The 288,358-nt window shown below is 43.7% G+C and overlaps 6 protein-coding genes across 12 annotated transcripts; 2 read left to right on the top strand and 4 right to left on the bottom strand.

Moving 5' to 3' along the window:
• The first annotated feature begins 19,919 nt into the window (after positions 1-19,919).
• Positions 19,920-77,270, top strand: cbl (Cbl proto-oncogene). Of its 2 annotated transcripts, XM_045703474.2 has the most exons (16): positions 19,920-20,786; positions 40,121-40,368; positions 56,514-56,660; positions 57,228-57,384; positions 65,131-65,252; positions 66,260-66,397; positions 67,244-67,331; positions 67,791-67,922; positions 68,087-68,299; positions 68,960-69,091; positions 69,372-69,749; positions 69,925-70,019; positions 70,235-70,405; positions 70,653-70,741; positions 71,040-71,264; positions 71,735-77,270. In XM_045703474.2, exons 1-16 carry the CDS (start codon positions 20,643-20,645, stop codon positions 72,040-72,042), a joined length of 2,787 nt encoding a protein of 928 aa, XP_045559430.1. In that variant the 5' UTR covers positions 19,920-20,642; the 3' UTR covers positions 72,043-77,270. The 2 variants fall into 2 exon arrangements, with proteins under 2 accessions (XP_045559430.1, XP_082822589.1); XM_082966463.1 differs by lacking the exon at positions 68,960-69,091.
• A 1,518-nt stretch (positions 77,271-78,788) lies between these two features.
• On the bottom strand, positions 78,789-131,002 carry mcamb (melanoma cell adhesion molecule b). 3 transcript variants are annotated; one of them, XM_045703475.2, is made up of 17 exons: positions 130,809-131,002; positions 96,155-96,282; positions 95,561-95,792; positions 95,356-95,426; positions 95,015-95,102; positions 94,297-94,476; positions 93,820-93,947; positions 93,446-93,581; positions 92,967-93,082; positions 86,091-86,232; positions 85,885-86,015; positions 85,397-85,535; positions 85,116-85,151; positions 83,781-83,870; positions 82,661-82,787; positions 82,140-82,245; positions 78,789-81,915 (listed from the first exon to the last, which is right to left on the bottom strand). In XM_045703475.2, the coding sequence occupies exons 1-17, from the start codon at positions 130,870-130,872 to the stop codon at positions 81,886-81,888; spliced, it is 1,944 nt and encodes a 647-aa protein (XP_045559431.2). In that variant the 5' UTR covers positions 130,873-131,002; the 3' UTR covers positions 78,789-81,885. The 3 variants fall into 3 exon arrangements, with proteins under 3 accessions (XP_045559431.2, XP_045559433.2, XP_045559434.2); XM_045703477.2 differs by having other exon boundaries at positions 78,789-81,920; XM_045703478.2 differs by lacking the exon at positions 83,781-83,870.
• A 17,698-nt stretch (positions 131,003-148,700) lies between these two features.
• LOC123729218 (E3 ubiquitin-protein ligase RNF26) lies at positions 148,701-149,909 on the top strand. The gene has a single exon (XM_082966092.1). It carries the CDS (start codon positions 148,701-148,703, stop codon positions 149,907-149,909), a length of 1,209 nt encoding a protein of 402 aa, XP_082822218.1.
• Positions 149,910-179,609: 29,700 nt separating this feature from the next.
• On the bottom strand, positions 179,610-184,030 carry LOC123723924 (complement C1q tumor necrosis factor-related protein 5). Of its 4 annotated transcripts, none has more exons than XM_045703483.2 (4): positions 183,670-184,030; positions 183,297-183,390; positions 180,961-181,193; positions 179,610-180,806 (listed from the first exon to the last, which is right to left on the bottom strand). In XM_045703483.2, exons 3-4 carry the CDS (start codon positions 181,184-181,186, stop codon positions 180,271-180,273), a joined length of 762 nt encoding a protein of 253 aa, XP_045559439.1. In that variant the 5' UTR covers positions 181,187-181,193; positions 183,297-183,390; positions 183,670-184,030; the 3' UTR covers positions 179,610-180,270. The 4 variants fall into 4 exon arrangements, with proteins under 4 accessions (XP_045559439.1, XP_045559440.1, XP_045559437.1 ...); XM_045703484.2 differs by having other exon boundaries at positions 180,961-181,196; positions 183,670-184,017; XM_045703481.2 differs by lacking the exon at positions 183,670-184,030 and having other exon boundaries at positions 180,961-181,196; positions 183,297-183,467.
• Positions 184,031-194,025: 9,995 nt separating this feature from the next.
• Positions 194,026-249,147, bottom strand: kmt2a (lysine (K)-specific methyltransferase 2A). Its single transcript, XM_045703485.2, is given in 35 exon segments — positions 194,026-198,746; positions 199,079-199,208; positions 199,401-199,484; positions 199,715-199,819; positions 200,368-200,542; positions 200,717-200,791; positions 201,021-201,199; positions 201,282-201,350; positions 201,484-206,098; positions 206,207-206,374; positions 206,591-206,751; positions 206,841-206,919; positions 207,402-207,519; positions 207,827-207,985; positions 210,908-211,045; positions 211,140-211,240; positions 211,434-211,639; positions 215,483-215,556; positions 217,223-217,333; positions 217,686-217,859; positions 219,731-219,915; positions 220,269-220,382; positions 221,539-221,659; positions 221,922-222,020; positions 222,729-222,875; positions 223,607-223,849; positions 226,073-226,152; positions 226,375-226,938; positions 227,020-227,084; positions 227,209-227,443; positions 227,683-227,860; positions 228,642-229,264; positions 229,267-232,008; positions 234,999-235,071; positions 248,197-249,147. Coding segments are annotated over 35 exon segments (12,912 nt in total). The 5' UTR covers positions 248,443-249,147; the 3' UTR covers positions 194,026-198,470.
• A 6,541-nt stretch (positions 249,148-255,688) lies between these two features.
• LOC106612478 (ubiquitination factor E4A (UFD2 homolog, yeast)) lies at positions 255,689-280,880 on the bottom strand. Its single transcript, XM_045703490.2, has 20 exons — positions 280,761-280,880; positions 278,842-279,013; positions 278,361-278,531; positions 277,396-277,508; positions 276,931-277,083; positions 275,886-276,045; positions 275,155-275,357; positions 274,747-274,938; positions 266,424-266,757; positions 266,157-266,283; positions 263,948-264,255; positions 262,666-262,798; positions 260,667-260,857; positions 260,288-260,388; positions 260,022-260,135; positions 259,242-259,416; positions 257,819-257,999; positions 257,378-257,525; positions 257,126-257,283; positions 255,689-256,891 (listed from the first exon to the last, which is right to left on the bottom strand). Exons 2-20 carry the CDS (start codon positions 278,969-278,971, stop codon positions 256,756-256,758), a joined length of 3,228 nt encoding a protein of 1,075 aa, XP_045559446.1. The 5' UTR covers positions 278,972-279,013; positions 280,761-280,880; the 3' UTR covers positions 255,689-256,755.
• Between the last annotated feature and the right edge of the window lie 7,478 nt (positions 280,881-288,358).

Genomic DNA, 288,358 nt, shown 5'->3' on the forward strand with positions numbered 1-288,358 from the left:
TGTCAAAACCCCCACCGTTCCCTCCTCCCCCCCTTTGCGGTTGGGAGAGGTTCTGCTGATTGTCAGCCATTGACAAGCTGATCTGACCCATTGTGATCCTCATGTGTAGTCATGACACTATATAAGGTCCCACAATTGACAATGCATGTCAGAGCAAAAACCAAGCCATGAGGTCGAAGGAATTGTCCGTAGAGCTCCGAGACAGGATTGTGTCAAGACACAGATCTGGGGAAGGATGCCAAAAAATGTCTGCAGCATTGAAGATTTCAAAGAACACAGTGGCCTCCATCATTCTTAAATGGAATGAGTTTGGAACCACCAAGACTCTTTCTAGAGCTGGCCACCCGGCCAAACTGAGCAATCGGGGGAGAAGGGCCTTGGTCTGGGAGGTGACCAAGGCCCCGATGGTCCCTCTATAGTTCCTCTGTGGAGATGGAAGAACCTTCCAGAAGGACAACTTTCTCTGCAGCACTCCACCAATCAGGCCTTTATGGTAGAGTGGCCAGACTGAAGCCACTCCTCAGTAAAAGGCACAAGACAACCCACTTGGAGTTTTCCAAAAGGCACCTAAAGACTCTCAGACAATGAGAAACAAGATTCTCTGGTCTGATGAAACCATGATTGAACTCTTTAGCCTGAATGTCAAGCGTCACGTCTGTAGGAAACCTGGTACCATCCCTACAGTGAAGTATTGTGGTGGCAGCATCATGCTGTGGGGATGTTTTTCAGCGGCAAGGACTGGGAGACTAGTCAGGATCGAGGCGAAGATGAACGGAGCAAAGTACAGATGAAAACCTGCTCCAGAGCGCTCAGGACCTCAGACTGGGGCAAAGGTTCACCTTCCAACAAGACAACGACCCTAAGCACACAGCCAAGACAACGCAACAGTGGCTTCGGAACAAATCTATGAATGTCTTTGAGTGGCCCAGCCAGAGCCCGGACTTGAACCCAATCGAACATCTCTGGAGAGACCTGAAAATAGCTGTGCAGCAACGCTCCCCATCTAACCCGACAGGGCTTGAGAGGATCTGCAGAGAAAAATGGAAGAAACTCCCCAAATACAGGTGTGCCAAGCTTGTAGTGTCATACCCAAGAAGACTTAATGCTGTAACATAACAAAATGTGGAAAAAGTCAAGGTGTCTCAATACTTTCCGAAGGCACTGTGTCAATACAATACAAAATATAAAAAGATGAGACTTACGGACAGGCATCTCTCTCTCTCTCTATTCCCTTATCCACCCTAGCTCCGTCTCTCTTCTCTCTCGCCCTCCCTCCACTTCGCTCTACCTCCTCTTTATCCCCCCTCCTCTTCGCTCTCCCCCCCTTTTCCCCTTCTCCCCCTCTTTTCCCTCCTTCTCTCTCTTTCTCTTTCTGAATCCCGCTCTCTCTTTTCTATCTCTCTCTTTCTCCCTCCTACCTCCCTATCGCTCTCTCTCCCCTTCCTCCTTTCTCTCCCCCTCCATCCTTCACCCTCTCCTCACTCCCCTCCTTCATCTCTCTCTCTCTCCCTCCTCTCTCTGTCTGTTGACTCTCTCTCCCACCTCCCTCCTTCACCCTCTTCCTTTCAATTCAGTTCAATTCAAGGGCTTTATTGGCATGGGAAACATATGTTAACATTGCCAAAGCAAGTGAAATAGATAATAAACAATTAAAATGAACAGTAAACATTACACTCACAGAAGTTCCAAAAGAATAAGCGGTGGGGAGGGCCTAAGGATAGATACAAATCTGTATATATTTTTATATATTATAATTTGCAATTTTGTTTTTATTGATTTAATCTTTTTTTGTCTTAATTGTAATGATCTTCCTATTGAATTTCTTCAGTTTGTGTTGGAAAAAGAAGGGTTAATATCCAAGAGAAAAAAATATCCCATCAGAATTTTTCTTTGGTAGAAATCATTTAGCTGGGCTCAATGCTCTTTGGCTAGGCCCTCAGGCTTTGAGTAGAAGGCACCAGCCAACGTCATTGACATTGACTTCAATTAGAGCAGCATTTTGGAATGACAGTAGAATCAACCAATCACAACTTGTCTTGTAATGGGTGGGACAATTGTATGATGCCTCAAGGGCCTCTAGAAGGCCTAAGTATACATCACTAATTCAGACCCAATAGAGAGCCTTATCTTGTTTTCTCACGCTTGAGCCTAGCTAGCTGGCTAGCTTTTTGCAGTGAGTGTATGTAACAATAGCGATGGCAACTGCAGAGAGAGTAATCGAGGACGATGTGGTGGCTAAATTGTTAGCATCAGCCTTTTCAAGACTAACTTTTAATGAAAAGTTCAGTCTTGCACAGACCGGGAGACCAACACCTGCACTGCATGATTTGGTGCAATGAGGAAAGAGTTTTGAAAGGCATTTTCAAGTTAATAATTATGAGCGCTATCCGTGGATAACCGGCCGTGAGCTGACAAAAAAGCTTTACTGTTGGAATTGCCTACTCTTCAGCACCGATAATAGCTCAATCTGGACAACTGGTTTCAAAGATTTTGCCTGTTTGACAAAGTCAGCACTTCACCACCAAAACTCAACTTCACACCTGAGAGCTACAGTGAGTTTTAAAAACATTTGGTGAAACAAGAGTAGACCTTCTTCTTAACTAGCAGCGGCGCAATGAGACACTTGCTCACAATGATAAAGTCAGGCACAACAGGGAGATTCTACAGCGCCTTATTCATACGGTTGTGTTTTTAGGCAAGCAGGAATTAGCATTCAGAGGACATGATGAGGGTAAAGAATCAGCTAATAAGGGAAACTACTTGGAAATACTGGATTTCTTGGCTGAGAATGACAGCACGTTAAACTGCCATTTGGCTATGGCTACCGTGTTCTCAGGCACTTCCAGCAAAATCCAAAATGACCTGATACACGCGGTCGCAAATGTAATGACAGATGTCATGAAGGAAGAATTGAAGAAAACCCCCTTTGTAACCATCGTGGTTGACGAGACGACAGACATCAGCAATGTAGCCCAAATCTCTTATGTGTTGCGTTACACTACCGATGGTGGTGTGAAGGAAAGGTTTTTCAAATTTGAGGATGTAACTGAGGATAAACGGGCAAAGCGGTTGCTGCCCGAATTATCAGCTTTTCAGAGGAGTGTGAATGCACCGCCAAAGTTGTGGCACAGTGTTACGATGGGGCCGCAGTCATGGCCTCTGGTATAAACAGAGTACAAGCGAAGGTGAAAGAATCTATCCCGCAAGCTCTGTTCATTCATTGCTATGTGCACACTCTTAATCTGGTGATGTCACATGGTGCTGGTAAACTAAAAGAATGCAATAATTTTTTTCCCTTATCTTGGTGGCCTAGCATCGTTTTTCTCGAGATCTGTCAAAACGAACAAAACTACTGGATGAAATATGCCAGGGAAGACTACCCCAAGTGGCGCCAACACGATGGAACTTCTCCTCACGCTTAGTTTGCACTGTGTATGAAAAAAAGACGGAACTCATTGAACTCTTTCCATACATAGTGGACCATCACGATGACTTTGATGATGACACCGTTCACAGCGCAGATGGATACATGATGCACCTGACAAGCTTCGAGTTCTGCTTCCTGCTATCCGCGTTCTACTCCATATTTGCATACTCCGACGTGCTGTTTGGAATATTGCAGAACAGGGAGTTTGACATGCAGTTCTGCTTGTCCAGGGTGGACGACTTCTACAACACCACAGAGAGGGGAAAAAGGAAAATTCGCTTCCATCTACGAGGACACTGTGAGTGAAACCGGAGTTCCAAGGGACACATATGCAAGGAGACGTTCGCGGGCAGTACCAACAGCTATACATTGCGATCATCGACAACATTGTCACTCATCTAAGAAACAGGTTCAATGACCATGAAAGGCTCATGTTCCTTGCCCTCCTTGACCCCCAAAGGGAAACGCCAAACTTTCCAAACGCTGCGTTCTCAAGTCTCAAGGAAAGCTATGGCCCTAATTTTGATTTGCCACGGCTTAAAACAGAACTCACCATTATGTACTCGATGTCTGACTTCGAGGGTAAGAGCCCGGCTGATCTGCTCCACTTTCTCCAGCAGAAGAGACTAATTGATAGTGTGCACCAATTGTGTCTGCTTACCTGTCTAGTTTTGAATATTCCAGTGTCCACTGCATCAGTAGAAAGAATATTTTCTGCATTAAATAGGATCAAGACATATTCCAGGAACACCACTGGACAGACCTGACTGTGAGCCCTTTTTCTCAATCGAAAAATAACTTATTTCGGTTTTAAAATCAAAAAGCAAGTTATATTAACCTGCCATTGCCCATTTCATTAAGAAGGACAGGAGAATGGACTTTGTTTTTAAATGATAATCATAATGGTGAGTGGACTTTTTGTTTTCATCTACAGCTTGCTTTTTGTCGCTATCTCGTTCATATCATTTTGAATACAATGTGTAAAATATTATTTCAACTTTAGATCACTGGTTGTGTGGTAAAAACAAAGGTAATGACATTGCAATTGGAAGTACTGGGCACATGACATTTCGTGTTGTGGTGCATTTTTTTTATTGATGAATGCTGGAGATCGAACATCGAATACAACTTTTTTCTCTCTGACAGCAAATACTGTCCGTGTTCTTGAAACAATGTGAGTAGTTCTGTGGTTGAATTTATTCCGCCACTATTTGAGTGACTGTTTGTTTTGGCAAATGTTTCTTTGAAACGACGCAACCGTATTTTCTTCTAACGTGGTTCCTGCTATTGATATTTGCAACCGTTGTGTACATGTGCTGCTTCTGTGAGCCACAGCCGAGGCGTGGCTTAGGGCCGTTTGACTCTGTCATCAAAGAATTGCTTCTCCTACATAGGTTTGACTCTGTCATCAAAGAATTGCTTCTCCTACATAGGTCTGCAAAAGAAAGGTCTCAAGTCATGCTCTGTATACACAGGCATCCGAGTTCTCTATCTATATGTATGACGTCAGATCTGTTTCCGCAACTGAGGGCCTAGCTCCAATAGTCACGGTTTGCCACTGGAATAAAGACAATTCAAATGTCATATTATGCCTATATACAGTGTTGTAGCAATGTGCAAATTGTTAAAGTACAAAAGGGAAAATAAATAAACATAAATATGGGTTGTATTTATAATGGTGTTTGTTTCTCTTTCCCCTCTCTCCCCGTCTCTCTCTCCCTCCTCCACCCCATTCTCTTTACCTTCTTCTTTCCTTCCATACCCCTCTACTCATCTTTCTTCTGTTCTCTCTCCTCTCTCTCCTTCCTCTCTCCCACCTCCACAAACAGGATATTGACGCATAAATATGTGTCAAGGGGTTTGACACATAGTAAGTCAAAAATGACATTCAATGCAAAAAAGTTGGCGATAAAGCTGCAATGGGTAAATTGGTGAAAAACAGACAGACAGAAGGTTAGGCAGACATACAGGGAGACAGACAGACACATGCAGGCAGGCAGGCAGATGCAGGCACAGACAGACAGACAGACAGACAAGCAGACGCAGACAAACTGACAGACAGGCAGTTTCAATCTAAATAAATGTGACCAATATCCTCTTCAGAATTCATTCTAACAAGGATCTTAGTTTCTAGAACTGCAAGACCATTGTGTCCAATGGAGGTCAAAAATGATTTTGGGTCAATTAACCCTTCAAAACCGCCCTTATTACCCCCAATTAAGTCACTTCCTGTAATTGTGTAATTGCAGGAAGCTGAAGCTGAAATTCAATGTAAGGCCTCCTGGGGACACTCTTTAACAATGCCCTGAGTTAGTATGTTTTATTTGTATAGTTCCAGCCCAAGCAGCAGATCTATCAGGGGGCAATACCCACTGGGCACAGATTTCAGTTCAATGTCTAGTTTTGATTTACATTTGGTTGAGTTGTCAACTAATGTGAATTCAATGTGAAATAAACAAAACATTTCACCATGTCATTGTATTTAGGTTAAAAGTTGTGTGAAAAAAAGACAAAATGCCCTTACGTTGATTACTTTTTGCAAATCCAATTAGTTTTCCATGTTGATTCAATGTCATCACATAGATTTTTAGGGGTTGAAATTATGTGGAAACAACATTGATTCAACCAGTTTTTGCCCAGTGGGTAGTCACAGACAGGGAGAAAGAGGTGGAGGAGCTGAAGAAAGAGAAGGCAGCTAAATGTGTGGATATTATTTTAATTTATCCCTAAAAGAAATTGTTTATGATTTGGTCGTCTATATCAGATCGAGAGCTCCAAATATGTTCTCTCTGTAATTCCCACCACCGGGACCAAGTGACAGCTAGCGAGAAAGAGATGGAGGACTTGAAGAGAGAGAATGCAGGTAAGAGGCTTTTATAGTGTGATCCCTTCGTCACAGTGTTGATTGCCAACTAATTCTACCAGAAACAGAAACATTTTCACAAACTGTGCATCTATCATTTCCAGAAGTTGTTGGTGACAACAATCTATTTATCTCCTCATCTATTATCATCTGAGAGTCACATGATACTGTATGCTACATGTGATTCCATTTTTCTTATAGAAGTCGGAACATTTTGTGAATTTATCTTTCAACGTGTAGCATATCATTGCCTTAGGCTCTTTAGGTCAACAATATGAATGTTGTGTTGTTGAGAGCATTGGTTGGAATCTCAGGTATGCCGTGACAGACATGGATCACATTACAGTAACACAGTGTATTGTATGCTCGATGGTACTGTACTGAAGTACAGTGTAGTTGAAATACTGTGGAGTTCACAGACAATCTGAGGATTTCATTTGAGAAGGTAGGACCTTTCACTGATGATACCACTATGGTCTTCACCAAAGTCATCGCAAACATCAACAATGCTTACAGCTCAGTTACAGGTACTATTAACACATGTATGTACACATCATTTCCAAAGAGACCAGCTACAAGCACTGAGTCCAATGTCACTAACAGGGTATCTATGTTGATCCCTCCATGCAATTCCTCTGATGCAGGGACCTTCACAGCACCAGTTAGAGGAGTCTACTACTTCAGATTCACTGGCTTGGACAACTGCAAACCTCTGTACGTAACCGAGCAATAGTCATGGAGGGTAGGAGTATTGCTCCAGTGGAGCAATTCTAAAGATGGAGCAGGGGGACTCGGTCTACATGACGCTCCCAAAAGGCTACAGGCTCATTGATAATGGCTTTCACAGCAGCTTCAGTAGATTCCTGCCCTGTGTGAGGGGAATACAACTAGAGATGTAATGAGCCAAAATATAGGCATGAGTTACTCTGTCAGACATACAATACAAAAAAAACATGAATGACAGACCAGCAGTAATTTAACAAAGGTCACGTTCCATCTGCTTAGACGTTGCTAGATCTTACAAAAAATATTTTTGAAAGGTCATCCAACTCGGAATTCCAAGTTCGGAAACTCTGGCGTCTTTCTAAACCTCCGACTTTCCGACCTGAAGATCACTAACGTCATGATTTGACCTCGTTTTTTCTGAGTTCCCAGTTGTCTTGAAATCACCAAAAGCAATCTGTTATTCGATGACACAGTTGATGATGTCGCACGCAACCATTGGATGCATGCAACGTCTTAAGCAGTGGAATGCAACCAAACTGAAGTGCTTGAGGAAGCAGGCCACAGGTGCCAGCAGTCAGCTAATGAGCAAGATTGTAAACAGCCGTTTGACAATCAAAGGGACATTTCACTCATTCTTCATTCAAACAAACAGGTAAAGATTATGTTGATGGTAAAATATCAATTAAAATAACTGTCCAGTGAAAATCTCCCTTATAAAAGTAAATTTTCTGTTAAAGGTCCAATGCAGCCGTTTTTATCTCAATATCATAATTTCTGGGTAACAATTAAGTACCTTAAAATGATTGTTTTTAATTAAAATGCTCAAAAAGAAACTTGTCAAAGAGTGATTTTGCAAGCAAGAATTTTGCTATGGCTGTCTGGGAGTGGGGAGAGGAAAACTGAAAACTAGCTGTTATTGGCAGAGAGGTTTGGAACTTGTTTCTTATTGTTCTATTAACAAATTTCTCGCCTGGTGATGTCACCGGGGAGGCCAAAACTCCATCCAACCAAAACAGGCTGGAATTTCAGGCGGTCTTGTCAAACAGCTCTTACACTAAAAGGCCACTAACATTTTCACAATTTCGCAGTATTAGTCCAACCTCATAGTGTGGAAATATACACTGAGTGTACAAAACATTAGGAACACTTTACTAATATTTTACTAATACCCTTTTGCTCTCAGAACAGCTTCAATTCGTCGAAAACATGGACTCCACAGGGATGCTGGCCCATGTTGACTCCAATGCTTCCCACAGTTGTGTCGTTGGCTGGATGTCCTTTGGGTGGTTGAAAGGCACTTAAATATTTTGTCTTGCCCATTCACCCTCTGAATGGCACACATACTGTACACACAATCCATGTTTCAAGGCTTAAAAATCATTCATTATGCCATGCCTACTCCCGCTCCCCCTCTCTGGCACTCGAGGGCGCCAGGCGGCCCATCCTTACGCACACCTGTCACCATCGTTACGCGCATCAGCGCTTCATGGGACTCACCTGGACTCTATTACTGTATTGATTGCCTCCCCTATATCTGTCACTTCCTCTGTCATTAATGTTGTTTTGTTTCCCCTGTCCAGATGAAGTCCGTGGTTTGTTTCATGTCTGTTATTTATTAAATGTTCACTCCCTGTACTTGCTTCTCGTCTCCCAGCGTCTGTCCTTACAGAATGCAGACATCAAAACTGGAAGCATCAGGGAGTTTTTTTGTTGGGGTTGGTGACATCGGGTCCGTGCCGCTGTCGAAGGAACCAGGGATGCCTCGGGCTTCCATGCCTTAGCCGGCTCGAGAGGTTTTCTTGCCTCGGTTGGCTCGGCAGGCTCCCATCCCACGTCATGCCTCAGCCGGCTTGTCGGGCTCCAACGAGTTATCAATTTTAGATCAAACTAAATATCATCACATCACCAAATAATTAATTAAAACACACTATTTTGCAAAGAAGGTATACAGAAGCCTCACCAGCACTCTGTAGGGTAGCACCATGGTGTAGACAGAGGAAAGTTAACTTCCATCCTCCTCTGGGTAAAATGACTTCAATACAAAACGTAGGAGGATCATGGTTCTCACCCCCTTCCATAGACTTACACAGTCATTATGACAACTTCCGGAGGACGTCCTCCAGCCTGTCAGAGCTTTTGCAGCATGAACTGACATGTTGTCCACCCAATCAAAGGATCAGAGAATGAATCTAGTACAGAGAGAATAAACTACAGCTTGCTAGCACTGCAGTGTATAAAATGTGGTGAGTAGTTGACTCAAAGTGAGAGAGAAAAATAGTTGCATAGTTTTGAACAAATTCATTTCTTCCAAAACGAAGGAGAAGCAAGAGAGAAAGAGAGAGTCAGTTTTTTTTCAGTTTCACTTACTTAGGTAACAAATGCAGCTACTATATCTAGTTTAGCCTACTGAAACACTCTGCTCAAACAGATGGATGCTATGTTAGCTAGCTGGCTATGACTTTCCAACACAACACTGGAACTTCCAAGTCTAGGTAAGCTTTTGTTAATAGTAATTTATTGCCACCGGGGCCCTCAGGTGTAACTGCTTACTGACTGTACACTAACGTTATGGCATGATTGCAACGGGTTTACTAACGCGTTAGTTCTATGAGCTATGCTGACTATGACATTACTTTAGCTAATATGGTGTCAACGATGTAGGCTGTGTGTAGAGGTTTGGCTTGGAAATGTTTTTTCGCCTGGTCACATACAGCTGATGTGTTGTCCACTGAAGTCTACAAGCAAACGGAAGAGAAGGAACACAACCTGGCTGTTATGAGAGTGAACTCTGTTTACACGTGATCAGGGGTGTATTCATTCCGCCGATTCTGTTGAATCTTTCTAATCGAATAGTATCCACAGATTGCGAGTTGAAGATAGATACTTTTACTAAGAGTATTGGTAATTGACTGACCAGGTCTCTCCAGATCTCCCAACAATGCTATTTCTAGGGTGAATTTTAGATTAATGTTATGCTTTTTCAGCCATTCCTGAACTTGAGACCAGAAACAGGCTACCCGAGGGCAATACCAAAACAAATGGTCTATTGATTCTGTATCCTCACAACAAAATCTGCAGAGCTGCGATGATTGTATGCCCCAAATATTCAACATTCTGTTGGTGGCAAGAATTGTATACAATAATTTTAGCTGAAAAGCACGAAGTCTTGAATCTTGCATCGTTTTATATATCAACCCATACACCCTGTACCATGGAATTGGTACATCAAAAATCCCTTCCCAAATATTTTGCAATCTGTAGCCTTTCAACTGGACAATATTTATTTGTGTGAATATTCTCCGGTTCAAATAAATTTGATACTGCCATCCCACATTGTTTATGAAAATGTATAACACTCCAAAATATACTGTAACCCTAAAGATCTTTATTTATTAAATGCATTTTAAGTTTTAGGTTCCCTAAACCTAAAAAAACTGAAACCATATCATGGTCCTCAAATGAAACTGGTATACTTTCCTATTTATGCTATTTTTATTCCTCTGCCAGTTTTGATCCTTTATATTAGGCAAACAGACCAGTTCCCTAGCGCCTCCCACTGCCAACTGCCTCTTCCATTTTTTGGGGAATGCTGTAATCAGTTGGTTGTAATCTTGGATTGGGCAGACCTTTCGATACAATTCTGATAACTCCATGAAAGAAATAACTCTACCATTCCAATTTACAATGTCATTTAAAAACAAAATACCTTTTTCAAACATATTTTCCATAAATACAGGTCTTTTATCAACCAGCACATTTGAGTTCAACCATAATATTTGTTGTAATATTTGTTCTATCTTCTCAGGGGGAGGAAATTGAAATTGTAACCAGCTCTGCAATGCTTGTTTGAAAAAGAGAGATACTGAAAAAGGTTTCATTTTCAATTAATAAAAAATGAGACATGGAAATCTGCACAAAGAAAAAAGGCAATTTTTAAACAATGGATGGGCTTTTACATTTACATTTAAGTCATTTAGCAGACGCTCTTATCCAGAGCGACTTACAAAATTGTGCATTCACCTTATGATATCCAGTGGAACAACCACTTTACAATAGTGCATCTAAATCTTTTAAGGGGGGGGGGGGGTTAGAAGGATTACTTTATCCTATCCTAGGTATTCCTTAAAGAGGTGGGGTTTCAGGTGTCTCCGGAAGGTGGTGATTGACTCCGCTGTCCTAGCGTCGTGAGGGAGCTTGTTCCACCATTGGGGTGCCAGAGAAGCGAACAGTTTTGACTGGGCTGAGCGGGAACTGTGCTCCCTCAGAGGTAGGGGGGCCAGCAGGCCAGTGGTGGATGAACGCAGTGCCCTTGTTTGGGTGTAGGGCCTGATCAGAGCCTGAAGGTATGGAGGTGCCGTTCCCTTCACAGCTCCGTAGGCAATCACCATGGTCTTGTTGCGGATGCGAGCTTCAACTGGAAGCCAGTGGAGAGAGCGGAGGAGCGGGGTGACGTGAGAGAACTTGGGAAGGTTGAACACCAGACGGGCTGTGGCGTTCTGGATGAGTTGTAGGGGTTTAATGGCACAGGCAGGGAGCCCAGCCAACAGCGAGTTGCAGTAATCCAGACGGGAGATGACAAGTGCCTGGATTAGGACCTGCGCCGCTTCCTGTGTGAGGCAGGGTTGTACTCTGCGAATGTTGTAGAGCATGAACCTACAGGATCGGGTCACCGCCTTGATGTTAGTGGAGAACGACAGGGTGTTGTCCAGGATCACGCCAAGGTTCTTAGCACTCTGGGAGGAGGACACAAGGGAGTTGTCAACCGTGATGGCGAGATCATGGAACGGGCAGTCCTTCCCCGGGAGGAAGAGTAGCTCCGTCTTGCCGAGGTTCAGCTTGAGCTGGTGATCCGTCATCCACACTGATATGTCTGACAGACATGCAGAGATGCGATTCGCCGCCTGGTTATCAGAAGGGGGAAAGGAGAAGATTAATTGTGTGTCGTCTGCATAGCAATGATAGGAGAGACCATGTGAGGATATGACAGAGCCAAGTGACTTGGTGTATAGCGAGAATAGGAGAGGGCCTAGAACAGAGCCCTGGGGGACACCAGTGGTGAGAGCGCATGGTGCGGAGACAGATTCTCGCCACGCCACCTGGTAGGAGCGACCTGTCAGGTAGGACGCAATCCAAGCGTGGGCCGCACCGGAGATGCCCAACTCGGAGAGGGTGGAGAGGAGGATCTGATGGTTCACAGTATCAAAGGCAGCAGATAGGTCTAGAAGGATGAGAGCAGAGGAGAGAGAGTTAGCTTTAGCAGTGCGGAGAGCCTCCGTGACACAGAGAAGAGCAGTCTCAGTTGAATGCCCAGTCTTGAAACCTGACTGATTAGGATCAAGAAGGTCATTCTGAGAGAGATAGCAGGAGAGCTGGCCAAGGACGGCACGTTCAAGAGTTTTGGAGAGAAAAGAAAGAAGGGATACTGGTCTGTAGTTGTTGACATCGGAGGGATCGAGTGTAGGTTTTTTCAGAAGGGGTGCAACTCTCGCTCTCTTGAAGACGGAAGGGACGTAGCCAGCGGTCAAGGATGAGTTGATGAGCGAGGTGAGGAAGGGGAGAAGGTCTCCGGAAATGGTCTGGAGAAGAGAGGAGGGGATAGGGTCAAGTGGGCAGGTTGTTGGGCGGCCGGCCGTCACAAGACGCGAGATTTCATCTGGATTTCATCTTTTCTTAGTAATCTACTTGAGAACCATTTAAGGAACAACTACAACTTTTCTATAAGTGAAGTTAATATTCAGATAGGCACGGTTTATCTTGTCTGGATAAGCATCCCAGATAAAGGAAAATATTTTTTGCTCATATGATTTGAAAAAATGAATTATCAGGAGTAGGCAGCTCCATAAGTAAAGTGCCTTCAGAAAGTTTTCAGACCCATTGACTTTTTCCACATTTTGTTAGGTTATAGCCTTATTCTAAAATTGATTAAATTGTTTTTTCCTCATCAATCTACACACAATACCACATAATGACAAGGCAAAATTTGAAATATTACATTTACATAAGTATTTAGACCATTTACTTAGTACTTTGTTGAAGCACCTTTAGCAGCGATTACAGCCTTCTTACAGTCTTCTTGCATATAACGCTACAAGCTTGGCACACCTGTATTTGGGGAGTTTCTCCCATTCTTCTCTGCAGATCCTCTCAAACTCTGTCAGGTTGGATGGGGAGCGTTGCCGCATGGCTATTTTCAGGTCTCTCCAGAGATGTTTGATGAGGTTTAAGTCCAGGCTCGGGCTGGGCCACTCAAGGACATTCAGAGTCTTGTCCAGAAGCCACTCCTGCATTGTCATGGCTGTCTGCTTAGGGTCATTGTCCTGTTGGAAGGTGAATCTTTGCCCAAGTCTGAGGTCCTGAGAGCTCTGGAGCAGGTTTTCAAATAAGGATCTCTCTGTACTTTCCTCCGTTCATCTTTGCCTCGATCCTGACTAGTCTCCCAGCCGTTATATAAACAGGTGTGTGCTTTTCCAAATAATTCCCAATCAATTTAATTTACCACAGGTCGACTCCAAACAAATTGTATAAACATCTCAAGGATGACCAATGGAAACAGAATGCACCTGAGATCAATTTCGAGTCTCATAGAAAAGGGTTTGAATACTTATGTAAATTAGGTATTTATTTATATTATTATTTAATTTTTTAATTCTAAGAAACGGTTTTCGCTTTGTCATTATGGGTTATTGTGTGTAAATTGCTGAGAATTTGTATTTATTTCATTAATTTTAGAATAAGGCTTTAAGGTAACAAAATGTGTAAAAATGTAAGGGGTCTGAATACTTTCCGAAGGCACTGTAAGTGAATAAACTGAGATATGACTAAGTAGTTAATCAGTGCAATTTTTACATACAGTTGAAGTTGGAAGTTTACATACACTTAGGTTGGAGTCATTAAAACTCGTTTTTCAACCACTCCACAAATTTCTTGTTAACAAACTATAGTTTTGGCATGTCGGTTAGGACATCTACTGTGTGCATGACACATGTAATTCTTCCAACAATTGTTTACAGACAGATTATTTCACTTATCATTCACTGTATCACAATTCCAGTGGGTCAGAAGTTTACATACACTAAGTTGACTGTGCCTTTAAACAGCCTGGAAAATTCCAGAAAATGATGTCATGGCTTTAGAAGCTTCTGATAGGCTAATTGACATAATTTGAGTCAATTGGAGGTGTACCTGTGGATGTATTTCAAGGCCTACCTTCAAACTCAGTGCCTCTTTGCTTGATATCATGGGAATATCAAAAGAAATCAGCCAAGACCTCAGAAAGGAAATTGGAGGCCTCCACAAGTCTGGTTCATCCTTGGGAGCAATTTCCAAATGCCTGAAGGTACCACGTTCATCTGTACAAACAATAGTATGCAAGTATAAACACCATGGGACCATGCAGCCGTCATAGCGCTCTGGAAGGAGACGCGTTCTGTCTCCTAGAGATGAACGTACTTTGTTGTGAAAAGTGCAAATCAATCCCAGAACAACAGCAAAAGACCTTGTGAAGATGCTGGAGGAAACAGGTACAAAAGTATCTATATCCACAGTAAAACGAGGCCTATATCGACAACCTGAAAGGCCGCTCAGCAAGGAGGAAGCCACTGCTCTAAAACCGTCATAAAAAAGCCAGACTACGGTTTGCATCTGCAAATGGGGACAAAGATCATACTTTTGGAGAAATGTCCTCTGGTCTGATGAAACAAAAATAGAACTGTTTGGCCATAATGACCATCGTTATGTTTGGAGGAAAAGGGGGGAGGCTTGCAAGCCAAAAACACCATCCCAACCGTGAAGCACGGGGTGGCAGCATCATGTTGTGGGGGTGCTTTGCAGCAGGAGGGACTGGTGCAATTCCCAAAATAGATGGCATCATGAGGCAGGAAAATTATGTGCATATTGAAGCAACATCTCAAGACAATCGTCAGGAAGTTAAAGCTTGGTCGCAAATGAGTCTTCCAAATGGACAATGACCCCAAGCATACTTCCAAAGTTGTGGCAAAATGGCTTAAGGACAACAAAGTCAAGGTATTGGAGTGGCCATCACAAAGCCCTGACCTCAATCCTATAGAAAAGGAGGCCTACCAACTTGACTCAGTTACACCAGCTCTGTCAGGAGGAATGGGCCAAAATTCACCCAACCTATTGTGTGAAGCTTGTGGAAGGCTACCCGAAACATTTGACCCAAGTTAAACAATTTGAAGGTAATGCTACCAAATACTAATTGAGTGTATGTACACTTCTGAGCCACTGGGAATGTGATGAAAGAAATAAAAACTGAACTAAATCTTTCTCTCTGCTTTTATTCTGACATTTCACATTCTTAAAATAAGTGGTTATCCTAACTGACCTAAAACAGGGAATTTTTACTAGGATTAAATGTCAGGAATTGTTTAAAACTGAGTTTAAATGTATTTGGCTAAGGTGTATGTAAACTTCCGACTTCAACTGTAAATTGACAGGTATATACCTCTACATGGTAGCAGGATATTGTCTTTTTTTACTAGTTTTCTATTGAAATTCATTGTGGAGAGCTCATTTATATAGTTTGTGATATGAATACCAAGTTTTTCTACTTCAACGTTAGCCCATTTTATAGGTAAACTACAGGGTAATGTAAAAGGTTTTAAATTGGTTTCATGAATAGGTTTTAAGAAAAGTTATCTAGATCTTCAATGAGACATTGCAGGGATCTAGCTTGCAGACTTAATATAAAACTTGAGTCATCGGAATACATGGACACCTTTGTTTTTAAGGCTTTAATTTCTAATGCTCTAATTAAAAACAAATATATATATATTTCCCCTTTATTTAACCAGGTAGGCCAGTTGAGAACAAGTTCTCATGTACAACTGCGACCTGGCCAAGATAAAGCATAGCAGTGCTACACATAAACAAACGTACAGTCAATAACACAATAGAAAAATCTATGTACAGTGTGTGCAAATGTAGAAGAGTAGGGAGGTAAGGCATTAAATAGGCCATGTAGGCAAAATAATTACAATTGACCATTAACACTGGAGTGATAGATGTGCAAGTAGAGATACTGGGGTGCAAAAGAGCAAGAAGATAAATAACAATATGGGGATGAGGTAGTTGGGTGTGCCATTTACAGATTGGCTGTGTACAGGTACAATGATTGGTAAACTGCTCTGACAGCTGATGCTTAAAGTTAGAGAGGGAGATGTAAGTCTCCAGCTTCAGTGATTTTTGCAATTCATTCCAGTCACTGGCAGCAGAGAACTGCAAGGAAAAGCGGCCAAAGGAAGTGGGGGATGACCAGTGAAATATACCTGCTGGAGTGCGTGCTACGGGTGGGTGTTGCTATGGTGAACAGTGAGCTGAGATAAGGCGGGGCTTTACCTAGCAAACACTTATAGAAACACCTGGAGCCGGTTTGGCGACGAATATGTAGCGAGGGCTAGCCAACGAGAGCATACAGGTCGCAGTGGTAGGTAGTATATGGGGCTTGGTTGACACCCCTTATGGCACTGTGATAGACTTCATCCAGTTTGCTGAGTAGAGTGTTGGAGGCTATTTTGTAAATGACATTTCCGAAGTCAAGGATTGGTAGGATGGTCAGTTTTACGAGGGTATGTTTGGCAGCATGAGTGGAGGCTTTTTTGCGAAATAGGAAGCCGATTCTAGATTTAATTTTGGATTGGAGATGCATAATGTGAGTCTGGAAGGAGAGTTTACAGTCTAACCAGACACCTAGGTACTTGTAGTTGTCCACATATTCTAAGTCAGAACCGTCCAGAGTAGTGATGCTAGTCGGGCGGGCGGGTGCGGGCAGCAATCGGTTGAAGAGCATGCATTTACTTTTACTAGCATTTAAAAGCAGTTGGAGGCCACGGAAGGAGTATATATATGGCATTGAATGTATATATACACTGCGTGCACAATTGTTAGGCAAATTATATTCCTTGGGATTAATTTTACTCTAGAACAAACACAATGCTCTCAGTCAATCCAAAATTTTATTGAACCTCAAACCTGAATGTTTAACAAAGGAAAAGTGAGTTTTGTCTTTCTCAGGGAAATATATAAAAGTGTGCAAAATTATTAGGCAACTATTAGTGTGCAGATTTATTAGGTAACTAAGTTACAAAAATAATTTCTCAACTCACTTGTTGATTCTCAATGTGTAGAGTAAGTGTAACAGATAAGTAACACAAAATGACAATTATATAACATTTTTGGCCTTTCAACAATATTCAGTTACCAATATAGCCACCCTTATTTTCAAGAACTGCCATGAATCTTCCATCCAAAGAGTCTTACAGGTTCTTGGTCTGTTCACGATCAATTTTCGCTGAAGCAGCAACCACAGCCTCCCAAATGCTGTTCAAAAAGGTGTATTGTCTTCCATCACCGTAAATCTCACTTTTGAGAAGGGCCCACAAGTTCTCAATAGGATTTAAGTCAGGTGAGGAAGGGGGCCAGGTCGTTATTCAGGCATCTTTGAGGCCCTTGCTGGCTAGCCAAGCAGTGGAGTACTTGGATGCATGTGATGGAGCATTGCCTGCATAAAGATCATGGCCTTCTAGAATGCTGAGGACTTCTTCCTGTACCACTGTTTGACGAAATAATCTTCCAGAAACTGGCAGTAGGTTTGGGAGTTGAGTTTCAGTCCATCTTCAACCCGAAAAGGTCCAACTACCTCATCCTCAATGATAGCAGCCCATACCAGTACCCCTCCTTCACCTTGCTGGCACCTGACTCAAAGTGGTGCCCTGTGTCCATTACTGATCCAGCCACGGACCCATTCATTTGGTCCATCAAGAGTCACTTTCATTTCATCTGTCCATAAAACCTTTGAAAAATCAGTCTTCAGGTATTTCTTTGCTCAATCTTGACACTTCACCTTGTGAATCTTATTCAGTGGTGGTCTTGTTTCAATCTTCTTGACCTTGGCCATGTCTCTGAGCACTTGACACCTTGTACTTTTGAACACTCCAGGTAGGTTCTGGAATACGGTGGCACTGGAGGATAATGGGTTCCTGGTAGTTTGACGTTTAATTCTTCTCAAGTCTTTTGCAGTTAATTTGCGCCTTTTCTTCCCCATGCGTTTTTTGCGCCCCAGTTGACTATTCGCAACAAAACGTTTGATTGTCCGGTGGTCACGCCTCAATAGTTTAGCTATTTAAAGAGTGTCGCATCCGTCTGAAAGGCATTTTACATTTTTGGCTTTTCAGTGTCAGTTAAATCTCTTTTTTGGCCCATTTTACCTGAGGTAATGAGGCTGCCTAATAATTATGCACCCCTTGATATAAGGCGTTATTCACTTTCGCCACACCCTCCCTCATTACACAAATACATATCACCTGAAAATGATTAAATCCAATAAGCATTCAAGTTTATATGGTTTGGAGTTCGAAAATGTGAATAGAAATAATGATAAGATCAGAATACTCACTTGCCTAATAATTGTGCACGCAGTGTATATATATATATATATATATGGCATATATATGGCATTGAAGCTCGTTTGGAGGTTTTTTAACACAGTGTCCAAAGAAGAGCCAGATGTATACAGAATGGTGTCGTCTGCGTAGAGTTGGATCAGAGAATCTCCAGCAGCAAGAGTGACATCATTGATATATACAGAGAAAAGAAAATGTCCTAATGTTCTTATTTGATCTGATTTTAATAGCTAGCATTTCGATGACCATAACGAATAGATAAATATGGTGACAGCAGACACCCTTGTTTAACTAATTCAAAACTCTCTGAGAAGTAGCCGAGAGACCTTTACATGGTTATCAGAACGTCAGGCCAGGGTAAGCCTACACAATACACAGCCCTTATTTTAAGTGTTTCTGAAATCCCCTATGGGAAAAACGAATGGTATCATTACCCTGTTTGACCACTAGGTTTTATGGGTATTACGACACCACTGTGGGGTTCTATAGGCAAAATATGTGCATTGATTGAAACATATAGTTTAAGACCATCTGCTCTACAATTCGCTCACTGTACATCATTCGAAACAACACTGTAGGCTACTTTCAAACAACACTGTACATAACTCAAGAAGATCTAAATGCATATTCCCAGGGTCACAAATTTCACCTTTTTTTTTTTTTTTTTACACATTATGAAATTGCATACCACCCCTCCCCAGTGTTATCATTGGAATGTCATACAAAACAGGGCAACTGTGTGCTTTAGGACCATGCGGACACCTCCGAGCGTCGGTTGGCTGTTTGGAGTGTTTATTCGACAGGCTTAAATAATAATAATAATAATGCCCCCCCACTTCGAAAACGAAAGTTGCGCCCCTGCATATTCCCACATGGGAATGAAAACTGATATGAAACTGATTTGAGTTCAAATACTTGGCGGCATGGATGTTTCACTGGTAAAAGTTGAATAATTTTTATTCACGATTGACAGTGAGAAATGTTTAGGAAGGTTTAGCACAAAAATGTGTGCATAATGTAGAGGACACATGCGCCGGTGATTCGGATTATTAGCTCTGGGGAAAGGTTTCCAGAAGAGCGGAACGGGCAGTTACCTTCGAAACCAAAGCCTCTGCAGTTATATAACATCTGAATTATCATCTAAGAGAGTTGAAACGACAACGGTACAGACATGGCCTTACGCGTTTTAGTGCCAAGTGCACACTTATCATGTAGTAGTACCCATCTACGTAAGCTACAACATTAAGTATAATGTAATGATTCATGCCACAGGAGCGGGCACAGGCCAATGTCACCTCAGTTGTTGTTAGGAATTTACAACAAAAACGTGTGTCTGAATTTACACAGCCAAATATTTTTGGTAGAAAGGAATTTCCGACCAGAACATCATCAAGCTATCTGTTAAAACAGACGCGCGTGCCTGTATTTTCACCTCGAGATCGCGCATGAAGAGGGCGTAGTTAGAGGAGGTGTTGGGGGCAACATTTGTGCAAGAGGGAGGGCAGGGAGAGGTTCTGCAAACGGAAGGGGATGAACAGGAAGAGCAAGGGCCGTGCACACAGAGGGGAGGGAAACTGCAGGCTGTGTGTATTTTTCTAAATGTATTTATGCACCTCGTCTCCCTTCCGCCTATGTTAATGATTTGTGTTAGTTATGTAAATGTCCCTTTTGTTTATTGGCGCCACCGTCAGCTCTTCCTTCTACCTCAACAGTAAGAGTATTATCAAGCTATCGTGACTGTATCCAGCCTGCCGCTGAACTTCCCGTCACTGAGAAGAACGCAGACGGAAAGATCGAGCAGCTGAATAGGGAACATAAGGGTTGTCAATGAGAATACAGTTCAATCTACACGGAGACCAGACGGATAGACAAATCGATATCATTGTCTTCTTTTAGTCGACTAGACGGGTCTCGACTGGCTTGCTTGCCAACCTGCGTTGTATTTCTTGCTGAGCACCCAGCTGCAGTTTGCCCCACTGTCGTCGAGGCTCGAGACAACCACTGGTGGGGGGTTTAATGGGATCCTTGTTTCAATAGAACTCCCTTCTCCCACCCCCCGACGGACCTTCGCTCGAATCCGACTCGGGCGCTGTCTTCCCCGGGGGGTGCCGGTTTTTGCTCAGTCTGACTGGGGAAGGAGGGCGGCCCCCCCCCCCCCCCCCCCCAGCATTGACTGTCGCTCTGGCCGACCCCAGTGGAGCCTAATATGGCAGGAAATCTGAAGAAAGGCGGAGGACTGATCGGGATGATGAAGGACGCGTTTCAGCCTCATCACCACCTCCATTCCCATCACCAACCTGGGGCCGTGGACAAAAAGACGGTGGAGAAATGCTGGAAACTAATGGACAAGGTGGGTGACTAGCAGTCGGAGAACTATCTATCTAGGTACAGTACCCAGTTGATGATCAGTGGCCCAGGAAATTAGCTTAGCTAACTTGAGCTAATTTGCTGGCTAGCTTCCTAGCTAACGAGACAGTGTCTAGCTAGCTAGATAACATTAGTTAGCTAGGGGTACACCGACCAGCTAGGCTACACCGAATAGTAGAGAAGGTGGTAGCTAGCTAACGTTAATTATCTATAATATATTGTGTTCATCTGCAGAATATGTAGCTAGCTGAAGTTAGCTAGAACTGGCTATATGGTTGTAACTAGTTAGTTTAATGCTGGTGTCTGGATTGCTAGCTACGTTCGCCAGCTACCTAGGCAACTAGCTAGCCAATTAACATTAGTTAGCAACATTGGCCAGTATAATCTCGTGTGCATGGGGATGGTGACTCAATCATCATCCCAGATTAGGGTCATGAAAGTAGTAGCTAGCTAGCTGAGTAGTAGCTAGCTGAGCAAAGTTAGGCTTGGGTTTTGATCATACCCACCGAGCTATATTTTACTGTTTAGAACAAGATCCATCCCATTGACAAAGTTGTTCAATAAGGTTGTAAAATGTGAGACTTAGCTAGCTAAATGTGATTTGAATCTGTCAATTGTATGATCAGATATTAAACACAATCATTGTCTAAACAATGTGCCAACAATCTAACTGCTCGAGTCCAACACTTAGCCGTGGCCCCTGAAATCCAGAGTATTGCGCAGCAATGAAATTAATACATGTGAGCATAATAAAGAATTAGCTACATTTACAGCATCACTTCTTGAAAATGTAGCTGGATGACCCCTAGTTTCCTGTGTGATTCACACTGAATTATCACAGTGATTCAGAGGACAAGACAGCCTTTTTATGTTTGTTTCTCTAGTAGTCTACACATGTCATTCTTTTGATTTATCCGTAAGAACCCAAGCCGCTGAAGATTGTCATAGTGGCACTTTTTTGGCCAAATTTGCATTTCTTTCCACCAGACGAGCACATCTGCATTGACTCATTATGAAGAAGAGGTCACTTCACACAAACAGAAAAACAGAAGTGACACTGCAATGTCAGTTCTCCTTTTCTGTTTCAGAAAGTAGCCTGGGCTTCCCAATCAGTGGCACAATGTCTAGTCTGTCAGAGTTGAGAAAGAGGTGTGTGTGTGTGTTTCCACAAGACCTTTGAAATAGAATTGTTTGTCCACGATGGAGGTTTTGTTGAAAGGAAAACCACTGTGGAACCTGCGATATGTGATCTTTGGCCTGCTGATTTTAGAAGAATGCTACCCAGTATCAACAGGTCTCTGTCAAATAGTGTGTGAGCGCTTCAAGGCAGGATACAACTTTACCGATGACCCCTGTGGAGACTTTGTTTGTTACTGCGGCAACTGGTACCCTATCAAGTGTTCTTCATAGAATTTGTACAGTGTGATTGTCCCTCCCCTCTTTCAAAACGGGTTAACAATCATTACACTGACCTTTCTGCATCAGGTTTAACCAATAATAAAAGCTTGTCTTCAGACGGTTATGCTACATGCACAAGTTAGCCTATCTGCTCATTCAAATATCATGAGGACAACCCGAACAACAGTGCATGCTTGTCATAGATCTGCCTAAGAACGTCAAAGTTCAGTAAAAGTGTTTGAATAGAATATAAGTGGCCTTTAGGGTTATTATAGGCTTATTACTCTTCCCATGTTGATTTGGGTGTCTCTCTCTCAATGAAATTACAATTTAAGGGGCTTTATTGGCATGGGAAACAGTCAGTATTTTAGTGTTTTTTTTTTTATCATAGCAGGAACCTGCAGTCATGGGTTACGTCCCAAATGGAATCCTATTCCGTATGTGGTGCTGATCAGAAGTAGTGGGCTATATAGAGAATAGGGTGCCATTTGGGATGTAACAGTGATCTAGAACACAGTGGTATAGAGCTCAGGGAGGTCAGCTCAGCCCTGCAGTATGGGGGGGTCAGGGTTGGGGTTGGTTCTGTCCCAGTCTCCAATCCTGAGGTTAGTGAGAGAGCAGAGGAGGGGAATGAGGCACAGCTGAGAGGCAATCTTCTCTTCGTTTTTGGTTCGGTCCAGGCCACAACGACTGGATGTGCGTGTGCGTGTGCGTGTGTGCACGTTTAGCCAAGGGCTTATCTGCTCTCTGACAGGACTCATATTCTTGGGTTGGAAGCGCATTAGGGTTTACTGTGACCCCCTCTGTCTGACGTCAGCAGTGCTGCTGCTCAGCCAACCCCCCCCCCCCCCCCCCCCCCCATACTCAGCTGGCTACACTCAACACATAGATGGATACAGAGAGAAGCATGCTATCTCTCTCTCTCTCTCTCTGTTTCAGTTCAAGGGCTTTATTGGCATGGGTAACTTATGTTAACATTTCCAAAGTGAAGTAGACAATAAACAAAAGTGAAATAAAACTATAAAAATGAACAGTAGTTCCAAAATAATATTCCATATTACGTCAATATACAGTGTTGTAACAATGTGCAAATAGTTAAAGTACAAAAGGGAAAATAAATAAACATAAATATAGGTTGTATTTTCAATGGTGATGCATGATATGACATTTGTGGCCGATATCCAATATTTTCCTTGCCAAAAAAAAAAGATACCGATATTTAATATTTTTGCAGCCTTTTAAGCATTCTAGTACAGTTAAATAGTTAACACACACACATGGACGCAGCGGTCTAAGGCACTGCATCTCAGTGCAAGAGGCGTCACTACAGTCCCTGGTTCGAATCCAGGCTGTATCACATCCAGCCGTGATTGGGAGTCCCATATGGCGGCGCGCAATTGGCCCAGCGTCGTCCGGGGTAGGCTGTTATTGTAAATATGAATAGGTTCTTAACTGACTTGCCTAGTTAAATAAAGGTTACACACACGCTGACCAAAAATACATTCTTTGGGCATTTTATGTATGTCCCCATTACCAGTAAAACATAATCATATTGTTCTTTCACTTACTTGCTGTGCTGTTTCGTTGTCCATTTGTTCAGTCGTTTCATTCTCAACCAGGATTTCATCATACATGTCAAGCAGTGAAGTTTCAGCTCTCTGTCCGTGGCCTTTCTTCCTCGGTGCACACTGTCACTGTGTCCGTTTCCATCTTGTCCAGCTGTGTATGTAACATTTCACGTAAACCCTGTTTCTTGTCTGCCTCGAGGTAGCGGTCCTTGTACATAGCATCAAGCATGGTGGCGACACAGTAAAGAGAGAATGCCACCGAATCGCTTTGTTGAGCAGGCGTTTCAATGCCGTGACCGAGGGTGTCACATATGTTGCAGACGCAGTTGATGAGCTTATTTCTCGAGTCAGTTGTTCGAATGGTGCTTGCTAGTGTGTTCATGTTTCAAACATGTTCTCAAATGCCATTGAAATGGTAGCAGCGGTATGACATTTGGTCATACATTTGGCAGGAGATTAGCAAGTGCAGCTCAGTTTCCACCTCATTTTGTGGGCTGTGTGCACATAGCCTGTCTTCTCTTGAGAGCCAGGTCTGCTTATGGCGGTCTTTCTCAATAGCAAGGCTATGCTCACTCAGTCTGTACATAGTCAAAGCTTTCCTTAAGTTTGGGTCAGTCACAGTGGTCAGGTATTCTGCCACTGTGTACTCTCTGTTTAGGGCCAAATAGCATTCTAGGTCGCTCTGTTTTTTGTTAGTTGACACATTGGAAAGAATTATCTTTTTGTTTTCTCATGATTTGGATGGGTCTAACTGTGTTGCTGTCTTGGGGCTCTGTGGGGTCTGATTTGTGTTTGTGAACAGAGGACTAGCTTGCTTAGGGGACTCTTCTCCAGGTTCATCTGTCTGTAGGTGATGGCTTTGTTATGGAAGGTTTGGGAATCGCTTTCTTTTAGGTGGTTGTAGAATTTAACCGCTCTTTTCTAGATTTTGGTAATTATCGTCTATCAGCCTAATTTTACTTTGCGTGCATTATTTGGTGTTTTATGTTGTACACTGAGGATATTTTTGCAGAATTCTGCATGCAGTCTCAATTTGGTGTTTGTCCCATTTTGTGAATTCTTGGTTGGTGAGCAGACACCAGACCTCACAACCATAAAGGCCAATGGGTTCTATAATTGATTCAAGTATTTTTTTAGCCAGATCGTAATTGGTATGTCAAATGTTATGTTCTTTTTGATGGCATAGAAGGCCCTTCTTGCCTTGTATCTCAGCTCGTTCACAGCTTTGTGGACGTTACCTCTGGCGCTGATGTTTGGGCCAAGGTATGTATAGGTCTTTGTGTGCTCTAGGGCAACGGTGTCTAGATGGAATTTGTATTTGTGGTCCTGGCGACTGGATCTTTTTTAGAACACCATTATTTTTGTCTTACTGAGATTTACTGTCAGGGCCCAGGTCTGGAAAAATCTGTGCAGAAGATCTAGGTGCTTCTGTAGGCCCTCCTTGGTTGGTGACAGAAGCACTAGATCATCAGCAAACAGTAGACATTTCACTTCAGATTCTTGTAGAGTGAGGCTGGGTGCTGCAGACTGTTCCTGTGCCCTCGCCAATTCCTTGATGTGTGTGTGTGTGTGTGTGTGTGTGTGTGTGTGTGTGTATGTATGTTGAAGAGGGTGGGGCTTAAGGTGCATCCCTGTCTTACCCCATGGCCCTGTGAAAATAAATGTTTTTTTGCCAATTTTAACCTCGCACTTGTTTGTGTACATGGATTTGATAACGTATGTTTTTCCCCCAACACCACTTTCCATCAATTTGTATAGCATACCCTCATGCCAAATTGAGTGTCAGGCTTTTTTTTAAATCAACATAGCATGAGAAGACTTTGCCTTTGTTTTGGTTTGTTTGTTTGTCAATTAGGGTGAAATTCATGGTCTGTGGTACGGTAATTTGGTAAAAAGCCAATTTGAATTGTACCCGCAAACACCAGTCTCAACGTTAACAGTGAAGAGGCGACTCCAGGATGCTGGCCTTCTGCCTCAGTTTCATGGCAATTTCTTGCATGGAATAACCTTAATTTCTCAGAACAAGAATAGACTGATGAGTTTCAGAAGAAAGTTCTTTGTTTCTGGCCATTTTGAGCCTGTAATCGAACCCAGAAATGCTGATGCTCCAGATACTCAACTAGTCTAAAGAAGGACAGTTTGATTGCTTTTTTTAATAAGGACAACAGTTTTCAGCTGTGCTAACATAATTGCATAAGGATTTTGTAATGATCAATTAGCCTTTTAAAATTATAAACTTGGATTAACTAACACAACGTGCCATTGGAACACAGAAGGGATGGTTGCTGATAATGGGCCTCTGTAGGCCTATGTAGATATTCCATTAAAATTTGCCATTTCCAGCTACAATAGTCATTTACAACATTAACGATGTCTACACTGTTTCTGATCAATTTGATGTTATTTTAATGGACAAAAAATAGCTTTTCTTTCAAAAACAAGGACATTTCTAAGTGACCCCAAACTTTTGAACGTGTGTGTGTGTGTGTGTGTGTGTGTGTGTGTGTGTGTGTGTGTGTGTGTGTGTGTGTGTGTGTGTGTGTGTGCGCACACACACACACCGTTCAAAAGTTTGGGGTCACACACTACATTTTATAATTATTATTATAATACCAGTGCCAATAAAATAAAGAATAGTTGTAAACAAATGAGTAAGAATGGAATTATATTGCACACAAAAATAAGTGCAATGCAGTTTGTGTGTGTGTGTGTGTGAATTAAAGGGGGTTTCCAGCCAAGTAGTCTGCATATTAGATGCAGTAGTTGGTGCACCTCTCCAATCTCTGATTGTTCTAGGTGTCTTTTGCCCGAGGTTACCTCATCATATGTAGGCTGATGATCTGAATGATAAATGCTGTGGACTGCATCATGTGGTGCACTTCTCTGAAGGACAGTGTTCTGCCTGACCCTGGAGTAGTGGTCAGTGCTGTGTTGTGATGGGCCGGGTCTAGTTGTGATGGGCCGGGTCTAGTAGAGCTCTGTTGTGATGGGCCGGGTCTAGTTGAGCTGTGTTGTGATGGGCCCGGTCTGGTCTGGTAAATCTGTGCTGTGTTGGGCCATGTCTGGCTCTTCTCTCCTGGGGATGGTGGGGCTACTGTTGTTTCAGAACGTGGAGCAGGGGGCCACTGCTGCTGTGGTGAAGGGTGTGGGTCCCTGCCAAGTGTTGCATCCTTTAGGTCCTTAGCAAAGGTTCTGACACTGTCCTGATCAAGATGCACATTATCGTGTAAGTGTTGACATGTCAGAGTGGGGTGGTGAGCCGTTCTGACGTTGAGCAGTGAGGCACAGTCCACAGTGATCTGTTGATTTGATTTTGTTGATCAACTTTCCTGGGACGTCTTTTCTTGGTAGGGCCCAACTATATTGATTTTTGGGAACATAGCCTGTACCTGTTCTGCCACTCTTCTCACTGCCCCAGATACATTTTCACCTTTGTCAGTGTGGAGGATGATGTTGTCAGGGGTGTCAATCCTGGTCTGACTGAGTAGCTGCATTGCACTCTCAGTTGTAGGACACCAAAACCTATACTCCTGGTGTCTAGGGAATAATCTTTCCTGGACTAAGAACTTCCCATTTGAATCGATAAGGATTGCAGTTGTGGGTGATTGTCTGGGTGGAGCAGACTGGGAGGCTGGAGCAGGCTGGGAGGCTGGTATTCTGACCTGAGCTGGAGCAGCACACTGGGAGGCTGGTATTCTGACCTGAGCTGGAGCAGCACACTGGGAGGCTGGTATTCTGACCTGAGCTGGAGCAGACTGGGCGGCTGGTATTCTGACCTGAGCTGGAGCAGACTGGGTGGCTGGTATTCTGACCTGTGCTGGAGCAGACTGGGAGGCTGGTATTCTGACCTGGGCTGGAGCAGACTGGGTGGCTGGTATTCTGACCTGGGCTGGAGCAGACTGTGCTGGAGCAGACTGGGAGGCTGGTTGGCTGACCTGGGCTGGAGCAGACTGGGAAGCTGGTTGGCTGACCTGGGCTGGAGCAGAATGGGAAGCTGATGTAGTGTCATCAGGCTATGTGGTGGAGCCCATTCTGGTTGTGCTGGTCTCAGGTTCTGCCTCTGTTGTACCAAGCTGGTGGACAAGTTTCTGAGATGAGTTCCGCTTCTACTTTTAGGGTAGCAAACACATTCTCAAAAGCCTGGAGACTTGAATCATTGCCATGTATCAATACAGTTCCATTATTGTATAAGTTGACTGTTTGATATGTGTTGCTCTGGTCAGCTTAAAAAAATCTGATCTGGGGCCTCCTGAGTGGTGCGGTGGTCTAGGGCACTGAATCACAGTGCAAGCTGTGCCACTAGAGATCCTGGTTCGAGTCCAGGCTCTGTCGCAGCCACCCGCGACTGGGAGACCCATGGGGCGGTGCACAATTGGCCCAGCGTCGTCCGGGTTAGAGGAGGGTTTGGCCAGCAGGGATGTCTTTGTCCCATTGCACTCCAGCAAATCCTGTTTTGGGCCGTGCACGCTGACACGGTAGCCAGGTGTATGGTGTTTCCTCCGACACATTGGTGTGGCTGGCTTCCAGGTTAAGAGGGCATTGTGTCAAGAAGCAGTGCTGCTTGGTTGGGTCGTATTACATGACCGTTTGCTCCTGTATTTCTTCATAAACAAAAAAAGAAAAGTCATCTCACTGTCAACTGCGTTTATTTTCAGCAAACATAACGTGTAAATATTTGTATGAACATAACAAGATTCAATAACTGAGACATAAACTGAACAAGTTCCACAGACATGTGACTAACAGAAATGGAATAATGTGTCCCTGAACAAAGTGGTGGTCAAAATCAAAAGTAACAGTCAGTATCTGGTGTGGCCACCAGCTGCATTAAGTACTGCAGTGCATCTCATCCTCATGGACTGCACCAGATTTGCCAGTTCTTGTTGTGAGAAGTTACCCCACTCTTCCACCAAGGCACCTGCAAGTTTCCGGACATTTCTGGGGGGGAATGGCCCTAGTCCTCACCCTCGGATCCAACAGGTCCCAGACTTGCTCAATGGGATTGCGAACCGGGCTCTTCGCTGGCCATGGCAGAACACTGACATTCCTGTCTTGCAGGAGATCACGCACAGAACGAGCAGTATGGCTGGTGGCATTGTCATGCTGGAGGGTCATGTCAGGATGAGCCTGCAGGAAGGGTACCACATCAGGGAGGAGGATGTCTTCCCTGTAACGCACAGCATTGAGATGTGTGTGGCTAAGTGTGGCTATTTGAACAATCTCAAATAGAAAATATATTTTGATTTGTTTAACACTTTTTTGGTTACTACATGATTCCATGTGTTATTTCATAGTTTTGATGTCTTAACTATTATTCTATGTAGAAAATTGTAAAAATATAGAAACTCTTGAAGGAGTAGGTGTTATAAAACTTTTGACCGGTGGAGTGTGTACATTTTATTTTACAACACTTGCGCAGGCTACATGAGCGGTGTGGTTAGCATGTCACTCATGAGACGGATGTGGCAGGGTCTACAGACAATCACGGACTACAAAGGGAAAACCAGCCACATCCCGGACACTTAGGTCTTGCTTCTGGACAAGCTAAACACCTTCTTTGCCGCTTTGAGGATAACACAGTGCCACCGACACGGCCCGCTACCATGGACTGTGGGCTCCTCCGTGGCCGACATGAGTAAGACATTTTTAAGCCTGTTAACCCTCGTAGGGCTGCCGGCACCCCTAGCTCCATCCTCAGAGCATGCGCAGACCAGCTGGCTGGAGTGTTTTATGGACGTATTCTTTATCCCAGTCTACTTTCCCCACTTCCTCCAAAATGTCCACCGTTGTTCCTGTACCCAAGAAAGCGACGGTAACTGAATTAAATGACTGTCATCCCTTAGCACTCACTTCTGTCATCATGAAGTGCTTTGAGAGACTAGTCAAGGATCATATCACCTCCACTTTACCTGTCACCCTAGACCCACTTCAATTTGCTTACCGCCCCAATAGAGCCACAGACGATGCAATCGCCATCGCACTGCACACTGCCCTAAACCATCTGGACAAGAGGAATACCTATGTAAGAATGCTGTTCATTGACTATAGCTCAGCATTCAACACCATAGTACCCTGCAAGCTCATCATTTAAGTTCTGGGCCCTGGGTCTGAACCAGTGCTAGGCCTGATTACCAACAATGACGAGACAGCCTACAGGGAGGAGGTGAGGGCCCTGAGAGTGGTGCCAGCAAAATAACCTCTCACTCCACGTCAGCAAACTACCTGCCCTCCAGGACACCTACAGCACCCGATGTCATAGGAAGGCCAAAAAAGATCGTTAAGGACATCAACCACTCGAGCCACGGCCTGTTCACTGCGCTATCATCCAGAAGGCGAGGTCAGTACAGGTGCATCAAAGCTGGGACCGGGAGACAGAAGCTGTTTTTCAATCTTAAGGCCATCAGACTGTTAAACAGCCATCAAATCAAATGTATTTATATAGCCCTTCTTAGATCAGCTGATATCTCAGTGCTGTACAGAAACCCAGCCTAAAACCCCAAACAGCAAGCAATGCAGGTGTAGAAGCACGGTGGCTAGGAAAAACTCCCTAGAAAGGCCAAAACCTAGGAAGAAACCTAGAGCGTAACCAGGCTATGAGGGGTGGCCAGTCCTCTTCTAGCTGTGCCAGGTGGAGATTATAACAGAACATGGCCAAGATGTTCAAATGTTCATAAATGACCAGCATGGTCAAATAATAATCACAGTAGTTGTCGAGGGTGCAACAGGTCAGCACCTCAGGAGTAAATGTCAGTTGGCTTTTCATAGCCGATCATTGGGAATATCTCTACCGCTCCTGCTGTCTCTAGAGAGTTGAAAACAGCAGGTCTGGGACAGGTAGCACGTCCGGTGAACAGGTCAGGGTTCCATAGCCGCAGGCAGAACAGTTGAAACTGGAGCAGCAGCACGGCCAAGTGGACTGGGTACAGCAAGGAGTCATCAGGCCAGGTAGTCCTGAGGCATGGTCCTCAGAGATAGAGAGCGAGAGAGAGAGAATTAGAGCGAGCATACTTAAATTCACACAGGACACCGGATAAGACACGAGAAATACTCCAGATATAACAGACTGACCCTAGCCCCCCGACACATAAACTACTGCAGCATAAATACTGGAGGCTGAGACAGGAGGGGTCAGGAGACACTGTGGCCCCATCCGATGATACCCCCGGACAGGGCCAAACAGGCAGGATATAACCCCACCCACTTTGCCAAAGCACAGCCCCCACACCACTAGAGGGATATCTTCAGCCACCAACTTACCATTCTGAGACAAGGCCGAGTATAGCCCACAAAGATCTCCGCCACGGCACAACCCAAGGGGGGGCGCCAACCCAGACAGGAAGACGACGTCAGTGACTCAACCCACTCAAGTGACGCACCCCTCCTAGGGACGTCATGGAAGAGCACCAGTAAGCCAGTGACTCAGCCCCTGTAATAGGGTTAGAGGCAGAGAATCCCAGTGGAGAGAGGGGAACCGGCCAGGCAGAGACATCAAGGGCGGTTCGTTGCTCCAGTGCCTTTCCGTTCACCTTCACACCCCTGGGCCAGACTACACTCAATCATAGGACCTACTGAAGAGATGAGTCTTCAGTAAAGACTTAAAGGTTGAGACCGAGTCTGCGTCTCTCACATGAGTAGGCAGACCATTCCATAATAATTGAGCTCTATAGGAGAAAGCCCTGCCTCCAGCTGTTTGCTTAGAAATTCTAGGGACAATAAGGAGGCCTGCGTCTTGTGACCGTAGCGTACGTGTAGGTATGTACGGCAGGACCAAATCGGAAAGATGGGTAGGAGAAAACCCATGTAATGCTTTGTAGGTTAGCAGTAAAACCTTGAAATCAGCCCTTGCCTTAACTTCTATGGGCTAGGTAGGACGTTAGCGTCCCACTCTATTCAACAGCCAGTGGAATCGCGTGGCGCGAAATACAATACCTCAAAAATGCAATAATTTCAATAATTCAAACATATGACTATTTTACACCATTTGAAAGATAAGACTCTCGTTAATCTAACCACATTGTCCGATTTCAAAAAGGCTTTACAGCGAAAGCAAAACATTAGATTATGTTAGGAGAGTACATAGACACAAATAACCACACAGCCATTTTTCAAGCAAGCATATATGTCACAAAAACCCAAAACACAGCTAAATGCAGCACTAACCTTTGATCTTCATCAGATGACACTCCTAGGACATTATGTTATACAATACATGCATGTTTTGTTCAATCAAGTTCATATTTATATCAAAAACCAGCTTTTTACATTAGCATGTGATGTTCAGAACTAGCATACCCACCGAAAACTTCCGGTGAATTTACTAAATTACTCATGATAAATGTTGACAAAATACATAACAATTATTTTAAGAATTATAGATACAGAACTCCTTTATGCAATCGCTATGTCAGATTTTAAAATAGCTTTTTGGCGAAAGCACATTTTGCAATATTCTGAGTAGGTAGCTCAGCCATCATGGCTAGCTAATTTGACACCTGCCAAGTTCGGGGCAACCTAAACTCAGAATTACTATTAGAAAAATTGGATTACCTTTGCTGTTCTTCATCAGAATGCACTCCCAGGACTGCTACTTCCACAACAAATGTTGTTTTTGTTCCAAATAATCCATAGTTATGTGCAAATACCCCCGTTTTGTTCGTGCGTTCAGGTCACTATCCAAAGGGTAACGCGCGAGCGCATTTCGAGACAAAAAAATTCTAAATGTTCCTTTACCGTACTTAGAATCATGTCAAACGCTGTTTAAAATCAATTTATGGTATTTGTCTCGTAAAATAGCGATAATATTCCAACCGGACAATGCTGTATTCATTCAAAAAGGAAGAGAAAAAATGGCGAGGTCTCGTGAAGCGCATCTCCAATCTCTTAGCCACCAGGCTGACAAACTGTGCTCCTGTACTCTGCCCGGAGACAGGAGACGCGTCAATCCGCTTTCTGGACGCTTTAGAGAACCAATGGAAGCCTTAAAAAGTGCTACATAAACCCACGGGCACTGTAGTTTCGATAGAGAAGCAAAGGGAGAACTACAAAATCGCAGACAGGCCACTTCCTGCTTGGAATTTTCTCAGGTTTTTGCCTGCCATATGAGTTCTGTTATACTCAGACACCATTCAAACAGTTTTAGAAACTAAAGAGTGTTTTCTATCCAAATCTAATAATAATATGCATATTCTCGTTTCTGGGAAAGAGTAGTAACCAGTTTAAATCGGGTACGTTTTTTTATCCGGCTGTGAAAATACTGCCCACTAGCTCAGACAGGTTAACAGGAAGCCAGTGTAGGGAGGCTAGCACTGGAGTAATATGATCAAATTGTTTGGTTCTAGTCAGGATTCTAGCAGCCGTATTTAGCACTAACTGAAGTTTATTTAGTGCTTTATCCGGATAGCCGGAAAGTAGAGAGTTGCAGTAGTCTAACCTAGAAGTAATAAAAGCATGGATGAATTTTTCTGCATCATTTTTGGACAGAACATATGGAATAAATCTTTCCTTGAAACAGTCTTGTTATGTTCGTCAAAAGAGAGATCAGGGTCCAGAGTCACGCCGAGGTCATTCAGTTTTATTTGAGACGACTGTACAACCATCAAGATTAATTGTCAGATTCAACAGAAAATCTCTTTGTTTCTTGGGACCTAGAACAAGCATCTCTGTTTTGTCCGAGTTTAAAAGTAGAAAGTTTGCAGCCATCCCCTTCCTTATGTCTGAAACACAGGCTTCCAGCGAGGGCAATTTTGGGGCTTCACCATGTTTCATTGAAATCTACAGCTGTGTGTCATCCGCATAGCAGTAAAAGTTAACATTATGTTTTCGAATGTTATCCTCAAGAGGTAAAATATATAGTGAAAACAATAGTGGTCCTAAAACGGAACCTAGACCAATTTGAGTTTCCAATCTCTCCAAAAGAATGTGGTGATCGACGGTATCAAAAGCAGCACTAAGGTCTAGGAGCACGAGGACAGATGTAGAGCCTCGGTCTGACGCCATTAAAAGGTCATTTACCACCTTTACAAGTGCAGTCTCAGTGCTATGATGGGGTCTAAAACCAGACTGAAGCATTTCGTATACCTTGTTTGTCTTCAGGAAAGCAGTGAGTTGCTGCGCAACAGCTTTTTCTAAACTTTTTGAGAGGATTGGCTTTTTCAAGAGGGGCTTTATTACTGCCACTTTTAGTGAGTTTGGTACACATCCGGTGGATAAAGAGCCGTTTATTATGTTCAACATAGGAGGGCCAAGCACAGGAAGCAGCTCTTTCAGTAGTTTAGTTGGAATAGGGTCCAGTATGCAGCTTGAAGGTTTGGAGGCCATGATTATTTTCATCATTGTGTCAAGAGATATAGTACTAAAACACTTGAGTGTCTCCCTTGATCCCAGGTCCTGGCAGAGTTGTGCAGACTCAGGACAACTGAGCTTTGGAGGAATGCGCAGATTTAAAGAGGAGTCCGTAATTTGCTTTCTAATGATCATGATCTTTTCCTCAAAGAAGTTCATGAATTTATTACTGCTGAAGTGAAAGCCATATATGGCCCTCTTGGGGAATGCTTCTTTTTAGTTAGCTTTGCGACAGTATCAATAATACATTTTGTATTGTTCTTATTTTCCTCAATTAACTTGGAAAAATAGGATGATCGAGGTGCAGTGAGGGCTCTTCGATACTGCACGGTACTGTCTTTCCAAGCTAGTCGGAAGTCTTCCAGTTTGGTGTGGCGCCATTTCCGTTCCAATTTTCTGGAAGCTTGCTTCAGAGCTCGGGTATTTTCTCTATACCAGGGAGCTAGTTTCTTATGACAAATGTTTTCAGGGGTGCGACTGCATCTAGGGTATTGCGCAAGGTTAAATTGAGTTCCTCAGTTAGGTGGTTAACTGATTTTTGTCCTCTGACGTCCTTGGGTAGGCAGAGGGAGTCTGGAAGGGCATCAAGGAATCTTTGGGTTGTCTGAGAATTTATAGCACGACTCTTGATGCTCCTTGGTTGGGGTCTGAGCAGATTATTTGTTGCGATTGCAAACGTAATAAAATGGTGGTCCGATTGTCCAGGATTATGAAGAAAAACATTAAGATCCACAACATTTATTCCATGGGACAGAACTAGATCCAGAGTATGACCGTGGCGGTGAGTAGGTCCGGAGACATGTTGGACAAAACCCACTGAGTCGATGATGGCTCCGAAAGCCTTTTGGAGTGGGTCTGTGGACTTTTCCATGTGAATATTAAAGTCACCAAAAATTAGAATATTATCTGCTATGACTACAAGGTCCGATAGGAATTCAGGCAACTCAGTGAGGAATGCTGTAAGTGGCCCAGGAGGCCTGTAAACAGTAGCTATAAAAAGTGATTAAGTAGGCTGCATAGATTTCATGACTAGAAGCTCAAAAGACAAAATTGTCGTTTTTGTTTTGTACCCTATTTCATTGTGGAGCTAAGGGAGTTAGAGCCCTGTCTATGTTCGTAGATTAGATGAGAGCACCCCTCCAGCTAGGATGGAGTCCGTCACTCCTCAGCAGGCCAGGCGTGTTCCTGTTTTTAGGTGAGTCCCAGAAAGAGGGCCAATTAACTACAAATTCTATCTTTTGGGAGGGGCAGAAAACTGTTTTCAACCATCACTAGCCAGCTTCCACCAGGTTACGCAACCCTGCACCTTAGTGGCTGCAGGTAGCATCATGTTGTGGGGGTGCTTTGCTGCAGGAGGGACTGGTGCAATTCACAAAATAGATGGCATCATGAGGCAGGAAAATTGTGGATATATTAAAGCAACATCTCAAGACATCAGTCAGGAAGTTAACGCTTGGTCGCAAATGGGTCTTCCAAATGGACAATGACCCAAAGCATACTTCCAAAGTTGTATCAAAATGGCTTAAGGACAACAAAGTCAAGGTATTGGAGTGGCCATCACAAAGCCCTGACCTCATCATGTAGAACATTTGTGGGAAGAACTGAAAAAGCGTGTGCGAGGAAGGAGGCCTACAAACCTGACTCAGTTACAACAGCTTTGTCAGGAGGAATGGGCCAAAATTCACCCAACTTATTGTGGGAAGCTTGTGGAAGGCTACCCGAAACGTTTGACCCAAGTTAAACAATTTAAAGGCAATGCTACCAAATACTAATTGAATGTATGTAGTTGTCTGACCCACTGGGAATGTGATAAAAGAAATAAAAGCTGAAATAAATAATTCTCTCTGCTTTTATTCTGACATTTCACATTCTTAAAATAAAGTGGTGATCCTAACTGACTTAAGACAGGGAATTTTTACTAGGATTTAATGTCAGGAATTGTGAAAAATTGAGTTTAAATGTACACTGCTCAAAAAAATAAAGGGAACACTTAAACAACACATCCTAGATCTGAATGAAAGAAATAATCTTATTAAATACTTTTTTCTTTACATAGTTGAATGTGCTGACAAAGATAATCAATAGAAATCCAATTTATCAACCCATGGAGGTCTGGATTTGGAGTCGCACTCAAAATTAAAGTGAAAAACCACACGACAGGCTGATCCAACTTTGATTTAATGTCCTTAAAACAAGTCAAAATGAGGCTCAGTAGTGTGTGTGTGGCCTCCACGTGCCTGTATGACCTCCCTACAACGCCTGGGCATGCTCCTGATGAGGTGGCGGATAGTCTCCTGAGGGATCTCCTCCCAGACCTGGACTAAAGCATCCACCAACTCCTGGACAGTCTGTGGTGCAACGTGGCGTTGGTGGATGGAGCGAGACATGATGTCCCAGATGTGCTCAATTGGATTCAGGTCTGAGGAACGGGCGGGCCAGTCCATAGCATCAATGCCTTCCTCTTGCAGGAACTGCTGACACACTCCAGCCACATGAGGTCTAGCATTGTCTTGCATTAGGAGGAACCCAGGGCCAACCGCACCAGCATATGGTCTCACAAGGGGTCTGAGGATCTCATCTCGGTACCTAATGGCAGTCAGGCTACCTCTGGCGAGCACATGGAGGGCTGTGCGGCCCCCCAAAGAAATGCCACCCCACACCATGACTGACCCACCGCCAAACCGGTCATGCTGGAGGATGTTGCAGGCAGCAGAACGTTCTCCACGGCGTCTCCAGACTCTGTCACGTTCTCAGTGTGAACCTGCTTTCATCTGTGAAGAGCACAGGGCGCCAGTGGCGAATTTGCCAATCTTGGTGTTCTCTGGCAAATGCCAAACGTCCTGCACGGTGTTGGGCTGTAAGCACAAGCCCCACCTGTGGACGTCGGGCCCTCATACCACCCTCATGGAGTCTGTTTCTGACCGTTTGAGCAGACACATGCACATTTGTGGCCTGCTGGAGGTCATTTTGCAGGGCTCTGGCAGTGCTCCTCCTGCTCCTCCTTGCACAAAGGCGGAGGTAGCAGTCCTGCTGCTGGGTTGTTGCCCTCCTACAGCCTCCTCCACGTCTCCTGATGTACTGGCCTGTCTCTTGGTAGCGCCTCCATGCTCTGGACACTACGCTGACAGACACAGCAAACCTTCTTGCCACAGCTGGCATTGATGTGCCATCCTGGATGAGCTGCACTACCTGAGCCACTTGTGTGGGTTGTAGACTCCGTCTCATGCTACCACTAGAGTGAAAGCACCGCCAGCATTCAAAAGTGACCAAAACATCAGCCAGGAAGCATAGGAACTGAGAAGTGGTCTGTGGTCTCCACCTGCAGAACCACTCCTTTATTGGGGGTGTCTTGCTTATTGCCTATAATTTCCACCTGTTGTCTATTCCATTTGCACAACAGCATGTGAAATTTGTCAATCAGTGTTGCTTCCTAAGTGGACAGTTTGATTTCACAGAAGTGTGATTGACTTGGAGTTACATTATGTTTAAGTGTTCCCTTTATTTTTTTAAGCAGTATATTTGGCTAAGGTGTATGTAATCTTCTGACTTCAACTGTATATACTTTATCCTATTCTACTGTATTTTAGTTCTAGTGTATTTTAATGCAACTCCAACAATGCTCAATCTAATATTTTATATATTTCTTAATATCATTATTTTACTTTTAAATGTGTGTGTTTTGCTGTGAATCATTTGTAGATACTACTGCACTGTTGGTGCTAGGAACACAAGCAGTTCGCTACACCCACAATAACATCTGCTAAATATGTTTGTGACCAATAAAATTTGATTTGATTTTGACTGTCTGCAAGTTGAACATGATTGTGGCCAGTAAGTCTAAGGTAGACACAGATTGTCTCTTTTTTTTGATCTGGCTTTTATACTATATAAAAAGAAGTAGCTGACAAAAGTAGGTAGTGTAGTTGATTGATTATTTTGTGGAAATTAGGCCCATCTTCCTTGTTTCATTCTGATAACGTTACTCATTCATCGCAGAATGCCATGGCATGCGTGTTTGTGTTCATTGATTGTGTTTATGGTTGTGTCTCAGCTGTATGCCATGCTTCGCTATATTATTTTTCACCAGATGTGTTAGTAGCTTGAGGGGATTGACAATGGGAAGTGCAAACCCACACACAGCCAAGATGCCAGCCTCTGACAAAATCTTGTAAAAAAAAACAAAACAAGTACTGTCAGTCCCTTGCATCAACATCTGCTGTACAGTGCATTCAGAAAGTATTCAGACACCTTCACTTTTTCCACATTTTGTTATGTAGAAGACTTATTCTAAAAATATATTAAATGCATTTTTTGTTTTCATCAATCTACACACAATACCTCAATGACAAAGCGAAAATAGTTTTTTTTAGAAATGTTTGCATATGTAAATAAGGTATAATTTTTTAAAAATTAAATAAGTATTCAGACCCCAATCGGGGAGAAGGGTCTTGGTCAGGGAAGTGACCAAGAATCCGATGGTCATTCTCACAGAACTCCAGATGTCTTCTGTGGACATGGGAGAACTTTCCAGAAGGACAACTATCTCTGGGGTGCTCCACCAATCAGGCCTTTATGGTAGAGTGGCCAGATGGAAGCCACTCTTCAGTAAAAGGCACATGACAGCCCGCTTGGAGTTTGCCAAAAGGCACCTAAAAAACTCTCAAACCATGAGAAACAAGATTCTCTGGTCTAATGAAACCAAGATTGAACTCTTTGGCCTGAATGCCAAGCCTGGAGGAAGCCAGGTACTGCTCATCACCTGGCCAATACCATCCCTACAGTGAAGCATGGTGGTTGCATCGTCATGCTGTGGGGATGTTTTTCAGCGGCAGGGACTGGGAGCATAGTCAGGATCGAGGGAAAGATGAATGAGCAAGGTATGGAGAGATCCTTGATGAAAACCTGCTCCAGAGCGCTCAGCACCTCAGACTGGGGTGAAAGTTCACCTTCTATACCCAAATAGACTCGAGGCTGTAATCGCTTCCGAAGGCACTTCAACATATAGTACTGAATAAAGGGTCTGAATACTTATGTAAATGTGATATTTCAGTTTTTTAATACATTTGCAAACATTTCTTCAAACCTGTTTTTGCTTTGTCATTATGGGGTATTGTGTGTAGATTTATGAAAACAATTTAATCAATTTTAGAATAAGGCTGTAACGTAACAAAATGTGGAAAAAGTCAAGGGGTCTGAATACTTTCCAAATGCACTGTGCAAGCCATAACATGATGATTCATAAGAAAACATAGGTCTTCACTCGTGTATGTGTGTGTGTCTTACCAGACCAACAGGAAGCTGTAAGCCTGAGATGAGTGTATTTCATTTTCTTCACTGTGTTGAAGGCTTTAAAATAGACTCACTTAGCAAACCCTGAATGTCACGATCTCAGCACTGATCTTTCACTCGCTCTCCCATGCACTTTTACTAGATCTCCCACCTCTCTCTTTTTTTTCTCTCTTCCCTTTAGTACTTAGTCCTTACTTGCCTTGATGCTCTGGCAACACACTGCTGCACAAATTATTATTTGTCAGATAGAGCTGGAGTATTTTACATTCACGCGAAAAGTGGTGTGATAAATATAATCCACGTCATCACGCTATCATAATACCCATGTATTTGTCAAATGGCGTTCAGTGGTAGTTTCATTAGTGATATTCATGGTCCCTTTTCACTGACCATTTTATGTGCAGAAGTTCTGCTTCTGCTAGTTTAAACACGGTACGCTCTTGAAGTTAGTTCAGTTAATGTTAGGGTACTTGTCAGGGTTGTGGTCAATTCACTTCCTGAATTGAAAAGCTCTTTATAGGAAACCAATGTGCAACTTTCAATTCAAGAACTAGCATTTTTATTCACTTCCTGAATTGTATTAAAACAGAATGGATCCCAACCCTGGGTATGCATTAGCGTGCTACTTACTCTCTTCCTCCACGGTTGCTGGCTTCTTATTTGTCTCAGTAAGCTGATTCATCATCTCCCCTAATGTGTCCTATTCTCTCCCTCCATCCAGGTGGTGAGACTGTGCCAGAACCCCAAGCTGGCACTGAAGAACAGCCCACCTTACATCCTGGACCTGCTGCCAGACACCTACCAGCACCTCCGCACCATCTTATCCCGCTACGAGGGCAAGATGGAGACGCTCGGCGACAACGAGTATTTCCGCGTCTTCATGGAGAACCTGACCAAGAAGACCAAGCAGACCATCAGCCTTTTCAAGGAGGGGAAGGAGCGCATGTACGAGGAGAACTCACAGCCCAGGTGAGAGGATTACTTTTTTGGAGATTGAGGGGGAAATGGATCTTGTTGTTGACGATATATAGTTACTTTTCCTGTAATACCTAGGTACTTTTCTCGATCTCAAAATTGCCGTATCCTGATTTTTATGAGACATCAAGAGAAGGGCCTCTGTTTTTGTACATCGAGCGAGAATTGGGTTTCGTCATCCTCCTCCTGAAATTCTCTTGTGAGGTAGGTCTGCACCCTGACCTGTGTTGGGTGATACTCAGTTCATTCACTACCAGAATATTATCCCTTTCATGAGCCCAGAGCTAAGCCGAGCTGTACGGTACCGGCCTTGGTTACACATCCACCATAGGTCCAGGAACCGTAATTGAAGGAACATGGTGAAAAGCAAGTATCTGATCCAGTACGGTTTGGGATGGCACAATAGTAGGAGAAACAAATTCAGAGCCTTTTCAGACTATGTCTGAAGTGAAGTGGGGGGTACTTTTTGTTGAACCCTTCCCAGTCATAGCGTGTAGGGTTTCGATCTCATCAGTGGGTACGTTTCTTCACCTATCTTAAAATGGAGCAATTTAGGCTTGTGCTGAGTAACAGCCAAAGAGAAGGGTGCTGTGGTTTGCACAAGTGAACGTTTGTGGTCAGGATGACGCTGGTCTACTTGCCTGTGACTCTGTCTCTGTTCACAGCCTTTGTCGGCAGTAGCCCCCAAACTTGCAGGTTATAAGGAGCTAAAGAAACTGCAAAATGTAGTCTAACACGTTTTATTTTGGTAATAACATCAACAACAACAAAAGTCACTCTATATGCAAGGGTATACATACAAACAACTTACGGATACACACAAACAATGACTACATCTCACACCCCCATCCCTAGTGCCTGCATTATTGTTTGCCACTAGGCCTTAAATTGAATCAATTTAACTAACACCTTTTTTTTTTATATATGAAATTGTTAAACAAAATGTATTATAACATCTTTTTAGATGACTGAGCTCATGTTTTGCCACAGCCCTTGCTGTCCATGCATTCCCTTTATGATTTGTAGGTCAGGGGCCAGAGTAATCAAGCATCTCAGAGAAGGAATTGTATGCGAAGCCATTAGCAAAGTTGAAACATTTTCACCACCGTTTATAAATCCCGTCAGAAATGCAGGATTTGGCCTAAATCTGGGAGGGAAATGGGCTGTTACAGGCTGTCATTCAACTTTGCCAACGGCACCGCGTATAATTCCTACTCTGAGATGCTTGATAACTACGGCCCCAGGTTATACAGTTAAATAGGACGATAGGCTAAGCTTGATTAGCACATATCTATCTTATTGCTGGCCTCTCCCAGCCCAATCGGTTACACGCAGGGGGAGCATGATTATGATGGCTTGAGTCAAGTATCAATAGCATATATTTTGTCCATAAACTGATACACAAATTAGACCCCTGAGCTCAGTCAATCTTCAATCTACTCAAAACACTAGCCTTTCTATTTACTTTTATTTTTTAAACTTTTTATGAAAACGGTGGTTAATTTCCTCCTTTTAATGCAATGAATCAGAGTAGCGATGACTCTTGTCTGCCTGTAGTTTTTGCACGGCTTCTGTTTTCTCGGACAATGAGTCTCCTTGTGCTGAAACTAAGGGAGCGGAGGCTCCGCTCACAAGTTCATTCCTCTTCTGTCTTCCCCCTAATTGAATTAGCATTAAGCAATGGGCCCATTTTGAACTGTCTTAACCACTCCTTTGTGAAATACAATTTCATCACTTCGTTACAGAGGGAGTGGGTTCTAAAGCCGGAGCTGGTAATAACCGATGAAGCTCCCCCACGCAGGGATCAGAGACAAAGAGCGCTATTGTGCCTAGGGAAGGGCTCAAATGAGTAGGCTATTGCCCGGTAGAGTGTTACCATTAGAAAATGGCTTTAGCTGAGTAACACTCCTCCCAGCTCTACCTTACCTTTTTTACAAGGAGCACGTGTTTGCCTAAGTTGAAAAATGCAGGCGGACACACAAATTTAGGAGCACAATGAAAAATATTTCAGGTGCTAAAGCTCCTAAATTAAAAGTCCATGTCGCGCGGTTAAATATTTAGGGGCGTATGCGATTTTAAAATGGTCGCACTATAGAGCCCGACTTACCGCTCTCTTTCCTTCTGGATAGGATGGAGATGGTTAAAACAATTTTATCCACTGTTAGCTTCAGACTCGACTGAAATAGTTTCCTGTATCGACATAATGTTAGCTTATTCCCTTACCTCTGGTTGTTAAAGATTGAGCACCATTTAGTGAAAAATGATGGATGGGAGTTATGAATGATGTATGATAATTACATGGTCGTTTCTTCTCAGACCATTGCAGTACGACGAGCGATAGAGTGGGTGGATGTGGTGCTGAGATGCTAGATTTCGCCACAATATTACCCCCGTTAAATTTACTCTTCTATTTATTTTCATTTTGGCGTCCGGCCCTCCATATTTAGATTTGAGCAGTACAAATCGTTTTTTGCTTCTCTTGTACACAGACATACAGACTCACAGCCCCCATAGGCTCCCGAGTGGCGCAGCGGTCTAAGGCACTGCATCTCAGTGCTAGAGGCATCACTACAGACCCTGGTTCGACCCCGTCCGGGATTGGCCGGGTAGGCTGTCATTGTAAATAATATTTTGTTCTTAACTGACTTGCCTAGTTAAATAAAGGTTAAATTATTATTATAATTTTTTTTTTTAATTCTTAGGAGTGTGGACTTTGCATTCAGTGTTCTGACTGTATTGCTGGTTGATTACCACAACCGCGGTAGACTGAAAGCCCAGCCTTTTGCTAATTTGAGTTCCGCTTTTTGTGCGGCGGTGGTCTGACATGGGAGTCTAGCTGCAACGCTGCTGTGTGAGGGGGCGAGGTGGTGTCTGCGAGAAGGGACCTAATGATTAACAGTGACACACAGTCACAAACTGTGGAGTCAATGTGGACAGAAAATAGGCACTTCCTATATCCAAATATTGTTCTGACCTCCCTGAGCTTTGCTATTTGATATGGCATCCTATTCCCTATATAGTGCACTACTTTTAACCAGGGCCTATGCGGCTTTAGTCAAAAGTATTGCACTATGTAGGGAATGGAGTGCCGTTTGGGATGCTGCCAAGAGGAGAGTAGTCCCGAGTCTGTAGTCCGAGGCGCGAGGCAAGGCTGTCATTTTAACTCCTAACGCCGTTTTCATATCCACGGGGCAGGAAACCAGAACAACAGGCTGGCTCTCTCATCCTTCTTTCACTCCACCGCATGCCCATGATCCTGGCCTTGTTGGATTTGAACGTGTTCAGATCAACATAAGAGGAAGGGACACTCCCTCTACATTCATGCATCCTCGTTACAGCCTCCTGCAGCCTGTTGCAGCCTCCGCTGGCTACAGCTGAGGGTACTGCAGATGGTGGGACCCCAGCGACGTTGCAAGAAGGATCTGCATGGTTGGCCCTGGGCCTCCTACTTCTTCTTCCTCACTACTGCAGACACCCACTGTCTCTATACCATCCTTTCTCTCTGCAGACAGGGGAAGAGCTAGCTTCTCATATCTTCTTGCACCTGGCAGTCTCAAGCCAGTCTGCACGTCCCTGAAAGTGCCTCGGTGGCTCACACAACCCCCCCTCTCCGTATCCATCTCTTCTAATACCACCTTACTCTTGACACATTCAATCTCTTCTCTAAATAAGACAAAGAAATGATTGCAAATGGTTTATTTTGATAGTTTTGAGAATGGTGACCAAACGGTGGTCATTACAGTATGTAGTTGCTATCTAAAGGGGCTTCTCTGCCTCTTATCTATGCTGCCGGAACTCTGTGGTATCATGCCAAGTTTAGCGTTAGTACCATGACGTCACTGTATTTGCAAAGGGCACTTGTGCCAGTTGCTAAATTTGTCCCTCAAAGCTCTGGCCTAAGATAAAGTATGACTTCCCATTTTCTATAAATGTGCCTGACTAGACAGGCAGACAGCCTGCTGGTAAAACAATAGTTTCCCTCTCAGGAGCAGGCTATTGGCTTTGACTATCTCTCCCATCTTATCTGCTGGCAAAGGTCTGTGAACGGATCAGTTCTAGCAATAGGGAAATGCACTGTCGGATAACAATATCATGCAAAAAGGATGTTGACATTTTTGGGGTGCATGCAGAGAATGTGATCTAGCCTACATTTGCATAATGCATACTGTAGCGTCACTCATTGTCTGCTTATCTGTGTTTTAGGCTGCTGAATTGTACATATTCTTTGCCACCTCATTCATTCATTCATTCGTACACCATTCATACTTTTATATAACTGTTCTGTCTGAAATTTTAGGCTATTTCTTGATGGGTTCTGTAAGATCAGACAGACGATTTGTGGTTGGTTTCTGACTAGTGGTGTGACAAATGGAAAACATTTAACGTTTAAACAGCCATTTATTTATTTTTTCAGTAAGAAAAAATCTTAAAATTCCATGTGAATTCACAATACAGCTGTGCTGCTTCCAGCAATGGTTTGGGTCTGAGTCCCTTTCAGATCGTTAAGCATTGCACCTGTACCTCAATTCCACCTTGCAAAGTTTGCATATCCTCCTCATTTAACTTATTAAAGTATTGCCGTACAGGGAGAGCTGACCCCATTTAGTCGACTGGTCGATTGTTTGGTGGATATACATTAATTAATTTCTGTTAATGCATTAAATATATACTGCTCAAAAAAATAAAGGGAACACTTAAACAACACATCCTAGATCTGAATGTAAAAAATAATCTTATTAAATACTTTTTTCTTTACATAGTTGAATGTGCTGACAACTGAATCACACAAAAATAATCAATGGAAATCCAATTTATCAACCCATGGAGGTCTGGATTTGGAGTCACACTCAAAATGAAAGTGGAAAACCACACTACAGGCTGATCCAACTTTGATGTAATGTCCTTAAAACAAGTCAAAACGAGGCCCAGTAGTGTGTGTGGCCTCCACGTGCCTGTATGACCTCCCTACAACGCCTGGGCATGCTCCTGATGAGGTGGCGAATGGTCTCCTGAAGGATCTCCTCCCAGACCTGGACTAAAGCATCCGCCAACTCCTGGACAGTCTATGGTGCAACGTGGCGTTGGTGGATGGAGCGAGACATGATGTCCCAGATGTGCTCAATTGGATTCAGGTCTGAGGAACGGGCGGGCCAGTCCATAGCATCAATGCCTTCCTCTTGCAGGAACTGCTGACACACTCCAGCCACATGAGGTCTAGCATTGTCTTGCATTAGGAGGAACCCAGGGCCAACCGCACCAGCATATGGTCTCACAAGGGGTCTGAGGATCTCATCTCGGTACCTAATGGCAGTCAGGCTACCTCTGGCGAGCACACGGAGGGCTGTGCGGCCCCCCAAAGAAATGCCACCCCACACCATGACTGACCCACCGCCAAACCGGTCATGCTGGAGGATGTTGCAAGCAGCAGAACGTTCTCCACGGCGTCTCCAGACTCTGTCACGTCTGTCACGTGCTCAGTGTGAACCTGCTTTCATCTGTGAAGAGCACAGGGCACCAGTGGCGAATTTGCCAATCTTGGTGTTCTCTGGCAAATGCCAAACGTCCTGCACGGTGTTGGGCTGTAAGCACAAGCCCCACCTGTGGACGTCGGGCCCTCATACCACCCTCATGGAGTCTGTTTCTGACCGTTTGAGCAGACACATGCACATTTGTGGCCTGCTGGAGGTCATTTTGCAGGGCTCTGGCAGTGCTCCTCCTGCTCCTCCTTGCACAAAGGCGGAGGTAGTGGTCCTGCTGCTGGGTTGTTGCCCTCCTACTGCCTCCTCCACGTCTCCTGATGTATTGGCCTGTCTCCTGGTAGCGCCTCCATGCTCTGGACACTACGCTGACGGACACAGCAAACCTTCTTGCCACAGCTCGCATTGATGTGCCATCCTGGATGAGCTGCACTACCTGAGCCACTTGTGTGGGTTGTAGACTCCGTCTCATGCTACCACTAGAGTGAAAGCACCGCCAGCATTCAAAAGTGACCAAAACATCAGCCAGGAAGCATAGGAACTGAGAAGTGGTCTGTGGTCTCCACCTGCAGAACCACTCCTTTATTGGGGGTGTCTTGCTAATTGCCTATAATTTCCACCTGTTGTCTATTCCATTTGCACAACAGCATGTGAAATTTATTGTCAATCAGTGTTGCTTCCTAAGTGGACAGTTTGATTTCACAGAAGTGTGATTGACTTGGAGTTACATTGTGTTGTTTAAGTGTTCCCTTTATTTTTTTTAGCAGTGTATTTTGATTAGTCTTTTACTGTTTTCATTTTCTGAGTGGACACGTTTGCAGACCGCACAACCTAGGCTACACTAGTTTTTGTTAATTTCATTCCATTTAGGAGTTGTTCATTTATTCATCGACACATATATATATAGGGGTAGATTGTAGCTTCCATCAATTTAATTGTCTGTATCACTTCCAATCCCCCATAAAAAAAATTGTATATATATATATATATATATATATATATATATATATATATATATATAAATACACACTTTAAAAAATATATATTTTCCTTTTACTTTCTAACCCTACCACCCCCTCCCGTAATTGGAGTAAACTACTGAACAACAACGCTTCTGCTTCCAGCTTATACATACTATATAAATAGTTGTCATTGTCGTTTGTTTGAAGCGATCCTGTCAATGTTGAGTAAAGACGCGCACCAGATTATACATAGTAGTATGCCTGCCTGGCCTGTGTGCAAATGTAGGCCTATAAATGTGCCCATTTGGGCATCTGATAGTATTTCTGATTGTCTTAACTTACCACCACTGTGGAACTTCTCAAAGTAATTTTTACTTTACCTCAAACAGCAAGTGAACAAAGTCTGTTTTTACATCCATTGAGAATAGCCCCTCAATGTAGCCTATTCAAAAAATAAAAATAAAATCCATCTCTCTTTCGATAACCACTCAGCGTGGGTAAAAAATGGTGGAAATGTCATAAATAGGACTACCTGATTACGGTCTACAGCTTATCATGAGATACTCTACCTCAGGCCTACCTAATTGCTTCTTATCCCTTGCGCAGTCTGTCCAGAATATACAATGTTGCAAATTTGCTGGAGCTACACTAGCTAGGTCAGACCCAAGTTAATAGTTCATACAATATTTCAAGTTCTTTGCAGACAGGCCATGCCTAGCCAATGTGATTTATAGAATATTTATTTTTATCAGGATATTTTCTACCTGCAGGCTGCAATGTATTTATTTGTTGGCTTTATATATGCTATTTTTACATAGTTGGCAATGGTTATAGAAGTTATTTTTTTACATTTCGATTAACCACATGATCATTTATTTTGAGATTCGAAGACTTTATTATACTGAAAAATATATAAATGCAATATGTAAGGTGTTGGTCCCATGTTTCATGAGCTGAAATAAAAGATCCCAGAAATGTTCCATTTGCACAAAAAGCTTATTTCTCTCAAATATTGACAATACATTTGTTTACATCCCTGTTAGTGACCATTTCTCCTTTGCCAAGATAATCAATTCATCTGACAGGTATGGCATGTCAAGAAGTTGATTAAACAGCATTATCATTACACAGGTGCACCTTGTGCTGGGGACAATAAAAGGCTACTCTAAAATGGGCTGTTTTGTCACACAACACAATACCACAGATGGCCCAAGTGAGCGTGCAATTGGCATGCTTACTGCAAGAATGTCCACCACAGCTGTTGCCAAATAATTTAATGTTCATTTCTCACCTGCGGGATTGTCTGAGGAGGTGTTGAGGCGTATTTCTGTCTGCAATAAAGCCCTTTTGCAATAAAGCCCTCCAGACCAAGATGGAACAGCTGCTTCTGGTAAGACAAGGGGTCTGTGCCTATTTGTATCAAGGAAGTCTTGAGGTTTCGCTCGCCTGTGGTAGAGTATCTCACGATAAGCTGTAGACCACACTAAATTTACCTAGAGATTTCATCTATATTTTTCGTAGCTGTCTATTTACCAACACAAACCCATGCTGGCACTAAGACCGCACTCAACGAGCTGTATAAGGCCATATGCAAGCAAGAAAATGCTCATCCAGAGTCGGCACTCCTAGTGGCCAGAGACTTTAATGCAGAGAAACTTAAATCAGTTTTACCTAATTTCTACCAGCATGTGCAACAAGAGGGGAAAAAAACTCTAGACCACCTTTACTCCACACACAGAGACGTGCACAAAGCTCTCCCTCGCCCTCCATTTGGCAAATCTGACCATAATTCTATCCTCCTGATTCCTGCTTACAAGCAAAAACTACCAGTGACTTGCTCAATACCAAAATGGTCAGACGACGCAGATGCTAAACTACAGGACTGTTTTGCTAGCAGAGACTGGAATATGTTCCGGGATTCTTCCGATGGCATTGAGGAGTACACCACATCAGTCACTGACTTCATCAATAAGTGCATCGATGACGTCGTCCCCACAGTGACTGTACTTACATCCCCATCCAGAAGCCATGCATTACAGGCAACATCCACACTGAGCTAAAGGGTAGAGATGCTGCTTTCAAGGAGCGGGACTCTAACCCGGATGCTTATAAGAAATCCTGCTATGGCTTCCGACGAACCATCAAACAGGCAAATCGTCAATACAGGACTAAGATTGAATCCTGCTACACCGGCTCTGGCATTCATCGGATGTGGCAGGGCATTCAAACTATTACGGACAACAAAGGGAAGCACAGCTGCGAGGTGCCCGGTGACACGAGCCTACCAGACAGCTAAATTACTTCTATGCGGGCATCGAGGCAAGCAACACTGAGGCGTGCATGAGAGCACCAGCTGTTATGGACGACTGTGTGATCACACCTTTAAACAGGTCAACATTCACAAGGCTGCAGGGCCAGACAGATTACCAGGATCTGTACCCCAAGCTTGCGCTGACCAACTGGCAAGTGTCTTCACTGACATTTTCAACCTGTCCCTGACTGAGTCTGTAATACCAACATGTTTCAAGAGACCACCATCGTCCCTGTGCCCAAGAACACGAAGGCAACCTGCCTAAATGACTACCGACCCGTAGCATTCACGTTTGTAGCTATGAAGTGCTTTGAAATGCTGGTCATGGCTCACATCAACACCATTATACCAGAAACCCACTCCAATTTGCATACCACCCCAACAGATCCACAAATTATTTTTTTACATTTTACATTTTAGTCATTTAGCAGACGCTCTTATCCAGAGCGACTTACAATAGTGAATGCATACATTTTCTTTCTCCGTACTGGTCCCCCGTGGGAATCGAACCCACAACCCTGGCGTTGCAAACACCATGCTCTACCAACTGAGCCACACGGGAATTATGCAATCTCTGTTGCACTCCACACTACCCTTTCCCACCTGGACAAAAGGAACACCTACGTGAGAATGCTATTCATTGACTACAGCTCAGCGTTCAACACCATAGTGCTCTCAAAGCCCATCACTAAGGACGCTGGGACTAAACACCTCTTTCTGCAACTGGATCCTGGACTTCCTGACGGGTCACCCCCAGGTGGTAAGAGTCGGTAACAACACATCTGCCACGCTGGACCTCAACACGGGGGCCCCTCGGGTGCGTGCTCAGCCCCCTCCTGTACTCCTTGTTCAACCATGACTGCATGGCAAAGCACCACTCCATCAACATCATTAACTTTGCCGACGACACAATGATGAGACAGCCTATAGGGAGGAGGTCAGAGACTTGGCAGTGTGGTGCCAGGATAACAACCTCTCCCTTAACGTGATCAAGACAAAGGAGATAATCGTGGACTACAGGAAAAGGAGGGCCAAGCACGCTCCCATTCTCATCGACAGGGCTGTAGTGGAGCAGGTTGAGCGCTTCAAGTTCCTTGGTGTCCACATCACCAACAAACTATCATGGTCCAAACACACCAAGACAGTTGTGAAGAGGGCACGACAAAGCCTATTCCCCCTCAGGAGACTGAAAAGATTTGGCATGGGTCCTCAGAGCCTCAAAAAGTTCTACAGCTGCACCATCGAGAGCATCCTGGCTGGTTGCATCACCACCTGGTATGGCAACTGCTTGGACTCCAGAGGGTAGTGCGTACGGCCCAGTACATCACTGGAGCCAAGCTTCCTGCCATCCAGGACCTATATACCAGGCTGTGTCAGAGGAAAGCCCTAAAAATGGTCAAAGACTCCAGCCACCTTAGTAAAAGACTGTTCTCTCTGCTACAGCACGGCAAGCTGTACCAGAGCACCAAGTCTTAACAACTTCTACCCGCAAGCCATAAGACTCCTGAACAGCTAATCAAATGGATACCTCGACTATTTGCATTGACCTCCTTCACCCCCATTATTTTATGCTGCTGCTGCTGCTGCTGCTGCTACTCTGTTTATTATCTATGCATAGTCACTTTACTTACATGTACATATTACCTCAACTAACCTGTGCCCTCGCACATTGACTCTGTATTGGTACCCCCGTATATAGCCTCGTTACTGTTATTTTATTGTTGCTCTTTTTAATTAGATTTAAATGTTTTACCTACGGTTATTTTAGTAAAATACTTTGTTTAAACCTTTTTTACTGCATTTTTGGTTAAGGGTTTGTAAGCATTTCACTCTACCTCTTGTATTCAGCGCATGTGACAAATAACATTTGACCTCTCCGGGTTGGGCATCTCCGGCGCGGCCCACGCTTGGATTGCGTCCTACCTGACAGGTCGCTCCTACCAGGTGGCGTGGCGAGAATCTGTCTCCGCACCATGCGCTCTCATCACTGGTGTCCCCCAGGGCTCTGTTCTAGGCCCTCTCCTATTCTCGCTATACACCAAGTCACTTGGCTCTGTCATATCCTCACATGGTCTCTCCTATCATTGCTATGCAGACGACACACAATTAATCTTCTCCTTTCCCCCTTCTGATAACCAGGCGGCGAATCGCATCTCTGCATGTCTGTCAGACATATCAGTGTGGATGACGGATCACCACCTCAAGCTGAACCTCGGCAAGACGGAGCTGCTCTTCCTCCCGGGGAAGGACTGCCCGTTCCATGATCTCGCCATCACGGTTGAGAACTCCCTTGTGTCCTCCTCCCAGAGTGCTAAGAACCTTGGCGTGATCCTGGACAACACCCTGTCGTTCTCCACTAACATCAAGGCGGTGACCCGATCCTGTAGGTTCATGCTCTACAACATTCGCAGAGTACGACCCTGCCTCACACAGGAAGCGGCGCAGGTCCTAATCCAGGCACTTGTCATCTCCCGTCTGGATTACTGCAACTCGCTGTTGGCTGGGCTCCTTGCCTGTGCCATTAAACCCCTACAACTCATCCAGAACGCCGCAGCCCGTCTGGTGTTCAACCTTCCCAAGTTCTCTCACGTCACCCCGCTCCTCCGCTCTCTCCACTGGCTTCCAGTTGAAGCTCGCATCCGCTACAAGACCATGGTGATTGCCTACGGAGCTGTGAAGGGAACGGCACCTCCATACCTTCAGGCTCTGATCAGGCCCTACACCCAAACAAGGGCACTGCGTTCATCCACATCTGGCCTGCTGGCCCCCCTACCTCTGAGGAAGCACAGTTCCCGCTCAGCCCAGTCAAAACTGTTCGCTTCTCTGGCACCCCAATGGTGGAACAAGCTCCCTCACGACGCCAGGACAGCGGAGTCAATCACCATCTTCCGGAGACACCTGAAACCCCACCTCTTTAAGGAATACCTAGGATAGGATAAAGTAATCCTTCTAACCCCCCCCATAAAAGATTTAGGTGCACTATTGTAAAGTGGTTGTTCCACTGGATATCATAAGGTGAATGCACCAATTTGTAAGTCGCTCTGGATAAGAGCGTCTGCTAAATGACTTAAATGTAATGTAAATGTAATTTGATTAGGAGCGTAACAGCAGAATCTACAAAGGCCAGCATCAGTAGGAGGAAGAGTGTCGGGAACAGATTTGTTTTCTTCTGCTTAGGCTTTCTTGATCTCTGGCACCCTCGTGTCATTTGTGTGTCTTAATTATTTAAACACAGTGTGCTTAAAGCATCAGACAAGCTCAGTAGCCTACATATAGTTGATTTTATTAAAACACATAGGGTGTGTCAAAATAGGGAAAAATACACGTTTAAAAATTTCGACCAATCCATTGGAACAGACAAATCTAGGTCAACCAATATTGATTTTTATTTGGGGACAGCCTTACGTACAGGACTTCGCTTCTGTCGCTTTCCGTTCTCTGCCAATTTTCCAGCTGTTAACAATGATGACGTAAGGATGGAGTCTATCCAAAACAGTCGATTCCTCGACTTCTTGCCCGGTGTCGACTCTCATTTCTGAGTGTCAAAATTTGATTCTGCTAGGAATCGAGTCCTAAGATTCAGTGTTTTTGGAACGGAGGAAACTGTTAATTTGCCGTACTTCCAAGAACATTCGCAACTTTCATAGCAAGCTAGCGAGGGATGGAGAGAGAGGGGAAGGGGCACAGTATAGGAAGGTCGGCCACCAGGCAGACAGAGTCAGAACTGTGCACTAGGCCTATCTATCAGCGATCAAAAGCTGTATCTCACAATTTCTTTGCTTACAGTGTCTTGCGGCTAGGATATTCTACACGCAACAGACCGAAGACTGAACACATACTCGCATCATTAGATAAGAGAAAGACACAGGCGTGCACACACACACACACACACACACACACACACACACACACACACACACACACACACACACAGGCACGGACACATATATGCACGCGAACACAAACACAAACACGCACACAGAGGCAACACTGCATCATGTTTATTTATGGCGTTCTGCTGTCAGTTTCAAAATAATACAGATAATCTAGTCCTCACACTAGATGATGAGGAACATTAGGCTATTAACAGTTTCCTATTTGGCCTGGTGACACAGCAAATAGGCTATGGACGTGTGGTAAAGGGTATTCAGACAGGAAATAGTAAGATTAGGCATTGCTTGATTTCTCTAACACTGTTAGCACTTAATAGCACTTTGAGTGAACATTTTTCAGGGGTTAGGCAGTGACTTGTGTCTTTCTGAGTCTTTATCAGGGTGGATGCGTAAGTCTGCTGTCACTGCTGTTTCCTATCAGAGATCTGGTGCGAAGCCACTTCCGGAGAGTTCAATGTTATAATGTGAAGACTGTGATGAAAGGGGAGCCCAGTTTTTCCATCTTTTGGCAGCGATGTTTCTTTTCTTTTTTTCTGTCGAAGTGTCAATACGAGTATTGTGGCGTGCTTTTGTTGCTGCTGCACGCTGGGTGTTGAGGATCCTAGTTCACAGACTGATGGCTACATTGTATTGCGTTGAGAGAAGGCCTACCACCAGGCTTGCAAGATGTCAATCTCCCCCCCCCCTTCCCCGAATGTCATGTAGGCCTAATGTGTGCAGTGCCCCAGCCACTGTCATTTAGACCCCCAGACCGTCCGTCCGTCCAGTAATTGGCTTCAAGTGGTCCGCGGCTTTAGCTTTCTCGCTTTCTATCTCAGAAAACCATAAACGGGAAGAGAGCAACTAGCTGCAGGTCAAAGGTCAGCACCGTATCCAGGGAGAGCTTGGCCCATCCCCGCGGTAACGGCGAGGATCTATGCTTAATTGTCGAGGCAGCGCTGGATTGAGGGGGCATATGTATCTGCGGGTTAACTAGCGCATGCAGAATAAGAAAAGGGCTGCATCCCAAGTGGCACCATTTTCCCTATATAGTGCACTACTTTTGGTCAGCGCCCCACAGGCGCTGGTCGAAAGTAGTGCACTATATGGGGAATAGTGTGCCATTTTGAATGCAGAAAGAAATGCCATGCCGGGGTTAGCAAAACACCCAGCAGCCCACTCACTGAGGTTGCATTTACTTAGAGAAACACTCTCTTTCTCTCCCTCTCTCTCCGGCTAATGATGTCCTTGGGTTTTTCAGCGGAAAAGGAATGGACATAAATAATAAATGGATGTATTTGTGAGTTGGTGTAGTTTTTTGAAAATTCTAACTAACTTTTGTTGGGTGCTGCTGTTTTGTGTCTGTGTACACTGGTTTTGAGTTAAAGCAGATGACACATACAGACAGAGGAGTATAGGACTAGCCTATATTTTTTTATTTTATTTAACTAGGCAAGTCCGTTAAGAACAAATTCTTATTTACAATGACGGCCAAACCCGGACGAAGCTGGGCCAATTGTGCACCGCCCTATGGGACTCCCGTTCACGGCCGGATGTGATGCAGCCTGGATTCGAACCAGGGACTGCAGTGACGCCCCTTGCAGTGCCTTAGACCGCTGCGCCACTCGGGAGCTAATATGCACTTGTGAGGATCCGAGAGGATTCTAACAATGTTTTAATAGCACCACCTTGCCCTCTGATAGGAGTGTGTTGACTAAGCAGTGTGTCAACTCCACTGTCCACTAGGCTGGTCTCTGTATCAATCAACATACATGAGATGCATTTAAGGGTTAGGGTTCCCTTGCCTCTCCTTGTAGCATTGGTGCCATGCCCAGTCGCACAAAGAAATACATAGCAAGAGTCCTACCCTAGTCAGAGATATGAGGAAAGGAAGCACACGCACACTGTAAGCTCATAAACTACAATATCACTCTCAGATTGACAGTAACTCATTGTTTCACTTAATGGTGACGACACACACACATACACTAGTCTCTCTCTCACACACACACACACAGTGGCTGAGCACAGGTGTGCTTCACCGAGGGCACTTTGCCACCTTTCCCTAAAACTGGAAGCCTGGGGATGTTCATGGCAAAAAAATTAGGTGGACACCCGGTGTAAATCAGTGATGCCGTGCAGCATATCAAATGCCTTGCTTGGGCAGAACACCAAAAGTGTTTACTAGATAAGTGTCGTAGATGCAACAGGGCGTGAGGATGGCTGGGAAACCGTTCGTACCATTTTTGCAATACAAAATTCTCCATGACCTCTAAGGGAGGCGAGAACGGAAACTTGATTTTGGCGGTATGGCAATGCGAGACTACCCTCACAGAAACAGTGTGTGTGTGAAGGTGACTCCAATTTCCGCTTTCTGTTTGCCATCGCAGCCCACTCTCTTAGCTAGGGGCGGTAATGCCCACAGCACTTCCCCTTCTAGAAATGTGGGCACTCATAATTGGCATACTTTTCCAGTGGAAAATAAATCGTTAAGATAAATTAAGCCCATTGGTTGATGCTTTAAAAAATATATATATATTATTAAACTGGAAAGTGTAAAGGAGGGATAAGAGAATTGATTAGTAAGACGGGCTGAGTTTTGCAAGGGTTGTGACGAGGGGAAACGGGGCAGATAGAATGCCTCACTCACTCTAAGGCTTAGCTGGAAAGCCATTCACAAAAAAGATTCTTTCTCTTCTCGTTTTTACAGTTGAGTGTGAAAAATGCCTCCACAGGCACGCGCGTGCTCACTCACACTCACACACACACACTCAACTCACACAATTTGTCAGGGTGTCTGTATCTTCACTCTGTCTTTTCGAGCTCATCTTAAGTCTGTCCTCTCCTCTCTCTCCCCTCCCTTCCCCACCCTTCCTCTGTGCTGGCATTGTGGAGTGAGAGGAGAGGGAGAATCTGGTTTGAGGCAGCTGCTGCGACGACGCTGCCGCCACACTCGCGCTCTCTTGTGCATGTCAATTTTCCCGGCCCCAAGAGCCTCGCACAATCCCTCACTGTGCTATCCCGTAAATCACGCGCTTTCTTTTCCACTTTCTCCCCCCTGCCGCCACTGCGCTCACCCGCCTGCCCCACCTCGCTGCTCATGTGCCCAGGGGCGGCGGCTGGAATCAGAAAAATGTACCAGGCATGTCGTGGCCTCACTTCCCTCCAACCACCCCTCCCTTCTGCCCGTCAAACCCCAGCATGCACATCCAGGGCCTTGGCTAGCACGTGTTGCGTGATGGGGGTCTGGTCCCTCCTGGCACTCTCTCTCTCTCAGCTTCCACCATGAAGCTCGGCCCCTGGCCTCTATCTATGCTGTGGCGTGGAAATTACAAAGCCATGTTAACATGACATGTTAGTTATCGGTGGTTAAAGTTAGCTGATATGTGTAGTGGCTGTTTTAAAGAAAACTAACCCACGGATCGGTTTTCTCCTGGCCCATAAGACTGCTTTCAGGGTGAGGAACCATCTAACATGAAGTTGTACAATGCTCTCTCTCTCTGTTCCTCTTCTGTAGACGGAACCTGACCAAGTTGTCGCTGATCTTCAGTCACATGCTGGCCGAGCTCAAAGCCATCTTCCCCAACGGCCTGTTCCAGGGGGATAACTTCAGAATCACCAAGGCTGACGCCGCCGAGTTCTGGAGAAGATCGTTTGGGGACAAGTGAGTCCACCTCTGCTCTCTGCAAAAGTAGACATTTGCTGCAAGCTAGCTAGTCACGGTGGAAGTATTTACATCTACGTGGTAAGACTGGATATATTTATGCACCACATGATGGAAACAGGAAGAAAGAAATGGCTTTGACCTTTCAAGCTATGTGAGGTAGCCTTGATAAGCAGATAGAAAGTAGTTACTTGAGAAGATTTTTTTGTTTGTTTACTATCCTTGTTTTATTAGTCACATTTTTGTCAGTTGCCGTAAACACCCAGAACCAGGAAAAGGAACTGGCCAAATTAAACCCACAAGATTTCATATGGCCTGACGAAAAAGTGTCCATAAAAAGAAGAGAATCAGCCATGGCTTAATGTAGTTGTTGACCCCTGCCCTAAACACTATTATTGCACTGTAGCAAATAACATGTTTGGAACGTCCATATTAAGGGTCAAATCAGAAGTGGGACCGGACATTGTAAGTGCAATAACAGGGAAGGTTTAATACACTGCATCAACGTTGCTTGTTCAGCTCAATTGGGTATAGTATAGTTAACATGTTGTCCTGATGTGTTTTCAGGACTATAGTGCCTTGGAAGGTGTTCCGGCAGGCACTGCACGAGTTCCACCCCATCAGCTCGGGCCTGGAAGCCATGGCCCTCAAGTCCACCATCGACCTCGCCTGCAACGACTACATCTCCGTCTTCGAGTTTGACATCTTCACCAGGCTCTTCCAGGTCGGGCCTACACTCACATGCGCACACACACATGGACGCACGCAAACACACGCGTACATGAGCTTGGATGCATGGTCACACGCATGCATGGTCGCAAACACACACAATCACACACTTCCCCTTTGTACTACACACCACTGCGACGACGTACACAATTTCTCTTGAGTGATAAGTTGAGAAAAGGGTCTAACAGTGCTCATTACCATAGCCACACTTTCTAACTACACATGAGTTTTCCACAGCAAGACTATTGTGGCCATGTGTGTTTCTCTGCTGTGTGTTATTGGGTGGCAGTTGTCTGCATCCCTGCCTGCCTGCTGAGAGAGAGACAGGGAGCTAGTGTTTTGAGTTGAGTGGCTGCTTCACGTGTGTCCAGGCTGAATAGAAGCCTCTTGCCGCCCCTTGTTGTTGGCATAATGCAGGCTCCAACTCTTAAAGAACCCACTTTACAGCAGTGGATCTCAACTGGTTTTGCTTCGGGACCCATATTGAACCAGGTTGTCGAAGTTGCGATCCAATATTCGCATCGTGATTTTATTTATTTTTGCCAAAATGCAATCTGGAAAACTGTTTTATTCTATATTGATAGCAAATGTGCCAATTATATGACAAGGGAACAACAGTCCCATCTTTTTGATTTTCAATAATTCAATTTTACCCATATTCTGGTTTGAGACTATAAAATCAACCAATACTCTAAATGAATAATTCTATATTGAAAATACTATGATTGAAGAAAAGTAATTTGGAGGTAAAATTATTTAAATGTAAAGGTTCATTATGATTTCTACACACTTTCTACCTGGTCTTAGTCATTTCAATTCAGACTGGAGTATATATTTAAAAAACACTCACAACCCATTCAAACCTGGGTCGCAACCCACCAGTTGGGAATCGCTGCTTTACAGGGAGTCAGGAGACTGGATGAAATGAAGTGCCTTGGAGAGGAGTGGTGTTTTTTGGGCTAATTCTATCAAGTCGTTAAGTGGCCACTGGACAGAGAACAGAGAGCGCTTACTGGGCCTGCTGGTCAGCTGTGAGGCACAAACCGTACCACAACATATCCGTCCTGTCACAAAGAACCTCGGAATCTGACACTTCAGATTCTATTCTAGTTGCATTGAAGATAAAGTTTAAGCCTAGTCTTGGACTGGTTTCAATTTAGATGAATCTGTGTCCGGGGACCCCCCCCCCCCCCCCCCCCCCCGCTGCTCACACACGTCTTGTTTAATGCTGCTGCTAAATGCTAAAAGACCAACAACCAACTAAGTAATTGTCTCATTATAGTTAGCTCCATGATGCACAAAGCACAGGGTTGTATTCATTAGGGCACGCACCGGGAAATATTGTAAAACGTTTTTGCGACGGAAAATGGAAATGAGGTGTTTCTTATTGGACAAGTCCAAGTAGTTGCTCCTTGTTTCTGTCAACATTTTTTCTGTTTGGTGCCTAATGAATATGACCCACGCCACTTACATGGCAATTCCGAAACCTAAAAGCGAAGGTTTATATAAATGTTCCTCTTTTAGTCATCTGTTTCTTTTGTTGTTTCTAAGGGACAACTAATATTTGATTTGATGGTTTCTTTATTTCATTAGGCCGTAGCTAGCTCCCTGGCTTATGTGATAGTGAGTGGATTGGATGCAGTGCAACCTAGATGGCTGGCTGGCTGCGAGTCATGCTGAACAGCTGAATACAGGCTCTTTATTTGGGTTTTAGAAGCGCCCTAGAAATAGCCGCGGCGTGTTTGCCGACAGCGCTCATGTTCCTTTGAAGCCCCTGGACATCAAGGTCATGCTTCTCATCAGCATGTGAATCAACCTGTATGATGGATAGACAGATAAAGGAGACACTGCAGTAGGATGGAAGCATCATTTCCAGTTAGTAACACAAGACAGGGTGGTCTGTTTAAAAGTAGTGCACTATATGAATAGGGTGCCATTTGTGACGTATCCATTTGCTGTTAGCTATTTAACTATACTAGAATGCTTAAAAGGCCGCTAAAATTGTAAATATCGGGTATCGTTTTTTTTTTGGCAAGGAAAATATCGGATATCGGTATCGGCCAAAAATGTCATATCGGTGCATCACTAATATAAGATATATCGATAACTGTCATTTATTAATCATTATCTCATATCAGTCTCATTCTGAAAGTCGCAGACTTCTTCAATCCGCAAGAACACCAGCCTTTTCTGATTATTCAGTTCTACACAAATTGATGTAATTAATTAACATGAGACAAAAGTCCCTTGTGGACTGACAAGATATGACGGCTTGTTACACAATGGAGAGGGGGTGGGGAAAGCGAGAGATAAAGGGATGTTTATCGTGGATACATTCTATAACTTCTATAACTATTCTCACATTAATCATATACCTTGCACATGAACCACCGTCCGTCTGGGTAAGAAATGCAATGTACAGTTGTAGTTGGAAGTTTACATACACCTTAGCCAAATACATTTAAACTCAGTTTTTCACAATTCCTGACATTTAATCCTAGTAAAAAAGTCCCTGTCTTAGGTCAGTTAGGATCACCACTTTATTTTAAGAATGTGAAATGTCAGAATAATAGTAGAGAGAGAGTGATTTATTTCAGCTTTTATTTCATTCATCACATTCCCAGTGGGTCAGAAGTTTACATACTCTCAATTAGTATTTGGTAGCATTGCCTTTAAATTGTTTAACTTGGGTCAAATGTTTTGGGTAGCCTTCCACAAGCTTCCCACAATAAGTTGGGTGAATTTTGGCCCATTCCTCCTGACAGAGCTGGTGTAATTGAGTCAGGTTTGTAAGCCTCCTTGCTCACACACGCTTCTTCAGTTCTGCCCACAAATTTTCTATAGGATTGAGGTTAGGGCTTTGTGGTGGCCACTCCAATACCTTGACTTTGTTGTCCTTAAGCCATTTTTGCCACAACTTTGGAAGTATGCTTGGTGTCATTGTCCATTTGGAAGACCCATTTGCAACCAAGCTTTAACTTCCTGACTGATGTCTTGAGATGTTGCTTCAATATATCCACAACATTTACCCCCCTCATGATGCCGTCTATTTTGTGAGTGCACCAGTCCCTCCTGCAGTAAAGCACCCCCACAACATGATGCTGCCACCCCCGTGCTTCACGGTTGGGATGGTGTTCTTCGGCTTGCAAGCCTCCGCCCTTTTCCTCCAAACATAACAATGGTCATTATGGCCAAACAGTTCTATTTTTGTTTCATAAGACCAGAGGACATTTCTCCAAAAAGTATGATCTTTGTCCCCATGTGCAGTTGCAAACCGTAGTCTGGCTTTTTTATGATGGTTTTGGAGCAGTGGCTTCTTCCTTGCCGAGCGGCCTTTCAGGTTATGTCGATATAGGACTTGTTTTACTGTGGATATAAATACTTTTGTACCGGTTTCCTCCAGCATCTTCACTAGGTCCTTTGCTGTTGTTCTGGGAATGATTTGCACTTTTCGCACCAAAGTACGTTCATCTCTAGGAGACAATGTGTCTCCTTCCTGAGCGGTATGATGGCTGCGTGGTCCCATGGTGTTTACACTTGCGTACTATTGTTAGTACAGATGAACTTGGTACCTTCAGCCGTTTGGAAATTGCTCCCAAGAATGAACCAGACTTGTGGAGGTCTACAACTTCCTTTCTGAGGTCTTGGCTGATTTCTTTTGATTTTCCCATGATGTCAAGCAAAGAGGCACTGAGTTTGAAGGTAGGCCTTGAAATATATCCACAGGTACACCTCCAATTGACTCAAATGATGTCAATTAGCCTATCAGAAGCTTCTAAAGCCATGACATAATTTTCTGGAATTTTCCAAGCTGTTTAAAGGCACAGTCAACTTAGTGTATGTAAACGTCTGACCCACTGAACAAAGTAATGTCCTAACCAACTTGCCAAAACGATAGTTTGTTAAGAAGAAATTTGTGGAGTGGTTGAAAAACAAGTTTTAATGACTCCAACCTAAGTGTATGTAAACTTCTGACTTCAACTGTATTTATTTGTAGATGTCTTTGTACTTCGTCTCTCTGTTGAAACCAATCGATCCTTCTATGGGGAATGTCTCGATGGGTGTAAGGTTCTGGTTGTCCACCAGAGGTCACAATGTCCTTAGTTGTATGTGGCTTCAATGATTCACCAGTGATTTTCAGAGGTGAGCTTCTTGACACTTTTCTTCCTCGGTTAGATAGTCAAAGTTCTAGACCCCTTTACATGCACAGCTGCAGACTGTCAATGTTTTGGTCTAGTGAGGTTACCTTCTTCACCTCGTGTTGAGTTTCAGAGTTTCAACCATTTGTAACTTTTAGCTCACGTTTCACGTTTGCTGGTCTGCGAGTTAATTCTTAGCGAGTCCTTTTAAGCACTCTGGTCGAAAAGGGCGGTTCCATCTCACTGACATGCTCTTCTGACCTCATTTGAGGCGTGGCTCTGTTAACGTGCAAGGGACATGAAAACTATGATCTCGTTTGAAAACTAAAATCACATTCCTATCTTAACAAAAATAGTTTCTTTGTTCTTCATATTGTATTAACATCATATTGGATGGAAACGTAACAGCTGAAGGTGGTTTCCTTCCTAAGTTACAGTATTTGGTTCATACAGTTAATAATACAAAATGAAAAGCAATATGACATGATTATTTATTACATCCCCACTGACCAATCTTAACATTTCTATCTTAGAAATATTGTTCCAAAGTTCACTCTTTGGGTGTTATAGTTTTGGCTGCAAAAGTCTTCATTGGGGACAAAGGCATACCTTTAGTAATACTAAAGAGCAAGAGAGGGTTCTCTGCTGCGTAAGATTTACGATTGGCGTGAGGTGTCATAAAACCTGCCCAGGTTAAAATGGCTATCTGTCAGCCTTTTGCCAAGCTGATCTGAGGTCTTGGATAGAGGTCGACCGATTATGATTTTTCAACGCCGATACCGATTATTGAAGGACCAAAAAAATCGGCTGCCGATTAATTGGCCCTTTTTTTTTTTTTTTTACATTTGTAATAATGACAATTACAACAATACTGAATGAACAATGAACACTTTTTTATTTTAACTTAATATAATACATCAATAAAATCAATTTACTCTCATAGAAATAATGAAACATGTTCAAATTGGTTTAAATAATGCAAAAACAAAGTGTTGGAGAAGAAAGTAAAAGTGCAATATGCGCCATGTAAAAAAGCTAACGTTTAAGTTCCTTGCTCAGAACATATGAAAGCTGGTGGTTCCTTTTAACGAGTCTTCAATATTCCCAGGTAAGAAGTTTTAGGTTGTAGTTATTATAGGACTATTTCTCTCTATACCATTTGTATTTCATATACGTTTGACTATTGGATGTTCTAATAGGTATTTTAGTATTGCCAGCCTAATCTCGGGAGTTGATTGGCTTGAAGTCATAAACAGCGCAATGCTTGAAACATTGCGAAGAGCTGCTGGCAAACGCAGTAAAGTGCTGTTTGAATGAATGCTTACGAGCCTGCTGCTGCCTACCACCGCTCAGTCAGACTGCTCTATCAAATCATAGACTTAATTATAATATAACACAAAGAAATACGAGCCTTAGGTCATTAATATGGTCAAATTCGGAAACTATCATTTCGAAAACAAAACGTTTATTCTTTCAGTGAAATACGGAACCGTTCCGTATTTTATCTAACGGGTGGCATCCGTAAGTCTAAATATTGCTGTTACATTGCACAACCTTCAATGTTATGTCATAATTACGTAAAATTCTGGCAAATTAGTTCGCAACGAGCCAGGCGGCCCAACAGTTGCATATACCCCGACTCTGCGTCCAATGAACGCAAGAGAAGTGACACAATTTCCCTAGTTTAATATTGCCTGCTAACATGAATTTCTTTTAACTAAATATGCAGGTTTAAAAAAAATACTTCCCTGTAGCTGTTGGTAGAGCATGGTGTTTGCAATGCCAGGGTTGTGTGTTCAATTCCCATGGGGGGCCAGCACAGAAGAAGAAAAAAAAAATGTATGAAATGTATGCATTCACTACTGTAAGTCGCTCTGGATAAGAGCGTCTGCTAAAATGACTAAAATGTAAGAAAGACATTGATGTTTATGGTTAGGTACATCGTGCAACGATTGGGCTTTTTTCGCAAATGCGCTTTTGTTAAATCAACCCCTGTTTTGGCGAAGTTGGCTGTCTTTGTTAGGAATAAATAGTCTTCACACAGTTCGCAACGAGCCAGGCGGCCCAAACTGCTGCATATACCCTGACTCTGTTGCACAGAACGCAAGAGATTTTAAGAAAGGCTTTGACGTTTATGGTTAGGTACACATTGGTGCAACGACTATGCTTTTTTCGCGAATGCACTTGTTAAATCACCCGTTTGGCGAAGTAGGCTGTGATTCAGTGATAAATGAACAGGCACCGCATCGATTATATGCAACGCAGGACAAGCTAGATAAACTAGTAATATCATCAACCATGTGTAGTTAACTAGTGATTATGTTAAGATTGATTGTTTTATTATAAGATATGTTTAATGCTAGCTAGCACCCTACCTTGGCTCCTTGCTGCACTCACATAACAGGTAGTCAGCCTGCCACGCAGTCTCCTCGTGGAGTGCAATGTAATCGGCCATGATCGGTGCCCAAAAATGACGATTACCGGTTGTTATGAAAACTTGAAATCGGCCTTAATTAATCGGCCATTACGATTAATCGGTCGACCTCTAGTCTTGGATCCTCGACTTGGAGAGTTATGACAAGTAGTAGGTTTGCTAATGGCTCATATTGGTGATGCTGCGTGCATGACGGTTAGCACCTGGTAGTGGTTGAGGTAAAGAGGTAAACGCGTAGCTTTCTTTCTGGTCATATTGTGACTGAAGCTGAAGTCAAAGCTGAAACAACTGACTGATATAGCCTTGAATCTAGGACCGTGTCCTAGGGTTGTGTACATTGGGCATAGACTGGGCTAAAAAAAAGTTCCCTAATATAAATGCTTTCACAGTTACAGCCACAATTTTAAAAAAAATTACATCTGAAGTGACAGGATGCCATTTTGGGGTCTGTTTGGTCACCATACATGCATAACCCATTGGTTAACTGTATTGAACAAGGCTAGGTCTTTGGTCATTGTGTTTCCACATTATTTTTTGTGTTGTTTCCTCTAAATCATCAGCATGAATTCACTTCACAGTTTTTGACATGTCAAAGGACCTCATAAACTCACTGGTGTGGATCCCCCTTTGTACCACTATGTATGCTAGCTAATTGCTAAGTACATTTTTAAAGAAGTTTATAGCGCATTAGCTTCCATTGCTAGCAGTATAACTTGCACAATCACTGGCCTAACTCTATTTCCTCTTTCCTCTTGTCACCACGCGTACATTTTAAGACCAGCCAGCTGAAAATAGTTCCTCATGGTGTGTCGGTGTACTCTGTGAATCCGTCCGTCCCTTCTCCCCCTCCCGGCGGAGTAACACTCTAATTTGAGTCAAGCAGGCAGGCGTAGTGCAGCGCAGGGTGATTTGACTCTTAGTACAGTACCTTCGTAGCTTCTCACTATCGTTACCACATTACCATTCCCCGGGGGCAGATCTGATATGAAGATAGGGTTGCATCTCTGGAGAAAGTAAAGGGGAGCTTTAAGAGTCAGTCATGACTTCTTGCATTACTCTTAACGTTGTACCACGGTGTTGTACCACTCTGAGACGACGGGACTCACCCTCCGCTCTGTGTGTGTGTGTGTGTGTGTGTGTGTGTGTGTGTGTGTGTGTGTGTGTACAGCCTTGGTCATCTCTGCTGAGGAACTGGAACAGCCTGGCGGTGACTCACCCGGGCTACATGGCCTTCCTCACCTACGATGAGGTCAAGGCCCGGCTGCAGAAGTTCATCCACAAACCTGGCAGGTCAGTGAGAGACTACATACGTACACAGACGCACATCAACACACACACACAGCATATGCACACTGACAGGAGCACACACACACCTCAGCTAAATACACTTTCTCCGCTAATGTCAAAGCACAAACACAGTGACAGATGCTGCTGTTTATTATGCGCTTTCATTCAAGTTACCAACTCATTATAACCATTACTCTGCATATTAAAATAATCTATAAATAATCAACTCACTGACTTGCCCGTGCTCTCACGTACTCTCACGCTCTAATACAGCTACTTAGACAACTGTTAACCACACTGCGTTCTTACACAGTCTGCCTGTCATGAGCGTACACACCACTAACAAACCCAACCTTGCACCACCAACCTAACACACACTTACACAATGACACAGAAGGCGCCAGTCCGCCCCCCCTCCCGGTCTCACGTGCCCCCTGTGGCACATGGAACGGCGTGGTACCTAGCATCAATAGGACGTATTGTAGAGACTGGCCTGATGTCAATACTCGCTCCAACGGAGCGCAAGTGTGTGACACAACGCAGCAAGTATTTAGCCTTCATTCACCCTTTAGTCCTAGTTGACAAATTTGGTGACGCTTTATAATGATTTTAATGAATAAGCTTTACTTAGCTATTTATGGATAGTGTATATTCATACTAATAATACTTGAGGATTCTGTGATGTATAAGCATTTACCAGCATTGTAAGCATATATACTGCATTGTAAGCATATATACTGCATTGTAAGCGGTGGGTGGGTGTGTGCGCACAAACACTCACACTATAAGCAATACAATTTATAAGCGTACCGTATATTGTTTACTAAGCTTGTAATGCCCACAATTGCTTTATAAAAGGCTTGTTAATGAAAATATGTCCTTTTTAGTATTGAACTCAGGACGGGAAGCTCACCAGGAGGTTGTTTAGGGTGGGGATGAGCTGGGATTGGGCATTTTATTTAGTTTTTTTCCCCCTGTTGTCATTAGTCCTTGGTGTGTGTGTTCCACAGCTACATCTTCAGGCTGAGCTGCACCCGGCTGGGCCAGTGGGCCATCGGCTACGTCACTGCAGATGGGAACATCCTGCAGACCATCCCCCACAACAAGCCCCTCTTCCAGGCCCTCATCGACGGCTTCCGGGAAGGATTGTGAGTTCACTAACCCCCCTCTCTCTCTCTTTCTGTCTCACTGTCTGTCTTTCTGTCTCGCCTGTATTTCTGTCCCCCCCCCCCGCCCATATAAACAATGTGGATACATCTCAAAGTCCCTATGCCACTGAATTCAAACCAACACATCTCATGTTGCATCGGCCACGACTCCATGTCTGCCTCTTCTGTTTTCATAAGCAACAGGAGAGTTTGATTTGCAATGTGCAGTAGTTTGGGTGGATAGTGGATATAATATCGTCTCCTGCAGCAGTGGTTCCGGACTCTGGTCCTCGAGTAAACCCCAACAGTACACCTTTCTGTTGTGGCCCCGGACAAGCACACCTGATTCTACTCGTCAACTAATCATCAACCCTTTGGCAAGTTGAATTGAGGTGCGTTTGTTTGGGGTTTCAACAGAAAGGTGTACTATTGGGGGGTACTCGAGGACCGGAGTTGGGAACCACTGTCCTCGAGTATGCCGGTGTTCAAACATCTGTTTTTTTTATGTGGTAAGTATCTTCAAACCTGTAATCAAATGCTGAATTAGTCTGTGGAAAGGTTTGCTTTGCAAAGAGCCTGATACATGTGTTCTATAAAGCCACTATGAAAGTATCACTTGGGCCTCAAGGTTACATGAAAGCTATAGTCAAAAGCATGCAGTATGGCTGCGACTCAAATGACACCCTATTTCCCATATTGTGCTGTGCTTTTGATCCTATTTGGCAGGCCTGTGTGACTCTAGTCAGTAGTAGTGTACTTTATAAGGGGAATAGGGTGTCATTTGAGACAACCTATGTGTGTTGCTTTACCCTTGTGAGTGACCAGAGTTCCATCTCCTCTGCCCAGCTACCTGTTCCCAGACGGGCGCACCCAGAACCCAGACCTCACAGGACTGTGTGAGCCCTCGCCACAAGACCATATCAAAGTCACACAGGTAGGTTCTCTCTCTCTCTCTCTCTCTCTCTCTCTCTCTCTCCTCTCTCTCTCTCTCTCTCTCTCTCCTCTCTCTCTCTCTCTCTCTCTCTCTCTCTCTCTCTCTCTCATTCATATATATATTTATATATATATATATATTCATAACCTCACAGTACATACTGCACTTCCTGAATCTCGGGTCCTGTTTAGTAGGGGAAAAGTTTTGAAACTGAGTGAAACGCATAGGAACGCGTCCAGTAGAAAATTCTCATTCGTTTTCTGTTTCAAAACGTTTTGCTGTGCTGTGTCCTCCTGAACATGACCCTGGCTCTTTTTAGTTGCCGTATACAGTACGAACCAACCTCCGCTAAGGGTGCTTTAATGTGCTCTATTTGTATGAATGTGTTACCCTGTGCTCAGCTGAGATCTGCTGAAATCCCATGGCTGACTGTGTGTATCTCTGTGTGTATGTCCTCAGGAGCAATATGAGCTGTACTGTGAGATGGGCTCCACCTTCCAGCTGTGTAAGATCTGTGCGGAGAATGACAAGGATGTGAAGATCGAGCCCTGCGGTCACCTCATGTGTACCTCCTGTCTCACCGCCTGGCAGGTACTGTCCCCCTAGTTTCTTTCACACTTGCTGGGTAGGGCGGGTTGGGTGGGTGGGTTAGTGGGCGGAAGTGTGTGTGTGGGTGCATGCATGTGCGTCCTCATATCAACATGAATTTCCCTAATCCCTCCTCCCTCTCTCTCTCTTATTTTCTTCTCATTCAGGAGTCGGAGGGTCAGGGCTGCCCGTTCTGCCGCTGTGAGATCAAGGGCACGGAGCCCATCGTGGTTGACCCCTTTGACCCCAAGGACCCCATAGGTGGCTCCTGTAGGGGCCTATTCGGGGCAGAGGGCGCCCCCTCGCCCAGCTACGACGATGACGACGACGACCGGCTGGAAGACCCCCACCTCATGATGAGCAAGCTGGCCTGTTCCAAGGTGAGCGCGGTCTAGCTGGGTCCTAAAGCTGATTATGGAGCCCTCTTCTCTATAGCTCCGGGGTGGCGTTTTCTCTAGGTGACAGGTCTAGGATCAGCTTCCCCGCCCCCCAATCTTAACCTTAATAAATGCGACAAATACGTTACTCTTCCTCTATCCCTGGGCCACGTTCAGCAAGGTTCAACACTGGAACGTTCAGATAGAAACTTATTTGACTGAATTTTTCTCAAAGTTTGCCTACTGAATCTGGGCATATAGCCTACAGTAATCCTTGTGGACTATAGTTGAGCACCCCTGCTGTGTGAACTGTTCTGAGGAACTCTTCCCCTCTCTCTTTCTCGCACCTTCAGAGTGTAAGATCACATCGCTTTCATCTTTGACTTCTAAGGTCAAGGTTAGCTTTGCTTCTCCCAGGTATTTGATGTGGAGGGGCCCTTTCTTTTTCTCCTCCTGTGAGCCGGCCTCTCTCAGCTGTCTGTAACACGTCAGAACTCAGCCAGTGGAGTAAGCTTGAATAGACGAATACTTTGAGAGTGAGACTACACACACAGCTTTGATGTGATGGGGAAAGTTTTCCTCTGGTTTTGAAGAGTAAGTGCAGTGAAAAGTCTCCAGAACTCTCTTCCTGAGCTGTGGGGTGGCGATGTTGGTGCGTTGCAGGTGGAGCGTCCCCCCTCGCCCATGTCCCTGGCGCCCCAGTCCTCCCTGCCCCCCGTGCCCCCCCGCCTTGACCTCCTGCAGCACCGACCACCTAACCCCCCAGGAGCATCCAGCCCAGGGGCCACATCCAAGGCAAGCTCTCTGCTCATCAAACAGCAATAGACAAATGGGAATGTCACAAGTTGAAATGTGTGAGAGAGGGGCCTATTTAGCCACTGTTTGAGGACAAAATAATAATTCAACCAAAAACCTCAAACAACTTTCTTAAAAAACCAAAGGCATGACAGCTGTTAATTAATGTGCTTCTGTAATAAGTTGACAAATACTCATATGAAGTAGGCTACTTCCTCCTTTGAAAACAGATTCAATTGATTGTCCCAATGGTCTGTAATTGTGCTCTCCTTTCCCCTAGGCGTCCTCCCACCACAAGGACAAGCCTCTCCCCCTTCCCCCAGCCCTGAGGGACCTGCCACCCCCTCCTCCCCCAGACAGACCTCTGTCTGCCGGGCCTGACGGGTGGCTCGGCAGACGGCCCCTACCCTGCACCCCCCTGGGGGAGCCCAAGCTGCCCCCGGCCCCGCCCAACCGCAACCTGGCCGACTGGAACCCCAGGCCAGTGCCCAAGGCCCCCGGACAGCCACCCGGTGTGGGAGACACGCGGGGGGTACGAGAGCTCTCCAACAGACACTCGCTCCCCCTGGCCCTACCCTCAGTGCTAGACGGATGCACCGACGGACAGAGGAACAACAGCTCGCTCAGTCTGGACCATCAGCTGGAGAAGGGAGCCCAGGTCTAACACGATGTTCTGTTAGAGCAGTTGGTTAAATGTGGTTTCACAGACATGGATTTAACCTATACCAAGACTGTGTACAATTTGTATGGGGATCACAAATGGGAATTTACAGAAATAGGACTTTAGCTGTGTCTGACTGTGTGTCTTGTCTGTCTTCTCTGTTCCTCCCCAGAGTTTTGGAGGCACGGCGTCTGGCAGTCAGGTGTATGACAACCCCAAAGTGAAGCCTTCAGTCTCGGCCAATGCCATCTATGCTCTGTCAACAAGGTGCAGTAAAGTACACACACTCCTCTCCCTGCTGTGTGAATGTGTTGTATGATGTATAGGGCCAGGAGTTTTTCCTGAACAAGTGACTTTACCCATGAAAAACTCTGTCCTAGGTATAGCCTATACTCAGAACCCAGAGTTTTCCCTGATCAGGTCCCAAAATCTCCTGGCCTTGGTTATATGAAGTGTCCCCCTCTCTCTCCCTGCGTTGTCAGACCCCATCCAGGTCTGAAGCCAGTGGCTGGGGAGGAGGCCTACGAGAGTGACGAGGAGTCAGACTACATGATCCCCACCTCTCGGCCCGTCCTGGCCCCCATGGCAGCCCCCCTTGTGGTGGCAGAGACCCCAGTCCCCAAACCTCCTCAGCCTACCTCTCTCAACTCATGGTAAGCACCCTCTGCTATAAGTCAGCATATCCTCTCATTGAAAAACACTTCACTGTAAGTTCGTTGATAATGTTGATGATATTGTAGGGGTACTGTGTACATCTTCTGTTATGTATTTTCTTATTCTGACATTTGATTGCACGTCAATAGCGAAAAACACAAGTAAAAAAATGAAATAATAATAATAATTATCTGGCCATATGATGTCATGTCCTATTAGTCTCCCTCCCCTTCCTGTGTTTGGTAGGCCCATGCTGAATGACCTGGATGAAGGACCTCAAATGTACGAAGCCATGTATAACGTCCAGGCCCAGGCTCACCTGGCCAGAGACTCGGGTACTGCCATACCGCAACACTGTCTGTGTGCCAAATGGCACCATTTTCACTACATAGTTCACTATTGACCAGTACTTTTTGGCTACTCTCTGTTCTAAACCCCATCTACTTCTGCTTATTATAAACACACATGCAGTATACCCCATCTTTGCTAGTTCAGCACTCCAGCTCTATTCTCATTTTAGCCCACTAATCTATCCCACTGTATTCTATTCAGTTGCATTCTATTCAAAGAGATTAAAATGTCATTGTTTCATTTCACCCTTCTGACCCCACTGTGAATCCCTCCGTTCCCCAGATTACTCTGAGCTGCCCCCCTTGGCCAGTACCAATTGTCCCATCTGGGAGATCCCCTGCCCGGTCCAGGAGCCCCCTGAGGAGGTAGAGGAGGAAAATGGCTACGACATCCCCAAACCAGTGTTGCCCATGGCCCCGGCCCGACGCACCCTGTCCGAGCTGGGGGCCACTTCCAGCGCCGCCTTCAGCCGTCTCTCCATGGACAGCGAGCCCGGAGCATCCGCCTGTAAGCGTCTGCTTCAGAGCCACCCGTTTCAGACCCCTGTAGTTAATTTGTAGGGCGGGGAGTTTTTCCTGACCTGATCCTGACCAGGGAACACTGGGCCCTAGGTAGTTTATTTGATAGAGACTATGTACGACAAAACGGCGCACCGGATTTGAGTTAAATAAATAGCTAATTCTGTTACTAGAGCCCAGAGTTTTTCCAGCCCAGTCGTGTTGAGGAGAAACTCCTGGCCCTATGTGTCTCGAACGGTTAAACAACCCTGTTTATTTAACAAGGTAGTCCCTAGTGTTGTATTCCTATATTTATACTATTTCAATTATTTTATCTCAGAGCACCCTTATGGCGTCTTCAAGACTTCCGATTGCGAATCGAGATTTGGGCAGCAGTACTGGATTGTAAATGTGGATGCTGCTTGTTGTTCTGTGGTTTGTGATGTGAATGCTGTTTTATTCTCCTCCCTGTCCTTCTAGCCTTCTCAGATTCCAGCGACGCCCCAGAGCGGCCGCCCAAGCCCCTCCCCCGCCGCATCAACTCCGAGCACCGGCCCAGCCCCATACCGCCAGGATTAGGCGGTGGTGGTGGAGGAGGAGGTGAAGGAGGAGGTGGAGGAGTAGCCAACCCCCAGATCACCAGTGAGATCGAGCATCTCATGAGGCAAGGCTACACCTACCAGGACATCCAGAAAGCCCTGATGATTGCACAGAACAATATGGAGATGGCTAAGAATATCCTGCGCGAGTTTGTCTCCATTCCCTCCACAGCTCACATTCTTACATAGTATCTCCTCTGCTCCAGCCCTGCCCAGCTCAGCCCAAAGCCCATCGCCTGCAGTACTAGCGCTTCAGTGCTAACTGGATCCCCTGCAGTCTCCTGTCCGGCGCCCTCTCAAAACTAGCTCACTCCGAGCCCTGCGCTTCACGCGCTTTTTCAAGAGTGTCCGGACGCCTTTTGTAATGTGCTGCAGGGCCACTCCAGATCCCATGGGGTGAAGTGATGATGATGATGATGATGATGGTGGCTCATCGCACAACCGACGCTTCGACGGCCGTTTTCACGTCCTCTCGAGGCCTCTACCGAAATGTAATCGACACCTCCCCCCCAAAAAAACATGTATGTGTGTCTATCTAAGAATTGAATATATAACTAAATATATATTAAATGTGTATAATGTATACATATATATATTTCCAATGAGTTCCGCTTCGAAGGTCTGTTTTTTTTTTCATGTCGTTCATGTCAAGGATAGATTGCAGAGAACAAAGATGGTGATTCTTTGGAGAGAGCACCCTTCTATAGTCCCCGGCCCTCACTTTGAAGAGAGCGACGGTCTTCGTTTAGCATTCAGAAGCAGGCGTTTCCTAGACTCACAGCAGAACATTTGGCAACATGTCAAATATGGCCTTTATTAATATTGCTTTGGTACTTCTTTGGGGGGGGAAATGAATGTGTGTGTGGTTTGCCTCAAAGTAGCATGATGTTAGTGTGGGTTGTCTAGACTGTTGTCTTCAGCTGAGGGTGTGTGTGTGTGTGTGTGTGTGTGTGTGTGTGTGTGTGTGTGTGTGTGTGTGTGTGTGTGTGTGTGTGTGTGTTGGGCCAATGACTTGGCTAGTAGGGTTGGGACATGTGATGGCTGACCTAGCTCACTGGCTGACCATTTGACTTAAAACCCCGGTGAAAAGCAAAGCTGTGTTTGACTGTGTTGTTATCTATGTGCATCATTTTCTACTGTGGGTGGCATTATTTCCTACATCTAACCACCCCTAATCATCTCGTCAGTGATTTCGATGACCAGGCTGGGAAGCCTGTGTTTTTTTTCCCAGTAAGACTGTTTTTAGAGGCAGTCCTGGCTCTGCTGTCAGAGCTAGTCAATCGAAGCCATCTGGGAGGTCCCGGTTGGCCCATGTCCCAATCCCTCTTCTATTCGTGTGCAAAATGAATGTGGAATTAATATATTGCTCGGACGTTTTCGTTCTTCTTGTAGTGCTCTCTAACAAGAGTCTGAATGGGAGAGGCAAAGTGTACTGAAATTGAATGGTGAGAGAAAAAGGATTGATGGATTCTAATAAAGGCCCAGTACCGGGGCCAAGATTCTATGATACATTGAAAACCGCTCAGACATGAGGAGAGCTTCGTCCGAGACGTACGCCGAAGCTGTTCAGCGTTGTGAGAAAAATAATGTGTCATCGATTACTTTAATAATATATTATTATTATGATCATTATTGTTATTATTAATTCAGAAGTGCTTTACTGCTGCTACTATTGTTAGTGCTATACAATTAAGCCTTAAATGTACATTTGTGAATATTGTTTAACCTGTCTTTTTTAAAGTGACAGTATCTCATTTGTATTCTTTATTTGGTGACGTAGCATACTTGAAAATGCAAGCAGCTTGGGTTGTGCAATTCAAGCTGACTTCAGTCGTTTTCCCATTTTTTAGGATAGTGTTGGACTGGACAGCCTTTAGAGGAATTACGATGATATCGTAAATGGCACGGTCAGCATATTGACCTAAGTGGTAGCATCAGCAAAACAAACAGTGTGATTGATGAAAAGTAACAGTGTCATAACTCATTCAGAAATCTGTATTGTAGATGCCTCCACTTTTAAAGGGGAGTCTAATCTAATCTAGATTACAATTGTTGCGAGCTTTGTCATTAAGGATTGACTTAATTGCACAGCTGCAAAAAGCCCAGTAGCTTAGTGAACAAGAACATGTAGAGACGCACACCCAGAACATTGACGAGTTGCAGCCCAAAAAAAAAAGAGAAGGGGTGGGGGGAAAGTTGCACATTCTATATACCTCTTGTTTATTTTCGTAAACCTTTTCGGTCACACAGTGACGGGGTTCTAAAGAGTGTATGACTTTCTTTTTCCTATAGAGATATTACAACCAGTGTTTGGGTCAACGCAACAGCAGGGTTTGTGGACCAGTTGGGAATGTGGACATTTTTCTCTCTGTTTTTCGATTGTTAAACACTCCCTGGTTGAAGGAGGACTAACACATCTTCCTCTGTAACTAGGGTTGCAAAATTACTGAGATGTTCCCAAAATTCCCAGGTTTCCCAGAAATCCCAGTTGGAGGATTCCCAAATTTTAAGATACCCTCCCTGCTTTTACCTCGTGATTCCAGGAACAATTTTGCAATCCTATCTGTAACTCAGGAATACCGTATGTACCCTAACCAGACAAGTGACTTCACATGGACTGTTCCCACTCGTCTTGACTCTGAGTTGGCAACGAGTTGTTAAACTCACCAATGCACTCATTGAATTACAGTAGGTGCATCGTGTTCCTGTATGTCTACATGATAGGTCTTCATTCACTTTGAGTTTTCCTGTGTTTTCAGATTCAGTGGTTATAGGGCCTTCAGAGTTTGAACGCAACCCACAAACCTCTATTTTTAGAGAGTCCATACCGATGAATATCCGAATATCCACACGTATTGAATTTACGAAAGAAGCCTATTACTAATTGTCATTGTAACTTGCACATAATTATGTGCTGACTTCTATTACATTGTTGGTTAAAATGTAAACATCTCACTGGCTCACATTCCTAGATTTTTCTCTCCAGGACCGGTACTATTGAGATACATTGGCTTCACCCCTAAAGGTGGAGAAGCTCTGTTAATGGGATTGCCGCCACGGGCTGTAGAATCATCGTATAGGCTAGCTTCTCAACTGTATCTCACGGTCTCCAGACTGGAAGAGGTTTGTGGTGTCTTTTTGTTTCTTTTTCTTCTGTTCCTAGTTGCCTTGAGGGAAACGGTGAAGTAACTTTTGAATGCACCACGTTCAATAGGGATTGTGAGGTTTCAGAATGGAATCACTTATCCTTTAATCTGGATTACTGTACTGATTCTTGTCTATGTATGAACATGTATGTATGTATGTATGTATGTACATTGCCTTCAGAAAGTATTCATACCCCTTGACTTATTCCACATTTTGTTGTTACAGCCTGAATTCAAAATGGATTACATGTATTTCTTGTTCTCACCGATCTACACACAATACCCCATAATGGCAAAGTGAAAGTGCTTAAAAATGTATTGAAAATTAAATGCAGAAATATCTCATTTACATAAGAATTCACACCCCTGAGTCAATACATGTTAGAATCGCCTTTGGCAGTGATTACAGCTGTGAGTCTTTCTGGGTAAGTCTCTAAGAGCTTTGCATTCCTGGATTGTACAATATTTGCACATTATTTTTTTCGTTTCTATTCTTCAAGCTCTGTTAAGTTGGTTGTTGATCATTGCTAGACAACCATTTTCAAGTCTTGCCATATATTTTCAAGCTGATTTAAGTCAAAACTGTAACTCGGCTACTCAGGAACATTCACTGTCTTCTTGGTAAGCAACTTCAGTGTAGATTTGGCCTTGTGTTTTAGGTTATTGTCCTGCTGAAAAGTGAATTCATCTCCTGGTGTCTGGCGGAAAGCAAACTAAACCAGGTTTTCCTCTAGGATTTTGCCTGTGCTTAGCTCCGTTACGTTTATTTTTTATCCTGAAAACTCCCCAGTCCTTAACGATTACAAGCATACCCATAACATGATTCAGCCACCACTTAGCTTGAAAATATGGAGAGTTGTACTCAGTAATGTGTTATACTGGATTTGCCCCAAATATAACACTTTGTATTCAGGACAAAAAAAATTTTTGGTGATTTTACTTTAGTGCCTTGTTGCAAACAGGAGGCATGTTTTGGAATATTTTTTATTCTGCACAGTCTTCCTTCTTTTCACTCTGTCAATGAGTTAGTATTGTGGAGTAACTACAATGTTGTTGATCCATCCTCAGTTCCTCCTATACAGCCATTAAACTCTCAAACTGTTTTAAAGTCACCATTGGCCTCATGTTGAAATCACTGAGCGTGTTCCTTCCTCTCCGTCAACTGAGTTAGGAAGGACACCTGTATCTTTGTAATGACTGGGTGTATGGATACACCATCCAAAATGTAATTTATAACTTCACCATGCTCAAAGGGAAGTTGAATGTCAGCTTTTATTTTTACCCATCTACCAATAGGTGCTCTTCTTCGAAAACCTTCTGGGTCTTTGTGGGTGAATCTGTCTTTGAAATTCACTGCTCAACTTAGGGACCTTGCAGATAATTGTATGTCTGGGGTACAGAGATGAGGTAGTCATTCAAAAATCATGTTAAACACTTATTGCACACAGAATGAGTCAATGCAATTTGTGACTTAAGCACATTTTTACTCCTGAACTTATTTAGGTTTGCCATAACAAAAGGGTTGAATACTTATTGACTCAAGACGATTCAGCTTTTCATTTTTTATGAATTTGTAAAAATGTAGAAAAATATTTTCCACTTTGACATTATGGGGTATTGTATGTAGGCCAGTGACAATCTACATTTAACTTCAGGCTGTAACACAACAACAAAATGTGGATAAAGTCAAATGGTGTGAACTTTCTGAAGGCACTGTAAGTGTATATTGACTTTTTCTGCATACTATACCAATTTGTGCTACGATACTGTCACTTTAAAAATTAAGTGTATACTTACTAATTTAAAATAATGTGCGGAAATTGCTATGTTTTATTTTATTTAGCATTCCTGTATATGTCAGAATTCTATTTTGCATTTTTCCCCCAACGTTTTTTTGTTTACTTTTGTGAATAATTCTGTGAGCAGTGCCATATGTTTAGAAGTGTCGGTAATGTCCTACTGATGACTAGAATAAGGCATTGTCTGACGAGAGAACATGGTTTCAACCCTTTGGTCTCAGATAGTCCAGTGTTCTCCTTACAGTTCCTATATGCCCTCTCTGCCTATTGGATGGCGTCACCACGTTACACACCAAACCTCCTTTTCTCAATTGGAATTGTTCAACTTTTTACCAGAAGAGGGAGCTGTCTGTCCACATTGCAATGTTTCTCTTCAACAGTCAAGGCGTTTTAACTTTTTGATGTTTTTTAATGCTCATATCACTTTGGAAGTATGCACAGTGCTGTACTGTTTATTAAATGAATAGTAAGACGTCTTGTCTCGGGTCTCTGTTTAACGGTACTTATGCATTGCTCAAGGACTGTGTTCAGCTCTCTACTCTGGTTCACACCTGTGCCGCAGCAAAATATTTTCTTCATCCGTCTAGTTTTTAAATCCCCATGTTTTATACATAACATGTTATTGACTGCTGATTGTGCCCCAGGCTTGGGCTTTTGGAAGACACTTGTCCAATCCCAAATCAAGCCCTTGACCCTATGTACCTTGAGAAGTAATATGGTAATTGCTCCTGAGACCTCCGTAAGTGCATAGGGGTTATGGGTGGATTTGGGATTGGGGAAGTGTCCACCTCTCTCTCGTTGCCTTTCTGCTTCAGCTTTTCTCACTACCAAGTGTGAACTGCCATCAGTGCCACCACGTCCACTTTGGTTTAAAACATATGTCTGTAAGTCAATGCATGTGGATGGTCTGATAACGGGGCCTTTCAGAGTCCATTGTTCTTTGTTATGCATTTTCCATTATAAACCTATTTATTAATTTAATGCTTTACTGCTCCTCCAAAACTTCATAAAATCATGTTTTTTTTCTGGAATTTGAAGCATTTTTTCATGTCTTGAAAAAAATATATATCTACATTGCTATGCTGCATTTATTTTGTCCATAATCATTTATCCTGTTTTATTTATTTTTGCTATTTATCCATTATCATAGACATCCATCAATTTGATGCAATCCTGTCTTGTCACTTGAATCACAAAGAAAAGACCAACTAGGGTTATGTCCTGATTCTCCACCCTTCTCCCGAGTCCAGAAACATGCAGTCGTAGATTTAACAATGGTGGAAACTACCTCAAACGCTTACACTCAATGCATTTAAATCCATGACGGGCAGTGTGCACTCTGCACATGCACGCTTTGGGAGAAGGGTGGAAAATCGGAAACCTTGGACTATAGTTTCTACACTGAACTTGAACATGACTCAATTATCCACATTGGGGTGCGGTTGTCCTCCATTGAATCTCCCAGTGATAAGCGGATGCTCTGCCAGTCCACCTTCCTGTCCAACTCCAACAATCATCCCTGCAGTGATCACTAAGGGACGATCGAGGTCTTACTTGCTTACTTGTCATTTGTGCCTTTATCTGAATCTTAAGTAAAACTCCTTGGTAAGAATTGTTAGCACCATTTTAGTGTTCTTATGAAAGGTCTAAGATCCTTTATGAATATAGACCCAGTACAACCAACTCACTCCTGTTCCCCCTCATCTTGGTATCAATTAAAAATGGGATAATTATCTAAATATATTTTAGTACTCTTGGGAAGCAACGTGGGGAAACATGGGAGATGACCAAAACACTGCCTCAGCTATTGTAGTACAGTATACATTCCTGTCTTCACAAGCCAGAAGTGGTCTTCTCTTCCACCGGTGTTTATATTTGGAGTATATACTATACAGTATTCTTTCTATCAATGGATGGCTAGTCCTGTCAAAAACGGAAAGCGGAAGGTCGTCAAGATGATGTACAATCTTTTCAGGCTTAAGGACACAAGTTTTTCATTTAACAGTCATTTTTATTTGGCATTTACTTAATAAAAATAAATTGCAAACAAAAGGAATCCATTCACCTGTCCTGAAGTTAATCTGTCTTTGCAACTCAGATATTACAAATATATCTTTTTTTTTAAATAATCAAAATTAACACTGATAGTTCTTGTCCAAAATATTAACAAACAATTCTTTAGGGGGAGATAATGAAGGGTGTAAGTAAAAAGAACCAAACATACATTTTACCTCATACTATCAAAGATCGATGATTGTTATACTTTTCTCCTCTGACTGAACTGTAACATATGATTGGGAGGACCATGAGTAAAAACAAAAAAAACTGGTGGCCCTAATGATTGATGCAGACTGAAGTCTGGCGCTCACTTAAGCAAACCAGCTTTTAACCTGTAGTGTCACGAGAGGAAATTCTGGGGTATGTGTTTTAACATGGCCATGAGCGAGCTCTTCGGATCTTACTTGTGATTTAAGAAAGCTCAAACTAAGGAGTGTATTGTTATCAAGTCATTCTCTCCTGTAGAAATGGTAGCAGTCTGACCAACAGATAAAATGGATTCTTGCCATTTTGTTTGTAGAATGAAAACCACTAGGTATGTGTATGTACATGTATACACATATACGCATAACATTTCAGAGGAGTTCAGAGTTGAACATTTTAGTCCCTGTTCAGATGACTTTCATATAGTGTAAATGTGAGATTTTTTTACTTTCAGCATCAAGCCATCAAGGGAAATATAGTATTCTTTCTTACAAAGATATCTACATATGTCCGGATGTTGTGTATCCCTGGAAATAATCAGAATTCATATAAATGTTACAGTTTTGAAAACATAGCTTGTCCAAAAAAAGTGGTGTCTTGGCACAACTTACAAGTTGAGCTACCTACATATTTCTTTACTGAATTAAATATGACCACTACCTTTTTAAAAACAATATCTATCTTTATCCTGTTACCTCATATCTCAGTGATAATGCCTTGCATTAAGCCTGGGAAGAAAACACAACTTTGCTCAACTTGGCATTTCCTCAACTTACCCAATGGCCAACATTTTGACTTATTAGCCCACACAGCTACAAGGATGCACTTTCATGGTATGTTTAGGAATTCATATTGAAGCTTAGAGACCTCAACCAATGTATAGAACAATCTGAAAATTATATACTTTGGTTTAGATACATGAAACCTCTAACAAATTCATTTGACTTGGTGAAAATCAGTTTTTTGGACCTAACTTTTGACATGTGGTTTCTTCCTTCACAGACTTCCTGAAATGATGACCTCTTCCTAAATATTTGGTCAAATTATTCATTTTGTGAATGGTTTCCTAGAAACAAGGGTGGCTCAACTTACCCCTCTCCCCTAGGTCAAAGAGCCATTTTACCTTCACTTTCATAAAAAAACTAGCTTACATTTCACTCGCATTACACACGCAAACACTCCTTCACCCAACTTAAACCAGAGATTCACAGACAAAACATGACAAAAAAAATCATAAACAAAACAAAATCAGTGCACTTGACATTCTCACAAATAACGATAAAACAAGTGTGTAAGAAAGTAAGCTATACTGCTAGCTGTGATTTGTAGAATAAGAGGCTGAATGTATAAGGCAGACAAGTTTACGAACAGAAACTGAAAACATAGCGTGATTCTAACCTCTTATTTCCAAAGAGTACAACAACTATGGAAGAAGAAAAAAAGAGTACAACAACTATGGAAGAAGAAAAAAAGAGTACAACAACTATGGAAGAAGAAAAAAAGAGTACAACAACTATGGAAGAAGAAAAAAAGAGTACAACAACTATGGAAGAAGAAAAAGTAACCAATGACACTTTGGCTTCATCGGAGCTCTGCTATTGGCTATTGTAGTACAAAATAACCCAATCCTGAACAGATAGGAATGGGGACCCCTTATCCATGGATATTTCACCACATATCCTTCCTTCCACAAATAAATCACTGATTTGACCTGATTGGATAGGCCTTCACCTATCCAAATCATGTCAGCTCATTGATTACTCCAATGAAGGAAAGAAGAAAGGATGTATTCCAACATATTCAAACAGGGCCCATCTCTCATAAGATAAGGCCTTACATGTTCATTCACAAAGCCAAAAACAAAGGGAAAACACGTCTAAGATTAGTTTCAGTGGTAAGTAAAAGCTACAACAACAAAAAAATACAAAAAAACTAAACTAAAACGGAATCATGACCCATACTGGAGTCCATTTTGAGAACATAGCTCTAAAGGTTGGATGTTGGTTTACATGGGTAGATGAAGCAGGCTGTATACATGTAGACATGGTTGGTAAGACCGTCATTATGCACCCATGGCCCCATGGTTTCAGTGTACTTCATACAAAGTAGGAAGTGAATGCAGCCAATCACACGCAGAACAACAGCAGGTGGACCTCTAGAGTAAAGCTAGCTCTGGTCCAGGGCGTTAGTTCAAGTTCTTCCACTATGCTGCCGAGGAACGCGCACTAACGCCTGGACAAGAGCTAGTGCAAAGCCTACACAGATGTCCCTTCATCAAAAAGCAACAATCCCAAAACAACTCCTAGCCATGTCTTTTTAAAAGGTTTGTCTCGGGGTATTTTAAATAAAGGATATATACATAATATAATACTCTTCATGAAGAGCAGTTCCAGGCTGTTCTTCAGTGATTGGTTGCCCGAGTTGGCATTTGGATTAAGGAAAATATATAACAAACAGACCATCTTATTTTATGCTCTAACTGGATTTTATGGGTGCAAAGAATAACCACATTCATTAAAATTGCTAGGCTGATCCCAGATCTGTATGTGCTTAGGCCAGCATCTCTGTCATGTTCTTCGTTATGCATAGGAAAAACATGATAAAGTATGAAATAGCATGACTTAAGAGAACATAGCCATGTCCTTTGTTAGCCACTGCCATGCTAAAGAACTACGAATCTGGGATCAGGTTAGAGAACTGCAGCACATATCAGATGAGTTCTCCTGGAAGTTGTAGGCTATGAGGCATCAAAGGATCCATCCCACCCTGAGAGAGTGAACTGGACTGGGAGCAGCTGCAGCAGTCGCCCCCTCACACACCTATGCTCACTTCTGCACGTACATATACTTATCACCCTTTACTCCAGAGGACAAACACACACACACACACACACAATGTGTAAATGTGCTAATGGACTGTATCATAGGACAGCTGGTAAGGAACATTCAACACCAACACAACATTACATTGTATTAACCACTAAAGTTCTGATACTAAAAAATACAATTTTAACTATAATTTTGATGAGTAGTTGTACAATTTATAAGGATGGTAAAAAATAGCCAGTGTCCATAGTTACCTGGTCACTAGGAGGTTTCTTGTCTCCGTTGACACTTAAAAGCACGGCCTCCTCTGTGTTGTCACTCTTCATCTCCACCACTATGCCGCCCTTATTCGGTTTGGTACTAGAAGGACAGCTCGTAATTACCAGCATGACCAATATATTACCCTTTTCACACTACTACGAGCTGGCCTGTTTATGCCTCCACCATAGTTGCGATACTAAAAAGGACAAGAAACTATCCCAGCCACCACAGTACGGTTCGGGTTAGCACGATAGTGTGAAAAGGGTATCTGATAGCAACTATAATGACACATCAGGTAAAATCATGGAGAAATAAAAACGATGAGCTATTGTAGAGATATCGGCTGAGGCATATCCAACAAATTAAGTGCTCTGATTTTTTTTTTAAATCTCCAAAATGCACAGCTCCTCCAGCAATCCTGGTTGGAGGATTCCTGGAAAACCTGGGAATTTTGAGAATGCTTCTGGAATTTTGCAAAACTTAAATAAATAAAAAATGTGGAAAACACACTTACAGATCCTGCTTGCCTGAACGCCCACATGGGAGCTTGCCCTTCTTGTACAGGAAGTACAGCACACTGCCAAGGATAGCCAGCAGGAGAATACAGATGATGATGACAGCTATGATCACACCGCTGCCCTCTTGTGGGACAAAGAAGAAGAGGCGGAATCACGGGTCATTTCCTGTCCGGTAATTGCTTTATGATAACATCGTCCTCTTAAGGAGTTTCTGATGATGCTTGTGCTGTGTGTGTGTGTGTGTGTGCGCGTGTGCGTGCGTGCACGCGGTCGCTTGCATCATTCAGAGACAACAGCATGCACAGGTGGTGGTGGTGATGAACAGGTGTACAGTCTCTGAACCAGGTTGTTCATCATGGAAGAAGTTCTTAATTGAGGACTAAAGATCAGTCAGAAGGAACACTTTCCAGAGTTGTGCTGCTTGGTTTCTCTGTCAGAGAATACCAACCAGAACTACAGTAGGAGGTAGGACAAAGGGAGAGAGAAAAAGTGAAGGAAGGTAAAGAGGCGGATGGGTGCACTTGGGGATGGACCTCCCCTGGAGGAAGGATGCAGATGTAGATGGATGGATCCATCATCAAGGGAGAGAATGGGTGATACCACTCCATTCTCTCAGGAGGGGGGTTGTACTCAAAATGCTCAATGTGCAAATTGAACTTTTCAGCCTGGTTTAACTTAGTTTTTTCTGATTATGTTTCCGATGATTCATGAAGCATCATACAGAGAAAATATACAAATGATAACATTGTAACTAACAATGTATGATGATAAAAATGTTTTAAAAAATCTAGATTTCATAATATTCCACTTTATCATTTATAAGTATCTCTCCATATAGATAAATACGGTACATTTTCACACAGTATTCAATTATGAATTATTCCATATGTCACAGGTGTTGCCTCCTGAGTAGTGAGTACAAAGCCCTCCCCTGCATAGAGAACGAGGTTCCTGTGTTGAGAAAGAGAGAGTGTGCAGGTTGTGGAGGGTGATGGTGGTGGTGGGGGGGTTCAGTCTAGGCAGTGTGAGCTGGGTGGAGCGAGGGGTGGGCAGGGCAGCCTTCTAAGCGCGTTAGGTGGGTGGCAGCATCAACACCCAGGACCAGAAGTCACAAACCTTTCTTGACTCTCTTCGGAGGAGTTACTGGGGTTACTGTTGTTACTGTCACTGGAGCTACCACTGTTACTGGAACTAATGGAGTTGTTACTGGACAAACCACATGGACACAGTTATCACGATAATACAGCAGCTCTATGGCAACCTAACACTGTTAACCATTGTGCAACAACCGCCTTGTCTACTTAGCATAGCCCTAATCACTTAGCTCCGTGTCACAAACACAGATAGGCAGGAAACATGAACCAGGAAAGGCTCTGCAGTCTGCACTCCCCCCCCCAAAAAAATGTCCTAATCATTTCCAGGAGCGGCAGCGCTGGCTATTTAATCCAATTTTGTCTGCAAATAAAACAACAAACAGGATTTTTCCTCAGAGGGACGTAGGCAAAAGATTTCCTGGCATGACGTGAGCGGTCCGCTGAGGTAATGGGAGTCAGGAGACTGTGTTGAGGGCACTTTACCATCAGCGCACGGCTACAGTTTCAGCCTCGATCCTGATCTGTTTGCAAACAAGACAGCTATAGGCTATCTTTATGCACTAGGGCGATATGCAGCCATTTAGTGAACATAGTCCGAAATAGGATGACAGCGTAGTAAGAGTTCTATGGCTTGGTTTCCTGGACCCAGATTGAGCCTAATCCTGGACTAAAAAGCATGCTCAATGACAGCCCAGAATCTCCAATGAAATAGATTTTTAGTCCAGCTCAGGACAAGGCTTAATTTATCCGTGTCTGGGAAGCCGGGCCATGAGGATTTAATTTAATCGAACATCTAATTATGATAGTTATCAAAGAACAGATCAGGATATGTTCGTATTATATGACGGCGCAACATATGGAAAAGAAACAGCTCTCGCACACCAATTAGTCAATAAAAGGTTTCTCAACCATGACCGTCCTCATCAGTAGAAACCTTAGTGCAGCCATAAAGACCATTTAATTATGGGTTTTAATTCAGATTTTGGTCATTTCTAAAAGCACCTGTCGCGTTTTTTTTCTTTTCTTTAAAAAGAAATTCTACCTGACTCACATAGAAAGCTAAACTAGACCATAAACCGTTCAAACACAATATTGGGAAAATATGATTGAGCATAGGGTGCGCGCTTGATTGATAAATGAAGTTCCTTGTTGCAACACCGTGGTCATTTTTATTGCATTCGCGCTGCACAGGTGATCAGATCTCACAATGCTTGGCAAATGTTAAGCACCCCATTGACGTGATATAGTGATCTTCTGGAATGTGCAGCATGACCGCAATAAAGACAACGTGGAACGCAACCAATGCCATAGCAGTGATGACAGTGAGTGTTATCTACTGAAAGAGTGGTACACTTACCTGAAGTACTGGGAGCTGACGAGGTCGTTTGGACAACTGAAAACAGGCAAAGGGAGAGTGACACTCTACTGTTAGCACACTGAGTTTGAGGGAAACTAAGAGAAGCTTTACTAAAGATGATTTGAAGCTCAGGTTCAAGTTTTCTGTTATGTTGCCATGAATGAAATCCTTCGGTCATTAGTATATTCTGCCTGTTGATTTTCTCTTAACAGTCAAACCGGACATGTTGACATACAATAGACACGAGATGACAAGCAAGAAAGTGGACAGACAGATCTTACTGGCTTTGAGGTTGAAGGAGATGGAGACTGTGCCATGGTCGTTGGAGGCGTTGCAGTAGGCTGTGATGTCAGAGGTCACCTTGACGCTCACCACACTGAGAACCTCGTCCTCTGTCTCTCTTTGGGACACCTTCAGGATCTAGCACAAACAGGGAAATAAAGCACAGATAAGACCAGAAACCGAACAGCGGGTGTGTCCCAAATGTCATCCTATGGGCCCCGGGTCAAAAGCAGTGCACTACAATGGGAAAAGACGGTCATTTGAGACGAACAATAAACATTATTGACAAATGTAGAGATGTCAGTTAAGAAAGGAATGTTGAACGTGAGTTGCTTTGTCTATTAACATTGTTACAGGAAATGACCCAGGTAGCCAGGATTGGAACAGATCTGTGCATAAATAGATCAAAAGCTAGTCAAACATTGTCTGTATGAGCGGACCCAGAGAAGCCCTCTTTTCCTGCTGGCCTGTCTGTCTTTCTGTCTACCTGTGATTCGTCAGAGGAGCTCCAGGTGATAACAGGGGTTGGGTATCCTCTAGCATGGCAGCTCAGCTTCTGGGGCTTCTCTGGGCTCACCTCCTGGACTGGGTCTGCTGACTTCTTGATCTCTGGGCGCCCTACATGGGAGAGGAGGAGGGTTAGTTGTGTGTGTGTGTGTATATATATGTGTGTGTTTGTGTTTGTGGGCTCACCCTGTACGAAGACACGTAAAGAGCCAGTGGTCTCCAGTCCTTCCAGTGAAGGCACCTTCACCACACACACGTACGTCCCCGCCATGTCAAACACAGCGTCCTTCAGGGTCAGTGTGTGGCCCTCCGCAACTTTCTTTCCTTTCTAGACACACACACACACATCTAAATCAAATCCAACTTTATTTGTCACATGCGCAATGAAATAATTACTTACAAGCCCTTAACCAACAATTCAGCTCAAGAAATAAACTGAAGTAAATAATAATAAAAAGTAACAAAATAAAATAACAATAACGAGGATATATACAGGGGGTACCGGTACCGAGTCAATGTGGGGGGGTACGGGTTAGTCGAGGTAATTTGTACATGTAGGTAGGGGTAACGTGACTATGCATAGATAATAAATAGCGACTACCAGCAGTGTAAAAACAAATGGGGGGGGTCAATGTTCAGTTGAGGTCGGAAGTTTACATACACCTTAGCCAAAGACATTTAAACTCAGTTTTTCACAATTCCTGACATTTAATCCTAGTAAAAATTCCTTGTCTTAGGTCAGTTAGGATCACCACTTTATTTTAAGAATGTGAAATGTCAGAATAATAGTGGAGAGTGATTTATTTCAGCTTTTATTTCTTTCATCACATTCACAGTGGGTCAGAAGTTTACATACACTCAATTAGTATTTGGTAGCATTGCCTTTAAATTGTTTAACTTGGGTCAAACATTTTGGGTAGCCTTCCACAAGCTTCCCACAATAAGTTGGGTGAATTTTGGCCCATTCCTCCTGACAGAGCTGGTGTAACTGAGTCAGGTTGGTAGGCCTCCTTGCTCGCACACGCTTTTTCAGTTCTGCCCACCAATTTTCTATAGGATTGAGGTCAGGGCTTTGTGATGGCCACTCCAATACCTTGACTTTGTTGTCCTTAAGCCATTTTGCCACAACTTTGGAAGTACGCTTGGGGTCATTGTCCATTTGGAAGACCCCTTTGCGACCAAGCTTTAACTTTCTGACTGATATCTTGAGATGTTGCTTCAATATATCCACATAATTTTCCTGCCTCATGATGCCATCTATTTTCTGAAGTGCACCAGTCCCTCCTGCAGCAAAGCACCCCCACAACATGATGTTGCCACCCCGTGCTTCACGGTTGGGATTGTGTTCTTCGGCTTGCAAGCCTCCCCCTTTTTCCTCCAAACATAATGGTCATTATGGCCAAACAGTTCTATTTTTGTTTCATCAGACCAGAGGACATTTCTCCAAACTCTTCGTCCCCATGTGCAGTTGCAAACCGTAGTCTGGCTTTTTTATGGCGGTTTTGGAGCAGTGGCTTCTTCCTTGCTGAGCGGCCTTTCAGGTTATGTCGATATAGGACTTGTTTTACTGTGGATATAGATACTTTTGTACCTGTTTCCTCCAGCATCTTCACAAGGTCCTTTGCTGTTGTTCTGGGATTGATTTGCACTTTTCGCAACCAAGTACATTAATCTCTAGGAGACAGAACGCGTCTCCTTCCTGAGCGGTATGATGGTTGCGTGGTCCCATGGTGTTAACACTTGCATACTATTGTTTGTACAGATGAACGTGGTACCTTCAGGCGTTTGGAAATTGCTCCCAAGGATGAACCAGACTTGTGGAGGTCTACAATTTCTTTTCTGAGGTCTTGGCTGATTTCTTTTGATTTTCCCATGATGTCAAGCAAAGGCACTGAGTTTAAAGGTAGGCCTTGAAATACATACACAGGTTCACCTCCAATTGACTCAAATTATGTCAATTAGACTATCAGAAGCTTCTAAAGCCATGACATAATTTTCTGGAATTTTCCAAGCTGTTTAAAGGCACAGTCAACTTAGTGTATGTAAACTTCTGACCCACTGAAATTGTGATACAGTGAATGATAAGCAAAATAATCTGTCTGTAAACAATTGTTGGAAAAAGTATTTGTGTCATGCACAAAGTAGATGTCCTAACCGACTTGCCAAAACTATAGTTTGTTAACAAGAAATTTGTAGAGTGGTAGAAAAATATGTTTTAATGACTCCAACAGGGGCGGCAGGTAGCCAAGTGGTTAGAGCGTTGGACTAGTAACGATAGATTGCAAGATCGAATCCCAGAGCCGACAAGGTACAAATCTGTTGTTCTGCCCCTGAACAAGGCAGTTAACCCACTGTTCCTAGGCCATCATTGAAAATAAGAATTTATTCTTAACTGATTTGCCAAGTTAAATAAAGGTAAAAACATTTTTTTTTTTTTAATAAGTGTATGTAAACTTCGGACTTCAACTGTAAATAGTCTGGGTGGCCATTTGATTAAATGTTCAGCAGTCTTATGGCTTGGGGGTAGAAGCTGTTAAGGAGCCTTTTGGTGCTAGACTTGGCACTCCGGTACCGCTTGCCAGATGGTAGCAGAGAGAACAGTCTATGACATGGGTGACTGGTGTCTATGACAATTTTTGGCCATTCCTCTGACACTGCCTGGTATATAGGTCCTTCATGGCAGGAAGCTTAGCCCCAGTGATGTACTGGGCCGTACGCACTACCCTCTGTAGAACTTTCTGAGGATCTGGGGACCCATGCCAAATCTTTTCAGTCTCCTGAGGGGGAATAGGTGTTGTCATGCCCTCTTCACAGCTGTCTTGGTGTGTTTGGACCATGGTAGCTTGTTGGTGATGTGGACACCAAGGAACTTGAAACTCTCGACCCGCTCCACAACAGCCCCGTCGATGTTAATGGGGGCCTGTTCAGCCCACCACGATCTGCTCCTTTGTCTTGCGCACATTGAGGGAGAGGTTGTTGTCCTGGCACACTGCCAGGTCTCTGACCTCCTCCCTATAGGTTGTCTCATCGATGTCGGTAATCAGGCCTACCACTGTTGTGTCATCAGCAAACTTAATGATGGTGTTGGAGTTGTGTTTGGCTACGCAGTCGCGGGTGAACAGGGAGTACAGGAGGGGACTAGGTGGGAAAGGGCAGTGTGGAGTGCGATTGAGATTGCGTCATCTATGGATCTGTTGGGGCGGTATGCAAATTGGAGTGGGTCTACGATATCCGGGATGATGCTGTTGATGTGATCCATGACCAGCCTTTCAAAGCACTTCATGGCTACCGACGTGAGTGCTACGGGGCGGTAATAATTTAGGCAGGTTACCTTCGCTTCCTTGGGCACAGGGACTATGGCGGTCTGCTTGAAACATGTAGGTATTACAAACTCGGTCAGGGAGAGGTTGCAAATGTCAGTGAAGAAACTTGCCAGTTGGTCCTCGCATGCTCTGAGTACATGTCCTGGAAATCTGTCTGGCCCCGTGGCTTTGTAAATGTTGACCTGTTTAAAGGTCTTGCTCACATCGGCTACCAAGAGCGTTATCACACAGTCATCCGGAACAGCTGGTGATCTCATGCATGCTTCAGTGTTGCTTGCCTCGAAGCGAGCACGAAAGACATTTAGCTCGTCTGGTAGGCTCGCGTCACTGGGCAGCTTGCAGCTGCGTTTGCCTTTGTAGTCCGTAATAGTTTTCAAGTCCTGCCACATCTGACGAGCGTCAGAGTCGGTGTAGTAGGATTTAATCTTAATCCTGTATTGACTCTTTGCCTGTTTGATGGTTCGTATCGGGATTTCTTATAAGCGTCCGGATTAGTGTCCCACTCCTTGAAATCGGCAGCTCTAGCCTTTAGCTCGATGCGGATGTTGCCTGTAATCCATGGCTTCTGGTTGGGATATGTACGTACGGTCACTGTTGGGCGACGTCGTCAATGCACTTATTAATAAAGCCGGTGACTGAGGTGGTATACTCCTCAATGCCATTGGATGAATCACGGAACATATTCCAGTCTGTGCTAGCAAAACAGTCCTGTAGCGTAGCATCTGCGTCATCTGACCACTTCCGTATTGAGCAAGTCACTGGTACTTCCTGCTTTAGTTTTTGCTTGTAAGCAGGAATCAGGAGGATAGAATTGTGGTCAGATTTGCCAAATGGAGGGTAAGGGAGAGCTTTGTATGTGTCTCTGTGTGTGGAGTAAAGGTGGTCTAGAGTTTTTTTCCCTCTGGTTGCACATGTGACATGCTGGTAGACATTAGGTAAAACGGATTTAAGTTTGCCTGCATTAAAGTCCCCAGCCACTAGGAGTGCTGCTTCTGGATGAGTATTTTCTTGTTTACTTATGGCCTTATACAACTGGTTGAGTGCGGTCATAGTGCCAGTATCGGTTTGTGGTGATAAATAGACGGTTACAAATAATATAGATGAGAACTCTCTTGGTAGATAGTGTGGTCTACAGTTATCATAAGGTACTCTACCTTAGGCGAGCAATACCTTGAGACTTCTTTAATATTAGACATTGCGCACCAGCTGTTATTGACAAATAGACACACACCCCAGCCCCTCGTCTTACCAGACGTAGCTTCTCTGTCCTGCCGATGCATGGAAAATCCCACCAGCTCTATATTATCTGTGTCGTCGTTCAGCCACGACTCAGTGAAACATAAGATATTACAGTTTTTAATGTCCCGTTGGTAGGATAGTCTTGATCTTATATCATCCATTTTGTTTTCCAATGATTGCACATTGGCCAATAGAACGGATGGTAGTGGAGGTTTACTCACTCAAATTCTCAGAAGGCAGCCCAATCTCCGCCCCCTTTTTTTCTGTCTTTTCTTCATGCAAATTACAGAAATTTGGGCCCGTTCCCAAGAAAGCAGTATATCCTTCGCGTCGGACTCATTAAAGAAAAAATCTTTGTCCAGTTCGAGGTGAGTAATTGCTTTTCTGATGTCCAGAAGTTATTTTCGGTCATAAGAGATGGTAGCAGCAACATTATGTACAAAATAAGTTAACAAAAACAAGTTACAAACAATGCGAAAAAGCAAACAAAATAGCACAGTTGGTTAGGAGCCCGTAAAACGGCAGCCATCCCCCCCAGCGCCAATCAAGCACAGCTACACCTCTTTTAGGAGATTTGAAAGACACAGGGAGATTCGAAAGACACAGGGAGATTCGAAAGACACAGGGAGATTCGAAAGACACAGGGAGATTCAAAAGACACAGGGAGATTCAAAAGACACAGGGAGATTCGAAAGACCCAGGGAGATTCGAAAGACATACTTGAGTTAGATATCAGGGGATTGTGGGAGCTGTTTAGTTAGACATTATCAATCATTGTCTTCTGCTGAAAAAACATGGCTTTCCTTTCTCTGCCATATCGTGGATTGAGAGTTACCTATCTAACAGAACACAGCAGGAGTTATTTCATGGAAGCCTCTCTAACATAAACCAGGTAGAGTTTGGCATATGTCTAGATAGCTGTCTTTTGACCTACCACCAGTATTGAGTAAAGCCTGTGTGTCTATGTATCTTGATGTATGTTGATGACTCACATCAGCTACCACAGCAAGTGAACAAAGAGCTGCAGTCAGTTCTAGAATGGGTGGCAAGTAATAAGCTAGTCCTAAATATATCAAAACTAAAAGCTTTGTATTTGTGTCACGTCCTGGCCAGTATAAGGGTTAATTGTTATTGTAGTTTGGTCAGGACGTGGCAGTGGGTATTTGTTTTATGTGGTTCGGGGTGGTGTTTTGGTAGAAGGGCGTTTGATTTAGTATTTCCGGGTTTTTTGGTTTATGGTCTATGTTTATGTATTTCTATGTGTAGTCTAGTGAGTGTGTTTCTATGGTTGGTTAATTGGGGTTGGGACTCTCAATTGAAGGCAGGTGTTTTCTCTTTGCCTTTGATTGAGAGTCCTATATATTAGGGTGTGTTTGTCATTTTGTGGGAGATTGTTTCTTGTTTAGCGTGTGTGAGCCTAACAGGACTGTCTAGTAGATCGTGAGTACGTTGTTTATTATTTTGTGTTCACTTCTGAGTTAATAAACTTCAAGATGAGCATTGTCAATCCTGCTGCATATTGGTCCTCCTTTTCCGACGATGATTTCGCTATATCGTCTGACGACGACGAAAGCCGTGACAATTTGTGGCCAAACATTAGCTAAACCCTAAACCTAATATTGTCATGAATAATGTGGCAATTGATCAAGTTGAGGAACTGCTTGGTGTAACCCTAGATTGTAAACTGACATGGTCACAACATATTGATGCAACGGTAGCTAAGATGGGGAGAGGTCTGTCCGTGATAAAGCACTGCTCTGATTTCTTGACATCACAATCAACAAAACAAGTCCAACAGGCTTTAGTTTTATTACAGATGAACTACTGCACAGTTATATGGTCAATGCCACAAAGAAGATCATAGGCAAATTGACTGCATCACTACTTGTCTTTGTGAGAGGTATTGCCATGTTGAAAGTAGCTAATACACAGCTCTGACACCCATATATACCCACAAGACATGCCACCAGGGGTCTCTTCACAGTCCCAAAGTCCAGAACAGACTATGGGAAACACACAGAACTACATATAGCCATGACTACATGGAACTCTCTTTCACATCAAGTAACTCAAGCAAGCAGTAAAATCAAATGTAAAAAATTTATAAAAACAACACCTCATGGCACAACATGGAATGTGAAGAGACACACACACAAACACATGCACACACACACACACACACACACTCTAAAACACACACACACACACACATTTTAATGTTGAGGTATTGTGTATTTTATATTGTACATTTGTATTAAGAGACTAATAATGTAATAATATATTGTATGATGTACTGTTATATTTAAGATGTAGGCTGTTGTGTTTTGTTGTAAGGTAATTGATTTAACCCTGTTTTGACCCTAGGAAGAGTATGGGGATCCTAATAAATACTAAATATCAGCATAGCTAGATCGCCTCTAAAAATAAAATATACAGTAACATAGTCTAATATAACTGTGTAGGAGTATAGCGTTTGACTCAGTGGGCTACTGTAATTTACCTTGAACCATACAGTGTGTGTGGGCAGGGAGGACTGAGCGTTGCATGTGGCCATCAGCTCCTCTCCCTGGGCTATGACATGGGTGTCTTTGGGAATCAACACAACCGGGTCCAGATCTATGGACACACAACATCCAATGTTAAGAACACTGCTACACCACTCTATATACAGTAGGCCAATGTTAGTAACCAGATCGAAGGGGCAATGGTATACATTGTTCACATTCAGTTTCACATTCGCGACCCACAGTTTGAGAGCCAGTGCACTACATTACACTACATTTCACTACTACTGCAATAATTAGGCCCGGATTTTTTCTGGAGCCAGGGAATAATTCCTGGTGCTACTAATAAGACCATAAAGAGGATCCTAAGTTTTTCCTGGTCATGTCACAACTCCTGGTGCTACAAATAATGACTAACGTCCCAGGAATGTCCGGGAAGTACAGGACAGTTGTACCAGAGTAATGTCTCACTCACAGTCGACGAAGAGCTCTGTTTGCCCTAGGGTTTCTTCATACGTGTCCAGGTCCAGCGCTGTACACGTGATGTTGCCGTTGCTTTGCCGCGTCACGTCTTTCAGGACCAATACGTTCAGCTCAGATTTCAGCTCCTCCTAAAGAGAGACCGTGGCATTTATAACATACATCAACAGTGTTGTGTATGAACAAAGACATGCACACACACACACACGCACACACACGCACAGTCCACATCCAGAGGTTTAGGCACATCCAATCACTTACAGTAAACACATGCATAAATGTACATAGTTCTGGTTATAGTTGGAGACACAGGAAGCATTTTATTTAACATTTTTACATGGGACTAGGAGATAGGCAAGGGTTTCTTACCATATTGTGCATGAATGTAAAGGGTGGTTGAGGATTCCCGTCGGCACGGCAATGAACCTCAACTGTGTCTCCTTCTTTGACACTACCCTTCGGTGACTCCACCCACACATCAAGAGAAGTGGTTGGATCTGAAGAGATTTTACATTCATTTGATTTAACCTTTATTTATCCAGGCAAGTCAACAAGATTCTGATTCTCGTTGACAAATATGACCTGGAAAGTGGCAAGTATGGCCGTATAAAGTACAGGACAAGAGAAACTTGACAGAAACATGTGGCGACAGCACAAACAATCCAAAAATAAAAACGTTGCACTGTAGCATAGTTACTTGTATTTATGATTCATGCTTCTCGTTGAGACTGAATGAGATTTGAGATGGCACTGTACTTGTGTACATCTGTGACTGTGCATGTGTATAGTTTTCTACTGTCTCCATATGAGGGGGGGACACATTAAGAGGGTGCACAGTAGACTCACAGTAGACAGTAATGTTGATCTTGTTGGTTTCAGTCATCTTGGTTCCACCAGGGACAAGGTAGCTGACTTCGCAGTAGAAGAACGAATCCTTGTCTTTCTTGACCACATTTAGGTGAAGGTCACTCTGGACAGTATACAGACCACTGGACTCCTTAGTGACCAGGGTCACCACAATGACCTCTGTGAGACATGCAGCACATATGGAAAACAGAGAACTTGAGTTACTGTAGAAGTGTAGCTGCTTGCACATGTTGATGTATCCCCAATGGCCAGGTTGGGGACAGAATACATGGGGTGGTTTACTATCACTTACTTTTGTTTTCTATTTTTAAATATATATATATTTTTAATTAATCTTTTCCACAGCCACATCTCATATTCAGGCACATGAAACAGACATCTATTTTTCCAACAGGCATGATCTGTGTCATACTAATCACTGATCATTGTTCTTCAATTTCACTGTCAAATTCCTGACTGACATCAATCTGCTTTTCATCTTTGATAACCCCAAAAATATGTTTGTTATTCCTTGTGAGATCCGAGGCATGTTTACAACATTCTAAATGTGTTTATTACTGTCACGTTGCCAGCACAAAAAGCAGGAAGAGCATGAAGCAGATGTGGAATTGATATCTGTTATTATCAACTCTGTTTCACATTGCGTAGATACTAATGTGTCTATGGTCACTGTTGTCCAAGCCTTAGTAGTACTCACCGCCTGGCGTGTTCTGCAGTGAGCTCTGGTCACGGTACCAAGTGATGTTGGGCCTGGGGTAGCTGTTCTTAGCCTCACAGCTCCCTATCTGTGGAGAAAAATGACGTTACACGGTCAGTGTAAACCCTTTTCTCCTGAAAACCATGTACTCGATTACGGGGATAAAAAGCTCAATGTTTTTTTGTTTTTTTTTTACAATAAAACCAACATACTTTGCATTTTGCCAAATGTCAGTGTTACAAGCCCTCAAAAGTTACAAGCCCTTACCTTATCCCCATGCTATAACCTGAAGTCCTCACTGTCTATTGCTAACAATGTGGTTTTTGTTTGTTCGTTTTTACCTTAGATGGGTTCTCATTGCTGACAGAGATCCCAGATTCCTCCCCCGTGATGATTGGACGATCAGGTGACGCTAGAGAGGAACAATGGATGACATCAAATAGAGAGCAATAGCTAGAATACTGAAGCTTTATAAGCATGCCACATGCTTTTTAGTCCAGGACTAGGCTAAATCTGGGTCTAGGAATGGGTGCATCACACTCTTACCGAACACCTTGAGCATAGTGCGTCCCTCATCGCTACCGGCTGTCATCCCGTTGACGTGGCAGATGAACTCTAGCTCATCCTCCACCTTCACGTCCCTGATGGTCAGCACCACCTCGCTGCTATTCCCCATCCCGTTCACACTGATCTTGTCTGTGAACTGCCCGCCCCGGTCGACTACCTGCATGGTGCTGTTTCCATAGTAGATCCTCAAGCGGACATTGGTCTTTGTAATCTACGATCCAAGTCGAAGATCATTGTCAAAGTCAATTGGAAAACAGGGCAGAGACAGAGGGACGAATCCTTGAGCTCCGTGGGTGTAAAGTAAATATTTGTGCCCATGTAAATCTCCCATTTACATCAATGTTAGCTGATGCATAAATGTACAGATGTAGGTTAGGAATCAGCCCAGAGAGCTAAGAGAGCATGTGTTCATTTGTGAAACAGGGATCTGAGATGGAAGGGATGCGTTAGCCTGGTTGTCAGATCTGTTAGTCCTTTAGCCAACTGCTAACAGAGTTAGCTAAAGCACAAACAGATTTTGGAACCAGGCTAACGTGCGTGTGTGTGCGCTAGTGTCCATGTTCTACTACTCACCATGTACCACTGGATAATGACGTTGTCGGGGCTGTCTGAGACCGTGAACATGCATGTGATCTGAGCCGTGTCCCCCAGAAACACCTCCACTCTGTCCTCCATGTTCACCTGCACCTTGGCCCAGGCTGCTGTAGAGACACAGAGAAACAAGCCACATGTTTGAGATCATTTACAGCAGGCAGAGTGTGCAGAATCACTCACGTTTAAAGACCCTTTTCACGATGATGTGAAAGTTTGTCGTTTTGATCATACGAAATAATAATTTCTGTACCAACATTAAAGATGGAATCCGCAGTAGGTCTTCTATCAATGAAAAAACTGTTTGTTGTTTGCAGTAACTTCGTTGTTGTAATATCACAAACGGACATTGCTGTTTCACCATTCCACACACACACACACACACACACACACACACACACACACACACACACACACACACACACACACACACACACACACCACACACACACACACACACACACACACACACACACACACACACACACACACACACACACACAATCACACACACGCACACACACATCTGCCTGGCCTGATATGGTCGGAGCTGAAAGAAAGCAACAAAAAGCTCATAATGGTCAAAGAAAAAAGAAGCAATGACAGGAATTCTGGGAGCCCACCCGTGTCCATATTAATGTTCTGCATTCCAGTGTGTCACCGTTTAGGAGGGAAGAAAGACTCAATTTACAGACAGCATAGTGAGCCAGTGTTCGGCTCTCTCACAGAGGAATGAGTGGTTTTTCCCTCCAAGCGTGTCTAGGACGACACACAGGCCAGAAGGGCCATTATGCACTTTACACACAATATGAAAGCAGACTCCTTCCTATAGCCTCTAGGTTGGCAATGACCCCTTGCTGTGCCTATAGACTTGTCTGCCCAGATCCATTGTTAATTTGCCACTTTCAGTAGCATGCTGTGAGTTAAGATTTAAGAAAGAAATGTGGCAACTCAATCAGGGGTGGTTTGTTGATGTGGACATGGTGTGTGTGTGTGTGTGTGTGTGTGTGTGTGTGTGTGTGTGTGTGTGTGTGTGTGTGTGTGTGTGTGTGTGTGTGTGTGTGTGTGGTGTGTGTGTGTGTGTGTGTGTGTGGTGTGTGTGTGTGGGGGGGTGGGGGGGGGGGGGGGGTGGACAGTGTGTCTTTGTGTGTCTTATTAGATGCATGGTCTACGTACATGTACTGTATGTACGTGTGCGTGTCTTCCTTTTCCCTTTAACAGGTGAGACAGTTCACATGGAGGGCACATTAATAATCACTGAGCATGTTTGACCTCAACAACACAGTGACAGCCAGGTTATTATCTCTCCGTCCTGTCCTGCACCAACAGCAGCAAACCCACATCACACACACACACCAGAGGCTAATGGAGGAAGAAGGATGTTGTGTTATTACAGTGATTCAATTAGGTATCCCCACAAAAACATTTCCTGTGCATTAGCAACGTAACAACAGGCCAACGCTGACTCACTCTGAACAGGGGGTGGGTGCTACACATTGGTCTCCGTACTTACAAGATCTACAGTACCATTCTAAAGTACAGACACTACTACTCATTCCAGGGTATTTGTACTATTGTCTACATTGTAGAATAATAGTGAAGACATTACAACTATGAAATAATACATATGTAGTAACCCCCAAAAAAGTGTTAATCAAATCAAAATATATTTGATATTTGAGATTCTTCAAAGTAGCCACCCTTTGCCTTGACAGCTTTGCACACTCTTGGCATTCTCTCAACCAGCTTCATGAGGTAGTCAGCTGGAATGCATTTCAATTAACAGGTGTGCCTTGATAAAACTTCATTTGTGGAATTTCTTTCCTTTGGGCCAATCAGTTGTGATGTGACAAGGTCGAGGTGGTATACAGAATATAGCCCTATTTGGTAAAAGACCAAGTCCATATTATGTCAAGAACAGCTATAAAAAAAAAGCTAAGAGAAATGACAGTCCATCATTACTTTAAGACATGAAGGTCAGTCAATGCGGAAAATGTCAAGAACTTTGAATGTTTCTTCAAGTGCAGTAGCAAAAACCACCAAGCACTATGATGAAACTGTCTCTCATGAGGAACGCCACAGGAAAGGAGGACCCAGAGTTACCTCTGCTACAGGGGATAAGCTCATTAGAGTTACCAGCCTCAGAAATTGCAGCCCAAATAAATGCTTCACAGAGTTCAAGTAACAGGCACATCTCAACATCAACTGTTCAGAGGAGACTGTGTGAATCAGGCCTTCATGGTTGAATTGCTGCAAAGAAACCACTCCTAAAGGACACAAATAAGAAGAAGAGACTTGCTTGGGCCAAGAAACACGAGCAATGGACATCAGACCGGTGGAAATCTGTCCTTTGGTCTGATGAGTCCAAATTAGAGATTTTTGATCTCCGCATGTGTGGTTCCCACCCTGAAGCATGGAGGAGGTGGTGTGATGGTGTGGGGGTGCTTTGCTGGTGACACTGTCAGTGATTTATTTATAATTCAGGCACACTTAACCAGCATGGCTACCACAGCATTCTGCAGGGATACCCCATCCCATTTGGTTTGCGCTTATTGGGACTATTATTTGTTTTTCAACAGGACAATGACCCAACACACCTCCAGTGTAAGGGCTACTTGGCCAAGAAGGAGAATGATCGAGTGCTGTATCAGATGACCTGGCCTCCACAATCACCCAACCTCAACCCAATTGAGATGATTTGGGATGAGTTGGACCACAGAGTGAAGGAAAAGCAGCTCAGCATATGTGGGAACTCCTTCAAGACTGTTGGAAAAGCGTTCCAGGTGAAGCTGGTTGAAATAATGCCAAGAGTGTGCAAAGCAGTCATCAAGGCAAAGGGTGGCTACTTTGAAGAATCTCAATATAAAATATATTTAGATTTGTTTAACATTTTTTTGGTTACTACTTATGTTTTATTTCATAGTTTTGATGTCTTCACTATTATTCTACAATGTAGAAAATAGTAAAAATAAAGAAAAACCCTTGAATGAGTAGGTGTTGCCAAACTTTTGACTGGTACTGTATAACGAGTTATTGGTGGTCGGGAGGCCAGAATGTGAGAGGAGCTGTGCCCCTTGTCCACACTGTGCACATGTGAGGTGAGTACCTTCACGTGCAGAAGAGATACGTTCAAACATTATGTAGCCCTTATTAAGGCTTTATGAATGCAGCCTACTGTAAGGTGTTACCAAGACCTTTCTCCCATGGTATTAGGCATTATCTTATCTAACATTGAAGATAATTATCACATAGCATTATCTCGCAAATAAACAAAATGCTTGATACCAGCAGTTGAAAACATCCTTTCATCATTATGACATGAAATGCTTTGCAGGTTTTTAAATGTGATTACCTAGTAGACTAGACTGGACACAAACTTCTTGCGGATCAAATTCCTTTAGCGGGATCAATTTGACAACAGCCAGTGAAAGTGCAGGACGCCAAATTCAAAACAACAAAAATCTCATAATTAAAATTCCTCAAACATACAAGTATTATACACCATTTTAAAGATAAGATTCTCGTTAATCCAACCACAGTGTCCGATTTCAAAAAGGCTTTACAGCGAAAGCACACCAAACGATTATGTTAGGTCAGCACCTAGTCACAAAAAAACATACAGCCATTTTCCAGCCAAAGAGAGGAGTCACAAAAAGCAGAAATAGAGATAAAATGAATCACTAACCTTTGATGATCTTCATCAGATGGCACTCATAGGACTTCATGTTACACAATACATGTATGTTTTGTTCGATAAAGTTCATATTTATATCCAAAAATCTCAGTTTACATTGGTGCGTTATGTTCAGTAATGTTTTGCCTCCAAAACCACCGGTGACTTTGCAGAGAGCCACATCAATTTACAGATATACTTATCATAAACTTTGATAAAATATACAAGTGTTATGCACAGAATTAAAGATACACTTCTCCTTAATGCAACCGCTGTGTCAGATTTCAAAAAAGCTTCACGGCGAAAGCACACTTTGCAATAATCTGAGTACAGCGCGCAGACACCAAAACAAGCCATACAAATACCCACCATGTTGGAGCCAACAGAAGTCAGAAATAACATTATAAATATTCACTTACCTTTGATGATCTTCATCGGAATGCACTCCCAGGAATCCCAGTTCCACAATAAATGTTCATTTTGTTCGATAAAGTTAATCTTTATGCCCAAATTCCTCCATTTTGTTCGCGCGTTAGGTTCACTATTCCAAATGCAAGGCCCGCGCTTACTAAGTCCAGATGAAAAGTCAAAAAAGTTATACTACAGTTTGTAGAAACATGTCAAACGATGTATAGAATCAATCTTTAGGATGTTTTTATCATAAATCTTCAATAAAATTCCAACTGGACAATTCCTTTGTCTTTAGGAATGAAGAGGAACTCAGCTCGCTCCCAAGGCTGTGCGCGTGACTGAGCTCATGCCTTTTTCTCAGACACCTGATTCCATTAGCTCTTATTCTCTTCCCATTCACAGTAGAAGCCTGAAACAACGTTCTAAAGACTGTTGACATCTAGTGGAAGCCTTAGGAAGTGCAATATGACCCCATTTACACTGTATATTGGATAGGCAATCACTTGAAAAACTACAAGCCTCAGATTTCCCACTTCCTGGTTGGATTTTTCTCAGGTTTTTGCCTGCCATATGAGTTCTGTTATACTCACAGACATCATTCAAACAGTTGTAGAAACTTCAGAGTGTTTTCTATCCAAATCTACTAATAATATGCATATGCTAGCTTCTGGGCCTGAGTAGCAGGCAGTTTACTCTGGGCACGCTTTTCATCCGGACGTGAAAATACTGCCCCCTAGCCCAAAGAGGATTAATGTCTTAAAAAAAGTTTCATGAAAAAACGTGGCTTCAAACACAGCATTGTTCAATGCAGTCAGACTTTAGCTGGAGGCAGTTGTCTGCATACCTAAGAATCAACCACCTTGAACATCATAATTGAATCTAATTACAACAAACGAGTCTGAGACACGTCTGGAGCGGGCTGACAACTCTGATTATTTCTAGGTGTTGACATGCTCCCTGACAGAAGACGAGAGACTAAAAGGAGTGTCATTACAATGCACTAGCAAGGAAGTCACTGTTGACAGTTAAAGTGAGGAACCGGAAGTGTTCCAGCTGTCCATGCTCAATTATGTGAGAACAGTGGGCTTGCCAACAAAGCGTGGCATAATTACACCAGATAACAGAAACAAGCATTTTCAGGTTAACTCTTCATTATTGTTACTGCTTTCAAAGACATGTAAAGGCGGAGCCATCTTTTTCAGGCCATATTATATCAAATATTTTGCATATCTGCACACAGGACTTTGATGTATTTGTAGAAATAACTACTGCCTGCAAACACCTAGTGCAGAGCGATTATCTGAAATGTAGGTTATTTCTCGGTTTTTAAACAACTAATTGATGACATTGGTTCAATTATTTGAATTCCATTTGGTTCAGGTTTTTTCTGCAACCGCAATGCGCACATCGTACAGTTTCTAGAGATAAATCACATCCAACCTATAGTCCGGAGTTGTAGTTTCCAACATGCCAATATTCTACATAGTTTAGCGCATAAAATGAGGTAATTACCTACAATGACCATAATCCACTGCGCATCATTTGTCGGTCTGTGTATATATATTTTTGGGTGTGATTTTGTCAGACAGCATAGGCATCAGCTCTATAGAGATGAGATGATGACTTGGAATGAAATAATAGTCATCAAATAAAACAAAGATACACAACAACTGAAATGTTTAATAAAGTAAAGTGAATACATGAGGGTTAATAAGTAATAAGCAGTAATGGGCAGTCACTACCATCATGGGACTTTTATTAATTGTTGTATTATGTGTTGTGCATTTAATGTTTACACCTTGACAATGTTCCCCTCTTTCTCTCTCTCTGGCCCAGCTGAACCCAATCAGCCCACCAGCTGCTCTACACATACACACACGAAAGCACCCACATACGCATATGCAAGCACCCACACATCCCCACAAACAATACACACGCACGCTCGTGCGCACGGTCATGTCCAAATACCCATACTAGCGTACTACATACAACCGGCATACTCATTTCGGCGTTCACTCGTCTCTTCCAGCTCACGTGTTTGACAACAGCTGATAATTGACGCGCTGTACTTAAATGAACTATGGCGGGAGTCAACAATCACGCACTAGATCATGCATTCTGAGTAATATTTTCGAGATTTCACATACTATAAAGCTTTTTTTTTAATTTTCTTCCCCTAACCTGCAAGTGCAAAAAAACAGAAGCCCCCGACAGGTAGATGAGACACGGCACTGGCTTTTCAAAACCTGGAATGTGTTTTGACTCAAAGGGATGGATGGAGGGACATGCCCTACCCGCCTCCCTCCCTCACTCTGTCCATCTGTCTGTCTGTCTAGCTAGCTAGACTGGCTTGAGGGGAGCAGGTGAGGACCCCTCACACACACACCACCTCTTATCTCTTCATATACTGTATCTCCCCACCTCATCCGCTTCAAGGTCTCACCTTTCAACTAGCATAACCACTGGACCTTGACAGGATATATGGGTTTCAACCACACTAGCCAAAGACCTGCATTGTTAATTACATACCATCAGAGTCTCAGCAGTCATCTTTGCGATTCAATTAATGCCGCCACTGAGGTTAATGATGATTTAAAATCAATTATTATGGAGGATGTCCTTGTGATTTCCTAACTGAGAGACCTGTCATCTGACAAGACTGCTCATCCCTATCGTCTGGCTTGGAGGGCTATGGAGTGGTACAAATCCCTGCGAGGGGGAGGGTGGATTGATCTTCCAGTCAGGTGAGTGTGTCTCTGTCAGGGGCGGAAATCCCAGGGGGGACGGGGGGGACACGACCCCCCCATCCTGGGAAAAAGATGATTTGTCCCCCCCCAATATATCACTGTAAACATAACTATCTAATTTAAATAATATTACTAATACGCAATGAAAGCAATTGTGCTGATTATAGACACTTAATAGCTCATTTTTAAGTTTCAAAAGATTGCGCCCCCCCCCACCCTTTGCCTCACAATGGTTTGATCCACTGCCAGTTCCTTAGTTGGCAAGGTAACAGAGGGTTCGTATCTACTGTAAATTAGTGCTTCAAAGTCCCTGTGATAAGGTTAGTGATAAATTGAAGTCCAAACTGAACAGAACTACACTCTGTTCTACGATTGTCTTAAATATATTTAATGGTCTCGTTGCAAAAGCTAAATTGTCGCAAGGGAACTTTTATTTATTTATTTTATTTCACCTTTATTTAACCAGGGTAGCAAAGATTATAGCAAACACCACTGAAACGGAATTGGTGCTCGCTAGCTTTGCAAATTCAGCTATTGTTGGAAGCTAGCCAATATGAAACAAATGATTAAAATGACAAAAGGTTGCAGCATATGTTGTGTAAATGGTGAACTCATACAGCTGTCAACTCTTGTCACTGCAATCCATTTCACATTTGCTAGCTACCTTTTAGATCGAAGCCCATATAGAATGATAGAAGATAAGATGGTAGAAGCCCATCTCCTACTGTAAATAACCTGCACACTGTGTGTGTGTGTGTGTGTGTGTGTGTGTGTGTGTGTGTGTGTGTGTGTGTGTGTGTGTGTGTGTGTGTGTGTGTGTGTGTGTAGCCAGCCAGGTAGAAAATGGCAGAAAAAAGACGGACATCAGAGTATTTTTCAGTATACCAAAACGCAAAGTAAGAACCCTAGTAGCCTAATATCTCAAAGACTAGTTGATAAAATGTTCATAAGAAAGAAGTAAAATACTAATGGAAATGTTTCACAATGATGTCATTAGGCAGAGCAGGCAACAGATGGCACACAGACAGCAGAGTTGGGGACAGATACGCAGGGACAGACTGGCAGAGACAGGGAGTCTCAGGTAAGTTTGTTGAGTCTTTGTTTGGCAACATTATGAAAGGTTCTCCATTTTTTTGACTAGTAAAATAGGAACATAATTGGAAAATGCCATGGATACCCCCAGTCTCAACTTAAACTGGTGACTGAACTAAGATTTGTTAAAGGCAATGGTATTGCTGTTGTGATTAGTTGTGTAGTTTTGGGTACCGGTAGTTAGGAGTACGGCAAACACCTTATTTCTTTGGTTCCTCAATATACATTTACCATATTACAACGTAGGCTATGTGTTACAGCATTACTTTTGGTGTCCCCCTCAGGAATTGCTCTTGAGAAAATTTCATGTAATTGTCCCCTCCAAAGTTGATATCAGATTTTCGCCCCTGGTCTCTGTGTAGCTGTAAAGTCTGGCACACTAGATGAATTCTATTCTAAACAAGACTAGGGCTACATCTAAATATTCTTTCAAATATTTAGATGTAAGCTGTGGATTCTCCCCACTAAAAATAAATCCATTCTTTATTTATAGTGGGCTTTACCCTGGTCTTCGGTAAACTGACATTTCACAAAGCTAAAATGATTAGTTAGGATGAACAGTACAGTTTAGGAACCAGGAGGACAGAAAGCAGCTATTCCATGCTTTCTCATCCTTTTCCCCATAGATGTTTGTTATAGAATTTGATCACTGCACGATACAGTGCATTTGGAAAGTATTCAGACCCTTTCACTTTTTCCACATCACATTTTGTTACTTTACAGTCTTAAACAGAAACAGGATGCACCTAAGATCAATTTCGAGTCTCATAGCAAAGGGCCTGAATACTTAAGTAAGTAAGGTATTTTTTAATATATACTGCTCAAAAAAATAAAGGGAACACTTAAACAACACAATGTAACTCCAAGTCAATCACACTTCTGTGAAATCAAACTATCCACTTAGGAAGCAACACTGATTGACAATAAATTTCACATGATGTTGTGCAAATGGAATAGAAAACAGGTGGAAATTATAGGCAATTAGCAAGACACCCCCAATAAAGGAGTGGTTCTGCAGGTGGGGACCACAGACCACTTCTCAGTTCCTATGCTTCCTGGCTGATGTTTTGGTCACTTCTGAATGCTGGCGGTGCTCTCACTCTTGTGGTAGCATGAGACGGAGTCTACAACCCACACAAGTGGCTCAGGTAGTGCAGCTCATCCAGGATGGCACATCAATGCGAGCTGTGGCAGAAAGGTTTGCTGTGTCTGTCAGCGTAGTGTCCAGAGCATGGAGGCGCTACCAGGAGACAGGCCAGTACATCAGGAGACGTGGAGGAGGCCGTTGGAGGGCAACAACCCAGCAGCAGGACCGCTACCTCCGCCTTTGTGCAAGGAGGAGCAGGAGGAGCACTGCCAGAGCCCTGCAAAATGACCTCCAGCAGGCCACAAATGTGCATGTGTCTGCTCAAACGGTCAGAAACAGACTCCATGAGGGTGGTATGAGGGCCCGACGTCCACAGGTGGGGGTTGTGCTTACAGCCCAACACCGTGCAGGACGTTTGGCATTTGCCAGAGAACACCAAGATTGGCAAATTCGCCACTGGCGCCCTGTGCTCTTCACAGATGAAAGCAGGTTCACACTGAGCATGTGACAGACATGACAGAGTCTGGAGACGCCGTGGAGAACGTTCTGCTGCCTGCAACATCCTCCAGAATGACCGGTTTGGCGGTGGGTCAGTCATGGTGTGGGGTGGCATTTCTTTGGGGGGCCGCACAGACCTCCATGTGCTCGCCAGAGGTAGCCTGACTGCCATTAGGTACCGAGATGAGATCCTCAGACCCCTTGTGAGACCATATGCTGGTGCAGTTGGCCCTGGGTTCCTCCTAATGCAAGACAATGCTAGACCTCATGTGGCTGGAGTGTGTCAGCAGTTCCTGCAAGAGGAAGGCATTGATGCTATGGACTGGCCCGCCCATTCCCCAGACCTGAATCCAATTGAGCACATCTGGGACATCATGTCTCGCTCCATCCACCAACACCACGTTGCACCACAGACTGTCCAGGAGTTGGCGGATGCTTTAGTCCAGGTCTGGGAGGAGATCCCTCAGGAGACCATCTGCCACCTCGTCAGGAGCATGCACAGGCGTTGTAGGGAGATCATACAGGCATGTGGAGGCCACACACACTACTGAGCCTCATTTTGACTTGTTTTAAGGACATTACATCAAAGTTGGATCAGCCTGTAGTGTGGTTTTCCACTTTAATTTTGAGTGTGACTCCAAATCCAGGCCTCCATGGGTTGATAAATTGGATTTCCATTGATTATTTTTGTGTGATTTCGTTGTCAGCACATTCAACTATGTAACGAAAAAAGTATTTAATAAGATTATTTAATTCATTCAGATCTAGGATGTGTTATTTTAGTGTTCCCTTTATTTTTTTGAGCAGTGTAGTTTTTAAAATAAATTTCAAACATTTCTAAAAAAGTGATTTTGCTTTGTCATTATGTGGTATTGTGTGTAGATTGTTGAGGATTTGTATTTATTTGATCTATTTTAGAATAAGGCTGTAACATAACAAAATGTGGAAAAGGGAAGGGGGTCTGAATACTTTCCGAATGCACTGTATATGTTTCCATACATACTCATATACACCACTCATGGTTCATAATGACAGTTCAATGACATCTCTGTCACCTCTAAGAATAACAATACCATATCATGTGTGTTTGCTTACCCTCTATGGGCAAGGCGGGACGAATTCGTCCCACCTACGTAACAGCCACCTGAATTCAGTGGCGCGATTTTTGAATCGTTTGAAATACTATTACTTCAATTTCTCAAACATATGACTATTTTACAGCTATTTAAAGACAAGACTCTCCTTAATCTAACCATACTGTCCGATTTCAAAAAGGCTTTACAACGAAAGCAAAACATTAGATTATGTCAGGAGAGTGCCCAGCCAGAAATAATCAGACACCCATTTTTCAAGCTAGCATATAATGTCACAAAAACCCAAACCACAACTAAATGCAGCACTAACCTTTTATGATCTTCATTAGATGACACACCTAGGACATTATGTTATACAATACATGCATGTCTGTTCAATCAAGTTCATATTTATATCAAAAAACAGCTTTTTACATTAGCATGTGACGTTCAGAAAAAGCATACCCCCGCAAACTTCCGGGGAATTTACTAACAGTTTGCTAAATTACTCACGATAAACGTTCACAAAAAGCATAACAATTATTTTAAGAATTATAGATACATTACTCCTCTATGCACTCGATATGTCCGATTTTAAAATAGCTTTTCGGATGAAGCACATTTTGCAATATTCTAAGTACATAGCCCAGCCATCACGGCTAGCTATTTAGACACCCGGCAAGATTAGCCTTCACCAAAATCCTATTTCCTATAAGAAAAATGTTCTTACCTTTCCTGTTCTTCGTCAGAATGCACTCCCAGGACTTCTACTTCAATAACAAATGTAGGTTTGGTCCCAAATAATCCATCGTTATATCCAAATATCCTCTGTTTTGTTCGTGCGTTCTAGACACTATACGAATGGTAAATAACGGTCGTGCGCATGGCGTGACAAAAAATGTCTAAATATTCCATTACCGTACTTCGAAGCATGTCAACCGCTGTTTAAAACCAATTTTTATGCCATTTATCTCGTAGAAAAGCGATAATATTCCGACCGGGAATCTGCAATAAGCTAAACAGCCAAATAAAATTTCTCCACGGGGGCGAATCGTGCACGCGCCTCATTCAATGGTCCTCTGATCGGCCACTTGGATAAGGCGATAATCTGTTTCAGCCAGAGGCTGCATCGTCATCGTTCAGGTTTTTCCCGGGTTCTGAGAGCCTATTGGAGCCCTGGGAATTGTCACGTTACAGCTGAGATCCTTACTCTTCAATAAACAGATGCAAGACGCACGACTCCTTGTCAGACAGGCCACTTCCTGCATGAAACCTTGTCAGGTTTTTGCCTGCCATAGGAGTTCTGTTATACTCACAGACACCATTCAAACAGTTTTAGAAACTTTAGGGTGTTTTCTATCCAAACCTGAACAATAATATGCATATTCTAGCTTCTGAGTTGGTGTAGGAGGCAGTTAAAAATGGGCACATATTCTTTCCAAAATTCTCAATACTGCCCCCTAGCCCAAACAGGTTACACGATACGGTAGACACTGTACAATGTGTTGACCCCCTAAGCGTCATAAATAGACCCCCTACTTTTGTGCCGTGTCAGTGTTCGTGAGAACCTAGGAACAACATGGCTGGGTTTGTTTGGCTCTAGAACAGGAGAGAGTTGGCACTGGACCTGGCATTGAGAGTTGGCACAGAGAGGTGCTGTAGCCTAGATTCTTACATTTTGGTGTAATCCTTCGACAGGAGAAATATACTGGATGGCAAGCGGTGGAGTAACCTCCTGAGAGGGCAACAAAGTTCAAGACCGTGTCAACCCAACACAGAACTGCCTTCTTGTACCACTAGTTTCCCTTGTTGCCTAGAGGTCTTAAAATCCTTAAGAGAGTAGGTCTCTCTCTGAGGCATTCCCAAAGATGCAAATATGAGGACCTTGTCAAGAGCTCGTCAATCAAATTAGTTCTGCTGCTGTACCCTCTGTCTGTTCTAACAGGCACCAAAGAAAGAGCTCCCCTTTAATCATCAGAACCATCAAATGCCCTTTTATCTGTCAAAAACACTGATCCTCACAGGTTACGCTGTGCAGGCGTACAATTCGCAGTCAGTCAAGCATGTCTGCATACACAGAACATGTTAAAAGTCATATCATCAAATATGCTTTGGGACTAGACCTTCAAAGAGAATGGAAAAGTGATCACAGGTGTGTGTGCTTCAGAGCGAATGAGAAGAGGCCCACTATGAAGCATCAAACACTAGGACTCTGCCCGTCCCCTAATTATTGCCTGGCTCATTAACTTTCAATATCCTCTTTTGGGAGTCTGTTTTATTAGGAGCAGAGTGAAGTTGCCCCCTAGACACCGGTCTTGAGTAAATGTAGGATTTTTCCCACTAATTGGTAAGATTAGGTAGGATTGGGGGAGGGGTAGCTGATCCTTGATATGTACCTAGCGGGAAACTTCACCCCAGAGCATTTAATTAGGGTTGGGGTTCCTACAACTTCCTGCTAGGTTTTGAATAGCAACAGCAGGATGCCAACGCTTATTACCTGAAAAACATGTATCACTACTAGCTATAACCCGGGTTTTCACAAACCAGTTCCTGGGGCCTCCCCCTGGGGGCACGTTTTGTTTTTTTGCCCCAGCACTACACAGCTGATTCAAATAACCAACTCATCATCAAGCTTTGATTATTTGAATCAGTTGTGTACTGCTAAGGCAAAAAACTAAACCGAGTTTGGAAAACCCTGCTATAGGACCGAGTTTGGAAAACCCCGCTATAGAGAACTTAAAAACACATACATACTTTATCTCATTGGCACTGTGGCGAAGAACAACCCACATTTCACTGGTGGGACGACTGCATGGGCTCCCATTGAATACATATGCAGTACCGTAAAACATGCTACTTTCATTGTAAAAAACAACAACATAAATCAGCATCAGCGCACGAAATACACGTTCACATTACCTTACTGTAGATTGTGACATATCAAAACTGAAATACCACGTCAACAACTGTTGTAATGGCAGTAGTTCTGTAAATGTCTGCCCTTTGCATTAAATTCCAACAAGTTAGAACAAAAGTGTTAAATGATGTGTTCAACAATAGAGTAGCCCCAGTCTGAATAGGAATGGCGAACAGGCAAAGCCCTTGGCCTTGGGCGTAATGGACTCAATATAAAGGACCATGAATAAGACATGTTTTCTCACTAAACTTGGTATTTGATACACAGTGGCTATAGAATAAACACCAGCAGAAACCTTAAAAAAGAAAAACATAACCGAGAGACACAGAACTGTTTTTCTATGCCATCACTAAAACATTGGGTATATTCTGAAATCTCTTGAGACCTAACAACAATATGTACAGTTCTCAATTCCAGCCATCATTTATTGACACTGTGCTAGCTACAGTAGTGGCGTAACCTTGGGATAGTGCTAGTGTAGAGTAGAAAAATGTAGAAAAATGTCTATTGTAAAGTGATTTAAAAATAGATGTAATGAACGTAACAAAATAAAGGCAATTTCCCAATACTGGGAGAGGATAAGGCCCAGAAGGAAAGGCCTGAGTTATGGTGCCACCTACTATGGTTCCAACTTCACTGTGCTGAGTTAGCTGTTAGCCAGTTAGCATTAGAAAGGCTAACTCCAACTTCACTGTACTAAGTTAGCTACAGTAGCTATCTTGCACTGCAAGAAGCTGTGACTCAGCTGATACTTTACATGCTGAGCGATAGTACTGACATGGGCAGCTACAATAGGCACATTTCCGTGCCAAAATTCAAGACAACATCCAGGTGGACCAATAGAAGAGGAGTGTTATAAGTAAAAAAAAACAAAAAAAACATCAATTTTAGGAACAGGTGTTGTGCTTGGTCACCATGACCCAAATGCTTTTCCCTGGGCCATCATCTAATGCCTACTCTAGGGGCCAGTCAACATACCATTACAGTCCAATGATGTATAAGAGAGAGGAGTAGGAGGTTGAGCAGAAAGTAAACATAAGATGGATAAATGGGACCACACACGCAACAGAAAAGAATGTCATCCGATTTTTTTCTCAGTGAATCCGATCCCTTCTTACTCTTTCAGCAGCACACCTGTTCCTAAAATCACCTCAGGCGCGGATTTTTTTTTTACTTAACATTCCTCTTCTATTGGTCCATCTGGATGTTGTCTTGAATTACATGTTCCATAGGGAGAAAAGGTTGTGAAACAGGGACGTACTACCTGAACCTGTCCAATGAGGTTACAGGTTTTTTGTTGTCTGTTGCACTGTTTTTCTACGATGTACCCTAATGAACACGACCCAGTCTAGAACATTCTCCGGCTCCCACTGTGGAGAGACTGAAGACTACTACTGCAGATTCAGCAGGTTCACTGGCTCATCGCTCTTGAAATATTTGTTATTTCTTTGGCATTGTCTCAAAAGATGAACACCAAAGGGAGTTCACTGTGTTCTCCTGCTTTGATAACTTGGCAACATATTGCTCTCTTCCACGCACACTCTCCAATACTCACTGTTTGGATAACCTCTGCATAAAAGTATGTGTTTTACATGACTTCTGACATTATGTGGGATGCGGTCAGCTTCCCATGTCCAGCTCTGACTCCCACCCCCCAGAAATACAAGTGAAATCATAACAAAATGGACACTATCTCACAGCTGCATTTTAACTGCAAACTCAGAGGGTTCCCGCCTTTTTGCCTTATCCCATGGTGGTACAAATGTCCCCTTCCATCCTTTTTCCCACATTTCAGAGAAAAAGTGGCCTCCAAAAGGATTTGTGTACTCAGGAAAAGGCAAAAATAACACTGAAGCACAAAAGTATGGGAAAGGCCATTAGGGACAATCTTATTTTCGTGCCGTATTGACTGTGACGACAGAGCAAACCCCATGACATGCCTTCAGAAATATGAGACGTATGCTGGAACTCTCTCTCTCTCGCATTGTCTCTCTCTCAGTGGCAATTCTAAAGATAGCCACCTTTGGAAGTATTCGAGAGCGGCTCTCTCCTTTTTTGGTGTACCCTAAAAGTGGCGTGAATCAATGCCAGGTAGTACACAGTACTATACAAGGGGTTGAGTGTGCCAGAGAAGCAGCCGTTCACCCTTTGGAACACAGAAGCCCCCCCCATAAGAAATAGGTGGGTTTATTTGCCCCCCCCCCCCCCCCAACTTTATGAATATTTTTCATTGTTGGTCATAAAAGATTGTTAAAACACAGGGAAATCAGCTCCAATTGATTTTAATTTTGGAAAACTGTTCCAAAGTATTCCCACGCATTATAGATTGTATACAAATGTAAGCAAGGTATTAAATGATTATGTTTTAGTCAAATATTATATCTATTTGGGCTTCTTGCTGTCAATTTGTGGTCTACAAATTATTTGTAATTATATTCCAGCCCCCCGCCCATCTGCTCAAGAAAAAATTGGCCCGCGGCTGAATCTAGTTGATGATCCCTGTTTTAAGGGCATTCGATATCCATGCAGTGAAAAAAAGCCTTTATGTGGAGATAAAACAAAAATAATTTGGAGCCAATATTACAGAAAGAGCTTTTCCCTATTAAAAAGTATGGGTCGAATCAGTTTTACTTCAACGTCTTGCAGAGCAATAAATTAATAAATTAAATTAAAACGAATGTAGCATATTTTACAAGGGCTTTATCATAGTATGCTAGTCCTGAAAATAGTAGCAATGTAAGTGATCTTATAAAGAAGGTACTAAGCTAACATATGGAATTGTTTTAAGATGGTCATACCATGGATCATTTAGTTATTTGATTGTGAATTTAAGGACTTTAGGTATCAATATATTTTTTGAGGGGAGGATAAAATATTGAATTTGGCCTTTACTACTATAGCCCAAAGAAACGCATGAATAACACATTCATAAACGGCAAAAAATACATTAAAAAAATTGCTAATAAGGAATAAGGTTTTGAAGTGCCTGTCTGATATCTAAGAGATATAAGAAAGCTCAGGAAATATTTATATATTTTTTTACACATATTTAACCCTTTATTTTGTTGACACAAAACTACCTCCATACTTCCATTAGTCTGACATTAGTGGGGGTCTCATGGTCTGACAAACATGGCTGTAGCTCAGCCACCTTCCACCGCAGATGCGGAAGGCCGACATAGGCGGATGTGGTGGATTGAGATGCGGCCCATGCAAGCTTAAACTTAAGGATTTTGATGGGGATTTTTGGTATTATGTTACTTAGATTGACGCATGGGTTCAACAACAGACTCTGAAGGACTAAACATTTTACACTTGAAAGCGTCTTAGATTAGCTAAATGGCTACCGCAAAGATAGAATGAAATAATGTCGTGTCCACTGTGTATTATTTCATGTGCTTCTTCATGAACGATGCTAAGATGGAAATTACCTCACCCAATAATACAGCTCTATATGGAGGAGCCATACAACATATAATTGCGATAGGATCTTGTACAGTAGCTAATGGCTACTGTACAGTAAGGCCAGAGAGAAGAACATTGTCTGGAATGTAAACAGACACTACCAGAGTGCTCTACTGTATGTTCCATGAAACAGCACAAACACACGTGCACGTGCACATGCACGCACAAACACAGTAAGGGAGTCAGTAGTGTGGTCTGCATTAGGCATTAGGGTTAAAATGCCTAATGTGCCTTAAATGAGCTGGGAGACGTTTGATGTTTCAGAAAACAGCATTCATTATTAAGCAGCAGTGTGTACTGACGGCAGTGGATGAGACACTGCTTCTGACACGGGCTGAGCGATCTCCCCCGCCACACCAGTACTCTCCGATACCTATACAGGCCGTCAGCTAAAAGCAGGGCTCTTTGAGGCTCTACTCCGGTGTTCTCTCACTTCTGATCCGAGATCCGAGATGCAAACGGACGTGGCTGAGGCCAAAGACAATATTTGACACTGCTGTCCCATCAGCCCTTTACATCTCTCAGAGCCAGCGCCAGTTTAGCAGGCCTACCATATGAGTCTTATCTCCCAGAAAGAGAAAACATATATACGGTTGTTTGATATAATACAGTAACTACTGTACATCTGAGTTTTCTCAAATGTAGCCCTCTGTAAAATATTATGTCTAAATATTTCACTTGGTGTAACTGTCAAATTCAATGTGTGTCATGTTCACCAGCAACTACAGAAATTGAACTTTTCTCCTTGTCTGGCTAGTCTGGCTCTGTGGTTCATCTATAACGGCATTCAATCACATCTGCTGAATCAAATATAGCAAACAAAAATATAAACGCAACATGTAAAGTGTTGGCACCAAGTTTCATGAACTGAAATAAAAGATCCCGAAATTTTCCATACACACAAAAAGCTTATTTCTCTCAAATTTTGTGCACAAACTTGTTTACATTAGTGAGCAGTTATCCTTTGACAAAATAATCCATCCACCTGACAGGTGTGGCTTATCGAGAAGCTGATTAAACAACATGATCATTACACAGGTGCACCTTGTGATAGGTACAATAAAAGGCCACTCTAATATGGGCAGTTTTGTCACACAACACAATGCCACAGATGTCTCATGGTTTGAGGGAGCGTGCAATTGGGATGCTGACTGCAGGAATATCCACCAGAGCAGTTGCCACAGAATTTAATGTTAATTTCTCTACCATAAGCCGCCTCCAATGTCGTTTTAGAGAATTTGGCAGTACGTCCAACCGGGTCATGTAACCACGCCAACCCAGGACTTCTGCATCCGGCTTCTTCACTTGCGGGATTGTCTGAGACCAGCCACCTGGACAGCTGATGAAACCGAGGAGTATTTACTATATATATATCTGTAATAAAGCCCTTTTGTGGGGGGAAACTCATTCTGATTGGTTTGAATTGAGAACCGTGGCAGGAATCCAGGGCTGGTCTGAGGGGTCGGAGGCCCTCTGCCCCTGAATCTGGCGGGGGAACAGAAGAGAGAAGAGAAGCAGGCAGGCAGGGGGAGAAATGTCTGAGGAATGCTCGGCATCTCAGTCCATCATGGCTGCCTTGGTTATTGGAAGGGCCCAACCACATGTGCACATGCATGCATGCACGCACACACACACGCACGCACGCACGCACGCACGCACGCACGCACGCACGCACGCACGCACGCACACACACACACACACACACACACACACACACACACACACACACACACACACACACACACACACGCACTTTCTCAGAAAACCAAACCCAGTTAACGGACCACTGTCCAGAAGTTTCTAGCTACTTGACAGTGAGACAGGGGCGAGCACTCCACAGCGATTGGCCACCGTGTCTATAGGAGTCAAGGAGAAAGCACAAGGAGTGGTAGTACCAGGAAGGGCCTCCTCTTCCTTATCCTCCTCCTCCTCTACTGGTCGATGGTGACTGGCTGGTGTTGAGTGTTTTCTCTCAGGTCATTAATCCTCACCACAGGAACAGAGAGCAGTGTGCGTTTGACCCCAGAGCAGAAGTCAAGGGGTTGAGAACCACAATCACATAGGCCTAGCTAGAGCGAGAAAGCTATAGAAATGACCACTGTCATGACATGAAAAAACACAGTTCAATAAGAGTAATAACAGTTCGCTTTCTGTAGTACACAGTAAGTTCATGATATACTTCATATTACTGATCTACAATATTCTCCACATAGAAGATTCAACAGATTCTCCAGAACAACGATGAAAATCCACACAAATGGTATATCTTAGCTTCTTCCTGGAAAAGAACATCTTCACTAGAACATATGTTCTAGAACCAAAACAGCCTTCTAAACTCACATGGTCTAAAGTCATTTTCTGCCTTCGCATTGAGATGCTGTAGTTTGTTAAACCTCGCAAATCAGAAGCACATGCCTTGTTTTAGGGGAGCATTCTATCTACGTTAGCAAACCTTCTGAGAACCTTTTGAGCAAGTTTTGTTGTTAAAGTCAGGAGAACATTCCCGTAATGTCAAGCAGAACTTATCTAGAACGTGGTTACAATGTTCTCAGAGTATACATACAACATTAATGTTTAAGATGCGTTTGATGGGATGTTGCAAGAACATTCATGTGTCCAGTTTTATGAGGGTTAGGAGAATATTCCATCAACTTTCCACCAAACATACACAGAACATGGTTGCCATGTTCTCGCAATATTAGATGTTAATGTTCTAGACACTTTTCATGGGAACATGGCAGCAACATTTCTGTATCATTTGTCAGGACGTCAGGCCCTGATTGGTGAACCACTGATCCTTTCACAGCTCTTTTTGTCTGTTGGCAAGGTTAGGGATACTCACACACTGCTTTTAACATAGTGTTTTCAACTTACATATTTGACTACATGGTGCATGTTAATTTATACAGTAATTATTGTTCAATATGTTCTCACCTGGGATTTGAACTCACTTGGTTCACGGTATTTAGATCTTCCTGCTACGCCACCAGATCTGTGTCAGTTATCAGCTAATTTGGACTATCAATTATTTTATTTCCTTATTTAAACAATTGATGGTCTTTCTGTATAGGTGTCTAATGTTGTTGGGGCATATTAACCTGTTTTAATGATACTCCTGAATCACTATGATCAATACAAGTTTTTTTCTCGAGTGTACTTTTAGCAGAGCTGAGATTTACTTCAAAGTGCATTCACCCTATTGCTTACACATATCAAGTTGTTTCAAATGTACACACGTGCGTCGGGAGGAGGGGATAGGGTGGTACTGGCCCAATAAGCACATGCCCTAGAGATATACGTTCTTGGGACAGTAAGTGAGAGTGTTCGTCATTGGTGCTGGTGGCCTAGGTTTGAGACCCGAAAGGAGAGTCACCCTACTCTCACATTCTTAGCAACACACAGTATGTTAATGTCATTACTTGGCAACAGTTACAACACACCTATCTGTTCTAATTTAAATGTGTTTCTCCTTGAAAGAATGTAGAATTCTAAGATAGCTGAGCATCTCAAAGAGAACTCTGTAGTCTTTTTCAAATCCACAGCACATATAACATTTGGAACAAACGGTCTCTCTGATAAGGAATCACATCAGCTCTCGTCGTTGCATTTCTATCTGGAACAATGCTAATTTGTTGACAAAACATGGACCAGGTCATAGTGTTGTTTCTGATAGAAATATACCCAGAACATGGTTGCCATATTCTCAGAATATCAGAAATGTGTCTGTTTATAGTAGCATGTCTGTACTTTCTCACATTTGACATTTAAGCAATGATGATGACAGTTATTTTATTTATTTAACCTTTATTTAACTAGGTAAGTCAGTTAAGAACAAATTCTTATTTACAATGACGGCCTACCCCGGTCAAACACAGACGATGCTGGGTCAATTGTGCGCCGCCCTATAGGACTCCCAATCACGGCCGGATGTGATGCAGCCTGCAGTTATACCAAAACAATACACAGCACAGAGTTCCAGCTCCAAGTTTTAAAGGGATACTTCAGGATTTTGGCAATGAAGCCATTTACCTAAATTCCCCAGATGAACCCGTGGATAAAATGTTTATGCTTCTGCGTGAAGTTTGAAGGAAGTTGCTAACTAGCGTTAGCACAATTGCTAACTAGTGTTTAACGCAATGACTGGAAGCCTATGATAACTCCTAGCATGCGAGTAGATACCATAGACTTCCAGTAATTGAGCTAAAGAATATTTGATTGATTATAGTAATTCAGGAGTAACATTAAAACAGGTTAATATGCCCCACCAACATTAGGCAACTATACAGAAAGCCCTTAAACTTCTGAAATAAGTCAATAAAATCAATGATGAGAATAGTCAGATTAACTGATACTGTCACGTTCGTCGTAGGAATGGGACCAAAACGCAGCGGGAATGTGTAAACTCATCTTCTTTCTTTAGAAGAAAACCAAAACAAACACTTAATGAAAACAACGACGAAAAAACAGTCCTGTGAGGCACACAGCTACACATGGAACAACTACCCACAAAAACACATGAAAAAACACCCCTATTAAATAGGACCTTCAATTAGAGGCAACGAGGAACAGCTGCCTCCAATTGAAGGTCAACCCAATAAACTAAACATAGAAATAGAAAAACTAGAACTAACATAGAAAAAGACTAACATAGAGCATAAACCAAAAAAAAAAAAAACACATAAAACAAACACCCCCTGCCACGCCCTGACCAAACTACAATAACAAACAACCCCTTTTACTGGTCAGGACGTGACAGACACGCTGGCGTAGCAGGAAGATCAGAATACCGTGAACCAAGAGGGTAATGGGTTCGTGTTGGTGGCAGGGAAGTCAGGCGGAGGAGAACGAACTTGGTATTAACGGAGTTGTTTAATAAGTGCTGACGAAACTCCAAAAACCAAAATATACAAAAATAACAAAATGGGAACAAAATCCGTCGCACACCAACACATACTAGCACAATCACATACAATATAACAATCTCAGACAAGGACATGAGGGGAAACATGTACACAACAAAATACACAACATGTAATTGATGGGATTGGAACCAGGTGTGAAGGAAGACAAGACAAAACCAATGGAAAATGAAAAATGGAACAATGATGGCTAGAAGGTCGGTGATGTCGACCGCTGAACACCGCCCGAACAAGGAGAGGGACCGACTTCGGTGGAAGTCGTGACAAAGAGGTTGTGAATTCAAATCCCAAGTGCGGACATGATGAATAATAATGACTGTATAAATGAACATGCACAATGCAATCATGTGTTAAATACAGTGCATTCGGAAAGTATTCAGACCCCTTGTTTAGTTACATTACAGCCTTATTCTAAAATGGATTGAATCGTTTTCCCCCCTCATCAACCTACACAAGCTTGGCACACCTGTATTTGGGGAGTTTCTCCCATTCTTCTTTGCAGATCCTCTCATTCTCTGTCAGGTTGGATGGGGACTGTCGCTGCACAGCTATTTTCAGGTCTCTCGATCGGGTTCAAGTCTGGGCTCTGGCTCGGCCACTCAAGGACATTCAAAGACTTGTCCCAAAGCCACTGCTGCGTTGTCTTGGCTGTGTGCTAAGGTCGTTGTCCAGTTGGAAGGTGAACCTTCGCCCCAGTCTGAGGTCCTGAGCACTCTGGAGCAGGTTTTCATCAAGGATCTCTCTGTAGTTTGATCCGTTCATCTTTCCCTCGATCCTGACTAGTCTCCAAGTCCCTGCCGCTGAAAAACATTCCCACAGCATGATGCTGCCACCACCATGCTTCACCGTAGGGATGGTGCCAGGTTTCCTCCAGACATGATGCTTGGCTTTCAGGCCAAAGAGTTCAATCTTGGTTTCATCAGACCAGAGAATCTTCTTTCTCATGGTCAGAGAGTCTTTAGGTGCTTTTTGGCAAACTCTAAGTGGGCTGTCATGTGCCTTTTACTGAAGAGTGGCTTCCAGAAGTTGTCATAATTACTGTGTAAGTCTATGGAAGGGGGTGAGAACCATGAGCCTCCTAGGTTTTGTATTGAAGTCAATGTACCCAGAGGAGGACGGAAGCTAGCTGTCCTCCGGCTATACCACGGTGCTACCCTACAAAGGGCTGTTGAGGCTACTCTAGACATTCATTGCAAAACCGTGTGTTTTAATCAATTATTTGGTGATGTGAATATATATAGCATAGTTTTATCTAAAAAGGATAACTTTTTAAATGTTTCACTATTTTTATTTTTATGAAGTTCACTGAATTTCCTCCTATGAGGAGCCGCTGCTGGTGAGGATCCATAACCTTGCCAACAGACAAAGAGTTATACATGGATCGGTGGTTCACCACTCAGAGTTTTGATTGGCTCGGTAAAAAGATGTGATGTGTAATATATTTTTCTTTGGACGAATGAATGTTCTTGCAACGTTCCCATGAAACGTGTCTAGAACATGAATACATTGTTTTCTGACACATGGCAACCATGTTCTGTGTATGTTTGGTGGGACGTTGATAGAATATTCTAGACAATTGGACACATGAATGTTCTTGCAACGTTCCCATGAAACATGTCTAGAACATTAATATCTTAAGTCCTGAGAACTTATATTTGACATTAACGGAATGGTCTCTTGAAAACATTCCTTGCACATCACAGGAACATTCCTATCAAAACGTTAGTTAATAATCTAAAGAGACTCTTAAGGGAACGTTGTCTAAAGTTGTGGGAACGTTTGCTGTTAGCTGGTATGATCCCGCTGTGTTTGTGTTTGCAATGCCATCAGTTGATACTCAGCAATATCACCTACATTTCCTATACCACTTTGTATGGTGATTCATGAAAAGTGGCAAACTCAAACAAACACATATTTAGAGTATAAAAGGACAATTATGGTCAAAATAAATGCAATCTCACTCATTTAGCCCATCGTCTACTCTATGTAAGAACATCATTCTATTTGATCTGGCTCCAGGAGCTTAATGCTTAGACAGAGACAGTGCAGAAGGACCATTTTACTAAACACAAAGCCGTTGAGTGGCCTCAGATTCCAGCAAATCACGTAATGAGCTCCGGGCTTTAGACGTGGCTTCCACACAACACAATTCATGTGACAGTGGACACTGGACAGTGAAGAACACAGAACAGAACAAGCCTCTTTCATTCATAGCACAAACAGGCTGTAACTTAGTTGTCTATAAGATCAAAGTGTGTATGCATGCGTGCCTTTCTACTTCTCTGTTCATGTGTGTCTGTGTGTCAGCTGAGGGGGTGAAAAGTTGAAACAAATGTCACTCCATTGGTTCACACAGACTCACACAGCACAGCTGTCATGCCTGACTCTCTCCGATCCGTTATCATCATACTACTGTAATGAGTAGAGCTATATTATCTAATAACCACATGAATACATTGAGAGGTGCTTAGCCACAAAATATGCCAATTACTGAAACAAATGACCTCAACTGCTCCTGAGGGGCAAAGAGGAAATAAAAGCTAGCCTGGTTTAATTTAGCTCTCAGCGTTTGTCTCCCAACATTTTAATCCTAAAATAGGCAGAGACAGCAAGAATTGGCACGTATAACATCTTAATAAATGAGAAATCTGGAGAAAACAACAATACTCTTTCACAACCAGGTGATGAGTCGAGTATTAAAGCAACTGTTTACATGCCGACTGGGCTTTGTCCCGAAATATTTGTTTGGTTATTGTATCCAAAAGCATACAAACATTAAATAATGTCCTTCTATGGTATCATGCCTTGTCCTCTGAGAAAACGCCAGACAGCAAAACAAACTGAGAGTCACTAATAATTGTGTAGGTGTGAAATAAAATCATAGACTGATACAGGAAGACAGTCTGATGAAGGTGCAGTCATAACAGGCTAGTGCGTAATATTTGTAATTATAAACTGGGTGGTTAGAGCCCTGAGTGCTGATTGGCTGACAGCCGTGTTATATTAGATTGTATACCACGGGTATGACAAAACTGTTATTTTTACCGCTCTAATTATGTTGGTAAACAGTTTATAATAGCAATAAGGCACCTCGGGGGTTTGTGATATATGGCCAATATACCACGGCTAAGGGCTGTATACAGGCACTCTGCGTTGTGTCGTGCGTAAGAACAGCCCTAAGCTGTGGTATATTGGCCATATACCACACCTCCTCGGGCCTTATTGCTTAATTATAAACAGGGTAGTCCTGGATGCCAGAGGGGGTGTGGTATATGGCCAATGAAGCAAAGCGGAGTACCTGGGTTCCTGCCCTTAGCCGTGGTACACTACATGACCAAAAGTATGCTTGAAAATCTTGTTCCAAAATCATGGGGATTAATATTGAGTTGGTCCCCCGTTTGCTTCCATAACAGCCTCCACTCTTCTGGGAAGGCTTTCCACTAGATGTTGGAACATTGCTGCGCGGACTTGCTTCCATTCAGCCACAAGAGCATTAGTGGGGTCGGGCACTGATGTTGTGCGATTAGGCCTGGCTCGCAGTCTGCGTTCCAATTCATCCCAAAGGTGTTCGATGGGGTTGAGGTCAGGGCTCTGTGCAGGCCAGTTAAGTTCTTCCACACAATCTCGACAAACCATTTCTGTATGGACCTCACTTTGTGCACGGGGCATTGTCATGCTGAAACAGGAAAAGGCCTTCCTCAAACTGTTACCACAATGTTGGAAGCACAGAATCGTCTAGAATGTATGCTGTAGTGTTAAGTTTTCCCTTTACTGGAACTAAGGGTCTAGTCCGAACCACGAAAAACAGCCCCAGACCATTATTTCTCCACCACCAAACTTTACAGTTAGCACTATGCATTCAGGCAGGTAGTGTTCTCCCAGCATCCGCCAAACCCAGATTCTTCCATCGGAATGCCGGATGGTGAAGCGTGATTCATCACTCCAGAGAATGCGTTTCCAATGGTGGCGCTTGGCATTGCGCATGGTGATCTTTGGCTTGAGTGTGGCTGCTCGGCCATTGAAATCCATTTCATGAAGCTACCGACAAACAATTATTGTACTGGCGTTGCTTCCAGAGGCAGTTTGAAACTCGGTAGTGTATGTGATTGCAACCGAGAAAATACTATTTTTACGCGCTATACGCTTCAGTACTCAGCGGTCCCGTTCTGTGAGCTTGTGTGGCCTACCACTTTGCGGCTGGGCCGTTGTTGCTCCTAGACGTTTCCTCTTCACAATAACAGCACTTATAGTTGATCTGAAATAGATGAGTCCACTCATTTGAAGGGGTGTCCACATACCTTTGAATATATAGTGTATGTTGGCCATATACCACAATGCCCCGAGATGCCTTATTGCTATTATAAAATGGTTACCAAAGTAATTAGTGCATTAAAAAGAAATGTCAGCCAATCAGCACTCAGGGCTCAAACCAGACAGTTTATAATGGCCTGAATGCTGATTGGCTGAAAGCCATGGTATCAGACCATATACCCCGGGTATGACAAAACATTTATTTTTACTGCTCTAATTACATTGGTAACCAGTTTATAATAGCAATAAGATACCTCTGGGGTTTGTGGTATATTTCCAATATATCACGGCTAATGGCTATATCCAGGCACTCCACGTTGCGTCATGCATTAGAACAGCCCTTAGCCGTTGTATATTGGACATATACCACACCCCCTCGTGCCTTATTGCTTAAATATGGGCAAAAGTTTTTCACAAGGCCCATAAAAGTGCATTTTTTTTTTGCATAGTCAAACATTCTCAGCGATTGTTAGTTTTGAGAATCAAGGTTTACTAGAGGACAAAACCAACAATCCAAAACCAACTTTGGATACTTACTGCCAAAACTGTAGAGCTAACTAACTGATATGAAAGAAATTGAACAGAAATTCAGTTCTCAGATTTTTATTTCAGACCTTGATCAAACTACTGTTTAATAATGACCAAGAGCAGAGCAACATTTTAAGTGACCGCTGATGTTTTTGGCCAGGAAGAGAGCTCTCTATTTGTCAAAGAAAAACCAAAATTACTTTTCCTCAGTGGACAAAGCATCAGTTTATGGCTGACCAGTAGTGGCATACAGAGTTTGACTTGGTTTGGTTTGTTGCTTTAACCCAGACCCAAGACTGGTTTAGCAAGCACACAAGCTATTCAGGGGAGTAAAATGACTCTACTGCGATAACACTTTTTCTGACCTCATACCAGAAACACCTAGCTACCACAGCCACCAAAAGGAACACTTCCTAAGAACTAGGTTTCTTCTCAGGATCTCAGGAGAAGACTCATACTAAAGTGTTGATGACACAGCAGCAAGTCACTGAGGGGTTATTTTTTGTGTGGAGGGAAAGCGAAGGATTGAGATCTACTAGCCAACGCCCCTCAGCGACAGGAGAATAACAGCAAGAGGTGAAGAGGTGGTTAGTCCCTTAATGTCCATATTAGCTCCTCCTACGGTGCCTCAGTGGGGGCAGTTTCCATTGAGATAAACACAATGCGAAAGTGCTCTGGTAAAGCTGGGGAGGAGTTGAATGGAGGCGGCTTTGTTTACACTGTTCAAGAGCACTGCAGCAACAGGCAATCAGAGTGTTGATGATGAATTTAAACGTGATGCCAGACAACTTCTCAGGGTAAACGTGTATTCTGTGTGAAAAGCTACTAATAACCAATCAAAGGATGTGTACCCTAATAGATTTCCACCCTCTCTCAGGGTAGCTATTTGTTATTCCTGCAGTTAAAACATCCAAGACGACACAACGTTCAGTGATTTGAAACAGTGAATCAAATGCCTCTGTAATCTCTTGTTCTGAGAGTTTGATGAAGGGGGCTTTACATGACTGTTGTTCTGATGGCGAGATCACATCATCAACAGGTGTCAACAGACAGAACCAAGAAGGCCCAAGCCTGTAACATGTGTGGGCAGTGCAGCAATTCTCGCAGAAATATATTTAGCATTTTCCGCTAAATTGTTAGGCTAGATCAGAGGAGGCCGTTGGGAGGAGCTATAGGAGGACGGGCTCATTGTAATGGCTGCTATTGACTGAATGGAACGGTATGAAACACATCACACATATGGAAACCACATGTTTGACTCCGCTCCATTAATTCCATTCCATCCATTACAATGAGCCCGTCCTCATATAGCGCCTCCCACCAGCCTCCTCTGGGCTAGATAAACGTAAGGTAGGTAATTGGCAGGTAATTACATCCAATGCGGTCAAGCATTATGTCAATGACGCCAGTCTGACACTTATTCGGCTCCAATGACAGAACACTTGGTCCGTGTCGAAGCAAACCACAAGAGATCAAATCAAATCAAATCGTATTGGTCACATACACATGGTTAGCAGATGTTATTGTGAGTGTAGTGAAATGAGGTAGGAGGAGGTGTGGGAGTGGGTGGCCAATAAAGGAGGATTCCAGAGGCTGGAGGACTTCAGAGGAATCAAGTAGCAGCCGTGCCTGAGACATGACCCCAGGGGGATGCGGACAGACAGGCTACTGGATAATGAAGACTTCAGTAACCTGAACCTCCGTCTGGGTTCTCTCAGACTGTTTTGGCGCCTGGTGTATGCAGCTGTGTGTGCATCTGTCTAGAGATCAGTTCAACGGGAATCAAAAGAGCTAAGGTATAAGGGCAAGATAGTGGCAAGACACACTAAACATTCATGGATCAATGGACTGTCCTACAGCCCCGATGGAGAACACATATTAATGCAATATGTTGCAGGTGTCTTACATATGGCCTGCCTCATTGCACATCTGGAGACATTGAAAGACTGCAATGGCAATTTCACATCAAGCCAATCTGTAAATGCATTACTGAACGCAGCATTGAACCAATCAAAATCAAAACCAGATCGGAACCAGATCCTTTACACCTGGAAATAATACAAAAAAGACACAAGAATTGTCTTTATCATAAAAAACATTTGTATGGCTGTTTAAAACATTAGTTGACGACAGAGATTTTACTCAACGAGCCTGATTGCTTAATTGATCGAGCAGTGGTTGTGTGCTACCAATTAGCTTAAGCGAGATAGCCAGTGCTAACAACGTGTCAACAATGCCCTGACGTCAACAGTGGAGGGGCCTGGGAGGGAGCCTCCACACAAACAAACAACTCAATGGACTGCTCCTTTAATTTCTCCAGTCTGATCCAGCACACCATGTATTGATTGTGGCAATGCCTGTCTGTGGGGGCAGATTCATACCCTCCGATCTGTACTTTACACAGGACATTTCCCTTCCTGGCTTCTGTCCATTGTTGTCTCTACTCGTGCCATCTCTAGTATTGAAAGTCATTCCCTACAGCCTAAAACCATTAGGCCATTTCATCCTGACAACACAGCAAACATAATGCCCTGGTAGCCGCTGCTATACTCTCTAACTTGTTTCGCACTTCAGATGGTGTCCTCTACAAGTTAACGGAGCGAGTAAGAGCGAGCAAAAATCAAAGTTAATGGTTTGGAAGATTGATTATTTTTCAAATTATATTTATAATCACTAAGCTTGGCTTGTGAAACGTTCCTGAATCCTTACACCAGCGTGGCTGCAGACTACTGAGAGAGGGTACTTCATTCAGGAAGCCTGGCTTTGTTCAAGAGCTTTGACAGGCCGCTCAAGATAAAGAAAGTGTGCTCCTTTCTAGCTAGCCAGATACAGCAGAAATCCAGTTGCAGGAGAGATCCTTTGGGGTCCGATTAAACTAATATTACGCTAGCAGATCCCTAACTGACTCTGGTTGTTGTTCTAACCTAATTCAATCATAGGGTTGATTTGGAAAAGCCCCCAAGTTTCCTGAACGACCCATAACTTCCCTCAAAACCAGACCCCTGACAATGGCCTCTAGCCGTTTAGAGATGAGGACAGCATGTTTTTACAAAATTGTGACTATCTGATCAATCAGGTAGTTTCCCAGTTAGCTTTGATGTGTCTTCAGACTTCAGAGCACCATACCAGCAACCGAGCAACATCGTCACAACTCAGCCTCACTGTCCTCTTTTCGAGTCAGATTACAAGTAGGATCCAAGACGGTGCAAGATGCTAAATGCTGAAAAAGAAATCATTCATGTTTCTGTTCCTGACCTCCTTCCATCTTCCTGTACCGTCCTGCTAATTCTTAGAAATTATTATGCTTTGCAAGATGTACACAGTTTACGAGGAATGTGTGTTTATTTTTTTATATTTCTATCAAAACAATTTCACAGGACCTTGTATTTGCCAATTTGATTTAAATGTATAGCATTGCTTGGGGTGTGATACTAACTTCCTCTTCAGGCATACATCGGAAAGGCTTATCCTTTGAGTTTATAACTTTTCCCGTTGATTTCGCACAGAGATCTGGACATTTTCACACAGGACTAAAACCGATGAATGACCATTGTGCGAAGAATGAATTTACATTACACAAAGCATTTCTGATGGATGTTTCACAGTAACAAGCGAACAATATCAAAAAGCGGAGGTGGCCTGTTTCTTGACTTTGTCACAAGGACTTTGTGTTGAATGGGAATATGTAAACAATGTTTGGAGAGCTGAGCTAAAGTTTATTTCTGGACTATGATGATAAGGGGCAATGTGGCCTAATCTGTGTACAGCACAGGACATTACGGCATTAAAAAAAACAACCACAGCTACATTTCTGAGCAGGGTGGCTAACCAGCTGCTATTCATCAAACATATACACCTACCACACTGTTCTCAAAAGCATTGGTTATGGCTTGCTTTCAAATGTAAAACGATAAAGCATTTGTATAGGGTTAGACCTGCATAACATAAACATAATATGACACATTCCTAACATCTTCCAAATGATATAATAAGATCTGTCACATTTGTTACGTCGCACATTTGATTGATGACGTACATGTTGTCGTTACACATGCATTAATGATTTATAAAAGAGGTAACGATAAATATGGGGAATATTGAGATTTTATGAAACATTTATGATGGCGCCCGCTGATCTATCACTAAACGTTCATTATTGCACCTAGCTACATACAGTTTACGCTCCCCAGCCACCATATCTGATAGTACTGTGGTAATTAAAGACATCAAGCAAGTGTCTGTGGTGAGGCTTCATTCACAAGGACTCCAAGCAGTGTGAAGAAAGATATTAACTATTCAGGATCACGTCCCAGGCTACTACTTTGAATTCCTGGATACATTTGACTGTAGGAGGATTCTACCTAAAAACTGAATTGTTACATAAACAGGATGAGGATGGACAATGTGTGCCACTGGCTGTAACTGGTTGCTCTTATCAGAAGGCTAAGATGAACAAGGCTTTACAGTGTAAGAACTCTGTCACCGTGAAAATTAAAGTGGGGCTTGGAAGTGAAACAGTGGCATTCCGCACTCTATCCCCTTTGCCAGAGGCCCGAATTTAGGGACTTCTGTTTCAATCACAGCTCTCTGCTGATTTGCTGCCCAGATCTACACTTCATTATGTCAAAGCTGTGAGGTTGGGCACAAGGACTTTTATTGTGTACATTGATTAGCAGCCCCTCTCAACAGCATCCCTCAACAACAACAAAAAAGATGTCCTTTTAATGGGAGATGTCTTTGTGATGAGCATGCCGTTTCCCCAGTATTTGGAAGGTGTTACAGGAAAGTACATTGTATCATTAGGAAAGGGTCATTATTGGAATCCCTGATGATACCATCACTCCTTTGATGCCTTCACTATTGTGAAGGTTTATTTAGATATTACTGTAAGCAGCTTGATTAATGTATTTAGATAAGTTATTAAAGTGATGTTGCTCCTTTGACGGTAAATGTCAAAGTATTTGCTGGGGCCTTGTGGTCAATAACAAGCTGGCATGCTGGCATTCTGGCACAAAGATATCTTTGAAGTCTGTGTCCAATATGACACTTGGCCTCGATAGCAACCAGATGAGGGCAATCCCTTCTGATCACTCTGGCATAGTAATCAATTGAGGCTAATATGAAATCCACAGCAAGACAAGACTTGACCTGGTTTATTTTTTCCCAGAATGAACGCATCTGACTTTTTATGCGGCTGTCAAATGTGAATGTGAAAGATACCCATCAAAGAATAGACCAGATAGACATCAGACAACCCCATAGTAAGAAATCAAGAACATGCCCAACAGTAAAGACTGAAGACATAGCCTATAAAGTCATATGATGTAACCTGCTCTATCAACCCCTGCTATATGTATGTTCAACATGATAGCTATGGCATTTCCACTGTAGTCCAAAACTAGCATCTACTTCCTGAGAAACAAGGAGTGTGGGAAAAGAGGGGCGGTGGGAAAACACCACAATTGGTCCTCCGAGCCCAAGAAGTAAGGCAGGGTTTAGGAAGTATGCTCACCAGAAGCAGGGAGGTCAAGGAAAAGATGAGATTAGGAACAATAGCTGAGCGTGAGCTAAAAGAGGAGACAAGTACAATAAAGGGAGGGAGTTAGCGAGACGGGGGTCCAAACAGGAGGGGAGAGAAGGCGACCAGGGATGTAAAGGGGTAAGAGGGAAGGGAAGTCAGATACGCAAAGGACGGGTTATAAGGGAAAGACCGGAGACACCTGTCTAAATAAACAGACATAGACAAATATGATGAAAAAATGCTTTGAAATGGCTGAGCTGTAAAATAGGATATTATACGCACCACCAGGCTGCAGCACGCTTCCTACAACATGCCCCTCACCTCATCCTCCCACCCCACCCAGGCAGCACACCCTAAAATACACTTATAAGCCATCATTCCACATTTTAAGGATTGGATCCTTTTTTTCAATCTTCGCCTTAAATGACATACCCAAATCTAACTGCCTGTATCTCAGGACCTGATGCAAGGATATGCATATTCTTGATACCATTTGAAAGGAAACACTTTGACGTTTGTGTAAATGTGAAATTAATGTAGGAGAATATAACATATTAGATCTGGTAAAAGATAATACAAAGAAAAAAACATGAGTTTTTTGTATTTCTTTTGTTCCATCATCTTTCAAATGCAAAAGGCCACAATGTATTATTTCAGCTTAGGCGCAATTTAGATGTTGGCCACTAGATGGCAGCAATGTATGTGCAAAGTGTTAGACTGATCCAATAAACCATTGCATTTCTGTTCACAATGTTGTATCAAGACTGCCCAAATGTGCCTAATTGGTTAATTAATACATTTTCAAGTTCATAACTGTGCACTCTCCTCAAACAATAGCAATGGTATTCTTTCACTGTAATAGCTACTGTAAATTGGACAGTGCAGTTAGATTAACAACAATTGAAGCTTTCTGCCCATATCAGATATGTCTATGTCCTAGGAAATGTTCTTGTTACTTAAAACATCATGCTAATCACATTAGCGCACGTTAGCTCAACCCGTCCCATGGCGGGAATACCAATCCCGTAGAGGTTTTAAAATGACACTGGTGCTCCTTTTGTATCACAGATTGAGTTAGTCCATTTCAAAAAATATATTATAATCTTAGATGTCAGTAAGGCATAGCCTAGCAGAGGGACCTGTATCCTTTTTCCTTCATTTCCCCTTACCTTTTCCCCTAGGAATCGTTCTGTGTAGATTTGGTAAGAGCATGCATACTGCATCCATCACACGGTGATCATATTTGACTCAGTATGAAAATGTACGCACTCACTACTGTACTGGATGTCACTCTGGATAAGAACGTCTGCTAAATGGCATAAATGTAAATGTTGTCAAAACATGACCAAGATTAACCCTGGTAGGAAGACATGACCTGACAGTAAGCAGCTATTCGACCAAATGACAAAAAAAACATTTGTAACAACCAGTATCTGCGAAGCATATAACAAAAACATAGCTGTATTTGATGGGTTTACTGCACAAACATTCATAGACCTTAGAGTAGGCTCCATAAAATCAGAAATAATTGAGCTATTTCATTATGGACAAAAATACAATCGCATCAGTGGAATGCTTTTCATAATTGCAGTTATGTGAATAAATTGTTTTTGATCTAAAATAAGTAAGCTATAGGACAGACTAGAAAAGTGGTCTCTTTGTGACAACTTTCATCTTTTTCATGGCCAGTTACAGATTGCATTCCTCAAGAGTCACACATACCTAAAATTACAGTATTTGGGTATTCAGTCAAAACAAAATAATGACTCATATACAGTAATAGTGAGGGCATGCATACAACATGAAAGAAGAGCTTACCTTTTTGTTCATATGCATAGGCTAAGTGACACAATCTAATGACCATCTTTCAAGACAGAATTTGCTGTATAGGGGTGACTAATTCAATCCACTTATTCTATCCACTTACTACTACTATTTATATGATGACAAATAAATAACTACTTTATACACATTAGACATGCACATGTGTAAATCTCAAATACTTCTATTACTTGAATTATTGTAACTAGGTTACCTACTGTATCATTTAACTTTAACTGATAGTAGAAAACTGATATGCTTTAAACATCCTAGGCAGCTATATTCATCATTTGTGAAAATAAGCTACCATTTGCTTTTCAGCTTTCTGAAACAATTGACCAGAAAAAACGACCGAATAAAGGTAGCAACATCACATATTTGCAGTTTGCTGAGTCTACGCAGCCTTATTCGGAGCAGAGCAGAGAAGCGTTCCATCAAGAAGCCAGCCTTCAGTTGACAAGCAACCCCGCAAAGTTTCCAATGTACAGTACAGTAGTCACAAAACGATAGACCGCAGAAAACCGCGTCCTAGGCAGTGTTTTCAAGAGGTTATATCTGTATTAGGTCACATACCTTTCCAGGCCAGAGAAAGCAGGAAAAGTCCCACGAACATGGAAGACTTCATTCGTAAAGCCATGTTGTTGCTTCTGCCCAGTGTCGTCCTGAGAGTGAGTGTGACGGCTGGACGATGCTGGAAAACTGCTAGACAGACTCAGGGTGCGAGAGAGGCAAGAGATCTGGGTGCAGATATGGTCGAGAGGGACAGTGCAGTTGGTAGGAGGAACTTGTAGGGGAGAGAGCTCAGTACAGTCAGTAGCCTAATCTTTCTGAACAGGTAGCCTTAATGATAACATGGTTTGGTACAAGGGTTCCTTGATTGTTTAGAATGGAATATAATAGAATATAAAATATAGCTGCGAGCAGCAATGAACGGGGTACACAAGATCAGTTGGATAACAAAGCAAGCACTCAATACTTAATGTATTGAGTTTCAGTGATGGAGAAGCTACTCTAGAAATCTAGTTTACCAAGGTACCAATTACTTCACACTGGAAGAAGTTAAGCTAAACTAAAGCTACCCTTAAGAAAAATATAGTTTACTTAACTAAAATTACTTTGAAAAAGTAGTTCACTACATCCAAACTACTTCATAAATTATCATATCTAAATATAAATGTCATAGACTTGAAATTGCAAGAACAAATCACTCTGATGTAAGATGTCAACAGAATGTGTAATGTAGCATATTAAACACAAAAACTAGGTTTCAAGTGAGAATTAGGAATTTTCTATTTTCTATTTGCAAAAAAGGATTGTGTAGTTTCAGTAGTTAGCTACACCACTACATGGCAAAATGTTAATTAACTACTGAAAACAATACCTAGATTTGAATTTAGTTAAACTATGACCAAGCTACTGCAAAATGTAGTTAAATAACAAGTTGAACTACGTGTAATTCACTTCTCCCCAACACTGTTGAATTTATATACCAATTCTCGGGTCAATTTGACTAATGTTAAGATATGTGAAATATTTTCAGCGTTAGTTTATTTGTATATTGCCGTCATCTTTGAAATCTGGGACTTTAGTTTGTTGAAATCTGTTTGTGTAAATTATTTAAATCTCACTAAGTACACTCCATTTTAGCATTCCAAAGTACTTCAATACACTCTTACAGCTGTAATACACTGACTGCGCAAGCGGCAGGACTTCTGGTTTCTAATTTTCCCGAATAAAATATCCACTTTTCACCACATTCAGACCACATAATAGGGCAAAAATATGTGATTATACAGATATACTAATCACAATTTTTCACATTGTTTGTCTGCATAATTTAAGTCTGACATTCATTTGCAAGAGACAAAGTCCACTTGATCACTAGTTATTGCTCTAGTATCTTATGGTGCCACTGGTGCCAATTATATCTACAGTGGCAAGAAAAAGTATGTGAACCCTTTGGAAATACCTGGATTTCTGCATAAATTGGTCATAAAATTTGATCTGATCGTCATCTAGGTCACAACAATAGACAAACACAGTCTATTTAAACTAATAACACATAAACAATTATACATTTCCATGTCTTTATTGAACAAACTGTGTAAACTTTCACAGTGAAGGGTGGGGAAAGTATGTGAACCCTTGGATTTAATAACCCGTTGACCCTCCTTTGGCAGCAATAACCTCAACCAAACATTTTCTGTAGTTGCAGATCAGACCTGCACAATGGTCAGGAGGAATTTTGGACCATTCCTCTTTACAAAACTGTTCAGCACTATTCTTGGGATGTCTGGTGTGAACTGCTCTCTTGAGGTCATGCCACAGCATCTCAATCGGGTTGAGGTCAGGACTCTGACTGGGCCACTCCAGAAGTAATATTTTCTTCTGTTGAAGCCATTCTGTTGTTGATTTACTTCTGTGTTTTGGGTCGTCGTCCTGTTTCATCACCCAACTTCTGCTGAGCTTCAATTGGCAGACAGATAGCCTAACATTCTCCTGAAAAATGTATTGATTAACTTGGGAATTCTTTTTTCCATGATAGCAAGCTGTCCAGACCCTGAGGCAGCAAAGCAGCCACAAACCATGATGCTCCCTTCACCATACTTTACAGTTACAATGAGGTTTTGATGTTGGTGTGCTGGGCCTTTTTTTCTCCACACATAGTGTAGTGTGTTCCTTCCAAACAACTCAATTTTATTTTGATCTGTACACAGAATATTTTAGCTGTAGCGCTGTGGAACATCCAGGTACTCTTTAGTGAACTTCAGACGTGCGCATTGTTTTTTTGGGACAGCAGTGGCTTCTTCCGTGGTGTCCTCCCATGAACACCATTCTTGTTTAGTGTTTTACGTATTGTATACTCGACAATAGAGATGTTAGCATGTTCCAGAGATTTCTGTAAGTCTTTAGCTGACACTATCTAGGATTCTTCTTAACCTCACTGAGCATTCTGCACTGTGCTCTTGCATTCATCTTTGCAGGACGACCACTCCTAGGGAGAGTAGCAACAGTGCTGAACTTTATCGATTTATAGACAATTTGTCTTCCTGTGGACTGATGAACATCAAGGCTTTTAGAGATACTTTTGTAAACCTTTCCAGCTTTATGCAAGTCAAAATTTCTTAGTCTTAGGTCTTCTGAGATCTCTTTTGTTCGAGGCATGGTTCACATCAGACAATGCTTCTTATGGATTATTGTGATTAGTTCAAAGACCAAATTTGGAGTGAATCTGAATGTTATTATTATTTTAAGTATTAGCGTTACATAGTCAAGAAAGTGAATTGTTAATAGTTTCATAATTTTTTTAAGATATGCCAAACTTAATATGGTTCATCATGGTAATGTATTTGATGACCCTAAAAAGTTTAAAGTTGACAGTTAATTGTGGAGTGGATTTACAATGGATTTAAATGGACACGTAAAATCAGATTTCCTTATTTATCAATAATTAAGCCATCACTTAATCCAATTTTGTTATTTTGACTTATGGTTCATGAAAAATATATTTTTCAAAAGTTTTCAAAAATGTCCAAGATGGAGGAAAATCTATCCTGGTGGACCTTTGGGGCAAATTTGTTCAGCAGGAGGAAAGATACCTACATACAAAGTTTCAAGTCTCTAGGCTGCTTATAACTGAGACTGCTTATAACTGCTTTTAGTCCAATCGGTGCCATTCTTTTTATCAAGTTACTCAACGCTTGAGTTATTTGACCAAGTCAAGGAAAAATAATACTAATACAAATTCAGACAATAACAATAGGTTTCACAGCTTCACTGTGAACCCCTAAATATCTTCATTGTCTTCATCTGAAATGTGAATTATTTGAGTAATTGCCAATTATGCGAATCACATCTTGCGGGTTGAGTGCTCATTTTAAACTTTATTTGAGACACGTAACAACAAAACAACAAAACAAGAAAACGAATGAACGCACAGTATTACAGGCTAAACACAGCAGTGCAAAAACAACTTCCCACAAAGGACAGGTGAAAACAGGGCTACCTAAGTATGACTCCCAATCAGCAACAACGATGTACAGCTATTCCTGATTGAGAGCCATACCAGGCCAACACAAAGAAATACACAACATAGACAGAGCATAGAAATACAAAACATAGAACATAACCAAAAACCCCGGAATACTCTAAACAAATACCCCTCTACATAAACACATATCCCAACAAACCCCGAACCATATAAAACAAACACCCCCTGCCACGTCCTGACCATACTACAATAACAAATAACCCCTTTACTGGTCAGGATGTGACACCATGACTGATGACTGAAAATGTAGTTGTACATTGAATATTAGCCCTTGTAGGATAAGCATAGACACATGGACATGGTATGTGCTTTATGAAAAGCATTACATAAATCTTGGAAAGCTGTGAGAAGACAATCACCAATGGAGTTATTTATTTGATCTGAATTTTTCAGCCTTGCCAGCAGCTCTTGGATCGTGGGGCCCTAGGAGCCTCCAGGGGCCCCTGCAGTCATGGCTGTCCTATCAGATCTCAGGAATTACAAAACATTTAAATAGTGGGAAAAACCATTTGACATGTATGAGTGAAAAATACGCTACATTACCAAAAGTATGTGGACACCTGCTCGTCGAACATCTCATTCCAAAATCATGGGCGTTAATATGGAGTTGTCCCCGTTTGCTGCTATAACAACCTCCACTCTTCTGTGAAGGCTTTCCACTGGATGTTGGAACATTGCTGCGGGGACTTGCTTCCATTCAGCCACAAGAGCATTAGTGAGGTCGGGCACTGATGTTGGCCGATTAGGCCTGCCTCACGGTCTGCGTTCCAATTCATCCCAAAGGTGTTCGATCGGGTTGAGGTCAGGGCTCTGTGCAGGCCAATCCAATTCTTCCGCACGGATCTGGAAAAACAAATTCTGATGGACCTCACTTTGTGCACGTGGCATTGTCATGCTGAAACAGGAAAGGGCCTTCCCCAAACTTTTGCCACAAAGTTGGAAGCACATAATCGTCTAGAATGTCATTGTATGCTGTAGTGTTAAGATTTCCCTTTACTGGAACTAAGGGGCCTAGCCCAAACCATGAAAAACAGCCCCAGACCATTATTCCTCCTCCACCAAACTTTACAGTTGGCACTATGCATTCGGGCAGGTAGCGTTCACCTGGCATCCGCCAAACCCAGATTTGTCCGTCAGACTGTCGGATGATGAAGTGTGATTCATCATTCCAGAGAACGTGTTTCCACTGCTCCAGAGCCCAATGGTTGTGAGCTTTACACCACTCCAACCGGCGCTTGGCATTGCGCAAGGTGATCTTAGGCTTTTGTGCGGCTGCTTGGCCATGGAAACCCATTTCATGAAGCTCCCAACAGTTATTGTGCTGACGTTGCTTCCAGAGGTAGTTTGGAACTAGGTAGTGAGTGTTGCAACTGAGGACAGACAATTTTTACGCGTTACACGCTTCAGCACTCGGCGGTTCTGTTCTGTGAGCGGCTGAGCCGTTGTTGCTCCTAACCGTTTCTCTTCACAATAACAACACTTACGCTTGCAGCTTTAGCAGGGCAGAATTTTGATGAACTGACTTGTTGGAAAGGTGGCATCATATGACAGTGACACGTTGAAAGTCACTGAGCTCTTCAGTAAGGCCATTCTTCTGCCAATATTTTGTTTATAGAGATTGCATAGCTGTGTGCTCGATTTTACACACCTGTCAGTAACGAGTGGGGCTGAAATAGCCGAATCCACTCATTTGAATGGGTGTCCACATACTTTTGTATATTTTTTTTAATTTAATATATTTTTTTTTTTTCACCTTTATTTAACCAGGTAGGCAAGTTGAGAACAAGTTCTCATTTACAATTGCGACCTGGCCAAGATAAAGCAAAGCAGTTTGACACATACAACAACAGAGTTACACATGGAGTAAAACAAACATACAGTCAATAATACAGTAGAATAATAAGTCTATATACAATGTGAGCAAATGAGGTGAGATAAGGGAGGTAAAGGCAAAAAAGGCCATGGTGGCGAAGTACATACAATATAGCAAGTAGAACACTGGAATGATAGATTTGCAATGGAAGAAAATGCAAAGTAGAAATAGAAATAATGAGGTGCAAAGGAGCAAAATAAATAAATAAATACAGTAGGGGAAGAGGTAGTTTTTTGGGCTAAATTATATTATATATAGTGTATGATCGGACTGAGGGTCCCTTAAAATGTAATTGTGTTGAAATGATACATGGGCCTGTTCTCTTGCCGGATTCGTAAAGCATACATGGCATTGAATTACATTTCAGTAGGTTCCAGAGCATTCCCGAGCATTCAATTGCTTGACCAACAGCTGTTCTAATTGATAAATCAAAGCCTATTAGAAAACTTAGATTGCTCTGCTTATTCCTCTGTACTCAAAATGTGCTATATCTGGGCCTTCGGGAAATCATGGATTTCAACTACAAGCCTCAATACATTTGCCACATGATAAAGAACTTGGAAACTCAAGAAGAAGGAACCACTACTCTGTGCTGAAAGAAAACATCTGGTACAGGTAGACAGAAGTCTTTTTAGGTAGTCTGAAAAAACAGGCTAGCTCCAGTACAAAAAGCACAGTGTGCTCGCTGCACTAGAGCCAGTCGTTTTATCATCAGCATTGGAGCTCCTCCTGTGGTGTGAGACCAAGTGTATCCGAGTCGACAGTCTCAATATACAATGTGTTTGCATACAAAGCCGCTGACTGTTTGTACACCTGTGGGAGAGCACACACACGTCACTGCTGTCAAGTAATAAAAGGTTCCTTCTCACCATTAGGCACTGGCAGCAGTAGGGAAAATGCAATAGACAGGCATTTTGGCTGCATTTTGGCTCCTCTGCATTTGTGGGACTTTGAGTCTAACTGAACTACTCCTTTGAAGTGAAGTAGATTGTTATGAACTAAGATTTGATTTATTTGATCAGATTACTCTTTGTCTGTCTGTCTGTCTGTCAACCCCCCCCCCCCCCCCCTCTCTCCTCCTCTTGCTCTCTCTTTCTGTGACAGGGGAATTGAATAGGCGTAGTAGCACTGAGTTTTCAATGAGATATGAAGTTTATTTCCAAAATGCTATATCCACCAATTTTTCAGATTTGTGTTATTCATGAGAAATTATTGCTTATGTGTATAATATTACTGTTCTCACATTTTTATTAATGATTTTTAGATGTGTATGAAAATGTATTTTTTTGCTAAACGCTATATATCCATTGTTTAGCTGGAATGGCGTGTTCGTATACAGTATGTTTGACTGTGATATGTGGTTGTCTCACCTAGCTATGAATGCACTTATAAGTCGCTCTGGATAAGAGCATCTGATAAATAACTTAAATGTAATTTCATTCACTAAATATTAATGTCACAAATGAAGGTTGAGTAATGCATCTTCTGAAACATGACCCGCCAAACCGCGGTCCTTTACACCTACCCACTTAACCCAGAAGCTAGGTGCACCAATGTGTCAGAGGAAACACCTTTCAACTGAAGTCAGCCTGCAGGCCCCGGGCCCACCACAAGGACTCACTAGAGCGCCAGGAGCCAAGTAAAGAATGCTGGGCCAATTGTGCACCGTCCAATGGGACTCCCGGTCACAGCTGGTTGTGACACACCCTGACCTAACAAAATAGAGAAATAAACCATCTCTCTCAGGTCAGGGCGTGACAGTACCTCCCCCTCCCCCCCAAAGGTGCGGACTGCCGGCCGCAAACCTGAACCTATAGGGGAGGGTCCGGGTGGGCATCTATTCTTGGCGGCGGCTCTGGTTCGGGGCGTAGCCCCCACTCCGCCCGCTGATCCCCTGCTCCTGTGTCGCCGGAGGAACCAGACCGTGGATCATCGCCGGAGGCTCTGAACTGCCGACCGCCTCTGAAGACTCTGGGCTGCAGGCCGTCTCAGGAGGTTCCGGGCTGCAGGCCGTCTCAGGAGGTTCCGGGCTGCAGGCCGTCTCAGGAGGTTCCGGGCTGCAGGCCGTCTCAGGAGGTTCCGGGCTGCAGGCCGTCTCAGGAGGTTCCGGGCTGCAGGGCGTCGCTGGAGGTTCCGGGCTGCAGGGCGTCGCTGGAGGTTCCGGGCTGCAGGGCGTCGCTGGAGGTTCCGGACTGGAGAGCATCGCTGCAGGCTCCGGGCCATGAATTATCATTGGAGGCTTCGTGCCATGGATCATCCCTACAGGCTCCGGGGTGTGGATCATCACTGGAGGCTTCGTGCCATGGATAATCACTGGAGGCGTCGGACCATGGATCATCACTGGAGGCTTCGTACGTGGAGCCGGAATGGGTCTCACCGGACTGAGGCGACGTACTGACAGCCTGGTATGTGGAGCAGGCACAGGACATACGGGGCTGTGGAGGCGCACTGGAGGGAGAGTGCGAGGAACAGGCACAGGATGTACTGGGCTGTGGAGGCGCACTGGAGGGAGAGTGCGAGGAGCAGGCACAGGACGTACTGGGCTGTGGAGGCGCACTGGAGGGAGAGTGCAAAGAGCAGGCACATGCTCACCACGATAAGCACGGGGAGTTGGCTCAGGTCTCAACCCTGACTCCCCCAATCTACCCGTGTGCCCCCCCCCCCCCACACATTTTTTTGGGGGGGCTGCCTCTCCTGCTTCCCCGGCAGGCTTCTGTATCTCTCCAATACTTGCCCCCAAGTCCAGTCTATCCTCTCTCGCAACTCCTCCAGAGACCAGGAATCCATCTCCTCCCGGGCACGCTGCTTGATCCAGTTGTGATGGGTAGTTCTGTAATGGCTGTCGTAGAGAGGGGACCAAAGCGCAGCATGGTAAGTGTTCATAATTATTTAATACTGAGAACACTAGAACAAAAATCACAACAACGAAAAGCCAACAGTTCTGTCAGGTAACAGATCACAAAACAGAAAACAACTACCCACAAACACAGGTGGGAAAAGGCTGCCTAAGTATGATTCCTAATCAGAGACAACGATAGACAGCTGCCTCTGATTAGGAACCATACTCGGCCCAAAACAAAGAAATACAAAACATAGAATGCCCACCTCACACCCTGACCTAACAAAATAGAGAAATAAACCGTCTCTCTCAAGTCAGGGCGTGACAAACACCCAGCCAACTTGACACAACTGTGGGAAGCATGGGAGATAACATGGGCCAGCATCCCTGTAGAATGCTTTATAAACCTTGTAGAGTCAATGCCCTGATGAATTGAGGTTGTTCTGAGGGAAAAATGGGGTGCAACTATTAGGAAGGTGTTCCTAAGGTTTTGTACAGTCAGTGTATAGGATTTTGGAATGAAACTCTTTATACACTGCTCAAAAAAATAAAGGGAACACTAAAATAACACATCCTAGATCTGAATGAATGAAATAATCTTATTAAATACTTTTTTCGTTACATAGTTGAATGTGCTGACAACAAAATCACACAAAAATAATCAATGGAAATCCAATTTATCAACCCATGGAGGTCTGGATTTGGAGTCACACTCAAAATTAAAGTGGAAAACCACACTACAGGCTGATCCAACTTTGATGTAATGTCCTTAAAACAAGTCAAAATGAGGCTCAGTAGTGTGTGTGGCCTCCACGTGCCTGTATGACCTCCCTACAACGCCTGGGCTTGCTCCTGATGAGGTGGCGGATGGTCTCCTGAGGGATCTCCTCCCAGACCTGGACTAAAGCATCCGCCAACTCCTGGAAAGTCTGTGGTGCAATGTGGCGTTGGTGGATGGAGCGAGACATGATGTCCCAGATGTGCTCAATTGGATTCAGGTCTGGGGAATGGGTGGGCCAGTCCATAGCATCAATGTCTTCCTCTTGCAGGAACTGCTGACACACTCCAGCCACATGAGGTCTAGCATTGTCTTGCATTAGGAGGAACCCAGGGCCAACCGCACCAGCATATGGTCTCACAAGGGGTCTGAGGATCTCATCTCGGTACCTAATGGCAGTCAGGCTACCTCTGGCGAGCACATGGAGGGCTGTGCGGCCCCCCAAAGAAATGCCACCCCACACCATGACTGACCCACCGCCAAACCGGTCATGCTGGAGGATGTTGCAGGCAGCAGAACATTCTCCACGGCGTCTCCAGACTCTGTCACGTCTGTCACGTGCTCAGTGTGAACCTGCTTTCATCTGTGAAGTGCACAGGGTGCCAGTGGCGAATTTGCCAATCTTGGTGTTCTCTGGCAAATGCCAAACGTCCTGCACGGTGTTGGGCTGTAAGCACAACCCCCACCTGTGGACGTCGGGCCCTCATACCACCCTCATGGAGTCTGTTTCTGACCGTTTGAGCAGACACATGCACATTTATGGCCTGCTGGAGGTCATTTTGCAGGGCTCTGGCAGTGCTCCTCCTGCTCCTCCTTGCACAAAGGCGGAGGTAGTGGTCCTGCTGCTGGGTTGTTGCCCTCCTACGGCCTCCTCCATGTCTCCTGATGTACTGGCCTGTCTCCTGGTAGCGCCTCCATGCTCTGGACACTACGCTGACAGACACAGCAAACCTTCTTGCCACAGCTCGCATTGATGTGCCATCCTGGATGAGCTGCACTACCTGAGCCACTTGTGTGGGTTGTAGACTCCGTCTCATGCTACCACTAGAATGAAAGCACTGCCAGCATTCAAAAGTGACCAAAACATCAGCCAGGAAGCATAGGAACTGGGAAGTGGTCTGTGGTCACCACCTGCAGAACCACTCCTTTATTGGGGGTGTCTTGCTAATTGCCTATAATTTCCACCTGTTGTCTATTCCATTTGCACAACAGCATGTGAAATGTATTGTCAATCAGTGTTGCTTCCTAAGTGGACAGTTTGATTTCACAGAAGTGTGATTGACTTGGAGTTACATTGTGTTGTTTAAGTGTTCCCTTTATTTTTTTGAGCAGTGTATATTATAATAAGTTATACAATGACTAAATAAAAATGTAATTGGTATATGATATTTTATGAGGAACTATCATTGTTACGATTTCAATATTTCATAATTAGTTTGTATTCTGTAATGAAACAGGCAGGGAGCAGGTCTCGAACCCTCAACCTTCTAGCCCAAAGTCCGGTGCGCTATCGACTGTGCCGCAGAAGCATGCTCGACCGGCAGAGTAGATTTCCGCGCTTATAAACCCAGGGTCGTCACAATACATTTATGGCTTTGTTTTTAATATTTCTTAGTCTGCCATTCATAGGCTCTATTTCAAGCCTGTGTTCTTTAAGATATGTATTTTATTTATGTTTATGTTGTCCTACTGGAGGCTGTGGGAGAGGTCTCTGTGGAGCTATTTTCTCAGCTAGCTGCACTTTCTCAGCTAGCTGCCAAGCCTCCCCAGGTCAGACTACTGTGAACTTAAAAGCCCTTGAGGTGAGGTACAGTACATGCAGGGGGCATCAATAATAATACCATGATTAAAGGTGGAAGAGGTGTTCAAGCTTCCATCGAGACAAAGGCTTTTAGTCTTTCATTGTTGCTTCCCATTATCTGCTGTGTAGTCCTGTGTAGTCCTGTGCAAGGCAGGTGTGTTGCCGTCTGGGGATCAAGCTTTCTAAAACCGTAATGAAGGCCATTCAACAGACCAGACAACTCCTTTTATGCTCAGTAGACTTCATTGCACTCTGTTTTTCTTTCCCCATGATATCAGACGACGATCTGTTTGTGGAGACGTTGCTCTGAAACATAAGTTAAACGCAGATAAATGACCACAACTGCCTCCTCCTCTTCCTCCTCCCTCCATCTGTGTTTACAGCAAATCCATTTTCTCTGGTTTGGTTAAAGCTCCAATCCACAACACTCACTCATAGAGTACTCCTAGGGAGGGAATACACGTCGGTCTCTGAGCAATGCTAATCATCACACACAATACATAAATATGTTTGACATTATTTGAAAAGGCTTCATCCAACATATTTCTTCATGTTGCAGGTGAAACTTTGATGTAGATTCTAGAGTATCTTTGTTCAGTTTTTGTGTGTGAAAATGTATACTTTATTATAGGAATAATAGTGCTGTGACCTTAGGTAAGATAGAGGCCAACGGAGTGGTGGCTGGTGTGTGGATGACCTTCAGAAGTTTACCAGAAGTCAAACAGGGAGATCACGACACCTCTGGATGAAAAGGGGACGTAAACAAAGAGGCTGTTGATGCTTCCACTTCCTGTATGGCTTGGCAGAATCCTTACACTGTGTAGTGATAGGTTAGCAGATGAATGGGGCCCCTGTTTCTTGACGAACCAGTGAAATGTAACACACATTCAGTTTAGACAAAGTAACAATTCTGATGTCAACCGAATGTATCATACTAGATTGTTCTGTTATGAATGACAAATTTTGTGGATACAAAATGTGTATCCACAATGTAATAATGTAAGCAAACAACAGCCATGAATACAGGCAGGGGGTGAAATGGGGGGGATGTGAAATAAATTGTCATCTTTTGTAAAACGGAGCTTGTATTTTGTAAAACTGATTCCAAAGATTTTACATGGGTGTATCCCCAGACAGATTTTGTTCTCCTTTTCAACCCCTGAATATGGGTACTTATTTTGCTACTACAGAGTGAAGCAGCAGTGGACCATGCCTTGCCTTGTTGGCTTTCACATGATAGAATACAATGTGCAGTATTCTTGTGAGACAAATGAATTGATCTAAATACAGTAGAGCCGTATGGTCAATGGACAGTCTGGTAGTAGTGAGGTGAGAGGCCAACCTAAGACACAGCTGTCAATAATGTGATTAGCTTGGGAATTTGTTCCTGCATTTCTTTCAGCCCAGCACAGACTAGTCTAGCTGTGGTGTGTAGGCTATGGTAGGTTAGGTTTCACAGTCAGTGGGTGGATGGACAATTCTCATCATTGTGTCAGAGCTTGCGCACATGAGGAAGGGTGGAGTTTTATAGTTGACATGTAGAGAAGAAAATGGAAAAACATCCAAACGTTTCCGCCAATCATTCATTGTTTTACTACTAGGTCATGTGACATATGTTTACTGTACATGTGACCATTCCTGAAATACCTAGAAGAGAAGAGGCTTATATTGAAACGATATGTCACAGCATTGTCACACCCTGATCAGTTTCACCTGTCCTCGTTATTGTCTCCACCCCCTCCAGGTGTCACTTGTTTTCCCCAGTGTATTTATCCCTGTGTTTCCTGTCTCTCTATGCCAGTTTGTCTTGTATGTTTCCAAGTCAACCAGCAGTTTTCCCGTTCTCCTGCTTTTTGCATTCTCATTTTTCTAGTCCTCCCGGGTTTGACCTTTGCCTGTTTCTGGACTTTGTACCCACCTGCCTGACCATTCTGCCTGCCTTGGCTAAGAGCCTGTCTGCCAGTCTGTACCTCCTGGACTCTGATCTGATTTTGACCTCCTGTCCACGACCATTCTCTTGCCTACCCCTTTGGATGAATAAACATTGTAAGACTCCAACCATCTGCCTCCTGTGTCTGCATTTGGGTCTCGCCTTGTGCCTTGATAAGCATACTCATTTAGTACACGGAAGTTATGATGAATGCAGTTAAGACCAGCATTGCTGCGATATAGTAAATGACTGCCATGTTGTGGGTTTTGGAACAATAGTCTTACCGTCTCTACCACTTTGATATGATAGGTTGTGTCAGCCTTATTCCTCCGAGGTTATTGATGGTAAGTCAGTTTATGCTTACATTATAGCTGTCATCAGCTCTTCCCTTGACCATTAATTTTAAAATTATGTAAATATGCAAATTATACAAGTAAAATAGTCAGATTTGCTGTATATTTGTGATGTACAGTAGAAACAGAGAAGATGGCAGTGTTATCTTTTTCGTCGAGATAAATCTTATGAATGCTCTTTACCTGTAATATGATACATCCTAGGCAGAGGGTTTGGGAAGATTGGGAGCATTCAGTTTGGAAAATAAAATAGACTGGGACTGAGTAAGGAAAAGACAACACAAAAAAAGTGCCTGGATGCCTCTCCCCCTTGCAGTTCCCAGGGACTGCAAAGACCCTAGAAGACCCAAGAGAGTAACCTTTTGACTTGGCTGACAGAGAGGGACAGAAAGTCAGGGTATTCTCGAATTTTGTGAGGGGACACAGAAAAACACACATAGGGTGTTCCAAACAAACGTCCTGCTTTTTCATTCAGGATCTTCACAACTTGAGATCTGCATATCTTATTTACTTTGAGTATTTTAGGTGATGTTTTGGACGTTTTTTCTTGATGGTTGTCTTTGTATCCCTTTACATTAAACTTTAGACCCATGACAATCGTAATCTTCGTCTGTTGGGAATAAACACACTTAAATGTTGTCCTTGAATCCGGTTGCCCTGTCATTTCCCCTTTGACATATTCTCTAGCCTAGCACCCTTAGCATATAACCCAGAGCACCTTGGTCCCTGCATGAGTGTGATTTATGATTGGACAGAACTCCTGTTTGTTATTGCGCTTGCTCTCTGTGGTGGAAAGAGACTCTATAGCTCATGATCTAAGAAGAGCCTAGATGATGGAAAGAGGGAAATAAGTCATTCTTTCCAGGCCAGGCCCAAGAGCAAGTTGTTTTGGGGTTATCTGCTCGAATGAGAGAGGGCCATTGTCCAATGCGCACAAGGGTGGGAGCACGGAGTGTGCGCAGGAGTCCTTTTTTCTGCTAAACTCTGTCACTGTAACTTGGATTGTGACAAAGGGACACTTTGATAATAGACGCAAGCTTTTGCAAATCCCTGTCTCCATGGTGATTACATGTAATTATAGGCTATTAACCATTAAACATCCCACAAACAGTGTTTCGGGGTATGTCCAGTCCTACCCAACGCCATGAAGAGTGAGAGAGTGATTTAGGCTGTTCTTTATCCAAAGTCCATCCAGTTGTAACTGAGTTATAACTCAGTTTATCACATCTGTGATGCCTAATTTTGGAATGTCAAAATTTGCACATCTCTGGACTCATTCCTAAAATGTTAAAAGAAGCATAACATTGAGCATTCTAACATTATAAATTAAATTGAGCTAAAAAGTGACGACCATGTCGACCAAGTAGAGCCATCCCAATGGTCCTGGGAAGGAGAACTTTCACAGACCAAGAATGTCGTCCTGGGGGACTTCCACATTCAACAGTAGTCTTACTTTTTCTGATCTTTCTCTTTCTCAGTGAGTCAGTGCCTCAGTGCCCCCCCTCCCACTCTGTTTCTGTGTCTCTCTCTTTCTATCTATCTTTCTCTCTCTCTCTCGCTCTCTCTGCACATGTATGGCTCTTTCTTACCACTGTGGGCTGCTGTGGTATGCAGGGTCTTAGCCTGGGTTGTGACCAGTCTGCTCGCCAGTGATTTCTTCTGTTTGGAGTTTGTGTTTTCCCATAGAAGCTTCTGGTCTGCTGATTACCCCCTGCTCGCTGTCACACCCTCTCCCAGTCTGTGAATATTAATAGTACTCTCCTCCAGTTACACTGGCAGGCTGCCAAAGTCAACAGAGGATTAGATGGTCGCAATACAAAGCTACCCGAAAACTAACCACAAACTCCTAAATGAAAAATAATCCTGTCACACATCTCAGAGATAGAGACGCCTAAAGGTCAAAAGAGGAAAGTTAAATAAAGTATTTGGGGTTTAACTGATTTCCTTTCCTTTCACATTATGTCATGAAACTATAGTAATTTGCCACATGAGAAATATAAAAGTGATATATTACTTAATTCTTATGCGTTATTGAAAATAGTTCAAGCTTATTTGATTGCAGACAGTGGACAGTAAAATATGAATAAATTACCATTCATTCTAGTTATCTTTTCCCTGCTTGGAGAAACAAAGAGTTGACAAGATCATCACAACACCCAGTTGTTAAACAGCCATTTAACGCAGACCAGGGGACGCCACCCATCAGATCACTTCCTGTGTTAAAAGGGGTGATCCTCTTTTTTTACAGCCCACACTACAATTAGGACTGCCGATCATGTACAAGGATGCAAGGGCGGGTCAGCCGGTCACATTCTCTATAGCATGGAAATGACCCGGCGGGCGGGAAAATCAATTGTAGAAAATGCGTCCTTGGCGGGTCCCCTCGCCTTGTACGAAACGTGTCAAGCGGTTTTCTTATTATACCCTGGGACGCATCCTGCTGGCTTCTGTTGTTCTCCAATCTGGGACACATTTCAATATTGTTTGTTTATTTTACCCAGGGCCTCTGACGAGACCGTTTCCATTTTGGCACAAGAGCAGAGATGGGCAACTGGCGGCCCGGATGTAGGTACGCAGACCCATGTGCCACTACGGCCCTGCATGATAAGTTGTGTTTTTTTGTGGCCACCACCTCCATCAAAGTTGGTCATCCCTGCCCTAGAGCATGAGGTTGTAGATTGTGAGACTGTCGTCACTGACAAATGTTCAATGTGTGTGTGTGTGTGGGGGGGGGGGGGATGCTCCTGTCGGTCATCGGCTGTTTGTCTTATCGAGACACATACCTCCATACTACTGATAACCCTCTGACTGGGTTTTGTAAAAGTATTTTTCTTGGTTAAAATGAAAATCTAGAACCATACACTCCTCCTTATTGGGAATGCCCCTTTGGAGCTGTAGTAAGTAGCCCTGTGCCTTGGGGTTGGGATTGAGTGTCACACTTATCCCTAGTGGAATGAATCCCAGATGTGAGCTTGCTGGAGGGGTGTATCTACTGTGTAAAGTCTAAACAATAATTTAAGAGATTAATTTATAAGTGTACCGAGGCCATCATAAAACCCAGTTAGATTTTTTTTTATCACCTCGTTGATGGGTTTTTACTGGTTTATTACTGGTTTATTACTGGTTTATTACTTTGTTTTTTAAGGATAAAATGATCAAAGGCAGGCATAATTGCATGACATGTAGGCCTAATCTTCATCAGAGACAGTTTGGTGGTCGCATTGTAATCTCGGCAACCCAGAATCATATTTCGCCAGGTAACCTATAGCATGCACGTTCACCCCTTGCAAAATTATGATTCGTCCAAAAACACCTGTGAGGCAAAAAACAGCGCACCGGTAGAATTGTTCCTCATAAGCCTGATATCCCACTGCCTCTCAACAGATGTAACAATTTAATGTTACTGATAGTACTGCAAATGAAGCATTTGGTCCAGCAGTAAAACAAACAGGGGAAGCTGAGTCCTGCCCCCAGACAAACTGTTACCATAAAAGGCATAGAGTACAAAGAAACACACCGGACTCTTAATAGGCTAAACAAGTAACTGAACTCATGCAACTGCTCTTCCTCCATACTGTGACATTAATTGCTTAAACAAATGGTGTCTTTGTTGGTTCCAATGATTCAATCTGTTTCCCATGATCATATCAGTTCCTTTTTGGCATCTGCTCTCCTTCCACACTTCCATACCCTCAGCTGGAGAGGATGATCATCAGACAAGGAAGGAAACTTGGTTGAAGTTATTGTTCTGCAAAACATAGCTTTTATTTTGTCATCGTATATCAGGCGAGGTAATGGGAAGCTCAACACACAGAGTGGTAAGGGAATTTGAGTCACCCTTACAGCGTGCATGAAAACGATGACTGTAGTGTATGATTAAAGCCCAGTAAAAAAAGAAAACCCCTAAACTACAGATAAGTTGCCTAGTCAAAGTTGCCTAGCCCACTAAATGTACTTCAATTTAATAAATGAAATATAAAGTTCTGATGAAAATGTAACTGTAAATGAAATGAAATGTATTGAAAGTAGTTTCATCAAAGATTTTTTCCAACTGCATTGACTTCAATTAAGGAAATTAATTTTAAACCGGTTGAATTTACATACGTTGACTCTCGTGATGCGGACAGACGTGATTCATTGGAGGAGAAGATCATGTGACCAAACCGAAACCGTTATGGTGGCTGGCGTGTAAATATGGTTATGATTATGGTGGACTTTGAACAGGGAGATGACAGATACGTTATTGACGACGGGTCATGAGTAAATGTAACATTTTGTGAGCCTAAGATGGAAATGTATTTAGCAAGAAAGGTTTATGCTGGTTAGTTGGCTAACCGATGAGCTAGCTAGTTACTGGTACTAGCCAGCTCGAGTTTGGAAGTATACGTCCGCTGATTACAGTGCGTGCAGATGTTTGCACTTCAGCCAAAACAAACGCGGTTGCACAGCTGTTTATTTGAAATTGCAAGTGGAATGTGCCCTACCGACGGGTTTGGCAGGTAGCTATGCTAGCTAGTTAATAGAGCTAGCATTGTTATGCTAGATCGCTAACTAGTTTAGCTAGCTGGCTAATTGTACCGAACGAGAAGTGGACAACGCATCTGCCAACCTTATCTAGCTAGCTATGTGTAACCTTTGCTGGCCAGACCAAAAAGTGATTTTATCAAGACAGTGAAGCAACTCGAGTAAAACCTTTGTCATGGGTCTGGTGAACCTTGTCTTTTGCACCATTGGGAGATGTTTCAATTTCATATCTTTACTCCTGGACCTACATTTCTTAATAGTCCATTCAGTGATACGTCTCCTGGCGGCATGTATCACCTTTGTGAATAACCTACCCATGTTACTGACCAACTCAATTGTGAAGTGCTGGAACTTCACTGTGTTCTGCATGGTCACCATGATGGACAGCGTAACACTTTTGGCCCAGGGCACAGTCAACATGTTAGGGCGCTGGCTGCACCTCTTGGGAGGTGTTCTGGAGAGTTTCAAAATGGTGGGCTACTTGTCCTCACATGTTCTCCTGCGTGTCAGGGATCTGTTCCACCGTGGGCTGCTGTGTGGCCACTGCTTGCTGCAGCAGGTGTGGGAGGGCTGTGGCATTGTGGTCAGCCTGGTGTTCTACCTGGTCAACACGGTGGTCAACCTGCTGCTCATCGGGACACAGAACGTCTACTCTGTTGTAGTCAGCATGTGGGAGGCGGTCTCCTGCCCCCTGCAGAAGGCTGTGGAGCTCACCCTCACACTCTTCACCTTTCTGTACAGCAGCCTGGTTGGCACCTCAGTCGTTCTCTGGACTCCCATCAGGCTGGCCCTGGAGTTCCTGGGCTCACTCGGACACATCTTCGTCAACGTCTTCCTCCTGAACATCTATGGCCTCATTCTCACGGCGACCATTGTTGTCACCGCCACAGTCTACATGAACCCTGAGCTGACCAGTCTTGGAGTCCGGCGCGCCTTCGGTTTTGTCAACTCTGTCCCCACCCTGCATCTCATACAGAGGGCGCTCCATCTCCTCTACGTGCTGGAGAGGGGCGTGTGGCAGAGGCTTCAGCAGCAGGCCAGCCGTCTACACCAAACGATAACACCAGTCTACAGGAACATCAGAGTGAGGGGTGATGGCCACGCCAGGCAATCTGAGCCCAGTGACAGAGAGCAGGGGGCTCTTACGGACAGTAGGGAAGGAGACGCAGCACCAACCGCTGAACATGCTGCCCGGCCACGGCAGGTAATGGATGACCTGTGGGACCTAGCGTTCCCCAGCTCTAGCAGCACAGACAGGCCTTTACAGAAACTCTCCTCGGGGGAGGAGTGCTCCAGCTCCAAGGGTCCCCCGGCCGACAGCCTACTGACTCTGCTTAAGGACCAGGAGGAGAGGAAGAAGTGCGTCATCTGCCAGGACAGCACCAAGACAGTGGTGCTGCTGCCCTGCCGCCACCTGTGTCTGTGTCGGGACTGTACTAACATACTGCTACGCCAGCCCGTCTACCAGCAGAACTGTCCACTCTGCCGCCATATGATCCTTAATACCATGGATGTATATCTCTGAGGGTCCAAATGGGGGAGGGGCGTTACCCAGAGTGCTGCCTTGTTAACATGTTAAATCTCAGGTTTAGGATGTGCAGAGACTATAGGCTACATCTACACCTGCAGTACATTGCAGCTCAGACGCACGATATCCAAGTCCAGTGCACTGCTGAAATTGCTTGTCGTCCGTGGCTGATGTCATAAATGATGCCTGTATTTTGTTCAGACCACCATGACAGTGCTTGCCAAAATGTTTACACTTGTTTGTTCAAATGACTGAACACTTCATGTGCTGTACACTTCATGTCGTTCCAAACTGTATGTGCTGTGTAAACCTAATAAGGAATGCTTGCTGTGTAGCAGTTAATTGACTTTATTCAGCATAAGTTCAGTTTGAAAGCATTCCATTGGCAGTTTAAAACACTGGAGACAATACCGTATCAAATGCTGTCGTAAAAACACATTTTGTAGCTTATGTATAGGTTTAAATGGTGACAACCTCTCAAATGCAATTTGCCAATAGCCAATATTGTTCCAAGCAGTTCACATCCAGAGACCCATAAAAAGTGTGAAATGGTTTTGGATTGTGAGAAAGGGTTAATTTCATAAGCTATGGTTGTCTAAAAATATCAGTGTCAGAAATCATTAACCAGATCTATCTGTCTTGTCATATGAACACATTTTTTGGGGGTTTTGTTCAAATTATTATTCCATCACTTTTATCACTATAGCCAGTTCTTTCCACTATGCTGACATATGAACACTACCTAATTTATGCTCCACACAAGGTTTATTCATCTTTATAGTTATTAAAATGTTTTTATCTTGTGATCAAACATTGACATGTTCACAATGACCACCATTCGTCAGTAATGGGTTCATAATTCCTTGTTTCGATTTTGTCTCTTTGCTCAAAATAAGTATTGATCAAAGCTCTGTGAAATGCCATGTTGAAGATTTACAGCACAAACTGCAATGGTTATTGAATTAGATTGCAAGTGTTGCAGAAAGGCCTGTTAAGTGACAATAAAAGCAAAAGGCTGGTGAGTCATATTTGATATGCCTTTTTTGGGCCAAGGTTTCATAAATGTTGGATAGGCTCTGCCCGTAATATATTTTGGGTTCAAACACGATGGAGTGACTTCAATATTGTGACAGAGTAGCCAGAACGTGAACCACAGTGTCACTGATGTCCTGTGATTGTTTTAGTCTCATTGACATCGTGTAGCCTATAATCATTTCCCACTGTCTTTGTTCCAATCAGAAGTCTTAACATTTGTCGGTTATTTCAACAGATGCTGTAATCACTCATTCAATACTTTGACCTTTATCCCTTTTATGTAGTGCCAAACCAACATTTTCCAAAAGGCCTACCATTTTCTTAACACTCCATGTAAAAAATATAAAAACTATGAAACCAACAATGGTCTATGATGTGACATATTGATAATAATCTGGAGAGAGAAAAGGTTGGGCCCATGAATTATCTGACTTGACATTATACTGATACAAATGTATGAAAACAGATGAGGTGTTTTATATTTTTGATGTCCAGAGTAAATCCTAGGTTATATTCTGAGTTTACCTCTTTTCCCAAAGCCCTTTAATCGTTGTGTGACATCCCTGTCTACATATACAGTGGACTCTTATCACAGACCACACATGTTGCCATTCACATGGCTTATTTTGTCTAGGAAGACTGACCTGTGTATCCAGGGGACATGGCATAAAGTTATGGACGTTGCAATAAGCCATGAATGGGGTAGCAGGTAGCCTAGTGGTTAAGAGTGTTGGGCCGGTAACTGAAAGGTTGATGGTTTGAATCCCTGAGCTGACTAGTTGAAAAATCTTACCCCTAATTTCTCCTGTAAGTCTCTGGATAAGAGTGTCTGCTAAATGACTTATGTACACATTTATTTTGTTTTATAAAGGTTTATGAATGTGGCCATACTCACGAAAGATAATGACAAATGTCTGTGAGACAATAAACAAACAATCTTTCGGTACTGTTTTTCTCTTGTGAAAAAAATGTCTTTGATGTATTTTCACTATTTACTTCGCATCGCTGTTCAGAGCAGTCAATAGACTGGGTTTTTGTTACAGATTGGGTTTACCAGCTTGTGTGAGAAAACCTAGGTTTGATTCAATCCACCAGAAAGAGAACAGCACCACAGCCAGTTCTGTTTCACGGGATGCTTTACTCATAATAGATCATATCAGCACTAGATGCGTCAGCATCTTTCAGATAATCAAGGCTATTATTTCCTTGTTGATAAAACAATGTTTAATGTATAATTGATTCCGGCCCTCTTGACTAATGAATCCCCAAATAAGTGTTTCACATTACATGCACCAGACATTGGTAATGTCTTGAGTCAAATTCCGAAATGATTGGGCAATGTTTCCAACATACATTTTGAACTTGGATTAGTTAAAACCCATATTTCTTACCATTGCTATGCCACCATTGCCAAGATATCTATTTTGATCCATCACTCTGAAGTTCACTAAAACTGCTAGATTTTCTTGAAAACCAAGTAGGATGGGGATGTTGAAGATTCCATATAAATGTAGCCATTATGCTAACCCTGGTGCTAGTATCTCTGAATGTGAGAAAGTAGCCATCCCCTGCACCAGACTTCCCCAGCTGTGAAGAGAGGGAACCAGTGAAGAGCAGCAGCTGGGGGTGATGGGTGTAGGAAAGGGTCAGGAAAGGGGGCTCTACTTGACATCGGGGACCACTTCCTCCTTGTGGTTTATAACTTCTGGGACTTAATTCCCAAAGTCCCTTTTAAATATATCCCATCTGTGACATGTAAAGTGTTGGTTCCATGTTTCATGAGCTGAAATAAAGATCCCAGAAAAACAAGCATAAAAATCTTATTTCAAAAAATGTGTATGCACACATTTGTTTACATCCCTGTTAGTGAGCATTCCTCCTTTGCCAAGATAAGTCATCTGCCTAAACGGTGTGACATATCAAGAAGGTGATTAAACAGCATGATCATTATACCTTGTGCTTTTCACCTTTATTTAACCAGTAAGGCCAGTTACAACTGCGACCTGGCAAAGATAAAGCAAAGCAGTACAACAAAAACAACACAGTTACACATAAACAAACATACAGTCAATAACACAAAAGAAAAGAAAAATAGAAGAATCTATGTACAGTGTGTGCAAATGTAGAAGAGTAGGGAGGTAGGCAATAAATACAGTGAGGGAAAAAAGTATTTGATCCCCTGCTGATTTTGTCAGTTTGCCCACTGACAAAGAAATTATCAGTCTATAATTTTAATGGTAGGTTTATTTGAACAGTGAGAGACAGAATAACAAAAACAAAAAATCCAGAAAAACGCATGTCAAAAATGTTAGAAATTGATTTGCATTTTAATGAAGGAAATAAGTATTTGACCCCTCTGCAAAACATGACTTAGTACCTGGTGGCAAAACCCTTGTTGGCAATCACAGAGGTCAGACGTTTCTTGTAGTTGGCCACCAGGTTTGCACACATCTCAGGAGGGATTTTGTCCAACTCCTCTTTGCAGATCTTCTCCAAGTCATTAAGGTTTCGAGGTTGACGTTTGGCAACTCGAAACTTCAGCTCCCTCCACAGATTTTTTATGGGATTAAGGTCTGCAGACTGGCTAGGCCACTCCAGGACCTTAATGTGCTTCTTCTTGAGCCACTCCTTTGTTACTTTGGCCGTGTGTTTTGGGTCATTGTCATGCTGGAATACCCATCCACGACCCATTTTCAATGCCCTGGCTGAGGGAAGGAGGTTCTCACCCAAGATTTGACGGTACATGGCCCCGTCCATCGTCCCTTTGATGTGGTGAAGTTGTCCTGTCCCCTTAGCAGAAAAACACCCCCAAAGCATAATGTTTCCACCTCCATGTTTGACGGTGGAGATGGTGTTCTTGGGGTCATAGGCAGCATTCCTCCTCCTCCAAACACAGCGAGTTGAGTTGATGTCAAAGAGCTCCATTTTGGTCTCATCTGACCACAACACTTTCACCAGTTGTCCACTGAGTCATTCAGATGTTCATTGGCAAACTTCAGACGGGCATGTATATGTATTCTTGAGCAGGGGGACCTTGCGGATGCTGCAGGATTTCAGTCCTTCACGGCGTAGTGTGTTAACAATTGTTTTCTTGGTGACTATGGTCCCAGCTGCCTTGAGATCATTGACAAGATCCTCCTGTGTAGTTCTGGGCTGATTCCTCACCGTTCTCATGATCATTGCAACTCCACGAGGTGAGATCTTGCATGGAGCCCCAGGCCGAGGGATATTGACAGTTCTTTTGTGTTTCTTCCATTTGCGAATAATCGCACCAAATGTTGTCACCTTCTCACCAAGCTGCTTGGCGATGGTCTTGTAGCCCATTCCAGCCTTGTGTAGGTCTACAATCTTGTCCCTGACATCCTTGGAGAGCTCTTTGGTCTTGGCCATGGTGGAGAGTTTGGAATCTGATTGATTGCTTCTGTGGACAGGTGTCTTTTTTACAGGTAACAAGCTGAGGTTAGGAGCACTCCCTTTAAGAGTGTGCTCCTAATCTCAGCACCTGTGATACAGAAATCTTTCTGATTGAGAGGGGGTCAAATACTTATTTCCCTCATTAAAATGCAAATCAATTTATAACATTTTTGACATGCGTTTTTCTGGATATTTTTGTTGTTATTCTGTCTCTCACTGTTCAAATAAACCTACCATTAAAATGAATGACTGATCCTTTCTTTGTCAGTGGGCAAACGTACAAAATCAGCAGGGGATCAAATACTTTCCCTCCCACTCTATATACAGGGGAGTGCCGGTACAGAGTCAATATGCGGGGGCACCGGTTAGTTGAGGTAGTATGTACATGTAGGTACAGTTATTAAAGTGACTATGCATAGATGATAACAGAGAGTGGCAGTAGTGTGTGTGTGTGAATAGTCTGGGGAGCAATTTGACTAGATGTTCAGGGGTCTTATGGCTTCGGGGTAGAAGCTGTTTAGAAGCCTCTTGGACCTAGACTTGGCGCTCCGGTACCGCTTGCCGTGTGGTAGCAGAGAGAACAGTCTATGACTAGGGTGGCTGGAGTCTTTGACAATTTTTAGGGCCTTCCTCTGACACCGCCTGGTATAGAGGTCCTGGATGGCAGGAAGCTTGGCCCCAGTGATGTAGTGGGCCATTCGCACTACCCTCTGTAGTGCCTTGTGGTCGAAGGCCGAGCAGTTGCCATACCAGGCAGTGATGCAACCAGTCAGGATGCTCTCGATGCAACTTAAACAACCCATATGTAGATGTACGTAGGTTCAGAGTGGTCTCTTTATGGATCATTTGATAGAGATAAGGTTAAAAGCATCATATGACTGTCTAAATACTTATGGGATTTTTTCTGTCAGGGTTATACATTTAGAGAAAACTGCCCCTAAGGCCTGAAAATGTGTTTTTCGCAGTAAGAGATGAGTTAGAGCGAAATATGGTGGAATTTCGACATAACTTATAACGTATAGTTCCTTGCAAAAGTATTCATCCCCCTTGGCATTTTTCCTCTTTTGTTGCATTACAACCTGTAATTTGCATGGATTTTTATTTGGATTTCATGTAATGGACATACACAAAATAGTCCAAATTGGTGAAGTGAAATGAAAAAAATAACTTGTTTCAATAAATTCAAAAAAATTCAAAACTGAAAGGTGGTGCGTGATATGAAGCCCCTAAATAAGATCTGGTGCAAACAATTACCTTCAGAAGTCACATAATTAGTTAAATAAAGTCCACCTGTGTGCAATCTAAGTGTCACATGATCTATCACATGATCGCTGTATGTATACACCTATTCTGAAAGGCCCTAGAGTCTCCAACACCACTAAGCAAGGGGCACCACCAAGCAAGCGGCACCATGAAGACCAAGGAGCTCTCCAAACAGGTCAGGGACAAAGTTGTGGAGAAGTACATATCAGGGTTGGGTTATAAAAAAAATATCAGAAAATTTGAACATCCCACGGAGCACCATTAAATCCATTATTAACAAATGGAAAGAATATGGCACCATAACAAACCTGCCAAGTGAGGGCCGCCCACCAAAACTCACGGACCAGGCAAGGAGGGCATTAATCAGAGAGGCAACAAAGAGACCAAAGATAACCCTGAAGGAGCTGCAAAGCTCCACAGAGGAGATTGGAGTATCTGTCCATAGGACCACTTTAAGTTGTACACTCCACAGAACTGGGCTTTACGTAAGAGTGGGCAGAAAAAAGCAATTTCTTAAAGAAAAAAATAAGCAAACACATTTGGTGTTCGCCAAAAGGCATGTGGGAGACTCCACAAACATATGGAAGAAGGTACCCTGGTCAGATGAAACAAAAATTGTGCGTTTTGGCCATCAAGGAAAATGCTATGTCTGGCGCAAACCCAACAGCTCTCACACAGAGAAAACCATTCACACTGTGAAGCATGATGGTGGTAGCATTATGCTGTGGGGATGTTTTTCATCAGCAGGGACTGGGAAACTGGTCAGAATTGAAGGAATGATGGATGGCGTTAAATACAAGGAAATTCTTGAGGGAAACCTGTTTCAGTCTTCCAGAGATTTGAGACTAGGATGGAGGTTCACCTTCCAGCAGGACAATGACCCTAAGCATACTGCTAAAGCAACACTAGTGGTTTAAGGGGAAACATTTAAATGTCTTGGAATGGCCTAGTGAAAGCCCAGACCTCAATCCAATTGAGAATCTGTGGTATGACTTAAAGATTGCTGTACACCAGCAGAACCCATCCAACTTGAAGGAGCAGGCGCAGTTTTGCCTTGAAGAATTGGCGGAAACCCAGTGACTATATGTGCCAAGCTTATAGAGACATACCCCAAGAGACGTGCAGCTGTAATTTCTGCAAAAGGTATTGACTTTGGGGAGGGGGGGGTGAATAGTTATGCACGCTCAAGTTTTCAGTTTTTTGTCTTATTTCTTGCTTGTTTCACAATAAAAAATATTTAGCATCTTCAAGGTGGTAGGCATGTTGGGTAAATCAAATGATACAAACCCCCAAAAAATCAATTTTAATTCCAGGTTGTAAGGCAACAAAATAGGAAAAATGCCAAGGGGGTACCTTTGCAAGCCACTGTAGTACAAAGCATAATTTAGGGTTTTTCATCAATATTTTAAAACCACGAGGAGAGAGGAGCAGAAATAAACATCATAGAAGAGGTACACTAAAGCAAAGCCATAAAGATACTAATAGAAACGCGTGAGCAGTCTATCAATTCGGCTCAAATATGGGAATAAAATCTAATTATGGATAAAACTTGGGCCCTGCTGAAAGGAAAATTCCAATCTTAGAGAATTCAGGGATGTATTTGTGACTTGGCACAATGACATAAAAGAAGAATCATTAGCTCAATACACCAGCGTATTGATGTTAGCATTCTATTTGCGCAATTGCACTTTTTGTGAAGTAATTTGAGTATGTAGTATGCTTATTGGTCTTAAGATACAAATTATTTGATTGAACTAATTATGACAAATTTGTTGGTTGCGCTATCATTATGAACTGCATAGCATGTCATTGCATCGAACTTGCTAGTATATTGACTATTCACGTCATGCTTAGCTAAATGGTATAGTTGTTGTGTGTTGTCAATGGACATTGTTAAATTGGGTGCTGTAAATTCGCTCTGGCTATTTCATTCGGATTTCAGAACACTGGTTTGAATGTACACGGATGCTCAACACCAGGCTGAATATATCCGGTGTTAGTAAACATTAGGGAAATAACGTAATTTGAACTATTGCCGGCAGCACAGTTAGTCACCAACTTTTGAATAAACATGAAAAAAGCCTAACCAGCTCTGCTAGGCAAGTAGAATGGAGAGTGAAGATGTATTCTCTCACTTATTTCTGGAAGTAGCATTAGCTAGCAAGCTAGCCAACTTTAGCCAGTTAGCTTGGGTGTGAATCAAGAAAAGTATTATATTTTGTGAGGTCAGAGAGCTTGGATCAACCCTGCTCCTTGGCAGATTGTGGGGTTGAATAATCCTTGTGAGAATCAAGGACAGTGGATATTAGGTAACATATTAAAATTAGCAGTATATATGGGCAAGAGCACGAATGATGTTACGAATAGTCAAACTTTGTTTCACGCCGCATTTAAACAATCGCTAAAGGGTGTAGATTTGAGGGTTCTGTGTTGATACAATATGTAGTGAATGTATTATTGGCATAAAACCTGTGAACAGAAGATATGTTTGTTTTGACTATAATTTAAAACTATTACCATGTTTGTTCTTAGATATAGCAGCCAGTGTTCGTTTTAAGATACAAACTGAACATTTTAACAGCTTGCTTAGTTCCAATAGAAAGGCTAATTTACTCAACATAAATAGCGAGGCGATTTCCAGGTTAAAACAGCAGGTCCCGTGTGGCTCAGTTGGTAGAGCATGGTGTTTGCAATGCCAGGGTTGTGGGTTCGATTCCCGCGGGGGACCAGTATGGCGAAAAAAAATCTATGAAATGTATGCATTCACTACTGTAAGTCACTCTGGATAAGAGCATCTGCTAAATGACTAATATGTAATGTAAAACGTTGTGTGGTCTAAATGCTCTGCTGGAATAACCCAGTGAGAATGGAGTTGTATTTAAATCACTGAATCATGAACTGAATATATGCTTGTAAACAAGTGTTAGTTTTCTTACTTGTAGCCTACTCAGAAGAGACAGTTGCCTAAATCTAATGAATTCTAATAATAGAGGATATGCAATTGCGATAAAGCTGTGACCATGATCATGATAAAACAAGGCTACAACAGCAATGGATGGAAGTTTTGGATGGTAAGAGGCTGTAGTATTGTGCCCACCCGAATGTGTTTTTTCCTTAAGAATTGGCTGAGGTATTTTATACATTTGGGCATTACAAGTTCATCTTAAAATAACAGATGTTTAATGAGAGTGAAGCAGAGGTTGGTATTAAAATATAGAGTAATATTGTAAACATGTCAACATTGTCTTCTAGTAAGGAGTGTTAGTTTCTAGTTCTCAGAGTAAAAAACTCTTCGGTGTCATGACTTCCACCGAAGGTGGCTCCTCTCCCTGTTCGGGCGGTGCTCGGCGGTCGTCATCGCCGGCCGTCATCGCCGGCCTACTAGCTGCCACCGATCCATTTTTCCTTTTCGTTTGTGTCTGTCTGTTTTGTCACACCTGTGTTCCATTAGTTGATTTCGGTGGGTTTATTTACCTCCGCTGCCTGCTAGTCTTCGTGCGGGATTGTTTGTGTGTTACTTTGTTAGGGGTGCGTGTCTGCACCACGGGGTTTTCTTTTCACTCGGTAGTTGTACCGTTTTGAACTATGTTTAGGAGTAGAGGTTTCTCCTCCGTGTGTTGCGTTACTTTCCCTGTGTGTGGCGACTTCGTTTGAGCGTGTTTCCCCCCATGTTGTTGTTGAGTTGGTACTCCTTTAATAAACGATTGTGCCACTGGGACTTCCTTGCTCTTCTGCTCCTGATTCCTGCACCTCCCTCCTACTAGGAGGCACGTAACATTCGGACACTATGAAAGCTTAACCAAGTTTATTCTTCCCAGAGGCTCAATACAGCTACATTAGACAAAAACATGGTTTCAACAGTGGTAGTATACAGACCCCCCTTTGGGTGGAGTCTCCTCCTTATCACTAAACATCATTATTGCTAGGAAGGGAGCTGAGTGATATGGGCCTTAAATTGGTTCCTCCCCGTACTGCTACATGTGTTGCTTTCCCTGCACTCAGCCCCTCCCAAGCTTACTTATGGCACCCCTCATGTCTCTATACGATCTCCTGTAACAATATACATTGTCTCTGGGGATGATACCGCTCTATCATCCCCCGATCACATTCCATCCCACTTAACAGTCGGATGTAAACATTCTGTCTCACACAGGCCTCATGTGTACCTCGCCTCCTGCTACAGATACATGTGCGCATATATCTTTCCATCTAACCCATAACACAATAGTCACTACTCCGAATGCACTTCTACAGTTATAAACATACTAAAACATTCCTAAATCAATTAGTCAATATACATCAGTCCCTCCTCTGGAACAATGATCACTCTTATGTTCCATGACACCTTAAAACATATTGACTTAAAAAGGAAAGAGAAAAAGTGCACGTTTAATAATTTCACACCACCCTTGATGTGACTAAGATTGGGGACAGAACCGCCCATCTGTTACGTTCTATGCTCATGTGATGCTGGTCTTTATCATCCAGCAATCTATATGTATTGATGCAATTCAACATAAAAATTCTGATGACATGGTAAGACAAAAGAAAAATGGTTGACCCAAGCTAACCTCCAGTGAGTTCTCTAATAACCTCCCTGTCAGAGGACACATAAAGATAAGGTTTCTAGAGCCTCCCTAGGCCTAATACATTTGAGCAGTGCCCCCCCCCCCACCCCTCCAGTTTGAAAGCAACTCTCTCTCGCTGTATCCGAATCATAACTAAAACATTTGATAAATTATCCAACCCAAATTTAGAATGACCGTCCTTAGGTCTTTACTTTGAGTCTATGACTCGAATTCAAGCTTCTCAACCTAGCACACATCATCACGGATAGAACATTTATAAACGGGACCTTTTATTGCCGGTAATAACTCTTCTCATTACAGCCCCCCTTTGTCCCTGTTTTCCTGACGTGAGTGGCCTGGTGTTCACAGCGTGTGTAGACCTTCCTCAATACCACCCCACCTCCTCCCGGCACTTATCATTCTAGCATGTCTTCAGATAGCGTTACAGTTCATCTTCCCAACGGCATATGTAACTCTTGCCTGTCACATTTGATGGCCCTTGATAATGTCCCGATTTCAATATCCAAATAGCACCTGATCCGCTACCAAGCAGTTCTGTCTGGGTCGTTTCTCCCACCAGCACCCCAGGAACATGAGAGAAATTTTAATGTTAAATATCTCCGTGCTGACTCCACATGTGGAGTCTCAGCATTCCTGCTGCCCGTACCCAGGTTTGACTCAGACTCAGATTGGAGTGTTTAAAACTTCTTAGGGATAGGGGGCACTATTTTACGTCCAGATGGAAAGCGTGCCCAAAGTAAACTGCCTGTTACTCAGGCACAGAAGCTAGAATATGCTTAGAATATGTTTAGATAGAAAACACTCTAAAGTTTCTAAAACTGTTAAAATAATGTCTGTGAGTATAACAGAACTGATTTGGCAGGCGAAACCCCGAGGACAAACCACCCGGGGAATTTTTTTTTTAGCTCACTGTGTTTTCAATTGGTTTTGTATGGGAAGCTCTATTTGATAGGAACCTGGTTGCAGTTCCTATGGCTTCCACTAGATGTCAACAGTCTTTAGAAATTGGTTGATGTTTTTCCTTTGAGAAATGAGTGTCAAGCCAAGTGGACTCTTCTGTTTGTTGCGCATGAACTGGAACACGCTTCACGTTGTATTTATCCGGTATTGAACACAGTATAATCCGTCTTAAATTTCATCGATTATTTACGTTTTAGGATACCTAAGGTTGGATTAGGAACGTTGTTTGAAATGTTTGGACCAAGTTTACAGGTAACTTATTAGATATTTTGTTGGCATGTTGGGCGAGTTGGAACCGGTGTATTTCTGAATAAAACGCGCCAAATAAATGGACATTTCTGGGACATAAAGAAGGACATTATCGAACAAAAGGACCATTTGTGATGTTTCTGGGACATTTTGGAGTGCCAACAGAAGAAGATCTTCAAAGGTAAGGCATTAATTATATCGCTATTTCTGACTTTTGTCGCGCACCTGCCTGGTTGAAATCTGATTTTCATGTGATTGTATGCGGGGCACTGTCCTCAGATAATCGCATGGTCTGCTTTCGCCATAAAGCCTTTTTGAAATCTGACACTGTGGCTGGATTAACAAGAAATTAAGCTTTATTTTGATGTATAACACTTGTATGTTTTATGAATTTTTATTATGAGTATTTCTGTTTTTGAATTTGGTGCGCTGCAATTTCACTGGATGTTGTCAAATCAATCCCGTTAACGGGATTCGAGTGGGAAGGGATCACTAAGAAGTTAAGTCACAGTCGCATTGAACGCCTTTGTCGCTCTTTCTTCAGCCGGTTAGGGAGGGTTTTGAGGTTCACACACATTGTTTGTGGTAAAATTATTCATACTATGCATTAAGACATCATCTGCCTTCACCTTCCACAATAACCTCAAGAGAGGACAGATCAGAACAACAGTTTAGTTCAATTCATTTCTGTTTCAGGAAATCTAGGCAAGCATTGACTATATGACCAATTATTACATTCCCAATTTTCTTAATAACATTATCTCTATGACAAACGTCAAAGAGCATAACAACATACTGTTACTGTTGAAACCATTTTTAAATTTAGTTCATACTCCCGTATTTTACTGGCGACCTCTTGGAAGAGTTACCAGATCAGGAAGTTAGCACCCTAACCCATCGGGGAATCTCACAATCCAGTAGACCCAATCTGGTGAAATTTGTATCGAAACAAAAACAAAAATGAAATCAGCAATGCGCATAGAACCATTCATTTGGAGTAACTGTCATCCCTTTTTAACATTTATTTTTGCAGACTGAACAAAATATACTTGTATATTTACCCAAGGACCAGGACCCCAGGGAACTGGTAATTTTCCCTTCGAACACATGATTCACATCGTGATTCAAAAACAACATGTTAAATCAAAAATAAACTAATTCAAATAACCAATCAATTTAGAGTTACAACTCTTGATAACTCCATAAGGAAATAATAGTATCTCATAAATTAATGGTAAAATAGAATAGAGGCTGATGTTTCTCATTCATTTTATAATTAAATCCCACCTGTTTCGATCATTTCTAGTGAGATTGGTCAGGCCTCACCAGAAAGACATCATACAGGGCAGTCGACACCATTAAATATTTCTCCTTTTTCTTTCTCTGTCCTTCAGAAACCCTTTAAACATTTCAAACATTTCCATCCTTCTGCATACCCAATTTAAAACCAAATTGGAAAGACCCCAGTAAATAAATCCTCTGGTATCAACACCACTAATGCATATTCATAACCGGTAAGTTGTGTGTGCTTTGTAGTTTATTTCTTTAACAATTGTTGTATTTTATTGCTTTTCAATATATATATTTTATTACAATCCCTACAATGTCTAGTAGTGTGTGTTCCACTATTCGACGACTCTATGGGAACTTTGTAATACTCAGAATAGCCATGGAGTAGTCTGTGTCTCTGAAAATGTGGTTATCAATATGCAGTTTATCGACTATGAGAGCTACGCGTTTCCCTTTCAATCTATTTTCCTTGAAGATTGGAAACAGAACTTTGCGCCCGTGTCTCCTCCACGGACCAGTCCTCCAGTGGGTCTCCCTATCCTGGTCAAGCCCGTGCCTCCTCCACGGACCAGTACTCCAGTGGGTCTCTCTATCCTGGTCAAGCCCGTGTCTCCTCCACGGACCAGTCCTCCAGTGGATCTCCCTATCCTGGTCAAGCCCGTGTCTCCTCCACGGACCGGTCCTCCAGTGGGTCTCTCCACCCTGGTCTCTCCTGTGCCACCTCCTCAAGCCAGGCCTCCGTTATGTCTCCCCAGCCTGGTGAATCCTGAGTTGGAGCTGCCCGCCAGTCAACAGTCGTCAGAGCTGCCCGCCAGTCAACAGTCGTCAGAGCTGCCCGCCAGTCAACAGTCGTCAGAGCTGCCCGCCAGTCAACAGTCGTCAGAGCTGCCCGCCAGTCAACAGTCGTCAGAGCTGCCCGCCAGTCAACAGTCGTCAGAGCTGCCCGCCAGTCAACAGTCGTCAGAGCTGCCCGCCAGTCAACAGTCGCCAGAGAGGTCAGACTGCCCTGAACTGCCGGAGTGGCCAGACTGCCCTGAACTGCCGGAGTGGCCAGACTGCCCTGAACTGCCGGAGTGGCCAGACTGCCCTGAACTGCCAGACTGCCCTGTTCTGCCAGAGTGGCCGGACTGCCCTGTTCTGCCAGAGTGGCCGGACTGCCCTGTTCTGCCAGAGTGGCCGGACTGCCCTGTTCTGCCAGAGTGGCCGGACTGCCCTGTTCTGCCAGAGTGGCCGGACTGCCCTGTTCTGCCAGAGTGGCCGGACTGCCCTGTTCTGCCAGAGTGGCCGGACTGCCCTGTTCTGCCAGAGTGGCCGGACTGCCCGGTTCTGCCAGAGTGGCCGGACTGCCCGGTTCTGCCAGAGTGGCCGGACTGCCCGGTTCTGCCAGAGGTGCCCGCCTGCCCTGATCTGCCAGGGTGCCCGGCCTGTCAGGATCAGCCCGAGTGGTCCTCCTGCCCTCCGGTCCAGCCCGAGTGGTCCTCCTGCCCTCTGGTCCAGCCCGAGTGGTCCTCCTGCCCTCCGGTCCAGCCCGAGTGGTCCTCCTGCCCTCCGGCCCAGCCCGAGTGGCCCGCATGCCTTCCGGCCCAGCCCGAGTGGCCCGCATGCCTTCCGGCCCAGCCCGAGTGGCCCGCATGCCTTCCGGCCCAGCCCGAGTGGCCCGCATGCCTTCCGGCCCAGCCCGAGTGGCCCGCATGCCTTCCGGCCCAGCCCGAGTGGCCCGCATGCCTTCCGGCCCAGCCCGAGTGGCCCGCATGCCTTCCGACCCAGCCCGAGTGGTCCGTCTGCCAGGGTCAGCCCGAGTGGCCCGTCTGCCCGGCGCAGCGATCGGCGCCAACAGAGTGGGCGACGCCGAAGGTGGAGCGAGGTCCACGTCCTGCACCTGAGCCACCTCCAGGATAGGTGGGTTGGGGAGGGAGGGTGTAGCACAGTGCCGTCGGTGACGGCAGCCACCCTCCCTTCCCTCCCTTATTGTTTAGGTGTTCCTTTTTGTTGGGGATTTTTTTTGTGTTTTCCTTTTTTTAGGTGCATCCCGGGGTCTGTACCTTGAGGGGGGGGTACTGTCACGTCCTGACCAGTAGAGGGTGTAGTTGGGTCAGGACGTGGCAGAAGGGAGTAAGTGTTTTATTGTTTCATTTAATTTTGGCCGTGTGACTTCCAATCAAGCACAGCTGTAGAGGGTTGTGGTTGATTGGGAGTCACACATAAGTTGCCTACGTTTCCGTTGTGTGGTGTGGGTAATTGTTCTTGTCACTGTGGTTGCACCTGACAGGACTGTGTTGGCTGTCAGTTTTGTTGTTTTGTTAATTGTATGGTGTTCGTAACATTAAAAATGACGAACCCTAACTCCGCCGCATTTTGGTCCACTTCTTCCGTAGACAGCCGTTACACCATTCTACAATTTCCTTCGGGAACTGATCATTCATGCCTATTTTCGTGCCAGCAAGTCTTTTCCCCAGGCTTTTAACCATTATTTTATCTTTAAAGAAAGCAAATTTGCCCTCTCTGTCCGAAACGGTGTACACGTTCGAGTTGGATTTTGTCGACAGCTTCTTGTAGGAACTCCCAACTACACCCTCAGGAACTTCTGCTTCTTTCTCTTGGATACCAGTAAGTAACTCAGATTTTCTTTCATGGATCTAGTCTGTATGTCAAGTAAGGCTTCTCTCAGAAAGATGTTCTCCTTCTTAAGTTCATTAACATCGGTTTCAATCTTATTGACTGTCCCTTTTAGCTTGCTTGTATCTTTTTCCAATGTCGCAGCTTTTTCGTCACTCATTTCGAGGCTTGCCTTCAAATCCTGTATATCCTTACTGCCTAATTCAAGTATGCCCATTGATTTTAAAAGATCGGTTTCCACCTTTACCGTTCCCGGTGGTGAAAAGATGATCATGTTTGGGTGTTGCTTGTTTTTGTATTTGTCGATACATTTCTCTAGCCTTGTGATTTGTTTTGTGTTGTTATCCAGATTGAAGGTTATAGCTCACCAGTTTGGGAAGTGCTAATATTTAGTCTAACTTACCGATATTGAATATTACGTTTTTATCTTGAGGTGATCTACACTGCTATGCTCAGTCCGCCATCTTTTCTGGGAAACTTAGCATAGCTGTGAAAGTTGACATTGTGTTTCTGAATGACATCATCAAGAGGTAGAATATATAGTGAAAACAATAGTGGTCCTAAAACGGAACCTTGAAGAACAACGAAACTTACAATTGATTTGTCAGTGGACAAATCATCCACAGAGACTAACTGATATCTTTCCAGACAGATAAGACCTAAACCAGGCAAGAACTTGTCCGTGTAGACCAATTTGGGTTTCCAATCTCTCCAAAAGAATGTGATGATTAATGGTGTCAAAAGCAGCACTAAGGTCTAGGACAAGGGGGGGGCAAAGTACCACCCGCCTGGCACTTAAATCCATCCCGCGAGACATTTTCTAAATGTATTAAATACGATTATATTTGAGTTACGATTTTTGGCCTAAAATTACTTAGAAATACCATAGGAACTTCTTCTGATTTAATCAATGATGGTAACAACCAGGGGCTCTCACTTATATGACAGGGTGTCTGCCTGCTTGGAAAAAATGAATCTACCGTGGAGCAAACTGACAAACGTCACAACAGATGGATCACCATATCTAACCGGTAAAAACATTGGCCTACTAAAAAGATTACAAGACAATGTAAAAGAAGAAAGCCCTAACTCGGAGGAATGTTTTTCTTCACTGTATTATTCATCAGGAAGCCCTGTGTAAAAGTGTGTTAAAGCTGGAAAATGTTGTAAAAGTGGTTGTCAACTTTATACAGGCAAGGGGGCTTAGTTCATTCAGCTGCTCAATGACACAGGGGCAGAACACCAGGACTTGTTGTACCATTCAAATGTGTGCTGGCTAAGCCTGGGGAAAGTATTTTGCCATGTGTGGGAACTGAGAGGGGAGGTATGTTCCTTAATACAGTTGGTAATGCTGACAACTTCTCAGAGTTGAAAGACACAGACTGGCTGGGCAACTTTGCACTCGGTGTGGACGTATTGGGGCATCTGAACGATCTAAATGTGAAACTGCAGGCAAATGGTGTTTTTGTGCATGAACTGTATTCCAACGTGAAAGCATTCAAGGCCAAACTTATGTTGTTCTCCAGAGAAATTAGCAGCCAGTCTCTCGCTCATTTTCTGACACTGGCCACACTGATCGCGCCCACATCGCAGTGCCGCACTGGGCGCATACAGTAGCACTTTGATCGACCCGTATGCTGAGTTTTCCCACCGCTTCTCAGACTTCACCAAGATTGAGACGAGCTGGAGCTTGTATCATGCCCCCTGTCTTTCGACAGTGAGAAAGCACCACCAGACACACAATTGGAGCTCATCGACATCCAATGTGACAGTGCTTTGAAGGAGAAGTACAAAACGGCAACAATAGAAGAGTTCTATGGCTCACTGAATGAAACAAAGTTTCCAAACATTAAAAAGCACACACAAAGGATGTTTGTATTATTCGGGTCCACATATGTGCGTGAACAAACGTTCTCTGTCATGAATTACAACAAATCCTGTCACAGGTCAAATTTAACAAATTACCACTTATCAGCTGTTCTGAGAATCTCTACATCAAAGCTGACACCAGACTTTGATGCCCTTGCCAAGAGAGGTGACCAGACCCATTGTTCACATTAAGACTCGAATAACTGTGACTGGGGTAGGCAAGGATTATGCTTTTTCAAGGTGACGGTTATGCAGTGAGCAATGCACTTGGATACAGGTAATTTGTCCCCATGCATCTAACAATGAACACTTATTCAGTCAGATTTGGGCTAAGGTGATTGGATAACTGTAAATATGGCCCACAATGGAGATGATAATTGTTCCTTAATATGCTTTCAAAAACAGACCATTCCAAATGCAACGGATGCTCTTACCATATGTTTTACTCAAATGTTTTAATCATTTTTTTTTTTACACATCTGCTGTTACATTTTGCATGTCTCCAGTCATATAATATTTATCTATTTTTAAGTTTGCATATTGTGACTGTAAGTTTGATTGTACTTTACAAGGGTAGAGATGCAGGATCTGTGTGTGTGTTTGACTGTGTCTGTGATGTTATAAATTATATACATTTTGTGAGTGGTGGGGGGGGGGGGGGATTCGATATAGGCCGATAGTGTTTTACATTTTCCGGGTCAAGGTTTGGATTTTTCAAGAGAGGCTTTATTACTGCCACTTTTAGTGAGTCTGTTACACATCTGGATGATAGGGAGCCATTTATTATGTTAAACATAGGAGGGCCAAGCACAGGAAGTAGCTCTTTCAGTAGTTTAGTTGAAATAGGGTGCAGTATGCAGACTCAAGGTTTAGAGGCCACGACTATTTTCATGAATGTGTCAAGAGATAAAGGATTCAAAAACGTGTTCGTATCCACTGATCCTAGGTCCTAGCAGTTCTGTGCAGAGGGCCTGGGCTTTGTCCTGGGCTTTGGAGAAATACGCAGATTCAAAGAGGAGTCCGTAATTAGCTTTTCGTCTAAGAAGTTCATGAATTCGTCACTGATGAAGTGAAAGCCATCCTCTCTTGGGGAATACTGCTTTTTAGTTAGCTTTGCAATAGGATTCTCCTCAATTAGGTTGAAAAAATAGGATGATCGAGCAGCATTGAGGACTCTTCGATATTGTAAGGTACTGTCTTTCCAAGCTTGTCAGAAGACTTCCACTTCGGTGGAGCGCCATTTCCAATCCAATTGTCTGGGAGCTTGCTTCAGGGCTCGGGTATTTTCTGTATACCAGGGAGCAAATTTCTTGTGACAAATGTTTTTTGTTTTTAGGGGTGCGACTGCATCTAGGGTATTACGCAAGGTTAAACTAGATCCACGGTATGACTCTGGCAATGAGTAGGTCTGGAGACATGTTGGACAAAACACACTGAGTTGAAGCCAAGTCTGTGGACTTTTCCATGTGAATATTGAAGTCACCAAAAATGTGAATATTATCTGCCATGACTACAAGGTCCAATAGGAATTCAGGGAACTCAGTGAAGAACGCTGTATACGACCCAGGAGGCCTGTAAAGAGTAGCTATAAAAAGTGATTGAGTAGGCTGCATAGATTTCATGACTAGAAGCTCAAGAAACAAAACCGCAGTAATTTTCTTTTGTGAATTGAAATTTGCTGTCATAAATGTTAGCAACACCTCCACCTTTGTGGGATGCGTGGGGGATATGGTCACTAGTGTAACCAGGAGGAGAGGCCTCATTTAACACAGTACATTGATCAGGCTTGAACAATGTTTCAGTCAGGCCAATCACATCAAGATTATGATCAGTGATTAGTTAATTGACTTGGAAGTGAGGGATCTAACATTAAGTAGCCCTATTTTGAGATGTGAGATATCACAATCTCTTTCAATAATGACAGGACAGGAGGAGATCTTTATTCCAGCGAGATTGCAAAGACGAACACCGCCATGTTAAGTTTTGCCCAACCTAAATCGAGGCACAGACACAGCCTAACTGGGGATAGCTGAGCTGACTGTACTGACTGTGCTAGTGGCAGACTCCACTAAGCTGGCTGGTTAACAGCCTGCTGCCTGGCCTGCACCCTATCTCATTGTGGAGCTAGAGGAGTTAGAGCCCTGTCTATGTTGATAGATAAGATGAGGGCATCTCTCCAGCTAGGATGGAGTCCGTCACTCCTCAGCATGCCATGCTTGGTCCTGTTTGTCCCAGAAAAAGGGCCAATTACCCACAAATTCTATCTTTTGGGAGGGGCAGAAAACAGTTTTCAACCAAAGATATAGTTGTGAGACTGTTGTAGAGCTCATCACTCCCCCTACCTGGGAGGGGGCCAGAGACAATTACTCAATGCCGACACATCTTTCTAGCTAATTTACACACTGAAGCTATGTTGCAGTAGGTGACCTCTGACTGTTTCATCCTAACATCGTTGGTGGATAACAATATCTCTAGATAGAACCATGTCCAGATAAAGCATCCAGGGTGAAAAAGTTGAGCGAGGAAAAAAAAACAACGATGTTGGTAAATGCAGGCTCATTATCGTGACATTCATCCGCCCCATGTTTCAGCATGATAATGCACGGCCCCAAGGATGTCTCAAGGATCTGTACACAATTCCTGGAAGCTGAAAATGTTCCAGTTCTTCCATGGCCTGCATACTCACTTAGACATGTCTGGGATGCTCTGGATTGACGTGTACGACAGCGTGCTCCAGTTCCCGCCAATATCCAGCAACTTTACACAGCCATTGAAGAGAAGTGGAACATCATTCCACAGGCCACAATCAACAGCCTGATGTAAAGGAGATGTGTTGCGCTGCATGAGGCAAATGGTGTTCACAGCAGATACTGACTGGTTTTCTGATCCACGCTCCAAACATTATTTGGATGCATATCTGTATTCCCAATCATGTGAAATCCATAGATTAGAACCTAATTCATTTATTTCAATGGACTGTTTTCCTTATATGAACTGTAACTCAGTAAAATCTTTGAAATGGTTGCATGTTGCATTTATATTTTTGTTCAGTGTGAGAACAGAGTAACACAGTTCACGGTACCAATGAATAGAGAGTACAGACATTGACTAAACATTACACCTGTCATAGTTGTATTGTTCATCAGGAGACTAAGCTAAAGCAATTGAAGGCATAAGCCAATGTTACTCATCACACCAGTGTAGTTCCAAACCACCTTTGTTACACATGGCATATGGTTTTTATGATCAGGCTTTTGCCACATAACTGTCGTTAGAGCCTCCATGATACAGCAGCACCCTCCAAGTCCTTGGGGAGAACCGCCCAAACAGAACCGCCAAACAGGTGAACTCCAGGAAAGGCCTGATGACCGCATACATAAGCATTACATGTTTCATTTTCACGGAGCACAATGTTGTCAGGGCTCCTGTGTCAGAAATAATGCCTGATTTAGGGGCTTGCTTCCATGTGTGGAAAACAGCTAGGTAATTAAGGAACAACAAGATCACACGGAGCGCAAGTAGTCTCACAATGGTTCAAGGACAATGACACTTAACTAGCATTGGCTTGACATGTAGAGCGGCCTTTGTTGTGTTGTTACCAGAATTAGAATGTGTGTTCCAACTCAACTCCTGAAAATTCTATCGCACCTTTATAATTTCAATAGAATCCAAAAGCTTTGGTCAATCTGACCAGCCCCACTGGTTAAAAACTGGTTCAATCAATCTTGTTTCCACGTCATTTCAACCCCCCAAAATCAATGTGAAGGCGTTGAATCAACAAAGTCATCAACATACTGGCATTTAGTCATTTATTTTCACCGAACTTTTTTAATTTTTAAATGTTTACGTTGAATTCACATTAGTTTACAACTCAACCAAATGTAAATCAAAACTACATGTTGAATTGACATCTGTGCCCAGTGGGGCACATTTCACAGTTTTGTGTTTATGAGCATGATCTAGTTGAGACAATAAAAAAGGAAAACAGTGTGATCCCAGTACAGTTTTTTTATGCTCTAACTGTTTCCATTGCATCATCCACTACAGTGTACAGTTTGATGTCATAAACAGCATGTCATGATCCGCATTATGGCATCAAACCTATATAAACCGCAGTCTAACACAAGTGGCTGCTGTGTAGAGACACTGGAAATATCGTTGGATCCATCTCTTGTGATCACGAGTATGAGAGAAAATGACGTATTTACCTGATTTGTTTGATATTAATAGTTAACGATTATATACTTAACAAATAGTAAGACATTTCTGTTCTGTTAAATGCTGTGTTTCTGTAAAGGGATGGTTTCCACTCTAGCTTCCTGCAGTTAGTCTGGGCGGATGGTGAAGGAAAGGGGTTTTGCTACAGATAGCTTGAGCTGACAATGACTTTGTGATAAAAACCTACAGCCAGCATTCCATAGATAAGATGTGGTATGTATAACCCGAGATAGAGATAGCCTGGAAGAGTTTAGAACAATCCCTCATTGTCTCATCATCCTGGCATCTGGGAAACTAAGCTGGGTTGGGGGAAAACAACATCCTGTGCAGATAACCAGGAGATTAACCAAGGTGGCTTATGATGCCCCCGATCAGCATGCGAAGGGTGGAACCAGCCCTGACTAAGCATTTTTAGGTCTCCTATATAAGATCTCTGTTTTTCCATTATCAGTTAAGCTCTCGGCAACACACACTTCGGAGTGTGGGGTCGACGGTATCATTATTGCAATAATTAATCGATATTGCAAAAAGATGATTGTTTGAAGAAATGACAAAGTCTCTCTCACTTGGTTAGAATTTCCCCCACACGAGAGACACCATCTTGGATAAGTGTTTTGATTTTGGAACCAGCAAGTTGCTTTGAAGTGCATTATATTGTATTGAGCATTGACAGCCGCAGACTGTCAAAGGGGGCGGTGTTGCAATCTACTGCAGAGATAGCCTGCAGAGTTCTGTCTTACTATCCAGGTCTGTACCCAAACAATTCGAGCTTCTACTTCTACTTTTAAAAATCCACCTTTCCAGAAACAAGTCTCTCACTGTTGCCGCTTGCTATTGACCAGCCTTGGTGTGCCCTGGACACCATATGTGAATTGATTGCCCCCAATCTATCTTCAGAGCTCGTGCTGCTAGATGACCTAAACTGGGACATGCTTAACACCCCGGCCATCCTACAATATAAGCTTGATGCCCTCAATCTCACACAAATTATCAATGAACCCACCAGATACAACCCCAAATCCGTAAGCACGGACACCCTCATAGATATCATCCTAACCAACTTGCCCTCCAAATACACCTCTGCTGTTTTCAACATCCTGCGGTCAAACGACCACCCCTCATCACTGTCAAACGCTCCCTAAAACACTTCAGCGCACAGGCCTTTCTAATCGACCTGGCCCGGGTATCCTGGAAGGATATTGACCTCATCCCGTCACTAAAGGATGCCTGGTTATTCTTTAAAAGTGCCTTCCTCACCATCTTAAATAAGCATGCCCCATTCAAAAAACGTAGAACCAGGAACAGATATAGCCCTTGGTTCTCTCCAGACCTGACTGCACTTGACCAGCACAAAAACATTCTGTGGCATTCTGCATTAGCATCGAATAGCCCCCGGGATATGCAACGTTTTCGGAACAAGGGGGTGGCAGTTAGCCGCTTTTGAAATGTTGTCTAACATGTCCAAATTGATTGCTGATTTTTCCGACCAGCTTGCCAGTATGGCATCCTCAACCATTGTGCTGTTTAGTAACATGCCGTCGATCAGTGGAGGGCGGTATGTGTTGGCTGGAGAGTCATCCAAGCCACACAGGAAAACCTCTTGTTCGGTTAACTTTCGAGTGAAACCTGTTACTGTCATCTGCCACTAACGGCGGACTCATGACCAAGTTCACCAGGGTTTGTCTGTTGATGTCGCCATTCCTTCGTCGTTGGGTAATGTATTGCAGGTAGCCTTCGATGAAGGCAGTGGTGTCAGTGGAGGTGGCATGGTTATTTGTGACAATACTTGGTTGTTTTCAGGGAAGTTAGGAACAAATATACACAGGCAGTTAGGAAAGCTAAGGCTAGCTTTTTCAAGCAGAAATTTGCATCCTGTAGCACAAACTCAAATACATTCTGGGACACTGTAAAGTCCATGGAGAATAAGAGCACCTCCTCCCAGCTGCCCACTACACTGAGGCTAGGAAACACTGTCACCATCGATAAATCCACTATAATTGAGAATTTCAATAAGCATTTTTCTATGGCTGGCCATGCTTTCCACCTGGCTACCCCTACCCCAATCAACAGCCCTCCACCCCTCACAGCAACTCGCCCAAGTCTCCCCTATTTCTCCTTCACCCAAATCCAGATAGCTGATCTTCTGAAAGAGCGGCAAAATCTGGACCCCTTACAAATCAGCCGGGCTAGACAATCTGGACCCTCTCTTTCTAAAATTATCTGTCAAAATTGTTGCAACCCCTATTACTAGCCTATTCAACTTCTCTTTCGTATCGTCTGAGATTCCCATAGATTGGAAAGCTTCCGCGGTCATCCCCGTCTTCAAAGGGGGAGACACTCTAGACCCAAACTGCCACAGACCTATATTTATCCTACCCTGCCTTTCTAAGTTCTTCAAAAGCCAAGTTAACAAACAGACCATACCGACCATTTTGAATCCCACCCTACCTTCTCCCCTATGCAATCTGGTTTCAGAGCTGGTCATGGGTGCACCTCAGCCACGCTCAAGGTCCTAAACAATATCATAACCGCCATCGATAAGAGACATTACTGTGCAGCCGTATTCATTGACCTGGCCAAGGCTTTCGACTCTGTCAATCACCACATTCTTATCGGCAGACTAAACAGCATTGGTTTCTCAAATGATTGCCTCCCCTGGTTCACCAACTACTTCTCTGATAGAATTCAGTGTGTCAAATCGGAGGGCCTGTTGTCCGGACCTCTGGCAGTCTCTATGGGGGTGCCACAGGGTTCAATTCTCAGGCCGACTCTCTTCTCTGTATACATCAATGATGTCGCTCTTGCTGCTGGTGATTCGCTGATCCACCTCTACGGAGACAACACCATTCTGTATACCTCTGGCCCTTCTTTGGACACTGTGTTAACTAACCTCCAGACGAACTTCAACACCATACAACTCTCCTTCCGTGCCCTCCAACTGCTCTTAAATGCAAGTAAAACTAAACGTATGCTCTTCAACTGATCGCTGCCCGCACCTGCCCGCCCGTCCAGCATCACTACTCTGGATGGTTCTGACTTAGAATACATGGACAACTACAAATACCTTGGTGTCTGGTGAGACTGTAAACTCTACTTCCAGACTCACATTAAGCATCTCCAATCCAAAATTAAATCTAGAATCGGCTTCCTATTTTGCAACAAAGCATCCTTCACTCATGCTGCCAAACATACCCTCGTAAAACTGACCATCTTACTGATCCTCGACTTTGGCGATGTCATTTAAAAAATAGCCTCCAACACTCAACAAATTGGATGCAGTCTATCACAGTGCCATCTGTTTTGTCACCAAAGCCCCATTTACTACCCACCACTGCGACCTGTACGCTCTTGTTGGCTGGCCCTCGCTTCATACTCGTCGCCAAACCCACTGGCTGATATATAATTTTGTTATCAATGTTCATAAACTTCAATTAATCTACTCAGTCCACAACCCAGAATTTGTAAAGTTCTGGTTGAATGAAACAGACAGAATTCCCAGCTTACAATAGTCAAATGTTTATTCACGAGGGCACTCTGCAGTTCATATACAAAGACCTCTATTTTATACCAGGCTCCTTCTTTACGCACACACATACACACGAACCTTTAGGAGAATTATCTCCTCCTCCAGAGTTCTCAACACTGTATATCACTACCCAGCCGACAGTTCCATTCCCCCGAGATTAGGGAAACCTTGAGGGGTGCTCCCTCTCATATCATAAACTCTAGCTAGGTCGGGTCAGACATAGGTTAATGGTTCTCGGTGTTTTCTTAAACACACACTCACATTCCTCTCTTATCCTAGTCCAACCTAGTTAGAACTTTACATTTAACAATTGAATTACTCATTATACATGCTACATAAACTATATCACTAATAGTTAGGTTTCAGGGTAGAATTATTTAATAATTTATCTTTAGACATATAATTATTTTATCACTGGCTCCAGGTCATCTACAAGTCTCTGCTAGGTAAAGCCCCGCCTTATCTCAGTTCACTGGTCACCATAGCAGCACCCACCCGTAGCACACGCTCCAGCAGGTATATCTCACTGGTTACCCACAAAGTCAATTCTTCCTTTGGCCACCTTTCCTTCCAATTCTCTGCTGCCAATGACTGGAATGAACTGCAAAAATCACTGAAGCTGGAGACTCATATCTCCCTCACTAGCTTTAAGCACCAGCTGTCAGAGCAGCTCACAGATCACTGCACCTGTACATCTGTAAATAGCCCATCCAACTCCCCATCCCCATACTGTATTTATTTATTTATCTTGCTCCTTCGCACCCCAGTATCTCTACTTGCACATTCATCTTCTGCACATCCTACCATTCCAGTGTTTAATTGCTATATTGTAATTACTTCGCCACCATGGTCAATTTATTGCCTTACCTCCCTTATCCTACCTCATTTGCACATGCTGTATATAGACTTTTTCTACTGTATTATTGACTGTATGTTTGTTTATTCCATGTGTAACTCTGTGTTGTTGTATGTGTCGAACTGCTTTGCTTCATCTTGGCCAGGTCGTAGTTGTAAATGAGAACTTGTTCTCAACTGGCCTACCTGGCTAAATAAAATAAAAGACAAGAGGGCCTTCATAGCTTCTCCCACTGCCCTGAGGTTTATCTTGGGGTAAGTATTGCCTCTCACCAGTCTCCATTCAATGTTTATATCATTGTATGTAGAGAAGTGCATCTTTTCTCTCAACTAGATTAGGCCTACATGGTGCGTTTGCTTGATATTCAGTATACACATACTATAATATGATACAAAGCTATTTTCTGTAATATTGTTTTTCCGTTTAGATGTTAAGTTTCAGAGAGTTGGTTATTTTTTAAATATTCCACCATGACTTTGAGAGAGGATCTGAGTCTCCTGTTCCTTGGAGCTTGAGAGGCCGTGTACATCCTAGACCAAATGGACATCTCGAAAAAGGCTGGGGTAAGAAACAGTCTAATAAAGCTCAGGTAACTGCCAAAATAAAGGAAACACTTGAGTAAATGAGGGTTCTGGCGGCTCTGTTATGGTGTGGGGTGCATTTTCCTGGCATGGTTTAGGTCCACTCAACCAGAGGGCAAGGTAAACGCCAATAAATGCACAGCCATTCTGAGTGATCACCTTCAAACTACACTGCATGGGGAATCATTTCTATCCTGATCGGAGTGGTCTCCTCCAGGATGACAATGCCCCAATCCACAGGCCACGAGGGGTCACTGAATGGTTTGATGAGCATGAACAGGATGTAAACCATATGCTATGGCTGTCTATGTCATCAGATTCCAACCCAATTGAGAATTTATGGGAGATTCTGGAGCTGCGCCTGAGATAGAGTTTTCCACCACCATCAACAAAACACCAAATGATGGTGTCGCATCCCTCCAGTAGAGTTCCAGACATTTGTTGAATTTATGCCAAGGCGTATTGAAGCTGTTCTGGCGGCTCGTGCAGTCCCAACGCCCTATTAAGACTCTTTATGTTGGTTTTTTTTTTATTTTTGGCAGTTACCTGTAATTTTTTATTCAGCCGATATATGCAGCATTTGCTGTGAATATGATCTCCAGCGTGGGAACATTCCCTTTATAAGGCGCATTGTCGACAATGCACGATCAGATTGAATCCTGCCCTTATTGTATAGCTAAAAGACACCTCAACAGAGAAATATTGCAGTTTTGAATTGAATGTTTTATTTTTTCAATATACCTTAAATAATGAAACCCAAGTGGCATTATTTCTGTGTTTTCAATCTCCTTGAGAAAACCGAACTGTCTTATTTCAGAACCCTCCTTGGTACACTTGGACGTTGTCCCCGAGAGCATTAACAGCCTTAGCGGGGATGACAATGAAGTCTGTTATTTAGCGAAGAGGCCATGGAGTTTGACCTGCCAAACCAGCTCAAGGTTTCTCGAGTGGCACAAAATATTATCAAAGATGAGAACATTACGAGATAGATTTTGATGTGTGTGGAATAATCAAAGATGTTTTGATGATTGTAAGACCACATCGGACCAGTGTTCAGTGTTGATGACATCGGCCAAGTCTTTGGGGAGGGTAGGTTTTTGACTCCAGTGACAATCTATAGAAGGCACCATCACATCACCAAAGGAAACATACTAATTCTACTGTTCCTTGACAGAGGGATATGCATAGATACTGTCAGCAAAGAGCAAAGGCATATCTGAGAACAAGATTCGTCAATCCTAATGGCAAACAAATCGTAGTTATCATATTTGGCAATGACATACAATGTCCAGAGTTCAGTGACAGACTAAGTGATAGAGAATTTTAAGGAGTGTGCACACAATTTTATATATAAATAGTTCAATCTCATAGAATAGTTCCCTTCTCATTCCTGTTTCTGAGTGCAGCACCAATGGACATGACCTGTCCTAAGTGTTCATCTTACTCACACCGGAGACAGGTGTTCACAGTTGGCCCAGGGCCTAGTTCTAAAAGGAAGTGTAGGCCTATCTCTGCTTCAGTTTATCTTACCGTTATGCAGCACACACATTCCATAGTTCCTGAGCCAATGGGAACTATTTAAAAAGCTCTTTCAATGCCCACGCCCACACAGTAGGGCCATGGACTGCTTCAAACTCCAAGATCACCCTTCACTTTGTGATGGATTAAAAGCAGAATAAGAATCTAGGAAAGGATGCATTGCATAAACATTTGTTCATGAATAAGGTGATGAGAGGAGAGTTTATGGGCTGGAGCTGGGCCGGATGAGGAAAATGGAAGTGGGCCATAAGTTAATGTCTTTGTAAATGTAATTTAAACATTTAGCTACTATTGTTATAACCAGCAGGGCACTTCAACCCCTAAAGACTGTTATCTTACATATTCTACCAAGATAAATTGGGTCACAAATTACTTGTGAATTCTTATATTTGAGGCACTTGGTAACAGATGTTCCCTCCAGTTCCCTCCATGTTCCCTCCAGTAACCAATGGGCAAAAATGGTTTTGAATGAGGCACTGCTGTGCTGTGGTGATACAACTCTGCCATCATGTGGACAAAGTGGCTCTCCTTCTCACCATAGGAACAATGAACAAGTTACTCTTACCACTCTCTATCAGTAACCCCAGGCAGGCAATAGATTCAGCTTCATAAAGGTTTTTAAAACACAAGATCTGAATGTGTTGTGATACAGTATCTTTGTATTTTTTTATTTTATTAAGAAAGGGATGAACCTTAGGCAAAGAGTTTCAAAGGCTGTTCCTTTGCTGATCTTGTTCTCTGACTTTCCTGCTCTAGACACTCACCCATGCTTGCTATTTCAATGAATGACATCACTGTCTCATTCATCACTGTTTGGCAGTCTCGCTGTCAGAGAGAGAGAGGGAGAGATTTACAGGGCCTGAACTAATGGAAAAGAGTGACGTGAATAGTGAGAGGAAGATTGATTAACTCTCCGTTCCCTCATTTCTTCAGGACAAAAACTATTAAAGTGTATTTTGGGAACATCATTTTGCCCAAGAGTTTGAGGCAAAGGGGAAAATATGAGTTCCTTGTCTCAAAGTGAGAATATTTAACAGTCAGAGAAGCATTCCACTGGTTTTGGCAGCGCAAGGTAAACAGTGTCTGCCTGTAGCTAAGAGTCTGTCAATGTACTTTAAAGTTTAGATCCCCAATGGTGAAACAGCCACCTCCATGTGCAATATTACAACAACAAAGAAGTTACTGAAATCAAAGCACACTGTTTTTCCCCCTCAGACATCATTGCACGCACAATAGAAGAGCACAATATATGATGCCATTTTTTTTTTTTCATCATGCTGCGCGACATCTCACCTTGAAATCAATAACAATAATGCTGGTGGAGCGGCCGTGCCACTACTTCCTCCTACTGTGAGTTTTGCTTTAAGAGAGGAGCCCATGTTTGGTGATGCCATTAGACTGAAGTAAACAGGGGCTTCAGTGGAAAATAAATCCACACTGATACTCTCTTTTCACTTTTTGAGGTCTTCTTGGATAATAAACATTATAATCTTAGAAAGAGAAAATAATACAGTACCATTACACTGGCAGGCAAGCTGTCAGCTTGTCGTTAAATCATAATCATTAATATGTAACCAGGCATATTGTCCTCGTTGAGCACATAGTACCTGATGTCCTCTCTCTTGTGAGTCCTTGTTTGTTGTGTTGCCATAGATGGACTTACCTGGCCACAGTATTAGGTATTAAAGCCAGTCATGAGAGTTGCCATTTTTATTGGTGACATAACTGAGGGTTGCACAGACAGATAAGTTAAAAGATTGTGAAAAGCCTATTTTAGGGCTTCCGTTTGAATACTTTACAACTCGTTTTTTTTGCACAAAATACTGTCTAAGCACCATGACATCAGTCAGTGATGTCACAGTTGGAAGCCCTAAACAGCTCACATACCTGTATGATGCCTTCTTGAATCCTCTTTACCTCTCCACCACTAAACTGGATATATAACCTTCTTATGTTACTAATTCCTACCAACTGCAGGAGCCAACATGTCTCATTTAAACCCCCGTCCTTGTTTATAAAGACAAAAAAACGATGATGCATGTAGATCAAAAACTGTGTAGGGCCACCGTCAGGTCGTCTGTTAAAATGATTCACCATCGCACAGCAGCAGTCAAATGGCTAACCTGAAGCACAGCTGAAAGCACGACAGTTCACCTGATTCATCATCACAACTCATCAGTATGGTATGTGCCATAGCCTACTGCTTAATGTGTTTATGCAATACCAGAGTTTTCTAATAACCTTCTAAAGAGGCCACGAATCATGTAGAATGGCAGTAAATTTGTTTAAAATGTTCAAATATTTTCTGAGGGAGGACCCCCAGCCCCCACACTAAACTTGGTCCCCCCAATGTCTATACCCCTTCGCCCTTGGCAAAGACAGCAGAGTTTTTCCAGTCCGAGTACACAAGGAAGCCAGTGAAAGTGCTGTCAGTCTTAGAGCTGGAGTAGAAACCACTGTACTCTCCCAACGCCATTTGCACCCACACCTGGTCGCCCGGGATGAGGTGCAGCAGCGAGCCTCCGGACAAAGACGCTGGCTTGGGCCAGTTCCCATAGAACTGGAAATAGGACGCCATCGTGTGAGCGTTCTTCATCAGGTCAAACTGCAGGCTGGCCCGGTAGACAGTGGCATGGACCGCAAAGTAGTAGACGCCGGGCACTTTGCAAGTGAAGCGTCCTGTTTCCATGTCGTAGTCGCCCTGCTCGTTGAGTACTACCTTGTCAAAGCGCACAGCGTCTTCTGCCGCCACGGGCTTGGTGCGGCCCTCGGACAACTTGGCGCTGAAGGCTGATTTGGGAGCGATGGCGCACTCCCCTGACTGCCCCCTGTCTCCTTTATCTCCAGGGTTCCCCTGGTCTCCAGTGAGGCCCCTAAAGCCTGTGTCACCTTTAGGGAGAATAGGGAAAAGACACAATGCTGTTACTGTTGTTCATTCAATAACACTTGAACCAACAGTAAACCAATTGAACCAAGGGAAGACTCATGGATCATTATAGTCCACAGTATGTTGTAGAAAGTATGGTGCCCTGATGTGACTTACCTGGCTCTCCCCCGACTCCCTTCTCTCCCTTCTCCCCAGGGGCAGAATCACGCCCGTCCCTCCCATCTCTTCCTGGTTGGCCAGCACCTCCGTGCAACCCAGGGGTGCCTGGGATACCTGGGTGTCCCGTACACAGACTGGGCGGTATCTTGTTGTCTTCTAATTGGTTGGTGAAGTTGACCAGTAGAACGGGGAGGAGGAGGGGCCATAGCTGGAGTGATTTCATTTCAATGCTACTATGTAGAGGAGAGAAACATTCTCTGTCAACATAAAGGAATGGAAAATACATTTTCTACTTGATACTCGTTTCTCTAGAACTGACTTTTCAAGGGGATCCACATAGTGTTCCATCCGTGAGTTTATAAATAGATATGGAGTTCATTGATTTGTTCTGCAGATGAGATGAGAAGCACCATACTGCAAAGGTTACATAAATCACAAGGAAATCTAATAACAAAACACTTGAGCCCATAAATGCTATGTGCTGAAATCAGTGGAAATATCCTTCAAAGAATGATGATATGAAATAAGAGCAGAAAAAGAACCTGTAATATAGTGTAACAGCGGTCATATAGTAGAGATTGAATCAGCTTTTCTTATTGACAGATTCATGCATTGTGAATACAGACGTCCAACTCCTTTCCCGTTGGTCACAGGTCTTGGACTCTCCCTCAACTGGACACATCTAAGAGGAGGGGTCAGATGATCAGGGGAAAGCATGCAACTGGAGAGAGGGAGTAACGGAAATGGAATGACCATCTAAAAAAATAACAGAAGACGCCTCATACCACGGACACAAAGCATTGGGAGTATAGGCCCCCAGTACATTTAATGAGAGCGTACACCTATGGCTGACAGGCATTACACCTTTTAAAGGCTATAAGGGCAATCAGATTATGACCATACCCTATATCTGCTTGTAGCTGTTGGCATCAGTAACGTACACTTCAGTATACTTGTTTTCTCCGTTTTTAAAACAGCTGTTTCACATTGAATGTTAAAGAGAGCAGCGGTGCCAGAATGGAAGCAATCATTATTTACACAGTTCAAAACAAAAGCTCAGTGTTAATCCCTGCTTTCCTTTGGCGTGAGTTCAGGATCATCTTGTCCGTCCCGTGCGTGCGTGCGTGCGTGTGTGCGTGCGTGCGTGTGTAAGCCTGAGCGTGTTGAATTGAGGAAGAGAGTGTCTCCGCCCCCTCCTTTAGCAGTGCTGGGAAAGAGAGGAGCCAGCTGTGAGAGACTGACTGACAGCATGTCTACAGACTAACACTGTTGGCTACCATGGGACCGCAACACAGGACAAGCCTCAAAAGGCCTGAACATACAGACACTGGGAACGACAGGGCATGTCTCCAGAGAACCTCACAATCAATTTGCTGATCGCAAGAGTGGACCCAGTGGTAGAGAGCTGTGCAACTTGATCACACAACAGTATGCTCACATTGAACAATTGAAATCACTACCACAGAATATGCCCATATTCAAACATCCGTTTTAGACATACCATAGAACAATCGTCGAATAAGGACTTCCAGCGTGTAGTGTGCTCACTACAAGCAAATATTACTTTAAGGCCAGAAAAGACCTTGAAATCCTCAATGCACTGTCTTCCAGGTTATTTTCAGCTCACTGCCACCCTTGTGAGTCAGTGGTATATATTTCAGCCTCAGCTGCTGTATTCTTTATGGCAGCATTTAAAGACCTGTACAGAGCAGAGAGGGCTGGCTTGTGGAGAAACTAGCCAAAAGCTGTGTCAGCATTCTGAGGAAGAACAGACAGACAGGATAAACACTGGAATCTGAGACGCTGCAGACCTCTGTATCCCTATCCCTTATAATGACCACAAACTCCCTTTTTTTTTGCGTGGGAGTACAATATGCAAAGTACAGTAATACATCGGTATGTATTGTTGCAACTTTCTGAGCAACTAACCATCCAATAACATACAGGGGACGTTAGCAGTATCACAAAGAATCCCAGTATAACACGTTTCTGATAAGGATAGCAGCAGTTTTATCACTGGTTAGAAAAAAATGTATGCTATTTCAATATGATAGCCAGTGTGACGAATAGGCTACATTATTTGTTACTTCAATAAAACATTTATATTCCAATTATATAGGAATTCATCAACACATTTGCAAAACAAAATTAGTTGCCTATGAAATATACACTCCTCCATTCCTTTACTGACTGTTTGCGTGGCAGCAAAAGATTCTCAATGTAAAATATATTATTTTCCTTATTGTAGATCATGTTGAGCCACCCCTACTCACAGCAGACAGCAAACATATACAACTATTTTCAATCAGGTATTATTTGAAAATAAAGTTTACCAGTCAACGTCCAAAAGTCCTTAGGAGCAGCAGTCTTTGCCTTGTGCTGAAGTGAAAACAGTCAAAGTTATCTTTGCTGCTTCAGCCAAAGAGCCTGGGAAAAGAGGAGAACTCTCAGCCTTGAAAGGAAACGGTAATGAAAGCAAATTAGAAAGAGGGAGGGAGGGTGGGAGACAGAGAGGAAAATATAGTGAGAGTAGGAGGGAAATATTTGAAGTCTCCCCAGCACAAATAATAAAGAGGAAAATAAGTCTTCAATAAGTCAAACAACAAGATCAGGATCAAAACAAGAGAGATGTTGAGAAATCAGGAAAGCGAGGGAGTGGGGAAAAGGAGGTGCAGTGAGGATAACAAAGGTTGGCAGATTACATACGATTTAAAGATTTGAGACTGGAGGAATTTCTTTCCCAAACATAAACAGTGGGAGAAGATCAAGGGGTTGTGGTCACTGGTCAGGGATATGTATCCACGATACACTGAGTCAAAGTCCTGGAAAACTCGAGCAATACTGTATACTGCTGTTACAGCCTACGCGTCATATTGGCCTTCGAATCAGAGGATTCTAAATTATTAGCCTTAACGCTGAGACAGTTGATCAGTTTTGCGAGAGTAAAGACACAGGGAGAGACTTGAAGTTATGCTATGTTATCTTAGAGTGAAGCAACATTTTTCTTTCTTCTGATTTTCTCCCGAAATTTAAACAATAGAGACTTCGGCTGGAGTCCTCTCCTCGTAGCAGTTTTAAGCTGATTGAGGAATGTGAAATAAACATCCCACATCTCACTTAACTGTTTGCAGCCACTCTTAAAGAGGATGTGACCTATTTTACTGAACTATCACTCACTTTGATCGCTGTCTCTCCATGCACACCAGCATGTGTGTATCCCAAAATTCTGCAACAGCGTTTACAAAAGACACCACCTTAAGTTAGTAGTATGTCACTGATGACACCGCTACAGGTACAGACTACATTGGTGGGACTGTTGAGGCTTGGTCACATTTAGGGTGGAACCTCCATGTTTCTACACATAGGTTTGGTTTGGTATTTTATACTACAGCACTGTTTTATGGGACATTGGCCAAGAAGGGGTTGGCAATGGCTCTTTGAAATCCGAAACCGTGACTTTTCCTTTTCACTCTTTAGGCAATTAAACTGTTTCACAGAGGACTTCACAACCCTCGTGTTGAGCTCAGTAGCCATAACTGCACTCAGGTGGAGCAGATTTATGCATGGTTTCAATTACCATTAGAAATATAAGCACATTTTGTCCCCTGCTCAATAACGGCCTGTTAAAACGGCAAACTATTACAGAGGCACTTTCAGATACAGCAGTGGTTTCTTTTTTTTATGTCCCTAGATCAAGGTTCCCCAACTTGCCCTCGAGCCAAATAATTGTATTTTCAATTTTTATTGCAAATAAAGAACAGAAGAAAATCTGATCAAGTGATTTTAATTTTGTGAATCTGTTCCAAAGTATTCCCACACATAACAGAGAGATTTACAGTATGTGATCGTTTACAAATGTAAGCCAGGTTTGAAATGTTTTGGTCAAATAGTATATCTGTTTGAGCTTCTTACAGTCAATTTGCAGTCTACAAATTATTTGTAATTATCTTTTTATGCTGTCATTATTTCACAAGACCACCTGGGTATAATATGTCAAATGAAGGTATACTGAACAAAAATATAAATCCCATGTTTCATGAGCTGAAATAAATTAGCCCAGAAATTGTCCATACACACAAAAAGCTTATTTAGCTCATATTTTGAGCACAAATGTGTTTACATCCCTGTTAGTGAACATTTCTCCATTGCCAAGATAATCCATCCACTTGACAGGTGTGGCATATCAAGAAGCTGATTAAATAGTGTGATCATTATACAGGTGCACCTTGTGCTGGGGACAATAAAACCATTTTTGTAAAAGGTATTTCTGACCAACAGATGCATATCTGTATTCCCAGTCATGTGAAATCCATAGATCAGGGCCTAATGCATTTATTTCAATTGACTGATTTCCTCATATGGGGACTGTAACTCAGTAAAATCTTAGACATTGTTGCATATTGCATTTATATTGTTGTTCATTACAGATCAGGTGTGCTTGATTCATCTTAGTTTGCCATTTGTGACAATTCCAATGTTTCCATTGTACTACCAGGCAAATGAATTAGCGTGCAGATCAAGTATTTGAATCAACCCCTGTCTCTTATTCTCTCTAGTCAATCACCATACCAACATATTGGCACTTGCCGGTAATAAAATAAACCATGCCTTGAGCGTGTTAAAGGCCAAGGTCAGGTAAGATTTCTTGCTGTTCAGTTGTCATTTCATAGGGTTCTATTACACCAAGGACCAATAAATAACCAGGTGGTTTATCCATCCAAACAAGAGCCTGCTACCTGGGGTCCATTTCATCTCAATTGAAGAGTGGCTCTGGTTATGTATACAAGCTAAAGTTAGTGATTAGTGGCTACGGCCATAGAGGTGCCTGTATAGTATTATTATTCTATGCCTATAGCTCTGGCTCTGTGCAGTATACAAACCAGAGTACTTACAGAAGGTCATTTGAGTGAACTGTCTGGTTATGTGAAGTGTCTGTACCTGTATTTTCCATCCGGTCTGTTTATTTCTCTTGATAAGTCTGCAGATCAATTCCTTCCTTTCATCCTGCAACTCGCTAATCTTCATTGCGTTGCTCTCTCTCTCTGCTCTGTCTTTGAGCATCTCTCGCCCTCTCCACACACGGTCTCACATCCCCCAGGTTCTATCTTACATTCTATAGTATTTTTCTTTCCCAGCTCTATCAATGCCTCCTTGTATTCTTCCTTCTCTTCTTCCAAAATCTCTCACCTGACCTTCTTCTCCATGGACCCTCTCTCTCTCTACCTCTCCTTTTCTATTTCCTCCTTGATCCTCTCTTTCTTCACAGTCTCCTTAATCTTCTCATTCAACCCTTCATCAATCTCTTTGTCTTCGTCTCCTCCATTCTCTCAATCCACTCTGACTAGTCAAATAAAATAAAATAAAATGTTATTTGTCACAATCACATGGTTAGCAGATGTTAATGCGAGTGTAGCGAAATACATGTGCTTCTAGATCTGACAGTGCAGTAATATCTAACAAGTAATCTAACAATTCCCCAACAACTACCTAATACACACAAATCTAAAGGGGTGAATAAGAATATGTACATGTAAGTATATAGATGAGCGATGGCCGAGCGGCATAGGCAAGGTGCAATAGATGGTATAAAATACAGTATATACAGTTGATGTCGGAAGTTTACATACACTTAGCCAAATACATTTAAACTCAGTTTTTCACAATTCCTGACATTTAATCCTAGTAAAAGTTCCCTGTCTTCGGTCACTTAGGATCACCACTTTATTTTTAGAATGTGAAATGTCAGAATAATATTAGAGAGAATGATTTATTTCAGCTTTTATTTCTTTCATTACATTCCCAGTGGGTCAGAAGTTTACATACACTCAATTAGTATTTGGTAGCATTGCATTTAAATTGTTTAACTTGGGTCAAACGTTTTGGGTAGCCTTCCACAAGCTGGTGTAACAGAGTCTGGTTTGTAGGCTTCCTTGCTCGCACACACTTTTTCAGTTCTGCCTACAAATATTCTATAGATTGAGGTCAGGGCTTTGTGATGGTCACTCCAATTCCTTGACTTTGTTGTCCTTAAGCCATTTTGTCACAACTTTGGAAGTATGCTTGGGGTCATTGTCCATTTGGAAGACCCATTTGCGACCAAGTTTTAACTTCTTGACTGATATCTTGAGATGTTGCTTCAATATATCCACATAATTTTCCTACCTCATGATGCCATCTATTTTGTGAAGTGCACCAGTCCCTCCTGCAGCAAAGCACCCCCACGCTTCACGGTTGGGATGGTGTTCTTCGGCTTGCAAGCCTCCCCCTTTATCCTCCAAACATAACGATGTTCATTATGGCCAACAGTTCTATTTTTGTTTCATTAGACCAGGGGACATTTCTCCAAAAAGTACGATCTTTGTCCCCATGTGCAGTTGCAAACCATAGTCTGGCTTTTTTATGGCGGTTTTGGAGCAGTTGCTTCTTCCTTGCTGAGTGGCCTTTCAGGTTATGTCAATATAGGACTCGTTTTACTGTGGATATAGATACTTTTGTACCCGTTTCCTCCAGCATCTTCCCGAGGTCCTTTGCTGTTGTTCTGGGATTGATTTGCACTTTTCACACCAAAGTACGTTCATCTCTATGAGACAGAGCGCGTCGCCTTCCTGAGCGGTATGACGATTGTGTGGTCCCATGGTGTTTATACTTGCATACTATTGTTTGTACAGATGAACGTGGTACCTTCAGGCATTTGGAAATTGCTCCCAAGGATGAACCAGACTTGTGGAGGTCTTGGCTGATTTCTTTTGATTTTCCCATGATGTCAAGCAAAAAGGCACTGAGTTTGAAGGTAGGACTTGAAATACATCCACAGGTACACCTCCAATTGACTCAAATGATGTCAATTAGACTATCAGAAGCTTCTAAAGCCATGACATCATTTTCTGGAATTTTCCAAGCTGTTTAAAGGCACAGTCAACTTAGTGTATGTAAACTTCTGACCCACTGGAATTGAAAACAATGGAAACAATTGTTGGAAAAATTACTTGTGTCATGCACGAAGTAGATGTCCTAACCGACTTACAAAAACTATAGTTTGTTAACAAGAAATGTGTGGTGGTTGAAAATTAGTTTTAATGACTCCAACCTAAGTGTATGTAAACTTCCGACTTCAATTGTACATGTGATATGAGTAATGTAAGATATGTAAACATTATTAAAGTGCCATTATTTAGAGTGCATTGTATAAAGTGACTAGTGATCCATTTATTAAAGTGGCCAGTGATTGGGTCTCAATGTAGGCAGCAGCCTCTCTGAGTTAGTGATTGCTGTTTAGCAGTCTGATGGCCTTGAGACAGAAGCTGTTTTTCAGTCTCTCGGTCCCAGCTTTGATGCCTCTGTACTGACCTCGCCTTCTGGATGGTAGCGGTGTGAACAGGCAGTGGCTCGGTTGGTTGATGTTGTTGATGATCTTTTTGGCCTTCCAGTGACATCGGGTGCTGTAGATGTCATGGAGGGCAGGTAGTTTGCTCCTGGTGATGCGTTGTTCAGACTGCACCACCCTCTGGAGTGCCTTGCGGTTGAGGGCGGTGCAGTTGCCGTGCAAGGCTGTGATACAGCCTGAGAGGATGCTCTCGATTGTGCATCTGTAAAAGTTTGTCAGGGTTTTGGGTGACAAGCCAAATTTCTTCAGCCTCCTAAGGTTGAAGAGGCGAAGTTGCGCCTTCTTCACCACACTGTCTGTGTGAGTGGACCATTTCAGTTTGTCTGTAATGTGTATGCCGAGGAACTTAATACTTTCCACCTTCTCCACTGCTGTCCCTTCGATATGGATAGGGGGGGTGCTCCCTCTGCTGTTTCCTGAAGTCCACGATCATCTCCTTTGTTTTGTTGACTTTGAGTGAGATGTTGTTTTCCTGACACCACACTCCGAGTGCCCTCACCTCCTCCCTGTAGGCTGTCTTGTCATTGTTGGTAATCAAGCCCACTATTGTTGTGTTGTCTGCAAACTTGATGATTGAGTTGGAGGCGTGCATGGCCACGCAATCATGGATGAACAGGGAGAACAGGAGGGGGTTGAGTACGCACCCTTGTGGGGCCCCAATGTTGAGGGTCAGCGAAGTGGAGATGTTGTTTCCTACCTTCACCACCTGCGGGGGCCCGTCCGAAAGTCCAGGACCCAATTGCCTAGGGCGGGGTCAAGACCCAGGACCTCCAGCTTGATGATGAGCTTGGAGGGTACTATGGTGTTGAATGCGGAATGTAGTCAATGAACAGCATTCTTACATTCTTACATTCTTATTCCTTTTGTCCAGATGGGATAGGGCAGTGTGCAGTGTGATGGCGATTGCTTCGTCTGTGGACCTGTTGGGGCGGTATTCAAACTGAAGTGGGTCTAGGATGGCCGGTAAGGTGGAGGTGATATGATCCTTGACTAGTCTCTCAAAGCACTTCATGATGACAGAAGTGAGTGCTACGGTGCGGTAGTCATTTAGTTCAATTGTCTTTTCCTTCTTTGGTACAGGAACAATGGTAGCCATGTTGAAGCATGTGAGGACAACAGACTGGGATAGGGAGTGATTGAATATGTCCTGTGGCAAACCTCTTCAAAATTAGGAGCGTTTGTCACAAATTAAGTGGGAAACTGTCACCAAAGTCAGCCCAGAATGAAAGTTATTTCGAACATGACAGTACCTGTGTGTTTGTTTCGCTGTCCTGGTCCACCCAGGCCGCAGGTAAGGTCAAGGATAGCAGGGTTCGGTACACAAATCTGGTTCTCGGTAGGTCCAGGTCTAAACGCCAACAGGTAAGTCCAAAACAGTCCAGCTCGTACACGGTAAATCCAGCCAATGTAGATTGTCTCTTTCTCTATGGTTCATAGATCCTTCCCGCCCTCTCTCTCGCTTCCTGGTTTTTCTTGACCTTTTATCTGTGGGTCGGCTCCACCTTCTGAGGGTTCCCCTTGCTTCTGGGAATTGTAGTTTTGGCAGTCGGCCATTTTGTGATCTGTAGTTCTGATCGGGGTGGCCATTTTAGTGATCGGGCAGAGCCCGTTTATTAGTTCTGCCCTCACATATCTGCCATTTATCACATTTACATTACATTTAAGTCATTTAGCAGACGCTCTTATCCAGAGCGACTTACAAAATGGTGCATTCACCTTATGATATCCAGATATGATATCACTCGACCCCCTTCTTTGCCACAGTCCGTAAACACACCAGCCAGCTGGTCTGCACATGCTCTGAGGACACGGCTAAGGATGCCGTCTGGGCCAGCAGCCTTGCAAGGGTTAACACGTTTAAATGTTTTACTCATGTCAGCCATGGAGAAGGGGGGGGGGGGGGGGGGGGCGCAGGCAATGTTAGCGGGCCGCGACGGTGGCACTGTATTATCCTCAAAGCAGGCAAAGAAGGTGTTTAGTTTGTCTGGAAGCGTGACGTCAGTGTTCAGTGTTCGTGACGTGGCTGGATTTCTTTTTGTAGTCCGTGATTTCCTGTAGACCCTGCCGCATACGTCTCGTGTCTGAGCGGTTGAATTGCGACTCCACCTTGTCCCTGTACTGGCATTCACTTGTTTGATTGCCTTGCGGAGGGAATAGCTACACTGTTTATATTCAGACATATTCCCAGACCTCTTTCCATGGTTAAATGTGGTGGATCGGGCTTTCAGTTTTGCGCGAATGCCGCCATCCATCCACGGTTTCTTGTTAAGGTAGGTTTTAATAGTCACAGTGGGTACAACATCTCCAATACACTTCTTTATAAATGCACTCACCGAGTCGGCGTATAGGTCGATGTTGTTCTCTGAGGCTGACCGGAACATATTCCAGTCCGCCTGTTCAAAACAATCTTAAAGCGTGGCTTCCAATTGGTCGGACCAGTGTTGAATGGTTCTCGTCAATGGTACATCCTGTTTGAGTTTAAGACGGAAGGAGCAAGATGGCGTCGTGGTCGGATTTGGGAGGGCGGGGAGGGCTTTGTATGCATCACGGAAGTTAGAGTAGCAGTGGTCAAGGGTGTTGCGCATGCGCGTAGCGCAATCAATATGCTGGAAGAATTTAGGTAGACTTGTTCTCAAATTTGCTTTGTTAAAATCCCCAGCTACAATAAATGCAACCGCAGGATGTATGGTTTCCAGTTTGCATATAGTCCAGTGAAGTTCCTTGATGGCCGTCTTGGTGTCTGCTTGAGGGGGAATATACACAGCTGTGACTATAACTGAGGTGAATTCTCTTGGTTGGTAAAATGGCCGGCACTTGATTGTAAGGAATTCTAGATCGGGTGAGCAGAAGGACTTGAGTTCCTGTATGTTGGTATTATTACACTATGAGTTGTTAATCATAAAGCATACACCCCCACCCTTCCTTTTCCCAGAGAGGTGTTGTTCTCTGTCGGCGCGATGCATGGAGAAGACCCGGTGGCTGAACCGATTCATCTTCCACTTCTCTTCCAACTCCACCTTTATCCGCTTCACCTCCTTCTCCTTCATTTCCCTCCTCTCTCTCAACCTCCTCAAGTTTAAAAAGATCCAACTCTTTCTCTTTCTTGTCCTCACCCTCTCTACTTACATCTTCTCCTCCATATTCAGCTTCACACACTCCACCTCGTCATTCCATTTCTCAAACTACTCCATATCTCCACTTTGTTCTCCCTTCTTTTCTCCCTCTCTTTCGCCTCTTTCATCTTCTATCCCTCCAACTCCTTTCTTCACCTCCACCTTTGCCTTCTCTTCCACATCAGTTTTCATTCTGACCATCTCCTTTTCTTTCTTTTTAATAATTTCTCCTGTTCTTGTCATTTTCTTCCATCTCTCATCCAGTCAACCTTTCCACTATTTTATTCCTCTTCAACTTCTTTCTCCCTGTTCGACTCCAACTTTTCTCCAGTTTCTCTTTCTGTCTATCCAGACCCATGTCTTTCATAACGACCTCCTCCCGCTTGTTCTCCACTTCATTGTCCTCCTTCCTCACCCTCTGTTTGTCCTTCTCTGCATTGCCTCCTCTTTCCTCTCAATCTCCCCTTCCCTCTTATTTTCCTCCTTTGTGCTCTCTTATCCCATCTCTTTTATTTCGATCTTCTCTCCCTCCTGGATTTTCTCCAGCAGTCCATAGAGAACTTTCACAGTCTTTCTTCATCTCTGCATCCACACTCTCCTTAACTCGATCTCTCTATTTCTTTCCCCCAGCTCTCTCACTCCATCTGAGGAGCTGACTGGAAAAGCAATGAGTATGTGAATTAAGCTTTAAAGGTAGAGGCACACTAGTATCAGTGGGGTGATCTGGTTAGCTGATCTGAGGAATCCCAGGTCTGGGAGAAGAATATCTAGTGAAATGTGATCTGCTCAATAAGAGGGCTGCTAGCAGAAACGTATCTGAGGTGCCACCTGTGGTTGTGTCCTGGAGCACTAAACCCAAAACACTGTCTATTATTTCTATAAAACAAACTGCTTCTCAGTTGACCAAATATGGTTATCTGCTACTGCACGTTTGGAACTTGCATTACAATTGAAGTATTTATGACCTAGATTTGTATTCTGAATTGACAACTTCATTTTGGCTTTGTTATGGTTTGGGTTACCCTGCTGCCTTCAAAATAGGTTATGTGAACTGAGGAAATCAAGTTGAGTTTGCAAACTAGATAAACTTCATACGTCCCACATCAGTGGGATACACTTTTTACAATAGGGTACTATGGGGTTCATAAACATAGAAATTGAGAACTGAACAGATCTGGCCACAGTTTCCCAAAAGCATCTTAAGGCTAAATTCATCATTAGAACCTTTGTAGGGGCAGTGTTCAATCTCCGAGCTGTTTCCCAAAACCATAGTTACTAAAAGTGCACTTAAACTCTCGATATATACACCGACTGCCTCGTAAAACGGCTAAGTGTGTTGTTAGATGTGTTCTTTCCCTATCGCGTCACTTTATACACAGAAGATCTCCGCTAAACATAAACAGCTCTATTCTATCTGCCTCTCTGTGACCGATAACTTCAGAACGAAGTTGACTACAAATACAAAGTTGCCAATGTCTTTGCAACTGAACAAGCGAAGGTTAAAAAGAAAAAAAAAATGGTCCTATAGGCACTGAGCATACAAAACATTATGAACACCTGTTCTTTCCATGACAGACTGACCAGGTGAATCTAGGTAAACGCTATGATCCCTTATTGTCACTTTTAAACTCCACTTCAATCAGTGTAGATGAAGGTGAGATAGATTTTTAAGCCTTGAGAAAGGGATTGTGTGTGCACCATTGTGGGTGAATGGCAAGACAAAATATTTAACTGCCTTTGAACGGGGTATGGCAGTAGGTGTCAGGTGCACCGGTTTGTGTCAAGAACTGCAACGCTGCTGGGTTTTTCACGCTCAACAGTTTCCCGTGTGTATCAAGAACGTTCCATCACCGAAAGGACATCCAGCCAACTTGACACAACTGTGGGAAGCATTAGTCAACATGGGCCAGCATCCCTGTAGAACGATTGACAGTTTGTAATCTATGCCCTGACAAATCGAGGCTTTTCTGAAGGCAAAAGGGGGTGGTGAAACTCAATATTAGGAAGGCTTTTTTAATGTTTTGCACAGTGCATTTCAAAGATATGAAGATAGAAATCAACTTCAGTCAATTTAGTAATTTGTAGGGTACTGTCTATATTTTGCCTGAATATTTTTCATCATATGTAGTGCGCAATGTGCCAAATGAACGTGATTTAGTGCATCAGAGTAAGCATTAGAATAAGCCGCCTCAATATTTGTAGTCATAAGGTGATCTCTCTAGGAGCCGATCCGTCATCAGTATCGTGAAATAATTAATGTTAACGTTAAGATTTGAATGGAGAAATCTGATCAGAGAGCAGCGCTGCCTTTCTTTCGATCCTATCAGTATCTACATGCTCCAACCGACAGTTAGCGAACGCTCTTTCTGTGTGGCGTTTTGGAAAACGCATGTTACATCTTCGGGCCGTTGTAGGAACAATGCACTGTTAAAAACATTTGTAAGCCTACGTTGCATCGCTATCGGGAAACCTAGCCCAGCATGTTATCACTAACACATACCAATATGTGGACTATATTCTAGGTTGGCAGAGAACAAGTTACAGAAACGGAGACAGAGCCTTAAGAAAGAGTAAACGAGACATGTTTATTATTTAAACTATCACTTAAATAAAAAAAGTGCATAGAAAATAAACATGATTAGAAACTTTTCTTTTTACAGTTATGTACAATTGTGTTTCCTAATTATACATTCAACCTTAAGTAGTTTGTGGTTCACTATTGTGGTTCAACTTTCCTTCATTTCTGTGACAGATGAGAGAACACTGATGTACAACTAATAGGGAAAAATATTATCATCATCATCATCATCATCATTCTCATGGAGTTCAGGAGGAAGTGTTAATAAGACAAAGGTATATTCAAGGCATAAGAAGAGCCGTTTAACCGTTTCCAAGTCCTACCGCCAACTCCCCTTGATGCCACGTCTCATCTCAGGCTGATAAGTTCTATACACAAGGAACAATTATAAAATTACAAATACAGTTAAGTATTTTTTTTCCAAACTTCTTTCAAGCAGGTTCCGGCAACTACCTTGACCTGTAAATTCATGGATGTTCCAATACACAAAATAAATAAATAAAAACGTATCATCACTTCCTATAAAACAATACATGATAAAGTACAACCAAAGCTTCCAAAGAGAGGGGTGGGTAAGGGAGACATGGAAGACTAAAATAACATTTGTGGGATTCGTTTTTTTTCCTGGTCTCCACAAACTCAACTCAATTATACCACCATCAAGTAAGCAGTCTAAAATCCCTGTTAAGAATTTACAAAAGAATAAAAACATTCACTACAACAATCAAACACAAAATGGCTGACTTCAAGAAGTTCATAACCACATTATACGTCTTACTACATAAATACTGTTTCTTTTTGCAAAAAATAAAATAAATGAAATAAACTGCAATGCTCCTGCCAATGGAACATACACAGGCACAGGAAAACTGGTACTGGACATCAATATACAAAGATGATGTACGTTAGTTATTTTAAACTGATACTGTAACACAAAACCATTATAGAGTACATTGAACATTGCTATTAACCATTATAAACCTGCTGTTTGCTACTGTAACTAAGTTTGTCTGTTCATTCCGTATATTGTATAGATACTGAAGTACATGTTACTATTTCTGTTTCGGTATATGTTTTTATGTATATATAGCATAATTACAAGTGAAGGAAAAGGGCCACTGGTGTGGCGTGGTATTATGAAGTCCAAGAAACAACGGAATCTATCTGCCATTTAAAAAAAACACTTGACTAATGGGTTGTTGTTCACCAAGTACTGAAACATCACACTTTACTGCTATGGATCTGTAGAGGAGTCAGAGACGGAGCCTTTGGGATTAGTAAAAGGATTACCAAAGCTATCTTTGAAGTCTTCGTTTATTCAGTGTGACCTTTTGACGTTAAACTAGAATGCCGTCCCTCAACCTTTTTCCCTCTGAAATGAAACAAACAAACTGTCCTGTAAGGTCATCTTCCCAGTCTTTTTGTGGGTTCTTTTTAACTCAAAAACAAAACGTGGTTGATACCATAAATCACCACAATTGAGTTTTTGTATATACATTCATTAAAGACCTAGCAGCAGAATTCAGCATGACCCTGTGCCTCACCCTAAGGCTAGCCAGGATGGGAGGACAGCGAGAGCTGAACCAAAACTGTATCCCTGAATTAGCTGGCAAAACCCAGGCTGCAAGGAGGTTGAGGAGTGTTCACTGTTGGCCTCCAGAGTGGTCCCTGCACTCTGAACGTCCCTTACACACATGGGAGAAGGTCGAGCAGAAGTGCACTTTCCTGGGGGCCACAATTCCTAAGGGAGCTTACAAACAGTATCTGTGCTTGTGGTTTTTAAAACATAGGAACCCATTGTGTTTACAATGAGTAGAAAGTCATTTCCCATGTTAAGTCAGTGCCTGTCACAAGTGCAATGTGTTGGCAAAGTTATGGATTCACTTCACAGCCTGGGCAGGGTAAGGGTTGGAGAGATTCTGCGACGGCCTTACAAGATATAAAGTCAACAGACTACGAGGAAAAACGGATTACAAACCAAAAACATAACAAAAAGGGACAAAAAGTCACTGGCCTGAAGTGGCTCGCTATAGGACAACTGGAGCCAGAGTTGCACAAAGCAGCAATTTGGTGATCTTCGTTCAAGGAAATATATGCCTGTCATCAACCTATCCAATTTTTGTACCCAATGTCCCCATTCTCACCAAAACCGGGACTGCTTCTGTCAATCTACTACTGTTATATTTACAAGTCACAGAGTTGTCTAAACGAAGCATGCTCAGGTACAACAAATGCAAAGCAAGAGATCAAGCGAGTTGATGAACTCTAACAGAGGTTGCATTGTGGTCAATGGTAACGGTTAGCCTCTAACCTTCCCTAACGCCATCAGCTTCTACTGAGCTTCTAAAAATGCTTTCCATGTGTAGCCTGTCTCATGTAAATGCCACAAAACAAACGCTGGACTTCACGAGGGAGTCGAGTAGAAACACAAAACATTGACAGTATTAATATGAAGGGAACACTTCCATGGGGAATCCTGGAGCACTGATGTGGCTATAGGCGTTAAATTGTGTTATGTCCTTACAGTTAGCGGATTTTGGAGCGCGTTTGATCCCAACAGGGAGATGTTGAAATTTGTAGAGACACTTTTGGAAAAAAGGTGAACGTGAACGAATTGCGCACAGTGAGACGCCCGGGTCTGAATGGCCTGGCTGGAGGCTCCGCGTGGTGTGTGGAATTAAGGCTGGGGAAAAAGGAGATATCAGACAGCTATTCCAAAAGATGAGCACTCTAACAGACTCCCTCAAGGGCATATAATAATGCCATGCTGCTAACATGCAGACAATGGAAATGTCCTTGATTGACAAATGGAGCTACTGGTGGACTGGGCTCAGCGGGGAGCGACAGCTTCAGTCTTTGGAATCCAAAAAGAAACATTCAGGCTACACATAAAATTAACGGCAATGAAAAAAACTGCTTTGAAAAAAAGGTAGCTCAATAAAAATGTAGAGACCAAGCATTAGTGTTTGTAAACCTCTATTTCCTACAAAAATGGCAATAAAATAAATACGATTTCTTAAAAATATAAATACTATTTATAACATTAAGTGCTATTCACTAGTGAGTGCTTTTTAGTCGTGTGTATAGAAAAATATATATATTATTTACATTCTCAAAGCAAGCATGATATTTTTCTGCCCATAACAAAAAAGGGCCAGAAGAGACAAGACTTCAAATGACCTGATTCGAAAAAAAGAAAAGAAAAATCCTTTGCAACAGTAATTCATGAAATGGGCCATAATTTCAAACTTCAAATGGGCTTAAGGGGAAATCAGATTTAGGGGGATGACGTTTGGTTCTCGTCGCTGTAATTCCAGACTCTGTTCGAACCAAATTTGTAATAAGACATAACGAGTGCATACCTGCGATACAAATAGATGGCTCAGTCTATCATTTCTCCTATACAAAACCAACAAATAACATTTACTACAGCAAAAAAATCTAAATAAAAAAGGTTAGTCCCTCAACTGTCAGTCCACCAGAATCTCAGCCTAGCTTGCTAGTCATGGCCACGACAATCTAATGACCGCCACCCGACTACGTGTCTGACAACGACTCTGTACAAGTACAGTCGCGCTTAACAATAACATACGACTTGAAAATAAATAATCTACAGGCTTCTTTCTTTCCTTCCTTCTGTCGTTTTGACCCCGGCTCCCTCTAGTGTTTCTCTTCCTAACACATCTTGCGACTTGTTGCTCTGGACAGGCATAAGAGCTATTTACAGTGTCTTTGAATACACAGCGAAGCAGCCCAAGCAAAGCTTTATGTTATTGCGGCTACTCCGAAGGCTGCACAGGATGCACATTCCGACAGGCAGATGTGTATAAACAGATGAGGCCAAGAGAAAAGCGTCCTCTGATCAGTTCTAATACGTCCTCGTTCTATTTCTAAAATGCAGAGAAAATTCCCTTCCACAAATTGCACTTTGGTGTGTAAAATGGAACTCTTACAAGGTGGCAATTCTTTTTTCTTTTGTGTGCACATAATCAATGGAGTCTATGCTCACACAGAATTGAGATATCGCTAGAAAAATAAGTTGAGGTCATGTTAAAATTCAGAACAAAAAGGGCAATTTTTTAAAAATCTTTTTGAATCATTCAAAGACAGAAAACGTTGAAAATTGCAAATCTTACACATTTACCATTTCCTTTGACTTCTCAGAGTCTGAAAAGTAAACAAAAACAACCAGAGGCACAATAATAATTTGTTCTCTTTCAAAAACATAGCTTGTATCGAACTTAACCCGGTCTGTAACGCGCCTGTTTCTGCACAAGCCGTACAGCAAAAAGGGAGGGCAGTACTGGAAGCATCACTTTGCACTCTAAGACCTGGCATTGCATGGATGGCGCCACGCTAGTCGAGGCGACTGCTTCGGCAGAGTGGGAGAAGGACCGCTAACGCCACTACCATTACACGGCAGAGTGGGGGGCTAGTTGAGGAACTTGCGGCACTTCTTGGTTCCGCAGTTGCATGGAAGCTTATTGCCCGGCTCCTCGATGGGGAATTTGTAGTCGTATGTGAGCTCCTCGCCGCGGTAGATCTTGCGTGTGGCGAATATGACGATGTGCTTCTGCCCGTCCACGTTGATGACACGCGAGTAGCAATTGGGCTCGCACGAGTGGTTGATGAAGCGGGCGGCGTTTCCGTGCACGGTGGCGTCCACCACTTCGTAGTCATCAATGCGGAACATGTAACAGCCAACGCCCTGTAGAGGGAGGGACAGGAGAAGAGTGTGAGACTCCATTGGCTGAGGATTGCATTATCAAATGACTAAAAGATCCTGACTGGTTAATGTTGTTGACACATGAAAACCACATTCAGCGGGGCCCAACACTATAGAACATTCAGATAGAAATACCTTTATTATGCAGAACGTCCCTCTCTGAAAAGCAGAATAAGAACTCACGCAAGTTCTTTTCATGACATTTCTATCTGCACCTTTCCACAACGTTTGCCTATCGAAAGTGACCCTGTTCAGACTCAAAGCGAATGAGCACAGAGGACTGTGTTCCATTGACGCCTGGCTTCTCTTCTCACCTTGCCGTCGTAGTACTTCTCCCGTTTGTCGGTGAGGACAGAGCGGATTACGTTTCCCGAGTACTCGATCACCATCTCCCCCACGTCGATGCTCCTCTTGCAGAACAGACCTCGGCCGTGTATGGCTGACCTGTGAGGGGAGGACACATAGGGGCTAAAGTGACAACTGGTTCAACAAAGGGTTTCCGCTTTTAAACCCCACTCTGGAACAAGGACGTAGTTACAGCAAAGCTACGGTAGTAGTTCCTCTTCTTGTTAAAACCATTCCACTGAGTTTGGATTTGTATTGTGTAAAACGTCACGTAGCCAGTGTTTTCCTAACCTGAACACCCCCACCGCCTCCTTGGACGTTTTCTTCAGGTGTCGGAACCTCATGGGCATGGGGAGGTCCATGCTGGTGGCCCGGCTGAAAAACAACAGTAGGACAGTGTGTTATGAGTTCCAACGAAGGAAGGACGGTCTACTACCACCGTGAGGCGCCAACAGGTGGATACAGGGATGTGAACAGAAAACAAAGACGACAGACTACAAGTCCATTGTAATGATGATACGGAGAATAAAGAAATGGTCCTCCTGATTTTCTGAAGTAAAAATAAACTAAATAGAGGAATTGTGTAACAGGGCGGCGTGACTCACCGAGCAGACTTGAGCTGCACCTCCTCGTCCTCCTCGTGGGGGTTGTACTCGGGAGGCTGGCGGTGCTTGGAGGCCAGGAAGTTGAACATGTCAAACACAGACCTCCTGCGGCGAAGGCAGATGGAGCAGACACAGGTCAGATGATGTAAGAAAATTCAACTCAATGACACAGACTCTTAACCCTAGGAAGGACCTCTCCCAAATAGTGACTTGAGATTTGTTAACGAAGATGCAGTTATCAGCTCCAAAACATCAGTTAAGAGAGCCAGTGTACAAACGGCTCACTACATTTTAATTGCTGAAGTAGAATGCATAGATCTGAATTTCTTCAACAATCAAAAGAAAATGAAGAGACCCGGGTGCAGCTAAATAAAATAAAAATTAAAAACTTTAGAAGTGCTCCTTCCTGAACTAATCAATAATTAGACATGATTCATCAGGTGAACACAAGGTCTCCGCCACATGGTCTTCACCTGTCAACTCATGACTCAGTGATGACTTTAAGGAAAGGATGAAGGCAGGATGCACATGGAGGCTGGTCCAGGCAGGAGAAGGGACCTCGTTATAATAATACATAGAAGAAAATACTGTACATTTGTCTGGATACTAATCCAATCCTATCTATGCCTTTAAGTGCTGGAAGAGGGCTGTACCTGTGGTGGAGCTCGGCGCGGGCCGAGCCATGGGGGTTGAGCGGGGGCTTGTCGGCCTCCTCGGGCTTGTGGAAGCGGAAGCGGTAGCTGCGACAGTGCCTGGAACCATACAGCTGCTCCAGCAGGAACACCACAGCATCGTGGAGGACCCCCAGCATCCGCAGACCGTTCACTCCTGAGAGAGAAAAAAAAAAGAGAGAGACAAGATTGAGAGAAAGAATGATAGAGAGAATAAAGGAGTCGAGGGGGTACAGAGAAGGAAAAAAAAAAGTTTGATGAGTGACCATTTCATTCTTCAAAAGAAATGAACCGGCATAAACAAAATAAAATCTGATAAATGGTACTTCACCTTCAAAGGAGAGCTCTTTGAGTCTGGCGTTGGAGCGGGCCTCCTGGACCTTATCTGTCAGGGATTTCCAGGCCTCTGTGGGTCAGAGGGAGAAAACAAGACAGGTCAGCTTAGTATCGCATAACTGTGTTAGTATTAAAAGTAGACATTTCGTTTTCTTAATCTGTACGAGGATTTGGAAATAAGAGATCTTGACTGTTACACATTCACTTCAATAACTTTAGAGCTGTTTTCTACCATTGAGTGTCATAACCATGCTACATGGAAACACAGAGCAAGAGGATAAGGTCAGGACTTTGGATACCTTCGATACTCTCGCAGCGGATCTGGAAGCCATCATCGCTGCATATCTCAAAGATGAGTCCCTTCTTGGGCTTGCTGTCCATAGAAGAGTCCCTGCGGCTACCCTCCTGGTCAGGGGTGGCCACCAGTAGAGAACCAGCGGCGGTCTCGCCTTTCTCCTCAGGGAACTCACTGGTTTTACTGGTTAGAGCAGGAGAAACATTACCCATTGACATATTAATAGTATAGAAATGGAAATGGGTGACAAGCTTGCATTACTTACCTTTTGCAGGTGCCCCTGTCTCTGGGCTTGCCTGTGTCCATGGACTCGGGAGAGACTGGCTCTCTAGAGCTACAGTGGTAGAGGGAATTCAAATATGGATGTAGCAGGTGGCAACCATAGTATAATAACACACATTTAGTGAAATCAGTATAGTCCTAGTTGATTTATCTTTTATGAGTTATCTTTTATGTGAGAATCTTACCCAGGAGTGCAGGGTGCCCGGTCTCCCTGCGTCTCCCGAGGAGGCTCTGTCTGCCAACCCTTGTGTTTCTTCCCGCTGGCCTTGTCTGGACTCTGCCTCATCCGCTTGGCTTTCTGCTTCCCTTTCCCAGAGCCCGTAAATGCCGTTGCTGCAGCGCTACACTTCAGCTCTTGTTTCTGCTCTGATGAGGACCTGGATATAGGCATGGCGCTTGAGCTTTGAGAGCGGGAACTCTGGGGGAACACTCCAACCAAATGTCCCTTGCCAGAGTCTTGTGAGACCGGGCTGGGGGCCAGAGCCACAGGTTGTCCACTAGCATTTGGCGGGTGTTGTTGCCGCTGGAAAGCTCTGCTTTCCGGGTCCACCTGCTGGCTGACGGACATGCTGATGGTCTGATGGGAGGGAATCACACAGATGCTGCTGGCGATGGAGGTCTGGGCGGGGCTGCACAGCTGAGACATCAGAGGTGCTCCAGACTGGAGGAGCATCTGTTGCTCCGGAAGGCCCAGGTTGTGTGGGGTGGCTTTGAAGAGGAGGCTGCTGATGGGTCCCGTGATTTCAGCAGAGCTGAGCACCGGGGTGCTGAGAGAGACAGAGCCTGGCGCAATGAGGCCTCCGGGCCCGCTGGGCTGAGCCATGGACACCATGTTCAGCACTGCTGACTGGTTGGGGTTGAGCCCCGAGACAGTGCAGGGCAGCAGGTGGGTGGAGGAGTCGTGGCCCAGGATGCTAGGCTGCCCACTGGGAAGAGGCCTCCTCCGCTGGATGGGCTCAAAGTACATGACTCCCGATTTGGGTCTCTTGATAATGTTGGGGACATTGCGGTGAGAAGTGGTGGCGGCCGTGGTCAGGGTGCCCAGCTCGACCAGTCCGGACTGGGCTATCTGTGGCGAGGACAGGTTGATCAGAGTCATGTTGGGTCTCACCTCAGACGGGGCCAGGGTGGGCTGGCTCCTGGAGCGGGCTAGTTTCTTGGTCTTCCGCGGCTGGAGACGGGAAATGGGTCGCTTCTTGCCGTGTCCAGACGCGAGCACGGCCGAGGATGTGGAGATGGAGGCGGCGCTGGACACAATGGTCACGTTGGGCGCCAGGTCGTGCCTCCGTCCGGCCTCGGTCACCAGGATCTGGGGCTCGTGGGAGGGCACCCCGATCAGGAGGCCAGAGGTGGTGCTGGGAATGCCAGGCTGGAAGCCCGTCTGGGTAGTGCCGGTGAAAGTATGGATCTGAGGGTGATGGGACATGGTGCCCAACACTTTACCCCCAGCAGGAAAGATGGGCTGGGAGGTTGTTATCCCGGTGGTGAGCCCTGTGGTTAGAGTCATGGTATCCATCACTCCTGTTGCGCTGACCGATGGGGTGATCTGGATCTTCTGAGTGACACCATTGGGGAGAGTCTGTAGGACATAAAGGGGTTGCAGATGCTGGTTGACCACTATGAGTTTTTCCGGGCCTGGTTTTAAATGAGAGGTGGTCTGGACAGACATGCTGGCCACCTGGGAGGGTCCGGGGCTGACTGAAGAGGCAGCAGGGATGTACTTCTGTCCCTGGAGAGGCAGGGTGGGGGTGCTGGGTAGAACGGGGGTCCCAGAGCTCCTGGTCAGATCCTGGTTATCTGCGTCGACCACCTGGCCCAGGGAGGGACTGGTGATATGCTCAAACTGCTCCGGGGTCATGTGGCCTTTTCTTACCTGAGATTCTCGGCTACCTCCACTTCCTTCCTGCTGGCTCTCAGGGGACACACCGGCCCCTCCTCTCTGCTGCTTGTCCTCGCCTCCTTTCTCTGCGATGGTATCGTCAGAGGCTGCCAGGGACAGTATGGTGCGTTCGGAGCCCTCTGAGATGAGGCCGCCATGGTTCTGGTTGTTGACCGTGGGGCTGCGAGTGGTCAGGACAGAAAGGTCAGAGGGCAGCTCCAGAGGCAGACCATATGGCTCTTCGACCGAGATGGACGTGCTCACCCCACTCTCCACGGGCTCAGCACTGGCCAGCGGCTGAGGGAAGTCCTCGAAGAGGATGTCTTTGCGGCGGTTGACGCCCACCCCATAGCCCTCGTCCAGGGAGAGGAGCTCGGAGGAGGAGGCCTCAGGCTGCTGCCCGAGGGCCTGCATGGAGGGCGTGTTGAGGACAAACTCCATGATGTCCGACGGCAGGATGTTGCCGCAGTCGTCACTGTTGTTGTTGTCTGAGTCTGACTTGAGCAGGTCAGTGCTAAGTGAGAGCTGGGCCTCCAGGGGGTCCTGTCTTTGGGACGACTTCACCCCACCCAGAGGGAGAGAGCTGTCCTTCTGGCTCTTCCTGCCTTCTCGGCTGTTGTTGCTACTGCTACCACTGCTCCCACCCCCTCCGCTGCTGTTGTCCGCCTCCTTCCCAGAGTCACGCTCCAGCTTCTCCATGTGCCTCTCTCTGCCCTTCCTTTTTCCTGTGCTCTTGTGGGAAGAGGACGCTGCGGTGGCCGTGGTGGTGGTGTTGGTGGTGCTCGCGCTGGCATCACTCTCTGAGCTGTCGTCAACGCCGTCCAGCTGGCCAATCTGCTGGTGGCTCAGGAGGCTCCGGGTGGGAACTCCATCCACAGCAGCGACAACCCTCTCCTCCTTCTCATTCTTCAGGAAGCGTTGCAGCTGAGAGCCCCTCCCCAGGCACTGGTCAATCCCCTCGATTGAGGGCATCACAGGGCCGGGGTTGATGATGGTGCGGGTGAAGTTGTAATAGTATGGATCCTTGTTGGAACACTGGTTGAATCCCCCTTCCTCTTCTTCTCCGCTGTCCCCTGAGGAGGAGTTACTCCTATCGTCCGCCCCGTCCACTTGGCCTTCGGCCGAGCGCCTACTGCCCCCAGCCTTCCTCTTCCCAGGCCCGTCCCCGCTGCTGCTGTAGAAAGGGATATCCTCCTCTCCATAGGAGCGCACCCCGTAGAAAGGAGTCAGGCCGAAGAACATGTTGGAGCGGGCCCTGGCGCTGCGCCTTGGGTAACGTCGCTTGGCCGAGCCCGAGCAGTCACTGTCGTCCTCGTGGCGTTTGTCCCCGTCGCCGCCTTCCTCCTCCAGCAAGGCATGGTCATCCCTGTCGCTGGTCCCCTCGTCCTCGGTGCAGCGAGCCAGGAGGCGCTTCTCCTCGCGGTCCTCCGGGTGCAGTGGCGGGCTGTTCGATTCTGAGCTCTCCGAGCAGGCCGACGGAGAGAAGAGTGTGGAGCAGGAAGACCTGCGGTGGGGGGGTCCCTCCAGGCCCACTGGACAGATGGAAGTGGTGGTGCAGGAGTCAGAGGAAGCGCTCACGGTGTTAGTCCCGTTCGGGTCGGTCTTCAGCGGCGTCAGGGACGCCTTGACTATAGCCCGCTTTTTGTCTCTAGCGGCCGCGACTTCGTTGGCTGTTACTCTTGCTTGAACCTGTGAAGCCCTCATGCTTCTCTCCGAGGCTAACCTGGGCGGCTTGATGGCCTCTAGGCTGGAGCTGTTCTTCTCAGGACTGGAGAATCTCTCCCTGCTCTTTGAAGATCGCCCTTTTCCCTGATTCTCCAGCTTTTCCACCTCCTGCTTGCCAATGGCTTTGGTGTTGTTGCTGAGGGTTGCAGCCTTGCTGTTGCAGTTCTGAGAGGTCGGGGTTGGAGCGTTAGTGGTTCCACCAGTCTCTTTAGCATTGTTGTTGTTGAGCGTGGGGTTCTTGTTGCTGTTCTGAGGGGTCTTCTCCCTCTCTTTAGATGCCTCTCGGCTGTCGATTGTTCGGACTTTGGAGTGCTTGTCTTTGGTGGTGGCGGCCGAGTGGCTGGAGGGAACAGCCGGGGCGGCTTGGGAGCTCCGTTTGATGACGTCATCCTCGGCCCCCGAAGACCACAGGGGCTTCATGGCGGCGGCAGGGGCTGGCCCCGACAGATAGTCCTGGGACTTCCTCCCAACGCTTTTGTGGAACAGGGGCTGAGGATACCCCAATTTCCCAGAATCTTTAGAGGCTTGCGCCAAGGTCACACTTCCCTCCTTGGCCGGGTTGCAGCTACTACTACCACCACCTCTGTCCTTGGACAGGGTCGTGGTGACACAGTGGCGGGAGAGGAGCGTGACGCCAGCCGACAGGTCTGGGACCTTCCCGCCCTGCTTCCCCTTCTCCGCCTGGGATTTGCTGTTGCTGGCCCTTTGGTGCCCTGTCAGGAGACCTGTACCTGGTGGTGGGGAGGCCTGGCTCGCTCCTGCCATCCCTGGGGCCATTGGGGAAAGTTTGGGGTTCTCTCCCACAGCCTGCTTGCCAGGCGCACTTTCTTTCCCACCGTCTGTCTTCATCTCAGAGATGCTGTGGTGGTGTCTGTGTTGACCTCCAGGGCTGAGTGAGCTAGTCTCGCGGCTCTGCGTTCGGACTCCGCTGGCGGGCGGCTTCTCCGTATCCCTTAGACCCAGGTCTCTGGAGGCAGAGGAAGAGGAAAGCACAGGGGGTGGGGTGGAAGAAGAGAGCAGGGCCAATTGGTTCATGGCGGCAGCCACCCCAGCCTGTGGAGGGGAGACTACCTTCTGTCTGGGCTGGGGGGAGAGGGAAGAGGTGCTGTGGCGCCGGGAGCCGATGCTCCTTAGGCCGGAACTCAGAAGGGGGTCCCCCACCGTCACAATCTCATGGGCCGACTGAGAGGATCCGCCTGCAAAACATGGACATAAACACATTTTACCATGCAGCATGTCTCCACGTGTGAATGGGAGTTTACAATGACAGTTTGAGGTAAATGGGTTAAAGAGTTTGAAGATACCTGGGGATGGAAGTGGTCTGGAGCCAGGGGAGCGCTGGCACGGAGGGTAGCTTGGGTGCCTGTTCCGTGTGTAAACTTTAGGAGGATTGGGGCTGGAGGGCAGCAGGGACAGGCGATTGGAGGGCTTCAGAGAGTCAAAAGGGTCGGGCACCGGAGACAGGACTTTATCTGTCAATGAAAAGTTTAATGCAATCAATTCTTCAGAATCCTGCATTTTGGAGGAAGAGCTTGCAAGTAAGCATTTCACTGTACTGTTTACGCCTGCTGTACCCTGTGCACGTGATAAAATAAACGTATTGAATGCGTTTACACGCCGGCTACAAACTAGACCAAATGCAGTGCCGCAATGAATAATGTAGTGATGCAGCATTCTGGCTCACACACCTAAGATGGGCATAAAAGGGCTGTGGGAGATGGTGCGGTTCTCCTCTGGAAGAGCACTCTTCAGGTCGGGCTCCACCACAGTAGGACGACACACCAGGATCCTGCAGGTGTAGACACAACGCTTCCGGGCGTCTAGAGTGCTCCAGTATACCCTGGAACACCTGTGGTGACAGAAACCAGCAAATTTATGAGTCTTCTGTTGCACTGACTACTTCACATAAAAGACAGGCGCAGCACTGTGTGTACTTACTGGTAGCCGATGGGGAAGAGTTTGCGCTCGCAATCCGAGAGCTCGGTCAGTATTCCAAGGCAATCGATGGTCATGGAGCCTGCGATGGAAGAAAAATAAATAAATAAATAAATAAATACAACCCCCAATCCAAGGAGGCCATTCAGAAACATGTTTGTTGGGCCTGCTAGTGTCTCAAAACTCCGAACGCCCCTGGCCGTTTCACTACTTTGGGAAAGCCCTGAAATAGCACAGCTTATTCACCTAATTCAAGGACTTGATGATCAGTTTACCATTTGAAAAAAAAAAATCAGGTGTGCTGCATAGCTCTGGAATAGATCAAATATGATCAGATAACGGCTGGGGGTCCCAGGGAGAGGTTACAGACAGCAAGCAGAGCCATATGTAGGGTGCATCCCAAACGGCACCCTATTCTCTATATAGTACACTACTTTTGACCAGAGCCCTATGGGTCCTGGTCAAAAGTAATGCAATAAATAGGAAATAGGGTGCTGTTTGGGACTAGTCCATATAGATCTCTATATATGGCTGTGAGGGGGGGAATAATATAAACATACGCACCTATCATCATGTGGATGTTCTCCGGCTGAAGGCCGGTCAGGAACTTCCTCCGCAAGCTGATCCCCTCCAGGTCCACCAGGATCCTCCGCGTGACCTCGAAGCCAGACTCTGACACCACCTGGGCAAGGAAGTCATGCATTTCAAACGAAGTACCTACAAGTGTGCCCTTCTCCTCACCTTGACCTCAGTTTGACCCATTCTGCAGTATAATTTCGATAGATACGGACTAACTGCATGCATGTTGTTTTTACCTTTTACCAGTAAGCCAGAGCTTTAAAAAAAAAAAAAAAAAAACGGACATTGAATCAACATTTTTATCTGTAAAGTTAAGGTATCTTCTAGATGTTTGTTTATGTGTGATGCTGCAGGTGGGTAAGGGAGGTGGGCTGGAGAAGATAAGGAAGGAGTTCTGCTTTGCGTCTCACCTCTCCTTTGATGAGGTCACGGTGGCGCTGGCAGTAGACCTTCTTGTCCTCCAGGAAGACACAGTGGCGCTGCCGGGCGCACATGAAGTGGTAGTTTCTGGTGCAGGAGGTCAAGCAGCAGCCCACTGTTGCGCCAGGACGTTGGCAGTTCTCGCAGCGCTGCCGAGAGGAAAAACAAACATCACAGGACACTGCCATTAGACATAGATAATCAACACAGACTCAAGGTCATTTGAGTAATAAATATATGATTAATAAATAAAAAAATTTAAGACTTTCATATATTTAGTATCAAGAGCATGCATAATAGAAGACAATGTAAATGATGCACAAAATCAAGTAATGGCAACATGCGTTTTCAAGTGAAACATACACTACATGACCAAAAGTATGTGGACACCTGCTTGTCAAACCTCTCATTCCAAAATCATGGGCATTAATATGGATTTGGTCCCCCCTTTGCTGCTATACCAGCCTCCACTCTTCTGGGAAGGTTTTCCACTAAATGTTGGAACATTGCTGCGGGGACTTACTTCCATTTAGCCACAAGAGTATTAGTGAGGTCGGGCACTGATGTTGGGCGATTAGGCCTGGCTCGCAGCCGGTGTTCCAATTCATCCCAAAAGGTACTTGATGGGGTTGAGTTTAGGGCCCCGTGCAAGCCAGTCATGTTCTCCCAGACCGATCTCAACAAACCATTTCTGTATGGACCTCGCTTTGTGCACAGGGGCATTGTCATGCTGAAACAGGAAAAGGGCCTTGCCAAAAGCTGGAAGCACAGAATTGTCTACAATATCATTGTATGCTGTAGCGTTAAGATCTCCCTTCGCCGAACCTAAGGGCCCTAACCATGAACCATTCCTCCACCAAACTTTACAGTTGGCACTATGCATTGGGAAGGTAGCGTTCTCCTGGCATCCGTCAAACCCAGATTTGTCCGTCGGACTGCCAGATGGTGAAGCACGATTCACCACTCCAGAGAACGCATTTCCACTGCTCCAACTGACAAACTGATGAAAGGTGGCATCATATGACGGTGCCACGTTGAAAGTCACTGAGCTCTTCAGTAAGGCCATTCTAGAGCAAATGTTTGTCTATGGAGATTGCATGGCTTTTCGTTCGATTTTACACACCTGTCAGCAACCCGTGGCTGAAACAGCCGAATCCACTACATTTTAAGGGGTGTCCACATACTAAATTAATATACACTATTTATACAAAAGAAAGAATATCCATTTACTAAGAATAAACAGTACTTTCGCAAAGTATTCAGACCCCTTGACTTTTTCCCAAAGAAATTTACGATAAAGCGTTATTCTAAAATGTATTTAAAAATGTTTTCCCCTCAATCTACACACAATACTCCATTATGACAAAGCAAAAATAGGTTTAGAATGAAAAAAACTGAAATATCACATTTACAAAAGTATTAAGACCCTTACTCAGTACTTTGTTGAAGCACCTTTGGTAGCAATTCCAGCTTCGAGTCTTCTTGGGTATGATGCTACAAGCTTGGCACACCTGTATTTGGGGAGTTACTCCTATTCTTCTCTGCAGATCATCTCAAGCTCTGTCAGGTTGGATGGGGAGCATTGAAGCACAGCTATTTTCAGGTCTTACCAGAGATGTTTGATCGGGTTCAAGTCCGGGCTCCGGCTGGGCCACTCAAGGACATTCAGAGACTTGTCCCGAAGCTACTCCTGCGTTGTCTTGGCTGTGTGCTTAGGGTCATTGTCCTGTTGGAAGGTGAACCTTTGCCCCAGTCTGAGGTCCTGAGCAGGTTTTCATTAAACATTTTTTAAATGTTTTATTTTATTTAACTTTATTAAATAAACTAGGCAAGTCAGTTAAGAACAAATTCTTATTTACAATGACTGCCTACTCCATCCAAACCCGGACGACACTGGGACAATTGTGCACCGCCCTATGGGACTCCCAATCACGGCCAGATGTGATACAGCCTGGATTCGAACCAGGTACTATAGTGACGCCTCTTGCACCGAGTTGCAGTTTTTTTAGACTGCTGCGCTACTCGGGAGCCCAAAATCCTTCATCAAGGATCTCTACATTGCTCCGTTCATCTTCGCTGTGACCCTGACTAGTCTCCCAGTCCCTGCTGCTGAAAAACATCCCCACAGCATGATGCTGCCACCACCATGCTTTACCCTTAGGATGGTGCCAGGTTTCCTCCAGACGTGACGCTTGGCATTCAGGCAAAAGAGCTCAATCTTGTTTTCATCAGACCAGAGGATCTTGTTTCTCATGGTCTGAGATTCCTTTAGGTGCCTTTTGGTAAACTCCAAGCGGGCTGTGCCTTTTACTAAGGAGTGGCTTCCGTCTGGCCACTCTACCATAAAGGCCTGATTGGTGGAGTGCTACAGAGATGGTTGTCCTTCTGGAAGGTTCTCCCATCTCCATAGAGGAACTCTGGAGCTCTGTCAGAGTGACCATAGGGTTCTTGGTCACCTCCCTGACCAAAACCCTTCTCCCCTGATTTTGGCCAAGTGGCCTGCTCTGGGAAGAGTCTTGGTGGTTCCAAACTTCTTCCATTTAAGAATGATGGAGGCCACTGTGTTCTTGGGGACCTTCAATACTGCATAAATGTTTTGGTACCCTTCCCCAGAGCTGTGCCTCGACACAATCCTGTCTCTGAGCTCTACGGACAATTCCTTCGACCTCATGGCTTGGTTTTTGGTCTAACATACACTGTTACCTGTGGGAACTTGTATAGACAGGTGTGTGCCTTTCCAAATCATGTCCAACCAATTGAGTTTACCACAGGTGGACTCCAATCAAGTTGTAGAAACATCTCAAGGATGATCAATAGGATGCACCTGAGCTCAATTTAGTCTCATAGCAAAGGGTCTGAATACTTATCTAAATAAGTTAATTTTTATTTATTTTATAATAAATTTAGCAAACATTTCTAATAACCCGTTTTCGCTTTGTCATTATGGGGTATTGTGTGTCGATTGCGGAGGACTTTGTTGTTTTAAATCAACTTTATACTAAGGGGTCTGAATATTTTCCGAAAGCACTGTACATCTCGTACAAATGGGTATTTTGGTTTATTAGTCTTACCAACTGTTTCCCTCGGATCACGGCCATGTGGACGTTTTTCAGAGAGCCATCATCATCTTCGAACACCTCGGCTGACCACAGGGCACAGTTCACGTGGGTCCACTCGTTCTGTCCGATGTACAGCAGCCTGCCGCCCTCCTGAAACCAGACACAAGCACAAAGAACACGATCAAGAGCTGTACCACGACTAATCGCGACTGCTAAGGTGGCGTTTAGCACAACTTTGACTTACGTTGGTGTTATCATCTCCGTACTTCAGACACAGCACACATTGGCGGTTGTCGCTGACGCCAGGGGGTGGGAGCAGCTCAGGACTGTCTTCACAGCTCAGGTCTGAGAGAGACAAGAAAGCAAGCCACAAACACATCATTTCCTGCAACTGAAACAGTATCAGAAAGTGTATCCATTAAATACTTAGTGTAGGTGTGTAAGCCAAATGGCACCATATTCCCTATATAGTATATAGGGAACGGTGCACTACTTTTGTCCCTAGGTGTTGCCCTATAGTTGTGTTGAGCAGACTCACCGTGGAGCATAGGGGGTGTTTGAGGAAGTAGAGGCCGGGGCGGCGGGGGGGAGTCGGGCTCTCCGGGGGTCTTGGGGCAAGGGGCCGGGATGATCTTCTTCCTGAGGAGGGGCTGCCCGGCGCGGGCGATCTCCTCGCGCTCCTGCCACTGGGCGTAGTTGTGGTCCAGGGAGGGGGGCAGCACAGCGTTGGGGAGGAGGCCACTGCTGCAAGAAAAACAGACAGGTAGACTCAGACCCGGTTTGAATCCTTTATAAATGCATCCTTCCGGCCTTCCAGTCTTGAAGGGTTAACATTGAATCGGTGAAAGCAAGTTTTTCACTGCATTGATTTCACCAATTATGTCAATTTAGATCAGTGAATACAGTACTTCAAGAAAGTACAGCAAGAGCAGACCTGAACAGGGGCTAACACGGATTGAAATAATTCTCAAACACAACTGTTATACCCCAAAGCAATGCATTTGGTAAATTTTCAAGAGCGCAGACAATCCAAAATGTAAATTATAATCTAACCGTTTATAATCTTCTGAACGACTCACTAAATTGGGGTTACAACTTTAATTAGCCAAAACACAAAAAAGGCCAGGTAGTAGATAATGGACCCTATCAGATATTTATGTAGTTGGTTCTGTTTAGTAACTAATATACAGTGCATTGATAAAGTATTCAGTTACAGCCTTATTCTAAAACTGATTCAAATAGTTTTTCCCCCTTCAATCAACACACAACAACCCATATAAAAAAATATTTAAAAAATATCGAAATATTCAGACCCTTCACTCAGTACTTTGTTGAAGCACCTCACACTGCCTTTTCCCACCTGGACAAAAGGAACACCAACATGAGAATGCAATTCATTGACTACAGCTCAGGGTTCAACACTGTAGTACCTTCAAAGCTCATTACTAAGCTAAGGAGCCTGGGACTAAACACCTCCTGCAACTGGATCCTGGAATTCCTGAAGGGCCGCCCCCAGGTGGTAAGGGTAGGCAACAACATCTGCCATGCTAATACTCAACATGGGGGCCCCTCTTGGGTGTGTGCTCAGTCCTCCTGTACTCTGTTAACCCATGACAGCATGGCCAGGCATGACTCCAACACCATCATAGCCTTCCCTATAGCTCAGTTGGTAGAGCATGGTGTTTGCAACGCCAGGGTTGTGGGTTCGATTCCCACGGGGGGCCAGCACAGAAAAAAAATGTATGAAATTGTATGAAATGTATGCATTCACTACTGTAAGTCGCTCTGGATAAGAGCGTCTGCTAAATGACTAAAATGTAAAAAAAAAAATCATTAAGTTTGCAGACGACAAACAAGTGGTAGGCCTGATCCCCGAGAACCATGAAACAGCCTATAGGGAGAAGGTCAGAGACCTGGCCGTGTGGTGCCAGGATAGCAACATCTACCTCCAAGTGATCAAGACAAAGGAGATTATTGTGGATGACAGGAGGAGGAGGACCGGGCATGCCCCAATTCTCATCGACGGGGCTGTAGTGGAGCTGGTTGAGAGCTTCAAGTTCCTTGGTGTCCACATCACCAACAAACTATCATGGTCCAAACACACCAAGACAGTCGTGAAGAGGGCACGACAAAGCCTATTCCCCCTCAGGAAACTGAAAAGATTTGGCATGGGTCCTCAGAGCCTCAAAAAGTTCTACAGCTGCACCATCGAGAGCATCCTGGCTGGTTGCATCACCACCGGATATGGCAATTGCTCAGACTCTGACCGCACAGCACTAGAGAGGGTAGTACGTAGGCCCAGTACATCACTGCTTCCTGCCATCCAGGACCTCTATACCAGGCTGTGTCAGAGGAAGGCCCTAAAAATGGTCAAAGACTCCAGCCACCCTAGTCATAGACTGTCCTCTCTGCTACCGCACGACAAGCTGTACTAGAGCGCCAAGTCTTAACAACTTCTACCTGCAAGCCATAAGACTCCTGAACAGCTACCCAGACTATTTTCATTGTCCCCCCCACCCCCTCTTTTACCACTGCTGCTACTCTCTGGTTCTCTACCTACATATTACCTCAACTACCTCGACTAACCTGAGCCCCCGCACATTGACTCTGTACCAGTACCCCCTGTATATAGCCTCACTACTGTTATTTTACTCTATTTTTTACTTAACACTTATTTTTCTTAAAACTGCATTGATGGTTAAGGGCTTGTAAGTAAGCATTTCATTCTGAGGTCTACACCTGTTGTATTCAGCACATGTGAAATACAATTGGATTAGATTTGATCCCTCGCCTAATTAGGAGTAAACTAATGGACAACAACTAAGGCTTCTACTTCCAGCTTATACATATTATATACATTTTACAGATGCAGTTTACAATAGTTATCTTGTGTTTGTTTTTAGTCCCATCCATTTTTCAACTGCGCTGTTTCACAAAAGTTCTGAACCTTTCCATTCTCATAGATTCTACATTTTGTAAGTTAAAGAAACATTTTTGACAAGAGTATTATTCATCGATTGACTTTTTTTTTTTTTTTTTTTTTTAAATCACCCAGCAGTGCTATTTGCAGTTAGTTCCAGGTTAATGTTGCAATTCTTCAGCCATTCCTGGACCTGCGACCAAAAACAAGCTACAAATGGACAGTTCCAAAACTAATAATCTAATGATTCTGTCTCTTCGCAGCTCAATCTGCAGAGCTGGGGAGGTTATATCCCATATATCATTACTGAAAGAATTTTGTATAATAATTGAAATTGAAAAATGAAGCTTTGAGAATCCAGCATTGTTTTGTGTATCAGTTCATAAACCATGTGCCATGGAATCAGTACATGGAAAATCTCTTCAACCATTTTGCAACCTGTATGGAGCAGCTGTCAATTTTTGGGTCCTTAAATTAAACTAGTATTATTTCATCACCATTTTCTTTAGCCAATTTTGGTCTTTAATGCAAGGCTGACAGACAAGTTCCTTACTTCCTCCCCCTTCGACTTGGCTCTTCCATTTTTGCGGTCATGCTGGAATTAGTTGGTTGTAATAAGCTAGCTCATTCACTTACACGGTGAAGCCTTGAATAATGCGCTCTCTGCTGGCTGTTTTTAATACTTTATAAGCCACGTTGTTGGTAGGGACAGCATCCACTTTGAAAAGCAATGCTTCGCTGAAGCCCCCCTTCCATCGTTGTGCCCCGCAGATTGACGAGTTGACGCCCAATTTGTCAGCCTCATTCTTACAAATGTATCGCACTTTTTCCGAAGTGTTAAATTTGCGTTGCTATAGAGGCACACGGGCACTTGCATTTTTATTCAAGATGGCCAAGCTTTGTGTGGGAGGGTGCAGCAACACTTCCTATGCAATTGCTAGCTAGCTCCATACTACTAAGCCACAAGTTGTTTCTTAAAAAAACAAAATCCCGAGTATATGAAGGGTGAGCATGACTTTTTAATTCCTCACTGTGCAATGCTGACCGCGAGGCTTTGTCAGACTGTTTCCGTAGTTAGAGCTGATTTGGAGAAAACCTCAAACCAAATTTACAGAACAATATTACAGTATTATAAAAATCCAGATGAGTTTTTGATTTGGGAATGTTTTCTTGGGGTGTTCCAAGTTACTATATGCGTTTCTGGTATTGAGAAATAGCTGCTACGCGCACTTCAAATATTTAAATCAACAAATGGGGTTGAAAGGCAGGACTAAAATCGGCGCGGCTAAAACCGCAGGGCGACCACAGAGGAGTGTTCAAAGCTCATATTATGTCAAAAGGGACACGGGCTGGCCCCCGTTCTCACAAAGGAAGCGGAAGGATGCACAATTCATGATCTACGGCAAGAAGAGATCTAAACATTCAGATGGACTTGGCTCCTCGAGCAGGTCAGTCAGTGTCATTTGTTTGCACAGATCCTCCCATGCGTTGTAGGCCCCTATGTATCAGCGAGAACATTGAAAAGTTAAGTTCACTTAAGACATAAGCTACTGTAACAATAATTCAGTTTGTCATTTCCACATGAATCATTAATGTGACAGGCAGCATGTGTACCGGTCTATTATTCTCTTGTGTAATCTCATTGATATGTTGTTGTTAACACTCACTTGGTGGAGAATTTGTGCGTTTCCCAGAATCTGGACTCCTTGACTTTGAACCAAGGGAATAAGCGCTCCATTTGCTGCAACAGAGACGGGGAAAAAATAGACATTATAGGCCCACATTTCTACACTATGAGGTGGTGTAGTAATACTGTGAAAATGATGAAAATGCCATTTTGGTGTAAGAGCGGTTTGAAAAGACCACCTGAAATGTCAGCCTGTTTTGGTGGGATGGAGTTTTGGCCTTCCATGGTAATGTCGCCATGCGGTAAATTAGTTCATAGACCAATAAGAGTCAGTCACAAACCTCTCTGCCAATAACAGCTCATTTTCAGTTTTCCCTTCCCCACTCAGACCACTGACATTCCTGGCCAAATTCTTGCTTGAGAAATGTCCCTTTGCTAAGAAGCTATTTTTGTTTATTAATGTACCATTTTAATTGAAAACCCAGCAAGGCACTTAAATTGTTACACAGAAATGATTTGATATGGAGATAAAAGCAGATACATTGGTCCCTTAAAGAAAAAAAAAAAAAGGTACAGTCTGGGACCTGGGAATTTGTTAAATAGTTTAAGAATATAACTTAAACTATGTCAAGAGCTTAGCACCACTGTCTTACCATAACCCAAAATGACTCAATTAGCAAAAAAAGCAAACAGCTAAAACTTCATCCCAAATGACACCTTACGCCCCACATAGTGCACTGGCTCCTGGTCAAAAGTATTACCCTACCATTTGGGAAGCAGCATGTCAACCAGTGGAGTCAAATCAGGGTGAATACTACTATACTGAACAAAAATATAAAATGGAACATGTAAAGTGTTGGTCCCATGTTTCATGAGCTGGAATAAAATATCCTATTAATATTCCATATGCACAAAAAGCTTATTTCTCCCAAATTGTGCACAAATTTATTTATATCCCTGTTAATGAGCATCTATCATTTTCCAAGATAATCCATCTACCTGACAGGTGTGGCATATCAAAAACCTGATTAAAGAGCATGATTCCGGTGCACCTTGTGCTGGGGACAACAAAAGGCCATTCTAAAATGTGCAGTTGTGTCACAACACAATGCCACAGATGTCTCAAGTTGAGGGAGCGTGCAATGTGCATGCTGACTGCAGGAATGTCCACCAGAGCCGTTGCCAGAGAATGGAATGTTTCTCTACCGACTCAAACTTCGTTTAGAAAATTTGGCAGTACGTCCAACCGGCCTCACAACCGCAGAGCAGGTGTATGGCGTCATTTGGTCGAGCGGTTTGCTGATGTCAGCGTTGTGAACAGAATGCCCCATGGTGGCGGCGCAGTTATGGTATGGGCATGCATAAGCTACGGACAACGAACACAATTGCATTTTATCGATGGCAATTTGAACGCAGAGATACTGTGATGAGATCCTGTGGCCCATTGTCGTGCCACAATCAACAGCCTGATCAACTCTATGCGAAGGAGATGTGTCGCACTGCATGAGGCAAATGGTGTATTCCCAGTTATGTGAAATGTATAGATTAGGGCCTAATGAATTTATTTCAATTGACTGATTTCCTTATGCGTTAAATAAAAAAAATCTAAAAATGAACTGTAACTCAGTAAAATCTTAAATTGTTGCAATATATATATATATATATATATATATATATACACACACACACACACACACACACACACACACATCTTCAGCATACTACTGAAGCTGAGGCTGAGCAAGCTCTCTGTAGGCTAATTCCTGTTGGCTCTCCTCACCCGGATAAAGAAGGACTTGACCATGCTATTGGCTTTCCTGTTCTCTGGCTGCCCGCCGTCTGAGTTGATGGCCATCTGGATGATCTTCACTATGTCATCACTGAACTCAAGCTGAAAGAGAGAAGAGAGAAAACACCGCACTGAGTGAGTGACACACTGCTCTCCATCTCATCCCTCTCTGACAGTGAACTGTGTTCGAACTTTGAGCGCAGAGAGCTCCCCGGGGCTGAGCTTTCATGCCACTCCTCAGGTGTCTGTGGATGATGTGGCTCTGCATTCATAGAAATATAGCTCCTGTTCTCACACAATGCTGGGTGGATGCTGATGGGATGAAAGGTTTGAAATGGACTGAGACAACCCAGTCTGCAAATATAAAACAAATGCTTTTGCGGGGCAGTTGATTGAATGTGTTTAATTGCACGGTTCTGAGATCACATGAGTTGGGATGTGATTTTAGACTCACCACAGACTTGTAGCGCCCGGCGACCAGCTTCTTCTCCACCGACTCCAGGTCGAGGGGGGAGTCGTTGGGGGGCTTGACCTCGGTCAGGACCGGGGGGTCGGGCCCCTCGGGGGAGCGACGTGTGGGTAAACTCTCCTCTGTCTCGGGGTTCAACTCAGGTGGCTTCATCACAGCCTAAAGAGAGCGAGAGATGGAGATAGCGGGGTGGGAATAGTCAAATTACTAAATACATCTGATCCATTTGTCCATTTGCTCTCCTAACACGTCACAGACATACAAAGAAAATGTACAGTGGCAAGAAAAAGTATGTGAACCCTTTAGAATGATCTGGATTTCTGCATAAATTGGTCATAAAATTTTATCTGATCGTCATCTAAGTCACAACAATAGAGATTGAATACATCATTTAAACATTCACAGTGTAGGTTGGGAAAAGTATGTGAACCCCCTAGGCTAATGACTTCTCCAAAAGATAACTGGAGTCAGGAGTCAGCTAACCTGGAGTCCAATCAATGAGATTTTGGTTAGAGATGCCTTGCCCTATAAAAAAAAAAAAAAAAAATAACTCAACATTTTAGTTTGCTATCCACAAGAAGCATTGCCTGTTGTGAACCATGCCTCAAACAAAAGAGATCTCAGAAGACCAAAGATTAAGAATTGTGGACTTGCATAAAGCTGGAAAGGGTTACAAAAGTATCTCTAAAAGCCTTGATGTTCATCAGTCCACAGAAAGACAAATTGCCTATAAACGGAGAAAGTTCAGCACTATTGCTACTCTCCCTAGGAGTGGCCGTCCTGCAAAGATGACTGCAAGAGCACAGCGCAGAACGCTCAATGAGGTTAATAAGAATCCTAGAGTGTCAGCTAAAGACTTACAGAAATCTCTGGAACATGCTAACATCTGTTGATGAGTCTACGTTACATAAAACACTAAACAAGAATGGTGTTCATGGGAGGACACCACGGAAGAAGCCACTGCTGTCCAAAAAAAAACATTGCTGCACGTCTGAATATCGCAAAAGAGTATCTGGATGTTCCACAGTGCTACTGACAAAATATTCTGTGGATAGATGAAACTACAGTTGAGTTGTTTGGAAGGAAAACACACTGTGTGGAGAAAAAGGCACAGCACACCGACATCAAAACCTCATCCCAACTGTAAACTATTATGGAGGGCGCATCATGGTTTGGGGCTGCTTTGCTGCCTCAGCTTGCTATCGTCGACAACAAATTAATTCCCAAGTTTATCAAGACATTTTGCAGGAGAATGTAAGGCTATCTGTCCTGCCAATTGAAGCTCAACAGAAGTTGGGTGATGCAACAGGACAACGACCTAAAACACAGAAGTAAATCAACAACAGAATGGCTTCAACAGAAGAAAATACACCTTCTGGAGTGGCCCAGTCAGAGTCCTGACCTCAACCCGATTGAGATGCTGTGGCATGACCTCAAGAGAGCTGTTCACAACAGATATCCCAAGAATATTGCTGAACTGAAACAGTTTTGTAAAGAGGAACGATCCAAAATTCCTCCTGACCGTTGTGCAGATCTGATCTGCAACTACAGAAAACGTTTGGTTGAGGTTATTGCTGCCAAAGGAGGGTCAACCTGTCATTAAATCCAAGGGTTCACATACTTTTCCCAACCTGCACTGTGAATGTTTACACGGTGTGTTCAATAAAGACATGAAAACGTATAATTGTTTGTGTTAATAGTTTAAGCAGACTGTCTGTTGTGGTGACTGAAATTTTATGACCAATTTATGCAGAAGTCCAGGTAATTCCAAAGGGCTGACATACTTTTTGCCACTGTTTAATCTGTTGGGCCAGGTGTTTTTCCTGGTCATGTGACCAAACCAGGACAAACTCTAGGCCCTAGTTATAGCCGACATTCCAGGGCCCAGAGTTTTTCCTGACCCTGTCACATGAGCAGGAAAAACCCGGCCAGGTTACACCCCACAACCAGAGCTTTAAGTCTTTCCCTGGTGAAGTTACATGGTCAGGAAAAACTCCTGGCCCTAAACATGCAACCCCATATCCCCTCACCTGTCTGTAGCGGAGCAGGTGCGTAGAGGTGCGGGAGTTGAGCAGTGCGGTGAGGACCTGGCGCACCAAGCCCTGCAGCTCCTTCTCCAGGGCCGTCCTCCACTCAGCCGGCTGGCGCTTCGTACAGTTTGTGCAGGTGTAGGCCACGCTCTCTGGCAGATTCGACAGCAGCTCGTACATCTCGTCTGGTAGTGGGAGACAAGGGAGCAGAGAGGGAGGTTGACTTTTGACACTCATTTATCGGTTGGTTATCGGTCAATTCTCAGTATCAAAAAGTGTTGACAACAGATCCATGCCGAGTATATGGCTACGGAAAGGCATTTTACAAGTGTTTCTGGGTATATCAACAGAAGTTGAAATTGATAAGACATTTAAATATAAAACACCCCCCCGAGTAGTGAACAATATAGCAGCCAAAAGAAAGAACTGTGCCGAGTTCAAATCTGTATCGCATAACGGGAGAGGTGTTGAGAAACAGACACTGGAAGACGCCATTGTTTCCAGCGAGTAGAGTTGTGAAACAAGAGGGCCCACTGACCTGTGAGGTTCTCACACTTGGAGTGGACCCAGTGGTCGCACCTCCCACACTGCATCATCTTGCTGTCGTAGTCGTCGTCGTCATAGCACTTATCGCAAAGGGGGCAGAAGTTACCTGGAAACACACAAGCCGTTGGGTCATAGAATGCTAAAAGAAATCTCTCTCTCCCCAAACCCTACTCAACCCTTCTCATAGTACTGAGGAGACAGATCCCAGGGTCGTGTTCTTTAGGGACAAAACTGACTGAAACCAGAAGGGACTACCTGGACTTTGCTGACTAGAAACATTGTTTTCTGTAGCAAAACATTTTATATAATCGGTGTGCCCCCTAATGAATGCTTTTGACATTTTCCTTGGTCAATTACAGATGTAGACAGTGAGCGAATAGCCCGGGTAGTGTACAGCTACATCATTCTACATTACTTGAGACCAGAGGTCTCAATTTGGTCGCATGTGTGACAAAATATTTTGCTGTGCGACCATGAGTTTTATTTTGGGAGCACTGTGTGACTTATTGTTATCTCCCAGAAAATAGTTGTTGTAATGACAGGGCTTCGATGTATCGTTGTTTCCAAGTGCCCTAGAGAAACTAGCAAGTGCATATTAGTTACCGTCATGGTTGCACCAATACTACAGCGAAAACGGCTTGCCTCGACTAGCCCAACCAGGTCAAGAGCTGACCCATATTAAATGGTGCAACATTCATATATTCCTACAGCAGCTCGCCGAGACCGCATTATACATTCATAAACTGTCTTGGGCAGTTCTAAAAGTACTCACGGCTGGACGTTGTTAACCATTTGTTTACACTTTTGTTCAGTCATGTTACCTCATTGACTAGCTAACAACCTGGTTGGGGCCACAGAAAGGAAGAGGGATAGCTTCTTCAGGACGTCAATGATTGACAGATCTCTTGCATGTTCTCATCACAAAGCTGATGTTTTAAAGAGACTATGTACCATTTTCAACGTAATGTATCACAATAGGAAAATAGTTATTTTACACAATGTGGAAACCTAATATTCCACAAAAGACTAATTTCAAATGACAGGTATTCGTATCAACGTTTAAGCTTTTATAATAAACATGTATTTACAGTGTTACATATTCGTTTCTAGGGCAAAAAAAAAAAAAGTGCATCAAAAGTATCTAGAATTTATATAGGGCCAATAAAGGCTGAAGCTCTATCAATTGTGTAAAAAAAGATTCTGGGTGCTCCTAAATTCCATGTGGTGCTCCTAACTTTAAGTTGGGAGCACCAGTGACTCACCTTTAGCGAAGAGTTTGGCACAGTCATGACATAGGGAGAAGTCATGTGACCACTGGGCGTCCCAGGCCTTCCCAGGTTTTGTGGCCCCACAACTCTTACAGCGAACACACTTGGTGCAGATCTGGACACAACAAGGACAGAGGGAGAATTCATGACAAATTCATTCAATGACAATTAATGGTTAAACAAAAGGCAGTCGATATAAAATAAACATTATGGTCGCCAGGTGGCAGTGAACCTGTCTAAACCTTACCCTAAACTTAACCCATTTCGATTTCCATGCCTAGCCCTAACCGTCGGGTCTGCTGGCCAAATATACACTAACAAAAAACGGATTTTACTGCTTGGAGGAGGGAGCAGGAAAAGAATGGCGCGATGCATACCCAGACCCGTTTCTTCTTGGTGGGTCTGGTGGGATGGTTGGGTCCCAGGCACTCGGGGTGATAGCTGTTTCGGCACTTCTCACACTCCAGAAGTTGCTGCTTGGGGAAGAAGAGGTGGAGAGAAGCAAGTTAGCAACCTAACTGCCATCTTGCCTCAGACTTTGTAATTAGACAAACATTGAAGCTCTAAGTACCCTTGAAATGTAACTCTCTACCTCTTTGTGGAAGACATTGAATAGAGCCAGACATTACAGGGATAATGATATAGCAAGGCTAGACAAGCAGTGGGAAGTTTTCCTCCCAATAGTGCATACCAAAAGGCCTTCATCATGATATTGTTAAGGTACGTGTCCCAAATGACACCTTATTCAACATTTAGAGCACTCCTTTTGACCTGGTCTGGTCAAAAGTAGTGCACTAAACAGGGAACAATTTGGGACACATACATTGTTATTTGTCTGGGTCAAAACCCTGATTAGAATGACAAAGAGGAATAAACAGCATGATTAAGTAACTGGTTCCGAAATGAATATTTTCTGAAAAGTCCCCGTGGCATATCCCCTCCCAATCTAATAACTCAGGAAAATGAGGGCGTGTGCCATTATGAGATTTCAAAAGAATTTGTTTCGCTTTAGCTTTGCGGATTAACATTCGCGCGTTTCTTTCCACAAGCAGTAGAAGACACGTCGACTGACGCTACTGATCTACTTCTAGAAATTACCACAAACAAATACGCATTCTCAAAACTCCCGAACCACTAAATAGCCTGTGTTACTCACTCAAATCATGTGAAAGGGAGAGCCTTACTTTAGTCTTCTGGTGCTGGAGGCCACAGGTGTGGCAGAAGCGGCAGCGGCGGCAACACCAGTTCTCCCACTGCTCCTCCAGAGGGCGCTCAGTCTCCCCCAAGCAGAAGAGATGGAAGGGCTCGCAGCACACCTGGCAGAAGACAAACTGGAAGAGAAGGAGAGGGAGGGAGGCGTGTCGGTGCGGTACACAGTCGGTGGGGAGTTTTCAGTCAGTTCAAATTAATACAAATGGGTACTAAAGTGGGATATGTGGATATAAAATGCTGTGTGTGAGAGAGGTATTATTCAGACACTTTGAACTGCCTGAAGACTACCACTATGGGTCTAAACCATGTGGCCTGTCTGCTATCTGAGTGTTTGTTGCTAGGCTATATACAGTATACTAGGGTATTTAGACATTCTCAACGGTATGATTATCAATACCCTCACGGGGGCGTTCTACACCACTGCTTATAACTTAACTATGTAAGATGTGCCAAATAAATTCTATCCAGCTATGCATTTGGTTTGCCAACTTGCTAGCTAAGTGGTTAGATGGCAAGATCAAGCTTCTTGGTTACAGCAGAGACAATCAATCCCCTCCTGGATCAAGACTCATGTTGCCTAAATTGTGTTGGTAATACCGTAGACTGTACAGAAACTGTATGTAAATCTGGATACCGTCCAAAGCCATTGGTAGCCTTTGATATGTCATAGTGGGTCCGCTGGTGCTGTCCGGTACAACCCTGTGATAGACTAGCGTCCTGTCCAGGGGGTGTACCACCATGTTATGTTAGATGAGTAGCTCACTTTATTAAATTGTTCTTTTGAAATACAAAGAAGCTCTCCTTTTCCCTCATGAGAGCGAGCGAGAGAGAGGAGGCGCCCGTGACTCACCTCAACGTTGCCACTGCTGGCACAGAGGAAGCAGACGACCCGCGGGGTGATTGGCACCGAGGTGAGGAGGCCGAGGCCGCCCGTGGCCCACACGTTTTCCACGTCATGGTCTTTCTTAAAATCCACTCTGATTCTGTGCACTCCGTCGCAGGGCACTTTCTGCTTGGCAGTGCCTCCAGTCGAGGGAGTGCTCAGCAAGTTTAAAGTACTGCTCTCAGGTTTGGTGGCCAACGGCTTCTGCTGCTGGGGAGGTAGAGGAGAGGGGTCAGGGATGAAGGCCAAGGGGCATGCATGGGACTTCTGGAATATAATTGGATATCACTTCATTGCCCATCCAAAGATGGACGTTTATTTGCCTCTGGCATTGCCTTACAAAAACGTCACGTCATAAAGGGAACTGCCGAATAGCGCTGCGGCGGTCATGGAATTTGGTCAGCCGGTTCTTGTCATGCAAAAGACTGCCGGTCTCACGGTGACTGACCGTTAACCAGAAACACATCTAACATTTCCAGGCCTCCACGCAACGGCTACAAGCCACATACAAGCAGATGATGCACATCTTAGGAACATCAACATTGAAGAAAGTCTAATAAATCTATTTAAAAATTGTACACCATGACAATAAATCCATAATTTTTGGGCAGGTCTAAAAGAACCATTATGATATGAAGAAAATGTATTACAGAAGATGAGTTGGCTTACTGTATGTTATCTGGCTACGCACCATGCCATAGGCTGTAGGCTTGTTCATTTAGCAGACTAGATATGCTTATAAGTCCCGTGCCATTATTTTATGATTTTATAGTAAGAATATAATTGAACTTAGCTGAAATAAAATAGAAAGGACATTTTTTCCCCAATACAGAGCAAGTGTGCATATGAAGTGGCTATGTTGAGTGTAAAAGTGATCATTTAAAAACTAGGTCCTATATGCTAGATTAAGAGTTATTTGGCACCTGTAGTTGTGAATGATAGGTTGCACGCACTGTTTTCTCATCAAGTGATCACAATTTCAACAATCACACTATTCTCAATTTAATCTTGTCTTCACTAATATGTCAAATTGGTTTTGAATGACCCATTATCAAATGAGCAGGGGTGAGGGAAGCCTTCCCTGTAGCTCAGTTGGTAGAGCATGGTGTTTGCAACGCATGGTGTTTGCAACGCCAGGGTTGTGGGTTCGATTCCCACGGGGGGCCAGTATGGAGAAAAAATTTTTTTATGAAATTAAATGTATGAACTGTATTCACTACTGTAAGTCGCTCTGGATAAGAGCGTCTGCTAAATGACTAAAATGTAAAAAAAAATGTAAAAATGGAAGAGATGTCATCCGTATGCACTCGAATAGCAAATGGAGATGCTTTTCTGCCGGTTCTCATACCTACCTACCTGGTCAAAAGTTCTAGAACACCCACTCATTCAAGGGTTTCTTTATTTTTACTATTTTCTACACACAAAACTAGTAATAACATATATGGAATCATGTAGTAACCAAAACAAAGTTAAGTTCATTAGAGTTACATGCCTCAGAAATTGCAGCCCAAATAAATGCTTCACAGAGTTCAAGTAACAGACACATCTCAACATCAACTGTTCAGAGGAGACTGCATGAATCAGGCCTTCATGGTCGAATTGCTGCAAAGAAACCACGACTAAAGGACACCAATAAGAAGAAGAGACTTGCTTGGGCCAAGAAACACGAGCAATGGACATTAGACCGGTGGAATATGTCCTTTGGTCTCGAGTCCAAATTGGAGATTTTTGCTTCCAACCACCGTGTCCTTATGAGACACAGAGTAGGGGAACGAATGATCTCCACATGTGTGGTTCCCACCGTGAAGCATGGAGGAGGAGGTGTGATGGTGTTGGGAGGCTTTGCTGCTGACACTGTCAGTGATTTATTTAGAATTCAAGGCACACTTAACCAGCATGGCTACCACAGCATTCTGCAGCTATTTAAAAAAATAAAAATAATGTTAAATGTATTTTATTTTTTGATTACTTTTTTGGTTACTACATGATTCTATATGTGTTACTTCATAGTTATGATGTCTTCACTATTATAAAATAGTAAAAATAAAGAAGAATGAGCAGTTGTGTCCAAACTTTTGACTGGTACTGTGTGTGTGTGTGTGTGTGTTTTCTCACTCAGTTTCAAATCGGCTGTTGAACTTCATCCTTATCCCCAGTGAGGTGAGTTTTAAAAGCATGATACTGTTTTGATAAGTGTTTGAGTTTTGATTGCATTGATGTCAAAGTGGTTAGATGGACAATAGTACCCTGAGTACCAGGCCATTAATGACCTGATGGTTGTTAGCGAGTTGGGTACTACCAACGCATGTCCTGAGTACATAAGAGGAGACTACCGTGACTCAGCGGTCACATGGAATTTCACTGCGGTCATGACTCATGACTACCGGTGTGGCGGTAATCCAGTCACCGCAACAGCCCTAGTGCAGAACATACCTTCTCTTTTGGTTTGGTAGATTTAGGTGGTGGTGGGACAGAGCGAGAAGCCTGTTTCTTCATTTGTTTCCCTTCGGGTGCTAAGGGGACACAGGTTATAAGAGTACCAACGTTAGCTACTATCCCATTTAGAGCAAATCAGTGCTTTAGACCGCGTCAAGAGAGAAACATAATTATATTACTTAATAGCGTTAACAGTTGGATATACTAACGTGCAAGGGAAAACAGCTATATCTAGCCATTTCAGAAAGGGGTAATCATAACCATTACAATTGGAGATGTCATGCTATGGCTCCTCCTACCTGTGTCTGTGATGGGCGTGGCTAAGCTCTGCTGCTGGGGCTTCCGCTTGGCTTCTGTGGGCGGAGACTTGGAAGCCCCTGCTCCCTCCTTTTTTGCTGTCCCCTGGGTGGGCTGTGGCCTCTGATGTTGCTGTGGTGGCTGCTGGGGCTGGGGTGTTGGTGGGGAGGGGGAGCTCTGGAGTGAGGAGGACGACGAGGAAGAGAAGGAGGAAGGGGAGGAGGGAGGGGTGGGCTGCTGGGGCTTACGTTCCTTCCTATTGGCAGCACCCGTGGGTGACGTCGCAGGATGTTTCTGGTCTTGCCCAGGGGCGGTGGTGCAGCTGGGGGCCTGGTCGTTTGGGGGGGTAGGGTTGTCGGCTGTGGGGGACTGCAACTGTGGCGGTGACTGTTTTTGCTTCTCCTCAGCTGGCTTCAGGGGAGGGGTTACACTCTTTTTGCGAGGGGGCTCCTCCTTCAAAGGGGGCGGGACCTGTTTGAGACTGGGCTCAGTGCTTGTTGGGCCCTTGACGGGGTGTAATGCCTCCTTTTTTTCAGACAGTTTGTTCTTCTTCTTGTATTTTTTGCCTAAAAATAAAAATTATACAATCCCATCAATTACACAGAACTGTGAATGACAAGACATTGTGGCTTTATGCAGACACAGACCTTTCACTTGCTTCTTGAGAAAAGTCTTGGAAGGCATCCACTGCAAGTTCTGACACTTTCGAACCCTGCGACAACATACAAGCATACAGTCAGTCACATATTCAAACATTGTGGCGTGAAATGAGTGAGACTGGGATAAATCGCTCAACTCAAGTCAATATAACAGGATTCTCAATTTCTCATACTCACTTGCAACACTGCTTCTTGATATTGCGGCCCCCGAACTTGGGCTTGTCCAGGCAGTTGGTGCAGACTCCGCAGTCGTCGGGGACCTGGCAGCCGGGACACTGCCTGCAGCGCCGCGACCGCCGCCCCTTCCTGGGCGCTGCCCCTCCCTCCTGGATGATCTTGGTGTGCCTCATCACCGGCTTGATGGGAGGGGACTGGGGCTCCGCCTCTTCTGAGCCCGCCACTGAAGATTTGTCTGGGGGCATTCGCAGCATAATATGGTGACGAATCAAAAAAAGGTCCCAAATAGAAATAGGTAATCACTCTTGTAATGGGGTGCAAGGCCAGGAACATATGAAACAGAATAAGATACTGCCCTTAACCTCAAACGCCATGGCTTCATTGATTTGTTGAAGCAGCATTTGAGTACAAGAGCGGGTCATACTTCATTACAAATATTCAAAAGGGGACATGCCCGTTTAACACGGATCTCACCATCATTCCCCATGGAAGACAGGATCTTTTCTCTCTCCTCCCACGGCAAGGCACTGAGAGTGGGCATGTCGTCGGGGAACACGGCCCGGTTGCGGCCCAGGGCCACAGCGGCGCGCCGACACACGTGCTTGATGCGCGGCCCTCGCACCGATGTCTCCGAAGAGTCGCTCTCATGACTCTGGTGGATTTAAGCCCCCCCAAAAAATCTATAGTTAAAACTTCCCTGGATCGAGATAAAGTGGCTGAATTCTGGGACTGTGTTTAAAAAATATTTTTTTAATCTATGTTAACTCTAAATCAGTCTCTGAAGGGGCTACTCTGTAATAGGGTTGTCCCAATACCAGTATCACGAAACTCTGCAGATTCGTGGAAAGGAAACAAAGCAGACTTACATTTCATGTTGCAGACACACAGCCTGTTATCGCAGTCACATTTGTTTATTTTCCAAGCTATAGACTACCATACAATATTTTACATACAGCAAAGTTTTAAAGGGACGTAGAGTTCAGTTTGCTTCAAGTTCTTTTTGTTTGGTGGAAAATCAAGTATCCCCATACTAGTATCGTGACAGCCGTAATCTGTAAACCAGCATTCTCAAGGCTCTCTTACCAGCTGACAGTCCTCTTAAATAGATACACATCTTTGGGGGGGAGGGGGTTCCTAAAGGAGAATATATTTGTGCACTTCTGTCTGCATAATGTACAATGTGGTTTGGCAGAATTCCCCTTGAATAAACCCCTTTCAGGGACATTCCTGCTATCAAGTTTCAGTCTGTGTTCAAAACACTCACAATGCTATTGATTGCAGCAAACATTCTCAGAATCATGTCAAATGATTTCATTGTGGTTGTGAGGAGATAGCGATAAAACATATCAAAACCCTTTCCGTGTTAAAGTAAACCAACAGAAATAGCCTAGTCAGCGGAGTAGAGGCTGCGGGGGAGGAAGAGGGGAACTAACCTGAACTTTAGGATGGTCTGGAGACTTCAGCGACTTGCTCTTCTCGATTTTGAACAACTGCGCTTTGGCCTTCTTCAGCAGGCCTGCCACCCGCTTGTCGGCCACAGGCTGCTTCTCGGCGTGCGCCAGCATGGAGCCCAAGGATGGGATCGCCGGGGGCTTCTTGCTGCCGGTCTGCCCCGGGGGAAGGCCTGTCTGTTGGGCAGGGGCACATGTTTTCTCCTTCTCCCCAGGCTCAGCCTCTGGCCCCCTCTCCGAAGGCCGGTTCTTTTTGGATAGGCGGCCCTTGGTCAAGATAAGGGGAATAGAGGAGTGGACTGCAGCCCTGTCTACAGGTGCTGCCTCTGTTCCCGTGGACTCAGGTACAGACTTCTTCCTCCCAGGTGTCTTTTTAGGAGCGAGGGAGGTCAGAGACTCCTCCCCTTCCCTCCCCTCCCCGGCAAACAGGCTGGGTGTCCTATTGGGAGAGGCCTCTGGAGTGGACGCCTTGCCTCTCCTCTCCCAATCTTTTCTGCCCTCCCTTTTGTTCTCTTTCTCACGCTCTCTGCTTTTCTCGGTCTCCCTTTCCTTCTCCTTGACAGGAGCCGACTCCCGGGAAGCCGAGGCACTCCTCTCTTTCCCCCTTTCCCAGCACCACGGCCCATCTCCTGGGGACTGGAAGTGAAGAGAGAGAAGAGTTGGGAAGAGGAGCAAGAGGCGGAGTTGCCACCCGCACCACCACCACGGCTCCCGGCTGCTCTATGTCCGTCGGAGGAGGAAGGTCCGTGTGTGGAGAGGCCCAGGGGGCCCGGTGAGAAGGTGCTGAAAGGGGCAGGCGTTAAGGCACTAGTGGGCAGAGAGCTGGAGGAATTGCTGGTGCTGCTGGCACCAGTGGAGATGGAGCCTGTCAGCACAGACAGTTCAGAGGGACCTTTTCCAGGCGGGGCCCCTGGCTGGCTGCTCCGCGTGGTCATGGAGTGTGAGGGGGACCGGGGTTGACCGCGCAGGGGTCCCGGGATCGTCCTCTTCTTGCGTCTCACCGACCGGCCCGACTTGGGGGAGGACTGGAGGGGAGACAGCGAACCTGGGCTGCTCCCCGATGACGACTGCAGGGTGACCGACTCAAAGATACGCGAGTGCGCCTCGCTGGGAGTGAAGCGCGGGGCGCGCAGCAGGGGGCCGCGCTTCTGGAGTGGCGACTCGAAGCGGGACGAGGGGTGCTGCTGGTGGTGGTGGTGGTGATGCAGTGGAGAGAACAGGCGGGTGCCTGCCCCGGTCCCACCGCCACTGCCTGGCGCAGGGTAACCCGCTGGAGCAACACCCCCGGCACCAGCGCCATGGGGCATTAGACCCACGTCTTGAGCCGTGAGAGGTGGAGGGCGGAAGTTGTCGAAGATAGGCTTGCGGATAAGGCCCTCCTTCGCATACTTAGCGGAGGAGAAGTACTGCTGATCAGTGCGAGACCGAGATGTCCAGCGGAAGGTGGGCTCTCTCAGGATGGACCTGCGCTTGTCCTGCAGGCTGGAGAGCACCAATGACTGGCCCTGGAGAAACGGGTGGGGCAGGATCCAAGGGGAGTGGGGGTGATGCTCCGCCATGTTGGAGCCTGACTGGGCCTGCTGCGGAGAGCTAAGGAGAGAGGCAGGCGGGGGGGACGAAGATGATGAGGCAGCCTGTTGAGAGTTGGACATCAACACTCCCGTGGCCGGGCTGATGATAGCTTTCTTCCCTCCGGTGGCCAGGCTGCCTCTTCTCCTCGCCCCAAGGCTGCCCCTGCCCACACCCTGCCCTCTGCGGCCCCTCCGGCCCCGCTCAATCAGAACCCGCTGCTCCGGCTCGGGCTCTGACGGATGCCTGGAGGTGTGCAGCATGTCCGCCTCCCTCTCTCCCTGGGAGGACGGGGAGTGGTCTCGCTCGTCGTCATGCTCGTCGTCATGCTCGGATAGGGCCTGAGTGCCCTCCGAAGCCTGGGAGTCGCACGACGAGTCGTCCAGGCTGGGGCTGCTGGATCGGGACGACTCACCCGACGAGAGCTGGGAGGAGTGCAGGGACACAGCGCTGGAGCCGCACGAGGCGACGCTGCTGCTGAAGCGCCCATTGCTGGTGCTGTTGTTGCAGCTGTTGTTGAGCAGGCTGGCCGCCACGGCCATGGCCCTGCTGGGTGTGACAGTGGGAGGCGGGAGAGGGATGGTGTCGACCGGAGCTGCGGTCACGGCTTTAGCAGCGGCGGTGGTGACTGCAGCAGCCCGCATGGGGGAGGAGGCCGAGGCAGGCTGGGGGGCAGCGACGGGGGGCGGGACAGCGTCTAACCGTGCCATCTTCATGTGGGGGTGAGAGGCGCCGAAGCTGCCTTCGTCCTCGATGAAGCGCTTTGGGGTTTTAATGATGCGCAGCGAGACGGTGCTCACCACGGGCATGATGAACTGCCTGATGTTCTTCAGCTGCGTTCTCCTCCTCCTCCGGATGCCTGCCTCCATGGCTGCCGCCCCTTGGACTCCTATGGCAACCACCTCCTTCTCTAACAGTTTCTTTTTCTGCGCACCTTTCTTGGCACGCTGCAGCAGCTGCTTGGCGATTGCGGCGTCAGTGCGTTTGGAGGGGGGAACAATACGCACGGGCTTGATGTGGCGAGGGCTGGTTCTCAGGTTCAGTGGCCTGCCCAGCTTGGAGGGAGAGGATGAGGGGAGCGGGCTTGAGGAGCTGTGGACGTCGGGGTTGTCGTCCTCCTCAGCAAAGTGGGACACCCTGAGCTTAGACTGCTGTTGAGGAGTGTGGGGGTCCGTATCTCTGTCCCGGCGGACGCTGAAGGACTTTTGTTTGGTTTCCTCTGAACCAGAGGCCTGGGCGGCAGCAGCCTCGGCTTTGAGGCGCTCGGCAGACGGAGGCCGTCCTCGTCTGCGCCGGGGCACGCCGGGCACCGGCACACACTTCCTGGCGATGGCCTTGAGTGGGCTCAGTTTGACCTCCCGCAGCCGCTTCAGTTTGGTCACCTTGGACTCACGGCTCGCTTTGGGAGGCTTGGCCTCTGTGTCGTGCTGCTGCACGGAGCCCAGGGGCGTTCTCTTTGTGGCTTTCCTCTCCTCGTCCCGGTCCTTGCGGTGTGCAGTTGTGGAGCTGTACTCCTGCCCCACCTGCCTGCTGTCATTGTCTGTATGGCTGCAGGCCTGCAAACTCCTCTGGGTGCCAGAGGCCGGAGGACGGCCTCTCCTCTTCTCTCCAGAGCCAGGCGGCCTCCCGGGCAGCCGCTTGGCCTTCTCCACAGGCCACTCCTGGCCCTCCGGTTTCCCCGAGGCAGGCGAGGGGGAAGGGCCGGCGCCTGCGGGCCCTTTCTGTGCAGTCTGGGCCCGCGGTGGTCGGCCTCTGGGCTTCTTCTCCTGCGTGGGAGTAACTGGTACAAAACAAACAAAAATAACAGGTTTCAAATAAGTGGGGCTACTTCTACTACTGTTGGGAGAGCAGAGAGAGAGATTATATACACACACACACGACTAAAAGTATGTGGACACCTACTTGTCAAACATCTCATTCCAATATCTTGGGCATTAAAAGAGGTTCTGCTCAGCGACTTTCTCTATTCAACCTGACAGAGCTTGAGAGGATCTGCAGAGAAGAATGGGAGAAACTCCCCAAATACAGGTGTGCCAAGCTTGTAGCGTCATACCCAAGAAGACTCAAGGCTGTATTCGCTGCCAAAAGGAGCTTCAAAGTACAGAGTAAAGGGTCTATTTTTTTATAAAATATGCAAAAATGTCTAAAAACCTGTTTCGCTTCATCATTATGGGGTATTGTGTAAATTCCCATGGATTTAAAAAAATGTATATACATTTTAGAATAAGGCTGTAACGTAAGAAAATGTTGAAAAAGTAAAGGGGTCTTTATACTTTCCTAATGCACTGTATGCATGCATATATATATATATATATATATATATATATATATATATATATATATATATATATACACCGCTTCAAATTAGTGGATTCGGCAACAATGGCTCAGCCACGAAATGGTAGGCCACACACGCTCACAGAATGGGACTGCCAAGTGCTGAAGCGTGCAAAAATCAACTGTCTTCGGTTGCAACACTCACTACCAAGTCGCAAACTGCTTCTGGAAGCAACATCAGCACAAGAACTATTCGTCGAAAGCTTCATGAATCATGGCCGAGCAGCCACACACAAGCCTAAGATCACCATGTGCAATGCAAAGCGTTGGCTGGAGTGGTGTAAAGTTCGCCGCCATTGGACTCTGGAGCAGTGGAAACACGTTCTCTGGAGTGATGAATCACACTTCACCATCTGGCAGTCCAACGGACAAATCTGGGTTTGGCGGATGCGAGGACAACGCTACCTGCCCTAATGTATAGACACTGACAGTTGTGGGTGCATTGCATGATATATTGTGGTCTCTACCTTCTTGCCCTTTGTGCTGTTGTCCGTGCCCAATAATGTTTGTACCATGTGCTGCTGCCATGTGTTGCTACCATGTTGTTATGTGTTGCTGCCATGCGTAGTCATCTTAGGTATCTTTATGTAGTGTTGTCTCTTGTCGTGATGCGTGTTTTGTCCTATATTTTTATTCTAATCCCAGCCTTCGTCCCCGCAGGAAGCCTTTTGGTAGGTCGTCATTGTAAATAAGAATTTGTTCTTAACTGACTTTAAATAAAAGGTTAAATAACATTTAAAAAAAGTGCCAACTGTACAGTTTTGTGGAAGAGGAATATTGGTCTGGGGCTGTTTATCCATGGTTTGGGCTAGGCCCCTAAACGGTACAGCATACAATGACATTCTAGACCATGGGTGTCAAACTCTGGCCCGCGGGGTAATTATATTTGGCCCGCGAGACAATACCAAATTACTACTAGAGCTGGCCCGCCGGTATTATACAGCGCATTCACCGCTAATACTACAAATCCCATAATGCTCTGCTGTTGTTTTCGCGCGCCAATCAGGACAAGACCCAGAAACGCCCTCTCCTCTGTGACAGTAGTCATAGCAACATAGACGCTACAACTGTCAGCGCGCTCTCTCTTCCCAAAAATGGCGAAAAGAAAGTCAGAAAACAGGAGCTTTCTGGACAAGTGGGAGGCAGAATATCTGTTTGTCTTGTTTGTGGAGTCAATGTGGCTGTAAGTAAGGAGTACAACATTAGACGACACTATGAAACGAAACACCATGACAAATACAAGGACCTGGACATGACTCAAAGGAGCCAGAAAGTAGAGGAGATGAAAAGAAGTTTGGTTTCACAACAGAATATGTTCAAAAAAGCCACATCACAAAGTGAGGCTGCTGTAAAGGCTAGTTATATAGTGGCAGCAGAGATCGCAAAATCAGCCCGGCCCTTTAATGAGGGAGAGTTCGTGAAAAAGTGCATGATGAAAGTTTGTGACCTCGTATGCCCAGAGAAAAAGCAAGCATTTTCAAACGTGAGCCTGAGCAGGAACACAGTAGCTGATCGCACATGTGATCTTGCCACCAATCTGTATGACCAGCTGATGGAAAAGGGAAAAGATTTCGTTGCGTTCTCCCTCGCTGTGGATGAGAGCTGCGACGCATCTGATACTGCTCAGCTGTCAGTCTTCATCCGTGGAGTATTATCATTTTATTTGTAAAATTATTAGCCAGTGGAAAAAGTTTATTTTGGTATTTAAATCAGAAGGCTGCAAATAGAAAAGAGGCATACGATTTTTATTTAAATTTTATTTATTTAATAAATGAATGCCATTGTGTTTTTTCATTTGAAATTCGATTTTGCATGTCTCCACTATTAAATTATATATTGTATGGTAATAAGCAATGCTTGTTCCATATTCAATGTTAAAGCAAAACTTGTTTGGGTCCATATTAAAAGGTTCATTTGTTCAATGTTGGCCCGCGACTTTGTTCAGGTTTTACATTTTGGCCCACTGGGTATTTGAGTTTGACACCCCTGTTCTAGACGATTCTGTGCTTCCAACTTTGTGGCAACAGTTTTAGGAAGGCCCTTTCCTGATTCAGCATGACAATGCCACCAAGAACAAAGCGAGGTCCATACAGAATTTGTTTGTCAAGATCGGTGCGGAAGAACTTGACTGACCTGCACAGAGCCCTGACCTCAACTCAATCGAACATCTTTGGGATGAATTGGAATGTCAACTGTGAGCCAGGCCTAACCGCACAACATCAGTGCCCGACCTCACTAATGCTCTCGTGACTGAATGGAAGCACGTCCTTGCAGCAATGTTCCAGCATCTAGCGGAAAGCCTTGCCAGAAGAGTGGCGCAGCAAAGGGGGGACCAACTCCATATTAATGCCCATGATTTTGGAATGAGATGTTGGACGAGCAGGCGTCCACATACTTTTGGTCATGTAGTGTACGTAAATAAAAACACCTCACCTGCCAACGTCCTTGACTGACTCTGCATTCGTCGGTGTTCACTGACTGTACCAAAGCCTCCAAATGCTCCTTCCTATGGCGGGAAAAGACAAGAAACATGAAATCTGACCAAAATGTTAACACGTTTGCCGAAATACTTCAATAGAATAACAGCATGATTAATGTGTTTATTTATTTATTTTTTTAAAGGTCAAAGTGATTCAGAATTCAAAGGCACAATATTCAGGCTTAGCTGTGCACTTCAGTCATCCCTGTACTGAAACCCCCCATAACAAAGATAGAGTTTAGTCCCCTTAAAAATGACGGTAGTCCAATCTCACTTTCACCGGGATGCTGACTCACTCCAGTCATTACTTTTCCATATGCTTTCCAGATTAGTTGCCTAAACCCGCTGGATAAGGTTCAGTCAGAACGCTAGACATTCTCAATTTGAAAATGTCCAACTGAGCTGAGTAACACAGTAATGCCAAAACCACAAGTCAGTCGAGCATTTTCCTGTCTTAGGTAAATGCTAAGCTGATTAGGCACGCTCAGGAAAAACAGTCTCACCGTCTAAAATATCTGAAAAAGAGGCCAGGGGCAAAAAGCCAAGAAGAGCAATTGAAGCAAGGGTCGCGTTAGAGTTCAGAAACCGAAATTTTCAAAAGCAGATAAAAAAATACAAAAAATACAAAAATATGCATTTTAAACCATTTCACCTGTGTTTTATACTGAAAGCCAAGTTTCTTTTTCTTCAATAGGAGTGATCAGGGGCGTGCAAATATACTTTTCCCTTCACAGAAAATACATTAGCGCAAAAGATAATTCAGCAGAAAATATCTTCATTTTCATCAGATGACAACAGAAGTGCAACGCTATTTGGCTAAGAGCCACACAAGTAAATTAGCTTACAAATTAAAAAGCAAGGTACTTTGTGCAAAAATGATTCATGGCCATGATATTTCTATTGTTTGTTTCTATGATAATATATCCAGCTACATTTTCTGTTTGGCTTAAAGTTAATCTTGCATTTTACCTGAGAAAAGTAGGCTACAGCGAGAAGAGTGGCAGAGAATTATAGCCACACGTCAGTCAGAGCGCAGTCTGCTGATATAATGCCTGTTCGTGAATTCTCATCCTGGAGAAGAGCAACTGAAACACAAAATGTGTCTGATGCCGAGCAGAAGTTACAATAAGAAGTAGTGATGCACTGATAATATATTTTTGGCCGATACCCTATATTGTCCTTGTCAACAAAAATAACAATAACCGATATTTACAATTTTTGTGGCCTTTTAAGCATTCTAGTATAGTTAAATAGCTAACACACACACGGACGCAGTGGTCTAAGGCACTGCATCTCAGTGCAAGAGGCATCACTACAGTCCCTGGTTCGAATCCAGGCTGTATCACATCTGGCAGTGATTGGGAGTCCTATAGGGCGGCGCACAAATTGGCCCAGCGCCATCCGGGCCGTCACTGTAAATAAGAATGTGTTCTTAACTGGCTGGCCTAGTTAAATAAAAAGGTCACACACAGACTAACCAAAAGTTATTTTGTCGGCATTTACGTAAGTCCCCATTACCAGTAAAACATAACCAAAACGTATTTCTTTCACTTACTTGCTGTCATGTTTCGTTGTTCATTTGTTCAGTCGTTTCATTCTCAACCAGGATTTCTATGGAATGCCGTTTAGGTCTTTGTGTGTCAAAAAAGATACTAACACTATTTGACGTGTCAAATAACACGACAATCTGTTTCAGTAGCTATAGTCAGCTAGCTAACTATATAGCTAGGTGTCATCTAAAATAACCCTAATTTATAAGCCAGTTCTTATTTGGTTAATGGTGGTCGGACCCATCTATGTGAAGCTAGCCACAATAAGGATTAGCCACAATAGTGGAATTTGCGGTTTGACTTCAACATAAAAGTATGGCATAATTCTACTATTTGTATTCATTTGCATCACTGTCAATTACATACTTTTATTTTGAAGTCAAACCGCAAATTCCACTATTGTACCTAATCCTTATTGTGGCTAGCTTCACAAGACATAACCCGGTCCAGTCGAGCATCACTAGCCAGATGAAGCTAGCTGGCTGCTTATAATGTTAGCTTGGGAAACAGGGTTAAGTAGCTGGCTAGCTATTTATTTTCATGAACTGAAGTTCAATTTCAATAGGCGAACAACAAGTGGCAACCTAGCTAATACTTACTTTTAAGGATCCATAAATCAATGCTAAGAATATTGAAAATGACTGCAGGTTCTACTGATGATTGTTTTCAGGTTGGTTACATTGGTGCTAGATAGGTACCAAGCTAAAGCTAGCTACCCCAGCAGTTGCGGTCGAACAAATGCTTTATTACCAATGCGGTATTGTAAACACATTGCAAACACCGGCCACGAACAGACTTTTTTTTGTACAGATTTGACAGTGCTACTATCTTTTTTGACACGCAAAGACCCAAACGGCGTTCCATTGTATGCATGTCGTGAAGCTAATAGCAGTGACGCTATTACTGTGTAACTCCGGTAGGGCAACATCTGAAAAAAATAACGCACTTGGTTGTGTGTACCGGGTGCTCGACCAGTCGGCGAAAGCCAACATCACCCACGACAGAGAACGGTTGATTGTCAAGGGCAATGAATTCCATCATCTTGGCTTTAATGGATCTCGCTGAAAATGTCTTACTCTTTCAAATGACTGCTCGACTTGTTGACTGCTTGATCCACACAGCAGACATTGTGGGCTAGGTTAGGAATGCTGTGTTGCACATGTAGCGCAACATTTCACATGCCGTTATTATGTGACGTACCTACATTATATAGGTATTCACGGTAGCTTTCACATCGGTTTTTAAAACCTGTTTTGGAGACTGGTTTTTGTTCAGAATTTCGGATGACTGACGTGCCCAATGTAAACTGCCTGTTACTCAGGCCCAGAAGCTAGGATATGCATATACTATATTGGTAGCATTGGATAGAAAACACTCTGAAGTTTCTAAAACTGTTAAAATAATGTCTGTGAGTATAACAGAACTGATATGGCAGGCAAAAACCAGAGGAAAATCTATCCAGAATTGTTTTGTTTTTTTGAGGCCATTTCAGTGCTAGCCTATGGGAAATACAACTAGATAGGACCCAGATTGCAGTTCCTATGGCTTCCACTAGATGTCAACAGTCTTCAGAAAGGGTTTCAGGCTTTATTTTTAAATGAGAAAGTAGTTGGAAGAACTACAAGGTGTTTCTCATTAGAAAAGTAGCCTTGTTGGCACGTGAATGAGGTGCTCGCTCTTCGTTATTTATCTTCCCTATTGCACATACTATTCTCTGCCTTAAATATTATTGTTTATTTAGATAGAGTACCTGAGGATTAATTAGAAACATCGTTTGACTTGTTTGGACGAACTTTACTGGTAACTTTTTGGATTTGTTTGTATGCATGTTGAACGAGTGGATTACTGAGATCATTGGTGCCAACTATTCTTACTTTTTTGGATATAAAGAAGGACTTTATCAAACAAAACGACCATTCATTGTGTAGCTGGGACCCTTGTGATTGCAAACAGATGATCTTCAAAAAGATAAGTGATTTATTTAAATCGCCATTTGTGATTTTGTGACACGTGTGCTGGTTGAAAAAGTATTTGTTTGGGGCGCTGTCCTCAGATAATCGCATGGTATGCTTTCGCCGTAAAGCCTTTTTGAAATTTGACAACGCGGTTGGATTAACAAGAAGTTAAGCTTTTAACCTCTTACATCTAGACGTTCCGCCAGCGGAACACCTGCTCCAATATCCAATGATAGGCGTGGCGCGAATTACAAATTCCTCAAAAATACAAAAACTTCAATTTTTCAAACATATGACTATTTCACAGCATTTTAAAGACAAGACTCTCCTTTATCTAACCACACTGTCCGATTTCAAAAGGCTTTACAGCGAAAGCAAAACATTAGATTATGTCAGCAGAGTACCAAGCCAGAAATAATCAGACACCCATTTTTCAAGCTAGCATATAATGTCACAAAAACCCAGAAGACAGCTAAATGCAGCACTAACCTTTGATGATCTTCATCAGATGACACACCTAGGACATTATGTTATACAATACATGCATGTTTTGTTCAATCAAGTTCATATTTATATCAAAAAACAGCTTTTTACATTAACATGTGACGTTCAGAACTAGCATACCCCCCGCAAACTTCCGGGGAATTTGCTAACAATTTACTAAATTACTCACGATAAACGTTCACAAAAAGCATAACAATTATTTTAAGAATTATAGATACAGAACTCCTCTATGCACTCGATATGTCCGATTTTAAAATAGCTTTTTGGTGAAAGCACATTTTGCAATATTCTAAGTACATAGCCCAGCCATCACGGGCTAGCTATTTAGACACCCGGCAAGTTTAGCCTTCACCAAAATCAGATTTACTATTATAAAAGTTTGATTACCTTTTGTTGTCTTCGTCAGAATGCACTCCCAGGACTGCTACTTCAATAACAAATGTTGGTTTGGTCCAAAATAATCCATCGTTATATCCGAATAGCGGCGTTTTGTTCTTGCGTCCCAGACACTATCCGAAATGGTAAATCAGGGTCGCGCTCATGGCGCAATTCGTGACAAAAAAAAATCTAAATATTACATTACCGTACTTCGAAGCATGTCAACCGCTGTTTAAAATCAATTTATCTCGTAAAAAAGCGATAATATTCCGACCGGGAATCTCCTTTTCGGCGAATCTCCTTCTCTACCAACTGTGGCTCAGTTGGTAGAGCATGGTGTTTGCAACGCCAGGGTTGTGGGTTCGATTCCCACGGGGGGCCAGTACGAACACAAAAAAGACATGAAATGTATGCATTCACTACTGTAAGTCGCTCTGGATAAGAGCGTCTGCTAAATGACTAAACTGTAACTGTAAAAATCACAAAGACGGGGGCGGCCAGGGCACGCGCCTAAGCCCACAGTCCCTTGATCGGCCACTTGAGAAAGGCGATAATGCGTTTCAGCCTGGGGCTGGGATGACGACATTCTGTTTTTTCCCGGGCTCTGAGCGCCCATGGAAGACGTAGGAAGTGTCACGTTAGAGCAGAGATCCTTTGTAAAAGATAGAGATGGCAAAGAAGTTCAAGAAATGGTCAGACAGGCCACTTCCTGTAAAGGAATCTCTCAGGTTTTGACCTGCCATTTGAGTTCTGTTATACTCACAGACACCATTCAAACAGTTTTAGAAACTTTAGGAGTGTTTTCTATCCAAATGCCAATAAGTATATGCATATTCTAGTTACTGGGCAGGAGTAGTAACCAGATTAAATCGGGTACGGTTTTTATCCAGCCGTGAAAATACTGCCCCCTAGCCATAACAGGTTAAATGATGTATGACACTTGTATTTTCATGAATGTTTAATATTAAGATTTTTGTATTTTGAATTTCGCGCTCTGCAATTTCACCGGATGTTGTCGTAGGTGTCCCGCTAGCGGTTCATGCGCCAAGAGGTTATCGTCGGCGTTAAAACTAGACATAGGGCTGATATCGATGTTGGCATTTTTAGCTAATATCGGCCGTTTACCATATATCGTACATCCGTAATAAGAAGCATTTAAGATGCGTTAACAAAAGCAGCAAGATATTTCTTACGCATTGTCTTTTATGCTGTGTGAAAAAAACAGAAATCTGCATTAACAGGACCCCTGTGAACCTAGGGCTTTTTAGTAGCCTATACCTCAAAAGGAAAATTGCTGAATAAGCCTATTAGCATAGATATTTCATCAGATGTATAAAATGTGAAGCATCCGGTTGGCGTTTCTACTCACTACCAAATATGGTAGTGAGAGGAAGCTCAGTGGCCGGCAGTGGGAGAAGATGGATTTGGACCGACATTCTGCAAATGTACTTATCGACGAAACATTTGATCTCAATACAGTTCTGTTCCCAAAACTAGAATCTGTTACCAACAGAGTGGACTAGGTTTTGAAGATCTTAGCCTTTGACAAAGTAGCAAAAAAATGGCATTGTTTAAAAGTAATGCAAAGGTGAATTGAGTAATTGCACACGCGCACTTCACAGAGCAGACGTTCCCCAACGGAAATATGCTAATGTATGCTAGAACGCGCGATCGGATGTACCTCGTGCTTGGCTCTGCCCACTATGGCTCATTTGTTCCCATTTGAAACGACAAGCTGTGGCCTACCTTGGTTTAGTTCTAAAACCTTTGGGGAAACATTTCATATAGCATTTGATGGTCACAGACAGTCATAAGGCTACACAGATGTATTTAATGATATCTATTGCACCGTTGAGAATTACATTTGTTTCTCTTCACTTCCAGGAAGTACCATCAAAGCACACAGGTATCCATAGCAGCAGTGGTTGCTAGGCTGCCTAACATCAGCTGTGATGTCTCCCACTCAGTCAGGTAATCTTTGAGAGGGCCTGATTGGACGACTCATCTCCTGACATAACACACACACACACTCACTTATTAAGGTACTTGTTTTACTTTCCTCTTAAATGCTTCTCTCTTCTAAATTTTGAGGTAAGGCACAGTGAACGAGGCCATCTGTAGGAGTTACCGGAATGCAATAATTCCAAAGCAACCCAAACAGCATGTTACACATGACTAATAGTGATCTCTCAGTTGACTAGGCTGCGTCTCAAATGGAACCCTATTGCCTGTTTAGAACACTATGGGCCCGGGTCAAAAGTAGCACACTAGACAGGGAATAGGGTGTCATATGGGACACAACCCTCATCTACAACTGTACATGGTGAACCTAATCAGTGCAGTCTCTACAGTGGGGTACTTTATATCAGGATATAAACGAGTCACAATCACAGCACCAGGAAGTGTGTCCTTGGATTGATTCAATTAAAGATCAACTCCGCTCACTTGGAATTGGACAGAAATGGAATATTACCCAGTCTCCAGGACCCTCCATTTGTAATTATGTCTGGGCCACAGGATGAGTGTGTAACAGTAATTATAGATAAAGCAGATAAAACAGGAGGCAGACGGACTCAATGTCCTCCAACACCAAGGTGGGACTCAGCTCATCAACTGCAAAAAGCCTGTCAATTTAACAGCAAACATACTATATGGTCAGCTTAACTATCACAAGGATTGTTGTTTATGACAGTCAGTAGTACTGACCATTAGACTTGGACAACTGGGCAAGTTGCGAGGCCAAAGATAACACAAAAGCCCTTAGATGCCCATCTTTGCATCCCACCGTAGCTAGGCCTTACCCCCACTGCCCAGCCACAGATCATCCCCAGCCATCCAACCCTAGGGCTGGTGAGATTAATATCTCAAAGTTCCTTTGGAAGTCTTTTGTGTCACTCCGTGTCAGAGGAGTGTGTCATTTCATAATCTTTATTTATAGCAGCATGTGGGGCTGCAGTTTAAGTCCCTTCGGCCCAGTTTGTAGAGCAGCTGCTGTCTAGGAGTCCACACTACAGTTTTAACTCCAACCTGAATAGCACAGCCAACTTGTTAACGTCACATTTACTATTAATATAGTGATTAGGCCACATTCGGTCAGCTGCAATTTAATTTATCATATAGCCTAGATTTTTGGTTATGACGACAAGTGTTGATCATTTGCAATATAATAGCAGCATCAAATGACCAGCTTTGCCTTTTTAAATTCATTCATTTTGAAATCATGTTGCCCACTGATACCTGAATTTTTAGATCGATCCACCTCTCACTTCAACTCTGACACTGATCGACTCTGTGCTGCAGTTCATACAGGCAGTGTTTCTCAGCATCTTCTCAGGCAGGCTGCTATAGCTGTTGGTTGGTTGCAGGGAACTAAGGGGGGCGGAAAGCGACAAATGCGAGTAGCTCGATGACATCACTGCTCTGCCTCTCTGGCACTCACACAAACACTCGTCCTCCCTTCGCGTGAACCACACCGCAAGATGTAAACAACAGAGCCAAAACACGAGGAAGGAGGAAAGGGGGATGGGCAGAAAAGGAGGATGTGTGTGTGTAAAGGGAGGAGGTGGGGGGCAGCATCTTGACCACCTGGTACAGCAACTGAGCCTGTGCATGTCTCCAGGGGGACTGTGAGGATGAAAAGGGGTTGGGGTTGAACACGCTCGCACAGAAGCAAGCTAAATCCCAATCTAAACAAGCCTCCCACACACTAAAAGCCTCCCACTCCCCGTGCAGCCAGCCATGCGCAAGAGAGGCACACACTCGCTCCACGCCCACATGCAACCCGGGGAGAGCAGCATGCTGCGAAACCAAAAAGGCTTATGGGCTCGCTTGCAGGACAGAGAGCCACCTGCTACGGCTAGGACAGGGGGAGGCAGGTAGCCTAGCGGTTAAGAACATTGTGCCAGTAACCGAAAGGTCGCTGGTTCGAATCCCCGAGCCGACTAGGCGAAAAAAAGAAAAAAAAACTGTGTGCTCTTGAGCAAGGCCATAAATGCTCCTGTAAATCTCTAGATAAGAGCGTCTACTAAATGAATAAAATGTAGAATGTACAGTCAGGGAGAAAGGGGATGAAAGGTAGCATGCTTAGTCGGAAGGCTCTTGTTAGAGGGTGACAAAAGCTTTTGTCGTCTACTCAGACTCCACATTTTCTTACTCCTGCTTGCGTTTGTTTTCCATCCACAACATGCTAATTTGAACCTACATTTGCACATCATGAACTGCCTAGTCTTTCCTCATAGATTAGTTAAAAACTGAGCAACAAGTCCAATTCAATGCGGAGATGTGCATGTTCCGGTCTGCTAGTTGGGCCTGTCCCTTGCAAACACATAACTATCAGAGCGGATGTAAAAGTGGTTTACGGTATTCTGTTTTGCATCACTAGCAAGTGGGCGTATGTGGGCGAGGTGAGAAACCCAATATGACTGTTCTTTAATCAGAAGAAAACACTAGTTAGCGATATTCAGCTAACGCTTCCTAAAATGTATTCATCTACTTTCAACATTTACTGTCATTTTAAACACCAGGCAGAAGTCCCAGCAGTAGTTCCCTTTAAACGCCGAGTAAATAAGTCAGAGGGCTGCTCCGCTCTTCAGGACTGCTGATGCGCCACACACACACACACGTGGCTGCCTGCCATCCCTGTAACCCCATATATCCACATCATGTAGTGCAACTGATCATTAACTCTCAGCCCTGGCATATTTGAAAGCTGTAGAATTCATCTAAATGCCTAGAGAACCTTAAGTCCCCCTTTAATTACTAGCATTGTTAAAAGTTTAAACTTTGACGCTTCCCCCAGAATTCTAAATCATTTCATACTGTATAATTATCTGTCGAGACATCTGCCTTTTGAAGTTTCAGACAGTCCTTGTACATCACTGCGCTAAACCCCAAGTGAATATCGAGAGGTGTCAGGAAAAGAAATGTAAACCAACAGACTTGCTTTGCAGTTTGAAAATTCTGAACGTGGTCAGGGAACAGGATTACGAGCACAGGGAGAACTCAATGTGTGTTTATTTAACAATTGCGATTGATGCAATGAATGGAGGGAAGGATAAAACAGCATGATATTTTGTACTACGCAACTGTATTACTCAATGTGGGCTACAAGAATAAAACCGGAAAAGGTCTGGAGCTGGGTACGGACAAATGGGCCTCCTGATCATATTCTCATGATAGTGATTTGGAGCAGCCGTCCCTCTAAATCCACACTGATACCTCTGAGCAGCCGAATGAAGAGCTAGAGGCTTCACTCCGATTTACTATGGATACTCCTAACCTCCTTTGAATTTCAATTGGGGAGGAGATCATACTGCATGTATATGCCCTTCCGGTGGCATATTCCTAATAAAAGGCCACTGGGGAATTCTGGTCAGATTGCTCTGGCCAATGACTGATTTTTAAAAATTTTATTTAACTAGGCAAGTCAGTTAAGAACTAATTCTTATTTACAATGACTGCCTACACCAGCCAAACCCAGACTACGCTGGGCCAACTGCGGTTGTGATACAGCCTGGATTCGAACCAGGGTGTCTGTAGTGATGCCTCTAGCACTTAGATGCAGTGCCTTAGACCGCTGCGCCACTCGGGAGTCTCGGAAGAATTCAAAGAACTCGCAAGAAAAAAAAAAAAATTAAAAAGTTAATTCTGAGTTTCCCACTAAAGATTGATATTAGTCTCTCTCACGTGCCAAAATACTGGGTAAAAAAAAGCAGATACTGCTAGAATTGATGGCTCATGTTCCCAACACCTCACACCCACAAGGGCAGAGAGGCAGCTCCGACCAGCACACTAATCAAAACAAAGCTGAAGACGCCTCCTGCGAGGTGTAACAAGGGGCATAAAGTATGGGGGACCAACCCCACACACAATTGATGGCTTTCTCACAGCCCTGAAAGCAGAGGTGAAAACCCTTTGGCCGCCTGCTAGAGCAGAATAAAGCAGTGGATGGGAGGGCCTGTGACTAATTCTCCTCCCAGCGTTGTCCCTAGGGGAGGAGGCTTCGCTCTTCACCCTTTGATATCCGTGCCTGTGCTCTTTCAGCCGTCTGCACTTCATGAAAGCTGGAATAAAAGCAGACAAAGCTTCCTGCTTGGATCCACACACTGTCTCTGGGACGGGAGCTCCGCCATATAAATAGGGCAAACACCTGCTGGACCCCTTCCGCCCAAACACAACATTTAGCAAAAACCAGTGAGGCAAAGTATTCCGTTTGCTAACATCTATTCAGCTGCACTTGTGTGAGGGATTGACATCGGTCTTAATCGGAGTCAAGCGAGAGAGGGGTTTGATTCTAAAGACAAAACAAAAGTGAGTCTGATTTTTGTTAAAGGCCAAACAAATGTCCCCAAAAAGACACCTTTGGCAGATGGGCGCTTAAATAGACAACCATCATTTGGCTGGATCAATAAACATTTAAAACACCCAATTCAATAGCCTACAAATGCTGCAATTTGAACAACAATGGTCTACAAGCCCTCTTTTGAGGGATCCCAAAAGGCTTGGCTAATCTATTCCAAAGTGGCAGCTGTCAGAAGAAAAGTTGAGCTCAGACGGCCCCTGTGTGGCTGAAGTGGATTTGGGTCTGCTTGGAAGGCGGGGCTCAGTGTCCGGCTGCTCTGTGAGCTCAGCAGGCTGCGATGAGCCAGAACAATCCTGCCCAGGCGCAACAGCCACTGAATGAAATCACAATGCTGTGTCTGCAACTTCCATGAGTGGCAAGTTACACTGGGATTTTGGCCGTATGTCCCCACCGCATCCCAACGTGTTTCCCCCCTCTTTGTGTGTCTTGGGATAGAGGGGGACATGTTGATCTGTCTTCCTATAAAAAAAAGTGTTAGCTCAGACAGAGGGACTCATTTCCATAGCACTGGCCAACATCAAAGTAGAGCATATTAACCTTTCGGCTAATCTACTAGTGATGGTAGGAGACGTGTATACACACTCAGGACAGAATCAATGTTTCCTGATACCCCAATAGTTCTTATGATAAGGGGCTTATTGAAAGAAAAAAGAAAATCACACACATGAATGAGTACGGGACTGGAGAACCCTCAAAATATGCTTTCTAAACATCAAACCATCAAACCAAAAATTGCACCAATAAGTACTCTAATATAACAGTACATCTTACAACGTTGGTAAAGTGTTGAGTTACCCTCCATGTCCGATTCTACTACAACACTAGGGTCTACTCCCACTGCATTGAACGCGTGCTCATCATGAAAACATAAAGATGGTAGTTAGCTATGCCCGAACACACCCCCCCATCACAAGGTCCGACAAAAAAAAAAGGCTCGTTATTATAGCTCGCTAGACTACCGTCAGTACTAGAAAGATGGAATTCGGAGGAACACACATGACACTGGCGAACCATTCTCAGCCCACCAAAAAAATTGTAGTTCGCTAGCACTTCATCAGATGTCCACAATGCCGACATTATTTTGGTACTACGCACTGTGTGAAGACGGGGGAAAACATGTCCACCTCCCATTTTCCTATGTATCAGCAATAGCTAGCTACCGTGGCGTAGTGCGTAGCATGGTAACGTTAGGTTCATGAGCTAAACACTTAGCCAAAATGTGCGAGTCTTACTACAAAGCTAAATCCATCACTTAGCAAGCTACCCCGACCATTAGCCATACCCAATTATCTAATTCGACAATGTTGTTTCTAACTATTGTAGCGTCTACCTAGCAACTTTAGAAGCGTGGATCAAGGCAGATAGACGAATAGTAGCTAGCTGATCATTTAGGCAAGGTAAATAGCCTCGTTCGAAGGTTAGCATTGAACTGACACCTCGCAGCAAACTATGGATAACGACAGCTTATTGAACTCTTCAATATACTATAGGTGTTTAATTCTAAGCTAGTCAATGTTTGCAAAAAAGTGGCTAACGTTACTAGGTTATGGCAATTCAAAAGAGTGGAGTATAATTCACGTTAGGTAGCTAGATGCCTTAATAAGAATCAAAAACATGAAGTTCAGGTTACTTGTCCTCCAAGTTGACATGTTTTGTTTTCAAACAGGAACCTCGCTCGCTAACCGGGAGGTCCCATGCTACAGTGTTAATCAATGTAACACTAGCATCACAGAAATGTACCAAAAAAACTGAGCCAACGTTAGCTAAAGAACGCTAAAGTTATCAAGTTACTGTATCACACTGGCTCGTAGGACCTAATCCTGAACTCTGAAGAGGAGTTGATGATGAGATATGAGGCTCTATCCCTACAAGTCACCACTCCACAACTAAGCCAACAATGGCCGCTAACCAGATACTGTAGCTTTATATCACATCCCTCTATTTTCGCCTCTGTATCAATGTTGGACAACTAGACAATAATTAATTCACTTTGGCCAAATTCTGTCTAGAAAGTCACCAGGCTACTTTTAACTATTCACAACATCAGCACCGTTGGTGCTAGTCAGCTAACTACTGATCCTAAAACGGGCTTCCTTGTTGTGAGTTGTGTGGTGAATCACTGTGAAAGGAATAACGTAACGTTAGTAACAGCACATGGATTGAAGCATGTTGATGGGCTTGATACCCAGTGTGGGGATCAAGGCCAAACAAAAAGTTAACTACTCTGCGATGACAAGTTGAGTCACACTCCTAACACCGAATACGGAGGCAGCAACATATAACTCCTTGGTACTATACCATTGCTAGGGTGTGTTCGATACTTCATGTTACACTTCTCATTGCAGCTATTTCACGTTAGCAAGCTAGCTACAACCAACCACAATCAAGTTGGTCTTTCACTTACCTCCCCGCTGCTTGAACCACTCGACTCTCCCAAAACATCCCGAAATTTCTGCAGGTTGCAACCGATAGCAGATGAGACCTGTAACGCAGCATCAAAGCCGGGTCCGAGCCCAGCCGTGTTCGGGTGGGTCCCTGTGCTACTTCGAAGGGAGGCAGTGACCCGGATTCGGCCCGCTCTCCTCCCGGTGCCTAAGTTGCTGCTCCCTCCGGGCCGAGCGGGGAACCGCCACCGACAGCTGTGCGCCATTTTACACTCTGCCTGTCTGCCCTAAGATCAGAGAGCTCAGTGGGCGTAGCCCTAAACCAGCGTTTCACATAACCCCCGCACCCTTCACCACGGTAAAAAACATCCGTATCCATGTTGCGGGGTGGAGATAAAGTGGCCCCGAATATGCATTTATTCAATGTTCCTAGTCAAAAAGAGTATAGCCATAGCTTAGATAAACACGTTCCTGGGCCGTGTCCGGAAAAACACCTAACAGTCCTTAGCTACTGATGCTTGATCCATCTCAGAGATCCAATTAAATTCCTAATTATATGATCCATCCAACGTTAGCCCACATGAAAGATGTGTCGCTGCCAGCTAACTGGCTAGCACAGCTAACTAGAAAGCCAGGAACTCACAGTCAAACAAAGCAGAGAAGTCGTAGCTAGATAACAAACAGCTAATAGCTAGCTAACGTTGATCTTCACAACTATGCCAATATATACATAAATTACATTTAGTCGACAAATGCCAAATGGCAGACTGGAAATTAAAGTATATAACGTTAACTAGCTAGACCGTGTCTTACGTGACGTGGTAGACCAACTCGCTAGCTAGCCACATTTTAACGTTAATTCGAAAGTGTAGACTGCCCCAAAAAATAGATACCTTTTCTAAATTAAACAATGATTGAAACAAATAGCTAGGTATTTGACAAAATAAAAATATAACTGCGACTACACATAGACGTGGTTGAATTTATATCAGGAAGTAGCTAGGCTAAGTTATTTTTTTTTTTATATTGCGCCATAAACAACCTGGTATGAGCAGAAGGAACGTGGTCATATATGGGTCAGACATCGATCGGGATTGGTGCCAAAATCATGAAAACGTAAAGCATAAATTGCTTACTTTCACAAATCATACAACAAAATTGTACAAGACAGTCACTAACACTGTTTTTGGTCTGCTATTAAACTTTTACTTTTAATTACAATTGGAAGTGTTAAAATTGTAATGCACCTGCAATTGTACCTGAAACACACGACATTCTGAAATACTTAATTTACACTAATTTACAGTCTTTCTTTAATGATAGTTAATTTGTCATTTATTTGTATAACAGTTACTTCAACTATAATTACACTATAACTTGATCACCTGTATAACACAATATTATGTAATATATGATTTCTTATTTCAGATGTCAGAAACACAAACATTGTGCAGTTGAAAATAAATATAATTTAAAATCTTTTAAATATTTGTCGGAAACAAATTGCACTTTCATCTCAGCTACTTAAATCAATTAGAAGCCATACCCTTCCAGACTTTTTGTAAACAACAGGTTCACTAACAGTGAAATGCTTACTATGGGCCCTTCCCAACAATGCAGAGAGGGAAAAATTAAAAGAGAAATAATAGAATAATAGACAAATAGTCAGGGTAAGTCGCTCTGGATAAGAGCGTCTGCTAAATGACTTAAATGTAAAATGTAAATGTAGCCATTTGATTAGCTGTTCAGGAGTCTTATGGCTTGGGGGTAGAAGCTATTTAGGAGCCTCTTAGACCTAGACTTTGCGCTCCGGTACCGATTGCCGTGCGGTAGCACAGAGGACAGTCTATGACTAGGGTGGCTGGAGTCTTTGACCATTTTTAGGGCCTTCCTCTGACACAGCCTGGTATAGAGGTCCTTCATGGCAGGAAGCTTGGCCCCAGTGATATACTGGGCTGTACGCACTACCCTCTGTAGTGCCTTGCGGTTGGAGGCCGAGCATTTGCCATACCAGGCAGTGATGCAACCCGTCAGGATGATCTCGATGGTGCACCTTTAAAACCTTTTGAGGATCTGAGGACCCATTCCAAATCTTTTCAGTCTCCTGGGGGGGAATAGGTTTTGCCGTGCCCTCTTCACGGCTGTTTTGGTGTGCTTGGACCATGTTAGTTTGTTGGTGATGTGGATGCCAAGGAACTTGAAGCTCTCAACCTGCTCCACTACAGCCCCGTCGATGAGAATGGGGGCGTGCTCGGTCCTACTTTTCCTGTGGTCCACAATCATCTCCTTTGTCTTGATCACATTGAGGGAGAGGTTGTTGTCCTTGCACCGCACGGTTAGGTCTCTGACTTCCTCTCTATAGGCTGCCTCATTGTTGTCGGTGATCAGAACTACCACTGTTGTGTCATCAGCAAACTTAATGGTGTTGGAGTCTTGCCTCGCCGTGCAGTCATTAGTGAACAGGGAGTACAGGAGGGGACTGAGCACACACCCCTGAGGGGCCCCCGTGTTGAGGATCAGCGTGGCGGATGTGTTGTTACCTACCCTTACCACCTGGGGGTGGCCCGTCAGGAAGTCCAGGATCCAGTTGCAGAGGGAGGTGTTTCTTCCCAGGGTCCTTAGCTTAGTGTTGAGCTTTGAGGGCACTATGGTGTTGAATGCTGAGCTGTAGTCAATTAATAGCATTCTCACATAGGTGTTCCTTTTGTCCAGGTGTGAAAGGGAAGTGTGGAGTGCAATAGAGATTGCATCATCTGTGGATCTGTTTGGGCGGTATGCAAATTGGAGTGGGTCTTGGGTTTCTGGGTTAATGATGTTAATGTGAGCCATGACCAGCCTTTGAAAGCATTTCATGGCCACGGATGTGAGTGCTACGGGTTGGTAATCATTTAGGCAGGTTACCTTAGTGTTCTTCGTCCTCGATGCACTTATTGATAAAGCCAGTGACTGATGTGTTGTACTCCTTAATGCCATTGGAAGAAACCCAGAACATATTCCAGTCTGTGCTAGCAAAACAGTCCTGTGGTTTAGCATCTGCTTCATCTAACCACTTTTTTATAGACCGAGTCACTTGTGCTTTCTGCTTGAATCTTTGCTTGTAAGAAGGAATCAGGAGGATAAAATTATGGTCAGATTTGCCAAATGGAGGGCGACGGAGAGCTTTGTATGCTTCTCTGTGTGTGGAGTAAAGCTGATATAGAATTTCTTTCCCTCTGGTTGCACATTTAACATGCTGATAGAAATGAGGTAAAACTGATTTAAGTTTGCCTGCATTAAAGTCCCCGAACACTAGGAGCACCGCCTCTGGATGAGCATTTTCCTGTTTGCTTATGGTGGTATACAGGTCATTGAGTGCCGTTTTAGTGTCTGTGGTGGTATGTAGACAGCTACGAAAAATACAGATGAAAACTCTAAGTAGATAGTGTGGTCGACAGCTTTTCATGAGATACTCTACCTCAGGCGAGAAAGACCTTGAGACTTCCTTAGATAACATGCACCAGCTGTTTACATAAATGCATAGGCCCCCGCCCCGTGTCTTACCATAGGCTACTGTTCTGTCCTGCCGATAGAGCATATAACCCGCCAGCTGTATGTTCTTAATGTCGTCATTCAGCCACGACTCGGTGAAACATAAGATATTACAGTTTTTAATGTCCCGTTGGTAGGATAAATGTGCTTTCAGTTCGTCCCATTTGTTTTCCAGCGATCGAACGTTAGCTAGCAGGACGGAAGGCAAGGGAAGATTAGCCACTCGTCGCCTGATGCTTACAAGACACCCTGATCTCTTTCCGTGAAGTCTCCTTTTCCTTCTCCAGCGAATAACGGGGATCTGGGCCTGGTCGGGTGTCTGTATTATATCCCTCCCGTCCGACTCATTGAAGAAGAACTCTTCGTCAAGTTTGAGGTGAGCAATTGCAGTTCGGATGTCCAGAAGCTCTTTTCGGTCATAAGAGACGGTAGCAGCAACATTATGTACAAAACAAGTTACGAACAATGCGAAAAAACTAACAAAATAGCATGGTTGGTTAAGAGCCGACAACACCATCACAAAACAGAGCGTACAGAGAGATGCTTGATGAAAATGTGCTCCAGAGCACTCAGGACCTCAGACTGGGGCAAAGGTTCACCTTCCAACAGGACAATGACCCTCAGCACACAGCCAAGACAATGCAGGAGTGGCTTCAGTGTGTGCTGATTTATAAAAAATAATCACATCTACATAAATATTCAGACTCTTTACTCAGTACTTTGTTGAAGCATCTTTGGCAGTGATTACAGCATCAAGTCTTCTTGGGTATGACGCTACAAGCTTGGCACACCTGTATTTGGGGAGTTTCTCCCATTCTTCTCTGCAGATCCTCTAAAGCTCTGTCAGTTTAGATGGGGAGCGTTGCTGCACAGCTATTTTCAGGTCTCTCCAGAGCTGTTCGTTCGGGTTCAAGTCCGGGCTATGGCTGGGCAAATCAAGGACATTCAGAGACTTGTCCCAAAGCCACTCCTGCATTGTCTTTGCTGTGTGCTTAGGGTCATTATCCTGTTGGAAGGTGAACCTTCGCCCCAGTCTGAGGTCATCAGCGCTCTGGAGCAAGTTTTCATCAAGGATCTCTCAGTACTTTGCTCCGTGCATCTTTGCCTCGATCCTTTCTAGTCTCCCAGTCCCTGAAAAACATTCCCACATGATGCTGCCACCACCATGCTTCACCATAGGGATGGTGCCAGGTTTCCTCCAGACGTGACACTTGGCATTCAGGCTAAAGAGTTCAATTTTGGTTACATCAGACCAGAGAATCTTGTTTGGTTTGAGAGTGGTGGTCTGAGAGTCTTTAGGTGCCTTTTGGAAAACTCCAAGCGGGCTGTCATGCGCCTTTTACTGAGGAATGGCTTGCTGCTGCAGAGATGTTTGTCCTTCTGGAAGGTTCTCCCATCTCCACAGAGGAACTCTGGTCAGAGTGACCATAGGGTTCTTGGTCACCTCCCTGACCAAGGCCCTTCTCCCCGATTGCTCAGTTTGGCCGAGCGGCCAGCTCTAGGAAGAGTCTTGGTGGTTCCAAACTTCTTCCATTTAAGAATGATGGAGGCCACTGTGTTCTTGGGGACCTTCAATGCTGCAGAAATGTTTTGGTCCCCTTCCCCAGATTTGTGCCTCGACACAATCCTGTCTCAGAGCGCTACGGATAATTCCTTCGACCCCATGTCTTGATTTTTGCTCTGACATGCACTGTCAACTGTGGGACCTTACATAGACAGGTGAGTGCCTTTCCAAATAATAACCAATCAATTGAATTTATCACAGGTGGACTCCAATCAAGTTGTAGAAACATCTCAAGGAGGATCAATGGAAACAGGATGCACCTGAGCTCAATTTCAAGTCTCATAGCAAAGGGTCTGAAGACAAGGGGTCTGAATACTTTCCAAAGGCACCGTACTTGAATAAAAGGAAGGGGCATGGATCAGTAAACCAGTCACTATCTGGTGTGACCATCATTTGCCTCATGCACCGTGACAAATCTAATTTGCATAGAATTGATCAGGCTGATTAATTGTGGCCTGTTTAATGTTGTCCCACTCCTCTTCAATGGCTGTGCGATGTTGATAGATATTGGCGGGAACTGGTACACGCTGTCGTACACATCGATTCAGATTATCCCAAACATGCTCAATGGGTGACATGTCTGGTGAGTAAGCAGGTCATGGAAGAACTGGGGCATTTTCAGCTTCCAGGAATTGTGTACAGATCCTTATGACATGGGGCCGTGCACTATCGTGCTGAAACGTGATGGAGGCGAATGAATGGCGCAACGATGAGCCTCAGAATCTCCTCACGGTATCTCTGTGCATTCAAACTGTTATTGATAAAATGCAATTGTGTTCATTGTCCGTAGTTCACGCCATCCCATACCATTACATCACCGCCACCATGGGATACTCTGTTCACAATGTTGACATCAGCAAACCGCTCGCCCACTCGACAAGCACGCAGATGAGCTTCCCTGAGACGGTTTGACAGTTTGTGCAGAAATTCTTCGGTTGTGCAAACCCACAGTTTCATCAGCTGTCCGGATAGCTGGTCTCAGACCATTCCCCAGGTGAAGAAGCCGGATGTGGAGGTCCTGGGCTGGCGTGGTTACACATGGTCTGCGGCTGTGAGGCCTGTTGGACATACTGCCAAATTCTCTAAAACTACGTTGGAGGCAGCATATGGTAGAGAATTAAACATTCAAAGGAGAAATGCTCACTAACAGGGATGTAAATATATTTGTGCTCATTGAACATGGGACCAACACTTTGCATGTTGTGTTTATATTTCTGTTCAGCGTAATTGGATAGTGTTTTTTGGTAAAACTTTGTTCATTTCCTAATACACCATACAATTATCAGTATGTTATGTTAACTTTAGTACTTAATGAATGAGTATTGGAAATACATGAGTTATTGCCTGTTATTTTTATTTATTTTTATTTTTATTTCACCTTTATTTAACCAGGTAGGCAAGTTGAGAACAAGTTCTCATTTACAATTGCGACCTGGCCAAGATAAAGCAAAGCAGTTCGACAACATACAAAAACACAGAGTTACACATGGAGTAAAACAACATACAATCAATGATGCAGTAGAAGAAAAAAAAAGAAGACTATATACAATGTGAGCAAATGATGTGAGATAAGGGAGGTAAAGGCAAAAAAATGCCATGGTGGCAAAGTAAATAAAGTATAGCAAGAAAAACACTGGAATGGTAGATTTGTAGTTTGAAGAAAGTTCAAAGATAAAATATAAATAATATGGTGCAAAGGAGCAAAATAAATAAAATAAATAAATACAGTAGGGGAAGAGGTAGTAGTTTGGGCTAAATTATAGATGGGCTATGTACAGGTGCAGTGATCTGTGAGCTGCTCTGACAGCTGGTGCTTAAAGCTAGTGAGGGAGATAAGTGTTTCCAGTTTCAGAGATTTTTGTAGTTCGTTCCAGTCATTGGCAGCAGAGAACTGGAAGGAGAGACGACCAAAGGAGGAGTTGGCTTTAGGGATGACCAGAGAGATATACCTGCTGGAGCGCGTGCTACAGGTGGGTGCTGCTATGGTGACCAGTGAGCGGAGATAAGGGGGGACTTTACCTAGCAGAGTCTTGTAGATGACCTGGAGCCAATGTGTTTGGCGACGATTATGAAGCGAAGGCCAGCCAACGAGAGCGTACAGGTCGCAGTGGTGGGTAGTATATGGGGCTTTGGTGACAAAACGGATGGCACTGTGATAGACTGCATCCAGCTTGTTGAGTAGGGTATTGGAAGCTATTTTGTAAATGACATCGCCGAAGTCGAGGATTGGTAGGATGGTCAGTTTTACGAGGGTATGTTTGGCAGCATGAGTGAAGGATGCTTTGTTGCGAAATAGGAAGCCAATTCGAGATTTCACTTTGGATTGGAGATGATTGATGTGAGTCTGGAAGGAGAGTTTACAGTCTAACCAGACACCTAGGTATTATTAGGCTACTGGAAGAAGTAATGCAAAAGACTGATACTGTAACACATCAAAGCTTTTTATTTATTAGTCATACTGTACATTCAAAATACATTGACAGTTAAAATATTGCATTATAATTTCACTCTGGTAATCATCAAGTTAGTAGATATACCACATACAAATGCATGCTACCAAATGGGTATTCTTTCACACGTTCTACTAATTTCTTCAGCAAATCACACTTTACTTTGAATTAAGTCTCAAATTCAAAACAAGAGCAACTCGCACAAGTTACAAACTGCTTTGGAAATAACCAAAGCAAGTGACACCCCAACTCCTACATTGTCTGTACCATCTCTTGTTTAGGATATAAGGCATATCCATTGACAGCGCATTTCATACCATAAATGCAACAAAGACAAAATAATAACTTGAAAATTGTCTGGTCGATGAAATTAAAGCAAGGCTGGTGGTTTTAGGCACCGATTCCTTAAATTAAGATTGGTTTGCCCACATTTTATTACATGCTTGCATAAGAAATGATTTCAATTGTAAATGCTAAATAACGTTAGATAATCTTGTTCATAGATGGATCGTGCATATAAACCTTATGGTTACTATAGAGACAAGGGGAAATTAATAAGACATATGACATTTTCTTGTTCTGAAGTCCAAGTTCAGTATACTTTGCTTACTTTTAAAATATAAAACATTTGGCAGAGCTGATGATCATTTAGGAATTGCTAAACGATTGTTGTCCAGTTAGACCAGTGGTTCTGACCAGACTGCAACCACTAATGGTAAACAGCATATTCTCTGAAGCAGGGGGCAGAATTCTAAAACCACCATAGGGCACATGAATGTAACAGTGCAACTCGGTTTTCAATTGCACCACTACCTGCTCTCTTGACAGTTTTTGAGACTTGGGATCTTCCATTGACCAGTGAGGGTATTTGAGTGATGTGCTCTGCTTGAGAGGGAGATACCAGTGTCTCACGTGGTTTGAAGTCCGAAGCTTGAAGGCAAGCACACATGGATGAGTCAAAGTGGAGCATACTACTGTCGGTAAGGAGGTGAGGGAAGGTATGGTACAGTCATAGTTTGTTTGAGAAGATCCCAGGGCTAGCCACTAGGGCCCATCTGCAGCCGCTCCTGCTTATGCTGGGCCAGCCACTGTAAGATCTGTTGCTTCAGCTCCTCGTTGGGCCGGATCTGGTCCATGGTGAGGGGGCTGCGGTTGAACGGGTCTGTCTGATCACTGTAGGGAAATGAAAATTGATACTCAATATCGTACAAAAAACTTGATCTCGGGCTGTATGTTTCAAGCCACTCAGAGTAAGACTGAGTGGCTTTTAGATCACAATGAATAAGACTACATGGACAGGGGGGACCTGATCCTAGATCAGCACTCCTATTCTGAGATGCTTGATGCATGCAGTCCCTGGAATAAACCAGCAGCACGTAGACATACTACTCCTAAGGGATCCCTCACCTGAGTAAATGCCGTGCTATGGTTGAGCGATCAACCGTGACATTGGAGGAGGGGAGCAGCACAGGGTCGAGCATCAGTGTGGACATAATGGGGTCCAGGAAGTCGTCTGGGGCGTCCGCGTACGTTTCCTCATCCTGCAGCTGTCGGTCTGCATGAGACTAAGACAGGAGACAGGCAGTAGTTATTCATTTAGGGTTATGGTATGGAGACGGCATAGTGGTACAGTGTAAGGTGATTTTATACAGATCTAACCTTTATTTTGTCAGCAAGGAGACCGAAACCAACAATAATTTCTCCAGGCTTGTTAATCTTCTTCAGGACTCGGACAGTCTGAGAGAAGAGCGTGGGAGAGTAGGAGCGCCCGTCTTTTGGGACAGTGGCACAGAAATTCCCTTCTTCACTGTCGAAGACAAAACAGACATTGTTAGAGTCACTAGAAACCAAATAGCCACCTTATATGCCACACATGGATTCAAATTGTACTTAAAAAAGGTTAAACTAATTTAGCCATGCTTGCCTGGCACAATTGAACCATCCAAAACATGCAAACACCACCCACCTGGCACGCCAGGCCAGGCAAACGCTCAGAATATTTGATCGACTGAAGTACAGATGGAAAAAGCATGCGAATTTCAACCCCAAAAACTTCTGAGCCTTGTATTAGCCTTGAAATACTGCCTTTATGAAACGTACCCCAGGTTAAGGTAGATGGTGCAGATATCGGAGACCAGTTGTTGAGGCTTGAAGTCAAACTCGCTGAAGTCTTTCACCTTCAGGGCGCCCATCTTGGGGCCAACCAGGTGCTGCAGGAAGTGGTTGAGCATGGAGATGATCCTCTCGGCCATGAAAGGGTGCACAAAAATACCCTTGATCTCTGGGATATCATGGAGAGGGAGAAGCGAGTAGGAGTTTCAATATATTCATATATACAGAGTGTACAAAACACCTGCTCTTTCTATGACAGACCGACCAGGTGAATCCAGGTGAAAGCTATGATGCCTTATTGATGTCACTTGTTAAATCCACTTCAATCAGTGAAGAAGAAGGGGAGGAGACAGGTTAAATAAGTATTTTTAAGCCTTGAGACAATTGAGACATGGATTGTGTATGTGTGCCATTCAGAGGGTGAATGGGAAAGACAAAATATTTAAGTGCCTTTGAACGGGGTATGGTAGTAAGTGCCAGGTGCACCAATTTGAGTGTGAAGAACTGCAACGCTGAGCCTCCCGGGTGGCGCAGTGGTCTAAGGCACTGCATCGCAGTGCTAGCTGTGCCACCAGAGAGTCTGGGTTCGAGTCCAGGCTCTGTCGCAGCCGGCCGCGACCGGGAGGCCCATGGGGCGGAGCACAATTGGCCCAGCGTCATCCGGGTTAGGGATGGTTTGGCCGGCAGGGATATCCTTGTCTCATCATGCACTAGCGACGCCTGTGGCGGGCCGGGCGCAGTGCACGCTGATCAGGTTGCCAGGTGTACGGTGTTTCCTCCGACACATTGGTGCGGCTGGCTTCCGGGGTGGATGGGCGTTGTGTCAAGAAGCAGTGCAGCTTGGTTGGGTTGTGTTTCGGAGAACGCATGGCCGTACGGGAGTTGCAGTGATGAGACAAGACTAACTACTACCAATTGGATACCACAAAATTGGGGAGAAAAAAGGGGCAAAAAAATAAATAAATGAACTGCAACGCTGCTGGGTTTTTCACACTCAACAGTTTCCCATGTGTATCAAGAATGGTCCGTCACCCAAAGGACATCAAACCAACTTGACACAACTGTGGGAAGAATTGGAGTCAACATGGGCCAGCATCCCTGTGGAACGCGTTAGACATCTTGTAGAGTCCATGCCCTGACAAATTGAGGCTGTTCGGAGGGCAAAAGGGGGTGTAACTCAATATGAGAACGGTGTTCCTAATGTTTTGTATCCTCAGTGTACAACAGTGTCATCAAATATAAAGTATTGCCATTTACCTTTAACAGGGCAGACTCTTAATTTTGCTCAATGAATTGGACAATGATGTATAAAAAACTAAAACACCCATAGTTTGTGTAACTCTAGGTAGAGACCTATGTCCAAGACATTATCCACTCATTGTTATCCATTCATCCTCCCTCTCCAACTAACCCGATGTGAGGAAAGCCAGTGTGCCGATGGTCTCGTTGGACATGATGTTATGGAAACGTGCCAGCTGTCCCAACATCTGCAAACTGGACTCCTTCTCCCTGAGGGCATCGGGAGCCAGGCCCTCCCACTCGCCATGGTCCTTCTCCAGCTGCAGAAGCTTAATCTTGCTCAGGTACTACCACAGACAAGGACCAGATCAGACAGAAGTAGTGAGAAAATCTGACATAGTTTAAAACGTAGGATCTTCGGATAAACAAGGGAAAACACAACTCAGCCGAGGGCCAATTTCTTCTTGAGCGGATGGTCAGGCGGCCGGAACATAATAAATCATTTGTAGACTGCAAATTGACTGCAAGAAGCCCAAACAGACATATTTTATTTAAACATAATCATTTCAAACCTTGCTTACATTTGTACACGATCACACACGGTAACTCTCTATTATGCGTGGGAATACTTTGGAACAGATTTCCAAAATGAAAACCAATTGGAGCTGATTTGCGCATGTTTTTACAGTCTTTTATGTCCCCAAAAATGAATAAAAAGATAGATCAGTAGAGGCTGGTGAGGTGAGGACGATTCATCGTAATGGAATGGTATAAAACGAATAGCAACCATGTGCTTAATACCATTCGTTTATTCCATTCCAGGCATTACAATGAGCCCGTCCGCCGATTTAAAGTGTCATCAGCCACTGCTGAGATGGACATAAGTCAACATAAGTCAACGCTAGGAATGTCCTTTTCATAAAACGAGAGCGAAACGCTGACAGTTTCTCACCTGTATAGCTTCGTCGAGTAGGAAGATGGCGTCGTTCATCAGGAGATTCAGATACCGCAGGAAGAGTGGAGGATTCATGGCCTCGAGGTTCTCGGATGCATAAACAGCAAGACTCTGAAGTAAACGACATTCCGCATAAGAATTTCAGGGCATTATGGTGCAGAACTGAAAAGCAATAGCCGTGTGTTTTCTGCGGTCTTCAATAAGGACTACTCTAAATGTGGTACCATCTAAATAACTGAGGAAAAAAAGGGAAACAAGCTTGCCTTAATGCTCTCTCTGTAGCTCTCCTTCCCCCACATGTACTTGAGGATGGGATACATAGGTCTCCTGTAGTTGAACTTCTGTTCAAACTGGTGAGGGTCACCTGAGGAGAAAAGTCAATAACATACAAGTCACATGCATGCACTTGAGCTTCATTACAAAGGTTTAGATTGTAACACACACAAACGCATGTGCGCAAGACACACACAAACGCATGTGCGCAAGCACACACACACACACACACACACACACACACACACACACACACACACACACACACACACACACACACACACACACACACACACACACACACACACACACACACACACACACACACACACACACACACACACACACACACACACACACTTAACCCACCAGTGAACTCAATGTCCACAAACACAGCAATGAGTGCCTCAGCCAGGTGAGGTGCATGGTGGTAGGAGCAAAAGACCCTTTGACGCTGGAACATGATTGGCTGGGCTGTGCCAGCCGATGCCGGTTCCATGTGGGGCATCACCGCCTCCAGCACCTCTGCCAGCTTCGCCCGCAAATGAGGGTTCTTCATCCTGGGTACATGGGTAAAGAGTAACACAATAGGAACATAGATGAGTCCGAATGGTAGATGCATAAACCCCTTAGGAATATCACATCCAGAAGAGTGTTGTAACAGCCAATGGCGATCCACAATTGAGATAAACAGACCTCAGGGTATTGTACACTACCGTTCAAATGTTTTGGGTCACTTAGAAATGTCCTTGCAAAATTAATAGGAAATATAGTCAAGACTTTGACAAGGTTATAAATAATGATTTTTAATTGAAATAATATTGTCCTTCAAACTTTGCTTTCGTCAAAGAATCCTCCATTTGCAGCAATTACAGCCTTGCAGACCTTTGGCATTGTAGTTGTCATTTTGTTGAGGTAAATCTGAAGAGATTTCACCCCATGCTTCCTGAAGCACCTCCCACAAATTGGATTGGCTTGATGGGCACTTCTTACGTACCATACGGTCAAGCTGCTCCCACAACAGCTCAATAGGGTTGAGATGTTACTGTGCTGGCCAAACTCCATTATAGACAGAATACCAGCTGACTGCTTCTTCCCTAAATAGTTAATGCATAGTTTGGAGCCGTGCTTTGGGTCATTGTCCTGTTGTAGGTGGAAATTGGCTCCAATTAAGCGCCGTCCACAGGGTATGGCGTTGCAAAATGTAGTGATAGCCTTCCTTCTTCAAGATCCCTTTTACCCTGTACAAATCCCCACTTTACCACCACCAAAGCACCCCCAGACCATCAAATAGCCTCCTCCATGCTTGACAGATGGCGTCAAGCACTGCTCTAGCATCTTTTCATTTCTTTTGTGTCTCAAATGTTCTTCTTTGTAATTCGTACACCTCAAACTTAGATTCGTCTGTCCATAACCCTTTTTTCCAATCGTCCTCTGTCCAGTGTCTGTTCTTTTGCCCATCTTAACCTTTTCTTTTTATTGGCCAGTCTGAGATATGGCTTTTTCTTTGCAACTCTGCCTAGAAGGCCAGCATCCTGGAGTCGCCTCTTCACTGTTGACGTTTAGACTGGTGTTTTGCGGGTACTATTTAATGAAGCTGCCAGTTGAGGACTTGTGAGGCGTCTGTTTCTCAAACTAGACACTCTAATGTACTTGTCCTCTTGCTCAGTTGTGCACCGGGGCCTCCCACTCTTTCTATTCTGGTTAGAGCCAGTTTGCGCTGTTCTGTGAAAGGGGTAGTACACAGCGTTGTATGAGTTCTTCAGTTTCTTAGCAATTTCTTGCATGGAATAGCCTTCATTTCTCAGAACAAGAATAGACTGAGGAGTTTCAGAAGAAAGTTCTTTGTTTCTGGCCATTTTGAGCCTGTAATCGAACCCACAAATGCTGATGCTCCAGACACGCAACTAGTCTAAAGAAGGACAGTTTTATTGCTTCTTTAATCAGGATAACAGTTTTCAGCTGGGCTAACATAATTGCAAAAGGGTTTCTCATGATCAGTTAGCCTTTTAAAATGATAAACTTGGATTAGCTAACACAACGTGCCATTGGAACACAGGAGTGATGGTTGCTGATAATGGGCCTCTGTACGCCTATGTAGATATTCCATTAAAAATCTGCCGTTTCAAGCTACAATAATCATTTACAACATTAACAATGTCTACACTGTATTTCTGATCAATTTGATGTTATTTTAATGGATCAAAAATGAGCTTTTCTTGGAAAAAAAACAAGGAAATGTATAAATTACCCCAACATTTTGAACAGTAGTGTATGTACCAGGATACAAGAATATTATGCACAAACATTTGGCCTGGTACTGTGTGTGCGCACGGGTGAACTCAATGCCTCCCCCTCTTTCCCCTACCTCTCCACGTTTCCCATGAACACAGTGATGAAGTTGAGGACCTGCTCCAAGCTCTCGGCAGAAGACTCCAGGACCTCGTCGGCAAAGCGGCGGAGGAAGACAAAGAAATCTCCCAAGTTCTCCGCAAAGAACTCTGCAGATGCACAAGAATCCTTTTGATAACCAACCCCTCTTAGTAGTCTTAATAAACTCTCTCCCAGAGGAGGCTGGTGGGAGGGGCTACATGAGGATGGGCTCTTTTTAATGGCTAGAATGGAGTCAAAAACGTTGTTTCCGTGTGTTTGATGTGTTTGGTGTTTCCATTAATTCAATTCCAGCAATAACAATGAGCCCGTCCTCCTATAGCTACTCCCGCCAGCCTCCTCTGCTCTCTACTTGTGTTATTCTCTCACAACTCTTCTATAGCCCTGTCATTGAGCAAATTATTATTTATTTTTGCTGTTATTTAGCACAGTGGTTCCCAACCTTTTATGAACCGTGTCACATCTTGATGGGATAAAACAATTCTGTGGCACACCTAAAATGTCCCTATTAATTAGTATAGTACCTTACTCATGACTCATTTGTGTGTACCCCTTTAAGAGGGTCCCGCAATCTGTGCAGAAAAATAAAAAAAAAGCTCTTAAAATAGGTCTTAAGTTGTGAAAGGTTTGAGCTAGAGACGAGCGGGTTTCTGCATTGTAAAGGTGCAACCACAGCCACAGAGCCATGTTCCGTTTGTTTCTATGGCAGAGGCTGTGGTACAGCTAAGCCTAATGGTTCTCACAGGCAAAGTAAAATGATACAAATGTAACAACAGCGTGAGCGAACTGGATTTGAAACCACGATACAGATAAAACCATGTGCCATTCAATGTATTATCTGAGCGGCACTGGTGCTCCCACTCCACAGGTCATGTTTACAAGTGAGTGTTCAAAACAATTATCAAGATTAGGAAGCCATTTACGGCACACCTGGTTGAAGACCTCTGATTTAGCACCTCTACTGTACGCACTGACTGCAAGTCAGCATAAGAGAACCTGTCAAATGACCGAAAACGTGATGTCAAGCTTGATGGCGCAACATTGAAACGACCGCCAAAAGTTGAGTTGTTGATGGCCTTTGCTACTCATGGGGCGATTGGTCTAAGTAAGTAAGTAAACAAGCAAGGTTGACGGAAAGCTTTACCTGCAATGACTGATACTTGGTTGTCTTTCCTACCTTAGTTAAATACTCTGACTAAGTTGCAAAACAAAAGAAGAAAAAAAGTCTAAATGACAAAGCGGGAGGGAGGGGTAGCTACCTGGCATGTGACAGAGCAGGCTGTTATGTAGCGGTGGCAGGGGGAAGGAGAGCTGGGCGTGCTCGGGCCCCTGGTTGCTGAGGCCCAGTTGAACCAGGAGTGTGGCGCTGGACGCCTGCAGGTTGAGGCAGCACTGCAGCATGCCCGGCTGGGTGGCTGCTGCCTTGGTCGACAGGTAGACCGTCATGAGGCGCTCAAATTGCTCGCGAAGCTGCTCGGCCGCCGGGCCGCCCGTGAGCTGGGCCTCCCGCCACGTACCCTGCAGCCGGTGGAGCGACTGGTTCATCTTCACCATCTGCTCGTGGAGTCTAGGGAGAAGCAAGAAGACACAATCCAACTTTCTTAACCATATGTCACAGTGAACAATTGAAAGGTCCAGTTCACAACGTTAGATACAGTACATATGGCTCAGCTGTTATGAACGATAACAGGTAACATATCCCCGGGCACAGATCGAGCCTACTCCTGGACTTAAACCCATGCTCAATGGAGAACCTCCACTGAGAAGTTTTTTGTGTGTCAAGGAACAGGCTTAAAACCTGTTGGGGCTAGGGGGCAGTATTTACACGGCCAGATAAAAAAACGTACCCGATTTAAACAGGTTACTACTCTTGCCCAGAAATGAGAATATGCATATATTAGTAGATTTGGATAGAAAACACTCTAAAGTTTCTAAAACTGTTTGAATGGTGTCTGTGAGTATAACAGAACTCATATGGCAGGCCAAAACCTGAGAAGATTCCATACAGGAAGTGCCCTGTCTGACAATTTGTTGTCCTTCTGTTGCATCTCTATCGAAAAAAAGCATCTCTGCTGTAACGTGACATTTTCTAAGGCTTCCACTGGCTCTCAGAAGGCGCCAGAAAGTGGAATGGGGTGTCTGCTGTCTCTGGGCGAAGAACAGCAGGAGAATTTGTGAGTGGTCAGCCTGGGGACAGTGACACTGGAGATGCGCGTTCATGAGAATTCTCCATTTTTTTCTTTCAGCCTTTGAATGAATACAACGTCGCCCGGTTGGAATATTATCGCTATTTTATGAGAAAAAAAAGCATAAAAATTGATTTTAAACAGCGTTTGACATGCTTCGAAGTACGGTAATGGAATATTTTGAATTTTTTTGTCACGAAATGCGCTCGCACGTCACCCTTCGGATAGTGACCTGAACGCACGAACAAAACGGAGCTATTTGAATATAACTATGGATTATTTGGGACCAAAACAACATTTGTTGTTGAAGTAGAAGTCCTGGGAGTGCATTCTGACGAAGAACAGTAATTCTGAGTTTGGTGAGCCCCAAACTTGGTGGGTGTCAAAATACCTAGCCGTGATGGCCGGGCTATGTACTCAGAATATTGCAAAATGTGCTTTCGCCGAAAAGCTATTTTAAAATCTGACACCGCGATTGCATAAAGGAGTTCTCTATCTATAATTCTTAAAATAATTGTTATGTATTTTGTGAACGTTTATCATGAGTAATTTAGTAAATTCACCGGAAGTTTGCTGTGGGTATGCTAGTTCTGAACATCACATGCTAATGTAAAAAGCTGGTTTTTGATATAAATATGAACTTGATTGAACAAAACATGCATGTATTGTATAACATAATGTCCTAGGAGTGTCATCTGATGAAGATCATCAAAGGTTAGTGCTGCATTTAGCTGTGGTTTTGTTTTTTGTGACATATATGCTTGCTTTGAAAATGGCTGTGTATTTTTGGCAGGGTACTCTCCTGACATAATCTAATGTTTTGCTTTCGCTGTAAAGTCTTTTTGAAATCGGACAATGTGGTTAGATTAACGAGAGTCTTGTCTTTAAAATGGTGTAAAATAGTCATATGTTTGAGAAATTGAAGTTATAGCATTGTTTTGGTATTTGTATTTCGCGCCACGCGATTCCACTGGCTGTTGACTAGGTGGGACCAGGTTAATCTAGGTCAGAAAAACAGCACCAAAAGTATTGTGTACTAACATGGTAAGTAGAACTTTCTTCATGCACAAACCCAAAACCAAGTAATATACTAATGTTCATCATATGGATACAGCATTGCTAGGTCAGGGGCATATTCAGTGAGGAGATATGTTCCCATATTTGCAGATAGAAATGCATTGAATAGACCGGACATGATTCCCTATTCTACTTGAAAGACACTCATATCTATCCTATCATTTTAATTATATCTAAATGTTCCGTAACGTTGCCAGTTAGTTACCTGTGGAAGCCCAGGTGAAGGGTCATCTGGGTGAGGATGAGGTTCTCAGTGAGGAGGCTGTACGACTGGGCGTACTCCACCGACTGCTGGGGGGGAAGGGGGACAAGACACGTCTCTTTGTCCAGACCTAATGATCAATGAGAAAATGAGGATAGGTTCATATTTACTAACATAAAATAGAGAATCAGCTATGTAAAAAGGACATCCAATGATCCATACCCACATGCACGCATATACAAGAGCGCACATACAAACATGCAGACAAACCTCTGGCATGCACGTTGCGATTGCGCCGCTCCTCCTCGCTGAGCTCCTTGAGGGCGCAGTAGGTGGGGTTGAAGGTGAGCAGCTTGGGCGAGCGCGGCCGGCAGAAGGGCTGGCACAGCTTGAGCAGCGCAGCGCCCAGATTGAGGAAGAAGGCGTCTGAGGCGTACATCTGGAAGAAGATCTCGGGCATCTGGTTGGCCCAGATCTTGGTGCGCCCGGCGTTGGCCTGCAGGCAGCCGCCCAGCCAGGAGAGCAACAGGTGGCGCGTCTCACCCGACTGCTGCAGCAGGTTCTTCAGGAGCTTGTGCAGCTTGTCATGGAACTGGCCCATGAACTGGGACGAAAGGAGGACAGGATAGGATATGTCAATAAGTAGATGGGAGCAGTGTATGTGAGCGGAGTTGAGCGGTCTGAAATCCCACTCATCACTCACCGGCACTCCAAGTCTTTCCCAACCGCTCCGCTAAAAATGGCTCTGCGCTTACAGAAAAAAAAAAAAAAAAAAAACTGCTGATCCAAATTTGCTATATTTATTAAAATCCCTATATTATTTCAAGGCTATAGCCTACAAAGATATACATTGTGAAGCAATTGCGAGTGCGACACAAACGCTGATAGGGACATAAAGCACTCAGCATTTAAAAAACATTTTGTTGTATTATGCCATAAGTCTATAAATTGCATATATAGGCTGTGACAGACTTAGAATTAAATACATATTAAACAAAAAAATGCCTTCTATACACACACAGTGCCAGTCAAAAGTTTGGACACACTTACTTATTCAAGGGTTTCTCTTTATTTTGACTATTTTCTAGGTGTGTCTTGTTAAAAGTTAATTTGTGGAATTTCTTTCCTTCTGAATGTGTTTGAGCCAATCAGTTGTGTTGTGACAAGGTATGGGGGGTATACAGAAGATAGCCCTATTTGGTAAAAGACCAAGTCCATATTATGGCAAGAACAGCTCAAATAAGCAAAGAGAAATGACAGTTGATCACTACTTTAAGACATGAAGCTCAGTCAGTCCGGAAAATTGTGCAGTCGCAAAAACCATCAAGCGCTATAATGAAACTGTCTCATGCCACAGGAAAAGAAGACCCAGTTACCTCTGCTGCAGTATAAAAGTTCATTAGAGTTAACAGCCTCAGAAATTGCAGCCCAAATAAATGCTTCACAGAGTTCAAGTAACAGACACATCTCAACATCAACTGTTCAGAGGAGACTGCGTGAATCAGGCCTTCAAGAAACACGAGCAATGGACATTAGACCTTTGGAAATCTGTCCTTTGGTCCGATGAGTCCAAATTTGAGATTTTTGGATCCAACCGCCATGTCTTTGTGAGACGCAGAGTAAGTGAACTGATGATCTCTGCATGTGTGGTTCCCCCCGTGAAGCATGGAGGTGGTGGTGTGATGGTGTGGGGGTGCTTTCCCGGTGACAATGTCTGTGATTTATTTATAATTCAAGGCACACTTAACCAGCATGACTACCACAGCATTCTGCAGCAACACACCATCCCATCTGGTTTGCGCTTAGTGGGACTATCATTTGTTTTTCAACAGGACAATGACCCAAAACACACTTCCAGGCTGTGTAAGGGCTACTTGATCAAGAAGGAGAGTGATGGAGTGCTGCATCAGATGACCTGGCCGTCACAATCACCTGACCTCAACCCAATTGAGATGGTTTGGGATGAGTTGGACTTCGGAGTGAAGGAAAAGCAGCCGACAAGTGCTCGGCATATGTGGGAACTCGTTCAAGACTGTTGGAAAAGCATTCCTCATTTAGCTGGTTGAGAGAATGCTAATAGTGTGTAAAGCTGTCAAGGCAAAGGGTGGCTACTTTGAAGAATCTCAAATATATTTTGATTTGTTTAACACTTTTTTGGTTACTACATGATTCTATGTGTGTTATTTCATAGTTTTGATGTCTTCACTATTATTCTACAATGTAGAAAATAGTAAAAATAAAGAAACCCTTGAATGAGTAGGTGTGTCCAAACTTTAAACTGGTACTGTATATTTGCACCCATCTCAGTGATCTAATCCATTGCGGAGGCCTAGGCTAAAAGCCAATTTATGCTTGATTCTAAAATGTGGTCGGATGTTCCATATGGAGGGTGTGACGCAATTGCGGAGCCTCCAGAGGTATGAGGAAGCCAAATCGAGCTCTGTACATCGACATGCGCCTCCCAAATGTTGTAACAATGCGGAGGGCTCTGTATAGCACCGCATTGACATGATTGGTTGACAGTAGGTGGGGGCGGTACGTCCTGTATAAACACAAACTCACTTCCAGACAACAGCTCTGCACTGCTCCGCAAAGCGCAAGAAGTATGAATCCACTGACTTGTGCTGAGGCCATTGTTGCCCTGACTTCTTCTGAGGCCATATCACTAGACGTTGGATTGACCATGTGCCCAGATGCACTTCTCTCTCCAGAATGCGCTCAATCCCGCCAATTTGTGCACAGTATTGTTTCATAACTTCATTGTGTGAATTGTTTGCGTTTGATTGTTAGTGTCTATGAAGTCCCCATTACATATATCACCAGTTGTACATTTACCGTTAATTCCTAATCTACAATGTTTGTTACTTCGGTTACAGTCATTTCTTTTAATGCATTCAATATTGTTCCAGTCTTCCTGTTCTCATTGTCTGAGTGGACACATTGTTTGCAGAGTGCACAACCTATGCTACACTTGTGAGAAACAAGTTTTGGTTTATTTAATTCCATTTATGAGGCTACCTGGCCTGCGCGCAAATGTAAGCATATAAATGTGCCCATTTGGGGATCTGATAGTATTTCTGATTGGCTTAATGCACCACCACTAATGACCTGTTGAGCTTCTCAAAGTCATGTTTTCTTCACCTCAAACAGCAAGCAAACGAAGTCTGTTTTTACATCCATTGATGTAAATAGTTCCTCAATGTACTGTATTTGAAAAATCTTTCCAGCTCTCTCCCTTTCGATGACCACTTAGAATGAAAGGGAAAAATGTTATGCTCTGGCCCAGTGGAAACATCATAAAATAGGCTTCTTATCAGTGCTCGACTTGGACTGAAATAGGTTCCGGTACTCATTTTGGGTTTTGGGCTGGTACTGTTTAAATTGATGTGCAGGAGCTCCACAATACTTTGAAGCTAATATTCTGTAAGACTAACAGGGTTTGAGGTGCCGGTACTCAGCTCCAGTGAGCTCCTGCCCAAGTCAAGCACGGCTTCTTATCCCTTGCGCAAATAGCCTACAGCTGTGTCTGTCCTGATCTCACTGGCACTGAAAACTGAGGGCCCAGAATATTTTATACAATGTTGCAAGTTCGCTAACACAGTCTTTGTGCCGGACCCAACGTTCAAGTTCGTTGCAGACAGGCCATGTGTAGCCAATGTGATTCATTGGATATTTATATTTAATCTGGATATTTTCTACCTGCAGGCTGCAATGTTTTATTTGTTGGCTTTATGTAGGTTATTTTTACATAGTTGGCAATGGTTATAGAAGTAATTTTTTAGGTTTGCATAATTTTCATTTAGATTGAGATAGAATTTTGATTGACCACATGACAATGAATTTGAGATATCAAGACGTTATAAATTAAATTAAACTGTTTAATGAAAATTTGCATATGAAAACCATACCTGGCAAGCAAATCGGTACAAATTGTAAGATAAATTGGCATTCCACATGAGAAAGGTTGCCGACTCCTTGTGTAGCCTATTACCGGCAAAGCCAGCAGGAGCGGAAGGAGAATAGTTGGGTCAGGTGAAGTTTTTTTTCATTCTGGTTATCTAGATCTCTGGCACCCTCGAGGCATCAAACTGTAAGCTTAAAGCATCAGGGAGATACTAAAGTGTTTTAGTACTATATCTCTTGACACAATGATGAAAATAGTCATGGCCTCCAAACCTTCAAGCTGCATACTGGACCCTATTCCAACTAAACTACTGAAAGAGCTGCTTCCTGTGCTTGGCCCTCCTATGTTGAACATAATAAACGGCTCTCTATCCACCGGATGTGTACCATGCTCACTAAAAGTGGCAGTAATAAAGCCTCTCTTGAAAAAGCCGAATCTTGATCGAGAAATTATAAAAAACTATCGGCCTATTACGAATCTTCCATTCCTCTCAAAAATTTTACAAAAAGCTGTTGCACAGCAACTCACTGCCTTCCTGAAGACAAACAATGTATACGAAACCCTTCAGTCTGGTTTTAGACCCCATCATAGCACTGAGACTGCACTTGTGAAGGTGGTAAATGACCTTTTAATGACGTCAGACCGAGGCTCTGCATCTGTCCTCGTGCTCCTAGATCTTAGTGCCGCTTTTGATACCATCGATCACCACATTCTTTTGGAGAGATTGGAAACCCAAATTGGTCTACATGGACAAGTTCTGGCCTGGTTTAGATCTTATCTGTCGGAAAGATATCAGTTTGTCTCTGTGAATGGTTTGTCCTCTGACAAATCAATTGTAAATTTCGGTGTTCCTCAAGGTTCCGTTTTAGGACCACTATTGTTTTCACTATATATTTTACCTCTTGGGGATGTCATTCGAAAACATAATGTTAAATTTCACTGCTATGCGGACGACACACAGCTGTACATTTCAATGAAACATGGTGAAGCCCCAAAATTGCCCTCGCTAGAAGCCTGTGTTTCAGACATAAAGAAGTGGATGGCTGCAAACTTTCTACTTTTAAACTCGGACAAAACAGAGATGCTTGTTCTAGGTCCCAAGAAACAAAGAGATCTTCTGTTGAATCTGACAATTAATCTGGATGGTTGTACAGTCGTCTCAAATAAAACTGTGAAGGACCTCGGCGTTACTCTGGACCCTGATCTCGCTTTTGAAGAACATATCAAGACTGTTTCAAGGACAGCTTTTTTCCATCTACGTAACATTGCAAAAATCACTAACTTTGTCCAAAAATGACGCAGAAAAATTAATCCATGCTTTTGTTACTTCTAGGCTGGACCACTGCAATGCTCTACTTTCCGGCCACCCGGATAAAGCACTAAACAAACTTCAGTTAGTGCTAAATACGGTTGCTAGAATCCTGACTAGAACCAAAGAATTTGATCATATTACTCCAGTGCTAGCCTCCCTACACTGGCTTCCTGTTAAGGCAAGGGCTGATTTCAAGGTTTTACTGCTAACCTACAAAGCATTACATGGGCTTGCTCCTACCTATCTTTCCGATTTGGTCCTGCCGTACATACCTACACGTACGCTACGGTCACAAGACGCATGCCTCCTAATTGTCCCTAGAATTTCTAAGCAAACGGCTGGAGGTAGGGCTTTCTCCTATAGAGCTCAATTTTTATGGAATGGTCTGCCTACCAATGTGAGAGACGCAGACTCAGTCTCAACCTTTAAGTCTTTACTGAAGACTTATCTTTTCAGTAGGTCCTATGATTAAGTATAGTCTGGCCCAGGAGTGTGAAGGTGAACGGAAAGGCTGGAGCAACGAACCGCCCTTGCTGTCTCTGCCTTGCTGGTTCCCCTCTTTCCACTGGGATTCTCTGCCTCTAACCCTTTTACAGGGGCTGAGTCACTGGCTTACTGGTGTTCTTCCATGCCGTCCATGGGAGGGAGGCGTCACTTGAGTGGGTTGAGTCACTGACGTGGTCTTCCTGTCTGGGTTGGCGCCCCCCCTTGGGTTGTGCCATGGCGGAGATCGTTGTGGGCTATACTCGGCCTTGTCTTAGGACGGTAAGTTGGTGGTTGGAGACATCCCTCTAGTGGTGTGGGGGCTGTGCTTTGGCAAAGTGGGTGGGGTTATATCCTGCCTTTTTGGCCCTGTCCGGGGGTATCATCGGATGGGGCCACAGTGTCTTCTGATCCCTCCTGTCTCAGCCTCCAGTATTTATGCTGCAGTAGTTTATGTGTCGGGGGGCTAGGGTCAGTCTGTTACATCTGGAGTATTTCTCTTGTCTTATCCGGTGTCCTGTGTGAATTTAAATATGCTCTCTCTAATTCTCTCTTTCTGTCTTTCTCTCGGAGGACCTGAGCCCTAGGACCATGCCTCAGGACTACCTGGTATGATGACTCCTTGCTGTCCCCAGTCCACCTGGCCGTGCTGCTGCTCCAGTTTCAACTGTTCTGCCTGCAGGCTATGGAACCCTGACCTGTTCACCGGACGTGCTTGTTGCACCCTCGACAACTACTATGATTATTATTACTTGACCATGCTGGTCATTTATGAACATTTTAACATCTTGACCATGTTCTGTTATAATATCCACCCTGCACAGCCAGAAGAGGACTGGCCACCCCTCATAGCCTGGTTCCTCTCTAGGTTTCTTCCTAGGTTTTTGGCCTTTCTAGGGAGTTTTTCCTAGGGAGTTTTTCCTAGCCACCGTGCTTCTTTCACATGCTTTGCTTGCTGTTTGGGGTTTTAGGCTGGGTTTCTGTACAGCACTTTGAGATATCAGCTGATATACGAAGGGCTATATAAATAAATTTGATTTGATTTGATCAGACAAGCTCAATGCACATACTTGATTTTATTAAAACACATAGGGTGTGCTCAATTGATTGGTCGAAAGAACAAACAACTTTCGGTCAATCAAGATTGTTATTTGTCCGCGACAGCCTTAATAGGTAGGCCTAAAGGTTTTTAAGCATAAATAACCCAATCAAAAACGGAAAGCTCCTTGAAAGTAGGAATATGCTAGGCCTATTGGACCAAAATCAATTATGGCCTATTGTATAGATAATAGAACAAAAATGAAGAGAACTTCAGAGATAAGATTTTTACTTTATAAATACTTTGCTACAATGACACACTTAGTTACCTACCCACCTCGTTCCTTTATTTTAGCATGTGCACGTGGTAAGTACACCATCACGATTCTTTAGTTGTGGACACTACATCACCGCACTCCCTCTCTTGCTCTTCATCTTTGTAAGTCACCTTGATTTTGCACCTGTGTGTTTTATCAGTTCCTTTATGAAAATATTTAGCAAACTCCATGACAGTAGCTAAAGCAAGGGGCTATAGCAGCACCCAATAGACTACAAATGCATGCTGGGTCGGGCATGCACCGAGCTCGTGAAGTGAGCGCTACTGAAGCTCTCTCTACTGGAACGAAATTGGAGTGGGTAAGAAGGCCGATGCTCCAGCCTTTGGGAATGTCGTGCCGCACTCCAGTGAAATTAGGCACACTCCGCTCCAGCTCCACTCACATACTCTGGCACGGGAGGTGATCACTTAACAACACTGTAACCTACACTTGTTGTTCTACTGGTGTGTTTATAAGATCTTGTGGTGAACTCTCTGGACAAAGCCCCATGTTATGTTGTCAGTGGATCATTTCAGCACGACATTTCTTGTTTAATTCAGATTAGAAAAATACCCCTGACTGCTATGATACCCTGTTATTGTCTGAAACCTATTGAAGTGGTATTTAGAACAGGGGTGCTCAGACTTTATGGCTATGTTCATAAGGTTAATAACTTGAATATGTTTCAAACGACTTAAAGATGCACCATGCAGAAATCCCTCCACCAGTTCGCCTCATTTCAGTTTGTGTGACAAAACAAGCAAGTATAGTGTAGCGAATCATTGTACCATCTAAACTGCTGTGGAATATATTTACCATAACCCAAAATATTGTATTTTCAGCTGGTGAACAAAACCAAAAGACGCAAAAATGAAATTTAAGACAGGAAGCATAGAAATAGCGCACATAGAACAGATCTACTGCTTCTTAGACTTGCTTTCAACGCGAATGACAGATCTATAACTTACATTTCTATGTGAATTTTGTTGGATACGCCAAAAAGTTACATACTGCAGCTTTAAATATGGTAAAGGTATTGGAAAGTTCAGGAAAACCTCAGGGAAACTCATCAGGCAGAAGTTCCTCTAGCCTTTTGGGGTGGAACAAAACATTTTAGTGCCTGCCTTCTTGGCAGTGGATAATTGCATAATTATTATGCATTGTTAAAGTAACATTTTCAGCAATTCTTTACATTTTGGCATGCAGTGTAGAGAAAATGTTGCCGTTTTAAAACTAATTACATGAAATTCTACAAATTTTGCCATGGGGTAGAGAGAAAATGTTGCAATTTCAAAGGTTCTACACATTTTGCTATGAGGTGAATAATTGTTTTTGCAGTTTTAAAGCAAATTTCCTGCCATTCTACACATTGTGTAGCTTAGACTAAGCTAGTGTCTGACCATTGGCAGTAAGCTAGACGTAGGCCTAAGTGGGGTTCTGGAGACACAGAAGACGATAAGGTTAGGGGTCCGTCCCAAATAACACTCTATTCCCTATATATAGTGCACTACTTTTGACCAAAGACTCTAGTGCCCTTACCTGGTGTATGTTGGACTCCTGCACCTTAATTTCCTGTGGACTGGAGCGTGAGGGGTTGAGGAAGAAGCCGTGACCCTCCACCACCCCCGGGGTCTTCAGCAGGCAAGAGATACTCAACACAGTGCCAAGGAGGGTTTTCTGATACTGAAGCCCATTGTTGGGATCTTTGGGTTGGATGTGCTCCACCAATACCTGGAGGAAGACAATTTGAAGTACATTAACAAAGAGTAAACTACTTTTGAGATCAAGGTTGTCCATCTCAGACATATGAAAGCAGCTGTTGTAAAAAAAAATAATAATAATCTTGTTATGAATAGAATACATTAGAATAGTATAGAATATAATCAAGTAATAATCATGGTTGTACAAAACAATCCAGAGGAATGACGATGCATTACGGCCCCTGACCGTAGCGATATCTTTTTGGCGGCTGAAGTAGAGGAGCAGGTCCAGGTAGGAGAAGAGCAGCAGCTGGCAGAGATCAAAGTCTTTCACACGGCCTTGGAAGATATCGAGCACGGGCACGATCACCTCGCTGAAGGTGCGCACCTCCTGGTCAGCTAACAGGCCAGCGATCACCTCCTCCACGAACTCCACCACCTCCTCCAGCTCTGCAACGCTCAACAGAAAGCACACAAAAAGGGGCTTAGGTATAGATAAGTAAAAACCCGGTATAATAGCCCTGTATAATGCAGAAAAGATGCTGTACTTTACAGAACCAGACGTGTACAGGGTTTTTCCTGGCTCAAAAAAAGGGCTTAGGTATATAGAGCAGAAACAAATCACCTGTATATATAGGCTAAACAGTTCGGTAAAGTATATTTTCTGTATTGTACAGGCATCTTTTTCCCCCCCTTTTCTGGACACAAACCACACGCAACATCATCAGGACTTTATACAACAACACAGCAAAGTGAGGATATTATGCCCTAATAAATACAGATAGACAAGTTCAAACCAGTCTAAACCAGTTCTTTCATCAGCGGGTGCAGACTAGACTAAGTTACAGCACATCCTGTCTTGGGAGGCCTCAACAGTTGATACCTGAGCAGCAAACACCACTTTCTTTGGCTACTGAGATGGAACAGAACCGGGATCCTCAGACAGTCGGGGGGGCTTTAATAATTTAATGGACTCACGGGCTCCGCCGACTCCCTCTAGCAGCAAATCCAGTAGCTGCTCGTACACGTTCTGTCTGATGTAGATCTCTGGGGTGAGCAGGACCGTGCGTGTGTTGGACACCGTCAGGTTCTTACAGCGCACCGCGTACGACAGCAGCTTCTCTGGTACTTTGGTGACCTGGGGGTGTGTAATGTCAGGAGGGAGCAGGGAGGTTAAGAACTTGTCACATCATTGTCAGCAACGGAGCACAAGCTAAACATGCTATATTTAGCCTATATGCAGACTGAAATGATCTAGAAATAAAACAGCAGATTTAACCTTAGACAGGTCATTCATTTTTGTTCAGCAAGACTATTAATCTTTTCACACTGCTTCGCTTTACATTGTCCCATGCAGCATGGTTTAGACACAGTGTACAAAACATTAGGAACACTTTTCTCATATTGAGTTGCACCTCCCCCCTTTTGCCCTCAGAACAGCCTTAATTCGTCAGGGCATGGACTCTACAAGGTGTCGAAAGCCTTCCATAGGGATGCTGGCCCATGTTGACTCCAATGCTTCCCACAGTTGTGTCAAGTTGGTTTGATGTCCTTTGGGTGACGGACCATTCTTGATACACATGGGAAACTGTTGAGCATGAAAAACCCAGCAGCGTTGCAGTTCTTGACACACACAACCGCGGTGTGCCTGGCACCTACTACCATACCCCGTTTGAAGGCACTTCAATCTTGTGTCTTACCCATTCACCCTCTGAATGACACACATACACAATCCGTGTCCTAATTGTCTCAAGGCTTAAATATCCATCTTTAACCTGTCTCCTCCCCTTCATCTACACCGATTGAAGTGGATTTAACAAGTGACATCAATAAGGGATCATAGCTTTCACCTGGATTCACCTGGCAAGTCATGGAAAGAGCAGGTGCTCCTAATGTTTTGTATAGTCCTTGTTTACCTTTTAAAATTGTCCTATACAGCACACTTTTCCTGACTGAATTATGGCTGGGAATTCGTGGAGAAAGAAATTAGGAACGAGAGGGAGTGCTGTGTATGTGACCCCACCTCTTCCTTGGCTCTCTGGTAGCATGCGTAGAGGAACGGTATGGCGGACTTGTCCCCAGCGTCTCGGTCGGCAGAGAGATTCACAGCATTACACGAGGTCATGTAGATGAGGTGGTTTCCTGGCTCCAGCATCAGTAGTCTGTTGAAGAGTGCCTGATATAAAAAAGATATATATATAAAAAAGAAAAGAAAACTTAGCCAACATTCTGTGCTATGAACTTCACGTACTCACTTACTGATCTCTGCTCCACTCTATGAACTTTGTTCGCTATGAATTTTTCACTATTCCATCTTCTTAGAGTAGACGATGCACTGTATATTTAATAGCCCTTGAAACTACAAGCCAGCGAGGAAATCGGTATGAGAAGAGGATACAGTACATGTGGATCTTATGGCATAGAGGTCAACTGAGCTGACCAGCAAACAGTTCGCCACCACCATTACCAATGTTCAATCCTACTGTACCTGCTCGATGTTGTCCATGTCCAGCCAGTCTTGACCGTCCATCTCAGTGGCCATTTCCTCCAGGAACACACAGCGTGGAGGAATCCCATTGCCTCCTCTCAGACTGGGGTCACCTGAGGTCAAACAATAGTTCATGTTTTACTTTTCACTTAGAGCAAACACGGTCATTCATGACTCATTCCAGCATCTAGTTTATGAGTATTGAACTGGGGTGAGTCATTTACTGTTCACTGGATGGCCCTGAAATGGAATCCTAAAAGAGGCCAGCGGTCCAGCAGCACCAAAGAGCACGAACAGATTCGATTTACACTAGAAATGGACAGACAGTGGCTCCGTCATCGGGGCACTTTCATGCCAGTCAGTGAGGGATGATGAGCGGGAAAAGAGGAGACAGTGGACAGTAATCTGGGACCTGTAGACTCCCTTGATGACACAGCCTCTGAGTCAGCCAGTTGGCTGATGCCAAGCCGATCACTCTCTGTCTAATCTAGTACACACAGTGACGGCGTGAAGAAAAGACCACCAGGAAGAATGGTTGTACTGAATTCCCTTGAGTTGAAGAAGGAGTTGAAGAAAGCTGTAAATTACACATTGACCATGCCTCAATACAGCACTTCAGATCAATCAACAGAAAACAGAGGGGAATAAAGAAGGCAGTCAGAATGGGGGCCTGGTCATTAAAACAGGGGGATGTTGATGGGCAATTAATCAAGCCATAGCTTGTGTATGGACACACAAAGGGTTGCCTGGGAAACAGACTGATTTGCTTTAGTTCATACCACTACGGTACATCATATAGACCCAGCCAGGCAACATTAAGGGTTGTTTACATGACAACAAGATTCAGTAAACTAGAAGGGACAAGTGGCATCACGCTGCCACTCCAATGGAAAAAGGTGTCCTAAATGAATAAGAAACACGGTGTAAAAGCCCTAATACGCTCCTATCGAACTTCCTGCACTCACTGTTGTCCAAGGTGATGAGGAAGATCCTCTGGATCATGTGGTTGATGTTGAGCTGTTCGCACAGCTCCTGCCGCGACAGGAAGGAGCGGCTGATCTCGGCCACCGAGTCGTCATTGTCCTCGATGCTGTCCGAGTTCTCCGACTCGGACTGACTTCCCTCCGAGTCCTCCGCTGCAATACGAGATAAGCCAGCAAATATAAGAAACCGTATGAGATCATTGTCAAACGTCAAGCCAGTGAGCGTGCTGCATCATATCAGTGATGTTTAAGTTATACTGACAGGCTATAGCCTATATAAGTAGCACAGTGAACCATTAGAGCTGGAGTGGCCACGTGGTTTGCAGGCCTTTATTCCAAACCAGCACTAAAACACCACCAATTGAGCTAATCATGCAGCCGATTAGTCAGGTCATGTGGGCTAGAGCTGGGCTGGAGCAAAAGCCTGCGTGCCCTGTAACTCCTCCTTGGGAGGGTAACTCACAGGGAGGTTCGCCATGGTGCGAAGGTGGTTTCTGGCCCGATGCAAACTGCTTGGCGTCGGCGAGGGAGCTGAAAAGGGCAGCGAAGGGGTTGCGGGAGATGTTTTGGTTGTTGTTGCCCTGGTCAGTCATCTCACTGGAGCATAGACTCCATCAACAACTGCTGGCACCAGCCTAGACAGAGAGGTACACTGTGGTATGGAACACTGGACTAGGTGAGTTCAAACAAATCTATAGAAGTTGTTTCAAGTGTGTTGGTCTGTGAGGGCAATCAGGGGATGCACGGGAACCCAGACTCTGAAATCCCGAACCTGTTTGCTAACGATCCACTCCTTATATGCTACTCTGTGTCAAGGAGTGCCAAGGAGTGGAATGATAACTCAAAACAGACTGGTACCCCCAGGCTAAACCCAGACAGTACGCATTTTCATTTAGGCCAGAGGAATAACAGAAACTCAATGTTAATTTGTGAACCACAGACTGACTGGTTAGCTTATGGACAGGGCTCTACAGTGCTACCATTTTGGGGGCATATGATCCCAAATATTTTGCTGTGCTACCTGGAATTTTGGTAGCACCAGTGCCCCAAGAAAAAAATTATAATCCCCCAGGTAATAATTGTTGTATTGAATTCTTTGCTGTTCCTCTGCCCACAGCCTCAGTAGCATGCAAACGTGGTGGCACCGAAAGAAAGGTAAAGGGAGAACTTCTTTAGGGTATGAGCTTCAAAAGCAGCTAGGAATCATATAGGCTATATCTCAATCTTAAAAATGGTTTTTTTTTACTGGTGCTCCTAAACCCTGTGTTTTATCTAGAAAATGTATTATATAAACCCATTGATTCTTGAAAAGTATAACATAATGCCCCATGAGTTTAGTTCAACTGTCTAACCCCATCAGAAGGCAAAATAGCTTGTTTTTCCAATGTTTGTAAACAGAGTAAATGTAAACAAACTCTGTATAGCCTCAAAACATGGCTAAAACTATAATGTTGATATCTGGTCTGTCCTTGCAGCCATAGCTCTGTCTATACATTTGAGTGTGGTTATATTTCTCCAGACCCATCCCTCAACCTTTGACGGAAACTGTGGCGGGGTCCATTCTTTGTTATTGTTTCAACTGCGGATTGCTGCTGTAATACCTCAAATATTTTTAATTCTGCTCCTAAATATCTTTGTGTGCTCCTACATTTTTCAGATGTAGAGCACGTGTCACAGTGGAGTCCTGATTGAATGCCGATGTTTACTGTTTTACTGAAATAAGGCAGAAGAGCACATGTGTTACAGTAGAGTCCTGAATCAATGCTGATGTTTACTGTTTGACTGAAATAAGGCAGCATAGACAGACTGCCAACAGATGGACGTCTTTCATCTTACACTTTGATTTTGCATAATGTAAGGACATTATTATCATCATTATTATGATGATGCGTAGGAAAGGGTCTGTCATCGTCAAGTGGTGGTAACCTGGACACCTGTAACATGCTAGTTAGTCACATAGCTGGTTAAAACTAGCTAGCTAGTAACTGGCTAGCTACTTAACGAGCTGTCAAGTGATGATGTACCGAGATCACAACACACGAATAAAGTGATGTTATTTGAAGGAAGGGCACATAGCTAGCAAGCCACTTATCTTTCGATAACTAGAATCGATTGCATAATGACTCAATAAGCAAGCTGATAATGTAGCAAGCTAGTTGTCAGTGAATCACCGGTTCCGCTCAAGTAGCTAGCTAGCTAGCAGTCGCAGGCGTCGTATTTAGCTGGCAAGCTAGTTAACTTTAGGCTAGCAGATGGACTGCACATGATCCAGGTAAGTTGTCAAGCCCGCTGTACTTTGTCAGTCACGGGTCAAAACTTGACTCTTTTGACAGATGTCAAACAAAAAAAAGCAGATATTCAATTGTCGGAATAGTGTCATACCTGAAACAACAGCAGATAACGTGTATTTCAATTAGCTAGAAAAGCTTTCTTTCCTCTGCTTTGGTTCTCGCACCGCTGTGAAGCAGGCAAGAATAACTAAGTACGTCCGGATCACGGATCGTTTTAATTCTTCACAATAAATGTCCCGTCCTGTATAATTTGTCAATTCATAATTAGAACGAAAATGATGGAAAATGTGCACAACTATCGATATATTATATACTAGTTATCATACAAAGAATAATACAAAATATTTCTATAAGATATCTCATTTATTTGTTTGTTCTTTATTTGTTCAAGCCTAAATGGTCAACAATGTTTTTTTGTGTGTGTACTCCTATCATTTATTGCACCGTACAAAATAATCTGTATATTGTGTCGCAGTAAAAGGGGGGTCCATTCTAATCAGGAGCACTTCTAGTTCCAAATCCACAGAGTTCACACCCAGAGGAGCGTTGCTTGTAGTGGCCAATCAACTGAAATCCAATATATTTTTTTTCATATTGGATGTACATATTGCACCATACAAAATGATCTGTAAATTCTGTCACAGTAAAAGGGGGGGGTCCAATCTACTCAGGAACACTTCTAGTTTCCAAATCCAGAGTTTACTCCCAGAGGAGCATTGCTGCTCATTTGGTGGCCCTTTATAGAGTGGCCCATCAACTTAAATCCAATCATTTTTTTTTTTTTGTGCTTTTGTACTTGTCTTTTGTATCAGATTCTACTAATCAGCTTATTAGTAGAAACATGTTTGGTAGAACTGGGCTTAAACAAAGGCTTGCACACCTTGTGGTTCCTTAAGAGCAGGTTGGATCAGAATAAGTGCTAGTTCCTAAGTCTGATTATTGTAGGTTTGGCTGTAAATATTTTTGTTGTTGTTGTTGTAATAAGCCCCTATATTTACAGGTATTTTAACATACATTTCCATGTAAATAGTTTAGTTATTGTTAGTGATTAGGTTTTTTTCCAAGAGGTTGCTCGATTGTCTTAAATGCAATCCTAGATTTTTTTTTACAGTTTCTCCAACATTGGCTTAAATGGGTTTTTGTTTTTTCACTTCTCTCTAGAAAATAGATATTTCAAAGTAGCATCAAATAAAAATGAGCATTGACATTATTTCTGTATCCATGTGTCATCATTTTGTGTCTTTACTGAAATACAACTTACCTTAAATGTTGCATTCATGTTCATCAGCAACTCACTTAAGGAGCATTTCCACACCTGGATTGAGAAATCACTTGTCCATTATTCTTTTCAGAATTCTTCAAGCTCTGTCAAATTGGTTGTTGATCATTGCTAGACAACCATTTTCAGGTCTTGCCATAGATTTTAAAGTAGATTTCAGTCAAAACTGTAACTCGGCCACTCAGGAACATTCACTGTCTTCTTGGTAAGCAACTCCAGTGTAGATTTGGATTGTGTTTAGGTTATTGTCCTGCTGAAATGTGAATTCATCTCCCAGTGTCTGATGGAAAGCAGACTGAACCAGATTTTCCTCTAGGTTTTTGCCTGTGCTTAACTCCATTCAGTTTTATTTTTTTTATCCTGAAAAACTCCTTAGTCCTTAACGATTACAAGCATACCCATAAGACGATGCAGCCACCCCTATGCTTTAATAATATGAAGAGTGGTACTCAGTAATGTATTGTATTGTATTGGATTTGCCCCAAACATAACACAAAACGTTAATTGCTTTGCCACATTTTTTTTCTTAAGAATTACTTTAGTACCTTATTGCAAACAGGATTCATGTTTTGGAATATATTTATTCTGTACAGGCTTCCTTCTTTTAACTCTGTCGATTAGTTTAGTATTGTGGAGTAACTACAATATAGTTGATCCATCCTCAGTTTTCTCCTATCACAGCCATTAAACTATGTAATTGTTTTAAAGTCACCATTGGCCTCGGTGAAATCCCTGAGCGGTTTCCTTCTTCTCCGGCAACTGTGTTAGGAAGAACGGTATTGGTATTTTATTAGGATCTCCATTAGCTGTTGTGAAAGCAGCAGCTACTCTTCCTGGGGTCCACATGAAACATGACATAATATAGAACATTAATAGATGTTAAAGAACAGGTCAAGGACAGAACTACATCAATTATCTTTGTAGTGACTGGGTGTATTGATACACCATCCAAAGTGTAGTTAATTACTCCACCATGCTCAAAGGGATATCTGCTTTGCTTTTTTTTTTTACCTATCTACCAGTGGATGCCCTTTGTGAGGTATTGAAAAATCGCCCTGGTCTTTGTGGTTGAATCTGTGTTTGAAATTCACTGCTTGACTAGGGGACCTTACAATTATCTGTATGTGTGGGGTACAGCAATGAGGTAGTCATTAAAAAATCATGTTAAACACTATTATTGCACACAGAATGAATCCATGCAATTTGTGACTTGTTAAGCACATGTTTACTCCTGAACTTATTTAGCCTTGCCATAACAAAGGGATGGAATACTTATTGACTGACATTTCAGCTCTTCATTATTAATTAATATGTAAAAATACTTTGACATAATGGGGTGTGTAGTCCAGTGATCAAAAATCAAAATGTAATCAATTTTAAATTCAGGCTGTAACACAACAAAATGTGAAAAAAGTCAAAGGGTGTCAATACTTTATGAAGGCACTGATTGTTCGATAGGAAACATGGCTGCAAAATTAGCAGCGACACTGCTGGGGGTATAAAGTCTGTATTTGGAAACTAAAAGTGCACCTGATTAGAAAGGACCCCCCCCCCCCCCCCCCCCCGTCCCTTATACACAGTGGCGACCCGTCATTTTTTTAAAATCCCAGGCCCCAGTCCCCGCAGGAGGCCTTTTGCCTTTTGGTAGGCCGTCATTGTAAATAAGAATTTGTTCTTAACTGACTTGCCTAGTTAAATAAAGGTTCAATAAAAATAAAAGTCATTCAGGGCAGGTGTTTTGAGCCCCACCTGTTGAGCAAAAACATAAATATATACAGTATATATAGAGAGGTTTGTTGTTGTTGCCTGTTTTGCGTATTATTTTGGCATTAATACATGTCACATATCAGTTTGCAAACAATGTAAAAAAAAATATTGAGTTAATAAAGCTGCATATGAACATGGTATTTTTTTTGCTTTCTTGAGTAAGGCAGCTCCAAATGCAGGTGTTTCAGCCTAGCTCAGTGCTTTCTGTGGTGGTGGGGCAGCCAGCGGAAAATACAGAGCGTAGGGGTTGGTAATCTTCTCTAGTTGCACTGTGGTTGACTCCGTATTCTGTCACTCATTGGGACACTACGTCACCGCAACATCTACGGGGAGAGCTAGAAAGTTCAAGCCCCCTTGGGTGCTGCCATAGAGTTACATTAGAAGTGCTCATCCCAGAAGGCTCAAGGTCATTGGCCACAGATAAAATGATGTCAAACCACGTTATATCTACCGCAGCTTTGATTGGACTGATCATGTCAACATCATACTTTCAAAATCTTAGCTAGCAAGCTAGACAAGCAGTCATCATCATCATGAATCACGTCAACAATCTACTGGCAAATCCATTGTCATATGAAGAGAAATGATAGATAAAACATATCGGCTGTTGCTTATCGGCCATTGAACATAAATATTACACAACAAGTTGGGAATCGCAAATTCAACAATGAGTGGTTTGGAAGGAATTAGTGGCTAACTGCAAGCGTTGCAAAGGAACTACTATTTTGCTTCCTCTGCTATTCGGTGGAGAGGGTGTGTGGTCCAAGTCTGAGTTGAAGGGTCTCTTTCCCAAGCTTAAAATGATAAACATTCACACGCAACACCATGGGCCAGAAAAGGTTGAATACATTGGCCATGCTGTCAAACCAGCATGACTTCTGCCATGTTCAAAACAACTGGAAACTCGGAACTGGGAAATCTGACTTCAGTGAGTTCAAGACAACTGGGAACTCTGAAAAAAAAGCTAGCTCCGAATGGGAAAATATGTTTTGAATGGTCATCCAACTAAGAATTCCAAGTCGGTAACTCGGGCCTCTTTCTAGAAATATGACCAATATACCACGGCTAAGGGCTAAGGGCAATATCCAGGCACTCCGTGTTGCATCATGCGTTAGAACAGCCCTTAGCTGTGTATGTTGGCCATATACTGTACCACACCTCCTCAGCCATTATTGCTTAATTGAATACCTTTTTTGGCAAAGCTGGGATTTTTTGTTGTTGCTCGCGCAACAGGCATCTATATCGGTCAACTAATACTAGTAATGGCCCAGAGCACTACTTTTGTGAAAATATTATTATAATTTTGTATATATATTTGTTTTATTAATATTTTTTTATTATTCAGATTTTTCAAGGGGTACTGCAGCTGATGACCTACACACAATACCCCATAATGTCAAAGTGGAATTATTATTATTATATATTCTTTTTTACAAATTAATAAATCATTATTAAGAGCTCAATTGTCTTGAGTCAATAAGTATGCAGTCCATTTTTTATAACAAGCCTAAATAAGTTTGCCTAAATAAGTTTGCTTAATAAGTCGCATAATAATTTGTAGGGACACACTCTGTGCAATAATAGTGTTTAACATTATTTTTGAATGACTACCCCACACATACAATTTTCTGTAAGTTCCCCAGTCGAGCTTTGAATTTCCAACACAGATTCAACCACAAAGACAAGGGAGGTTTTCCAATGCCTCGAACAGAAGGGCACCTACTGGTAGAATGGTAAAAAATAAAGCAGACATTGAATATACCTTTGACCATGGTGAGGTTATTAATTAGACTTTGGACAGTGTATCAATACACCAAGTCACTAAAAAGATAATTGATGTAGTTCTGTCCTTGATCTGTTGTCTATTAATGTTCTATATTATGTCATGTTTCATGTTTTGTGTGGACCCCAGGAGGAGTAGCTGCTGCTTTCACAACAGCTAATGGAGATCCTAATAAAATACCAATATCGTTCTTCCTAACACAGTTGCCGGAGAGGAAAGAAACCGCTCAGGGATTTCACCAAGAGGCCAATGGTGACTTTAAAACAGTTACAGAGTTTAGTGGCTGTGATAGGAGAAATCTGAGGATGGATCAACAACATTGTAGTTACTCCACAATACTAAACTAATTGAAAGAGTTAAAAGAAGGAAGCCTATAAATAAGAAATATATTCCAAAACATGCATCTTGTTTGCAACAAGGTACTAAAGTAATACTGGAAAAAAATGTGGCAAAGCAATTCACTTTTTGTCCTGAATATGATGTGTTATGTTTGGGGCAAATCCAATACAACACATTACTGAGTACCAGTCTCCATATTTTCAAGCATAGTGGTGGCTGCATCATGTTATGGGTATGCTTGTAATCATCAAGGACTGGGGAGTTTTTCAGGATAAAAAAAGAAACGGAATGGAGCTAAGCACAGGCAAAAACCTAGAGGAAAACCTGGTTCAATCCACTTTCCACTAGACACCGGGAGATTAATTCACCTTTCAGCAGGACAATAACCTAAAACACAAGGCCAAATCTACACTGGAGTTGCTTACCAAGAAGACATTGAATGTTCCTGAGTAGCGGAGTTACAGTTTTGACTGAAATCTACTTATGGCAAGACCTGAAAATGGTTGTCTAGCAATGATCAAAAACCGTCTTTGACAGAGCTTGAAGAATTTTGAAAAGAATAATGGGCAAATGTTGCACAATATAGGTGTGGAAAGCTCTTAGGAGACTTAACTGCAAAGACTCACAGCTGTAATCGTTGCCAAAGATGCATCCACAAAACAATGACTCAGGGGTGTGAATACTGGGTCATTATGGGCTATTGTGTGTAGATGGTTGAGAAAAAAAATCGATGGAATCCATTTTGAAGTCAGCCTGTAACACAACAAAATGTGGAATAAGTCAAGGGGTATAAATACATTCTGAAGGCAGTGTATGTCCAATATGGAAAAATCAATTGATGGGCCAATGTAAGTGCTGCAAAATGAGCAGCAACGCTTCTCTTGGTGTAAAGTGGGTTCGGCACAAAAGCTCTAACAGGTTAACTGATATTTCCTAACATGACTTTGTTGGGTAAAGACTCTAATTCAAAACTCACTTACTCAACTGCACCCAACTCCTTTCCCACCCACCCTGAAACCACAAATGAATACGCCAAAAGGCAAGGATCCACTTTCTCCCAAAATGTCACTCCTACTGGACCAGATTCTTCTTTATCATGTCCAAGAGACGGAGAATTGCTTCTTCTTCTTCTACTTCTTCTTCTTGTGGCTTTCCGGCAGACTAGACGCAATGCTGCGTATTGCTGCCTTTCACAGTTTGGAAAGTGCATTGCATATTTGTTCACAAAAAAAAGCTAAATGGGGGAAATGGGGAAAAATGAAATTGCACCGCCATCTAACCCTATATAAAGTATATGCCACTACCCCCAACACAACCCACCACCCTTCCCACTACTTTGCACCAAACAGATCCTACACCTTGATGTTGACCTGGGATGCTGGAACCCTTTCTCTCAAAACCCCCTGTAGTTCTTTTGCAATAAAATCTCTGATACCCAAAAACATCTCTGCTGCTGCTACTACCAATTCAATCTTCTGGGATTTCCTTTCCATCTGTGCGGTACAATTAATGATCATAGCAATAAACGCCAAGCAGCCAACCTTACTAAAGCACAAACTGTTCAGGGTCTCTCTGTACAAGCATACTACTCACAGGGATCCTCACAGGGATCCTCTCAGGCTCTCTCACCCTTTGCCCACCATCCTCTACTTTCCTCACTGCCTCAGCATATGACACATTCCGCACTGCTCTCACCCTGGAAACTTAAATCTGTCTCACTCGCACAGGACATTTCTGATCCCCAGCAACATGGCCATCCCCACAATTGAAACACTCCACTTTTTACACTGAAACTACACAGTCTTTTGTTCCATGGCCCCCTGCATATATCTCACACCTTGGAATCTCCTTCCTACATACTGCTGCAACATTACCATAAACCTGACACCTGAAACAACATAGTGAATTCGGAACAAAAGCTCTCACGGGATAACTTGTATAGCGTAGCATGACTTTATCCGGCAAACACTCGGCATCAGAACTCAGAAGGACTGACAGGGTTTCCTCAGTCGCACCAAAAGGCGTGCATCACAGACACCAGCGATCCCCAACTTCAGTTGATCCACCTTAACACTCAAACCCCACCCCAGTTATCACTCCTTTCAATGGCGCTGGAGAGCAAAGCAGGACACCACTTTCGTCCCGAGTCTCGAAAAGCTCAGCGCCCTTTCCCTCTGAGCAGCAGACACACAAAAAATCAACACATGTCCACCTCTGGATACTTTGACCTAATTGACAGAAGCCAACGCCTTCTTCACCCAGCCTGATACCACAAACGTGTCGGCCAAAGGCATGGATCTACTTTCTCCACTAATCGTACTCCCACTGAGCTAGAGTCAACCTGGGAATTTTCTCGGAAGCCTTCGCCTCACCTGATGACGCAGGTTCTTTCTCCTCACTTTTGTCAGGATCAATTTCAAGTTCACTATCCGTCGCCTGCTCAGGGTCTTCAGGCGCATAACATGCATTTTTCTGTCCTGTACTTGACCCAAAGGAGAAAGTACTCTGTATTTTACAGTCG

This window comes from Salmo salar, chromosome 20 (assembly GCF_965601325.2).
Source record: "Salmo salar chromosome 20, fSalSal1, whole genome shotgun sequence".
In the NCBI taxonomy this organism is placed as follows: Eukaryota; Metazoa; Chordata; class Actinopteri; order Salmoniformes; family Salmonidae; genus Salmo; species Salmo salar.

What these genes read in the sequence shown, in the direction of transcription:
- cbl (XM_045703474.2), top strand. Translation starts at nt 20,643, where the DNA reads ATGGCAGGAAATCTGAAGAAAGGCGGAGGACTGATCGGGATGATGAAG. An exon ending in GAGGAGAACTCACAGCCCAG is followed by an intron (nt 40,369 to 56,513) that starts GTGAGAGGATTA and finishes CCTCTTCTGTAG; the next exon opens with ACGGAACCTGACCAAGTTGT. An exon ending in GACGGCTTCCGGGAAGGATT is followed by an intron (nt 66,398 to 67,243) that starts GTGAGTTCACTA and finishes TCCTCTGCCCAG; the next exon opens with CTACCTGTTCCCAGACGGGC.
- mcamb (XM_045703475.2), bottom strand. Translation starts at nt 130,872, where the DNA reads ATGGCTTTACGAATGAAGTCTTCCATGTTCGTGGGACTTTTCCTGCTT. An exon ending in TCATTATCCAGTGGTACATG is followed by an intron (nt 95,793 to 96,154) that starts GTGAGTAGTAGA and finishes CTTGGATCGTAG; the next exon opens with ATTACAAAGACCAATGTCCG. An exon ending in GCTCCTCTGACGAATCACAG is followed by an intron (nt 85,536 to 85,884) that starts GTAGACAGAAAG and finishes TGTTTGTGCTAG; the next exon opens with ATCCTGAAGGTGTCCCAAAG.
- LOC123729218 (XM_082966092.1), top strand. Translation starts at nt 148,701, where the DNA reads ATGTTACTGACCAACTCAATTGTGAAGTGCTGGAACTTCACTGTGTTC.
- LOC123723924 (XM_045703483.2), bottom strand. Translation starts at nt 181,186, where the DNA reads ATGAAATCACTCCAGCTATGGCCCCTCCTCCTCCCCGTTCTACTGGTC. An exon ending in GGGAGTCGGGGGAGAGCCAG is followed by an intron (nt 180,807 to 180,960) that starts GTAAGTCACATC and finishes TTCTCCCTAAAG; the next exon opens with GTGACACAGGCTTTAGGGGC.
- LOC106612478 (XM_045703490.2), bottom strand. Translation starts at nt 278,971, where the DNA reads ATGACTGACCAGGGCAACAACAACCAAAACATCTCCCGCAACCCCTTC. An exon ending in AGAGGGAGTCGGCGGAGCCC is followed by an intron (nt 275,358 to 275,885) that starts GTGAGTCCATTA and finishes TGAGCGTTGCAG; the next exon opens with AGCTGGAGGAGGTGGTGGAG. An exon ending in TCGCAACGTGCATGCCAGAG is followed by an intron (nt 266,284 to 266,423) that starts GTTTGTCTGCAT and finishes ATTGATCATTAG; the next exon opens with GTCTGGACAAAGAGACGTGT.